This window comes from Chanodichthys erythropterus, chromosome 3, assembly GCF_024489055.1.
Source record: "Chanodichthys erythropterus isolate Z2021 chromosome 3, ASM2448905v1, whole genome shotgun sequence".
In the NCBI taxonomy this organism is placed as follows: Eukaryota; Metazoa; Chordata; class Actinopteri; order Cypriniformes; family Xenocyprididae; genus Chanodichthys; species Chanodichthys erythropterus.
Genome location: NC_090223.1, coordinates 52,574,348 through 52,850,948, shown reverse-complemented (window position 1 = coordinate 52,850,948; position 276,601 = coordinate 52,574,348). Strand labels below are relative to the sequence as shown.

General features: G+C 38.0%; 8 protein-coding genes and 2 gene segments (V, D, J or C); 3 read left to right on the top strand and 7 right to left on the bottom strand.

The window, feature by feature from the left end:
* Positions 1-17,586: 17,586 nt before the first annotated feature.
* Positions 17,587-45,439, bottom strand: LOC137017960 (splicing factor U2AF 65 kDa subunit-like). The gene is made up of 11 exons (XM_067382769.1): positions 45,318-45,439; positions 36,147-36,321; positions 34,758-34,861; positions 29,036-29,187; positions 28,647-28,763; positions 26,385-26,523; positions 25,741-25,820; positions 20,366-20,488; positions 18,887-18,973; positions 18,484-18,726; positions 17,587-17,718 (listed from the first exon to the last, which is right to left on the bottom strand). Exons 1-11 carry the CDS (start codon positions 45,364-45,366, stop codon positions 17,587-17,589), a joined length of 1,401 nt encoding a protein of 466 aa, XP_067238870.1. The 5' UTR covers positions 45,367-45,439.
* A 2,386-nt stretch (positions 45,440-47,825) lies between these two features.
* dhrs7ca (dehydrogenase/reductase (SDR family) member 7Ca) lies at positions 47,826-52,879 on the top strand. 2 transcript variants are annotated; one of them, XM_067382776.1, is made up of 9 exons: positions 47,826-47,935; positions 48,549-48,596; positions 48,917-49,073; positions 50,363-50,475; positions 50,584-50,794; positions 50,885-50,977; positions 51,262-51,417; positions 51,538-51,620; positions 52,844-52,879. In XM_067382776.1, the coding sequence occupies exons 2-9, from the start codon at positions 48,576-48,578 to the stop codon at positions 52,850-52,852; spliced, it is 843 nt and encodes a 280-aa protein (XP_067238877.1). In that variant the 5' UTR covers positions 47,826-47,935; positions 48,549-48,575; the 3' UTR covers positions 52,853-52,879. The 2 variants fall into 2 exon arrangements, with proteins under 2 accessions (XP_067238877.1, XP_067238876.1); XM_067382775.1 differs by lacking the exon at positions 52,844-52,879 and having other exon boundaries at positions 51,538-51,813.
* Positions 52,880-58,638: 5,759 nt separating this feature from the next.
* On the top strand, positions 58,639-92,882 carry LOC137017952 (NACHT, LRR and PYD domains-containing protein 3-like). Of its 2 annotated transcripts, none has more exons than XM_067382757.1 (7): positions 58,639-59,268; positions 68,225-68,335; positions 71,688-73,622; positions 74,322-74,495; positions 81,954-82,115; positions 91,256-91,302; positions 91,379-92,882. In XM_067382757.1, the coding sequence occupies exons 1-7, from the start codon at positions 58,748-58,750 to the stop codon at positions 91,924-91,926; spliced, it is 3,498 nt and encodes a 1,165-aa protein (XP_067238858.1). In that variant the 5' UTR covers positions 58,639-58,747; the 3' UTR covers positions 91,927-92,882. The 2 variants fall into 2 exon arrangements, with proteins under 2 accessions (XP_067238858.1, XP_067238857.1); XM_067382756.1 differs by having other exon boundaries at positions 68,222-68,335.
* A 2,309-nt stretch (positions 92,883-95,191) lies between these two features.
* Positions 95,192-135,061, bottom strand: radil2a (Ras association and DIL domains 2a). Its single transcript, XM_067382754.1, has 16 exons — positions 134,528-135,061; positions 132,218-132,541; positions 130,440-130,675; positions 128,377-128,696; positions 122,371-123,045; positions 121,453-121,490; positions 119,641-119,816; positions 119,369-119,481; positions 113,903-114,122; positions 113,236-113,408; positions 106,116-106,260; positions 104,989-105,167; positions 103,272-103,614; positions 101,152-101,279; positions 99,546-99,685; positions 95,192-96,903 (listed from the first exon to the last, which is right to left on the bottom strand). The coding sequence occupies exons 1-16, from the start codon at positions 134,653-134,655 to the stop codon at positions 96,816-96,818; spliced, it is 3,426 nt and encodes a 1,141-aa protein (XP_067238855.1). The 5' UTR covers positions 134,656-135,061; the 3' UTR covers positions 95,192-96,815.
* Positions 135,062-139,887: 4,826 nt separating this feature from the next.
* On the bottom strand, positions 139,888-152,986 carry luc7l3 (LUC7-like 3 pre-mRNA splicing factor). Its single transcript, XM_067382768.1, has 11 exons — positions 152,792-152,986; positions 151,227-151,293; positions 151,109-151,148; positions 150,467-150,611; positions 148,684-148,758; positions 148,493-148,597; positions 148,243-148,404; positions 146,114-146,448; positions 145,101-145,276; positions 144,060-144,256; positions 139,888-140,886 (listed from the first exon to the last, which is right to left on the bottom strand). Exons 1-10 carry the CDS (start codon positions 152,888-152,890, stop codon positions 144,093-144,095), a joined length of 1,368 nt encoding a protein of 455 aa, XP_067238869.1. The 5' UTR covers positions 152,891-152,986; the 3' UTR covers positions 139,888-140,886; positions 144,060-144,092.
* Positions 152,987-153,109: 123 nt separating this feature from the next.
* Positions 153,110-198,642, bottom strand: LOC137017951 (uncharacterized). Its single transcript, XM_067382755.1, has 9 exons — positions 198,553-198,642; positions 191,816-193,516; positions 190,479-190,562; positions 188,010-189,947; positions 180,651-180,824; positions 179,342-179,515; positions 160,397-160,558; positions 154,926-154,972; positions 153,110-154,853 (listed from the first exon to the last, which is right to left on the bottom strand). Exons 2-9 carry the CDS (start codon positions 193,459-193,461, stop codon positions 154,309-154,311), a joined length of 4,770 nt encoding a protein of 1,589 aa, XP_067238856.1. The 5' UTR covers positions 193,462-193,516; positions 198,553-198,642; the 3' UTR covers positions 153,110-154,308.
* Positions 198,643-205,907: 7,265 nt separating this feature from the next.
* LOC137004858 (Ig lambda chain C region-like) lies at positions 205,908-207,675 on the bottom strand. The segment is given in 3 exon segments: positions 205,908-206,340; positions 207,147-207,198; positions 207,622-207,675. Coding segments are annotated over 3 exon segments (423 nt in total).
* A 2,186-nt stretch (positions 207,676-209,861) lies between these two features.
* On the bottom strand, positions 209,862-211,641 carry LOC137017967 (Ig lambda chain C region-like; the record flags this gene model as incomplete). The annotated part of the segment is given in 2 exon segments: positions 209,862-210,791; positions 211,611-211,641. Coding segments are annotated over 2 exon segments (348 nt in total), but the record flags the coding sequence as incomplete, so codon positions are not given.
* A 3,921-nt stretch (positions 211,642-215,562) lies between these two features.
* On the top strand, positions 215,563-235,185 carry LOC137017963 (phosphoribosyl pyrophosphate synthase-associated protein 1). Of its 3 annotated transcripts, XM_067382772.1 has the most exons (12): positions 215,564-216,174; positions 216,705-216,757; positions 219,494-219,560; positions 219,813-219,985; positions 220,182-220,297; positions 220,409-220,464; positions 221,366-221,511; positions 223,278-223,316; positions 230,116-230,186; positions 230,279-230,425; positions 231,769-231,957; positions 234,799-235,185. In XM_067382772.1, exons 1-11 carry the CDS (start codon positions 216,092-216,094, stop codon positions 231,925-231,927), a joined length of 1,110 nt encoding a protein of 369 aa, XP_067238873.1. In that variant the 5' UTR covers positions 215,564-216,091; the 3' UTR covers positions 231,928-231,957; positions 234,799-235,185. The 3 variants fall into 3 exon arrangements, with proteins under 3 accessions (XP_067238872.1, XP_067238873.1, XP_067238874.1); XM_067382771.1 differs by lacking the exon at positions 234,799-235,185 and having other exon boundaries at positions 215,563-216,174; positions 231,769-232,301; XM_067382773.1 differs by lacking the exons at positions 223,278-223,316; positions 234,799-235,185 and having other exon boundaries at positions 215,569-216,174; positions 231,769-232,301.
* Positions 235,186-239,592: 4,407 nt separating this feature from the next.
* Positions 239,593-243,189, bottom strand: rasd4 (rasd family member 4). The gene is made up of 2 exons (XM_067382777.1): positions 242,560-243,189; positions 239,593-241,261 (listed from the first exon to the last, which is right to left on the bottom strand). Exon 2 carries the CDS (start codon positions 240,844-240,846, stop codon positions 240,220-240,222), a length of 627 nt encoding a protein of 208 aa, XP_067238878.1. The 5' UTR covers positions 240,847-241,261; positions 242,560-243,189; the 3' UTR covers positions 239,593-240,219.
* Between the last annotated feature and the right edge of the window lie 33,412 nt (positions 243,190-276,601).

Here is a 276,601-nt window from a genome sequence, read left to right as displayed (position 1 = left end):
AGTTCCAAGAGAAGCCAATGAATTTGTTTTGTGTGTCATCAAATAAACAGACTGATATCAGGTCTGGAACAGCATGAATGTGGACTGGATTTAAAGGTGCTAAAGAGGATCTTTTCGTCGACTGAGAAACCAAAGACTGTTACTGAGTTTTTGAAATGAGCGCATGCGTAAGAACAACCCCCCTCCTTTCGAGGGAACGCCTCCCAAAACTCCTGCACGAGTATTGGAATACAAGTGTTTACCACCGGCATTTGCTGTGTCGTGTTAGTGGATTCATTATGTCGGACTCACCGCAGGTAACTCATAATCTGCAGCTGTTACTCCTGTCTCCTGACAAAAACATCGCATGCAGCGCCTGTGGAGTGTGGAAAGTTACTGGAGCGTGCAGCCGCGCTCGTCTCTCACAAGGAACGTCACGGCAGTGATTGACAAGCCAGAGGGCCAATCATTTACGCGATGATCGCGTAAACGATTGGCTGATGTTTTTAAGGCCCTACCTCGTGCACAGATGATGTATATTAATATTATTCCTTTCAGTGCACCTAATAAATAGTCTTTTATCAGTTAGTAAAGACAGTTTCAAGTAATATTGCAAAAATGTATAAAACAAAACATCCTCTTTAGCACCTTTAAAGACTGGATTGGTCTGAAATGCACAACATCAAACAATCAGAAAGACAGAAACAGTGAAAATTCCAATTCTGGAATGCAGCAAACGTGAGGACCCGTTAATTTGGCTAAATATTTCACTCTAAACATCCAAAACAGGATTGAGATTGTTGGATCATTTTATTGGCTAACTTGATGTTTTCATCCCTTTGCAGACATGAATAGTGTAGATCAGGGGTTCCCAATCCTGTTCCTGGAGATCTACCTTCTTGCAAAGTTCAACTCCAACCCTGATCAAACACACCTGAAGCAGCTAATTAAGATCTCCAGAAGCACTTGATAATTACAGGCAGGTGTGTTGATTAGGGATGGATATGAACTCTGCAGGTAGGTGGATCTCCAGGAACCGGACTGGAAATTTTCATACTGATAACTTAAGCTGCGTTCACGTCACCTCGTATTTACCGGAATCTTGAGATATCAACACGTATATTCGGAGCTGTTCACGTCCTTTTGGTCCTTGGACTGGGAATTATGCGTTTCCATGGCACCACTATCAACGCCTAAATGAATCTACAGCGGTCAGGTGGTACATGTGGGAGCTTTCAGAAAACTCCCAGTTTACAAGCTGTAATTACAAGCCCTACGAGGACATGAACGCTTTTTACAAGCTAGAATCTCGTAACTAAGTTACGAGGCCGCGTGAACGCACCTTAAATCAGATCTTTGCCAGTCTGTACCATATTGTTCCCAGCATTCCCCACAACTCTCACCTGCTCTCTCTATGCCATCAGCACACCTGGTTCCGATCACTGCCTCATAAAGCCTCAACTCAGTCACAAAGCCTCAACTGCAGACACAATTTTCCAGTATACTTACATGAATCCTCACAATCTACTGTTCATACCAACTAGTTCCAGTGACTTCCATTCTGTATCTCATTCATGACTGTTTCCTGTGAGATTTATTCTATATATTCAGACTGTGTTATACTTAGCTGCCTCCTGTGCATCTTTCAAATTCAAAGTTCCTGATAATTTACTCACCCCCATGTCATCCAAGATGTTCATGTCTTTCTTTCTTCAGTTGAAAAGAAATTAAGGTTTTTGAGGAAAACATTCCAGGATTTTTTCTCCATATATTGGACTCCAGCAGGTACCAACGGGTTGAAGGTTTAAATTACAGTTTCAGTGAAGCTTCAAAGCACTTTACACAATCCCAGATGAGGAATAAGAGTCTTATTTAGTGAAACGATCGGTCATTTTCTAAAAAAAAACGCTGCTAGTGTATTACTGCCCTCCACAGGACAAAGTTTGAACTAATTCTTACTTGCACTAGCATATTGCTTATATAATAATCTGCTATACTGTCAATAAACTGTTTTGGGTTCTCACATATACAGTATAATGTAACACTATTTATGTCAAATGTGACCCAACCTGATGGCTTAATTGAGATGGTTGGTTGTTTTTGTTCTGTAGGATCAATCAACTCATTTTTAAATATTCCCAATTTTACATTCACAATTGGGAATTGGCTAGTGACCAAAATATAAGATGGGATGGGGTGGTTTTTAAACTGTATTGAACTGAACTGAAAGGAATTCACATGTATTCTGGACACTAGTTAGCAGTTTTCCGCCACTTTCTGCTCCATCATTATCAAGGCCTATTAAATAATGAAAATTTTAGTACAAATACATGGACATAATTTCAAAGGTTTTAAGATCTGAGAAACATGAATACAGTCAAGTGTGTGCAAACTTTTGACTGGTACTCAACTGTGTCTCTACAAACCCCCAGATTGGGAAGTTATTAGCAAACAAGTTCTGTAATGAAACTCTAGATGGCGCAGGCTGATAGATCCTTAACTCAATCAGCTTGTAATCACATCATTATCTATAGGGAAAACACAAAAGCTTGTCACAAATGCTGATTGGGTCCTGCTGTATCATTAACCAATGAGCTTGCTGCTCAACCTTTAAACTTGGTCAGCATTTGCTTGCAGTGCGCTTTCAGAAACCCTTCACCTTCCCCAGCTCCACCTGTATAGATCTGCTATGGGTAATTCATGTACACTACTATATTGTACAGCAGCAGCATGTCTTACTTGCTCACAGCAGTGTGTCGTGAATGTATTGGCAGTAGCAAGTCCTGTACTTGCAGCAGCAATAACCAACAACAGCAGCAGTGTAGCAGATCTATTCCGCCAAGTCCAAACATATCAACATTGTCATATTTACTCAGAGATTTTTCATGACAAAATCTTGTGTGTGTGTGTGTGATCAATACATTCTCCTGAACAGCACTAAATAAATTCCTTCAAAATCTTTTAATGAGCTCTCCAAGGCTCCACAGATTCACCTGTGTAACAGCAGTAGCCATGGTGAGGCACATTCTTACAGACACACACACATTCACTCTGTTCACAAACGTGTTTTTGGATCACACTCAGTAAATCTCAGCGAATCTCCTGGGCATCAGAGCTCATTTGGTTCTACTGCTTGTAATGAATGATGAAGGTGTCTGCTGTGAAGTCACCTGTTAAATGTCAAACAGCGACATGTCAACGTGCCGTGACACGAATGCTGTGTGCATTTCTACATTGCTCATACGTCTGACAATGTGTTTTTGTGTAATGCTCACATGGAGGGCAAGGTGAGCGCTGTGACTGGATTGCATTTTTCGAAACACTTCAGAATCAATACAGTATTTGCAAAAGCCAGACTGCTCTTTCTTTATTCTCTTTTGACAACATCTCTATTCATCTATTCATCTTCAGTTTATATATATATATATATATATATATATATATATATATATATATATACAAAGGTTTTTGAAAGAAGTCTCTTATCCTCAAAGCTGCATTTATTTAATCACAAATATAGTAAAAACAGTAATATTGTGAAATAGAATTACAATAAAAAACTGTTTTCTATGCAAATATATTGTAAAATGTAATTTATTCCTGTGATCAAAGCTGTATTTTCAGCATCATTACTCCAGTCTTCAGTGTCACATGATCCTTCTGAAATCAGAGAAACATTTCTTATTATTATCAATGTTGAAACAGTTGTGCTGCTTCACATTTTTGTGGTATCCCTGATAAGTACTTTCAGGATTATTTGTTAAACAGAAAGTTCAAAACAACAGCATTTATTTGAAATAGAAAACTTTTACTAAATTGTCTTTGCTATCACTTTTGATCAATTTAGTGTATCCTATATGTTATATACATACACTCTTTAAAAGAAATGTTTTCATTATTGGCATCATTGGTTCGATGAAGACTCTTTAACACACATGGGACCTTTCGAGAACCTGATATTGCTGAGTTCAACATGTTCCTGGGTCAACATTTTTGTTGATCCTGGAACAACCTTCAAATCAACCAATCAGATTTGAGGGACAAGTTTACAGATTATGTCAAGTTTAGGCTTAAAATCATGAATTGGTGCTTCTATATCAGTGTTATTCATCTATCATTTCCCTTTGGTTTTTGGGATAACTTATGGGTTGGGTTAGGTTTAGGGAATAGGGTTAAGATTAAATTTGGGTTAAGATGTTGACTCAGGAACGCATCTAACTCAGCAAAATCAGGACGTGCGAAGCTTTCCATCTCACAAAAGTTCTTTATAATGGAAAAAGGTTCTTCATGCTAAGAAAAAAAATTAAGAACTGTTTACTAGGGTCTTTGAGGAACCCAAAATGGTTCTTATACCAGTTCTGCACAGGCAAACACCACTCTCTATTTTTTAGAAAATGTAAAAATCTAGTTAGTCGTGTGAATTGTTGAGGAGAGGTGCGCTGCTACGTTTATTAGCAATTGGATTAATCGGATGATAAAAATGGGCTAAAAATGCTTACGTGAAGCAGATCAGACCAGAGCCCAGCATAATACAGAAACTTTAAAACTATTTTCTAGACTACTACTATACTATTCTAGAATCTAATTACAAGAGTCAGGAATTTTTAGGAATCCTAAAAAAATGGTCATTAAATAAATTGGTGGCTTTAACTGTCAGTTAAAGTGAGTATGATTTATGTGCTGAATCCTTAGTGTGTGAGTGACTAGCTCTGATGGCACATCCCACAGCATCGCTGTCATCGGTCAGTCGCATGGGTGTAATTCAGCCCCATCAAGGTGTCAGGCCCAGTCTCCAAGAGTGCAGTGCATTCAGAATGAACACTAACTTATGACTGCAATCTTTCAGTTTTGCCATGTGTCATGTTACAATTTCACTACTTCTTCTTCTTGACTAGTTCTTCCCTTCCTAGTGAATGGAAAAAGCTGTCCCTTGGGCTTTCTCTGACTGATGGTGATTTTTTCCTTCCAGTGATGGATCTGATAAAGATAAATGTTACATAATTGTGTCTTGGCACATGAGTGTTTGAACAGTGGAACGGCGCTCTGGAGGGAATCGGACGGCTGATATCTTGGCTGTTTTTTAGTTAGCGGCTGACAGATAGACTGTGACATTGGCAGTCTGTTGTCCATGTGGCTCCCAGCAACAATAGAATCCAAGACTGAAACACGTTGTCCTCCTCGCAGACCCACGGGTTCAATAAACAGTCCCCAAATTACAGCGATTCCCTCTTGGACCAAATCTCGCCGCTCAGGAGCCAAAGAACAATGAGCAATCTCTGTGAACAAGCTACTTCCTCTGAAAACAAGCGCATGATAGCAGTAATGGGCAATTGTGACACCCCACCCACTTAAAGTACAAGGGTCAGCATTTCATCTGAAAAGGTTACTAACTTTCAAGAAGAAATATTTTCCCACTACAGGAATAAAGTAACAGGACCATAATTTTAACTGCAATACATGATGGTGGAACCCCATAGAGGGATTACAAGTGTCTTTTTCAATAGATGTGTTGTGTTTTTAGTTATAAAACAATGATTCCCAATCCTAAATCTTTAGTTTACAGCCCTGCAAAGTAACAGTAAACGTTACCCTTTACCCTTAAGAGCAACATTATCCAAATGCTGTTATTAAGTTTGGAATTCATATACTAGTACATTCTGGTAGAATTTTTTGGTTTCAGTGCATCTTACATTATAAGTTACATACTGAACAACTAAAAAAAACCTTTTTATAACCCATAATATGTTCAAAAACATGTTTTGTGCCAACTCTGTTACATCAGATTTGAATCATTCAGCAGAAGAAAGAAATTCATACAGGTTTGGAAGAACTTGATGGTGAGTAAATGATGACAGAATTTTCATTTTTGGGTGAACTAACCCTTTAGGTTTTTTTTTTTTTAATTATATGATGAATAAAGTTCAAATAAATGTTCAAAAGCACACCATGCATACTTGCTGAAAAAAAAGTGTTAATTTCTTTACACAAAATTATTCTGAAAGAGTAAATATCTAGTTCAATCATGAAATTCTAGATGGCGCAGGTTGATAAGTTCTTTAAGTGCAATCTGCAAGCAGTCACACCATTACTGCATGGCACAAGCTGATTGACCTTTGCTGATCCTATGAGATTGCTAGCTCAACATTTAAATAGTCTGGTTCATTGTTTATTATATATATACTAGTCCTGCAGCGTGCAATAACAGTTCCTCTGAGACCCTCCACCTCCCCCAGCTCCACTTGCCTAAATCTGCTATGAGATTTATGTATGTCTATTTATAACATGACATAATTATTCAGATTGTCACGATTGAATATAGAAACATACTTTTGTTTGAACTATGTGATTCAATACATGGTATGATGTCAGAAAGATCAAACCATTATTGTTAAAGGGATAGTTCATCCAAAAATGAAAATTTGATGTTTATCTGCCTACCCCCAGAGATGTAGGTGTCTTTGTTTCTTCAGTCGAACACCTGAGAAACCGAACAGTATTTATATCATTTTTTACCTCTAAAACACCACTGTGTTCAGCACTCGGTTAGTGAGGTCTGATCGCGCTCTGACAAAAGAAGTGATTTCTCACACTCATTGAAGCAAAGCGCAAGACATCACTTCCGTTGTCAGAGCGTGATCAGACCTCACTAACTGGATGCTGAATGCAGTTGGACATAGTGGTGTTTTAGAGGTAAAAAATGATATAAATACTGTTTGGTTTCTCGCACAAACCAATCGTTTCGTGTCTTAGGACATCAATGTGTCGTCACGAGCAGCAGGGTTTAATTTGGATTTGTCTGTGCATGTTTTTTTGACTCTTATAGATTGTGTTTCCATTGACACGCATTATACGGCTGACAGACCGCAACGGTTCGAGTTAAAAATCATCATTTGTGTTCTGCTGAAGAAACAAAGTCACCTACATCTTGGATGCCCTGGGGGTAAGCAGATAAACATAAAATTTTCATTTTTGGGTTAACTATCCCTTTAAGGGGGGAATGTCACATCACAACAGGGTTGAACAGAAAGCCAAGGTAAAAGGCAAAATATGCTTCTGCAAATAACATTTTTAGAAAAATCTAAAATAATTACTGTGAGCATACATTACCTTAACATCTGGTTTTCTATATAACCAGTTAAAATTTAGATAATGGATATAAATGGTTACATGCAAACTGGAAGATATTCAAATGGAAAACATCACAATATCTGCAGTACTTCAGACACTTAACCAAGTTCAATCAATAAAATAATGTGACTGAGTTGTGTAACCTGTTAATTGTAAAAGTGTAAGTCATGAGGACACAAATGGAGTGCAAATGGCACAGTTTCCTGAGAATGACTCACAGAAAACGAACAAAAAGAGCTGTTTGTGCACAACATTAAATAGGATTATATTGTAAAAAGGGATGTTCAAAACCATCAGGCACGCGCCGCACATGTAAGCTGTAGAGGTGAACACGTTTACAGCTCTGGGTTTGGCAGCAGTTCCTCCTGTAGCTCCTGCCATGTGCTGAATACACAGACAACACAGGATAGTGCTAAATGGGAGGAGCTGTTCTTCAAGATCCGGGTTCTTTAGTGTGAGATTTGGCTTCACATGCCGAGCTCACCACTCTTTCACGCACGTGACTGAGAGAATGAGATGCTGCTGGAGTAAACTTCATCAACTCATTTTTGAGGCCAATTCACTAGGTACCATCAGGGTTTGTTATTTAAAACATTTTCTTACTGTCGTTTTGGATTCAGAGCATTTTTTAGCTAATTAAATGCTTAATGTGAGGGATAACTTTCAAGGTATGTACTAGGTATGAAACTGCTTGTTCAGTTCCAAAAAGGGTTAGTTCATCCAAAACTGAAAACTGCATTTACTGGGAAAAAGAAAAAAAAAATACTTGCACTCATGTTGTTCCAAACCCATAAGACTGTCATTCATCTTCGGAACACAAAGCAAGCTATTTTTAACGAAACCTGAGAGATTTCCTCCACTGAAAGTCTGTTCCACAAAAACTTTGAAACTTCATAGAGGCGAAAGTCTTACGGGTTTGGAAAGACATGAGGGTGAGTAATTGATGGCAGAATTTACATTTCTGGGTGAACTAACCCTAAATAGATATATAATATAATATATTATAAAAATAAAAGAATATTTATATTGTCACGTGAAGTTTGTTTGTTTTTTGTTATGCGTTTTGATCGACGACGATGTGTTTTGGGGCATGAAAATGCAAACTTTTGAAAAGTTTTTGAAAACAATACCATTATCATCTCCTTATATAAAAACATGAACTTGTGAAAACGGTGAGGTCTTGCGCATATGTATTACGTGTTCAGTCATGTAGTGTTTCATTACAAAATGACATCGCCATCTACTGGCCTGGCAGCAGAATATGTTTTTCACGGATTCATGTGAATAGGGATCGCTTTAACAATGTTTGTTTTGGTACGTGAGAAACGCAAATGAATAATTTTTCAGTTTTTAGTACATCATTGTTGTGCACACATACCCGTTCTTGTCCGTTCTCGTCATTGTTAATTAGGATTCTCAGTGTTTGTGTGTTGATCCTGATTTTGCTCGATCTTAATAAATATTGATTGTTGTATTTGGATCTCTTGCTTGCCTTTATCAGTGACACATATTTATAATATTTATTACATTAAATATATAAATAATATGAAATAGTCCCTAAAATAATAATTAATTTCTATTAGCCTATAAAAACAAAAGGAGATATAAGGCAGTCTATCTAAGTCTGTCCAAGTTTCACCAATAATCTTCACCTCCATCAGAGCTTTCAATGCTGCTTGGTTTCGTTGACACCAAATCTACCATAACATAATTTATTAAACATTTCCACGCTTCAGAAGAGGGGAATTTTTTTCCCTTAAAATTTCAGTGTGCTTCTTACAAAAAGCTGTTGTATTGGTTTGGGCTTTGCAGCAATAAACAACATCATCTTCTATCATCTATAGTACTGTATGTAAAACAGAAGCTCTGACATTATGCCTATCACTTCCTTTTGTGTTTCATGGAAGAAAATACTATGAGTTTGGAATGATTGATATGACAGTGAGTAAATGATGCACTCTGCAGTCGGGCCATATATATGCAAGCAGAATATTAATACTCCATTTATAAAAACGAGTTGGAATGGAATTACAGATTTATCATCAGAGGAATATCGCATACAGAATTGAGGAAAGACAGCATCGATGGATCCAGTCTAGATGTGGGATTCTTCTAATCTATGTGGAATATGCCACATGCAGACCTTGTGCTGCGTTGCAGGAGGTTTGAAAGACACAATCAAGTCTTTATTCTGGGAGAGCTGGCTGTCATGCTGCTTGAGAGAGGACACACGTGATGTGATAGACATGAGGGCTGTCTTACATTTTTTGTTCAATCAGAGCTGAGAGGTTCAGGCCAAATGCTGAAAAATTCGAGTTTCATGTTAATTAGGTGTGTAAGCTCCAGAACAATCCAGTATAAGGAAAATACAGCTTGTACACTAGGTCAATAATAAAAATAAAAAAATGTTAAGAGGTCAAGTGGAAAGGGCTGACCTTTAATCAAGCTTTTTCTCTTTTTATCAGCTGATTTGGAGACTTAAATATAGACAGCAAATGCTCCAGCTGATGAGAAAACTGTAGAAAGAAAACACTGCGCTTGAGCTGTCTGGATTTGACATATGCCTAATGATGTACTTGATTCATCTTAAAGGAGGAAATAAGCAGTCTGTTCTTCTAGGGAAACGGTCTTTCCACATCTGTATATCAATGAGTACAGCGCACACTTTTTGATTCAATTGAATGTGAAAAATGTGAGGACACTTTTACAGCACTCTAAGGTATTGTAAGGTACTTCAGAAGGGAAATGATGTGTTACTTGGTACAGCTGACTTCACGTTTCACGTTACCATGCTGTATGTGCTTCAAGACATTGCTATTGGAGTCTCCCACTATAAATGGACAGCACATGTAGACTCAACACAGCCTCCAAGACATTGTGATAGTGTAGTTTGCAACACATTTTACTTCAGTAATCTAATACTTCTGTAAGAGTTCCAAGTGAAACAGGATATCTTAAGTGAAAAAAAAAAGTGAGTGGAACTTGATTCTATCCTTCGGAAATTGATTGGATCACTAGAAGTGAGTGTTCTGCCAGAACGGGGCCGAAAAGGAAAGTAATTACTGTACAGATATGGAACAAGGTATTACATTTTGTCTTCATGGATGAAATGTTCATAATAAGAGCAGAAATTTGCATTGAAAAATAATCCCTTTTGATTGAAACATAGTATCTTTGGCGGAAAGAAAGCCTTACAGGTTTGGAACAACTTTATAAGGTGAGTACATTTTTATTTTAGGATGAATGATTTTCCAAATTACCCCAATTTTACCTAATGGTTAGAGAGTCAGACTGGTAACCCAAAGGTTGCGGGTTCAATTCTCAATATTGGCAGGAAATGACTGAGGTGCCCTTGAGCAAGGCATCTAACCCCCAATCGCTCCCCAGCTGCCACAGCAAAATGGCTGCCCACTGCTTCGGGTGTGTGTGTGTGTTCACTATCCCCTACTCAATGTGTGGATGGGTTAAAAACAGAGGACAAATTCCGAGTACTTGACCTTCATTTGTCACTATTTATTCAAGGGTACAAACAGAGATAACCGTTCACACACAAATCTTTGTTTAAAAAAAAAACCTACTTGATGCAATGAAATGGTTCATTTTTAAAACCAAAACACTGTCTTTCCATTAGTACTGTCTTAGTTTAATATAAATGGCTTGCTGGTAATTAAATTAGCACAATCTTAAACATCTACAAAAATCACTTCAGCCATGGACACACTCACACTCTGTAAGGCTAATATTAACAGCATTGAATACCGCAATAATCCAGCGCATGGGGAAAGGGTTTGACGCCCACCACTAAATGTAATGGCATATTCTGTCTCCGTTGTTGTGTTTTTGGTTTCAGATTGGTTTGAAAGGAAAAGGGAGAGAAAAGGGGAAATGTCTTAAAGATGTGTGATCTATTAATAGAATAGTGTGTAAATACTCATCCAGCTCACGTCTGCCTAGTTACATCTTTAAGAAGGAACTGCATTTGGCTGCTTAACCTGCAGCAGGAAACCAATCATTTGAGCTTCAGCCATACAGCAGAAAATTACTCAGCTAGTACACTGAGAAGACTAGAGATGAGAATCGTAGGGAATTTAACCTTAAATGAAACCTTAAAACTAAGTCGGCATGAAGCAGAATTTGCAATAGTCTTTTCTTCCCTATACTGTGACATATATCCAAGTAAAATGGCTTGGTAAATAAAGTGAGATTAAATTCATAAAATACACGTTGGGGTAAAAAATATATAATTATTGCAGATTTGCGTAATATTCTGAGTTTGCATTTCACAGTTTTTGTTAATTTTGAAGAATCTGTTTTAGTGATGAATAAATGCATGTTCACATTTAGGGCCAGATTTACTAAACGGGGCAAATCTCATAAAAGCACTCATGGGAGTGGAAAGTTCTGCAGGTGTCCGGGGTGCAGGAAGACATTTTAGGTTGGGAGTGCTTTTTTAGGTTGGGGGGGATCACATTTGAATAGGAAACAATATTGAGTCATTTCCATAATGACCAACGGCGAGCAGAATTATCGTCTGGTTTAAGACATGCTTGTTTTGTGGGGTGTTAAATAATCGCACATTTACTAGCACAAACCTTAGTAAAACACCATGCGTGATTAATTTCCAGTGCTATTTTTTCACTGCGTGTTTTTAGTAAATCCTGACTGTTATTTTTAAATGCCAAAATAGGGTTTGCACTGGCACAAGCTGTTAGTAAATCTGGCCCTTAAGTCCAAAGTATACTTCGGCCGTCTGCATCCACACACCGTCCACATGGCGTAATTTTCGTTATCATGAGTGTTCACAGACGTTTACTCACCTCATTCATGTGCAGCCAAATTTTTGAGACCACGCAGATGGTGTCCGTATAACAGCGCATGTGCGAGTTACCTGAGCGCTTGAAAACAAAATCCATTAGTGCACACGCTCAAGGCCAAAGGAGTATACTTTGAAAGGCTCGAGTTCTCAACTGTGTGCGAGACGAAGCAGAACGCAGAAAATTAAGTATACCCGGGCATTTAGTCTAGAACTACAATAAGCATCATGTTCAAACTTATTCCTGATTTCTCTCAACATGGGGACAGGTGAGCTGTCAGTAAATAAATGGGAAAACAAAGTAGCTTGCATTACTTGTTTGAAAAAGCAACTCAGATATTTTGTTGTACATTTAAAAGTAATGCGTTAGTTTAATAGTTACTTGAAAAAAGTAATCTGATTACATAACTACTTGTAATGCGTTACCCCCAACACTGTGAACCTGTATGCGTTTCTTTCTTCTTTGGAACATAAAATATGTTATGAAGAATAAATGAATAACAGACATTTCTCAAAATAATAACCTATTGTGTTGCGCAAAAGACAGGAAGTAATAAAGGTTTGGATCAACATGAGGGTGATTAAATAATTTAAAACAACAATCCAGCTTAGGAATTTATTTATAGTAGAGAGAAATCATTATCTTTATCATTAAGGGGAATTCAATGCAATGTCACAAAATATGAAGTAATGAACCTCTGAATTGTGATTGGGGAAGAAAATATGCATCTATTTCATTAGAGCACTATTGTCTTCTGTAGAGATTCTTTGAAGCTGAAGTCGTTTCATAACTGATGAATTCTCCAGCATAAACACAGTTATTTTCCAGTTAGTGTTCATTACTGTGAAAGCTGCTTTGAAACAATCTGTATCGTATAAAGAGCTATATATGTAAATAAATGTGACTTGATACACAAAATACATAAAGTCTGAATGCCTTGACATTTGTGAAACCATCTCAAAGCTACGCCGACCATCTGCCGCTGACAGGTTTGATGCTGGACTGCCAAAGCAGCTGAACTGCTGTGCTGTAAAGAGAGAGAAGCCTTTGAACAGCATATTGTGACACAGTGAGAGATGTGGCACAGTGAGCAGGGCACAAACACAGCCATTAGTAGAACAGGGCGCCACCTCCTGGTGGAATGAAGCATTGCTAGACAGGCCTCAGTGAAAGATATTGCAACACTGAGATATATTATTTCAAGACAAATACTGCTAATCAATATAATGCTCTCATCAAGTTATATTGTAAAGATTCAATAAAGCAGAACATAACTGATGATTCTTTTTGCAAGGATCAAACATCTCGGTATGAATAAACTTCTTATGACTCAATTCATCTGGGGAGGAAAAAGCACTAAACATCACGGATGGAGTCTGGATGAGTCGACGCATCTTGCTAAACTTAGAGCCAGTCATTGGCAAGTCAGAGTTGATGTTTTACAGAAAATCATGTTATATATGACCCTGTCCCAAATGGAACCCTAAGCCCTCGTGATCTTCCTCAAAGTCCACACTTTCCACTTTAACTGTCAGATAGTCAGCTGTGGAGCTCTCTTCAGTGCGGGCTTGGCAAAAGTGCGCATTGAGGATGCATATCAGACATGACGTGTGCCATTTAGGACAGGACCTAAGTTGGCCACAGACACAGACTTTGATTCTGTACTACAGAACCCCTAAAGGGACATGATGAAATGAGATGGGGAAAATATATGCTTTTGTGAGAGAACACAAAGGATTTGCGAGAGAACGCAAAAGCATTAAATATTTTTTTTCCTCATTTCCTCAGGGGCTCCGTCCCATCCAGACAGAAGAGATGAAACTTTTTGCGATTTTAGAACACAATTTTAGAACATGATTTTTTTTAGCCGAATTTAGAACTATCATTTTCAGTTGTTCCACATCTAGTAACAAGGTATTGCGCGACTTTGTTGTGAAAGTCTGGTAGTGTGAGATCCTTGTTTAGAGTATGATGGCTTTTTTTTTTCCTTCTCTGTAACAGTTTACAAAGTTTGCAAGAGTATGATCTTTACAATCTGTTTAGATTTTATAGGTGCAGTGCGTAATATTAACAGTTAGTGTTTGAAATGGGTACTGCAGTCCAAATTCAAAATATTGGAGAGTTGTTTCTCCGGCTCCCTCCTCCTCAGACTCAATGCACGCAGGTTGCCATATTGAGGACACGCAACAGGAGCAAGTGCAACTGACCATGTAAAGTTACAAGCCTTACACTGTAAGTTGATGAGTTGATTTATCCGTGTTTTAATATGGTCATAGAGCTTTTTAGATGGATGCCAAGGCTTTTTAGCTTGGGTATAATCTGCGATCTCTGAACCAGTTCATTTGCTGGCTTCCATGGCTACAATACACTGTGTTTTCTGACAACTGACAATCTGGGGTGTCAAAATAATATTGGGTAAATTGTCAGTGGGTGGGATCACACAGACCAAAACAAAAACAGACATTCTGATACGAAACTCACTTTTCAAAGTAGAATAACTAACATTGTTTTTCAGAGAAACAAGTAGTGAACTTAGCATTTTTCCTAAATAACTGCAAATTATGGTATTTTTAAAATTACAGAACCTTTAAAAGTGGTATAGTGTATTCCAGCCTTAATTGGACTTCAGTACCATGGAGAGCAACGACCCACACGCACTACTGTAGGTGAACTGACCAATCCTTTGTCGGCTGTCACATTATCAGGCATTAGCTCTTAATGTAGAAGCCCTGTGACGAGCACACATTCACTTACTGCTATATTGTTTCAGTATTTGTATTGAATAATATTTGTTGTGCAGCAGTTAGTTCCAGTTCTGTGAATGTGATTGGCTGAGTGGTGTTTCAAGAGTGCTGGGATATTTCACTGTTTGTATAAGTATGTGAGTGGAGCAGAATTACAAACTTCCTGCAAGGACAACAGAGAGACAGCACTAAAGAACATGTCATTTATTGAAGGCAAGGCAGCACTAGCCATAGAAACCGATCTATTCAAGCACATTTTAGCTAGTGAAATGATGGTGGGTTGTTTTGTGTCTCTATTTGTACAAATCTGACACACTGGCTTCTTAAGAATGAGAAATAAGAGTGAAAACTCTGCTCTGTCGGATCATCTTTCCACAGCAGATACTGTAAGTATTTCTGTCAGGGCATTTACTTTCAACATGATAGGGAGAAACAGGCTGATTTCTTGTCAAATGTTATCTGTTCTGACATCTTTGAAGAAACTTCAGCCTTTTTGCAGATTGCCAATAAGAACAAATATATTCTGGCATGAGCAGCTGTCCAGAGCAGCCCATGTCGTTTTGAAGAATCTTGAAACATGATAGAAAATCTCATCCATCAATCTTGAAGGATATACTGTACAAAGAATCACATTTATACATGGTGCGACTTTACAGCATTAACATACTGTATCTATTAGCAGTATTTCAAAGCTACAAATTTGTGAGTGAATTTCATAAAACTTCTCAAGAACACATCTGGGACATATTTTCACCCGAAAATAGACAAAAGAAATACATAATTTTTTGCCTGTTTTTGGCATTTTGACATTATTTTCATGATAATATGATGGCACATTTTCTCATTAATCTCCTTAATGCAAAAAAACCTAAATCTCAGTATAATGTGGAAAGAAAAACATTATAATATATATAACATTATATAACATTACAATATAATATAATATAATATAATATAATATAATATAATATAATATAATATAATATAATATAATATAATATAATATAATATAATATAATATAATATAATATAATATAATCATGTCATGGAAACATTTGTTGATTAAATATTTGATAATTTTTTTTTTTGTTTTTAAGTAGAAAAAAACAAAAATAGAGCAACATGAATATGCTGTCACTGGTATGAAGCAGAAGCTTTGTTCCAAGCAAAATTCATTCATTTTCTATGTTAAAGAGCATGTAATGCATTTGAGTTCAGTCTGTTGATGTTTGCAGTATTTAGTGATGTTCAAAGTTCAGAACGCTGGCTAGAATTTTGTTTCAGGTTAATACAAAGACACACAAAACAATCTCTAGTCTGAGAATTAAGTTCTATTCTGATATTCTTTGTTCTAACTATAGGCACAACATGACAAGTGTCAAGTGATATTTCTGTCCTCACAAAGCCTCAAAATCACAGTCAATTACAACGAATTTGATGTTTTCAAATGCAGCTATTTGAAGCAGGAGTTTGGACCAATGAGATTTCACTTTGGGCGGGGCCAACTAAATGTTTTGTCATACAATGCTGCTGATGAAGCCTGCATGACAAAAACTGTTCACACATACAGTGATTTCATCAGGTCATCGTGTGGCAGTATATTTGGTGATTCCCACTGAGTGCTAAATTGATAGTCATTTCTTTTAGAAGGGTATATAAATGTATATTGTAAAAGTTATACATAGGCTATAATCGCATAAAGTACATAATGCATCATATCATAAAGAAGATTAATATTTGCATGAATAAAACTCACTCAACACTTCAACAATTACTGCCAGTTTTTCATTATATTTTTTAATTATTTCCCTGCATACATAAACAAATCATACACTCTCACAGAAAAAGGTACAAAAGGTTCCCTTTCAAAAGGTACTAACATGTATCTTTAAGGTACTAATCTGCTCCCTTAAGGGGCAAATAAAGTACAAAGATGTACCTTTTGAAAGGGTACTGCTCCAGTGACAGCTTTTGTACCTTTTTGTGAGAGTGTGTAGAACAGTGAAATAGCTCATTTCCTCTATCTCACAGGAGACAATCACATGTGCTCTAATGACTCCTTATTGTAGTCATCTGCATAAAAAACCTTTCTGGACACACCCACATCACATCATGTTGCCAGCTTGCCAATTCTTGTTGAAAATGAGTGACTTCTGTTCAAGGTAAATCACTGTAAGTGTAAACTTCCCTTAAAGGATTAGTTCACTTTAAAATGAAAATTACCCAAAGATTTACTCACCCTCAAACCATCCTAGGTGTATATGACTTTCTTCTTTCAGATGAATAAAATCAGAGATATTTAGTCCGCGAGGTCTGCGAGCCGGGACTCGAATTCGGGTCGCTCGAATTGCAACAGCGCTATATGCCGGTGCTCTGCCCACAAGGCTATCGGCACCAACGTAGTGTAAGAGTTTTGAACTGCAAGAGGCGATACACTTTCTTCATAAGTTGAATATAGAAGGCAGTCTGGTGGAAGCTAGACATTTCACTTAATAACTTGTTAAATATGGATATTTTTCTTACACAAACATATTGCTTCGTTTCAGAAGGACTTTATTAAACCCCCAGAACTGTGTGGAGAACATGTTTATGATGGATAGATGTGGACGGATGCGTCAGGATATTTATTAATATTTCTCCAATTGTCAGAAAGAAGAAAGTCATATACACCTAGGATGCTTGAGGGTGAGTAAAGCTTGGTGTAATTTTCATTTGAAATTGAACTAATCCTTTGAACATGGAAGAGATCGCTTGACACTGTACTAGTCTAAATTATTTCTACATGGCTACTCAGATCTATTTTTTTTTCAATAAGGAAAAGAAATTGAGAAGTGAAAGTAGAAGATAAGTGTAAAACTACATACAGCTCATTAAAACTTTACACTCAGATGGTGCAAACGGCTCGTTCTCTCTCTTTGCCTTCAGAACTCATGTCTGTGATACATGTCTGGATCGTAGTATTTCGTGACCACCACACGGTTAGCAAACTTGCGTCCCGTCAGTGCTTGCATGGCCTTCTGGCATTCTACAGCAGAAACGTACTCCACAAAAATCTGCAACACAAAGAAACTACCACTATAAGCCAAGCTTTAAAGTATTAATGAGTACTGAATATTGAGAAATAATAATTACAGCTCTATTTTAGCGGCACTGAGATACTATTATAGTTTTCATTAATATTTTGAGTAGCTGATGCAGTGATAATCTCTTTGCTAACTACATTACCACACGCATGTATGCTTTTGTTTGCTAGCAGAAATTTGCGTTAAATTGTTGTTTCTAGTTTTGATCATTTATCTTCATTCAAGTTATTGTAATTTAAGGAAATATTATTTTTTTAGTGCACTCAAATGAAATAAGTTCACAGTACTAATATACTCACATTTCTGCCAAAGTACAAATATTATTTTTAACCTTAAATGGCAGTTTAAGAGCCAATAAGGCAATAAGTTACTGTAAATTTTACAGTCAATTTTTAGTGTAGTTTTTATTTATATATTTTTTAATGTTAACGTTAAGAAACGTTTTAATTTTTAATGTTAAGTAATGTTAAGTTTTTAGTTTTTTATGTTAAGTAATGTAATTTTGTTGTGTGTTTTTTGTCATTTTTATTTTTATTATTTGTTGTTTGTTGTTGTTGTTGTTTAGGCTATGCACCCTCAGTAATCAATAAAATAAATAAATAAAATTTTATTTCTCAAATCCTACCACAGTAAAGGTTTGATTGGGGAATATTGATTATGTGAATGGACACATCCTCAAAGGCCTTTGTTTTCAGTTTATTTCCTACTCTTGAAGTGTAATATGGCAGTCGTCACCTTCCCACAGCCTGGCACCTCCACGCCATCCACAGGCCTTGGGATCTCGATAGAGCGCACAGTGCCGTACTTGCAGCACTCCTCACGGATGTCCTCCAGGATCTCCTCATAATCCTCATCGTCAAGCAGCTCCTCCGGCATGACCATGTTCAGCAGACATAGCACCTCCGTTGGCAGGCCGGAGTTCTGCACCCTCTGTAGCCCCGGGATCTGGAGCGTGACTGGCGTCTCTACAACAGCAGTCTGCATGCAGAGAAAACATGATGCCAGACTGGACCTCTGTCACAACTGCTTGAAGTTGGCCATATAAGTAAACAGCTATGTATTATTCATGAATGTCTTATTTTTGTGCCATAACAGTGACAGGAGCTGTGGTGTTGAAGTGTTAAGGGTTGGAACTTACAGGATTGGCATTCTTGGCGCCCACACTTGCCCTCTGGACGATGAGCTTTTTATCGCCGAGCTGCATGCCATGTAATCCAGCTACTGCCTGAAAAAAACAGAACAACTATCTTGAGTGAATCTCACAAAAATATTTATAGGTCACTTTTCACTCATTGAGATATTATTTTCAAAGTTAAGAAAAATTCTCAGTTCTGTAATAAATCTGAAAGTTCTACTTGTAGTTTTACTTTACTCGTAACAAAAAAGATGTACACAGATGAGCCAAAACATTATGACCACCTGTGTGATATGCTGTTAGTTCTCGGCATGCTGCCAAAACAGAGTGACCCACCAAGGCATGGATTCTACAAGAGCCTTGAAGGTTTCTTGTGGTCTCTGGCAACAAGATGTTAGCACCAGATCCTTCAAGTCCTGTAGGCTGTGAGATGGAGCCACCTTGGATCAAACTTGTTGGTCCAGCACATCCCACAGATGCTCAACTGAATTGAGATTTGGGGAATTTGGAGGCCGGGGCGACACCTTGAACTCTTCATTATGTTCCTCAAACCATTCCTGAACCATGTGTGCAGTGTGGCAGTGTGCATGATCCTGCTGAAAGAGGTCACTTCCACCAGGGAACACCAATGATATGATATGAAACACTCATGTGCCCATTTCAGGTGCTTTCGGAGATGGACAGAGGTCATCATAGGCTCTCTGATTGGTCTGCGGCTACACAACCCCATACGCAAGAGAGAGCAATGCACTGTGTGATGTGCCACATTCCTCCCATAATCACCAATAAAATTTAGTGTGACTTTGTGCCACAGTAGACCTTTTTTTGGTTTGGACCAGATTGGAAAGCCTTCGTTGCCCTTGTGCATCGATGAGCCTTGGGCGCCCAACACCAGTTTATGGTTTGTCCCTCCTGAGACCTTACCTTACCTTACCTTACCTTGCTTTACCTTACCTTGCCTTGCCTTGCCTTGCCTTACCTTACCCCTCTTCATCCTATGTGAGATATAAGGCCGCACTTCTCAGAACACAGTTGGTAAATTCTTACCACTGCAGACCAAGAGCAACACACAAGCCTTGCCATTTCAGAGATACTCTGACCCAGTCGCCTTGCAATAGCAATTTGGCCCTTGTCAAAGTCGCTCAGATATCAATTCCTACTGATTTCTTCTGCATCCAACATGTTGACTGTGAGAACTGATTGTCTGCTTACCGTCTAAACTACCCAGACCTTAATATGTGGCCTTGTTATGAGATTATCAAAGATATTTACTTCACCTGTGACTGGTCATAAAGTTTTGGCTCATCAGAGTCCTAAAATAGGCTTTGTTTCCTAAATATGTAATAAGAATTTACTTTGACTTTAAGAGATTTACCTTCACTGAAGACAAGTTTCAACGCTTTATGTGCTTTAACCAATAATGATAAATGTAAACTAAGATGATTTTATGATCCTTTGATGCATAAACCTGAATTGACTGACCTGGTCAGTTGCGCTGATATCCACATATTCACAGAAAGCATATCCTTTGGACAGTGATGTGGCACTGTCTTTCACGAGGTTGAAGGCTTTGAGAGGACCAAATGATGTCAGGAGCTCTTTAACCTGTACAACAGTCGAGGACGCACAGGTATGTGAACACAACAGCATCTGCAGCTCAAATCCTATCCATCTCCTGTCCATTGAACCCAGGATGGGGGTGTACAAGATGACAGGTCCAATAGAGCGCAACAGTGGCTTCTGAAAGTTAAAATCTCATTCACTGTCTCCAAAGAGAAATAGAGATTTTTTAAAATGTTTAAACAATAATGTCACAATGCAGTGATTTCAATGGACTTCATTTAAAAAAAAGTGTAGCTGAATTCACAGTGAAGACCAACAGTATACTCATCAGATCACCAATCAGACAAGTGGCTTTTACCATGGAAACAAAAATCACAGCAAAAGAGCTCAGCAGTGACTGCCTGCTCCCATGAGGCATAACAAATGATGGGATCAGTCTGCCTTACTTAAATATCTGATTATTTTGAAAAAAAAAAAAAAAAAACTTATTCCATTATATTTTATACTTAATAAATAACACAAGTCTCATGATTACATGATTTCAAAATGCTTTCAGCTCATTCCCTCATAAAGTCTTTATTTACACAGTCTTTCAGTCTGTGTTTCAAAGGTTGTAATCAGGGTCAGAAATTAACATGGGCTTGGGGCAAGAATGACAAATAAATAAATAAATAAATAAAGCACCCCAAATTCAAGACATTCAAATACACAAAATCTATGACAGCTGTCGCATTATAACCAATAACACACATTTCTGTTGAGTTTATGAATTCAATGGCCAATCAGAGATGCTTCAGATTAGTCATTGCTGGAGTTTTGTTTAGTGCGCTGAATTCTGCATTCTCGTGAATTCTCTCATCATAAACAACAAAGGGCAGATACAATGTAAGTAAAAGATTCATTTTGAGGTGTAGACAGCTTCAGTGATTATAACGGGAGTTTTCGCACTAAGCTGTCAGTGATAGGACACATTCTTTGCTCACTTCTGTAAATATTTTATTTCCCAGTTTGAATAACTGTTTTGTTTTTCATGCTACTAAAATAACCAATGTAAAGTATTGATTTTCTAATGCATAAAAGCAGTAAACTAACATCACTTCAAGAGGGCAAATATTGTCCGTTAATGGAAAAGTTAATTTCTGACCCTGGCTATAATGTGGTGATTGATCACAGAGCTAGTTTGTTTCTTTCATTACACTTTATTAAAGAATTTGTTTAAATTCCTTTGGAGAAATGAATAGAAAATATACTTCTGAAACCAAGGCCACTTAAAAAGTAAGCTGTTGCGCCCTATTCCTGCAATACATCGACACACCATGACACATGTTCGTAACATAAGAAAATATTATCTTGATGTTCCCTTCTTTTTCTGAAGGCAGAAGGGTGAGATTCTAATGGTCTTCACTCCAGCCCTTTTCAATATTACAATAATTATCATCACTATGATTTGCGCTATCCATTTATTCATTATAAGTAGAGTTGTGTTTCTGAGTCTAAGGGGGCGGTTACACTACACTTTCCGTTCCACTGATTTCCATTCATACAAATGCAAATGTGGAACACCAGATAAAAAAAAAAAAAAAAATATATATATATATATATATATATATATATATATATATATATATATATATATATATATATATATATATATATATATATATATATATATATATATATATATATATATATATGCAAAGGTTTTGCATTTTAAAGCATCCAAAGCTTGGTGAACTCAAATTTGCATAACATGAAGGTCAACATGTAACCTTTAGTTAAAATAAAAGAACAAACTTTAACAGTTTGCAGCTATGCAGTACTGGAGTCGATTGCATATTTTCACATTTTGTATTGTAAAAATATAAAAAGAGGGTGACGTCATATGTCGTCCCTTGCAGAGTCCTAAGAATTTCACATGCTGAAAGCCTAGTGTGAGCGCCCCTTAAAACTGTGCCCTCCTGATTTAGACTATGACAAAGCACAATTTTTTTTAAAGCAGCCACATACAAAAGTGCCCCTATTATGCTAATTTAGGTTCCTAATTTTGTTTTTAAGTCTCTTATATAGGTTTACATGCATCCAAGGTTAAAAAAATAAATATATATATAATAGATATAAATAAATATAGATATATAGATATATATATATATATATATATATATATATATATATATATAATATACATTGCAGCATCACCTCTTTCTCACAGTGTCTGAAATTGTAATTGGGCTACTGTGCTCTGATTGGTCAGATGGCCCAGTCTGTTGTGATTGGTCTTCTCTGCTAGGTTTGAGTAGGAAGACTGGAGTAACTGATGACTCGTTTTAGGCAGTTTATATTCGGTTTGTTCTTTTGGAAGATAATAACTCCATTTATCCTCCAATTTGATCTTTGAAACCTTGCAGAACTTTTATATTCACAAACAGCTACATTACGCAATACTTTAAAGATAAAATCCGAAAAAAGCAAAATAGGGGCACTTTAAAATACTATAAGAAAGGTGCATAGGAAGATCCTTTCTTTGCATGCAATGGTAAAACATAATTTAACAAATTTCTGAAAAGATTTTTTTTTCTTCCAAATTTCAAATCATTCAGACTAGTGAAAATAAGCCCTACAGCAGACATAAAATGGTCCAACATCAGTGTGAGTCACTTCCCCTTTTGTTTTATATTCACATTGCAGCACTGAATTTGCTTCAACCTTTCCAAACATTTCACATTCACAGTCCTCCAAAAGCCCAACCCGATTACCCAAAGACCCTTTAGTGATGTTCGCGCTCCGAGAGAGTGAAGGAAGAGAGAGGACAGCGAGGGGAGGGTCCCTGCTGACAGGAGGTGTATCCGTGTGAGGAACGGAATGTCTTACTTGCCTTGTGTTACATGTTGGCATGGCAGCAGTAGATCAGAACTACTGAACAAATTATGAGCGCAGACTTAACGATCTTACGGGCCCCTAGCTGGGGGACAAAGTGGGGGAACAAAAAATGAAAGAGCTGTGAGTTTCAAAGCAGTAACAGTGACTGCAAGAAAGAAAATATATGAGAATATGAATGAAATGAATACCAGGGTACATTCAGCTCCAATTGATTAAGTTAGTTAGTTAGCTACATTCAAATTAGATCAATGAGGTGCACCATTACCCAAACCCCCTCGGTAGTGTCTGCAATAGAAACAACAAACTTTTGCAGTGCACTTGTGAAATATGCTGTGCGACTTCTATCTTTACTCCATCTTCACCTGCACGTGTAACTGCAAAATTTGCAACTTGCTGTAGTTACGGGTTATATCAAAAGTCTAATCAGCTACATTCACACTGCAGCTGAATGAGGCCCAAATCCCTCTCACGTGACACAGATCCGTTTTTTGGTCGACAATGTGAAGAGCAAAAATATGTGTAAACATAATTAGTTCCAATTTTGTTTGCATCAGAGTGAACAATCAAGTCAGAATTCATGCAATTTTTTCAATTTTAGCTAATACATCATGAGGACATAATTATACTTTATTATAAGTTAAAGGGTTAGTTCACCCAAAAACAAAAATTCTGTCATTTATTACTCACCCTCATGTCGTTCCACACCAGTAAGACCTTCGTTAATCTTCGGAACGCAAATTAAGATATTTTTGTTGAAATCTGATGGCTCAGTGAGGCCTGCATAGGGAGAAATGACATTTCCTCTTTCAAAATCCATTAATGTACTAAAAACATATTTAAATCAGTTGACGTGAGTACAGTGGTTCAATATTAATATTATTAAGCAACAGGAATATTTTTGGTGCGCCAAAAAAACAAAATAACGACTTATTTAGTGATGGCCGATTTCAAAACACTGCTTCAGGAAGCTTCGGAGAGTTATGATTCTTTTGTGTTGAATGATTCGGATCACGTGTCAAACCGCCAAACTGCTGAAATCACGTGATTTATAACGCTCTGAAGCTTCCTGAAGCAGTGTTTTGAAATTGGCCATCACTAAATAAGTCGTTATTTAATTTTTTTGGCGCACCAAAAATATTCTCATCGCTTTATAATATTAATATTGAACCACTGTACTCATATGAACTGATTTAAATATGTTTTTTGTACATTAATGGATTTTCAGAGAGGAAATGTCATTGTTCCCTATGCCCTCACGGAGCCATCGGATTTCAACTAAAATATCTTAATTTGTGTTCCGAAGATGAACGAAGGTCTTACAGGTGTGGAACGCCATGAGGGTGAGTAATAAATGACATTATTTTCATTTCTGGGTGAACTAACCCTGTAAATATCACATATGTTAACAAATATCACATATTGAATATTATCATTATATTCTTCTTTTGTGAGCATTCTTTTTTGCATTGACAGCCATAAAAATGCATGGTAAAATGTGGTGAAATTTGGCACATTGTTTGGGGAACACAGCCACCAATCACTCTTTTCACGGGTCAGACGTTTGGGTCAAATAATCAAACACGTCACTTAATTTAATGCATATTTCAGTGTTAATTGTATTTGATATTTTATATTTGATAATATTTTGAATTAGCTAATTCTTTCAGGTTTCATTTTAAGTTTAGTTAAGTTTTTAGTAATGTTATTCTGTGTTTTTGTCATTTTTTATATATTTCTTTCCAGTTTTTGTCATTTTAGGATTTTGACTTAAACTTTTATTTCAGTTAGTTGCCATGGCAGTTGCCTTTCTAATTTTCATTTAAGTTTTTAAGGTTAAGATTTTAGTCAAGTTTTACATGTTAATATTTATATTTATATTTTATTTTAGCTTTATTTCAGTTAATAACATTTAATAGTATAATTTTTATTATTAGTTAACAAAAACAACATGGGCCAAAGTGAATAAAGGATGGCCAAAAAACATTATAACTTTAGAAGTTTTTTTTTTTTTTAATTTTTTTTATATAGTCTGCAATTTGGAATGGATTTGAGCAGAAAATTTAAAATGGGCACATTTGCTTGCAGTGTGAATGTAGCCTAAATGTCAACATGTATCCATTTCACTCTTTCAATATGGTCTTAACATTTAAAAATGAAAAATGAACTACCATTTAGATTAAAAGTGTCATGGCTGATGATGAGTTTGTTACACTAGAGGGATTTCGGCTATAGGCTTTCTGTATGTCAGTAAAGTAATATGTACTATTTCCACACATAAAAAGTGGATATATTCTGACAAACACAACTTTGAATGGGCAGTAAGAAAATAGGTTACTCTTTGCTAGTGTACACAACCAACTGACCATAGGTCCAAATAACTGATTCATTCATGGACTAGTTTAAAGGTTAAAGTTTACCTGATCATCATTGAGATAATTGGGTAGACCTCCAATGAAGAGTTTATGAGGGGAGTCCGGTACAACTGTGGAAACAACACCTAAAAACAAATACATTAAGCATGTCAAATTGTTGTGTTCAAGGCAGTTTTCTAGATCTTCAAAATAATGATCTCAATAATTTTCAAACAAGCTTTAAAACTCAACCAATTGTGTGGCTTACTGACTCAACCAATGGCAACAGTTTGTGGCATGTCAGAAAAGCCCACCACAAACTGACGCCATTAGTTGAGCCAATGTCCAATCCAGAAAAAAAAATGCATTGCAATTTTGTTCGTTTTTGCCAGTGGTGCATAAATTGTAGACTTTGGGCCAGATTTACTAATGCTTGCGCCATCGCAAACCCTCGTAAAATTTAAAAACTGCTCTCAGGATTTCTCTTTTGTAGATTGCATTGGTCATTATGGAAATGAGATACTGCGTCTGTGTTCTTTAATATGCACGTTGTCGGTAGATCACCTGCAGAAATTTACACTCTCATTGGCGCTTACATGGGATTGCAATCTCCCGCTAATTTGCCCTGATTAGCAAATCTGGCCCTTAATCTTTAAAAAGCCCTGTAGGCTAAAACACATCAAAAAGTAAAACATGTCAAAAGTCTTGACCTGGAACATGAAAAGCAGGCTGCTCAGAGATACCGGGCAGAGGGCGGTAGTCATGTGGACGTCTGATCTTCAGCGACTGTCCTTGAAAGATAATGCCATCGAATGCCATGGCTTGAGTCGTTTCATCCACTGATCGAAACTGGTGAAGATAGACAGTCTGCTTTAGTCAGGAATAGCTCTGAGTAGCCCAGTATCATTAAATAAAAATGTTTTTTGTGCATCACAGAAACGTCTCGCATGATGTGTTGTGTTCACACTTGTGGCTCGGTTCTCGTGGTTTGTTTGATTCGGACGAGAAAAAAAAATGATACATTTAGTCCTGCTTAGCATTCACATTGTCAGTTTTAACACCAAACCTAAAGATACAAAAACAAAAAAAAACAATTATATATTGCGTATTTTATGATGCATATTTTTTGCAACGGAACATACCAAACATCCAAAACAATGCTGTATGAATGCGCTCATTGTAGGTGCGTACATAAGCTGTTTTGCAGCTGAGAACTCATGAAAAGCTCATAAAATGTGTAAAATAATCAAAACAGCAACAGGAATTTGTCCGTCATACACACAAACAAAGTCAACACCTGTAATGAACTTTAATGGGTAGCATAGTGCCATAGCGCCTATGACGAGAAGAACCATGGGTGCTTCTCATTTTTTATTTGTGCATCCTCGCTGCCTTTCCCCCATCTCAGCTCCACCCCCCCTAGGAAGTGAGGGATGGGTGCAAGGAAAGAAAATGAAGATGAAGGAATCTAAGGAAATCTTATTTGTATATTGGACGTGAATATTCTCTAGGGACCTGTCCTTATGTTGTTGAAGTTTGGTTATTTAAAGGGGTCAGGGATAAATCAAATTTGTCAGGACAAATGGAAGAGTGAAAGAACGTTTGCTTTGTTTAAAGTTTAAACAGCTCTAGTTTCAACCGCTTGTTCGCATCTCTGTAGAGATTTCAGAAGGATCCCTGTGTCAGAAACAAGTGGATGGTTTATTTTAATGCTGTCCCGGATCGTGTCGGAGGATTATATGTTTGTTCAGAGCATTTGACTGCTGATTGTTTTGCAAACGAGGCACAGTGTAGTGAAGAGTTCACAAAAAACTTTTGTTGACAGATGAAGCAGCTGACTGTATTGGATCTGACAGCAGCTGCATCACAAACCATAAGTAAATGTTTTCATAATGCTTTGTCTGTAAATGCCAGTTTTATATGCATAATGTTTTCAAAAAACTCACATGCAATAGCGAGTGAGCGTTGATTAATTTTCTATGCAATGACGTTAGCCAATAATAAAAGTCGCCATTTACAGATAAGCTTCAAAGGAACTATCATGACCCTTCATAAAAAAAATGTGTAATAATTAATAATTAAGCAAAATAACTTAAAATGATTGAGACAGATATGAAAGGGGAGGAGAATTTTTACATGTGTCAGGTTTCTCAACAAGAAAGACTTCCACATAGGATACACCTGTGCATCTTCGCTTATGGCTCCTCTGGTAGCTGCTTCACTCCTCGTTCCTCACAGTGCAATTAAAGAATTGAGATGTCCTTCAAGATGGCTGACTTTTGGTTTCAAGATCATAGGCTGGAGGATGGAGGAACGAGGAAGCATCCATTTAAGTACTGAGAAGTACCCCAGGTATGCTTGAGCATTCTGTCCTTTTTAGAGTTGCATCTTGTGACATCATGTCTTGCTTTTGGTTCATTTAAATGTCTTTGTCGTTGTGTTCATATTTTAGTTCAACCACACCAGAGTTCATTGGACCGAGACCTACCTTTTCAGCGGTTTCAGTCCACTTATTTGGTGCTCACAAGGGTTTGGATTGCAGTGTTTACACTTATTCAAATGAACCACACTAACATATCAATCGTTCCAGAGTTCATTTAAATCAAACCAAACCTGCCAAGTGTGAACACACCCTCACTGGTGCTTTGAACCTCATTTAGATTATGATTATTTTGTAAAGCTTTGGTTGTCTTTTGATGTTATCATGTGTTTGCAAAATGCACAATATTGAAATGTCTAGAACAACACTATGGAAAGATATTTCTTAAGGCCTATGGATTACATTTGTTTACTTGCTAAGCAAATTTACAATGGATGCAAACAACATTTTTAATTAAAACTTTTAATTATGGACTCCTATGGACCAATTTGCACTGGGAATTCATGCAACTGCAATTAAAAGTTATGCATTTAAACAGGTGCAGTCTATTTTTGTCCGAAGAGTTAACTGAGTGAAATCTGTATTGTCTCACCTCTAAGAAAGCAAAGTTCTTGTCCTGGTTGATCTGCACTGCGAGTACAGGATTGCTGGGAGCTTGAGACAGTCCTGCAAGTCTCATCTGGGTGTTGAAAAATTCAGCCATGGACTCCTGAGAGACAAAGATAAGTGCAAGACTTTCCCAGAAAAAAATGTCTTTCTTTATCGAAGTAAGTATATAGAGGAACACTTGACAACTCTTTACATCAAGACAAACTTTAAGTACAGAATGGCAAACAAACAGTGTTTGTTATTATATCTCTCATTTCTAGAAAGAACTTTTCATGCATAACTTTCAAATGGCTGATTTATCATTGCACAAGAGGATGAGAACTGAACTGTACATACAACATGTTCTGAGGGACACTATTCTGAGACACTTACCTCAGTGACGCCAAATGGTATGTTGCCAACATACAGGCGTCGCGCTTGCCTGGTCATCTGGCTGCCAACGACGGGCACTTGTGTGGGTGCGACTGCCAAACCAGCATTAGTGGATGTAGCCAGGAGAGCAATGCTGGGGATCTGCCCAGCAGCTACATTACAACACAACAAATTTAAGAACAGTTCAGCCAAAAGTCTTTCTTTTGAAAACACTGTATGCTGTAGAACACCAAACCTTTGCTTTTTTTCCCCTTTCAAATGTTAAATGGATAAGAGTTCAGTGTTTCACAACAAAATAATGCATCTGGAAAATATTCACAGCGCTTCACTTTTTCCACATTTTGTTATTGTGACAAGCGTGAGAACGGTGTGAGGCCGGTGGCGCGAAGGATAATGAGCTTCAGGTTGCATCAGTCTCGTATCTCACGGAGGAGCTCCAGAAGCATAGAAGGGGAGTGACGACAGTGAAGGACGATAGAGGACCAGGCCTGGATTTTATGATATGTTTTATTATGTTTGTGTGGCCGACAGTCATCCTCCTCTGCCCCCTGGCGTCCGATGATGGTTCCTCTGTTTTTTTTTTTTTTTTAAACGCTTAACTTTAATATAAAGTAAATACAAAACGAAAGAAAATGGCGGCAGTTCCTCACGAAGTTTGTTTGCAATCTTTGCAAATTTATTCAAAATAAAATTCACATGTACATAAATATTCACAGCCTTTGATCAATACTTCGTTGAAGCACCTTTGGCACCAATTACAGCCTCAAGTCTTGTTTGATGCTACAAGCTTGGAACACCTATTTTTGGGCAGTTTCTCCCATTCTTCTTTACAGGACCTCTCAAGCTCCATGAGGTTGGATGGGGAGCATCGGTGCACAGCCATTTTCAGATCTGTCCAGAGATGTTCAGTCAAGTTCAAGTCTGGGCTCTGGCTTTGCCATTCAAGGACATTCACAGAGTTGTCCCCTAGCCACTCCTTTGTTTTCTTGACTGTGTGCTTAGGGTCGTTGTACTGTTGGAAGATGATCCTTCACCCCAGTCTAAGGACAGAGCGCTCTGGAGCAGGTTTTCATCAAGGATGTCTCTGTACATTACTGCATTCATCTTTGCCTTGATCCTGAGTAGTCTCCCAGTTCCTGCCGCTGAAAAACATCCCCAAAGCATGATGCTGCCACCACCATGCTTCACTGTAGGGATGGTATTGGCCAGGTGATGAGCGGTGCCTGGTTTCCTCCAGACATGACACTTGCTTTTCAGGCCAAAGAGTTCAATCTTTGTTGATGTCATGGTCTGAGAGTCTTTCAGGTTTTGGCAAACTCCAGGAGGGCTGTCATGTGCCTTTTACTGAGGAGTGGCTTCCATCTGGCTGCTCTACCATACAGGTCTAATTGGTGGAGTGCTGCAGAGATGGTTGTTCTTCTGGAAGGTTCTTCTCTCTACACAGAGAAATACTGGACTTCTGTCAGAGTGACCGTCAGGTTCTTGGTCATCTCCCTGATTAAGGCCCTTCTCCCCCGATCGCTCAGTTTGGCCGGGCAGCCCACTCTAGGAAGAGTCTAAACTTCTTCCATTTACGGATGATGGAGGCCACTGTGCTCATTGGGACCTTCAATGATGCAGAAATTTTTCTGTACCCTTCCCCAGATCTGTTCCTTGATACAGTCCTGTCTCGGAGGTCTACAGACAATTCCTTGGTCTTCATGGCTTGGTTTGTGCTCTGACATGCAGTTAGGGCATTATATAGACAGGTGTGTGCCTTTCCAAATCATGTCCAATCAACTGAATTTACCACAGGTGAACTCCAATCAAGTTAAACGTTAGAAAGGATGTGACATAATAGGATCAGTGGAAACAGGATGCACCTAAGCTCAATTTTAAGTGTCACGGCAAAGGCTGTGAATACTTATGTACATGTGACTTTTTTATCGTTTTTTATTTTTAAAGACCCCCTTTGGTGAAAATCGAGTTTTTTATTGTTGTTTATATGTCTATGTGGTTGTTCAAGCTGTTCAAAGCGTTTGAAAGGATACTGATTGTTAGAAGGCAGCTGTCTGAATCTGTCTGAGATAAAGAACAGGAACGGTGTGTGTAAAATTAGCAACACAATATTAGCTCTTTGATAACGTAGTCAAGCCAAAGGTTATCTATAATAATTCATATTAATTAATGACAGAACCGTAGCAAGGGCTGTGCAGGCTGTGCCAAGTGTGCGAGCGTAAGTAAAGTGACAGCTGACTTGAAGTAAAGCCAATAAAGTTCATGTTTTTGTCCTTCAAAATATTTTAATACTATAAAACATAACTAAAACAATATTGCTCTGAGCGTGTGCGTGTGACCGTGATTCATGTGCATATGTCAGTAAGTGTGGAATTGCACATCAAGTTGTGAGAGAGCTATTCACTCCATTATAAATTCTGATTTTGACCACCTCTGAAATGGATCAAACCATACATATTATTAGCCTACCTGATAATTTCAAGTAAATACGCTGGAAATCCACGCTCATTCAAGGATGTGCATTTATTTCATGTAGCCACAACACAAACAACAAATTGCCTTGTCACTGCAGCAACAGTAGACTGTTGTGAGTGTGAGTGAGTGGAGGCGGGGCTAATTTGCATATTAATTTATCCGTGTATATTAAATGAGGCAAGGTTATAGAGTTACATTCAAGTTAAATAAAGGCATGAAGAATTTTTTTTCACTTGATTTTTTTTTTTTTTTTAAATATGTCATTTTGGTGATCAAAGATGAGTTTTAAGGGATAAAAAAATTGACTACAGGGGGAGTTTAATAAATTTGCAAAGATTTCAAACTAAATTCTTTCATGTTGTCATTATGGGGTATTGTTTGTAGAACCTTGAGGGGGAAAAATTAATTTAATCCCTTTTGGAATAAGACTGTAACATAAAATGTGAAATACTTTCCAGATACACTGTTACCTCATATGGGTTTGTAAATAATTACTACAAAAACTATCAATCTATCAGCTATTTTACAACAGTTTTAATGTGACATCTGAACATTTACAGTCTGAATTTTATAATCGTTTATAACGATTATAAACGAATCATTTTTAACACAAAAACATACGCTGCATTCTATGGAATCTTATTTCTGACATTGAATAAAAATATTAAAACAGTAATTGTGACTTTATATATCACAATTCTGACTATTTTCTCTTAATTGCAAGGAGGCCATTTGAGCATAGTGAACTCATTGTCATGTTCAAGAATCCAGTTTGAGATGATTTGCGCTTTGTGATATGCTCATCATCCTGCTGGAAGTAGCCATCAGAAGATGAGTACACTGTGGTGATAAAGGGATGGGCATGGTCAGCAACAATACTCAGGTAGGCAGTGGCATTTAAACGATGCTCAGTTGGTACTAAAGGGCCAAACATGTGCCAAGAAAATATCCCTCACATTATTACACCACCAGCAGCCTGAACTGTTGATACAAGGCAGGATGGATCCATGCCTTCATGTTGTTTACGCCAAATTCTGACCGACCAGTTCATTTGCATCAAGGTTGGACGTGTTGTGTGTTTAGAGATGCTCTTTCGCAGACCTCAGCTGTAACGAGTGTTTATTTGAGTTACTGTTACCTTTCTAACAGCTGAACCAGTCTGGCCATTCTCCTCTGACCTCTGGCATCAAAAAGGCATTTTTCGCTCACAGAACTGACGGTCACTGGATATGTTCTATTTTTTGGACCATTCTCTGTAAACCCCAGAGATGGTCGTGTGTGAAAATACCAGTAGATCAGCAGTTTCTGAAATACTCAGGCCAGCCTCTCTGCCACCAATATTCATGCCCTGTTCAAACTCTCTGTAAATCACCTTTCTTCTCATTTCTAATGCTCAGTGTGAACTTCAGCAGATCGTCTTGACCAGGGGTGTCCAAACTCGGTCCTGGAGGGCCACTCTCCTGCAGAGTTTTGCTCCAACTTACCTCAACACACCTGCCTGGAAGTTTCCTGTATGCCTAAAAACCTTGATTAGCTGGTTCAGGTGTGTTTAATTGGGGTTGGAGCTAAACTCTCCAGGGGTCTCATTTATAAAGCGTGCGTACGCACAAAACAGGGCTGTAAATGTGCGAACGCCAGTTCCTGCGCAAAGGTTGTGATCTATAAAAACAAACTTGACGGGAGAATGTGCGCACCTTTAAGCAAACTTTGAGCCGTGCGTACGCACATTATGGAGACAAAGTGATATGAATTGAGATAGTAGATGTGCTACTTTCGATCACTTTTCCAGTGACACGCTGTTTTATGACAGCGAGGAGCGCTGGAAGCACAATAATTCCTCTTTAAACTAAACTGCAGATGTTATGACAAAATATTTTTTCGAGAATGACGATCAGTGGTTTTGTACGAGGTGAAAAATCTGTACAACATCACTACTGGTATTTATGAATACCAAATGTTAGCAAGATTATGTTCCTTACCTGTCTAGCGATGTATTTTAATGCTGAAATGCAATAAAATAATGGTTTGTATTTAAAAAATAATAATAATAAAATCTATCAAGTGATTTACGTAATTTCTGTTTCATGCTTCAGAACTTCTGTTAAGGGAGCATATTGAGCTCCCTGCTTTTCACGGTTATTTGTAGGGCTTTTTAGGGAGCGAATTTTTCAGTGCCCTGGAAGAATTCTGCGATTGAGACAGCCCTTGAAATGTCAGACTCCCTGTTCAGTACCCTGACTACTGAACTAGGGAGCTGACTGAGACACGCCCCATGTCTACATGCCTAAATACAGAGTTGCTGCCATGTGATTGGATGATTAGGTATTTGTTTTAATGAGCAGCTGAACAGGTGTACCTAATAAAGTGGCTGGTGAAAAGGTGCGTTCAAGCGGCCTCATAATTCCTGTAGTTACAAGATTCTAGCTTATAAAAAGTGTTCACGTCCCCGTAGAGCTAATAATTACAGCTTGTTGGCTGGGAGTTTTCTGAAAGCTCCCACATGTACCACCTGACCGCTGTAGATTTGTTTAGGCATTGATAGTGGTGCCATGGAAACGCATAATTCCCAGTCCAAGGACCAAAAGGACATGAACAGCTCCAAATATAACGTCACGTGTTGTCATTTCAAGATTCCAGTAAATATGAGGTGGCGTGAACGCAGCAAAATACTGTATAAACTTGCAATTGTGAAAGAAATATAAGAATTGAGAGATAAACATTTTTTTCTTCCATAGCATCCACTCTAAAGGTGTCAGTATTCCGTTTAAAAAATACTAAATACATCTTTAATACAGAAACCATTATTTCAATAAATTTCCAGCAAAAACAACTGTTTCATGATCAATGTTTTGGCCACCTAAGCAAAATCATCCCTTATATCCTACCTGTAGAGCATCCACACAGGAAGTGGTTTAATAACCTTAATTTTGTTAATAATATTAAGGCATGTTTTGAAACCTCCAGGTTACACATTTTAGCTTGCTTGAAAAGTATTTTTTACAGTGCTGTCTTAACTCTGGCATTCTTTACTAGGAAATTTTAATAAAAGTATAGCTGCAAGCAAAGATGACGGGCCCAAGCCCCGGCACCACCACCACCCATTGGAGTGGCTTTAGGGCGACTGTGCATGGCGGGCAATGTGCACCTGCATTTTATGTTCTCTGTGGGTGTGCGACATCAGAAGTGCACAGCCATTTATGGCAACGGTGATCATGGCATTTACTGTAACTGTGATCTTTTGATTACGCACCTTGCATGGCTTTGTACTGCATTGGAGTGATGTGCTCAAAGCCTGAAGGGGGAACATCCCAATACTTGCACATCTTTTTCTTCCTTGTTCGACGTGGAGAATAGCTGAGGGGGAAAAAAATCAGAATAGAAGATGACAAGGAAGATGCCACAAACTTAAACAACTACACTATATTGCCAAAAGTTTTGGGATGCCTGCCTTTACATGCACATGAAATTTAATGACATCCCATTCTTAATCCATAGGGTTTAAAGTGGAATTGACCCACCCTTTGCAGCTATAAAAGCCTCAACTCTTCTGGGAAGGCTTTCCACAAGGTTTTGGAGTGTGTTTATGGGAATTTTTGACCGTTCTTCTAGAAGCACATTTGTGAGGTCAGGTACTGATGTTGGCCAGAAGGCCTGGCTCACAGTCTCCGCTCTAATTCATCCTGAAGTTGTTCTATCAGGTTGAGGTCAGGACTCTGTGCAGGCCAGTCAAGTTCCTCTACACCAAACTCACTCATCCATGTCTTTATGGACCTTGCTTGGTGCACTGGTGTGCAGTCATGTTGGAACAGGAAGGGGCCATCCCCAAACTGTTCCCACAAAGTTGGGAGCATGAAATCGTTCAAAATGTCTTGGTATGCTGAAGCATTAAGAGTTCCTTTCCCTGGAACTAAGGGGCCAAGCCTAACCCCTGAAAAACAACCCCACACCATAATCCCCCCTCCACCAAACTTTACACTTGGCACAACGCAGTCAGGCAAGTATTGTTCTCCTGGCATCTGCCAAACCCAGACTCATCCATCAGATTGCCAGACAGAGAAGCGTGATTCGTCACTCCAGAGAACACGTCTCCACTGCTCTAGAGTCCAGTGGCAGCGTACTTTACACCACTGTATCCAACGCTTGGCATTGCATTTGGTGATGTAAGGCTTGGATGCAGCTGCTCGACCATGGAACATTCCATGAAGCTCTCTACACACTGTTCTTGAGCTAATCTGAAGGCCACACAAAGTTTTGAGGTCTATAGCTATTGACCGTGGACTATTTAGCAGTGAAGAAATTTCACGACTGGACTTATTGCACAGGTGGCAACCTATCACGTTACCACACTTGAATTCACTGAGCTTCTGAGAGCGACCCATTCTTTCACAAATGTTTGTAGTTCTTGATTTTATACACCTGTGGCCATGGAAGTGATTGGAACACCTGAATTAAATTATTTGGATGGATGTCCCAATACGTTTGGCAATATAGTGTATGCCAACTATGTTAGAATACAGCACTGCTCTTATGAGTGTACAGGCAACAAACAACAGAAACAGTAAGGGTGCAAGAACAAACAAGTCTTGTGTTAGTTCTGATGGACAGTGACAGGCTGGTGTTGTGTGGTGTCTGCAGTCACCTGTGTTTCTTATGATCCCTGGAGCTACTCCTGTGGTCTCGGCTCTTCCGGTCTCGACTGCGGCTGCGCTTCCCTCGGCTGCGACTGCTTCTGTCTTTGCTCCAGCTGCGCCGTTTCTTGCTGCGACCAGGAGAGCTACTGCGACTCCTTCTCTTATGCCTCTCCCTCTCTCTCTCTGAACGAATAATGATACATAGTGAAGGAAAAATAATAACTTTAAAGGTGAAAATATCCAAAATATTTCTGTTTAATTTCTAAGCAGAAGCCAGATGAGCACTGTTTCTGAACTCCCTGAAACACCTCCATTGTAGTCTTGAGTTTTCTTCTGGGAATGAAAACATGACAATATCCCTCATTTAAATAATTCCCGCCTAATGGATACACAAAATAAAGGGCCGGGGCCTCGTTGATTGAGTTAGTAGTGTGTTGAAACTCACTGTTATGGTAAGGGGCAGGGCAGTTCCCAAACAAGTTCGAAGCGGTTGACCAATCACAACACACCAGTCCAGCCGACCAATCAGAGCACAGTGTGGTTTTCAGAAGGAGGGGCTTCTTAGAGACAGGAACTAAACCAGGGCTGTGTTCGAAAGGATTAGTTCACTTTCAAATAAAATTTTCCTGATAATTTACTCACCCCCGTGTCATCCAAGATGTACATGTCTTTCTTTCTTCAGTCAAAAAGACATTAAGGTTTCAATAGAGCCCAAACAGTTGAAGGTCAAAATTACAGTTTCAGTGCAGCTTCAAAGGGCTTTAAATGATACCAGATGAGGAATAAGGGTCTTATCTAGTGAAACCACTGGTCATTTAAAAAAAAAAAAATTAAAATGTATATGCTTTATAAACAAAAATGATCACCTTGCAAGTGCTACAGCCAGACCACACTTTCGTATTCTTCAAAAAGCTTACGCTGTATGTCCTACGCCTTCCCTATTCTACTTAAGGAACCAACGCGGTGCCAGTTCTGTTTTTTCCATAAGCAGAAAAGGGAAGGCATAGGACATACAGCGTAAGCTTTTTGAAGAATACTAAAGTGTGGTCTGGTGGAAACATTTATGATGCAGCCATGCACACTAACTAGACCATCTCATTCTAGCATTTTATTACTGAGGAAAACACTAGCCCACAAGCCTCAGAAGAACTGGACTAGGAAGGACGCAGTCTCAGTAGGATGCAGCCTTCTGTTTGAGAAACACCCAATGTATGCTCAATGGCTAGAGAATACCCATAATGCACTGTGAGGGTGGTGTCAAATGACTTCCTGCGTCTGACCAAAAGATGGCGCCACAGCTGAATCATCCATCCATCCATTTCCAAAACTGCTGGTCCAACGTTACAGTGTAATATCATACAGGTACAAAATAAGTTACTTTTTAATTGATTATTAAATTGTTTATTTAAGGTTATACTAGTTTCCATGACAGAGTTCACTATAAATCGTCTCCGGTTACTATGGTAACCTCGGTTCCCTGAGAGACGGGAACGAGACATGGCGTCAGAAGCTGACGCTTTGGGGACTCCCTTTTCTCCTAATTCTCCTGAAATCCTATTGCACAACGCCAGTGAAGTTGCAACTCTCACTGGCCAATGCCAGCCAAGACGGCGAAAGGGGCGGTACCCGCCTCTATATAATGCGCCGACCTGGCGGCATAAGCTCAGAATCTTCCGACTGAACGAGAGTACAGCAGACCTGAGCGGTGAACACGGCAGTCTACGCCATGTCTCGTTCCCGTCTCTCAGGGAACCGAGGTTACCATAGTAACCGGAGACGTTCCCTTTCGAGAACGGTCTCTCGACATGGCGTCAGAAGCTGACGCTTTGGGGACTGTATAGAACAACGCCGTGGGAACAGCGAAGAAGGAAAGCTCAGCCACTGCGGAGCTACTATGAACAGTAATAAAACATAATCCCCAATGAGTACACACCTACGAAATGCTTATAACGTGGTTACTCATCTAACACTGTATGCATTCAAGAATAATATACAGGCTACATACGGGGTATTGGAGCATGTGGGCGGCCAGGCCGGGCACAGCAAAAAGAACATACACTTAACGAGCAGCTGTTGCTGGCGTAGGTGTAACATGAGAGAATTCATAGTGAGCCCTTGCTCATTGCGAGGACATAGACGAACTACTGGAACTGTGTCCCATATTCCAGGTCGCTTATGGTGGCATAACGTACGCGACAACAACGCGCCTCATACAGCTCGCTCTGCCAACATGAAGGCGAGAGCACCACAGACTGGGTGTGGCGCTGGCTCCGCCCCCAGATTCACTTATACGACCTAGTTGAAACCACCAGCCTCAGCTAATGGGCGGGAACTGCAGGTAGAATATGAGTTGTATTCAACGCCAGGACTTGTGAGGCTAGAGAACACACGTCCAAATTGTAAAACCTTAGAATAGGCCAAAGTGATCGCATCAACCACCCAATGCGATAGCCGCTGCTTAGAGACGGAACGTCCTTTGGTACTGCCACCGAAACACACAAACAGCTGCTCAGAGAGCCTGAACTGAGCCGTGCGGTCAATGTAAATTCGCAAAGCTCGCACTGGGCATAACTCCTGATGAGGCGCGTTATCCACTGACTCCTGGGTGAAAGCCGAAAGAGTTATCACTTGAGCTCTGAACGGCGTTGACAGTGATTTAGGCACGTAACCCAGCCTCGGCCTGAGTGTGACGTTACAATCATCTGGCCCAAACTGCAAGCAATCAGCGTTAATAGAAAGCGCTTGCAAATCCCCCACGCGTTTCACTGAAGCGAGGGCGAGTAGCAGCGCGGTTTTAAGTGAGAGCTCCTTTAAGCCGACTGACATGAGCGGCTCAAAAGGCGGCCGAGTCAACGCTTCGAGCACAAGAGCTAAATCCCATGACGGCACCGTGGGGGGGCGAGAGGGTCTTAGTCGCCTTGCACCCCTCAAAAATTTTACCACTAGGTCGTGTCTGCCCACCGAGCGCCCATCGATAAGGACATGAAAAACTGAAATAGCTGCCACATAGACTTTAAGAGTGGAAGGCATACTGCCGCCGTCCAATCGCTGCTGCAAGAAATCTAGAATGCCTGAGACGGGGCAGCTTCCCGGTTCGAGACCATTCAGTTCGCACCATTTCACAAATACTGCCCATTTAGAAGCGTACAGGCGCCTTGTAGAAGGGGCTCGCGCCTCCGTAATCGTGTCCATAACACGGCAAGACAGAACGCTCGGATCTACCGGCTCCCTTGCACTACCCACACATGAAGTTTCCACCATTCGGGGTTGGGGTGCCAAATCGACCCGCCCGCTTGGGACAGAAGGTCTCGTCTCAGTGGAATCATCCACGGGGGAGCCGTTAACAGTTCCAGCAGATCGGGAAACCACGGCCTGTTCGGCCAGTACGGGGCGATTAGAAGCACCGACGCTCTCTCCTCCCTGATCTTGTGCAGCACTTGTGACAATATCTTCAGCGGAGGAAATGCATAAAGGCGAACATTCGGCCATGGCATCGTCAGTGCGTCCCCTCCCAGGGGAGAGCGCGACAGAGAAAAGAACAGAGGACAATGCGTGTTCTCCTCCGTCGCGAATAGGTCCACTTCCGCCTTTCCGAACTGTTCCCAGATCATTCTCACTGTCCCGGGGTTCAATCTCCATTCTCCTTGAGGGATCCCGTCCCTCGACAGCATGTCCGCGCCGCTGTTCAGGTGGCCCGGAACATGCGCCGGTCGGATGGAGAGCAGATGGTGGTCGGCCCACAGTAGAAGCTGCGCAGCCTGCTCGTAAAGGGCTCGCGAGTGCACTCCGCCCTGGCGATTTATGTACGATACCACCGAAACATTGTCCGTACGAACCAATACATGATGGCCCCGGACTTGTGTGAGGAAGCTTCGAAGAGCCAGAAAGACCGCCCTCAATTCGAGGCGATTTATATGCCACGTCTTCTCCGATTCCGTCCAGTAGCCCGACGCTGGAACGCCATCGCAATGAGCTCCCCAGCCCGTCGTCGACGCGTCCGTCGTGACCACTTTCCGCCGCGTCGGTACAGGTCGGGATTCCGCCACGGCGCGAGCGTGCTCAGGCACCTGCGAGTGACCACAACGCGGGCATAGCCCATTCTCCAAGCCCTCCTTGGTACCTGAGTTTTCAGCCATAACTGGAGGGGGCGCATATAAAGCAACCCGTGGTGGCATACCGCCGCGGCCGCCGCCATCCGTCCCAAGAGCCTCTGATATTCCTTCAGCGCTACAGGACGGCCCAGACTGAAAGCACTCAGGGTGGACATCAAATCGCGAACGCGCTCCTGACCTAGACGCGCTCTCATCGCGACCGAGTCCAACTCCACCCCTAGATACGAGATTGACTGGCTGGGGCATAACATACTCTTTTGTGTATTCACGCATAGACCCAGGTTCTCCAAATGAAGCAATAGAGTGCGTTTGTGGCCGTTGAGCACATCCTTCGAATGGGCTAAAACTAGCCAATCGTCCAAATAATTGAGTATGCGTATTCCGTTCGCTCTCAGGGGGGAAAGCGCTGAATCCACACATTTTGAAAACGTGCGAGGAGCCAGGGCTAATCCGAACGGCAGAACTGTGAACTGATATGCTGTGCCGTCGAACGCAAATCTCAGAAAGCGTCTGTGACGAGGGGCGATCCGAATATGAAAATATGCGTCTTTCAGGTCTACTGAAATAAGCCAATCTTCGGGCCGAATTTGCGCGAGGATCTGTTTCAATGTCGTCATTTTGAAAGGGCGCTTGAATAAAGCCCGGTTGATGGGTCTCAGGTCTAATATCGGACGGAGGCCACCGCCTTTCTTTGGAACGACAAAATAGCGGCTGTAGAACCCGCTCTCCCTCTCGCTTGGCGGGACCACTTCTATCGCGCGCTTTGCGAGTAGATTGAGAACTTCTTGCCTCAGCACCGACTCGTTGTGAGCCGGTACTGTCGACATAACCACGCCATTGAAACGGGGCGATCTGCTCCGAAACTGCAAAGTGTAGCCGTTCTCTATTACGTTCCGCACCCAATCCGAAATACCCGGAACAGCCCGCCAAGCGCTCGCAAATTGGCACAGAGGACGGGGCACCCCGCCTTCTGTATTCAGGACAACGTCGCTGTATACTGGGGTAGCGCACTGACAGCTCTCTTGACGAACGGGCACGTTGAGAGGCGGCGAGTCATGTATGTAAGAACTGACACGGGTGTTCCGCTGCGGCGGAGGACCTACATTCGGAGCACGAGCGCCGCCGATTACACGGGCGAGCTGCGAGCCCGATTGTATCTGCAGCAATTCGCCTGCGTATAGAGTGCGAGAAGCTGCCGCTGCTAGAGGAGGGGAAAAAAGCTCTTTTTGTGAGGTTGTAACATTCTTTATTACATTTACAACAGAAACATTCTCGTAGTCGCCTGCAACCGCCAAGGGGACTTCTCGAGAACACCTCGGACGCTTCGCAGCGGGTCCTTCGCTCAGCGTCCTCCTCCTCTGCACTCTCCCGTCAGGAACGAGGCTTCTGTTCCGAAGAACTAGGAGCAGTGCCGGGGCGGCCGCCTTTCTTAAAGCCGTGACGCGACTTCGGCGGTCTCTGCCAGGGTGCTCTGGTACGTGCAGAAGGCTCCGGGTCTGGCGCCGAAGGGGCGGGAGCAGAGGGAGCTCGCTTCGGCGGCCTGTTTGAAGCCGAAGAAGATCTACTGCGCGCTGGAGGTGGCGCGGGCGCCCGGCGCGGAAGGAAATGACTCATCGCCCTGGAACGCTTCTGTGCTTCAGAGAAGCGCTCTGCAATCGCTTCCACGGCATCCCCAAAAAGGCCGGAGGGAGATAAAGGAGCGTTGAGCAGCGCCTTCCTATCTGCATCTTTTAACTCTGTAAGAGTCAGCCACAAATGACGGTGGAGCACAACCATAAAGCCCATGCTTCGTCCGATCGCCTGGGCCGTTTTCTTCGTTGCCTTCAGGGCAAAATCAGTCGCAGCGCGCAGATCTTTAAACGCCTCGGGGTCCGCCTCCCCCTCGTCCAGGGATTTCAGGAGCTGAGCCTGGAAAACCTGAAGTACTGCCATCGTGTGAAGTGCTGAAACTGCTTCACCTGAGGCGGCGTATGCCTTATCAGCGATATGCGCGGTCACACGGCAGGGTCTTGACGGCAACATAGCGCCTGCCTTCAGGGAAGCTGACGAGGGGCAGAGGTGCGCCGCGATAGATTCCTCGACTGGCGGAATGCGCGTATAACCACGGGCTTCAGCGCCATCAACTTTTGTGAATATTTCCGAGCCGCCGGCGTGGGCGCGAGCCGAGTGGGGCGCGGCCCAGGTGCTAGCGACCTCCTCGTGCAGGTCTGGAAAGAAAGGGGCTCGCTTCCTTGGAGCGGCGGCTCGGCGGCCCAAGTGAAGGAACCACGAATCCAGTTTGCTCTTCGCTGGCTCGTCGGGAGAATCCCATTCAAGACCGAGATCATTCACGGCCCTAGTAAGAACCCTAACAAGCTCGTCTTGAAACGCCACCTGCCCCTCCGGCTCAGAGCGCTCCTCCAAGAGGTTGTCCGCCCAGTCCTTCTCGGACGCCGTTAGGGACATGGCCTCTTCGGGTTCGTCATCCCTCGCCGCGCCGAACGAAACCATCTCCGACGTGCCGGGGGCGGGTCGAAGACCCTCCTCGGTGAAGTAAACAGGAGGGCGGGGTGGTGAGTCACACCTCATTCCCGCATCATCGCCCCTATGCGGCTGTCCCACCAGCGGCTCCTCAGCGGCAGTGGGACGTTGCCTAGGACAGTCACCAAGGGCGATGCTCCTCCGAGCCCTCAGCACCCGCACTGGGAGATCCTCGCAGTGCGGGCAGCCCGACCCGGTGAGTGCTGCTTCTGCATGGGCGAGTCCCAGGCACAGAATGCAGTACTCGTGGGTGTCCGGAGCCTCGATAGGCCCCGAACACAGCGTGCAGAAGGTAGACATGCTGGAACGCCGAGAGGGTAATCCGTCTACTTCGCGTCTTCTCCACAGCTGTCTCGTAGTAATGTCGAAGTTATTAATTGTTGAAGTGAAAAGGAAGATTCTGAGCTTATGCCGCCAGGTCGGCGCATTATATAGAGGCAGGTACCGCCCCTTTCGCCGTCTTGGCTGGCATTGGCCAGTGAGAGTTGCAACTTCACTGGCGTTGTGCAATAGGATTTCAGGAGAATTAGGAGAAAAGGGAGTCCCCAAAGCGTCAGCTTCTGACGCCATGTCGAGAGACCGTTCTCGAAAGGGAACTTTTCATTACTACTGGAGCCACCAGGTTGTTTAGTTTCAAATGATTATTAAACAGCAAGCACAAGCTATGCAAAAGCGGCAGCCCTTCCAGCGCACTCACAGTGTCTGAATTGTTGACATTCACTCCTTCAAGTAGGAAGGAGTATTAGAGTATTAGAGGAGTAATGTAGGAAATAGTGAGGTATAGCGGGTGATTTTGAACACAGCCCGTTATTGACAGACTGGGAAGAAAGGAGCTGCAACAACGTCAAATATGGGGAAAATAATGTGCGTTTTGAACATTCAGGCATAAAAACCTGTTCTAGTAGAGCCTAAAAACAAAATCAAGACTTTGTAAAAGGGCATAATGGGTCCTGTTTAATGTGTAGCTATGCAGTTGTTCTGGATGATACTAGTTCAAATCAAAAGAAACCTCAAGTAAGATTTTCAGATGATCTGGCTCAAGGTCATTCACAAAACGGAGATGGTTTGATAATATGTTATGATTACATTACTATTACTTAAGAATTCCGCATTTGTTGCCATCTGTCAAACCACACACATTTTATAACAAAAACACACCTATTTAATAGGAATTGCAGAAGGAATCTGTTTTGTCTATATATTTGTAAGGCCCACCTTCATTATGTCATACCAGACAAAGCCAAAACAGTGTTAAAATGGTAATTATTACCTGTAAGATATGCAGTTCATTAAACGCTACATTTGGTATTACATCGACAATGGGATTGAATAGGTTTCCCCCAATTCACAGGGGAATGACGACACCAGAATATAAATATTTATAATTCACTTAGCTACAAATAAAGAATCATGTTAGACACATAAGCTTGAACTCTGTCCCTTACTGCATAAATTAAAAATGTTATAAATATAGTATTATATTAAATAATGTGTTTTTTTTTATTTATTAATAATCATAACATGAAATCTCAAATGAGTGACCTCCTGGCTTTGCGATTAATGTGACATTAACATGTCTGATGCTAACTGCAAATGTTCATTTCGAGTGAACCATATACATGATACATATTGTTGCATCTTTTTATAATGATATATTGTGACACATCCCTTATAAGCCATTATAAACAACTCATGAAACTGTAATAACTGGATAGTTATGAGCACACATTTGAATATGACTGTATGCATGTATGATTATTAAGCCATATCGAGTATGATTCAAGTATAATCATTAACCCAGTCTTACCATTACAGTGCTTATTTGTTAGGATTGTAATGACGTACTGAATATATACTGAAGACTAAGAATTATGACAATTTTGTGAAATGTTAGTGGATGATGTTGATAGTTTTGACTCTCTATGGAGCATCGCTCTATTGTGATGGTATGACAATGATGACAATTGTTGTTACTGTTTTTAATTCAAGGTTTTAATAAATAAAAAATAAAAAAATGTTTTGATTCTCTACATCTGTGGTTCCCTTGTTGGACTGGAAGAGAACTGACTTCAGACAGGCTCTAAAATTCACCAGCGAATTATTAATAGGGACTGAGCAAAAATTATCAGTAAATGAAGAAAAAAACTATTCTGTAGGCTAGCATTTGAACACAGATAACAATTGCTTCAATATTTAATCTATGAACTTTTTTATTTTATTCATGACTTTTGTGTTCAAAAGTGTTCAAATATTTGTATAGGCTTGGAATCTGTGTAAAATATTATGCTGTACAATTATACAAATGTGTAGAAATGCAACAGTACATTTAGTTGCATGTGTGATCGACAGATGGCATTTGAAAAATTGTATATTGCAACTAAATATAAATAGTTACTGTAATTTCTGTGGTGTTCATTAAATGTCTATATTAGCACAGCAGCCTGGTATCATTTATTCATCATTCACCATCACAGTCGTTGTTTATGTTCATGAGGGATATGTTTCACAGCACACAGGTCATGAACACTGCAGATGTCTTTACTGTACCTTGTCGATTCTCGTTCAGCTGTTTCTCGAACTCCTCGAAATCAGACATGATCAGATCTGACGGATCAGGCGCTCATTTGAGTCTCAGCTGATAAACACAAGCGCTGCACTGAGCATGAACACTATAGCGCTTCCGCTCTCTCATCTGATAACGGTGACGCGGTGTCACCATGTGCTGAAAACGCTTGTTTAGGAAATCAGTCTTATTTGATAAGAGACAGGAAAGCTTTACTTCACTGCAGGTCTGGCGGGTGGGCGTGGCTAATCACTGTGAGCGTGTGTTGCGGTTATTCTAATTGGCCGACACTGCTGTCAGTTACAGATGCAGGCGGGTACGCGTCTTGCAATTGGTCTATAATTTTGTTACCCTTTCAAGCAGGAAGGAACAAATCATAACTGAAAAAACTACAATAACTGAGGCTGTGTCCAAAATCGCCTCATACCCTTAGCCAAATATTTCAATATTAGGTAGAGAACAGAACTCATTTCTAATTTCTTATAACTAATGATATTATTGTCATATACAAATGTTTCTAGGCAAAAAGATTTAGGCCTCAGTTTAACATAAATAATGATAATTAAATTCAGCTAATTAAAGGTTACATAAGGTTCTGCTTCTAATAATGAAGCAAAATCTCAGGTTAAATGTTAAGGCATAATAATAGCCAGAAATGAACATGCACATTTCTACCCAAATTAGAAAAACTTTAAAAAGATTTAAGCTGTGGTTGCAAAAAGACGACTTTCTAGTGAGTTCTGGATCATCTTTGACTAATAACCTGCTTTAAGATCATCTTAATCGCACTGCAACCAAATTTATTCTGACTTTGGACCTTTTTTTTCCTCTAAATCATATGAGCCACCATTTGTGTTTTGTGTGTTAATATTGATTTTTTTTTTCTCTCTCTCTATATACTTTTATAAACTTTTTATATGGCCATTAATTTAAAGCAACTGAAATCAACAATATGTCATTTGGAACAAACAAAACCTTTTTATTTATTAAATAGATATTTGTGTGAAACATTTTGTTAAACTAAACATTTGGTTGAAAAAAAAAAAGAAAATTATCCAAGTTATTTAGGTTCAGATGGATTTATATGCATTATTTATTTTGGCTAAATGTAATTTTCCGATAACTTGCACAAATGTTTACCCCTATTTGTTCCTTTAGAAACCTATGATTATCAAACAGAGGAGCAGTAATGTATCAATTTGCAACAAGAATATTTTCATATTTTCAAGAGTATTTTCAATTTGCAACAAGACATGTTCAGACCTATTTTGAAATAGCGATGAACATGAAAAACCATGAAAGATTGGTTGAAACATATTTGTTTTCATGCCAAGAGTTCAAAAGATAACATCCATTCAATTTTGTGAGAGAAAAAGGTCTGAAAATGTTTTTAGTAGAAAAAAAAAAAAAAATACATTTATGATTGTGGCGTTCGATCTATAGGCTAACACACATACATGTTTTTTTTAATGTTTATTAGAGGTTGAATTCATATCAAATTCTGCCAAACATCCCATACTACTTGTATATAGGATGTCTACTTCATAAATTGTATGAAAATGAAGGAAATAAATGGTTCAGATCACTCAAACCATATATAGAAATGAAGGCACCCTTATATGGTCAGTAATGGAGCTTGGTTGTCATCTAGACAAAATTTTACTGAAAGCTCATTTTTTTCAGATATCAACCTGAAATTTGGAACATTTTTGGATTTGATTTTCTTGCATTTTTAAACTAAAACTTGTTTTGTGAAATATATATTTTATATAAAATATTATAGTTTTACATTTTACATTTTTATAAACTTAAACTTCTATAAATTGTTTTCTGTTTCACTTACTTACGTTATTTCACTTCTACAATAATCAAATTCATCTTTAAAACATGACCAGCCTTATGTCTATATTCCAAAGTATTCTTGAATTACAACCATTTAAGTTTGTATAGTGAATTTTCAAATCTATAAAAAAGTGGGTTTGAGAGTTAACAGGTTAAGAACAACTAGTGAAACTGCATTCCTCATTCCTCAGAGAAATAGAGACTGAAATGTTTAAACTGGTTACTGTTTTTTCAGTCTGATGTCATCTGTAAAAATGTAAACATCAGATTTGAGATTTTCTTAGTTGTTCTCCAATTATTTATAAAATTAGTTATTATTAGGTCAACTTATATGGAAATTTAAGCCTTTGTACATACTATATAGATTGTATACAGTAGAAAGTTAAATGCTAATTTTTGTTCTGAAATCAAGGTGAATATCACTTATCTGGGGAAGAGTATTTTCCCTAAAAAATAATCAAACCTCAGTCCCAGTTCAAAGACCCATATAAAGCTGTACTTCTAGAAACTCAACAACAGTTTCCCATGCTTCTATATACAACATACGACAGCTTCAGCTGTGAGCTATTAAAAGCACTCAAACCCTGCAGTATTCGTGTGTGTGTGTGTGTGTGTGTGTGTGTGTGTGTGTGTGTGTGTGTGTGTGTGTGTGTGTGTGTTGTGCAGAGCTGTGTAAGTGAGCAGAGACACTATAGCAGAGACTGATTCCTAATCCTAAAAACACGTTTACATCAGAGGTGCTTACAGACTCGTGTTTGTGGTAAGTGATGAACAACAATACATATGAGCTCCGTCTAGTTGTGTTGATTTGATGTTCTGTGTTTAAAACATGTTACTTCAGTGTTGTTTAATGACCAAAAATTATTTGTATTGATTTTTTGCTTGTTTGTTTCTTAGTCAGTCCTGCAGTGATCCAAATGTAGGTTGGGAATTCTTGGCTAATTCTAGGCTGGAATATATTTAGAGCTTTTCTCAACATGGTTTGAACACAGAGCTCCCATGAAGCCATTATAGACTTTAGAGAGTTTCATTTTCTGACTTTGTTTCTGGTATTGTTTGATATAATGTATAGCTAGACTGTAACAAATATCTAGACACATGCTTTTTTGTAACATCTAAATAAAGTTCTCTTATTTTAAGTCAAAAATATAATATAACTGGGCTGAATCATTATTACATTACTTATCAACAAAGATGAAATGCAGTATATTCAATTATAATCAGGTTTCATATTCTGTCCTGTTATAGTCATGTTTGTCTATAAGATTCAGAGAAAACCGTGTTTGATATAAAATTGATTAAAAAAAGTCAATCCATGACTTTATAAATGGCTTTGATTCATATTAATGTATATTCTTTTTCTGTTATTTAAGGTCTAACGTAATTGAAACACCACAACCATGGGTGTAAGTGATATTATGGTGAGAAATTATGTTTCTTTAAAATGTTTTTAAAGAGTCAAACCTGAATGACTTTCTTTCTTCTGTTGAACACCAAAATCAGAATAAAAGTCAAATAGACTATTGATGGTGTTTTTTGACCTTTTGAGACACTGGTTGCAATAAAATTCAATTAGAACATTCTTCGAAGCATGCCATCAACACTATATTATATACAAGAAAGTCATACTGGTTTGGAATAACATTAGAATGAGAAAATGTTAAAACTTTTTTTTTATTTTGATGGAATTATTCCTGTAAACAATAATATTGTATTTGCATTGTTTTAACGTGTCTTTCAGAGGCTGGATGTGACCTCAGTTTGGGTTTTGCTCTCAGTGGTGGTGGTCGCAGCTGGTGTCTTTTATCTCTACAGTCTGATGCTCAGGCATTTAGCCAAGACAACTGTGAGGAACAAAGTGGTGCTCATTACGGATTCACTGTCAACACTTGGAAATGGTGCTGCTTTTTCAGAACAACTGGATCATTCCTGTCATGCAGTACGAATGTGCCTCTATTGTAATTTAAGGAAGTATTTCTATAAAAGGTTAAACCAGAAATACGTAAATATAGAAATATGATCTTAACTTTACCAATTAAAGCTTGGCAAGAAAATTAACAAGATAAAAATAGAGAGCTAAAGTTAGCCATTGCTCATTGAGGCAAACATGGAAAGGAGACTAACACACCAAAAGGAAGCAGAAACAGACTTTGATATTACTCCTCCCTCCCAGTAGGCAGCTCCTGGTGTTGGGGGGAAGAATCAGGAATGCTGGTGAATCTGGAGGAAGGGATAGGGTGACAGGGTTGAGAATGTCAGTCCAAATCATCTTTTTGTGCATATCTGTTTGAAATCCGATCAGATTTAGCAAGTGTAAACAGCAAAAAAAAAAGCTTCAAGCTACATTCATATAATTTGAAATCCTATTCAAATCACATTTCTGGAAATCACTTTCTCATGCCATGTAAAATGTAAACATCAGACGTTGTTATAGAAAACATGCTGAAAGTCACTGAAGAAAAAAGGTTGTGTTGTTGCAAAGTACCCGACGAGAAGAAAATGACAATGAGAAGAAACAATATAAATCATCCCATTGGAATTATAAGGTTCTATCTGCACTCTGAGCAGTTTTGCTCATACTGATTACGTTATTTGTAATGCGTTTCCCCAACACTGTTGGCGTGTGCCTAACAACACAACGTCAGTGCCATAGAAATCAATGTGACGTTCCATTAAATGAAAGTGTCATGGACACACAAATCGGTTGAAATACACAATTTGAACAGTCAATCATTTTAGATCAGATTCCAATCAGATACACAAATAATCGGATTTGGCCAAACAGAAATGAACTAAAATGAAACAGAAACAGACTCCAACCCTGACAAAGAATAACAGGAGTGAAATTGGTTGTTTATAAGAAAAATGTATACATTAATTAGCAATTAAAACAAAAATAGCAAGGTAAAAAAAATTGCATCAACATCAACTCAAACCGAAGTAGTGACACAATTTAATATTAACACCATGCGATAATTGAAAACTCATATGATTTATAACTTTATCTCAAAATTTTTTTGATTTATTTAGTTCGATATATTGAGACATAAATAATGAGGACATGAACATGTACTGAATGACAGACTGGTCTCTTCTAAAAATAATGTGCTAAATAAATGATATATGTGTGCAGATGAACTGCTTATTTGTTGGTTGAACTGTGTTTTTTACATTGTGGTCATTTTAGAGTGTGCAAAACTCTTCCATACTGGTGGAGCCAGACTGATCCTTTGTGGAAATAACTGGGAAAAGTTGGAGACTCTTTCTGAGCGGCTGATGAGTGAATCAGATCCAACACTTGTGAGTGCAGAATTACCATTAACAATATGAACGAACATCGTCTGAAACATTCAGCAATGTTTTTATTAAGACTGTGGTTGTAATATGTGGGGTGACTTTACTGCTTAGACGTTTCCACCCAAACTGGTGGAGCTGGACTTCAGTAATATGGAGAGTGTTCCTGAGATCATCTCTGAGATCCTGGAGTGTTACGGATGTCTGGATGTCCTCATCTTCAACAGCAGCATGAAGGTGAAAGCTCCTGTACAGAGTCTGTCCCTCAAGATGGACAGGATTGTCATGGACGTCAACTACTTTGGGCCCGTCTCACTGGTTAAGGGTAAAATGTTAACTTCAACACCGAGTGCCACAGCTGTCAACAATAACTCTCAGTTGTGTCATTTTAAACTTATTTTATTCACGGTCACAGGTGTTCTTCCTTCGCTGATCTCCAGAAGAACAGGTCACATTCTTCTAGTCAACAGCATTCAGGGGAAACTGACGGTGCCTTTCCGAGCCACCTGTGAGTTTTAAAGGGAGTTAGGGTTTTCATTTACTCACCTTAATGTCATTACAAACCTGTATCCTGCTATTTTCTGAATGGGACACATAAGCAGAAAGTTTGAAGAATGTTCATGCAGCTCTTTTCCAGCTAAAAGAAAGCACAACAGCAGGTTTGAAATTACATGAGTTTTACTTTTGTATAAACTATTCCTTTACTGTTTATACAATTAATCAGCGGCAGTAATAAATCAATGAATATGTTGAATATATATTTGTCAATATAAAATGTTATGCATTGTTCAGATGCTGCCTCCAAGCATGCCGTTCAGGCTTTCTTTGAGTGTCTGCGGGCTGAGGTTCAGGAATATGGGATAACCGTCAGCACAGTCAACCACACCTTCATAAAAACTCCCAGCACAAACTCAAAGGACCAGGCCACAGCAAAATCCACATGGACACGTGAGTAAGCGGCCTTGTTGGTTCATAATGCAAAGATCACAGTTTGTAGTTCATAACACCAAGTAAATTTGTTTGTATTGTCCACTATATTCCCCTGGACCTTCTGCTTGGACACCGCAGACTTCAGACCGATGTCCCTTGGTGTGAAACCTGAAGAGATGGCCACCGAGCTCCTGAAGACTCTGAGTAGCAAGAAGAAGGAGGTTTTAATGGCTCGCTCCATCCCTAAAGCAGCTCTCTATGTCAGATCTCTCTTCCCAAACTTGTTCTTCGCCATCATGGCCGCAGGAGTCAGAAACACTGCAGCTGTGAATATGTCTGACGACTGAAGGACAATATTATAAACGTACAGAATGTACAAATGTACAAATTAGAAAAGAATAAATTATTCATAAATTCCTCTGAACACCATTGTTTGAGTCTGATCTATCTATCTATAGACCAACTAAAATCAAGTTTATTTTATTCATTTAGTGTATTTAACATTCAAATATAATATTAAAACACGTTTATATCTCGTTGGTGGTCCGATGTGTGAGAGGAATAAACATAATTACAGCGCCCTCTGCTGTTGTTGTTACACACTGTTTGGAGACGTCACATCATGGCGCGATACCTCCTGTCTCGAAACTGCATGTTTCGGTTCACTCAAAAATATATGAACAGTCAACGACTCCGCAAATGTTGTAGATGTAGTGACTTCTCGAGACTGAATGTGATGCACGATAGACAGAATCAGCGTTTCACAATCACTCTTGACTGCGACGGTAAGAGAAAATAACGTTTCTTTATTCTGTCTCAAACCCAGTGAGCTGCTGTTTGGATCTGGGAGAAACAAAGCTTTCAAAGCTTCGAATCAATTGAACCAGTTGCTTCGCAAAATGTTTCACTGTTTCGAAGCTTTCGAAACACCACTCGCTGGTGACCCCTGTTGGTCAGAACAGTGTAAATGCAAAAAAAAAAAAAAAAAAACAGGCCAAACATGCTTAAAAACCCATTGTAAATGTTTTATTGAGAAGTAAAATCTATCAAATGCTATTAACTAATCTAAGATTAAATATCAAATGTCTGTATGTATAATATTTGTTCTTTTATCAGTTGTATTGTTTGTTCCATGGATGGCTTAGCTAAACAGGCCAATAAGAGACTAACTACTATTATTCCTTTTTTATTATACTAACGTCTACACATGTATAAAACTGATCAGAACCCATAGACACTTGTTCAGTGGTTCATATGGGCTGAGCTTTATGAAGCAGTGTTTTTGAAAGTGCCCATCACAAGTTTAGACAGGATCCTGACCATCAAAACAGCTGATTCACAGTGATGTCCACTAGGTAGGCAGCACTCTAGGTTACGAGACAGCCTCGACTCCTGTGTGATTTTATGTCTCTAATAACAATAATCTCCTTGTCATGTGAATCAGGGGCAGTGAGTAGTGCAGTACTGAAGTACACTATCAGACATGATCAGCAGGTGGAGTTGATGTCTACTGAGGTCCCTCAATCACACAGGGGTAAAGGGGTAGCTGCACAGCTGGCAAAGGTGAAACCGCTTTTCAACTTCCTCAAGTTTTGATGTTTCCTGTAACTCAATGATGAACTTCTGTTCTTCTTCAGACGGCTCTTGACTTCGTTGTTGAAGAAAATCTGAAAGCGAGGATATCCTGTTGGTACATTAGAAAATATGTGGATGAAAATCCACATCTTGGATACCAGGCTCATATTGAAGATAAATAAAGGCAGAATTAAAAGATTCTACCTCAGTGATTTATTTCATCATCATGTCGTCTTTTTTTGGGCAGAGAGGAATATGAGGTTGTAGCTCATTGTCTATGTTACTACGCTTGAAAAGTGTTATTTCTGTTTTAACAAGGTTTAGCTCATGATTTTTGAGTGTTAACATAGATACATCAGTCATCAAAGTGGCCACTCTACTGCTTAGCAACAGCCTAGCAACCACCCAGAAACCCCTAATCACTCAGGAACGTCCTAACAATTCGCTAACAAAACACTTTAAAGGTGATGATACACGTTTTGAGCAATGATGCTTGGGCACTTTCCCATTGAGAATGGGCCACAAATTTCTCTCTGGATACTTTAGATCGGTCGTGGGCCCTGTGTGTCACCTGGTAATATTGCCCAGCAACAAAAAGTTGCTCAAAAAGTTGCCCCGTGTATCATCACCTTGACAAAGAGCTAGCAACAACCTGGAACACACTAGCAACTGGCAAAAAATTATTATTTTATTATTTACATTACCAGTCAGATGTTTGGAATAATTAATAATACAGTAAAAATTATTCTTACAAAAACTTGTCTATGTGAATATATTATAAAAATGTAATTTATTCCTGTGATCAAAGCTGAATTTTATCACTACTCCAGTCTTCAGTTTCACACTACCTTCAGAAATCATTCTAATATGATGATTTGATGATCAGTTATTAATAATTGTTTGTTTTATTATCAATGTTGAAAAGTTTTTGCTGCTTATATTTTTTGTAGGAATTGGGATTATTTGATAAAATAAAGTTCAAAAGTTCAGCATTTATTTGAAATATAGAGCTTTTGTAACATTATAAAATGCCTTTAATGCCATATTTATACCATTTAATTTACTGGCCTTGCTGAATAAAATAATTTTTTTTTTGTATCTTATTGACTGAACATTGTTTGATATTTAAACAAAAACATAATTCCAATTAACATTTTACTGCATGAATATTTCACAAACATCTACTATAATAAAACCATGGTTAATTTAAGAAATGCATAGGCTACATATCATAGCTTAGGGTCCCACAGTGCACTAATAATTCATCCAATGTCAATTTATCTGTCAGTTTAAAAAGTGAAATTCTTTTATTTTTGTACTCCTGAAATGTACTAAAAGTACTAATTTCTTTATTTTCATTTTAATGTGACTCTAGTCTAGTGCAGTTGAAGTAGCTACGTAGAGAGCACCGGGCCAAACGTCATCACGTTCAGTCCAGTTTGGGGCGGGGCTTGATGTTCCTGACTGCTTCAGAGAGCGAAACCGAAAGTAGCCAAATCAGAATAGACGCCATTACAGAGAATTCAAGATCAGAAATGGCTTCTCGTGTTACGGTAAGTTTGTTAAAACATTTCATAGCTATAATATAAATAGCATTATTAATAAAAATCAATGTAATGTCAACATCTATCTATATATTGAGCATTTCCGTCTAAACGTCGAACAAACACGCTAAAGCTGATCGTGACTTCACGGTGGAAACTGTAACACTCATGAATGGATAAACTTACACAGATTTTATTCCTGATTGTAGCTTACTGTTCTGTTACCTACAGAGCCTCTAAAGGGATATAGTGGTGGGGAAAATATTAGGAGGAAAAACTATTTTTCAAAGCTTTTGCGTTCCTCCAAGAGACTTCTACTTTCCACGAGAAACACTTCCTGTTTACTGTCCCGCTGGCAGTGGTTCAGACATCTCCGTACATTAACAATGGAGCGGTTCATAGAGATTTATTTTGAACTTGGACTTGAGTATAATGAAATATGTTCAGTGCTTATACTTCAAGACACGGTGTTGACACAACGAAAAGTGAAAGAAGTGGATAAGCTCGGTAAAGCTGGCAACATAGTATCAATAACCCGTGAGGTAAACGTTGTTTAACACAAATAACACCTCTTTTCAATCGTAGAAATGTAAGCAACGAGCTACAACCTAATCTGGTTCAAAAAAGGGACTTCCTCCTCCCTGGACAAAATACATTGATCTCTAAGCGCAAGCGGATGACTGCTGTGCAAAACCCGAAAAGCGTTACTTCAAAAATAGTCAATAATTTCAAGTTTACACACTGTAGTGTCACCAAATTCAGTTCGCTCATGACTGATCTTTTGATGGGTATAGTACAACAAAATATGGAAAAATGTATTTTTGCATATTTTTTATTATGAAAAATATTAAATAACTTCACTGTAACATGCTGTACTGTCACCAAATTCAGTTCACACATCACTGCTCTCATACTGGCCATACTACAGAACTTGGTTTGAAAAAATAATTAATGGATATCTTTTAAAGCTTTAGTTAATGCTAATTTATAAGTTTACTCCTTTCTATGTTTTTAGCAATAAGTCTTTTTTTTTTTTCTTTTATCTTGACATACTGTAGCCTACATCATTAGAAATGTCATTTTTTTAATCTCTATTTTGTTGTAAATATAGTGACAATCATTTCTTATGCAAAATTGGAGTGCATGTCTTAAATTAGCCTCTTATGCATCCACTAAGACAAGAAAACCTCCTGTACACTTCTCATTAGAGCTATCTAACATAGTACCCTCAGGGCTTATGATCCAAAGGTGTGCTCATTTGGAGAAAAATTCTCATATGTTTACCTTAAATTTTTATAGACAAACTTTTTTTTCTTCAATTTATACCCAAAAACAGGGCAGTGTGAGCATTATGGAGCACTAAAAATACATGTAATGTGTGTTTAATTCATACTAGTAGCCAGAGGCGCCCTCACACAACAAGTTCAAGACTCATAGAAATAATAATACTTTAAATGGTTACAAGAAATCCCTTATATGGACTGTCTTTGTCCAGCTATCACTGTTGCTGAATATAAAGCAGATAGAAATGTTCTTCTGACTTATGAAACATGAAGGAAATATACACACGATTGCAACAATGTATGGTGTATGTGTTTTTCAAGCCATTTCAGGTATTTTCATAAGAATGATAAGTATATTTATAAAGCAACACTAATTGACATAGCCTATCACAGAATATAATGTTATAAAATAATATTTTCTCTCATTTTATGGTGCACAACGCATGTACACTCTGCTTGTTACACACAGGGACACGCAGCACATTCCACCATGTAAATAGCAATCTGCCATGGTGTTGGCGCACTTGGCTGTTAAAGGGATTGGGAGATGAGACTCTGATTGGTTTGTTGCACGTTACGCCCAAAACACGGAGAATAGGGGCAACCCCTTTTGGATAATGCCTGGCGTGCCAACCATTTTTTTCTGTCGTTAAACTAGCAAAAGTGAATTCGGACATGCCCTAAGCACACCTGCACCATGCACTTAAGACCATGTGCATGGATTGTTAAAATAGGGCCCATAAACTTTACGCTTTTGTTACAGTGCTGTGGTTATTTCGGCAGTTTGCTTTGAACATTTAGTTTAACAGCGTTTAGATAAAGATGGCAAAATTGATCATTCAGCTGAAATGTGCACATCCATTCTAGACACTTTACGTTATGCTCTTGCTCTGACCATGCAATAAATGCATGTCTTTGAAAGAGCGCTGAGCAGGGATTTTCTAGCTGTGCAAGTATTGTTAATGATATAACCCATTACAGGGGCGGACAAAGTTACAATCTGAAGCATAGCTCACTTACATTCAATAAAAATATAGAAACAGTAGCCATACTGATTCAACACACAATTAAGTGATGTGAGCTGCAAAGCATGGTTCAATCCCTTATCACGTGTGCTGGGGCACCGCCCCGCTAGTTTGAAAAGTGCCGAGTCAAACGCCAGCTTGCCCCAGTAGCTCCAGCGGCCATGCAGTACAGCATGTTGCAGTGAAGTTATTGACTATTTTATATCTTTGTGAGAGAACACAAAAGTTTTGCGAACGAAAGCAAAGTTTCTTGGAGGAAATCAAAGTTGATGTTGATGTTTTATCACATGGAATACCACAGGACATTTTTATCAGGGAGGTGACTTTCTCTTGTGTCAAAATCGTGCCCTAAACCGTGCCACCACAATGTCCCTTTAGGGGCTCTGTAGTTATTCAAAAAGAATGATAAACTAAACAAAATGATGAATAGACAAATGAGTAAGAGCAAAATATATTAGGCTGAGAACAAGCTGTCTTGAACATGCACATTCACTCTTATTTGTATGTCCAATATGTCAAAAACATAAAAAGTTTCTTGTCTCATCACATTCAGTTATGAATGACATGGATCATGTAAATTACAGCATATTTTTCAATTAAAAATGGTTAAATTCCATGAAAATAAGTTGAGTAGTTCACAACACTGTATTCTAGCTAACAGGAAACATACTCATAACTTCTGGCAAGGTTTAAAGTTTCAAACAAACATTGGCGGGTGTTAATTTCAAACCCTGTATACAAAATTTGTTCAAAATACCAGTCTTGGCAAGTGTTCTTTTGAGACATAACCAACTGTGTTTACAAGAAAGATCAAGAGAAGGATGTATTGTATATCATTATTTTTGATCTGTGAATTCGGTCTTAAAGTGACAGTGGCCTATAAATACCTACTGTTGTATATATTATGTCATTAATGTTAATCAAACTACAAAACACAGCTTCAACAAAGATTAATACATATTAAATTTATACAGTGAACATAGTGGTATTTACATTTAATGAATACTTCAGTTAGACTTCACTTTATTTGAAACTTTGTTTGGCTTTATATCTATGCTTGTATTTCATGTATTTGTTCTTATTTTTTGATTGTTCACTTGCCTTTAATAATGTTTGAACTTTATTAGTTAGACTAGTAGTTTTTGCGGTGGTATCAGAGTACTTAATGGAAAGTAAAGATACCCTCACCCCCTAAATATTTTGTTCTTTCTGATCCGAAAAATGATCTGATCTGTGATTTAACCTTAAAATGATACGAACTGTGAGTTTTGTGATCCATTGAAACCACTAGCTTGCTGCGATAGTCGCTGTTACCGGTGTTCAGCTGCAACACCGGTTACGTCACTTGCTCACTGCGGCACCACCCCACTGTCATTTAGATTTTTTTATATTAATAAAAATAATTAAATCAGTTAGAAATCAGACACTACAAATAAAAGCTGAACACATCTGCTCAATGCAGTGTGAGCCAAATGAGAGTCGCAGCACAGATCAGCAGCAGGAGTCAAATTTAATTCATCATGAGAGTGAGGAGCTGACTGATGATGGCGGAAGATTTTTGGATTTTTGCAGTATTTCAGATTTAAACCCAGTGCTAATAGGGAACCTGCAAAGGATTGAGTTTTCTAGTTGTTGTGTTTATCATTAAGAATAATAACCCACCATTTAAGCATTGCTGCCTAATTTTAACTGTTAAATCAAACAGTCCAGGTCAGAAAGTTTATGAAATTAGAATTCAAAGTTTCATTTTAATTAAATTGTCAATTCAGTGTAATATTCTTTTTTGTTTGGTTTTTGCCACATACAGGCCTGTAGAAGAGAAGCAGAAAACTGGCTGTAAAATGAGTGTGTCTGAGGAGAGACAGGATGAGGCGTCTGTTCACACTCACAGAGCAGCATCTCCAGGATTCAGTTATTTGCTATGAGGAGTAACCACTCCATGTTTGAACCCCCTCAATTCAGTAATGGACCATCTTCAGGAGTCAGTAATGTGTCTATGAGGAGTAACCACTCCATGTTTGAACCCCCTCAATTCAGTAATGGACCATCTTCAGGAGTCAGTAATGTGTCTATGAGGAGTAACCACTCCATGTTTGAACCCCCTCAATTCAGTAATGGACCATCTTCAGGAGTCAGTAATGTGTCTATGAGGAGTAACCACTCCATGTTTGAACCCCCTCAATTCAGTAATGGACCATCTTCAGGAGTCAGTAATGTGTCTATGAGGAGTAACCACTCCATGTTTGAACCCCCTCAATTCAGTAATGGACCATCTTCAGGAGTCAGTAATGTGTCTATGAGGAGTAACCACTCCATGTTTGAGCCTCCTCAATTCAGTAATGGACCATCTTCAGGAGTCAGTAATGTGTCTATGAGGAGTAACCACTCCATGTTTGAGCCACCTCAATTCAGTGATGGAGCTGCTGTGACCTCTGACCCTGTGTGAGTATTATTTACTATCTGATAGAGCTGCACGATTCTGAATAAACCTAATCATATATATATATATATATATATATATATATATATATATATATATATATATATATATATATATATATATATATATTTTTTTTTTCCTTTCTTTTTTTTTTTTTCAAATAGAGATCACAACACTCCCACTGTTCTGATGTAGCAATATAACTCAAAGGGGAAATATTAACAATTATTCATAACTCAATATGATTTATTAATTATGATTCATTATGAATATGTAAATCGGTTAATCAGATTTACTGGATATAGCTACATTAATCTTAATATTACAATCAATTAACCTGTTGTCCAGGGAACACTAAGTGTTTACTGTTTAATAATTCTAAGAAATGTTCATTTCCAGGTTATGGAAAAATAAGATTCTTATCGCACCGTGCTACTTAGAGCATGGGTTCGGGTCTATATCATTTAAGAGGCAATTCATTAGCAGATGGAGTAAGAACCAAACATGTATTGTGCACAATCTTTATTAACTAACTCACAAACACATAACTAAACTAACAAACACATAACATAACATACACAAAGGGTCACACACATATGTAGGTCAGAATGAGTAATGATAGAGTTGAACCGTAAGAGGTACTGTTACTAGAGCTATAGGAAAGTCGAAGACACTCTGGAAAGGACTCATCAGTTACTTTTAGCAATAGCTAAGGTAAGTCTTAAAAATCAATACTAAATCGCTGTTTAGCATTAAAATGTACGATACTTGCAAGATGCCTTTAGGCTGAGGAGCGTCGGATCTGCAGGTTGAGGAGATATCTTGAGGTTATCGTCTGAAGTTGTTGCCAGTCTGTTGGGTGATGAGCACATGGCTGGGTGTTGTAGGCCGGGGGCCTACCAGCCTTGCGGCCGGGCCTAGAGAGGCCGGCCGCAAGGAGACCTGTTCGGTCGTCCAGAAGCAAGGAAGAAGAGAGGGAGTGGCACCATTCGCTGGTTTTAGTCCGACGTCTTAGGAATGATGGGGGCCAATGAAAATGTTGTATTTCCGGGTGACACACACCCCATTGTCAGGGCTTTTATGACCAAGTAAGATTAAACTGGCTGAGCTTTGAAGAAGAACTATTAAAGCTTCTTGTAATACTTATGTCTTGTGCAGGTATGGACATACCGCATACACAAGCATTTAAATCTGCTCGATACGAACCCATAGACACCAAACATGAACAATTGAAGTTACCTTGCAGGTCATAACATTTAAAAATCATAAAGCATGTAAAAACAATGGGTACAATACAACAACAGCAATAGTCTGTCTATAAATTAATGCAGTAACGTCTGTGTTCTGTGTGGAAAATGCAGATTTCCTGCGTCTCTTCTCTGCTCTCAATGTGGCAGCACATTCCTCAGTGCAATAAACTTCTCAGGGGATGGGGACAGTCAAATCCCAGAGTGAGCTTAAAACTATTGGTGAACTAACAAATAATTGTGTCTGATTTGTCTCAGTAATTACACTGAATAGACAACTGAAAAAAACCCCATGTAATTTATTAGAGGTTCTGACAAAATGTTAATTGCTGCAGTCTAAAGATGATAATTCTGCAAATAACTGCAATTGTAGGTTTCAAACAGAGATGGCAACAAAGAGGCAAAAAATTATGGACTGCAGCTTTAACTATCTCTATAATATATTTTTAAAAAAAAGGAAATTATTATTGGGCTATTTTTTTGCCCTTATAACTTTAGCTTTAGGGACATTTTTGCCAAAATCCTGTTAATTTCAGACCCTGTGTGTGTCAGTCAAGATCCAAGAGGAATGAAATAATAGACTATCCCATTTCGAGAAAGAAAATTATGTAAAATTTAAAACAATTTAATAAGAACTTCTGGTTATGTTGGGTTGTTGAGCAGTCACACTTCTCAATGCTCTCTGATTATCCACCTTTCAAAATATTTTATGTAGATTCGATAACCTAAAGCTATGGTTTCTTTTCTGTTCTTTGCTCTGCAAAGCATTCAACACGTGTTCGCGACCGCAAAGAAAAATTGATAAAAAAGATAATATGGGCACAGTTGTCCACAAAGGTTGCACTTCGGAAGATGATATTGCACAGTTTGGTGCCAATGCTAACTCTGAGGCAGAAACTCAACCAGATAACAGTGTAATACTTTCAGCTATAAACTGTCTGAAGAGTGAGTTTTTGTCACAATACAAAGAGGTTTTGGCAGCGATGAATGAAGTTAGAGAGGATTTCTCTACCTTTACTAAGAGACTTAACGAAGCTGAGAGCCGAATCAGCCATGCCAAAGACAGCATTAATGGCCTTCAAGGAAGGGTTGCCAAACTTGAAAAAACTTGGACCTTGACTCTTCTTTGGACATGGCTGAGTGCAAAAGCTGGCTCTTCCGAACGGAGCTGAGGGAAATAATTGGCTTTTGGAAAATTGGCTCCCTCAGGTCCTTGGCGTGGACAATTTCCTGGTCCCAGTGATCATTGAACATGCACACAGTTTACGCAACAGCGGCAAAGAAGTTGGTAACACATCGTCAAGACCAAAAACGATAATACTAAAATTTCTCAATGCTGACAAAGACAGAGTTCTGAGAGTGGCTTGGGAAAGGGGTACAGTGATGTTCCAGAATCCAGAGATGGAAACTCGAGTCTGCAACTAGGACTCAAGTCGCACTTAATTTGCTAGTAGCCTAGCTGTTTTTTTTTTTTTTTGGATGCTTTGCATTAAAGTTTGATGGCTCTTTAATATTTTAAAACGAACATGGACTGATCTTTATTTTTATTCTAATTATTTAATTCTATTATTTATTTTTGTAAGATTGCCCTTAGTCTAACAACACCTCAATACGGAAAGGTGGCTCATTTTGGATTAAATAGTCCATAAAGGGCTGGTTCCGATACTTTAAAACAGCAGGAATAAAGCTGCTTTTATACCGCTTTGTTCTACATCTTGGGACTAAAAACCTCCTTCCAGAAGGAAGAAGCTGAAACTCACTGCGCAAAGGGTGAGAGTCATCATTTAAAATAGAGGCAGCCATCCTCTGTAACTGTCTAGTATACAGGGATGCTGGATACAACTGTGACTCACCAACCAACCGACTAGACCATTTAACGATCTGGTTTAAAGAATTTCTTGCTTTTAAGGATGTATGACCAAACCATGCCACCAAGGAAAAGGACAAAACTGACTCAATAAAAGCATGATAAAACATGATCATTATCGTTCGGTCAATATGAAAGTGTGCTAATTTCCTTAGACAATATAAACGCTGGTGGCCCTTTTTACACACAGCTACACTGTTAGCTTCAAAGTTCAAATTTGCATCAATAATAGTCCCAAGATATTTATAAGATTGCACAGTCTCAATAGTCTGACCTGTAATTAAAGTAACTTCTTTCATGTGACTGTTCCTCCTAAAATCGATGAGCATATCTTTAGTTTTTGATATATTAAGCTGGAGATAAGATTCCTCACACCAGTGTACAAAATCATCAATAACTGGGCCATGGCTGATCTCGTTCTCCTGAAGCAAACTAACAATAACAGAATCATCTGCATATTTTATGATGGTTCTATTGTCATAACTACTCTGACACATATTTGTATACAGAATAAATAACAACGGTGACAACACAAAACATTGGATCAACCAATTTAAGAGGCAGACTTGAGTGCACCCATTAATTGTATGAGTTAATGCTCCAGGCCCCGGTGGTCTGCCTATTAGACATCTACAATATTTTTCATAACAAATTAATAACTGATATGATTAATGAATCATTCAGTAATGAAGAACTTCCTTTTTCTTCCGTTCAGCCCTTATAGACCTTATTTACCAGAGAAACAAGCGCGCCGCCATCTTTATAAAATTGTCTTTGAACTTCCGTTTTGTGGTAGCTCTGTACATTTCTATGGCATCACTGTTGAAGAATAATTAGTTGGTTAAGTGGATTTACTTGTTGTAGAGTTAATGAATGTTATCATGAGCATTGTTATGTTTAAAGCAGATGTCTTAACAAATGTCAGTTGGTCGGGAAGATTTTAAAATGAGCAGTTCATTCATAAATGTAATATCGCTGTGGAAATCCAAACCGGAAGCCAAAAGACAACGAACGCAACGCTGAAAAGGGGCAGGGCTACATAAGGTCTATAACTTTCATTCTTAAGCCAGGGAAAGATCCTACAAACTGTGCCTCATACAGACCTCTTTGTCTTTTGAATTCAGACACCAAGATAATTGCTAAAGTTTTAGCCAGCAGACTTAATACATTTTTACCATTATTGATTGGTCCTGATCAAAATGGCTTTGTAAAGGGTAGACAAGCCTTTCATAATATACGTTGTGTGTTAAACATCATATGTGTTAAAAAAGTGGGCCTGTCCTTTTGATAACCTTTCCTGCTTTGGTATTGGTCCTTACTTTAGAAAATGGATTAAAATTTTATATTCAAATCCCACAGCAGAGATATTAACTAATAATATAATCTCTAAACCATTTCTGCTTTATCGAGCTACTAGTCAGAGTTGCCCTCTTTCGCCGATCCTTTTTACATTGGCTATTGAACCTTTAGGTATTTCAGTATGAAGAAATAATAATATATCAGAGATTACAATTGGTAGTCTTGAAAATAGACTGGCATTATATGCTGACGATATTCTATTATTTGTATTTAATTTAAGCACTTCTGTCACTTTTTTACTGAGCCTAATTAAAACATCTTACACCTCCCATCCAATCCCCCTTTTAAAATGTTCAGGAAAGTTTTAAATATCTTGGTATTAATATTACCCCAGACCTAAACAATTTGGTTTCCTGCAATTATAATTATACAATTAAATTAATCACTCAATCAATCAATAAATGGTCATCCTTACCAGATCGGATGTATCAATGTATTAAAAATGAATGTTCTCCCAAAATTTTCATACTTATTTCAATCAATTCCCCTAACCACACAACATAATTTTTTCAGTAATTTGAGGAAGAATTTCACGAATTTCATCTGGGCAAATTGGTGTCCTAGGCTGAGGATCTCTCTTTTGTATTTGCCATATGAAAGGGGAGGGTTGCAGTTGCCTAATCATAAGTGGTATTACTGGGCAGCTCAACTTAGAGCAGCAATGTTTTGGTTTATAAATGAAAATTCTACCCCTTGGTTGTGGATTGAGGCGAATACAACTGGCCCTTTACTACTAAATTTGTATTTGTACTCCGCTCCTCTGCTCAAACTGAAAAAAGCCACTTCTAATCCTTTTGTTAAAATACTATTGTGGTATGTTTTGAAACATCTTGGAGAGATTCCACTATACTCAGTTTTCAGGATTTAAGACAAACGTTGGATTTACCTAAAATCTTTTTTTTTTTTTTTTTTTTTAAATATCTTCTAATTAGGACTTTTATTAATAAAGCACAGAATCATTATCCTTACCAGATCTGTCCCCTTTAGAAAAAATTACTTTAAACCACCTTAATTGTGGTAAACAAATCTCCATGATTTATAAACTAATCTCCACTAACTGCAGGGAAAATACAAATAACAAGCATTTGGTTTGGTGCCAAGACATAAATGAGAATATAACAGGATAAATGGCAGAATATCTGCCTAAAGGCCAGACCCAGACAATTAATACGAGGTTTAAGGTTTGAATATGCACAGGAATCACGGTTCTGATTTAGGAATCACGGTCACACGCTCAGAGCAATATTGTTTCAGCTATGTTTTATAGTATTAAAGTATTTCGAAGGACACAAACATGAACTTTATTGGCTTTACTTCAAATCAGCTGTCACTTTACTTAGCACGTGACGAGCCCCTATGTGTTCGCACACTTGGCACAGCCATTGCGATGGTTCTGTCATTAATATGAATTAATATAATTAGCCTTTTGCCTGACAACATTATCAAACAGTTAATAATGTGTTGCTAATGTTACAAAAACCGTTCCTGTTCTTCATCTCAGACAGAGTCAGACAGCTGCCTTCTAACAATCAGTATCCTTACAAACGCTTTGAACAACTCAGAACGGCAGTGGAGAAAGGCATATAGTTCATCATAACATCTTAGTAGACTCGCTATATTGATAAATCTACACAATTTATCATATCAACAGAATATAAACACCGGGATAACCTGGCTTTTCTCGAGACTTTCCTGCTTCAGAGCAGTCACAGGTAATGATATGCTAAAGCCTGGCGGCACGTTGTTGTGATTGGTTACAAGGTTGTCTGTGACGTCACAAAAACCACCGATTTCAAACCGCAGGTTTTTGGTTTACTGCAGTTTTAAACATAAAATACTCAGCAATGGTGCTGACTTATGAATTTGCACATGGTTTGTCTTAAGGCAGTGGTCGCCAACCCGTCGATCGCGATCGACCGGTCGATCTTTATCACTGTTCCAGTAGCTCGCGAAAATAACAGAAGTATCTCCAGTCTTTGTACTGTATTTTTGTATTTATTTTATTTTTGGGGGCTACTGGGACAGACAGATAAAGGTAAATAGCCCACATCATTTCTGAGTCTGTAAACAGCCGTTAACAAGAGGCCAGAGACGCTTAAGACGGACGCAGAGATGAGACAATTCTGTAGCAGGCAGATCAGCTCACTGTTCACGATGCTCGAAATATAGGAAGAAAATATAAATAATGAATTTGGGTGAGGGCTTATTTGAATGCATCTTTAAAAGGAGATCAGTCTTCAGAAAGATTTCGATGGCAATGGCATTTTATTTTCCTCTTACCTTAGAATATAGTAGCTAATTATTAGCGCATTTCAGTATTGTTTACAGCAGTAACCAAGGAAACACTGTATTACTGCTGCTCCATAAGCGCCACCTGCTGTTGAATTTACGTTTTTGTTTCATGTTTTTTTGTGTATGTAGCATAATTGAAAATTACAATTTCACAAAGATAAAGTCAGACTGTTCTGTTTCTGCTTTAAATCCAGAAATTAAATCTAATTAAAACAAAAAAACTGCTCATGCAACGTGCGTAGTTTCTTTGTTTGGATTGTGATCAAAAAGCAGTGGTTCCCAATTTGAAATGGCTATGTATTTTTGCTTATTATAATAATATTAATAACAAATATCTGCAACCAGTATCAGAATCGGCCAATTTGCTTGTAAAAATAAATAAATAAATCAGAATCTACATTGGCCACGAAAAGTATCTACTATCAAGTAGATCTTGTCTTTCAAAAAGGTCGAGGTCAGGGATCTTGGGCTTAAAAAGGTTGGTGACCACTGTCTTAAAGCATATTAAAACCACTACATAGACATATAAACAACATTAAAAACTTGATTTTCACCACAGGGAGTCTTTCATTTTAAACAATGGTTACAGGAATTGGCTTTGGAAAAACTCACATATATTGTTAAAGGTTTTTCAAAGTATGGAATCCTTTTATGGAATTTTTGTAGGAAATGGATCATAACAGTCTGTTTTCTGTGTAACCTGGCTTAATATGCATCACGTGTTATGATATTAATGAACATAATATCATAACACGTGATACCATTGTATTGAATTTTTTTTTTTTTTCCCTTTTTCTTTTTTTATGTGTGTATGCTTTGTTTCTGGTGATCAAAAATCAATAAAGACAGTGTTGAAAAAAATAACAAAGCTCTGTAGCACACTTAAAATTTAAAGTTAAATTCATTACTGAAGATGTACCGGTTTAAAAATGACTGATTTCTTTATAAAATTGCATTGTGTTACAACCGGTGAAAATAGTTTTCACTTCAGCTAGTGTTAAAGAGTCTGCATATTTGCAAATAATGTAAATAATAACACTCATTGAATAGGAAAGCCTATTTTCAGACATATCTAATGTAATCTACCTCATTAGAAAATGATTTATCAGGACAATTTTACTGGTGTGTGTGGGGGTTTTATATGACATGGTGGTCGGCTAAAGACATTGGTTAGTAGACACCATATGGAATGTTACATAGATGAAAATGAGGCTGTGAGGGACAGAACTACAGTCTTAATGACATTCAGAGTCTATAAAGATCATAGACAAAAAATAACTTTCAAAGCTGTTTTATGGAGTTTTATCTATTGAAAGTTTTTTGGAAAGATTTTTTTGTCAGCTGAACAATTGTGCGATCCATTGAACACAGTATACTTCTATCTTTATACAGCGTCTTTTTCATTTGTGTCAAAACAAGATAAATATGATGCTATCATTTTTAATGTATTTATAGTTAGGACATTACATTATTTACAAACTTCTCAATCTTGTGTATTTCACTGACAGTGCTGGACTCGGTTGCACTCTAAAACATTTTTTGAGTCCCAAATGCTTAAGGCTGAGTAAAAATGCATCGTAGTCTGTGACAAGTCCGTTAATGTTTAATAAAGTTCAAACATTATGACCAGTGAACATTTAATATTAAAATAAGAACAAATAAACAAATTACAAGCATAGATAAATACAACAGAACAAGTTAAGTTTTTCAGGTAGTTCTAACAGTAGGCATAATATTCAAATATAAATTGAATAATCAAATGTAAAATAACACTTTGGAACACAAATTAAGTTTTTGAAAGCAACGTAAATACCATCATTCAAGGTCCAGAAAGGTAGTAAAGACATCATTAAAATAGTCAATGTGACTACAGTCGTTCAACCTTAATGTTGTGAAGCGATGAGAATACAAAACAAAAAATAATGATTTTATTCAACAATTTCTTTTCTACCCTGTCAGCCTTCTACACAGTGAACGCAGTTCAGCGCTTATGTGTTTACGTCCTAATGCTATTTATGTGAGCAAAACGAGGCATGAGTGTGAGGCTGACACAGGAGCCGGCCAATAATGAGAGAACACGTAAAGTTGAGAAACACGTCAACTGCGTGGAAATTAGGCAAATGTGGTATACTTTTCTGGCTTTATAAATTATCTGAAATATATCTTTGTTTTTTTTGTTTTTTTTTTCAGCAGGAAGAGAAAGAGAGCAGCATCTCCTGTTTCCAGATGTTTGTTTATGAAGAGTAACAGACCCATGAATCATCCCAATGATCTCCGTAATGAAGCTGTGCCCTTTGACCCTGTGTAAGTATATTCATGTACACCTAAAAAATAATTAATTATCCTTCATTTAATTTAGGAACATTTTTAAACACAGTTTACTTCAATTAAATTATGATTCACACCTCAAAAGACAAAGACCCACATAATGAGCCGCATCATGAGCCCTTTCAGTCAGGTAGGCTATGTGACAGGAATCTAGAGTCAAAAAAAAAGTACAAAGCATTTTTTTTTTTTTTTTGGTAGTTTATTTAGAATATAGTTAACAATATAAATGAGACACATTTTGAATAAATGAAGGCACATTTTGAGTTTACAGTGTAGGGTTTCACCTATTTATTAGCTCAATTAATTATAAAGAGTGGTAATTAAGTTACAGGGATTAAGAATTGAATCAACTGTAACTGATTCAAACTCCACTGTAAATGATTCAGAATTAATATTTAACACTTCATCAATTATTCGTCCAGCGAAAAATTGAGGTTAAAGTATCTTATCAATTCTGGATAAAATATTATCCTGTGGCCAACAGTAACAATATTTTATTATGATTATTATAAGCAAAAGGTATCTTGATCTTTAAGTTTGAGGCAGTAATTTGAAACAGCACAAGAAACTTGTATATGTGAAAATCAAAACAAGGCTTTATTGACTACTTCTAATGATTACAAGAAACTAAGGCTAAACACACACACACACACACACACACACATACGCACACACATTCGCACACACATTCGCAGAGTTGATATGAGTTATGAAGAAAGTCCCAAGTGTAGTACTAACTGAAATCGTATCCTGAGAAAAATCACAAAAGCAGAGCTTTGGCCTGATTCTTTCGGTTTAAAGGAGTTTCAGTTTCCAGCAAGAGAGAGAGAAGTTTTGCTTGTACCTGCGTTTGCTCAGACAGCTGAGGTAATCGGGTTGTTCCGTGACTCTTGTTGAGTGGGATCCCGGCTCGGATTGGCTGTCTTTGAGGTGACGTCTCTCATTGGAAGCCCTTTGTAGGGTTGCGCGGAAGCTTTGAAGGAAGTTGTTGGCTGCTGAAACACGCTGTTTTGAGAGTCTGGCTTAAGCAGCTCTCTTCTTTGGAGACTTTGGTCAAGAAGTTAATGGAGTGTTCTGGATGTGACGGCTGTTGGGTGAGAAATCAGCTGCACCTCGTGGATGAAGATAGTCAGCAACTATTAGATGGAAAATCAGCCATGGCCGTTAGATGGGACAAAGCAGCTGTGGTGCTTAGATGTAAAGTTCAGCCATGGTCAAAGTATCGGTTCTTCAACAACTAGCTGTTTGGACAGCATAGTTTTAAAGGAGAAAATTCACTCCATCCTCCGATGCGATTCTTCAATGAGACATTGCTACAGTGAATAGACACGCCCTGTCTATTGTCCATTGATTGCATCATGTGATGTCCGTGGAGCATAATCCTGTTTTATCGGTAACTTTATAAAGGTTCCTAATATCTCCCTGATACCGAATTTCAGTGTTTCATGCACACAGAATTAAAGAGAATAATAAATCCTGTAATTAGAACTCAAACATTTCTTACACACATATTACTAACCGGACCTAATAAAACAATGATTACAATAATGCATTTGAAGAAAACCCACATATTGAATACATTGAATAGACATGTTATTAATTACATCATGGCATGTGTTATTCTGAATATAGTATAAAATAAAAATCTCTCAATGATTGTCCATTTGAGATTGAGTCTATAAGAATAGAATCATTGAAACAGTAACTGGAGTCACAAGTGAAGTGACCGGGTCAAAACGGATTGTTCAACATAAAGGAGGTATTGGTCTAGGACCCATTGGTCTTAAATCCGTTGATTAGTGTTTTCCTGTTCCATCCGATAATACAAGAGGGTTTTGTGAGAGAATCGATAGATTTAAAGGAACACTCCACTTTTTTTGAAAATAGGCTCATTTTCCAACTCCCCTAGAGTTAAACAGTTGAGTTTTACCGTTTTCGAATCCATTCAGCCGATCTCCGGTTCTGGCGGTACCACTTTTAGCATAGCTTAGCATAGTTCATTGAATCTGATTAGACCGTTAGCATTGCACTTAAAAATGACCAAAGAGTTTTGATATTTTTCCTATTTAAAACTTGACTCTTCTGTAGTTACATCGTGTACTAAGACCGACAGAAAATAAAAAGTTGTGATTTTATAGGCTGATATGGCTAGGAACTATACTCTCATTCAGGCGTAATAATCAAGGAACTTTGCTGCCGTTCCATGGCTGCAGCAGTGCAATGATATTACGCAGCGCCCGTGAGCCCCTGCTTGCACAGGGAACGTGCCTTGCAACCATGGAGACGTTTGTGAGAGACGCTCCGTAATATCATTGCACTGCTGCAGCCATGGAACGGCAGCAAAGTTCCTTGATTATTACGCCAGTGATGCATGATGTCCACACATGATTAATCAATTTCCTCAAATCACAAAATCAATACTTGGATATTTTAAAAATGATATTGCTCCTTGATGTCATCATGTTTTTTAGTCAATACAGTGGCAGTGGACCCTAATGTGTCATGCAATACACTGCCACCAACTGGTCAACTTTTGCAAGTGCAAAAAAAAAAATTGTTAAAAGTTCTGGAATATGTTCAAAATACATGAACACAATGTTAAAGCGCAAAAAAAAACATGTTTTATAGTGTTTACAATATATATTTTACAGTATATAATATATACAATATATTTACAGTATATTACAATACAAAAAAACCCAGCAATATTGTGCAATATTATTACAATTTAAATGAATGGTTTTCTATTTTATATACTTAAAAAAAATATATATATATTTCTGTGATGCAAAGCTGAAATTTCTTCACTGTGAATAAAAGTTTAATTGATGTGGTTCTTTACATAGTGGCTATTTTACAGTAAACACTTCATAATTAGAGAATAATTTCAATGTTTCTTTGGACATATGTCTCATGTTTGTGTGATGTATTTTCTAAGTTACAGTTCATTTTATGAGGGAGTATCAGAATGAACTTCATTCAGATATGACTGGTCACGCATCATGTTAGTTTTCTTTATTTTTCAAAAAGCACAACATTTTGTTTTTACTGTGAGTGTACACAAATAAAAGAAGACATCCCACAGTGGGAGTCCCTAACAGCGTGTTAATAATATATAACTCTTATTTATATGTCCAAAATACTGAGTCTCTTTCACACTTGTTAGAAAAAAAAAGGTGGTGTTGCCGGCGCAACGGCTGACCCCTGAGATTTAAACAATTCTTTCTCAGGGTGATACTGGTATGATTTTAAATAACATATTATAATATTAAAGACGTTTAAATATTTTCTCTATTTTAATAAAATAGTTTTTTTTATGTCTTTTTAGTGGTGAGAGAGCTGATCAGATCAGATTTGTGTCCTGTCAGACCAGCACATCCTCCTCCTGTCAGAAACACATCAGTCATCATGACACAGAAGCAGCACAGCAGCTCGATTCTCACCAACCAGTGCATGAAGATCTGCAGAGAGTCAAAGACCAGCACAAAACCAGCATGAAGAACAGATATGAGAGCATATTTGAGGGAGTCAAACTACAAGAGCATCAGACCCTCCTGAACAGGATTTACACACAGCTGTACATCATAGAGGGAGAGAGTGAAGGAGTGAATGAAGAACATGAGGTGCTACAGATGGAGAAAAGCTACAAGACACTCCAAGACACTCCAATCAACTGCAATGACATCTTTGATCCTTCACCTGAACCAGGATATGAGGAGAAGAGCAGAGAGAAGAAAGACAAAATCAAGACTGTTCTTACTAAAGGCATCGCTGGAATTGGAAAAACCGTCTCTGTGCAGAAGTTCATTCTGGACTGGGCCGAGGGAAAAGCCAATCAGGATGTAGATTTCATGTTTGTGCTTCCATTTAGAGAGCTGAACTTGATTAAAGATCATCAGTACAGTCTTCACAGACTTCTTCTGGACTTTCATCCTGAACTTAAAGATCTGGACTCAAAGATGTATGATGAGTGTACAGTTGTGTTCATCTTTGATGGTCTGGATGAAAGCAGAATTACACTGAACTTTTCAGAAGGTGAGAAAGTTTCTGGTGTGACTGAGACTTCATCAGTGGGTGTGTTGATGTCAAACCTCTTGAAAGGAGATCTGCTTCCCTCTGCTCTCATCTGGATCACCACCAGACCAGCAGCAGCCCATCAGATCCCCTCTAAATACACCAACCGTGTGACAGAAATTCAGGGATTCAATGACCCTCAGAAAGAGGAATATTTCAGGAAGAGACTCAGTGATGAGCATCAAGCCAGCAGAATCATCTCACACATCAGAAGAGCAAGAAGCCTCCACATCATGTGCCACATACCCGTCTTCTGCTGGATCTCAGCCACTGTACTTCAGAACATCCTGAAACAAGATCTGAGTGCAGAAATCCCTCAAACTCTGACTGAAATGTACATACACTTCCTCCTCATTCAAATAAATATGAGGAACCAGAAGTATGAAGAGAGAGATTCAGAGAATCTCCTGCAGTCCAACAGAGACGTGATTGTGAAACTTGCTGAACTGGCTTTTAATCAGCTGATGAAGGGCAATGTGATGTTCTATGAGGAGGACCTGAGAGAGAGCGGCATAGACGTCACTGATGCCTCAGTGTATTCTGGGATTTGCACTGAGATCTTTAGGGAGGAATCTGTGATTTATCACAGGAAGGTTTACAGCTTTGTACATCTGAGCTTTCAGGAGTTTTTTGCAGCACTTTATGTGTTTTTCTGCTATTTACACAAAAACAGTGAAGTTCTGAAAATGTTCCTGACAGGAAAGTCCAGAACTCAGTGTGGGAATGTTTCTCTGGATGTGTTTCTGAAGGAAGCAATGAATGAAGCCCTGAACAGTAAAACTGGACATCTGGATCTTTTCCTTCGATTCCTTCATGGCATCTCACTGGAGTCCAATCAGAGACTCTTACAGGATCTGCTGATTCACACAGAGAACAACCCAGAGAGCATCAAGAAAATAATCCACAACCTCAAACGACGTCAAAAGAACAATGTCAGTCCTGAAAGATGGATGAATCTGTCACACTGCTTGATTGAGATAAAAGATAGTTCTGTTGTTAAAGAAATGCAGGCATTTTTGAACTCTAAAACAAAAAGAAAAAATCTTTCACTTGCACAATGTTCAACATTAGCAAACATGATCCTGATGTCAGAGGAAGTGATGGATGAATTAGACTTCATGAAGAACATCAAATCAAAAGAGGGGAGATGGAGACTGGTACCTGCTGTGAGGAACTGCAGAAAAGCCATGTGAGTGTGAAGATCTAATAATATTACAATATGAACATAATGTGAAAAGTTGTGATTGAAGTATTTTCTGGGTTTGTGTTCAAAAGCATAAAACAAACTTTTGCTGCTAAATGTTGTTTTAATTTTCAATCAAATATTAGTTTTATGAAATAGATTTGCACTTTGATTTGTACTAAAATAGATTTGTACTAAAAATATCCACCCTTACAGAAAAAAAAACATGAAATTCCCATGTTTTCCATGTGATAACAGATTTCACATGGGAACTGTTCAAAAACTACATGATTCCCATGTGCAAAGTAAGTGATTCGCATGTAAGCTGAAACTAGTAAAACTAGTCCATTTCTACGGTGGTAGTTCATATTGATCTAGTCAGTTGGACTAGTTTATGTAATAATCATTTCTATTAGGAAACATATTAAAAAAAATTAATGCCACTCTGCTAATAAGACTTTACATAATAAAGTTTTGTATAAAGAAAAAAGAAACTGAATTTCTGAAGTGTCATACAAATAATGTTCATAAAATATGGCTTTTTATTAAGTCACATCTTTATTTTATTCGTTTGACTATTTCCTGCTGTAAAGACCAGAGAGTGAATGGTCAACCATCTTTTCTGGTGAAGTTTGTTAATCAAGAAATTCTTGCAACCTTATAGAGACACCAGCATGCCTTTTAAGCAGAGTTCTTCTTTTTCAGATTGGCAGGCTGTAAACTCACTGATCAACACTGTGAAATTGTGGCTTCAGCTCTACAATCCTCAAACTCCCCCCTGAGAGAGCTTGACCTGAGTAACAATGACCTGCAGGATTCAGCAGTGAAGCTGCTCTGTGCTGGACTAAAGAGTTCAAACTGTCAACTCAACACACTGAGGTTTGGCTTTCACACTGATTCATTCAATATGTAAATGTCTAAGTACAGACAGTCCCTTTTTCTTGAATGTTTAGGAAGGAAATAGAAGTTTTCCACTGACAATACAAGTGTCCCACTTAATCAGAATTTCCTAAAGAAAATGGGGTTTAATTTTAAGACATCGTTTAATGTTCTACTTTCCTTTTTTTTGACATGGTTAAGAATCATTTAAGCTTTCAATAAAGGTCTAATGTAAGGTTATATAGCATTCAGAGCCTAAATAAAATGGTCATGGCATAACTTTTTTTTTTAAATGTTGTTTGAGGTTTATCTTTTAATGTTTATAAAGTTAGTAAAAATAAAAGTCATAATTGCAAAAAAAAGTTTTTTTTTAAACTCTGTCTAATGCGCTCCGTTTTAGTACCGTGGCTCCTTTAAGACTTGTCAGAAATGGCCACTGTTATGATTAGCTAAAATTATTGCATATAGTCCCTTGGATTACTCCACCGTCTGCTCTTTGAGTTTTCTCCCTCATTCTGGTCTCTTTGTGTGCTCGTCTCACCTGCCAACATAGAACTGTTGATCTTGATTTATTTGCTGTCCTTGTTCCATCTATCATCATTATAATTACCTGCATTTCCTGTCATCCCACATACTTTCCAATAAACCCCACTGTAGAGTTCATCTATCTCTGAATCCTGTGATATACACTTTTAAAGGTGTCATTGTATTTTTTGGCTTACATTTTCTCCATACAAACATAAGCCGGCAAATGTTGCATACAATTTGTCTTAATCATTTGATTGAACGTCAGCAGTCTAACTTCGGCCAAATACTTAAATCCAAATACTTAAATTCTGCCAAATACCATGAAAACTGTGACGGCATGCACATGAGTATTACGTGTTCATCCACCTTATTTTTCAACACAAAGGTGAGGTGTTTTCTGTGAATGTGGGAGTCTTCTGATTAATTAGCCACTATAGCAAAGTGCAGTAAACTGTAAAAATAAGGTGCATAGGTATGCCCGCTTGGTGCGACTGCTCTGTAAAACAATGCTTATGTGCAGGCACGTAGTCTTTCTTTACAAAGTAACATGGCCGACTACTTGTCTGGCATGCATAATATAGCGTTTTTAGTCATTTTCGTGGAACCGTATGAACAGGGATTGTTTTGATAATTTTATCATCTGTACAGAGTTTTTAGTACATCAGTGTCATGTTAATGTACCCTAAAAGGAAAAGCTGACTGAATGAATGATTCAGTGTGCATCTGATTATTACAACAATTACAACCATTATTAAAGTTGATTTGTTCATTCTGTTGGAAATCTCAGAAGCATAAACCAGGAGACTTTGGGATATCTTTAAGCAGAAATTACTCTTTATTGAGAAACACGCTGTGCATCGCTGTGGTCATCCAAAATCTGACTAAGGCAGTGTACATTGAAGTTTATATACATTTTATGGGGCAGTGCTTATTGATTGAGACAAAGCACCAGGGAGACAACAAAGCATGCAAATTAAGTATTCAGGTATAGGTACCCGCCCCAGACGCTAGAGTGTCACAAGTCCTAATCCAATCAGCATACATATTCAAAGAATGGGAGAGGGGCTCCAAGAGCCATTAACGACTAAAGGTGAGAATCTCAGTAATCTGTCTCATTAGACACAATAAAGAGAAACAGGAACTGGCAGAAAACTCTTGCTAGAAACTTTGCTAAACAGAATCATTCATCTGATGTGGTCATCTTTACCTTAAATGCTAAATACAATGTACTTCACCTTAGTATTTCATGTGAGTTTATGTCAGGATGTAAGGTCATCAGATCTTAAACAGATTCTTAAATCTGTAATCCCACAATTCTTAATAATTATGGGTAAGAGATTCTCTAAGCAAGAAGACAAAGTCTTTGCCAGCAGTTCGTGATTTATGTTGTGAATAACTATAAGCCTGTAAGATGAACAAGGAGTGTTCAAATCCTCCACCTGAGGCAACTAAGTGCTAGCCTGGTAATACCAGACTCTGCTACTTCACTTTGCTTCGTAGACAGAGTCTGGAATGGCATAATAGAGAAGTGTTTACTCTCTCGCTAGGGGGCGATTGTCTGAAGTTTAAAATCATTGGTTACCCGTAAGCCAATCAGATACGTTTAGTTATGACGTATGGTATGCGCCTTTACAGCCTCATCGAAGCACAGGCATCATGCATCGAGCTCAAATCTATGATTGAACTTCCACTGTAAACCTGTTGTAAACACATGATGATGCGAGCGAAATACCGGAGTGAACATGGCTGTAAACGACTTTTGCAGATTATGCGAAGTTAATCTACGCATACACGGTACAATCACGGGCTCTAAACTTATTTTTGACAGAGTGAAACAAGAAAATATTTGTAGCCAACTCTCAAACTTAGGATTAGATCTTTTAAACACAGCTGGCTTCAGTTTGAGTTGAATGTTCTCCATAACCGAGCGAACTGCATCCAAATGAAATTGAGCGGAAGTAGGAAGTCTGACGTAGTCAGGCTAACTAAGTGCAGCGTCAGAAAAGTTTACAATTTGAGGGATGTATGGATATGTGTGCAGGAAGTAGGAGAAAATAATTTGTCATGGACTCCTTCAAAATTTAAATATCTAAAAATAAAGTAAAGGTTATTTTATGTTAAAGCTGCAGAATGTAGCAGTCTTCTGTCATGTAAGAGCAGCCTAATTAAAGGTAGCCAATCTCATTATATTATAATTTGGATACGACCATAGAATGCCTTAGTCAAAACATAAAATGTATTTATTTGTTTCTGAAACTTTTTGCAGTGGTGTATTTACAGTCCTGTAGAAGGAGTGCTGCAGGACCCTCAACATCCCATATCCTGTGTATCTGCTGCTGCTCTGCTGCTCAAGCCATTCTAGGTGTATATGACTATTTTCTTTCAGACAAACACAATTGGAGATATATTTAAAAATATCCTTAGTCCTCCAATTTTATAGTGGTTGTGAATGTGGGGCCGCGTTTCGAAGACAAAAAATAATGCATCTATACAAAAAAAAAAAAGTAATCCATACGACTCCAGGGGGTAAAGGCCTTCTGAAGCTAAGCGTTTTTGTAAGAAAAATATCCATATTTAAAACTTTATAAATTCAAATAACTAGCTTCCGGCTAACCACCTTATGCAGAATGCGCACGTCATTTTGGGTGGAAGAAACCTTTGACCTGATGTGATGACGCAATGACGAACACGGAGATGCAGAGGAGAGAGCAAAACAACACACAGGTCATGAATTACAAATTAAATCTAAAACGAGAAAATTTTAAAGAGAAATGTTGGAGAATTTTGATATAAGAGACATTCTGTTAAGTTTGTTGCACAGCCCTATTTGTTTGATCTGTGAGAGGCGTCTAAGCTTACAATACTCCTACATCCTGCGTCATACTGTACATCGCGTCAGGAATTTACTCATTCGGCGCAAGTCAACTTGTGCATTCTGAGTAAGGTCGTTCACCGGAAGCTAGTTATTTGAATTTTTCCTACAAAAACGCATTGCTTCGCTTCAGAAGGCCTTTATTAACCCCCTGGAGTTAAATATATCTCCAGTTGTGTCCGTCCGAAAGAAGATACACCATCCATATACACCTTGGATGGCTTGAGGGTGAATAAATCATGAGATCATTTTCATTTTTGGGTGAATTAACCATTTAATTATAGGACTGTTGGGCTTAAGCTTTGAATGTTTAAATACAGTTTTTAAGTGGAGCAAATTGTAACTCTGATAATATACAAGTTTTATTTTTCATTATTCTCTTTATTTTGTACTTTTATAACACAAGGTGCTTTTCAGTTTTGTAGCTGATTGTGACCAAATACCTTTTGTTTTTATCAGCCCTGCAAAAAATTCAAATGCAAGAGTGCATTCTGCTTAGTGCTTCATACAATAAAGGAGGCTGTACTGTACCAACTAGGGGACTAAATGCCACTAGGTGGAACAAATTGTGATTTGCACTACTGTCTGTTCAAAATTAAATAAAAGAAACCTAGCATTGTGTATTTGTCCCTTTGTCTGGCCCAATTCTCACTTGGTTGCTTATTAGCATGCATACTACTAGGATATTAGCTGTTAGTACTTATAAATCAGATATTAATATTCTACATCCCTTAATCCTAACCAATACCTAAACTTAATAACTGCCTTACCAACTATTAAATAAGCAGTAATTGGGAGTTTGAGGCAAAGGTCATAGTTAATAGTTAGATAATAGTGAGACCCTAATGTAAAGTGTTTATTTTTCTTATTGTACCGAAATCGTACGAACCATGACCCCAAAACCGAGGTACGTACCGAACAGTGTCTTCTATGTTCTGCAACACCCCTAACAGTTAGGTCCGGTCGAATGATTTATTATGAGGTTTGCCACAAACTTGTTCCCACCACCTAGACAGCAACTAATTGCTTCTTCAAGTGCCTCCATACTTGAAAAAATGTGGAAAGCTACTTTTAAACCAGAAATGACACTAACATTACCTGAAGTATTTTTTCCAGACCTTTTTACAGAAGGTAAAAGTCGCCATAATCTTTACTGACATTGTCCGTAATGATAACTGAGATGGCACATTTGGACTAAAATCACTGAGAAGCTCTGGTAATAATTACTTTACCCCACCTCTCCATATAAAACTGATCCCATCCGAATAGGGCTTAAGTGTGCATTACACGATTTTAAGGCAAAGTACCACCTGACATGAAGCAACATGCATTGAAATTGTATAATACACACCTAGCCACGGATTATCCCACCTATACCATTGTCCCAGAAACTACATCGATTGCCAGTCATACACATTATCTTTTGTCTTCATACATTCACAAATACTAGATTGATGGCCAGTCATTCAGGCAGCAGACAGCATTCAGTCTCCAAAAAAACAATCTTTTGTCTCAATACATACACAGACGTATGACTTCTGTATGCACTGTCACCTGATGGCAGGTGTCAGTGCATACAGAACGAGCCATTGATAGGATTTTGCCTCTGAGTCATTCGCCTCCTACTTTCTTCTCTAACACGTCCAGTACAGTTTTACAACATAAACGGTTCTCAGATTACATAATTTCTTGAAGAACAATGATGGAGGGCAGAATGTTAAGGTAAAATCTGATGTAAAAAAAAAAAAAGTGTAATATATAAAAAAGTGCTGTTGGATGTTTTCCACTGGACGCTTTCATAAACAATGTACCCAAGTGCGACAGATTGGATTCATTCCGCGATCGCTTTTTCATAACGAAGGTATGAAGTCCCGCTTTCCAGTTTGCATGTTACCCACCAATGTCACACAAGGTTAAAAACGACATGTGTGATTCAACGGCTTTAGTGGTGTAGGCAGTAGCGTGTAAAGGTTCAGTCACACTGCGCTTTTCGTTCCATTGACTTCAATTCAATCGCATGTGGATGCATCAGACCGGAAACGCAATCTTGTGCGAAAAATTTTGCATTTCGCTACATTCCAAAGTTCAAGTTTGGTGAACTCTGACCTGTGAATTCATGATGTGCGACCAGTAGAAGATCGGTTTGTCACGTCATGACCTCTTGGCTGAATTCAAAGAATGATATTTTTGCAGTAAAGTTGAGTAGGTTGTATATTTTTACATTTTTAATGTATTACTGTGTTATATGTTGAATTCATGTTTATAAAAAAAGACGCTGTAGACAGTGACGTCATATCACAACCGTTGCAGCATCCAATTTCACACATTCAAAGTCTAGTGTGACTGCAGCTTAAGGCAAGTAAGAGCTACCTGGATTGACCCAGGTTCGAGTCCACCTTTTGCCAAGCTCGCTCTTCTCCTTTTTCCCATTACGTCACATCAGAAATGCATTTATTTTCAGTAAAAATGAAAATGTTCTAAAAGTGCAAGTAAAGTGCCTAACGACTGTTTAATAATGATTTTTATAGTATTTATAATTTTCATTACACAGTTATAATCAATTTGTAATAATCATTTACACATTTATTGCATCCTGTTAATGTACAATACTGAGGGGCAAATAGTATCTGTCAGTGTAAAGTATAAATAGCATCTAATTACTGTTTAAACTTATTGCAAAGAACTGCTACTTTTACATGATAAATAGAGTATATCACTATTTTTATTAAGTGTAAATAAGCATCTATTACTAAGAAAGTATGTTAATTCCACTTAGTGTAAATAGCCGCTGCCGTATTTTTCTTAGCCCATTGGGAAATGATCTGCAAAATAAGAAAAATGCACTTAAATTATTATTATTATTTGGGCTTGTTTTGCCTGTGGGATAACTTACCATGAAAATTAATATTAGTTTAATAACCGTTCTGACAGTTTTCACCTCTGATATTATAACGTTGCTAAAAAAGAATTAAACTTGTATTGACTCAGAAGTATGCGGACGTATTTTGTTGGGTGCTGTTGGTGAATGGTGAATCGTAACATCGGAGCTCCGTTGATCATGGCTTTCATAGTCATGGCGCTTAACTCAGAGTCAACCTACTCAGTTGATTGAACTAACTCAGTTCAGCTGTTCTGAAACCAAAAACTCTGAGTTTCCCATCCAAGGGTATGTCAACTCAGAGTTCAAGTTTTAACTCAGACTCCTTATTGAAATGGGCCACATGACTACAAGTGTATATAACAGCCAACAAAACAATATACACTAGACCAGAGGTACCCAATCCGGTTCGTGGTGATCAACCTACCTGCAGAGTTCAGATCCAACCCTGTTTTAACACACTGTCTGTAATTATAAAGTGTTCCTGAAGGTCTTAATCAGCTGGTTCAGCTGTATCTGTGTCAGGGTTGGAGCTGAACTTCAGGAAGGTAGATCTTCAACAGGATTGGGCACTATTGCACTAGACATAGATACATTTACCTGTATGCGTGTACATGTACATGGGTGAGGTAAAATCACAGTATGTCCACCACCTAAGTCACTACTACACCACTGTAAATAATGTGAAAATAAAAGAAATAAAACTGTGTTCAACTAACAAATTATCACATTAATATCGTTATTGATAAATTATAATAGAATTGTTGTACAGTGCAGTAGTATTATTGCAATAGCATTGTATTTCTTTACTGAATTGTTTACATTTACACAATAATAAAATAATAATAATTGTTGTTGTTGTTGTATAGTCATTTTGAATGGTGGAAAACAGATTTTTCTTCTTGTTTTGTCTTTAGCTGATCACATGCCTGCATATTGGTGAGAACATGAAATCTAAAATGTTATGGCCCACTAACCAGTAACATTTAAATGCCTTAGTCAAAACATAAAATGTAGTGATTTGTTTCTGAAACTTTTTGTTGTCATATTTACAGTCCTGTAGAAGGGGTGCTGCAGAACCCTCAGCATCCCATATCCCGTGTCCCAGCTGCTGCATCACAAATCCTAGGAAAAAAATTGTAAGAATGAAGCACACTAACATGAACACTTGTTGTTGTAGATTATCTGGCTGTATGGTGTCAGAGGAAGGCTGTGCTGCTCTGGCATCAGCTCTGAGTTCAAACCCTTCACACCTGAGAGAGCTGGATCTGAGCTACAATCACCCAGGAGAATCAGGAAAGAAGCTGCTCTCTGATACACTTAAACATCTGGAAAAACTCAAGTATGTTGAACATTAACAATCATCATGTCTCTGTGTGTTGTCAAGAGAAGTTGTTTTGTTTCTCACAAAAAAGATTGCTCAAAAAGCCCAACTTATATTTATAACAACTGAAGTCACCATTGTGTTGAACAGTGTTTGTTTTTGTTGGGCTCTTGACTTTTCAACGTCACTTTGTCTTTTGCTGATTGTGTTTTTAAAGCACATTTGTCAAGAATAGCCAGAGAAAATGCAGTCAAGTGATTTTGGTTATGTACTGACAGTGACACAATCAACATTGAGTGGCCAGATTCACTGATCTGATCCAGAATCTAGTTTATATGAAAAATTAAGTTTAAATTTGATAGATGTGGTTTTACAGCATGATATCCAGCAATATTGTGGTAATCAGTTGTTATGAAGGATTTAAAAACACATTGTGCACAAAACATGTTGAACTACTCTAACGTTCAGACACACACAGACATCAAGTATCAGCATATGAATCTCAACGATGGTGACATTAAAAGTTTCATGTAGCAGTGCATGCTGGGAACCAGCACAGGACAAATCTCACCATGACATGACCAGCATGCATTGCAGCATGAATAAATTGTTGTGATTAATATGCTGATTCTTGTTGTCTGTGTGTGTTTGGCTGACACATTTCAAATCTTTTTTTGTGAACAGTGTATTTGAAATTCTTCATAATTAAAGGTTCTCTAAGCGATCCTGAGCGGAGTAACTTCCTGTTGACGTTCGAAGTGTTGTCAAACAAAACAGAGGCAAGCTAGACCCTCCCTCCGCCTCCTCCCCTCCTGCACCAGTTTGTTTTTGTTGCCGTTTTTGGAGCTTGTGGCGACTACAGAGACCACGTTTTTTTACAGTGTGTTCAGGAGACAGGCAGCTAGCGGATAGTGTGGAGATGTTTGCTGTATGTGACAAAAATGTTTTGACATCACTTAGAGCACCTTTAAATGAGTGGAATCTCAATTAGACACTGGATGAGATGTTCAGTGGAACTTGCCATCATAGTTTGCTAACGATGCTTTTAGGAAACGCACCCCTGGTTAGTAATAAGTGAAGCTGTAATGCTGTTTGTGGAGTTGTTTAATCCTCTGCTGAGACCTTGAGAGATTTACTGTTTTCTTTTATAGTCAGCTGTAGTTCTTGTTTTTTTCTCTTTCCTGAAGTGATTCTGCTTTAGTCATTCACTAATGATTAATGATTAATAATTATATCATTAACGGCAACACTGCTTCAGTGTTACTTTTACTCTTTATATTGTGGACACTACAGGGTTTTGCTGTGTGTTAAAAGGGTAGGATGAAAGCGTGTAAGATAAAAGACAGTGAATTGATGACACTGTGAATCAGTGAATTGTATTTTAACAGTAATAAACTGTAAATGAAGTTTAAAGGGTCATGAAACCCCATAACACTTTTTTTGAGATGTAAACAGATATGTATAGGCTGCACATCATTGAAAACACTAAAGGTTCTCATTTAATGTTATTCATAAGTGAAAAATATTTATTTTTGCATTTTTCAGAGCGATTTCTGTCTTCCGGTTTGAAAAGTTGAGTCGGAGCAACGTCACGAAATCTGACGTAATCGTGTACTTTCGGCCCAAGTATGGGCATGGTCGAACATGCTGACGTAGAACGTTTTTAGCGATTCTCGACATATATTCATGACATAAAGCTCATTTAATCCATTCACTGCGCCGTAGTATGCATACGATTATAATTACGGTATTATGCATGAGGAAGTATCACTTCTCTCGCCTCGGTCTCTTGTCATTCAGAGACATATCGTTGGTGTTCGTTTCCTCAGTGCTACAACACAATGTGTTTTCCTGCGACGCAGCCAGAGCAGAGGTTTGTGTGCATGTGGATTGTTTTGCTGTAATCTACCAGCACAAATGGAAAATATGTTCGCGTGAGATCACATTACAGCGGAGAATTCAAATGTCACAAAAGTGCGGCTCATTCACCTCTGCCTGCTCTAGCTGCGTTCAAACACGTGAGTCGTAGGCTGTTTCCTTCAGCACAGCACGAGTGTTGTTTGTATTTTGCTCGCGATGCATCAAGGCTGGAGTTTGAATACGAACACATGAAAAATACGACTGTTATGATATAGACGCGGAGAGCGCATATGATCAGTTTCAGCGCGGAGCTTCGCGGCAGCTCATACAGAATAAAGTATCCGTGTTTAAAGTTTTTACTTCACACATTCTCCTGCACCAAACATTAACCAGCACAGTGTACATATTTCATCAAGTCTTCTTCAAATGAATTAGATGTGCAAACTGGACACTGATACAGTGGTGTATCTGAACGCGACAACACGATTATTCTGATGAACAAAAGACTGATTTTGAGACTGTAGTGCTCGTAAACGTAATCAAAGTAGCCCTATTAAATATTCTTTCGCATTTCTCCCTTGTGCTTGTGAGATTGTTGTCATTTTCTCCGTGCTCATATATTAATATTCATTATTCTGTATAATGAGTGTGTTCTGGGTCTGTGCTTCATTGGTTGTTCTCTTCCCTCTTCTCCCCCTCTACACTCCCACTTTTCCAGAGATTTACACGCCCATTTTAACAGACTTTTTTGAGCTTTGAGGTGTGAACAACCAGGGTAAAACAGGGGGGTTTCATGACCCTTTAAATCAAGCGATAAACTGTAAAAAACGACAGTACTTTTAATTACAGTTAATTACAGTTAATTACTGCAGATTTACACTGTAAAGTTGTACAGTGTATTATTTTAAAATAAATGATGGTAGTCAGAAATGTACTGTGAAATCAATGCATGCTGGGTCACTTTCTTACCATTGACTGTGAACAGCAGAAAGATGCAAACATCACAGTAATTTACTGCTCTTGTTTTACTGTGAATTCAAAATAATATATTTGTCTTTCACCATGACACTGTAAGACGTGTAATGGTTTACTACTGTACTGTTTTGAAGTCACCATAATGTTAAAATGATAAAAAGCTAGAATATTAAATAAGCTGAAAGAAATGGCTGATTTTAAGTTAGTCAAACTATTCTTGGCATTAAGAATAAAGATTGACAATTAATTGTCACACAATGCTGTAATCACAGCGATCTGATTGCACGTTTTTTGACTGTTAAGTGTCAAATAATGTAATTTTTTTTAAATATTATTTTATTTACAGCATTTATGCGTTTTGAATAATTAGTCTCTGTCTGTGATTATAACACATGTAATAGACAGTCTGCGCAGGAGTCCTCCAAAAACGTCCTCCCTGATATCGTCTACCTTTTACTTTAATGTGGTGCGGTTCAGATTCAGATGTGCGGTCATCATGCATAATAAATTAACAGTAATGATAATGAATATAGAGAATAATAATACTTCTAATAAATATAGTGGAATGTTCTAATACTAATACATCTAATGCATCACTAATACAGTGATAAAGAAAGACCAAACTCAGTCAGATTACACCTTACTGATGAAGCATACGATAAACAGGCAAACAGATGAGAACAGGATATGAACGTACACAGCTACACGAATCTTTGCACATTGCATTCATATTTACACATTAGTTTGATGTTCCTGAAACATCATTTTAACTTATTTTTTATTAACTCAACATTCATACTCATGTGATTAAATAATACAAGTGATGTACACTACCAGTCAAAAGTTTGGAAATGATAAGATTTTTATTGTTTTTAAAAGTTTAAAAGTTTTGTCTGCTCACCAAGGCTGCATTTATTTAATTAAAAATACAGTAAAACAGTCATATTGTGAAATATTATTAAAATTTAAAATAACTGTTTTCTATTTGAAAATATTTTAAAATGTAATTTATTCGTTGGCAAAGCTGAATTTTTAACATCATTACTCCAGTCTTCAGTGTCACATGATCCTTCAGAAATCATTCTAATATGATGATCTGATGCTCAATAAACATTTATTATTATTATTATTATTAATGTTGAAAACAGTTGTCCTTTTTTTTCAGGATTCCTTGATGAATAAAGTTCAAAAGAACAGCATTTCTCTGAAATACAAAGCTTTTGTAACATTATACACTACCGTTCAAAAGTTTGGGGTCAGAAAGAATTTTTATTTTTATTTTTATTTAAAGGCGTTAATTTTCAAGGCGAACAGGTCGCCGGCGCGGTCACTGCACAATAGGCTACCCACCAATTACCACGGGCGGCGGGTGTTCATTTCATACTCTATGACCAATGGTAGTTTACTTAATGTATAAATTAAGATATACGTCCAAAAAATGGTAAAGAAATGCTACATACTGTATTGGTGTTATCGTGGCGTAATAATCTGTTTGGTTGTAAAATGTAGGCTATTGGCTGTATGAATTGAAATGAAATAAAATCGATACCTGTGGAATTGTTCACAGACAGCATACGCAGTTCAACTAATGAAGATCTTCATCGCTGGAAAAAAAAGATGCATTTGCAGATTTGCTTTTAATTGACTGTAGGTTCACTGCCGCTTCATCCACTCTGAGTGAGAAACCGCTTCGACAATTCAACTTGTTTGATAAAGTCTTTGAACAGAATCAACTCAAAAGTGTGATTCATTTGTAAATGGGGCATCGTTCATGGAAAAAGGAAAAAAGAGAGATAGCGTGCTTGGAATAAACTATGCAATTCTTAACATGTACAGTATTGCATTAAAATAAAGTAAAGAGATGAAAGTCAAAGTGAAGTAAAAGTACAGATTTTTCATTACAAATGTACTCAAGTTAAAGTAAAAGTACCCACATTTAAATCTACTCTTAAAGTACAAATTTTCAAAATTTTCTTCTTTAATTTTCAAAAAAAAATGTATTCTAGTAAATGTAAGGAAGTAAATGTACTTTGTTGCTTCCCACCTCTGATCAACGGTGCAGGTGCTTCTGATCTGCTGTCAGATTTTATGAGAAAGAGCTCGTCTGTAAGATTACTTTATTATTCATACCACAACAGTAAATAAAATCTTCATAGAAATCTTAGATTATATAAAAAAGTCAAATAAAATGATCTCTTGATGTTAAATGAACAGCAACATATTTAATATCATTATAAAATGTTAAATCCGTAAACGATTTAGATACTTTTATTATGAAATTACACAGTGATCCATTGAATATTGTTCACATACTGTTTATTTGTGTTCTTATTTAACAGCATTAATTATAATACTGTATGCTCAGTTGTATTTCCTACAGTATGCTATAAAACTGTTGAATAAGCACTTCAAACATTCATCACACATTATAAACACTTTTTATGAAAACATTCATCAAATATTATGATTATAACTTCACCAAATAAAGGTTCTCCCCTTTCATAAAGGCAAATGCATCCTGTCCTGTCCTCAAAATGAGAGTCTGTCTTCAGTTTGTCAAGCAATTGGTTGCTCCCTTGTACAAAGATGCAATCACAACTGGGAAATCATTGGGCACATTCATTTCAAAACTGAGTGCTGAACTCCGTTTCCAGTGGTGCATTTGCTGAATCTGATGCTTATGAGCCAGAGTTTTTGAAATATTTCTTAAATTGCATAATACTTACATCTGTGGCATAAGAGGGTGATGTTTTGCTTCAAACCTCATGTACCACAACTTGGAAAGAGGTCCAAATGAATTCATAATACTCGGATGTGTCATAAAATGGTGTTTAGGAATTCTGTCAGGAAGGATAAAGAAACCTAAAATGTGTGTGGTGATCTATTATCATTTGTTTAAGATAAGCAGCAAACCCCTTTTTATAACAGAAATTATGTCACAAACGTCCCTCAACAGGAGGTCAAGATGGGCTGTTAGAAACAATGAAATCACCTGACAGGAAAAGCAACACTAGTAAACACCACATCTGTACTGCAGTTTGCTTAATAACATTATCAGACATTAATAATTAACAATGGGTTTATTATTTTATTTCCATAGCCATAATCAAACCCTGCTATTCATTCATTTAGTTGTTGCAGAGAAAACCTTTTCTCCTCCGAAATGAAATGTGGCAGCATCAGTTTGACCTCAAGTGGAGCGACTCCCTCTAACACATCATGCATGACGTCCACGGCAACATTTACAGTCACTGGAAATACTTCAGGCTGTTTAGGCGAGAGTTACGTTTGACACCAGTGTCATCATTCAGCTGTACATGATATATAGTTTCCCCTTCTACACCTCAGTGTTATTTCCAGCAAAAATATACTGTGAACTTGGTTTGTTGATTAAACAAAACTGTCAAAATCTGTTTGCAGAGGAACTTTCCACAAAACCACAGAGTGAGTGACTGTCAACAGACACAGAGTCCCAAAAAGTGATTGACATTCATCATGTATTTTGACCTCTATATACCATTCTGCTCAATTTCTTTGATATATGTTAACAGGTTTCAAAATGTTGTCAACCATAAATATTTTTAACATTATAATTAAATAAAAATTACAGAAATTACAGAGTTATTCTTTGATGGCACATTTCGCAACGCAAAATAAACTATTGTTTACTACTAAACGGGGAGCTGCGGCTTTTTGGACAAAAAGTGCAACAAAGTTTACATTTCTCAACCGATTTCAGCAGATCTGCGTGGAGTACGAAAAAGGTTTTGTCTCCAATTACTCAGAATCTCTCTAGTTTGAACTTGAAAATTATTCGTTGTCATGAGGAACTGTGAAAACTCAAACTTCTCAAGCATGGATTTGGTTTATTTTTCAGTGTTAATAATTGTGGAGACGTTCCTAATGTAATGTAATTTAATGTACATGAAATGTGCACATCAGTTTTAATGTGGAAATGGCTTTTTGTCTTCAACAACAGCATTTTAGCTTTTCCTCTTGAATCATGTCACAGGACAATTTCAAAGTGTGAAGATAATTTGCATCTCAAAACTTTATTAATCTGAAGCATTTATCTTAAGGCCCTTTTCATTTTTATAATTTATTTCTATAGGTGTTTCCTCCTAACCTTGTGCTTGCAGTTTAACACACAAATGTTTGTTTTATTATTCATAACACAACAATAAATGTCTTTATAGAAATTTTATATTATAGTAAAAAAACATTTGTTACAGCGGTAGAACATTTTTTTAGTACAATATAATTTGTATGAAATATAAGTGTAATATAAGGTCAGTTGTAATAGTTCAATATACAGTATGTGACATACTGTGCTTTTATTTTATATGTGGTTTATAGCATTATTATTATTATTATTATTATTATTATAAATAGGCTAAAATATCAGTTGAGTATAAATACAGTAAAATATAGTATAATTAGTAGTATAATAACTGAATAAAATAGCAGAGAGTTTATCATGAATTGTAAAATTCTACAGTCAATAAAATAAAAATAGCAAATAAAAAAGCGAGTAGTGAATAGCACAATCATATATATATATATATATATATATATATATATATATATATATATATATATATATATATATATATAAAAATTTGGTGAACTGTGACTTTTTTTAACCAGGTATGCTGTCATGTCGGTGCAGATATGTACATTGGATTTGTTTATTATAAGCTAAACTCTCGCGTTCACTCTACAGAGTGTTTGATACTCAGTTTCTCACTCTCCTGACACATAGAAACAGGGTGAAAAGTATTTCTAATATATTGGATCTTTTATTGAAAGTGGCCTATATTTACCTGTAGAGACATGCCTTCATAATCACCTGTAAGAGCTGATGGTAGTGTTTAGGGTTTTTGTGATTCCTCTAGGTGGCGCTAGTGCAGCCCAAACTACATAAGTCGCCTTTAAATGGTACGGCGTCGGCTTAGTAAAAGTCTCAGATCTAAATCAGACACAAATAAACAGTAAGACAGGAGTCAGTTTAACTGTAAGCCAGAAGTATATTATCATCTGTGTCTGAACTGACTTCAGAGACACTTTCTCTTCACACTGGTGTCTACAGAAAAGAAACAGTGGAAAGCATCAGAAAATGTTAATAAATACACAGCAGAGTTCACAGCATTGACGCTGACACTCCCAGATGACCTGGATAGACTGGATAGAGGATGGACAGTCACTCCTGTGATACATGTGACTTGCAAGAGAGCCAATCAAGTTCTGGTGCTGAAATATGGCTTATTCATGATGGTATACAGTTGCTAGGGGGCTCTAAATGGTTGCCAGGGTGTGGCTAGGAAGTTGCCAGGGCAAGACCTTAAGCCTGCTGACAGCTGGAGTCAGAAGAGCCCGTCCACACGTGTCTCTGATGTTCTGATGCTGAGAAACGGCTTATTCATTTCATTACACTGTTGCTAGGGTATTCTGTGTGGTTACTAGGGTGTTCTGAGTGCTTGCTATGGAGTTTCTAGGTGGTTGCTAGGGTATTCTGGGTGGTTTTTAGAGTGTTACTAAGTGGTTGTTAGGGTGTTCTGGGTGGTTGCTAGGCAGTTGCTAGGGTGATTTTAGTGGTTTCTAGGGTGTGGCTAGGTGGTTGCTATGGAGTTGCTAGGTCTTTGTTAATGTATTCTGGGTGGTTGCTAAGGCATTACAAGGCAGTTGCTAAGATGTTCTTGATGGTTGCTAGGTGGTTGCTAAGATGTTCTGAGTGGTTGCTATGGAATTGCTAGGCAGTTGCTAGGGTATATTGGGTGGTTGCTAGGCAGTTGCTATGGTGTTCTGGGTGGTTGCTAGGCAATTGCTAGGTGGTTTGCCAGGTGTTCCAGGTGGTTGCTATGGAGTTGCTTTATGGTTGCTAAGGTATTTTAGGTGGTTACAAGGAGTTGCTATACATTTGCTAGGGTATCCTGGGTGGTTGCTAGGATGTTGCTATGTGGCTGATATGTGTCACAGATAGTTGCTATGGATATTTTAATACATCAGTATGATAATCTGGTGTTATGACTTTTCATGTTCCTGTACGGTTGCTAGGGGAATCTGGATGGTTGCTATGGTGATGAAGAGTTAAACTGACTGAATCAATGAGAATCTGTGATGATCTTTATTGATCCTCCTAAAAAAATAATAATGTGAGATTCAGAGACGTGAGAAAATAATAGAGAGTAAAACACATTAATAATGATAATAATAATATTGTGTGTGTGTGTGTGTGTGTGTGTGTGTGTGTGTGTGTGTGTGTGTGTGTGTGTGTGTGTGTGTGTGTGTGTGTGTGTGTGTGTGTGTGTGTGTGTGTTTTCTAGTGTGGATCACGGAGGAGAGTTCAGGATTACAGCAGGACCACAAAAATGTAAGTCTTCAATCACAGTTTGAGTGTTTGTTGTTGTAAATGTTGTTCTTGTTGTAAATGTTGTTGTTGTGTTCAGACGCCTGTGATCTCACACTGGATCCAAACACAGTGAACCCTTTCCTCGTTCTGACTGAGGAGAACAGGAAGGTGACGTTTGTGGGACAGAATCAGTCGTATCCTGATCATCCAGAGAGATTTGATTATCCTCAGGTTCTGTGTGGAGAGACTCTGACTGGATGCTGTTACTGGGAGGCTGAATGGAGTGGAGATTATACTGGAATATCAGTGGCTTATAAAGGAATCAAGAGGAAAGGAGGGATTGACTGTTGGTTTGGACTGAATGAGAAGTCCTGGAGTCTGATCTGCTCTGATCACGGATTCACTGTCAGTCACAATTATAAGGAAACTGTCATATCTTCTTCTCCAGTCAGTAAGAGAGCAGGAGTGTTTGTGGACGTGTCGGCCGGCACTCTGTCCTTCTACAGCGTCTCTGACACACACACACACTCACACACTTACACACATTCACACACACATTCACTGATCAACCCCTCTGTGCTGGATTTACACTTTATAATACAAACTCTTCAGTGTCTCTGTGTCACATTAAACAACACTGACTGACACACATTGTAAAAAAATAATTTATTATGCGTAATTATACTAATTATGTGTTACACAGTTGATCTTTGTTTATTTCCATTAATGCTGAATGTTTGTCTCTCGTTCATTTCAGTGTTTTACATGTTTTGTTGTTTTAATGTTTTGAACACTTTATGAATCTTCATCAAAAGAGAGTTTGGATTGAATCTGATACAGAGAAACTGTTGAACAGGAAAGAAACGAGTCTGTGACAAATAATAATATTTAAGATTATATAATATAGAAAGCACTTGTATTATGAATGGGAGAAAGTTCAAACAAAAGAGCCAATCAGAGATTGATAAAGTCATCGCATCACTGCAGCTGCAGGAAGCTCTGGTTGCCATAGAAACAGTGTTTTGTCTGATCAGCCTGAAAAATAAAGTTTTTTTTTTACATTATTTGAGCAGAAGAAACGATGAACCCCTCTGTGCTGGATTTAGAGTTCCTTATTCAATAAACTCTTCAGTGTCTCTGTGTCACATTAAACACACACACACACACACAAACACACACACACACACACACACATCTGGATTTAGCAGAGAGAATCAGGAGGAAGTTCAGTTTCAGTTTTAAGAAGTTTTTCTGTTTCTGTCAGTCAAGCAGAAAGGGACACAAATAATCTTGATGCTCAGGAGTCACTGGATTGTTGTAACATTAATATTATTTGTGTGATATTCCTCAGGATGTTTTCAGGAGATCATGTCATTTTAGTGTAACAGATTCGCCCAAAAATATTGTAATTTAAAAAGATTATTTGGTGTTTGAAAGCAACATTCAGAAGCACTGCTGGAGAAACTGTTTCTGAGATTCAATTCTAGACTGTTTCAATCCGTTTTGACTCTTTTGCTTCTGTTAATTTCATGCTTAAACTCTTCATATTTTATGTCGAAATGTTTAATAAATACTAAATGCCAAATAAATGTTTAATGCTGCTGTCATCACTGTGCTTTATGTCAGTTATATGAATTAGTTTTCTAGATTTGTTTAAGGTGTATTTAGTTTTCATGTTCCTCTTATTTAAGATAAATTACCAGAATAATACTGCTTTCATTGCAGAAATAAATGTAATTATCCACACTGCAAAAAAAATGCTGTTCTTAGAGTTTTTGTCTTGTTTCTAGTCAAAATATCTTAAAATTCTTGAATCAAGAAGCATTTTCTTGACATTTAAAAAAGATTTTCTTGTTTTCAGGAAAAATAAGTCCAAATTGAGTGAGTTTTTCTTTAAAACAAGCAAAATAATCTTATTTCAAACCAAAAATAAGCGATATAATCTTGTTTTCAGTTTGGATTAAGATTATTTTGCTTGTTTTAAGGAAAAACTCACTCAATTTGGACTTATTTTTCCTGAAAACAAGAAAATATGTTTTACTTGTCAAGAAAATGCTTCTTGATTCAAGAATTTTTAGATATTTTGACTAGAAACAAGACAAAAATTCTAAGTAAGAACAGCATTTTTGCAGTGCAATAGTTACTCAATTAAATTATTAAATAGTTATTAAAATCTTTTAAATCTATTACAATCTAATATCTTTTTTAAAGGGTAGATTTACTGTAGTTGAACTGTAAATTAAGAGTATCTTGCATGAAAGTAGAATACACCAATATTGATCCAGTATGAATAAATCTAGATTTAAATGTACAGAGAGAGTCCACACATGACCAGTTTTATTATTATTATCCTAACTGAGGTGATCTGAACATTATAGTGCGCTCACTATCGTTTAATGTCTGTTTCATTCATTCTCTCTCAAAGAGATCCACTGGAGCAGCAGTTGAATAACAAAAAGCAGAAACATTTTTAACTGATAAAACGTGAAGATGATTGTGACAATATATGGTTTATGTGTTTTAAAGCCAACTCAAGATATTTATTGACAAAAAAAGTATATGAGTAAAGCAGTGCTTATTAACAGCCTTTTTAATGTTTTTGAAAGAAGTCTCTTATGATCACCAGGGCTGCTCAAACAGTAATATTGAGAAATATATAAGTAAAATAGCTGTTTTCAGTGTGAATATATTTTAAAATGTATTTATTCCTGTGACATTCCTGTCTCCAGTGTCACGTGATCCTTCAGAAATCATTCTGATATTCTGATTTGAAGAAACATTTATGAATATTATCAGTGTTGAAAACAGTTGTGATGATTAAAAATGTTCTGGAAACCCTGATGCATTTTATTTTTCAGGATTCTTTGATGAATAGAAAGTTCAATTAAAAGCATTACATTTATTTTTATTTAATGTATTTAGTAAAAGTAATAAAAATATTTATTAAATAGAAATCTTTTGTAATATTATACATGTCTTCACTTTCGATAAATGTAATGCTTGCTTGGATGAATAAATGTATTAATTTCTCTGTTTTTTTAATCTTACCACAAATGTTTGAATGTTATCATGGTTTCCACAGAAATATGATCATAAATGTTTCTAGAATCATCATATTATAATGATTTCTGAAGGGTCATGTGACCCTGAAGAGTAATGATGCTGAAAATTCAGCTTTGATCACAGGAATAAATTACATTGTACTATATGTTCACATAGAAAAATGATATTTTATTTTATAATACTATTTCACAATATTACAGATTTTACTGTATTTTTGATGAAATAAATGCAGCATTAGTGAGCAAAAGTGTTTGTAGTACATAAACCAATCATAAAATTGTCAGAAAATATAAGAAAAACATTATAGATATCAGTGGTTATTGTTCACAGTGTGATTTCTTATTGAATTAAAAGCAAGAGATAAAAATCAAATGTGTCAGTTAGACAGAAGTCAGATAAAAACTGGTGTTACACGTGACATTTCTGCTCCTTCACTTCTGAAATGATGTCTGTGTCTCTCAGATCTTGTTCTGTGATTCTGCAGTTCAGTCACTGTTTCTCCAGCACTGATTGTTGCTTTAACAGTCTCACTTTTGTCTTTTGTTCAGCATAAGAAAGCATTTGCCATGACCATAAACTCTAATATCTCTCCTGGTTTCTCAAGAATGATCGTCTCCAATAATCTGATCTGCAGGTTTGATCCACTCAGTCCAGCAGAGGGAGACAAACATCATTCAGACAGAAGCTCATATGAGCTCAACTGTCATGTCATCTCTGAGAGTTCAGTGTTGTTGTACTCAAGACAGATCTGAAGACCATTTTTTGAAGGTCTTGGTCTCAGACTGAGAGGACTCTGGATTTTGTTTTAAGTCCACAACTGCGGTGCATTGTGTGATTTATTTATTAACATCATTGATGTGATCGGATGTCCAACTTCCTGCTTCAGATACAATCAATAATGCAGTTTGATTTATTTATTGTGCTGGGTCAGAAATTAATAAGGGATTGTTAAAAATGTAACCAATATTAATACAAATGCTCAAAAAATTCAAGATATTGTTGCAAAAAAGTACAGTCATGAACATATTAAAAACATCTTAATAAACATCCTAAAATCTTAAGGTAAGTAAAGGGCTCTAGTTAACGTAAGACACTGTCGTTAGCTGAATAGTCAAGCTAATCTGACTCAGCAGCTTTGCAGCATTTATTAAACCTCTTTAAAGAGCTGAACTTGTGTAAACATTCATGTTAAAGCGAAGCGTCTCAGCATGAGCTCCTGTATATGGTGTGTGTGTCGCTGCTGCAGTGGAAACTCACTCAATAAATGCTCTATAAATGTCTTGAGTTTTTGCGGTGAGCAGCATCTCTGACAGACACACCCTTGAGCTCCTCCATGATCTTCTACTTCATCTCACAGCAGCTGGACTCCTCGTTCACCCAGAAGTGTGCTGGTGCTTTATTTAGATTTCCTTTCTAAACCCTCTTCAGACTAACAGACCCAACAGAGCAGGACAAAACCGCAGTTAAAGAGCCTGAGAAATACAAACTAGAGCTTTGTGGCTTTTAGTCCATGTCTGTTAGTTTAAAAGCCATTTATATGCTGGTGTACTCCAAAACATTGACAAAAAACATCTTCTTGAACATAATTAAAATCCCTAAATCTGATCAGATATTAAAATGATGGCTGTGCAACACCCAACTTCCTGTTCAAATAGGAAATACATCAACACAAGACAGTAAAACATAGTTTACCTCTTTTCTTTAAAAAGAAATCAAAATAAGATTTATTACACTTGTAGAATAACACATAAATATAACGGCCGATAGTTTTTATACACCATCATGAACACAGATGACACAATATAACACTGTTTCTCTGGCACTGAGAAGAATATCATTCATGACTGACATCAGGAACCTCACAAGAAATATCAAGATGAAATTTCATCAGTATGAAAACAGTACAATAGTTTCATAACATCAGCAACATGAACCATTTAAAACAGCACTTTAATAGTGATACTTTGGATAAATATTACAAACTGACTAAAACTAATGTAGTTCTCACTGATTCATAACAGTATTTGGATGTTATGAACAGAAAATGAAGCTGTAATTGTCTTTTTCTTCCAGTTTGAGCTTTAAGGAAACTGAAATAACCCTGTCTGGACCACAACTATTTCTCATCAAACCAGAAAATGACAGACGGACAGATACTAAACGAAAATAAAACACTGGTAAACAACGGTTTAAAACATCTGGTAAACTGTGTTACATTAAAGATAGAAAGAAAAATGTGAAATAAACACTATGAATGGAAGATATCAACATATTATTCTGGCCTTCTGAGACAAAGAGTTTGCCAGCAGAAGAAACAACAACTTAAAAAATAAAAACATTAATGAAATCAGTTGAATTGCCTTTACTTTGGTTTCAGCAAAATATTTGAGTTCCAGATTTGGCTGAATGGATCAAGGAGGAAAATCAGCTCAATGATTCAGTCAAGAATCCAGACGAGTCTGTTGTGTTTCTCAGCATCTGGTGATGAAGCTTTTGGATTCGGTTTTGGCCACCAGTAATCGGAGCAAATCGCTTGACGTCCGGATGAGTTCTCTCCCACTGTCAGGAAAAGACGGAGCAGGGGAGGGTTATTCAGTCAGTTTCAGAGTCAAGAACATCCATCATCTCATCTGTTAAACCTCAGATGTCTGTATTAAATCTTATATTGTGAATCTTATGTTCAGAACATGTTCAAGTTTCTTATTTCAGAGTCAGAATGAGCTTTATTCACCAAGTGTGCGCAAACAATGAATTTGTTGTGGTTTTTCAGGAGCTCTGGGTACATACATACATATAGGACATTATTTCTCTCCAAAATCAAAAGAAAGAAGAAATTATCTTTAGCTTAAAGAAAATAATTATTTAGATTTCTTTATACTGTAATGCAAACACATAATGATGATATTAATAATGAAACATAATTGTCTAGACCTGGAAGTAAAAGACAGAAAGACTAGAAAAATAGGAAACTTGATTATTTACACATGTTAGTATTTGTTGTGCTGCCTTTAAAACTGATTTACATAAAAATTGTAATAAACTACTGTAAGAATAATGTGAAATGAGAACAAATAAAATATCTTGGTTACGTATGTATCCCTCGTTTTCTGAAGGAGGGAATGGAGATGTATGTCAGAAATGAACCGACGAATTGGGATATTGCTAGAGAGCCCTATCACCTTTGAGTGTAACTAAACGAGCCAATGGAATTGGCGTGCGATATTTGCATAACGTGCACTGCCCCCGCAAGGCGGGTATAAATACAGAAGCGGATGCAGTCGTGCTCTGTTTTTCACTGAGGAGACAACTTAAGTCTGCACTACAGCGAAAGCACAGGAACTGTGGCGACAGGACGTACGTCTCCGTTCTCTCCTTCAGGGAATGAGGGTTCGGTCGTGGTCACGTTCGACATACGTCACAAATTAACTGACAAATTGGGATACCAAATAAAACGGCACAGTTAATGACCCCTTCAGCGCCTAGCATAAGTTGGGGCGGAGATGGGGGCAAGCTTACACAGAAAGTGTGTGTACTGCTGTTCCGCATGATTCGTTCAGTAAGACTTTTCTAAGTCTACACACTGAGACAGTGAACCCATAGGGGACGCTGCAGAAGCCCCACTACCCAGAGGGGAAGGTAGTACGTGGAAATACACTTGGTCTAGCATCAGACAGTCCACAATGTCTGAGCCGCAGGAGGTGGCGGAGGAACTCAACAGGGTTTGCAAAGATGGGGAACAAGCTGGAACAATAGGTGCACGTATCCGGCCCAGGGGGCAGGAATGGCATAGCAAGCCGACACTAGAATGGATCCTTCACGTTACCGGCTACTGGAAGCGAGTACACAGGAAGATGCCTGTTCAACACAAAGGCTATAGAATCTAGCGAACATGATAGGTGTCGCCCAGCCCACAGATCTACATTTATCTGTCAGCAAGGCGCTGTGCGCCAGCGCCCAGGAAGAGGCAACTCCTGAAGTGGAGTGAGCTCTCAACTCGAGCGGGCAAGGCATGCCTTGGGACTAATAAGCCAAGGCGATGGCATCCACTATCCAGTGGGCCATCATCTGCTTGGAGACAGCCTTTCCCTTCTGCTGGCCTCTGTAACAGAAGAAGAGCTGATCTGAGGTCCTAAAGCTTGTCATTCTGTACACGTACAGGCGCAGAGCTCAGATGGGACAGAGCAAAGCCAAGGCTGGGTCTGCCTCCTCCGAGGGCAGCGCTTGCAGGTTCACTACCTGATCTCTGAAGGGAGGGGTAAGAACCTTGTGCACATATATCTAGGCCGGGGTCTCAAGATAACATCAGAGTCACCGGGCCTAAATAAAGGCATGATTCGTTGACCGAAAATGCATGCAGGCCCCTTAACCAATGCTGATGCCATATGCCCCTGGAGCCTAGTTTCAGTGGGGCCACTGTCCTATGATAGAGCGATTCCAGGCAGTTCAACACCGACTGGACGCACTCCTCGGTGAGGCATGTTGTCTGGGCGGCCGAGTCCAGTTCAATACCGAGATAAGAGATCCTCTGCCCAGGGACGAGTTTGCTCTTGTCCCAGTTGATCCAACCGGACCCAACCGGCTGAGTTGAGCTAGCACCAAGTCCCTGTGTTCACACAACTGCTCTCATGAGCTGGCCAGAATGAACTAGTCATTGAGGTAGTTGAGGATGTGAATGCCCTGTTCCTTGAGAGGAAGAATGGCCACCTCCACAACCTTGGTAAAGAAGATCCAGAGTTGATGGCTATGCTTTTCCGGGCCGCATTTTCGAATGCATCTGTCCCAAGGATTAGTTTGCAGTGATCGACCTGAAGCATGCGTCATGTCTCGATTCTGCCTCAACACAGACCCTTCCTATGAATGGCAACAGGGCCAGCCCGAAGGGTAGGACTTTGTACTGACATGCCTGACCCTCGAATGCAAAATGTAGGAAGGGTCTTTGTCGAGGCAGAATCGAGACATGAAAGTACGCATCCTTCAGGTCCCGGAGGGAGGCAACGTCCAGAAACATTATAAAATAAATAATTTTGGCAATTAATTGACAATGTCAAAATGCAAAACATTGTAACGGTCCTAAAATAGGCTTAATTTCTTGTTAACGGAAGTTATACCATAAAACTGATAATTGTAATTTTTGTGGAGACAAAGAAGAAGTATTGTAAGGTAAAATGGCCCCCTTCAGCAGCATGTCAGATGTTGTTCACCTGTGGTAGTCGACGCCCACCAGACTGACTCCATTCACAGCGAGGATTCGGTCGCCCACTCTGAGTCTCTGGCTGAGGGCTGCTGGCGAATCTGGCACCACTGACTTCACGTAGATCCCACTCACTCGCAGGGGAGTTTTCTATCACCAACAAGCCAAAACAAAGACAAGACTCGAGATTAGTGATGATTAGATGAGGATCTGCATCAACAGGAAATGATTAGTTTGATCCCCGCTCTATCACCCTAGTGGCACTGATGAATTTGTTTGAGAGCGTCCTGAGTCACATGGAGAAAGTAGATGTTTTATTGTCTCTGAAAGCTCAAACACACAGTCATCAGGTTCTTACTTCATCTTATTGTTAACATCAACCTCAACGTCAGTGCAGTTCTGGGAAACACAGGAGATCTTCTCACGTTCAGTCAAGCTCTGGACTCATTGTTGGCTTCAGAAGACGATTGGTGTGGCCAACACATTCATCCCCTACTGAGCAGCTTCTCGTAAAACATTACCCCCCACACGTGCACCTCATAGTGAACACCTGAGTCAGCAATGCCAAGTCATTTACAGGCCAAAGTCTCTGAGCGAGTGAACAAAGAAGCTCTAAGAAACTATGACTCTGCTCCAAAACCTAGTGAGCTGCCTTTGTAGGCGGTATTTTAAGGCCTCACGGACACATTCATGATGCAAAATCTGTAGGCAACAACATTTTGCTGCTGACCAAGATATCTTTGACCAAAACCAAATTCCAAGAAAGCAAAACATATATTCTTTTGCAGAGATGACAATCCCATAATGTACTGCAACAAGTTCAGCGAACAAATCTAGCCAGATATTTGATGAAGAGAGCTGATAATTAAATAAAATAGATTTATTTTACCCATGTTTTAATACATGTTTATCATAAAAGTGATTGTGTCTCTTCAGCAGACTTGGATTGACACTCAATTTATATTGATTCCTTATATGACATCTTTATGAAGGTTTTGAAGCATCAAAGTTTTGGGTGATTCGACGTTCAATGGAGGGACAGAATTCCCTCAGGGGAACGAAAGATTTACTGGGTTTGGATCAACATGAGGGTGAGTAAATGATGACAGGAGTTTCATTTTTGGGTGAATTTACCTTTAAAGGTTAGGATGCTGTAAATGTAGGGAGTAAACAGTAAGGCAGCTCACTAGGTTTTGGAACAGATTCTTCTTGTCTGTATCTAGTGTAACCTCTGTTATATTTAATCATAACAGCTGCTGACTGGCCTAGTTTTGAAGGTGTTGAAAAATAAAGTTGTGCAGCAAGCTCAAATTACATTACAGTTTGCATTCGTCTAGCAGGTTTACTGTACAACCTAAATAGATATTAAATACCTTCTAAATATAAAACAGGGTCATTTCAACAGAATGATCACAACGAAGGAACAACTATTGAAGTCAATATGCTAATCAACTCACCAGACGGACAATAACGCACCTCAACCATCATGCAGTTATTCAATGCACAAAAAACATATACAGTGCACAGTTTACAAAGTATATCCTGGAGAAACGGTAAGAGTGTACAAGTATAGAATTATAAATAGAAAATAAAAATAGGACAAAGATAATTCTCACCATTCCATCCACCAGTGCCAGACCAAGACCATGAGGTCCTTTCATCAGCTCTACGGTGAACACTTCATCTCTATCATCCTCATCTTCCTCTTTTCTTTGGTCTGTGTTTCCTGTGAGGCCGTTCTTTACTGAGAAAACATCAAACACATCACATTATCAGCTCAGGGTCTTCACTAGATCAACTGAATAAACTAAATCTAATGTCACTGAATGTCCAGGGCAGTGTTTCCCAAAAGCATCGTAAGCTTAAGTTTGATCGTAGCTCTATTGAAACCAATGGAGCTACGATCAACTTAGGCTTACGCTGTGGGAAACGTTACCCAGGTCATACATCACCCCAAAATCAGAAGAAAAAAATAAGAAATTATTATTTTGCATTAAGAAAATGAAGTTTGTTTTTAGGACTATCAATATTATTATCCTAGCGATTATTTAATGACATTAAAGTCCAAATGAAATCAGAATTGTAGGTCATATTGAGAAGGTCAAGATTCACCCATAAACTAACTGACAATTTTTCCCCCAGATTTTCACAGGTTTGGTCTGTCGTAAACATCAGACAATTCTTCATAATGATGACACAAGTATGACCATTTTCATGTTCCCAAAAAGATCTTGTGCTGTGGGCTGCTGAAACACAAAGGGCTTTCCTCCAGCTCTCGGCCACCCGGCCCGCATCCTGAACAATGCCTGTCCCGATTAAGATTCCAGCAAGCAAGCCAACTGTAAATTCCCATGATGCTTTATCCACTGCTCTTTTTTCTCCTGACATCACCATCTCTCTGTAATTCTTGAACCAGATTAGAGGATTTGTGCCACTACCAAAAAAGTGGGATGTATTAGTGGCCAAAACTAGTGTGATCTAAGAAGAGTCCCTTTGATTGGAAAAAAATCCATACTAGTCTTTAGAAATAGGAGGCGGGAAACCAGTGGGAACAGGAAGCCACATGTAGAGCTCTACCTTTCTTTAACTATATAATAAATGTACAAATGTCTATATTTTTCATATTCTAGTTTAGACACTACTTTAGTTCATACTTTATTATAAAAAAAGTTTCAGTTCTACATTCTGAATGGACTGCGTTTGAAGCCAATGTCGACAAAAGTCTTATGGGTTTATAACAACATGAGGGTGAGTAAATCATGACAGAATTTTCATTTTTGGGTGAACTAACGCTTTAAGCTTATGAAATATGATTATATGACTTAGTGGAAGAAATATTTTATTATTTATTGAATATTGCTGCCATTTACCATGCAGCTGTTGCTGCTTTTTTATAAACGCATAAACGTATTTTACCACAGGTAAAATACATTTAAATACTCACTGGTTTTCTCAGGATATTTTCTGAAGTAACTTTTTAGCACTATGTACATCCCATGCACATGAATATGGCAATCATTCATTACCATGGTATTACCACAGTATGCTTTTTTCAGAGCTGTATTTGCATGCTGATTCAGTTCATAAGGGCTTCCTGTTGACTGTATTCCCATGCTGTAAAAATGTATGACCTGGCATCATGAAAACCATTTCTCATCATCGATGAAACAGCAAGAGTTTAACATATTCCTCCAAATGCCCCTACAATAAGTGTTAAAGGGTAAAAGTGTGAAAGTGTTCAAACCTGATCTTGATAAAGAGACTGAGGCACAATTCGGATTGCTTAATTCCAACGATTTATTTTTATTTTAATCATCCTTATTATTTATTTATTTATTAGAAATTCTGAGAAGAAAGAAATGAAGTGCTCAGGAATACCAGTTGTGAATAATAACCTGATCCCAACATCAGTTACAAAGACCGGTTCTTCCCTGAGCTCACCTGACTATTGCACAATTAATAAAAATATGTGGTAAAAGCATTCTGGAGAGGAGGAGGAGGAGGAGGGATGGTTTCCAGCTTCTTCACCTGCTGCAGCCAGAGCACACAAACTCAAATCCACATCAACACCAGCACCTCCCTTACACCTCCAAAGACAATACACCCTGCCTTTGAACATGGTACAGGGCGAACATGTCTGAGATATTTCTCAGAGCACAGCTCATTAACAAATATATGAGTCAAGTACTACTATTGCTACAGCTCTTTCACGTAGGATTAAATTTGTGCTGGTTACCTTTCCTGTGCTGGTGTGCCGTCTGCTGTGCCGTCCCCTCCAGAAGGCTGGCTTCCAGCTCGGCTTGGTCTAGATTCTGAGGGGTGTTGGGAGGCGTAAGCAGGCAGGAGGGGTCGAGGGCCAGACTCTTGTGGTAGCCCAGGCCTGTACTTCCAGACAAGCTGTTTTGGAGCTCCAGGCTCTTGAGTTTCTGGGTCAAGACGGCCTCACACGAGCTCAGATTGCTGTGAGACTCCCGAAACTGAGGAGGTGTCATGGTGACAGGGTGTTGATCTGTTGCCTCTGGATCCTGGCAGGTGATTGGTTCAGACGATGTCCCTTCATTCAAGATACTGCAGGAGTCCTGAATTAATCCAAAATGTCAGAATTATCAGCCCATATTTCAAGTCATGTTAAATTTATTTGTATAGCACTTTTCAGAATATGTATATTTTCAAAGCAGCTTTGGAAAAAGTCATATTGTTGTGTCAGTAATGTCTTTACCATATAGCAAGAGATCTTGGACAATATGACAAAAGGCCTATAAAACAACAATACAGGTGATCCTCTGGATTTAGATCTATCTATATTGTATCTGTAGTGTTGTCTAGCAAATATATCAGTAGCATAATGACTCAAAAGGCAATTAAAATATAAATATTGGTCAGTTTGTTCTCTCAAGAGATTTAAATGTTGGTCAGTTTTGTTCTATTACGAGATGTAAAGTACCCCTATTATGCTTTTTTGAATATTACCTTTCATGCAGTTTGTAATACTGATGTTTGTGAATGTGAAATGGCTGCAAAGTTTTAAAGATCAAGGTGCACAACAAAGTTATTGTCTCTGAAAAGAAAAGAACCAATTCGGAACTGTTAATACGCGCCGTCAGTCTCACTTCCTGTTACAAACCAGTTAACAATGCAACTCATTTGCATAATGCCAGACTATGGTCTTCAATGACTGGCCGAGAAAAACGTCTACTCTGACCCACCCTCAAACTATGCTGTTGTAGCTCAGAGCTGGAGGTGTTTGATTCGTCTTGTCGACATGTCAAGAAGACACTGTTTTCAGCACTGCGAATCACTTTGCATGAAAAGATGAGGACTCGCGAAAGAATTGATATGGTAAAATTGACGACATTATTCAAGTCACTGTGTATCAAGTGCCTGTGGAGAGACTGAATTCTGTTTGACCTTATAAGAAATGAGGTAATGTGCAATGTATATTATGAGAAAATTAATTTTTGAGATTTTTTTTTTTTTTTTTTTTACCTCAGATGCATGTAAACTGATTGTAGAAGACCTCAAAACAAAATTAGGAACCTTTAAAATAGCATAATGGGGCACTGTAAATATTGGTAATATTGGTCGGTTTTGTTCTATTAAGAGATTTAATTGAGGATTGGTTGAAATTGATTGGCTGGTATTGTTGTAAGCGAGACTAAACTAATGTGAGTTTAATATTTTCCAAATTTAATTTGCAGTCATTTAAGCTACAGTGTTGAGCAATATGGGGTATGGCTTTAATTTCAATTAGTAAGTCTCTGATGTGTCTGCCATCACTTTAATGTGATGGCATTCCTTAACGTGGTTAAAAATGTCTTATTTCTAAACTATATGCCAACATTTCAAAATATACTTTAAGAAAAAGTTCTAAACCCCTCAACTAACCATTGCAATAAATGTCTGTGCATTTTCTGTGGCGTCAGTAGGGAGTTAACAGCATGGAGGAGGTTCACCTGTGAGGGCTGATGATCAGACTGTGTCTGGCTGTCTGGGAGAGACTGGATAAACTCCTGCAGATGCTGCAATGGAGGGAACAGCCCTGGCTCTGTGATGGGATTTCCCAGCTCCAGATGAAAGATGCTGCTGGGCAGGATTAGAGGAGGATGATTGTCGAAACTTTCCAGGATATTAGCTAAGACAAAAAACATTTTTGCTGTCAGGCACAGAGAATCTCAGAGATAATTTGAGTCCTTTTTATGTAGGCCTCCCCCTGATAATGAATCACCCACTGCTAAAATGGTTATGAAAAGGTATTTCAAACTACTTTTTACTACTAAGTGAAGAAAGAAAATGAACTTTGTTGTGAGTATATCAAGGTCTTAAAGGGTTAGTTCACCCAAAAATGAAAATTCTGTCATTAATTACTCTCCCTCATGTCGTTCCACACCCATTAGTTCATTCTCTTCCATGTCAGTCTCCTAAACTATTTTTAGCGCTTCCAGGTTCTATGTCAGAACGGTGGCTCAGTATTGGCTGATGCTGATCACATGAGCAGCACGACGCATGCGTGTGATGCTGACACAGGAGCCGGCCAATAATAAGCCGGCATTCTGATGTAGAACCTGGAAGTGCTGCACTGTGTTTACAACATGAATACCTGAGGAGACTGACATCTAAGATAGAAACTGTTGAATAAACTCATTATTTTGGTTTGTTTTTTTTGCACACAAAAGTATTCTCATCACTTCATAACATTAAGGTTGAATCACTCTAGTCATGTTGATTATTTTAACTATGTCGTTACTACCTTTCTGGGCCTTGAAAGTGGTAATAACATTGCAGTCTATCAGAGGCCAAAAAGCTCAAAGATTTCATCAAAAATATTTTAATTTGTGTTCTGAAGATGAACAAAGGTCGTACATATGTGGAACATCATGAGGGTGAGTAATCAATGACAGAATTTCATTTTTGGATGAACTAACCCTTTAAGACAAACCTTTTAAAATACACATATAAAACACAATTTAATCAATTGACTAAAAGGCTGTTGGTATACTATATTTCGGAACTAATAACGGTCAAATTTGACTTTTAATCTGTGATTAAATGATGATGTGTGTGTGTTCATATTTGAGCTCACAGGTATGGAGGGCCGCCGCTGCATCCTCTGGCGACGGAGTCCAGCATGGAGGGCAGGTACGGGCTGTGTTGTACTCTCTTAGCATATGATGCAGCTGTGCAGGGTTCAGATGAACAAACTCAGCTCTCAGAGTGGACCATGATGCCTGTAAATACACACACAGATGCATAGAAGAATGAGGAAATATCACACAAAACTATAAGCGCTTTTTGGGCCCAACTGGATTTCTCATCACGGTTAGCTAACCGTATTCAGTGCTGGTGAAATGTCTTTAGAGATGTGTTGACGCCCAGCTGGTCACATACATTCTAATCTTGATTTTGCAACACCACAATGGGCACAGAATTGTTTATGGCTTACAAAGTAGTCTGCGTAATCTGCATAACAATGATTTTTTTTTAATAATATCACCTAAAGGGAGAATGTACAAAGAAAACAACAAAGGACCCAAGACTGAGGCTTGTGGTGTGCCCTCCTTTACCATCAAAAAGATGTTTTACGCAAACACATTCACACAAACAAACTGGTATAATATAAACTAGACTAGTGCCTGTCCAGAAATGGCAACACAATATAGAAAAATGTAATCTAAATTGTTAAACGCAGCACTTAATTCAAGTGATAACAGCAGAGAAATGCAACCCTGGTTAAATATCATGTAGTCTGAATGTTTTAGTACACTTCTATGCAGTAAGGAGAATAATTGGGAGGACAGTATAGTATTTTGACAAAAAATAAATAATTATTAAATAATTATTCATTTCACAAGGGTACATATCATTCTCTGACAAGACATGCCTTGCTTTGACAAGCAAACTCTATTGTCAACCAAACAAATATCTTTAAAATACCACAAAGGAAATACAGCCAAAACATTTAAACAAAGGATAGCTCACCAAACAACACTCCACCATTTTCTTTTTTTTTTTCATTCTTCTTTACTGGTTCCTTATGAATAGATGATCTAAATAACAGAGTGGTGTTTCTTCTGTCATTTTGCATCCAGAACAATATAACATCCAGTCCTTGTATATAATTAAACCAATCTCTTCACAAAATGATTTAGGAAGCAGTGGCTGGGAACAAACATTGTACAAACTCACTAGAACAGAACTGCTGAACCTGGCAGGATATGTTTGGCATTTCCTTACAGTTTCAGCTTAGTTTCATTAAACTGAGAGTTTATTTTAAAACTTTAAGACTACAACTTTCAGGGAGTTCAGAAACAATGTTACTGATATAGAGAATAACTCCCTTTGGAGTGACTTTGACCTTTTTAACTTTGCAGAACCTTTTTCATTCTCAAACAGCATTACAAATTGAAGACAGTTGAAAGCACAAATGCATTTACTTATTTCAAATATGTAAGAAACTATTAAAAAGGTTGCATGACGATTTTACTGATATTTATTAAATTTAATTAAATAATTAAATATAAATGAAACATGTTTATGATGAAATTAAGGAGAAAAATACAATGTCAGGAGCACTATGATAAGTTGGCAAACCTGGCTAAATATTATTTCTTAATTCTTTATTTTGATTTTGGGAAGAAATGTCACCTGGTAAGATTCAACCCTTATACCCTGACATGCAACAATTATTTAGCTGCTGCATAGATATTTTTAAGACACCTCAAACAGACATGATGGGTGGTGTTACATGAGTCTGGGAACGGCTGTGATCTAATCGCAGAACTCACTCTTGGCTAATAAAGCCACAATACAGTCGTGTGCATCAGAAGTATGTTTATGAGTAACTCATTATATCCAGCTGCATGTGCAATTTATTAGACTGTAGGTCTGGTGTAGATGTTGGATTTACAACAACAACAATGATAAAAGGCTTGGTTCACCATTAAAAAACAAAATATTGCTCAGGGACCTAAAATTAAACCACTCTAAAAAATGCTGGGTTAAAAACAACCCAAGTTGGGTTGAAAATGGACAAACCCAGCAATTGGGTTGTTTTAACCCAGTGGTTGGGTTAAATGTTTGCCCAACATGCTGGGTAGTTTAATTTAACTCAACTGTTGTATAAAAATTACTGTACTGCTTGCTTAAAATGAACCCAAAATATGCTGGAAATTAACATTTATTAATATGTTTAATAAATGAGCATTTATTAATAAGATAATTAATAATAAACAATAAACATTTATGAAATTGCTTATTAATAAATGTACACCTTTTGATTATTATTGTTGCCTCTAGTAATTATGTGTCTGATTTTTAATTTCTCACCTATTTTGGATTCATTTTAAGCCAGCCATATAGTCATTTTTAATCAGTAGTTGGGTTAAATAAAACTACCCAGCAGGTTGGGCAAACATTTAACCCAACCACTGGGTTAAAACAACCCAATTGCTAGGTTTGTCCATTTTCAACCCAACTTGGGTTGTTTTAACCAAACATTTTTTAGAGTGTAATGGACATGTATCAAATTTGCTTCAAATCTTTCTTATAAGCTTTCTTAAAAAAATACACTCAGATGAGACAAATGACAATGAATGTGGATAGCAGCTCAGATCATTTGATCTTGTTGAGAAATGTTGGAGATCTCTAATGCAGATTTTGAATATGTGACAAATCTGAGACAGGGACACAGTTTAAAAGACTGTTGAGAGAACTGGAGTCTCGTGTCATGTTGTGATTTTTTTCTTTGCGTTCGCCACCCACTATAGCAACAGGCTGGGCTGGAGAGTCAGGATGGCTGTCCCAAAATAGATGGCTGGAAAAAGGGAAAAGACATCTGCAACTATGTGCAGAAATGGATGTTTTACAAACCACAAACTGTGCGCTCATGCCATGGGTGGAAACTTAACAACCAGTCTCTTAGCAACTTTGACATGCAACCATTGTTTGTTGACGGATAGAGGAAGTTAACATTCTCTAATTGCACACTGGATGATACCGACAGACACATACTGTCTCAAGTGCTACATGTGATATATTATTACAGATCCTCAAGACAAATTTTGATGTTGGCTTGAGCTAAAAGTTTAAAATTTATACAGCATACGAGTTAGATCGATTGATTGCTAGAGTGTTCTAGTGTTCTAGTCTGGTAGCTATTGTGTTCCAAAGAGGTTGATATGGTGTTTTTAGAATACCTTTTCACACTTACAATTGTTAATCCTGGGTGATTCAAACTCCTGGGTAAACTATTCCTTGACAAACATGCAACCAGCATAAATTACAGATTGTCCATCTGTGGAAATGTTTGAAACATTTCTGAAGTTAAAATTCACCTTCACTCATTTAAAAATGACGTCAGCCCAGAGTCACAGCCTGTTCACACAAACACAAAAACTCGATTTTTAGTGTTATCTAACAGCAGTGACTTTGGGCACGTGACCAAAATGTAGCGTGAAAAGGCAGAAACAAAGAAAGTCCAATCAAAAATAAAGCATACCATGTAGAACAGGCTTTAAGACCGTGCTAAGTTTGGTAGATTAAAGTAACAATATGTTGGCTTATGAATATGGATGCGGGTTAGAAGAAGTGCGTTTAATTGTATTAAATGTGCATTTGTAGCGTACTTCAAATTGTAAAAGCATATTTTATAAAAACTATACTTGCAGATGATATGATATTAATGAAGTAAAAGGGTACTTAAGTGAACTTCAAGAGTTTCATCACTAAGCACACACCTTTTAAATGTTCACTTTAAAGTTAGTAAACTTTTACTTCAAAGTACATTTAAATCATTGTTTTATTAATCTTTAGTCATGTTTTAAAGAAGTAAACTTATTTTGATGTGCTGACTGACATTGATTATCATTTTAACTGTGTATATTACCCTTAAAGTTAATATATTTTAAATGTACTAAATTGCAAATTCAAATATGTAATCATAAATATATTTAATTGCAAGTTTCAATATAAAAGACATTAAAATATATTTCAGTTTACAAAAAAAAAATGTTTGTCAGTACATTCAACAATACACTTTTACCATACACAACCATATTTCAGTAATTATGAAATTACATATAAAAGTGGGTTAAAAAGCTTCAGCTCACTGCATTTAATATAAACTTAAACTGTAACACTTTTTCATTCAAGTGTAAACTTTTAAAATCAACAAAACTGGCACATTTGAACATTTTATGTATTATTAATGTATATTGTCCCTGACTAAATGAGGAAAAAACAGTGTCTAAAAAGACATTACATTCAGTTCACACTTAGCCTAAATATATTTTTACTACATGTGATATGTACTTTTTTTTAAAAGTGTTAAAGTGTACTTTTTTTCATAAGGGTATCTTTCTGAATCTGTCGCAGTTTTAATAATGGAGTAACTCCCTTAATCCAATTTGGAATAAAATGTTCAGCTTTTGAAATATTTACTTTTACTTCACTTACTGTAAAAAGTGCATTTATGGTTGACTGTGTAATGCAGGCCAAATAAACAGAGGTCATGTGACAGAGTGAGTCATGTATATGTTTGTTTGGAGTGTGTTTAAAGTAAACTCAGTCACTCAAGACAGTGAGATCATACAAGCTCCTCCCTCTCAGAGCTGTAATCCAGCTCTCTGACAGGTTAAGAGCCTTAACAGTCAAAGTTCATTTACTGCCGAACTCCAGTCAGACTCTCTACCGCCGCGAGCCACTTCACGAGAACTGTAAACCCCCACGGTACAGGATGTGTTTGGGTGGCGTGCTGTAAACCTTGTACTGTCCTCTGTTATTCTGCCTTTGTTTTATGGTATGATAAGCCAAGTGAAACTCATTTCCTTAAGCACAAAAAGAGTAAACAATACATCTCCCCACTATCAACGGCTTTTGAAGAAAGTTAACAGGTTTAAGACTAGACAAACAGCTGTTTTGAAATCTTCCATTTCCTGTTCATCCAGGTACTAAAGTCCGTCTTGCCCGCAGCGCTCCGTCACATTGTGATTTACAAAGTGATTCAACTTAGATGACAGAGCTAAATAATTCATATTATTTAGGATGGCATGAGGCATGTTGTGGCAGGCTGAACGGGTTTTTATTTATGTGACGTATATGGAAAAATGGCATGACTCAAGAAGTAAATATGACCTTTGTCATGAGATTGATGCCATCAGGAGGTTATATTGAATTCACTTGATACCTCAAGGAAAGCTATTGGCTTGTGAAACAGGTTTGCTCAGCGTTTCTTGAAACATCACGTCATTTTTATAGTCCTAAAGCCTGCTTGATGACATATTCAGGGGCTTTATTGGTATAACTGATACTCACACCTGTAAAATCATCACCTACGATACACCTTGCTGTCAATTCCAAGTTAATTCTTTTTTTGCAGCTTATTTTTTTCACAGTTCAATGAAACTAGATCAAGCTGTTTGTCAAGTGAAATGAAGAAACAATATAAGGATGTACCAACACCATTTTTGACACACCATGTACAAGTTTCTTTCTGGCAGTCATTGATACCCAGGGTTCCCACACTTTATGACCAATGCATTTCTTTCTAGTGAACTGTGATCACTGGATAAGGGATTTAAAATGATTTAGACTGATTCACTAATGAATCATTCAGACTAATTTGTTCAATTAGAGCAACTCAAGAGAACAATTTTCCCACAACACTATGGTTTGCAAGAACACAAGATAAATATCTGTAGCTGATGGAATATTTCAGAATGTATCTATAGGTAACACTTTACAATAAGGTTCCATTAGTTAACATTAGTTGACTAATATGAGCTAACAATGAAACATTGAATCATATATTAATGTAGTTAAATGTTAAATTTAAAAAATTGTATCTGTTTATATTTCAATGGACCTGAACTAACAATAAAGTATTTTTATTAACTAAAATTAACAAAGATCCACAAAAGCTGTAACAAATGTACTGCTCATTATTATTTAGTAATGTTATAATAGGACCTTATTGAAAATTGTAACCAATTTATATTCACTATAGAAACTTCCATGATGTTTAAGGGTGTGTTCACACTTGGCAGGTTTGGTTTGATTAAAACGAACTCTGATTCGATTGATCTGTTAGTGTGGTTCATTTGAGTAAGTGTGAACGCTGCCATTCGAAATCTGGTGCGCAACCAAACAAATGGACCAAGACCGCTGAAAACATTGCTTCGAAACCAACTTTGGTGCAGTTCTAATGAAATATGAATGCAACACGGACCAAAGACATGTAAACAAACCAAAAACAGGATGTGATTTCACAAGAAATCCTCAAGGATATCTGTTTTTTTTTTTTTTCTCGTCACAGTCGCGATGTTGCCCATTACAGTTCAGAACAGGCACTGGTAACGCAGTCTTCTTGCAACAGATCTTCGTTCGGTGTGTGATGGAGGAATTCCTGCCACTGTTTTGACTCTTTTACACATTATAAGCTCTTCACGAGTTGTCAGCTGTTAAAAATACCATCATACTTTAGGTACACACTTACAACGAGTGTGTTTAGCCCAACACTTAGTATTGTTTTAGATGGTCAGGTAAGTTCAGTCACAAAATGTACATCATAAAATCCTTTTTTTGTTTCGTATCTTTAGGTTTGGTGTTAAAAATGACAGTGTGAACACAAAGTGAACCAGGACTACAGTAAATGTACCATTTTCTTTTTTGGTCCAGATCAAACAAACCAAGAGAACTGAAACACAAGCGTAAACACACCTTTAGATTTGATTAATTTCTCTGACTTTTCCATGTCTGGAAAACACAATTTTGAAATTCCCTGATAATTCCAGGTTTTCCATGACAATAGGAAACAACATATTGGGTAGATTCACCTCAGATGGTCCAAAACATATTTTGCCCCGCAAAATAAAAGAGAAATTATATGAAATATGAAATTTTTCCTTTTGCCTTTAGAAAATTATCATTACGTAATGCAATGAATGAATTTAGATTAAGGCACAGTATTAAAAGAGTCTTTGATATATGTATGCAAAATAGAGATTTACTTTGCTGTGGGTTTAAAAAATTGAATGTTGTTTGTATCCTGTATAGATTTTATTTATTTTGTGTCAGGACATTTTATTAAGTACATGAGTATGGTACTGGTTATCGAAACAAGACGCATCCCTAAAACAAGACATTTGTAAATGCTTTGCTTTTGTATCTGTTCAAGCATTTGTGAAGCAGTTGAAAGACTTTCTGACCTGCAGCAAGGTCTCTTTGGGAGTTGCAAGCAGGTTGACGGCTGAAGAGAGTTTCTGGAAGAAGTCGGCAGCCAAATCTCCCAGCCCGATGCTTTGAGTCCAGTCCATCAGCAAATCCAGGTTGGCACGGATCTGTACTCCTCTAGACCACTGGTAGAAACCACCTCCAGACCCTTTAAACACATCCACAACAATATTTATCCTGAAGTCCCAATTAGTGCAAGTGGTTAATCATATTAAGCTACTTTTTGCTACTCTTTATTTTTCAATAATCATCAAAAGTCACAAAAAGTCACAAGCTGGATTTGAACTCAACCAGTTTACATTCTGTCATAGTTTTGTCTGGCTTTAGCAGACTTTTGCCGAGCAAACAGCCGTGTTGTACGGCCAAAGATATTTACACCTAGATGCAAATATTCACTCAGTAAAATTCACACCCTCATGAGAAACACGTCCTTAAAGGAGTAGCAAGACCACTGGGGTGAAAACAGCCGGTTCAACTAAGTAGTTCTCTACAATGCACTCTCTCGTCTTCTGTGTTCTTATTTTGGTGTGTGAATATAACTTGCATCAAAACCTCACAGGTGATTTGCATTAAAAAAAAAAAAAATCAAGAAATTCATGCACATTTTTAATGAGCCCTCAGTGGGACAGTGAATGTGCTCACCTCTCTCCATGAGCGCGTTGAAGAGCGAGGCATTTGTGAAGAAGAACAAGTAGGTCAGCAGTTGAGATGTGATCTCGTTGTGCACCAGGAAAGTGTTGAGCAGGTGCAGTGCCTCCTTTAGGATGTCTAGGATTTGGCTGACTCCCGCAGGCATGCACAGCTGTCCGCTCTCAGAGAAAGGGTTACTATCCAGCAGCCGCGGTAACACAGCATACATACTCTAACAGAGGGGACGGGGAGAATAACGTTTGGTTACTGTGCTTAACAATCCATTAAATGATTTATACTGTAGAGAATCTTATAATGTGAATGCTGCATGCTTAAATACTTGCAAAAAAGTAGCTTTATTAAAACAACTTTATTAAGAGTATTGCTGCATTGCCAGCAAGATAATTAAAAGGTACCTAATCTATCCAGAAAGCTACTAAAGACATATTTAAAACAGTTCATGTGACTACAGTGGTTCAACCTTAATGTTATAAAGCGACAAGAATACTTTTTGCGTGGCAAAAAAAAAAAAAAAAAACATTACGACTTTATTCAACAATATCTAGTGATGGGTGATTTCAAAACACTGCTTCATGAAGCTTCGAAGCTTTACGAATCTTTTGTTTCGAATCAGTGGTTCGGAGCGCCAAAATCACGTGATTTCAGTAAACGAGGCTTTGTTACATCATAAGTGTTTCGAAATTTCAATAGTTCATGTGACTTTGGCAGTTTGATAACCACTGATTAGAAACAAAAGATTTGTAAAGCTTCATGAAGCAGTGTTTTGAAATCACCCATCATTAGATATTGTGGAATAAAGTCGTTCATTTGTTTTTTTGACACACAAAAAGTATTCTCGTCCTTTTATAATATTAAGATTGAACCACTGTAGTCACATGAACTGAACACTGTTCAGTTAAATATGTTTATAATACCTTTAAGGATCTTGAAAGAGGAAGTACCATTGCTGGCAATGCAGGCCTCACTGAGCCATCGGATTTCATCAAAAATATCTCAATTGTGTTCTAAAGATGAATGAAGGTCTTACGGGTGTGGAACGGCATGAGGGTGTGTAATAAATGACAGAATTAACCATTTAATGGCTCTTTATTCTAAGCACGAATGTATACTTGTAATAATTACCCCAAAGTTATGTGAAACTTATGTAGGATTATTTTGCGCACAGTGCAGTCAAATCACATCTACAATGTGTATTATGGAAAAGTGTAAAACTGAAATACAGAATTGTACATTTTAATATAGATTTCTAAATCTGAATATTATAGCTGTAAATATAAATATATTGATAAAAAAATCTTGAGTTGTAAAAAAGAATATGCACTAAACCTGAAATTATCAATAAGATATAATAAGATACACCTGAAAAATACAAACCACACTTGTATCCAAATTGTAAATGTAAAATAAAACGTGTAGAATATCTATACTTAAGTTAGTAGTTGAATAGTAAATCAAAATATTTGCCACTGTTCTGTTTGGTATAAACAGATATTTAGGAGATATATAAGGTTTTATACTTTTTTTTTTTTTATTTGAATGAAATTAATACTTTTATTCAGCAAGGATGCAATAAATTGTTAAAAAGTGACAGTAAAGGTATTTATAATGTTAAAAACACCTCTATTTCAAATAAATGCTGTTATTTTTAAACTTTTTACTCAATAAATTATAACATTTTATAATTTTTATCAATAATAAGAAATTTATTGATAAAATTCAGCTTTATGTCACAGGAATAAATTATGTTTTAAAATATATTATAATAGTTATTTCAAATTGTAACAATATTTCACAGTATTACTGTTTTACTGTATTTTTGATCAACTAAATGCAGCCTTGGTGACTTCTTTCAAAAATATTTAAACATTTTGAATAGAAGTGTACATGTATAATGGATATCAGAATTTAAAGTTAAAAGCTCAATAATTTTTTTATGAATCCTGAGTGCACAATAGGATACATACAGTTCATATGTAAATCTATGTAACCTAAAACATTAGAGAAAACACAGGACAGAGTGAAACAGGTCACATTATTTGTGCTTTCAGTACAGAGGACGTAGCCAGGAGCAGTGCTGTGTGCAGTTCCTGAACGTCGCGTCTGAGCCAACAGGAAGTGCGGCACAGGCCGGCTTCCCCTCAGCGGGTGATATGTGGCTGTGACTGGACTCTGGAGAATGTCTCTGCCCTGACTGCCCATTGTTACAGCACCAGTGAGAGTCTTGAGAATCATTCAGATAAGACTAAACCAGCAGATGCATCTCACATCCACACTCACTTTTCCCATTGACTAAACCACTGCCCCCCTCAGGAACAGATAAAAGGATTTTGTAAACAAATAAGGGCCATGCAGATAACTGTGCCAGACGGGAACACAGGCAAGGCTACGAGCCTAGTGGGAATGTATTTTATCACAAAGATGACAAAAACACATACTAAACTATAACCCTGAAATAAAGGTAAATATCAATGTTTTTAAGCACAAGGAAATAAGTAAAGGGAAAGGTTTTGCCAAATTATGTCTAAATACTTTACAGATTCTTTCAATCCATAGGCTAATGAAACGTCAGGTTTCAAACTAAAGTCACGCTCACATAAGTAAAATTTCAGCTAAATTTAACGAGCAAAACGTGTCCATTATCTATTGTCAATAGTGTAGTGATGTATGACACACAGCTCATCACCAATATAATCATACATTACAAATGAAACGTCAGATCTTAATGTAAAGATGTGATCACATTAGCAAAATTTGGGCAAAATTTAATAGGCAAAAGATTACGTTGTCTACTTTCAACAGTGTAGCAATATATAAAGCACAGCTCACATTACTATATGACCATTTGTTGTGAATAAAGTGTCAGATCTTAATGTAAAGGTATGATGACATTACCAAAATTTTGAAAGGAATGGTCTATTGTTACTTTTACTATACTATCACTATAACCATTGATTTGTGAAGAAAACGTCAGATTTCAATGTAAAGATGCAAGTCACGTTACTAAAAGTTTGGCAACATTTCATGGGCAAACAATACATTGTCAACAGTGTAGCAATGTTTGAAGCACAGGTCAACATCACATGTGCCATCCACTGCAAATGAAATGTCAGACCACAATGTAAAGATGTGGTCACATTACTAAAATTTTGAAACCAAAAATGGTCCATTGTCTATTGTCAGTAGGGTAGTTATGTATGAAGCACAGCTCACTCTCACTATAACCATTGATTTGGAAGGAACCTTCAGATTTCAATCTAAAGGTGTGGACACATTAGCAAAATTTCACAAGCAAAAATCTTCCATTGTCAGTAGTGTAGCGATGCATGAAACACAGCTCACCATCATTATAGTCACTGATCTGTGAAAGAAACGTCAGATTTCAATCTAAAGGGTTGGTCACATTACCGAAATGTTGGCTCAATTTCACAAGCAAAAAAGTCCATTGCCAATAGAGTAGCAATGAATGAAGCACAACTCATCATCACTATGATCATCCAATGGGAATTAAACATAAGATTTCAATTTAAAGGTGCGGTCACATTGGCAAATTTTTTTTAAAATTTTGCAAGCAAGAGTAGACCATTTTCTACTGTAATAGTATAGTTATATATTAGCTCATGCAGAAGTCACTTTCAAACCAAGCAGCTTTCTGTTAGGCAATGCGGCAAATCCGAGATCCGCAAGGTGAAATCTTTCACTCTCACATGAAATTCTCCATCGTGTGGATTCCTATTAAAAACAAACTGAATTTTGCTTGTGAAAATTTAATGAACAATGGTAAATTTGACTGCGCCTTAACACAACTCTTTAAGTTAAATTATTTATCCATGCATGGCATTTTTTTTAATTCATATTTTTTGATCCATTTTCTTGTTCTAGAAAAGCTGTTTTACTCAGATATGCATAACAATAGGGAATCACAACTTCCGTTTCCCAACTTTAAAACACTCTGCCAGTTTGTCAGGACACAGCAGAGGTTAACGAAGCTGAAATAAGTGATTCACACTCAATTCACTTCAGACAAATGAAGTCATTGAAAACTAACTAGAGCCAATGGTCCCGCCCCCATGACTCATCAATGACTGACACATTCTTGCCTTTTGATCAGAGCCATGACATCACAGCATTCATGAGCATGACTAAGAGATGCATATGAATCCCACCATTCACAACAACTGACGATTGAAGTATCAAAATGCAGTTAGAACAAGTGTTTTGGAGTTAGTCAAACCTGTTTAATGTTCCGTACGTTCTTTTAACAGAAAAATACAATTTTCCGACACCAACCAATCACCTTACACAGTCTGACATCACCAGTAAGAGAAAAACACAGAGTTTATGGCTTGTTAAACGACATTTACATGCTAATGATTTGGTAACTGTTAACTTCCTGGTAGGGAATTATGATTGCTTTAACTGGACACTCCTCTCCATTTCTGGTGGTGAGAACCAAATGTTTCCTGGTCAGGAAACAGATGAACTCTCCGAGTCCAAATGTAGAGGTCCACAGCTGCTTCCCCATCAGTCAGAGGATGAGTAACTCTGTCCTTCCTGTCTGCCCCACTGACAGTCCTCTTAACCCCTCATATACCTGTTACTTTCTAGTATTGGACTGGAGTGTTTGAACCATGAAGGACGTAACCTTTCCATTGACTATTTATCCACAAAGTTAATCTGCAACAAACACGTCACATATTTGGAATGTCTTGTCTCCAACTAGAGGTGACTTCATCGCCTAGATTTTCCACACCATTGAAACTGATGTAACATTGATGTAATATAATGGAGAATGAGTTTCACAATGTTTCCTTTCATTTTCAATTAGCGATTTTTAATAGTTTTAGTTTTAGTAAACCATAACAAAACTGGTTTCCTTGAGAAGTTCCCAAGGAGGCACATCAAAGATTAAAGGAAAAGTTCATAGAAAAGTAAACAATTCTCCTTATGTTCCATTGAGAAAATAACAATGGACAGAGAATAACAATTTCAGTCTGATTGAACTATTCCTTTAAGACATTCATCACGTACAGCTACAGACAAATTCAGCAAGAAAATAAATGTTCCAAAACATTTCCCGCTCATCTGAGAGGGGCAGGGATTTGCCATTAACTTGAGCCTTGAGAAAATACACTGTTAATGTGTTTGTTTTTGATTCTTTGGGAAGGAGAGGACAAGTTGTCTCACTCACCAATAGCTATGGCCAATCCCTATGTCTCCACTGCCTTGTTATGACTTTACTTTGGCTTACAGACTGGAAGCACAAAATGCTGTTTACAAGGTTATGTCCTGTTTCACATATTTTACATCCTTTCAGGGCTATGAGGAACATATATAATGTAAAATAAACATTGCATATTAAGAATGAATATATACTAAATATAGTACTTTACCACAAAAAAAAAAAATGCAAATATTTAAATCAATTGGCAGACCTAATGGCCTTTCATTTATACTTACTTTGGTGAGATAGTAGACACACTGCTGGAAGGTGAACATGATGACTTCCTCCAGGACAGTCATGGCCTCCTCACTGGCAGTACGTGTGGACTCGATCTGACAATCCAATGATTCTGAGTAGATGGAGACATGATGTTACTGCACATTCTCAAGAGACTGCTAAATATTGTCGACTGGACAAGATAAAATAAATAAAGCAATGAGCCAAAGAGGCCAGTTGATCTACAACATATTTAGAGTAATTTAGGACAACACAGAGAGAAGGCTGGTACCTTTGTCCTGTTCCTGTCTGTCCTGCTGTCTCCATGTTAAGAGCAGAGGGACCTCATGCTGGATGAAGTGCAGCAGCTCAATGGAGTTGGACATCCACAACACCAGCGGCTGCAGGCCTGGGATCAGATCCTTCATGTTCAACACATGCAGCTCTGCTGACATATCACTGGTGCTTCTGTTGCATAAACAGCACAATGTTCACATGTTATCAAAACATAGACTCATATGAGTTTATCCATCTGTCTGTCTGCTTATCCAACAAACCAATAATCTATTACTTTTTTAGGCCAACCAACCAAACAAATAACCATCTATTCACCTATATATCTGTCTGCCAAACAAGAAACCAAGCATCCCTTCATCTGTCTGTCTGATTAACCAACCATCTAGCTATCCATCAAAATATCTGTCCATCCAACCAACCATATTTCTGTCTATATACACCTATGTATAAGCTTGTTAATTCAAACCAAAAAACCATGCATCTATCAATTTGTCTGGCCAACCATCCATTTACCATTTTGGATTTCAGTCTAAATATCCATCCAAACAACTAATCAAACAACCATCCATCTCTCTAATAATTTATTTATCTGTCTGTCCAACCAACCAAACAACTAACTATCCATCTATCTTTCAGTCTAACCAACCATCTGTCTATCCATCAAAAACTCTGTCCATCCAACCAACTAACCAACAAACCATCTCTATTCAACACTCCTATTCATTGGTCTGTCCAACCAATCACTCAGCATTTATCAATTTGTCTGTCTAACCAACCAACCAACCAACCAACCAACCAACCAACCAACCAACCAACCAACCAACCAACCAACCAACCAACCAACCAATCATCCATCCATCAACCTTTCTGTCTTTTTTTACGTCTTTCCAACCAACAAACCAATCACCAACCATATCTAACCATTTATCTGTCTGTCCAATCAACTAATCATTCATCCATCTATTAATTTGTCTGTTCAACAAACTAACCAACCAACCAAACCATCTGTCTGCCAAACCATCCATCCATTCGTCTGTCTGTCTATCCAACCAACCAACCAACCAACCAACCAACCAACCAACCAACCAACCAACCAACCAACCAACCAACCAACCAACCAACCAACCAACCAACCAACCAACCAACCAACCAACCAACCAACCAACTAACCAACCAACCAGCCTGTCTGTCCATATATTTGCCTGTCTGTCTAAATGTCCAATAAAACAACCATCCTAAGAACTAAACTAGTCCAATGATGTCACTGGATTCACAATCTTCTAAACCTAAATGCTTTTAAAACCTTTCTTTTTTGCATTTCAATATTTTTAATAGCCTGAAAAGCAGCAAGCCAAATCAAAGTTCAAATCATTAAGACATTGAGGTTAATTTCCCCCCTTTAATACCTCAGTTTCAACCACTAATCTGTTCACCTCACCACAATATGGAGGGAAGTGACTGAAAATCAGGATGTGGACTGAGAGGAAAATACCAGCTGATAGAAATGCCAGCTCTCTGCTAGCCAAATTCACAATTTAAACACAAGACAATCAGAGCCTGAAATGCTTTAACACTGCTGTCTGTCTGCAGACAGATTTATCACTGGACAATTCAACAGTTAATGACACACTCAAGTGTCCCTGTCTCGGGACGTGATTGGGCACCACAAAGAAAACAAAAGTGAATTGAATGCATACAGCACCATGGGTGATAATAAGCTAGTTACATGTCGTTCTTTAAGTTCCCTGCTCTTATTTCAGGGGTGTGTGAAAGAAGAATGGTTTGAAGAAGAAATAAGCTCTCTCACATGTCTGGCTGCAGAGCTGCGAGTTCTTTTGTTCTTTCCTGTGGAGGAGGGGGAAAAAAACAGCTCAGAAGAACAACTCTGTTTAAGTGTGCCACAACCTTTAATCTCTGATGACAACTTTGACCCATTTCAGCTATTCAAAAGGGGTGTCAAACAGGACATGTTCTTGTGTCCAGTACTTTACACTGTTATAGTCCACAATTGTTATGCAAATAATGTACAATGGTATATTATGTCACTCAAAATATACTTCATGCACTTAATAGTACTTTCTTGTTAGTGAACTGCTTCCTATTCTATTTCACTAGACCCACAAAGTGAGATATATACATAAATAAAAGGCACTTTTCATACTTATAATAACTAAATAGTTAACCCTGGGTCATTCTACACATTGGGTAAACAGAATCCTCAGTTATCTTGCTTCACGTTTCACACTGCTCAAAATTTACCTGGGTTTAATAATTAATCCCAATATTAATAGCCCAAACCCATGCGCTGAAGTTTCACACTGTACATTCCTAAACCCTGGGTTAACATTCATATTTGTGGTGCAAATGCCACTGATTGGATGAACGCAGCAGTTCACCCAATCAGTTTGAAGCACATAATTGGTTATCTGTGGCTAAGCATCTAGCCTTAACAATCTAACACCACATCCTTTTACACCATACACATTTGGCAACAAATGTGGGGTTAACTCTGCTTATAATTATTATAAGTGTGAAATGGTCCTCTATCTGGTGTTAAGTGCAGTGTAAAAAGCCCTATACAGTACCTCAAATGGCACACAAAGGTCACAGAATACCATAGTATGTGTCCAAAAAAACAATTACTCTGGTACTACATTATAATAGTGTGCTATTCTTGTTATTCATATTTGTTGGTTATTTTTGTACTCTATAGACTCTCACTCACCCACATGGTGAGCTGGATCTGATTGGCAATAGAGAGCAGCAATTTCCGAAGGTGAACCAACTCAAAGTTGGTGGCGGAGTGTTGAATGCACAGACATAGTAGAAAGGCTGGAGTCAGTTTGGGTTCTTCCCCTACTGGATCCACCATACTGACAATCTTTTCCAAGACCTGATCTTCATGCTGCACCTGATAGGACAGCGACACCACCCTACCGTCCAAGTCCCTCCAGCGGGCGGCCATTTTTTTAGTCCTCCTTCTCCTGACGGATGTCCCGCACAATTTACAGGGTGATGTGGTGGCAGGGGGGCACAGGGTGGCCATCCAGGATGGGGTCTGAAAGGCTCCTGAGGTCGTAGGGTCCTTGAACATAAAGAGATAGTGCTGACCAAGCCCCACCAGGTCACCTGGACACAACTCAACCTCGTCATCAAGGGGAACGCCGTTGTGTGTAACACATGAGCTGTGGAGGGGTCTGAGCATGGTTCGCATCTTACTGCCACCCTTGGTTTGGTCATTGGTGGCGTCTAGCCGCTGTACGCAGCAATGCTGAGGTAGGATGTCGGGGGCAAAGAGTAAGACGTCCACCTTCAGGGTCTCCTCATTTTTATCAGCAGAGGATTCACCGGAGCAGCCAAATACACAACTGTTCCCACTCATGAGATAGATCAGAAAGTCCTGACAAGAGATTAAGAGAAGAAACAGGAGGTTTCATTAAAGGAAACAGGATAACTTTGGGCAACAAGCCCAACAAGTTCTAATGGATGAGTACTGGGACAAAACAGTATGGGGTGGGGGTTATTTATATACCAAGGATTAAGACATTTTGGGATGAATCTGTAAAACATGTATTCACTTTTGTTTTACTGAAACTTCCTGCATCTTTAATTTTATATATTATGTTATAATATTTTGTTATATTAAAGGTGTGAGACATGCATTGTTCAATGTCTGAAAAATCAATGTGTTTTGCAATCCCCTGAATTGACAACTGATAGTAACAGAAGAAAGGAGTATGGTCTAAATTCTTCATCTGCTTACACTGTGGTGTCAAAACAGACAGCACCGTTAATCGATTGATCCAATTTGTGCTGCTAAAGCACATGATTCTTCTGATCTGAAAGAAGCGCCTCTCAGCACTATGAGAAGTGATTGACATAGAGCTGTTCTAAGTCTCTTAACCAGAGATAATCTCCCAAGCACCTGCTTTAGGCCGTAAACTCACTCTCATTCATTCTCCTTTTTCTTGACATGAGCAACGTGTGATCAGCAGGGCCATCACCCGTTTCTTGTGGAAATGGACTGAGGACCCCATCATGGATAAAGTGGACCAAAATTATATCTAAGCCCACTTTTAAGGCCAAGGTACATTGAGTTTTTTCATGTGTGATGAAAATCACATGAACAATATTTCCCTAAATTAAGATATACATACAGTCATATACAGTATAATGGTGTGGGGAAAAAACAAAACCATAGGTGACTGAATTTATTGTCTATTTTATTTGAATTTCTATATTTCCTTAAGTTGTGAGTTTCCAGTGCTCTGCTGAATATAAAGTGCAACAATTCCTGTCAACTTTTTCAGTAGCGTTGGTTCTTGTAGTAATTTTTCAATTCATTTCTCCCATAGGAATTAAAAAAAAAAGTCTTCATGAAAGTGCTATAAGCCATGAATAAAGCCAACCAGCTACAAGGTGAATCACAACATTACAAACTCTGATTTGAATCAAAACGTAATTGAAAATCAGTTAAAAACACAAAGGTATAAAACTGTGTACTTAATGCCTTTAGTGAGGGAAAGAACTACAATCCCACAAAGTCATTCGCAGTGGTTCATAGGAGTGGGCCGAGCTAAAGAGCTCTTTTGGTGCATTTTGCTTGTGGCGACTCTATGATTGGTGGAATTTTCTGCACAGCATCATGGGTAATGTAGTTTTTCGCCACTAATTCTGCTGTTGAACATGATTATATTAAAAATAAGTTGAATTAATGAGCTTCAACTGAAGCTAATACCATTGATTAACAACTTTGTAGCTCACAATAAGGCTGTTTTTAAAGTTATCATTAAAGATCAAATGGAGAAATCCCTATGGAGAAAATGAATGGAGTTTTTACTTCCGGAACCTAACTATGATGGGAGAAAAGACATTGTGCAAGAGAAATGCTAACATGTTCAGCTAAAAATGTAGTGACTCAGGGAACAAAGAACAAAAACAAGAAAGAGAAACTGTATTGCGTGGCAGAGTTGTGTTACTGCCATGGCTGACCGCAGGCTTAGTAAACAATGCTGATTATTACCTAGAGTAAACTGCAGTGCTGGAATTTTAACTCCTGATTATAGTTCAGCATTTGAATGAGACAATACTCATATAATTACTGCTATCACCGCAAACCTGTTTATTCCTCTCTCACATGCATGTGCTTTGAGCAAACAAATGAAATGTGTGCCTTCATTATATTTTATCAAATTACAAAAACTTTCTCTACCCCCTTCTACTTTTTTCTGGATGGTATCTAGCTCCATTCTGGTATGTGATGCCCACTTTCACAATCCAATCAGTTGTAGATGGATTATCATTAAATATTCTGTTTCAATAGTGAATATGTCAAGTTGAAAAGGCTAAAAAAAATGTGGTCGCGTTCTGTGGTTGCGGTTTTCCCGTGTAGTGTGTACATGCAAAAACTCACACACCCTGGACAATGCGTACTCAGCAACACTTGCTGTGAGGGAACACCGGGCAGCACATTTCCTGCCTCTGAAAACGTGCTTGGCTTTCCCACACAATATGCCACAGAGACATTTAAAATGTTCTACAAACTGAAAAACTACTGCAGTGGTGTTGACATGAGAGAATGTCCTTTTTTAGTAGTATGAACTACTGATTTGTTTGCAACTGATCAAACTGATCTGAACTAGAGGTACCTCACAAGAACACTTTTCAAGCAAAACATTATTTTACAAAAATAAGTTTGTTAGATTTGAATACATAAATTAACAGATACACTGTTTAAAATGAAGACAAACATGTATCTGGGCATTTTATGATTGTGAAAAGTTCAATTTTGATGTTGAAAGAAACTACACCTGGGGTCATACTGCTTGGACACCTTTGTGAACTTGAGAAGAACTGACTTTATACATCCACTTTATACATCTGAATTATTACCTAACCTTTTTCTATGTGAATATATTTTAAAATGTAATTTATTTCTGTATTTATTTCTGAATTTCAGCATCATTACTCCAAACTTCAGAGTCACATGATCCTTTATAAATCATTCTAATATGCTGATTTGATGTTCAAGAAACATTTCTGATTATTATCAACACTGAAAACAGTTTTGCTTCTTCATATTTGTGTGGAAACTGTGATACTTTTTTTTCAGGATTCTGTGATGAATAGAAAGTTCAAAACAACAGCATTTACTTTAAATAGAAATACTTTGTAACATTATAAAATGTCTTTTCTATCACTTTTGATCAATTTTATGTGGCCAAAGTGATTTCTGGTTATGTAGAAAATTTAAATTATGAAATAATTATGATATGGGGGCCAATAAGAATTATTACAAATGTGATTTTCATGAAATCTAATTTACATAAGAAGGGATTTCTCATTTACATACGGAATATAGTGTACAAAAAAATAATATTTCTTTAATATAGGCACTGGAACTCAAAATGTGGCATGCTGCAAACATGGTATGTGTGTTACAGGCCTCAGTCTATTTTTCCTTCACTGCTGCCTTTAATCTGTTGGATCTTTGGGTTTATTAAGGGCTTTTGGGATTCTGTGTGTTCTTAATGTGAGTCTCACACGCTTCAGTGCGTTTTCTTTAAGTTGTCTCCTGCTGTGTGAGAGGCGAGCTGCAGGCAGGCCTCATGTTGACTAGAGCTCCAGTATAGCTACTCATTCACTGACGGCCAGTCCCTGGATGCCTAGAGACACATGGATCACCTGTCGTCCACATGTCTGCCTGTCCAAACCCTGTCACTCTGACCTACGCTAATCCTGTAGAAAACTGCCACACACCACACACTCTCTCTACAGTGAGTGGCTCCAGATTAAACTGTGCTTAAGTCAAGACTTGACGCCACTGTCAACAACACAGGATGAATGCGCCAATGTCATATGTAAGGTTTAAGATCTAAATTTGCTGTCAGGGATACTGTGCTGCCTTTGATTAATTTACAATGAAACAGCAAAAAAGTTGAGTAATTAGTAGCAGAATAGGCTACACATGGAATAGAATGATTGTTTTGGCCAATATTCTGATTTTTAACCATTATATAAAACATATGTAGCACCTCTTCTGCTGCTACAAAGATATCAAAACTAAGGCACTGTTTCCACCTGGTATTAAGATGTGTTTTAGTCAATTGGATCACAAGTAGAAGAGAGAGACACATACCCATTTACACCTGGTGTCTCTTTTGTCCACTTTCAACCACGTCTGCCTGATTTGTTGTGTCCTGATACATGTATGGATTTTTTCAGATATTTAAATTTAACGGACGAAATGAGCTCATGAAATTTATATATGAACATGACCGGAGATGACAGAAAAACACACAGAGAATCCGCTGTCGTTTCTAGACACAAGACCATCCCGAATGCTGTGAGTGTGTGTTAGAAATCAGCAATGGTGAGAGAACATTGTGCTTGGTACATTTTTCCTCTTCAAACCAAATTTGGGTCTTCAGCCAACAAAGTTTAAATCCTGTCTGGCTAGCGCGCTTCCCATAATGTTTATGCATTAGGTCAGTAGGCAGAGAGCAGGCGGTCTTTTGTGGCTGTTTGAACACATTCGATCACACTGCGAAAGCAATCTGGATGAATGCATTTTCGACTACCTCAGGAAGTGGTTGAAAGTGGACAAGCTCAAAACACTTTAGATCCCGTTTACACCTGTATTTAGGGTCGTCCACTTGTGATACAATGGACAAAATCACATCTAAATACCAGGTGTAAACAGGGCCTAAAAGATCCTAAAAGAGCATCAAATAACACTGAAACAGCATATCACATTCAATGGTGTGTCAAATTAGCTCATCATTCTCCCATTTCCTGCTGCCAAACAGTTTAAGACCCTCAAACCTCAGTTTACTGTATTGACTAAAAAAAATTGTAATGTAGTTGCTTTCTCTCAATGAAGAGCCTACTCTCAACTCTCTATGATATTCTGGTCTCTAGCCCTTGTATTTGGTTAAAAATTGACCATAATTGATTGCATTAGCAAACAACACTACGCTACTAGCGTATCAACATAGGCGGCAGCAAACTAGTGTCAGGATTCTTTCAACCTTTAGCAAAACACTTTGAATCACATCATTTCAACGTGGAAAAATACACTGAGCCACATGATTTGATAAATCATCGAAGTCCATAATGCCAACTGTGTGGGAAGAGCTGCATTCCAAAGTTCGACACTTTAGGTTAAAAGTTTCAGAAGAAATCCTAACCCTAAAGAGCACTAGTAACTTGCATCACGCTGGGTTCAAACTACACAATATCAGCCCGATTTTGGCACTATCTGAGTTTTGTAGGGTGTTGTGGAGATCCGTAAATGACAATGGGCTTTGGGGTGCAAGAATTGATTGTTTTATCTCATGTCATAGTGGATGATAATTGACGCTGTGTCTATGACGTGTCACAGTGTCCCGTTTTTTTCCCAGTAAGTGCTGGAATTAGCATTAGGCTAGTACAACCATTGTTTGTTTACGCTCTTGTTTCCTGAAGTCAGTGGCTAGTTACACCTTCTCCATGACATCTTGCACATCATTAAAGTAGGCGATTGATGATTGGTCGGGAAGTAACGTGTAGTCTGACATGTTTCTTGTCCACAACACAACAAGAATCGCACAAATCGCACAAATCTGACACAGTGAATATCATAACAGTCAAAAAATATTGTGTAGTCTGAACCTGACATTACCTACAGTTTCAGAACCATACCAAATGAACCATTCATAACCACTGAGGAACCAAAGAGCCATTATCCTACCTGTCTGTGGTTGTATCCTTGCAGCAGAAGGAAATATGGGAAATCAAAGGGCAGGTGGATGGAGTACTGCGTGTTGTTGTCATCGCTGCTTTCCGTCTCCTCTTTCTCTGCGTTGAGGCGGTGAGCCTCTTTATCAGCTTCTGCCTCTGGATCCTCCTGCTGAGGTGCATTATGGGTCCCTTTTCCCATATTGGAGACATCCATGTCACTCAAGCTCCTCCAGATAGCCAGAGCATCCACCCCCTCATTTGTCCCATCAACGAACAGGGAGGTGACCCGCGAACGGGCATGCTGCAGCTTTCGGGCCTGGGCATTGAGGCCTAGGGGTATAAAATTTAAAAAAATATATGATTTGCACAGAAAAAAATGTTTACATTCTCACAGTGTCATGATGAAAATGTGATTGAGCACATTTGCTTAAGAGTATAATAGTACTGACTATGGCTTAGTCAGACTTCTTACTGCATGAGCAACAAATTTAAACTAGCATGAAGTTATAACTGCATAAAATGATGAGAGAAATACTACTAAATGCTTTGAGATGATGCTTGCATACATTCCTATAAATATAGGAACATTTCTTTCAGATGCTCAGCTATAAGATGACTCCATAGCTGGATAGGAGTGATGTAACATAAACAGCATTGAAGTACTGTGAAAGGTTCTCAGAGGTCAGGCTTTCACACCCATTGGCACTCTGGGCGTTATCAGCTGTGGAAATGGGCGGTCGCCTACATTGTTCTGCCAGAACACACAGCGACGGGGCTGAGCTTCCCCCGTCACCGATTCTCAAGAGAACCCAGTGGAATAGCACAGCCCAATGCCAAAAAACACCCTCAAGAGTGCAGGAAACACGCTCAGATAGAACAACAAGCGTCCATTTCGATGTTGGCGACTGGAGCGCGGTGGGAAAGCGCAGTGTGAGTGCTGATAGGACTATCCCAATAAAACATACTTCAGAGAGAGCAATTTCACTAAGCTTCTTGCCGACAAGCTTTTGTTGGGATAAGCTACGAGGTACCTCAGACTGTTAAAACATTCCTAAATTGTGTCAACTGGAACAAAGATCAAAGGTCAGCTAGTCAAAACATCTCTAAAGGCACATTCACACCAAGCATGATAACTATAATTATAACTATATTAGTGTTCACACCAATGCACAATTCCGTGTTGCTATTGAAGGTGTGGTGCAGTTATGTCGTCTTTGAAAACTAAAGCTCAAAGTGGCTCGGTTCACAGGAAATGGTGCTGAAATTGCTGCTCTAAATTGAGTCGCTTTAAAAATCATGATAAGATATTTCCCCCAAATCGTGCAGCCCTATTTATTGTCCCTGGTGTGAAGGTGCCTAACGGCCCCAATATACTTCGAGCGAAATCAAAGAACGAATTGATGTGACGTCATTTTGAACAAAATCGGACCAAAACAAACTTTGTTTGGAGTTCAAATCAGCTTCAAAAAAGATTGATACAGCTGATAAACACCTTTGTACTACCATTGGTTCATGGCGATTACATAATAAGTAGGTGTGGCTCTGAGGCTCCGCCTTCTTTCACGTGGAAATCTTTTCCGGTCTCCTGTTGAGTCAGTGGAGGTCAGACCTCCACGAGTGAAAACATGAACACAAGTATGAAGTTGTAATGAAATGAGACACTGACTCTGTTTTTTATGTTTAATCAGCAAAGCTGCTTGATTTTAAGCAATCTATTGAAGTGCTTTATAAATAAACATAACATGACTGTCCTAGAGTTCAGAATGCCAGAGCTCGTGCAAACAAACATATCCATGTTGCTTTGATCAGATGCTTTCTCAAATTTGTTGTGTTTATTTTGTTATTGAGAGAGAAAAGTGTGAAGCACATATTTACATATTCATCTAACCATTGCTCTCAGCAGAGTGGGTGATGTCAGATGTTAGCTAACAGTATATCGCTGGTCATGTATTTTGAACTTCGTTTTACCCCTAAGCAAAGAACGAAAAGAACTTTGCCATGAGTATACGGGGCCTTTAAACTTTTGAAGGTACCAATCACGCTCACTCAGTCAAACTGATATTGCCACAATACCTGCAGTGATGGTGTCTGTATCCTTGGCACTTTGCGCCTCCACGCTTGCTCTTTTCTGGATCTCGAAGCGCCTGAGGAATCCCTCCTTGGGTTTCCAGAGTGACTGCAACATGAGGGGCTTCTCATGGTCACCGACAACCCGAAAGCACTCAGTCTTCCATTCATGGTCCAACCCAGTTCGGCCAATCACATCGCAGAGCACATACGCACTGGAGTCTTCCTTTTCCAAGCAGTACCTGTGAGGCCAGAGAACAGCTCAGTTGAACTCACTATCTGGACTAACAATGAGTCATGGAACAATGGAAGCGACCACTGACTTGAGTTCGCAAGCATTTCTAGCCTTGGGTTTGAAGTAGTGATGCACCGAAATTTCGACAACCGGAAAATTCTTTTTCGGTTTCATCCAAAATAAGGTGGAAATCATTGACCAAAAGAGTAAGAACGATAACTTTAAAAGATACTGATATTAGCATCCGCACCAATGAACGATAATGTTCCTTTTTTTATATGCGCATGCCCTCTACCGCTTTAAATGCTCAAGGTCTTTAAAGTCTAAACAAAAGTAGCAATAGATCCTTTCTGAACAGGAACACGCTGAACAGCATAGAGTCTAATTAACCAAATACACAAATTTAATTACAGAAACGTTTTTTAAGCTAAATTAATTTAATTTCCGTTTCGGCGTTTTGGTAAAAAATTCATGGTACAGCTTTATTTTAAGGTGATGTAATTACACGTTACTGCATGTACTTACTATAGTAATAACAGTAAATTATGCATAATTACAAGTAACCAAACCCGAACACTAACCGTAATTTTATAGTAAGTACATGTAGTTAATTAATAGTACTCACTTATTTGAGTAAGTGCAATGTAACTATGTCACCTTAAAGGGATAGTTCACCCAAAAATGAAAATTTGATGTTTATCTGCTTACCCCCAGGGCATCCAAGATGTAGGTGACTTTGTTTCTTCAGTAGAACACAAATTATGATTTTTAACACCAGCCGTTGCCGTCTGTCAGTCGTATGCAATGGTAAAAAAATCTATGAGAGTAAAAAAAAACATGCACGGACAAATCCAAATTAAACCCTGCGGCTCGTGACGACACATTGATGTCCTAAGACACGAAACGATCAGTTTGTGCGAGAAACCGAACAGTATTTATATCATTTTTTACCTCTAAAACACCACTATGTTTCTCGCACAAACCGATCGTTTCGTGTCTTAGGACATCAATGTGTGGTCACGAGCTGCATGGTTTAATTTTGATTTGTCTGTGCATGTTTTTTTAACTCTTATAGATTGTGTTCCCATTGACATGCATTATACGGCTGACAGACCCCAACGGTTGGAGTTAAAAATCATCATTTGTGTTCTACTGATGAAACAAAGTCACCTACATCTTGGATGCCCTGGGGGTAAGCAGATAAACATCAAATTTTCATTTTTGGGTGAACTATCCCTTTAAAATAAAGTGTAACCAAATTCATTTAAGGGCATCATTATGTTAATGCATACACTCTTAATAATAAAGGTTCTTTATTGTTATTTATGGTTCCATGAAGAACCTTTTTACATCCATGGAACTCTTCCATTCCACAAAAGGTTCTTTAGATTATTAAAAATGGTCATTTTACTGAAAGATTATTTTGGGAACCAGAAATGGCCCTTCTCTGTGAAAATACTCTTTATTTTTAAGAGTGTAGTTGATGCGACCCTCACATCCAATCCATGCACACACCCTCATCTGACAAGGTCAGGAGCGCATCCCTCACCTCTCCAGAGCCTCTCTGACCAGCTCTTTGGCACTGGAGTGACTGGTGGCCAGAACGCTCTTATAGTTGGTCCCTTGACAAATGTCACTGCCAAATATCTTGAGGATCCCTGGGACAGTTCTCTGACTGGACAGCTCTGCAGGGTCGTCCGCTGCCTGCAGTTCTAGGGTTCTGGCTTCCTGACCCTGCCGACCGCTTCGCAGAACAGGACTTCGGTTAAACACCGTGGTCAGCCTGTTGTTGTGTCGCCGTATCTTGCTCTTGGCTGGCTGCCTGACTCCAGTGCTCTCCACAGACTGAGCCGTGCTGTCAGACGCGCTGGACCTACGACAGATATGGTTAAGATCATTTTAAAAGCCCGCCACATATGTGCACATCTGCACACAGTCTAATTCAGATGCAACAATGACATACTGAGTTTAATAGGTGGCAGATCATATACAAGCCCTTGCTGAGAAGACAGTTTCACTGCCTGAGGTAAATAACTGTGAATAAAGGTTTGACACTTTTCATACAAAGTCTAAAGTTAAGTTGCATATCAATTTAAAGGGTTAGTTCACCCAAAAATGAAATTTCTGTCAAAAAATAAAATAACAACTTTATTCAACAATTTCAAAACTCTGCTTCATGAAGCTTCGAAGCTTTACGAATTTTTTGTTTCGAATCAGTGGTTTGGTGCATGTATCAAACTGCCAAAGTCACGCCCCCCAGTGGTAAACCATTGAAAATGTTGAAATGTTTCAAAACACTTAAGAAGTCACAAAGCCTCGTTGACTGAAATCACGTGACTTTGGTTGTTTGATACATGCTCCGAAACATTGATTCGAAACAAAAGATTTGTAAAGCTTTGAAGCTTCATGAAGTGCTTTGAAATCATCCATCACTAGATATTGTTGAATAAAGTTGTTTTTTTTTTTGTTGGTTTTGCACAAAAAGTATTCTTGTTGCTTCATAACATTAAGGTTGAACCACTGCAGTCACGTGAACTGTTTTAAATTTGGGCATTGAAAAAAGAAATGATCTTGCTGGCAATGCAGACCTCACTGAGAAATCAGATTTTATCAAAAATATCTTAATTTGTGTTCTGAAGATCTTACGAAGTTCTTACAGGTGTGGAACAACATGAGGGCGAGGAATTAATGACTGAATTTTCATTTTTTGGGTGAACTAAATTTTTAAACTAGCATCTACTTTATCTCTAGGTTGTTGGTTATAATTTAACACGAATGACAGATGACTACAAGATTTTATCAATTCTAACACTTTTCAAAATTGGTAATAAATATGATTTCATTAAAGTATCTAAGAGAAGGATTTTCACTCATCTGCTAATTAATATATTTTAGAAAAAATATTTTAAAAAATGTAATGCTGACACCATTTGACTGGATTTTACTGTATTAACAAGTTTACATTTTATTAAAAATATACAATTAAGATAATAATAAGAATACATTTTAAATATGAATAAGTATTAAAATAGTAGGTAAGACAGTATAAGGTCTAATGTGTGAACAATCGTTAATGAATTAGTTAACATGAACTAACTATGAGCAATACATATTTACAACATCTATTAACCTTGACATTGATATGAAAATCCAGTTGTTCATTGTTTGTTCATGTTAGTTCACAATGCATTAATTGTTAAGAAATACAACTTTTTTTTAAAATAATTAATTAATAAATGTTGAAATTAGCATTGAGATTAGTAAATGCTGTATCAGTAGTTCTTGCTAACTAATTCATTAACTAATGTTAACAAATGAAATGTCTTACCAAATAATTTATTTATTATTAGCTACTTTAAGGCTTTTATATGAGATTCTCCTATGTAAATATTTTAATAGGCTATCACTATTACTGATAGTAAATAACTTATACCAAAAGATGGAGAGAGAGAGAGAGAGAGAGAGAGAGAGAGAGAGAGAGAGAGAGAAGTTATGTTCTAATCTCCTCATTCACACGGAAGATGCAGTTATGTTACTGTAGAAGGCAGCAAATTCAGTGCCAAGTCTCAAATGTAGGCTACAGTAATTTCTAGTTTTACACTAAACGTTTTTCAGGCCAAGGACCTGAGACATGCATTCTCTAAACACTATATGATTTATAGCTTAAATGAATTCTAACAAAATGTCTTTTTAGTGAAATGTTTGGACAAAAAGCGTTTTTACTATATTTAATAATAAATACATTTATTAATAATGATTCAATCCCCACAAATATTTTTGCAGTCACTTCTTTTTAGAGTCACTTCTTTAAAAGTAAATGAATGCAATCTATGCACAAGTGCAGATATTAATAACTCACTGTAGAGATCCGTTGCTGGCCTTTCTGCCCAGCATCGCCAGGCGTCTCTTGGGCGAGCGGATCAATAACCCAACGGGAAAGCCGAGCGCTTGTTTAGAGATGTGATTGCTTCTCTCCTCCGAGATCATTTTAACATGTGCAGAAATATCATGTATGTATTATTGCAAATGTCAAGACTGTTTTTAAAAACTATATCGCAGTCTGTCTGCTCCGCGTGCTGTCAAAATAACTCGCGTCAGTGCAACACATGTTGCGCGCACTGCTGGAATAACTTGTAACTTTAAGCGCTAAACATCATCACTCGTCCTGCCTCCTCATGCCAGTCCTTTGGTCGCTTTCATAAACATATTCCATTGCGAAGTTTAAGAAGGAAAAAAAACAATTATCCACTTCGGCATTAAATAAATGTTGATGAATTATCCAGACCGGTTTGAAGAAGTCCTCTTTAATTCGACATGTCCTTGAGAATAAAACTAATGATAATCCGTTACAATAAACGACAGCATTTCTGTCCGTCCTAATGCCCGTGTTGAGTGTCTGCTGTCCCGTGTGTGTGTTTGGGTCCCGTTTGAAAAGTTAAGCGCTACTATACTGACGTCACGGGGGCGTCTGAGAACTCTAACCGGAAGTCTAATCCTACTATGGTGAGGGTTTAGCTCATGAATATTTATTAGGTTATGTGAATGGAGTCTAGATAGATAGATAGATATTTTCATTTACTTGTCTTTCAGTAGTCTTAAAGGATTAGTTCACTTTCAAACAAAATGTTCCTGTAATTTACTCACCCCCATGTCATCCAAGATGTCCATGTCTTTCTTTCTTCAGTCAAAAAGAAATGGTTTTTGATGAAAACATTCCAGGATTTTTCTCCTTATAGTGGACTTCAATGGAGCCCAAACAGTTGAAGGTCAAAATTACAGTTTACAGCAATTCCAGATGAGAAATAAGGGTCTTATCTAGAGAAACCATCGCTCATTTTCTAAAATAAATAAATAAATAAAGTTTTAAGTTTTAACCATAAATTTTAACTCACTCTCTTCTCTATTTGAATTCCAGAAGTGTAGACACTGCTAAGTGTATTACTGCCCTCCTCAGGTCAAAGTTTGAACTAAACTGTCATATACAATATGCTAGTGCAAGTATAAAACAATTAGTTCAAACTTTAACCTGTGGAGGGCAGTAATACACTTAGCAGTGTCTACACTTCTGGAATTCAAATAGAGAAAAGAGCTAGTTCAAGATGAGCATTTATTGTTAAAACTTATAATTATAATTATTATTATTTTATTTTTTTTTCCTAAAATGACTGATGGTTTCTCTAGATAAGACCCTTATTCCTCATCTGGTATCGTTTAAAGCCCTTTGAAGCTGCACTGAAACTGTCATTTTGACCTTCAACCGTTTGGGCTCCATTGAAGTCCACTATATATAGGGAAAATCCTGGAATGTTTTCATCAAAAACCTTAATTTCTTTTCGACTTAAGGAAGAAAGACATGAACATCTTGGATGACTATGAACTAAATTATAAAGAAATTTTAATTTGAAAGTGAACTAATCCTTTCAACCATTTTAATCACAAATCACTTTTCAGGAAATTAGCAAGAACTGAACAAAATTGTAGATAAAGTAACATAGCATGAAAAAGCCTTCACCTTTGTTTTCTTTAAATGTTTAAGCCATGTGGGTAAACTTGCAGACAGATTTCTACAGGAAGTCAGTTTTGTTCCTCGTCTTCAAACAGTTCATGAGTAGTTGAAAAATGTCTCCCAGATAGAGTTTAATGTGAGACCAAGTATTGACTATAAGGTTCAAATCTGCTCTTGACCAAGGCCAAAACATGAGCCTGATGGACTTGTGCTCATCACTTCTTGGTTGTCTATGCCTTTTTCTTCACTGTAAAAAAATGACCGTGATTTTAACAGTAAAAGACTGTAAAAATGCTGCGGTGAAAAACTGTTGATTGGTTTACAGAAAGTTTCCGTACTATATGCGGTGAATAACTTTAATAGATCTAATGGTACATTTAATGTAATTTTACGGTAAAATACTGTTAAATTCACAGTTTTTGGAAGTGAAAAATAACAATTCATTGTAAAATTTACAGTGAAAAACCGTAAATTGACATTCCCACAATTCCCTGCGTGACACTTCACATTTGATATATTTTTGTTGAAATAACTGTTTCTTCTTAGTTTTTCTCATTTTTTTCCTAATCAGTTATGTTCATTAGGGTTTTATGTTACATCTAATGTTGTTAAATTAATGTTTATTGCATTTTTTAAATTTCATGCATGTTACCATGATGGTGTTTAGTGTGTGTGTGAATGACACTGTGTGCACCTTCTATATATTAGTGTTGTCCTTCTCAGCTTGTGGAAAATCTGCTTGTGATGAACTTTGATTCATCATGTGACTCTTATCACCACTGTGTTTGGTGACTGTCAGTGTATTATAAAGGTACAAAACAGATATTAGTACTTCATTAGGTTGGTAAATTAACATTATATCAATTAATGAAATACGTTATTTTACCGTAAATTTAACAGATTTAAAATGTAAAATTCACATGTAACTCTGTATGTTTACGGTTTGATGTCATTTTTACAGTATTGTTCTGGTAACCACAGCTGCCGGTATTTTTCCGTAGAAACAACTGGATATTTTTTACAGTGTTCCTTTTCTCTGTGGCACAGATTTATTGTATTTCTCAGCAGATTTTTGAAGACACCACAGAACTTGTGATTCATTGTGACTCATCGCTCCTCACACACAACTTCCTATATTCTCCCAAAAACTTCATTCTGTCTTTGATGTTTTTCTGAGAGTATATTTGCTTAAATTTCCTGACCAATAATTTGTAAGACAATTAAAAGCTTAGTGTTTAACCATTTTGGGCTTGGCCCATTTTTCTTTGCCCATAATATACAACACTGAATTCATATTAATGAGCACAAACTCCGCCACAGTAGAGACCTTATTTAGGGGCTTTTAAAATGGGGTCTGTGGGACCTCCAGGGGTGCACAAAAGAGTGATGGAGGTCTGTAGAAAAGTCTAGAGAAAAACTGTTAAAAAAAAAAAAAAAAAAAAAAAAAAATGCCATAAAACAGAGTGGAACTATTTTGTAGGCTCTTAAGCACTTAAATGATTGACATACTCAAATATCATTCATTTAAATATAAACAGATATGCTTTATGTTATTAGTAGCTTCACTGTATGTGAGTATGAAGGACAGGCGGAAGATCTGATGTGAGGTGTAAGGAAAAGGGAAGGGTGGGAGAGGATTTCCCTTGCCCGGGTGTGAAAGGACTCAACAACGTAAAATATGCAAAACATCTCTGCTTTCTCATATTCGCTCATTCTACAAGCATTTTTTTGCATTTAACTTCCACAAGCCCTGTTTTAATTTTACATAACAGATTTGAGGTGTCCTCCATCTAGTGGCAGTAGCTGTAACTCCCCTGAGACAGTTTGTTTCCTCCTCCAAGAGCTGTTTGAATCTCAGACAACCAATCAGTTCTCCACTGGACAGCATTCAAATATCCCTGGGAGTTCTTCTTAGTGGAGGTATTTTGTACACTCAATTTATTCATTTAGGGCTATTAACTCAATACCAAATGAAAGGAATTTATAAATTATGAGTAGAATTATTTGTATAAATCCCTTAAGTAACCACAAATGACTGTAACTGGTCCATCACTTAAGTAATGCATGACAAAGGTGTGCAACATCTAAATTTCTGATGCTTGTATAAGCGTTAAGATTGCACTTAATTTGTGTAATTAAATTATTATAAACGACACATACAGCTTATAGGTTGTTTTTAAACTATCCACAAAATGAGTTGTAATTTGCGCAAAATATCACACTTTTACAGCTTTGGCTGCGTGTACAAGTAAACTATATTGGGACACTTGACCATTACACCAACAGGGACTGTGTTGACTCACATTCTAAACATATGGGGTTTCCAGTTCATCTCAAATGTGTTGGATGGGGTTGAGGTCAGGGCTCTTTGCAGACCATTTAAAGTTCTTCCACAAAGTTCTCAACTCATCCAACCATGTCTTTATGGACCTTGTGGCACAGTCATACTGGAATAGAAAAGGGTTTTCCCCAAACGATTACCACAAAGTTGTAAGAATATCATTGACCAAAACGTCTTGGTATGCTGACCCAGGTGAAAAAAGCTACATTTCAATAATGTACTTAAGTACAAAATTAGTGCACAAAAATAGAGCACTTTAAGTACTAAAAATTCTTTAGTTCTTTTTTAAGATAATCTTAAGAACATCTAAGTGTGCTCAACTGTGCTATTTTGAGACACCATGAAATATGAACTAAAATGTGCTTTTAATATTACCATCTCTGTATTTAAAAAAAAATATATTTAGTTACCACTTGTAGTACACTACAGGTTCAAATGTACTTTTAGTAACTAAATATTTTTTAAATACAGAGATAATATATTAAAATCACATTTAAGTTCATATTGTATCAAAATAGCACAGTTGAGTACACTTAGATGTTCTTAAGATTATCTTAAAAAAGAACTAAAGAATTTTTAGCACATTATGTACAAAATTAGTGCACAAAAATAGAGCACTTTAAGTACATTATTGAAATGTACCTTTTTTTTTTCACCTGGCGAAGCATTAAGAGTTCCCTTCACTGGAAATAAGGGGCTTATAGCCCAACCCCTGAAAACAGCCTCATATCATGATCCCTTCACCACCAAAGTTTACATTTGGCACAATGCAGCCAGGCTGGTAACGTTCTGTTGCATCTGCCAAACCCAGACTCGCCAAACAGAGAAGCGCGATTCATCACTCCACAGAACATGTTTCCACTGCTTCAGAGTCCAGTGGCATGATGTGCTTTACACTCTTGACTTGAGTCACTCTATCCAATGCTTGGCATTGTACTTGGTAACGTGAGGCTTGCATGCAGCTGCTCGACATTAGAAACCCGTTCCATCAAGCTCACAGCACAATTTGTGTGCTGATGTTAATGCCAGTGGAAGTTTAGATCTCTAGCTATAGAGTGTTGGCAAAAATGCTTCCAAATCCCAATAATACCACTTACATTTGACTGTGGAATATCCAGCAGGGATGAAATTTCACAAACTGAATTATTGCAAAGTTGGCATCCTATCACAGTACCACACTTGAACTCACCAAGATCTTCAGAACGACACTTTTCACATTTGTAAATGAGGAATGCTTTATTTTACACCTGTGGCAATGCATCTGATTGAAACACCTAAATTCAATAATTAAGAAGAAAGTCACAATACTTCATATAGTGTATCTTGACTTATAGTCAGTTATCAGAAAAAGTACTTGTGTTCCATTAAAAAAAGCCACCCGGTAAAAAAAATAGCTGCCCCCTGCTCAGGGTATGTACTTGGATGTGTGAAATGCAGAAAAATTCCGAGTATGGGGCACCATATTTGGCTACACGTCACATTCACTTTCAAACACAAATGCAGTTTCTCTTCCTTTGCTATATGTGAATTTTGACAGTCACATGAACGGCCTATTTCACTCAACAATGGCCTGTTTCAATGTGATGAGTCGGCATGTGTGTATTTAAACTTCATCTTTGGTGATTTTGATCATTCCTCTTCAGGCGGCCATTGAGTAAAACGATTTGCCTGTCCAGGTAAGCCTGAATTCACATACATTGAGATTCATTCAGAGTACAGAAATACATGAAGAATGTCTCCACTGTTGATGTTCTATAGGTTTGTGCAGTATAAATGCAATTCTGGATTTACGACATCAGATACATGCTCCCATTTGGGAAAAAAAAAAAAAAATCCACATTTGTCCACATTTTTTTCTTCATTTTTATTCATGACAAATACAGGTTTTAAAACGGGAACAAAATGAAAACACTTCACTAAACTAAAATCGTATAAAGATTTGGGATTTAGCATACAGAGGGAAAATAAGAGATAAAGCAGTGTAGAGACCTTTAAGGCTTCCAGTCAAAATACTGAACTAAACCGATCTTCAATATTTCCAATGTGTAAAAGTGAGAGCGGACTGTACAGAGCAAACATGCCACAAAGTATTTTATTCATTCTGAATGCATACTAACAGAAATAATGGTGGACTTGCATGTGCATCTATGCCAGCGTATAGCAGTAAGACCAAAGAAAAACCAAACAAACATAATAAAAAGAACACGGAAGGTCCTGTGGAAACGCTGAAAAGGGGCTACAGAACCATTTTACATTTACATCTTTATCATATAGGCCACTACATCTGTGGTTCACCTTGTTTTAAAGCAGCAGAGCTGAGTTGTAGGATGGAGGTCTTCAGTTCTTCCTCTTGCAGCCGTTCAAACTCCCCCTGATGTACACAAATGGTCAGAAAGAGCTCGATTAGTGCGTGAAACCAAACACATTTCCAGCACAAAGTACATTTCACAAGTTCTGGAAATAAACAAAAAACTCCATTCTTTCATTAACAACTTTTTAAAAATGATCAAACCACTTTTTTAATTTTAAGATAAATGGTCTTTTGTCCAATCAAAATTTGATCACTTTTAGTAATATTCTCTTTATTTTACCCTCTTATCATTGGTTTAAATCTTCATATTTTCAATAGCAGCAGCAATAGTAACTGCTCAGCTGTAAGTAAAATGATTGAAGGTAAGCACACAAATAAAACCATGAAATATTGAAAGAATTGATATCCCCTCGTCTAAACGGCCAGACTTTGACATTAGGTGGCTGATCTTGCTCTGAAAGCATGCACTGCTATCTTAAGGACAACACAAGTAGGGAATTTAAACAAAACACGAGAGAGAAATAAAGTAAAAGTTTACTTCAAAAAAGACACACCTGCATTAAAACACAAGCTAATTCACACTAGGGCTGAGAGATATAGCCAATATTCCCAATAGATTCAGCGTTGGTAAAAAATTAATCACCATTGTGAAAAATCGCAACAATTTTAATGCTATATAAGGCCATTATTGAGAGCGTGCAGTCCATTCGAATACAAAAGGTTGGTCGGACACCCGAAGTACAGGCTTTAGAATGAGGTTTTCCCAATTTAAAAGCCAGTCACAAAATTGCACAAAGAATTGGTAAGTATAACTGATTCCCATAAATCGATTCAAAACTGTGATTTAACAAATGGGTAAATATTAACAAAGTCCTATTTTAAGGAAAGTTTGTTCACTCGGCGGCCATATTTTCAATGTCTCCAGGCAGCTATTTCGGCATCCAAGACTAAGTCTAATCTATTTGAATGTTGAGAATGGCTAGGCGAACTCAATTTAACACATTTCATATCAGCAACAAAATATGACTGTCCACTAAATTTTGTTTCTTATGCTCAAACAGCATTAAAAAAAACAACAACTTATTTTTCATGTTAGATGAGCCAATGCGCATGTGCAGTCCTAAGCGCAAGTCTCAGGTTTCTATGGGAACCAAAGCTTCTAACGGCAGCTGCAGTGATGCAATGACTATCAATCAACGATTTATCTTTTACTTAAAAGGCGGGATGTATCCCACCATATTGCACGTTGCGGTTTCTCCCATTCATAACTAAGAGGAGTGAACCGTTGTTCTATCTATAGCCTTTGATATTACCCATTTATTACCAACATTTCTGTGTATTGTTAAATCTATGAAAATTATAATTTTGTACTCATTCTTCTATTACAATTTCCATTATTCACGTATTTACATTTTTTAATCTTGTACTAATTTTGAACATTATGATGGTGGATTGGTTGAAATGATGGTTGCTCTACTACTAAAAAAAAAAAAAAAACGTTGCTGTTAAAGCCAACCTTTAAAGCATTTGAGAGTAAACAGAGTACTTTGAATAAAATGCAAAGATGTGCATAAACTGAAAATGAACATAAAAAAAAAAAAAAAAGAACTTGCACATGCTCAATTGAGGTGGATTTTTTTTTTAATGCGATAAGACAGACAAACTATGACGCAAACACATTTACAGAATAAATTCCTCAATGTGCAACAAAAAAAACTTGGACTTTGCCTCAACAGAGGATGTGATTGGACAACTAGTCTAAGCAGTGGACCAATCACATCACAGCATCTCAAATATTGGTTTGGTGGTTCTGAAATGCCTGAGCTAAAGTCTGTCATCAAAATTATTGGGTTTAATTTCCTTCCAGAAGCATCGAACATGATTGTGTTCCCAAACACCACCATCCAAACTCAAGAGAAAATTACAGCATTCATCTGTGCGCTTTGAGGCTCAAGTCATTTATTATGGAGGGAAAGAAGAGCCACAGTTTCTTGCATTTTTATGAAAGTGACGATTTGGTTCCTTCTACACATTGGAGTGTAAACACTGCTTTATTTGCAAATATTTTATGCGATATTCCAAGTTAAATTTGCAACTTTGAATGGAAACCAGCTAGCAAGTAAAATAGATATGTTTGTTTAGCTATATCGCCCAGCCCTAATTCAAACCTATTACTTCTTACTAAACAGGCAAAATGAAAATAAGCGACACAAACAAGGAGAAAGAACTGTTTTGAGCGTGATTTGGTTTGATAGGTTACTGTGGGATATCAATTGGGCTCATCAGTAAACCTGACACTTTACATCCACCCGTTTAGGTGTAGAGTAAGCCATTGGCACTTGAAACCAACAAAAAGCAAAACTGAGGACAATTAAAACTGGGAAAAAAGAGATAGGGTAAATAAACATCAAGCTCTGAGACACGTTCACAGGCAACAGCATTCAAATGGATGTGGGTAGTGAAAGGAGTACCTTGGGTGAGTACCTGCACAGATTGACAGTATCCTTGATTTCTAAATGGGCTTTTCATGGGGGTCGCTCACAACACCAACGCTGTGTGAGGTGTGGAAGTCAGCTGCAATAATTCATTAACCCTACACTTCCATCATCCCAAAGCTATCGGATCTCAACTTTAAGAACAGACGGTATTAAAAGTGAAACATATCCATGTAACTCCAACAAAAAAGAAAGAAAATGAATAAATATATCAGTATTCATTGCAGTTCAATGAACTTTCTGGACCTCTTATGAACACCTTATAGACATCAGATGGTAAAATGCTGTGTGTTTATGCATGTACTGTACATACATATGCGCACACAATCATTTTATATGTGCAATAGATGTGCAAACAAAGTTATCCACTAGTTTAATCTTACTGCGAGCATAGAGTAAACATGTTGAGGTAGTAAAGGCAGAGTTAGGAAAAAACTAAAAAAAGAAAAGGAAAAAAATAAACACGTAAATTTGGAAGAGAACTTGTCTAAAGAGACAGATGTATGACCGATACAAAACGAGGTACCTCCAAGCATGTTTTTCAGGGCTACACTGGCCTTTCCCTCTGGGTTTGTTTCTTTCTACTTTCTTCCGTTTCATCAGCCTAGTCCCCATCTTCAGTGCATACTTACGATGCACTATTAAAAAACAGGAAGAAAAATCACAGACAGAACTGAAAGAAAAAGGGGGGAAGGGGAGAGGGGGAGAGACCCGGGGCGGGGAGGACGGTGCACTTACCTGGGGCTGATCTGAGGTCCTATCAGATCAGTTTTAATTGGACTGTGTGTCACCTTCAGAATGTAGCTCTTGGGCGGTGCCGTTCACTTCCGCTTTGGGAGGCTCGGCCTCCATGGGCTCGGGCTTGGAGAGCTCATTTGACTTCTCAACAGAGCCCTTTCTGCTGCTCCTTTTCTCATCTGAGGAGTCCTTGTGCTCTGAGAGAGGAGGCATAACCACATTCAGTAAACGTACATGGCTCTCTGGGCAATATTCAAGACAAAAAGCTTTAGATTTCGAGAGTTTTAATGAATCGTTGCATCAGAAGTTTTGAAATGTTTCATTTGTCATCACTATTTTTGCCTGTATTAACCCTTACAATCATACTGGTGTGATCAATGAATCACGTGACATATCACAACTACTCAGTGTTTTCAAACATGTTTGGCCCAAATCGGAATGAACTGCAGCACTGATAGATTTTGATCAACGTGCACTTGACGCAGCCATGCACAGAAGACCAAAAGTCCAAGGTGAGGATTTGTTAATTTTTTTCCCTGTAAAGTTTTCCATTCCCTCATTTTAAGTAAATTATGTTCACGATAAAATGATTTGTTCCCTCCTTTTGATTTAACTGAAACAAGGGAACAAAATAGTTCAACGTGGCCACAATTTACCAAAACGAGGAAATTAGTAAGTCGAGGTCCTGATTTACTAAAATGAAAAAATGAATTCTTAATTCGTGGCCATGTATTTCTGTCCGCAAGACAGGGACATTTTAAACATCTCCTTTTATGGTCTGAAAAACAAAGAACATCAAAAGTAAATGACTTAATTTTCATTTTTGGGTGAACTAATCATTTAAGGGGGAAAAAAATCCTGAAGGTGGGACAAAAAAAAAAAAAAAAAAAAAAAGTGATACAAAAAAAAAAAAAAAGTGATACAAAAAAAAAAAAAATATCTAAAGGCCAACAAACACTCAATGCTCTGATCAAAAACTTTGCAATAAAAACAAAAAACACAGTCTTCTCTTCTGGAACTAATTTACATTAAATGCCAGACCTTTGTCCTTAGAGGATTTTTCCTTGTCTCTGTCTCCTCTGTCCTTTTCTCTGTCTCTGCTGCGGTGCCGGTGGCTCTTGCGTTCAGAGCTGCGGGACCTCCTCCTCTCCCTGCTCCGAGAGCGGCGCTTCCTGTCTGAGCGGTCCCGGCTGCGCCTCCTCTCTCGGTCACGACTCCTGTATCCATCAGCATAACTTTAATCAAGGACTGCCACAACAGGTGAACACTAGATATATTAAAGTACATTCAACCAGATTTGTTACGACGAAAATAATTTGTCAACTGCTAAGCTAAAATATTAAAGTTTATAAAAGATTAAAAAAAAAAAAAAAAAAACTGGAAAATTAGCAGTATTGCCTTGGAAAAAACATAAGATTAGTAAAAGTTACAAAAAATAAGTGTTGAAAAAAGTAAAAATGGCAAAAGCACAAAAAAAAAAAATAGTATAGTATAAGTATATATGAAAAAATCTAATTAAATATATTAATATTTACTAAAATACTATATAAATATTAAAACAGCATTCTTTACTTAAAGGGATAGTTCACCCAAAAATGAAAATTTGATATTTATCTGCTTACTCCCAGGGCATCCAAGATGTAGGTGACACTGTTTCTTCAGTGGAACACAAATGATGATTTTTAACACCAACCGTTGCCGTCTGTCAGCCGTATAATGCATGTGAAGTGATCACTTCCGTCATCAGACTTCACTAACCGGATGCGAAGGGCAGTTGGACATAGTGGTGTTTTAGAGGTTTTAAAAAAAATTATATAAATACTGTTCGGTTTCTCGCACAAATCAATCGTTTCGTCTGGTGTTAAAAATCATCATTTGTGTTCTACTGAAGAAACAAAGTCACCTACTTCTTGGATGCACTGTAGGAAAGCAGATAAACATCAAATTTTCATTTTTGGGTGAACTATCCCTTTAATAAATTAGCCATTTTAACAAACAAATCTATTTTGAACAGCTCAGCTGGTGTATATAGGAGCAGTGTGAAAGTTGAGCACCTGCTGCGCTTCCTGTCGCGTTCCTTACTCCTGGACCTCCTCCTGTCTCTTGAGCGGCTCCTGCGGCGGTCTGATGCACGGCTGGAGTGTCTACTGTTGGAGTGACTCCTCCTGCTGCGCCTGTCCCTTTCCCGTTCCCTGTCCCGATCCCTCTCCCGCTCACGTTCCCTCTCCTTCTCACGCTCTCTCTCCCTCTCCTTTTCTCGCTCTTTCTCCCTTTCCTCCTCCTCTTTGCGTTTTTTCTCACGTTCCTCCCTTTCACGTTCCCGGTCCTCCCTCTCCTTCTTCCCTCTGTCATCTTTCTCCGGGTCCTCTGAGCGCCGACGCAGCTTTTCCTGTGGGGTCAAACAGAAAACCATACTGTAAACATGGCCAATTTTTGATCACTCCATCCAAAAAATGCATTACGGCACTGTTGATTTTTTTCCCTGATGTTTTCTTCAAATTTTGTGTTTTATGACTTAAAAAAGGTACACTACGTAACTTTTTTCTACAAAATTATGTATAAATACATAATGAATCCTACCTCCGAAACATGTTTTTTGTCTTACCCAGATTCACTATGGTAAGCCTGTTACAATTTTAGACCTATCGGGATAGTTTTTGCAGGAAACATACTTCACTCACCTATGTCTCTTCATATCTGTTAATAGAGAAAAGTTGCTTCGGCTATTTTGACGTGTGTATGGTGTGGGAGCAGATTAGGTTAGTTGTCACAAGTGAGAAAGTTTGATATGGCTTCTGCTGGCAAATAGAGAACATCACAGAACTCGTAATAAAACAAGATATTTTATTGAACAGATATATGTATATGTAGCTCTCTAACAGTTCATGGTAAAGCAATATTTATCACAATTTATTATCACAATTATGTAAGCTCGCAAATGCGAGAATTTTTTTGAATTGTGAGAGAGTTACAATTACCTTTTTTACTTTTTATTCAGCGGCAGAACCTATGTGCCTATGCATAGAGGTGTATTGAGTCTAAGTTAAATAAGTGATATCTGGTTGCAAAAATAAAATTAATTTAAAAATACATAAATATGTGAAGGGTATACACAGTTATTTTAAACCAATTTATGCTTTAATAACATTGCTATTATCTAATTTTTACAATAATCTTACTGTCAAAAACACCTACATATATATATATTATATATAAAAAAAAGCATAATAGCAAATAATTTACAATTTTATTGAGCATGAAAAAATAAACATTAAAAATTGAAGCTCAAATCCAGAATTATCAGCCTGCACACTGGTGAAAAAAGTAGTTCTGTCATATGTTATTTATTTACTTTTCCTGCTGTTTTAGGTTTTTGCCATAGTATCGTTTAAGTATCGGTATCGTGATATTTAAGTTAGGTATTGTATCGAAGTCAAAATTTTGGTATCGTGACAACACTACTTAGCAGCAAGAAAAACAAAACTTTTGTGAATGGGTTATATACATAGCAAAAGAGCGTTCACTTTTTAATCACTGCAGCTGTCAATCACTTCAGTGCAATCTCACGAAGCTCTGCACTGTTGTGAAAACTGCACAATCAATCTCTTACTGGCCTTATATTGCATCAAAATTATTAGTTAGCAAGTTACTTAGGTAGCATCTTAATTAACAATTAACATTTGCTGCATACATCGGAGCAGTTAATAGCATTAGCTAACTGCTGCAAGTGGCAACACAAAACTAAACATCACCATTGACAACAATACTCTCACATGTCAAACCTCAGCATTCCAGAACATCACACTTTCTGTATGTAACGATAATTGTTTCTGGCCAGTGATAAACTCTTTGTTCTTGGCTAAAGAAAAACTGATGAACTTTTTTAAAAATTATTTTCAAGGACAACAATATTTTCCAGGACATTTTACATTTTCTCTAATGTTCCATGTGTTCTCCAGGACTGGAAAGTTTTCCAGGATGAGTGGGAACACTGACCACTGTATTTTATCTCAATTATCATATTTCCATAATTGTTGAAATCTAAAAATCACAACTGAAACTAAAATTTGATTAATCTCAAAGCCCTAACTGATATTTTTTGTTCAGCACTACATTGTGAAGTATAGGACTGGCCAAAATATCCATACCAGAGTCTAATTCACAAGTTTGACCATCAACTAACCTTCAGTTCCTCCACTGTGGATTTGATTTTAGCATATCCCATATGCTGCTTGCCCATTAGATGGTCGTCCACTCTGGACTGAGCGTCACCGACTATGAGGAAAGCGCCACACACTTCGCACACCTCCATCTGCTTCTCCTGAGCCGCAAAGCTCTCAATCGTCTGACAAAGAAAACATGCTTGAGTGAAAGCTCATGATATAAGTGTATGTTCTACAATTAAAACACAAAGAGAGAAAGCTCTAACTCACAGAAGGAGTGGAACTGAGCTGCTCCCGCTCTTCCTTCAGCTGCTCCACCAGCTTCATCATGCCCTGTGCCTCCTCAACACGGCCCTCTGAGCCCAACTCTTCAATCTGAACACACAAACACAGTTACGTCTCAGAGCCTCTTCAACACATCCATGTTCACTTCTTAATTTATCACTCTAGAGAACTAGTACCTGAACAACAAGCTCTTCAATCTTCTCTGTGAGGACCTGCGCTTTCTCCTCGTTCTTCCCAGACGGACCTGGTGCCTAGAAATCAGTTCAAACGGAGTTAGTTTAAGCAGTGTACAAACTAAGTAGTTTTCATTACAGTTCAGTATATGTATGTTTATGTGCATGTGTGTGCGTGCGTATATATATATATGGTCAAAGTTGACTGTTAAAATAAATCTGCATTGTTTATCTTTTTGATCTTTAATTCATAAAATTAGCAAAAATCTAACCTTTCATTGAAGGAAAGAATTGAAAGTGTAAAAAAAAAAAAAAACGCATTATGAAAAATGTTTTTCTCAAACACGTTGTACAATTATTAGCACCCTAGAATTTTTAATGAGTAAAATAATCTCAAGTATATTCCCATTCATATTTATATATACAGCTATGGAAAAAATTAAGAGACCACTCCAAGTTCAGAAATCAATGTTAAGTGGTCTCTTAATTTTTTCCATAGCTGTATATATTTTTTAGGACACCAGGGTGAAATTTCAGTCATTAATTACTCACCCTCATGTTGTTCTACACCCGTAAGAACTTCATTAATCTTTGGAACACAAATTAAGATATTTTCTTGAAATCCAAGAGGTTTTTTATCCTCCATTTAAAGAAACAAAATTGTCCAGAAAGGTACTAAAGACATGGTTAAAATAGTCCATGTGACTACAGTGGTTCAACCTTAATGTTATGAAGCGATGGGAATATTTTTTGTGCGCAAAACAACAAAAAAAAATAACGACTTTATACAACGCTTTTTTCTTTTCCATGCCAGTCTATTATGCAGTTTGTGCAGTGCTGCATTTCCATGTTTACGTCCGAACGCCAGCTCATTATTGGCTGGCTCCTGCGTCAGCATCACACGCATGCGTCATGCTGCTCATGTGAAGAGTTGTCAGCCAATACTGAGCCGCTGTTCGGACGCAGAACCTGGAAGCTGCAACGAAAATAGCGTAGCAGGGGAGAGACAAATTTGTTGAATAAAGTCGTTATTTTTGTTTCGTGCAAAAAAAAGTATTTTTGTCACTTCATAACATTAAGGTTGAACCACTGTAGTCACAAACTATTTTAATCATGTTCTTACTACTGTTGTGGACATTGAATGTACTAATTTTGTTACAATGGTGGATAAAAAAACCCTCAGATTTCCTCAAAATATCTTAATTTGTGTTCTGAAGATGAACGAAGGTCTTACAAGTGTGGAACGACATGAGGTTGAGTAATTAATGACAATTTTCATTTTTGGGTGAACTAACCCTTTAAGCGTATTTATGACTGGATTCTCTGATTGGGTACAGCTCTAAGGCTGTGTGTCCACCAAAGTGTTTTAGCCAGCTGAAAACACTAGGTGCTCTGCTTAAAACACCCATAGTGAGCGCTTCAGCTGCGCAGCGTTATTTTGTTTTCAGTTGAGAGGCTTTGTTGCTATGATACACTCTGATTGGACGACTGGCTAAAAAGTGACAGTGATGAGAGCAGCGTTTTACTCAAAATTGAACATTCTTCAACTCAAGGCGACCAGTCATATATGCCGAACTCTCAGTGCTTGAGCGTGAAAAAGACGCTCACCACCTCGTTACGTTCCTGCCGTTTAAAAAATGTGGTGTTCCCATTGAAAAAGTACGGTAACAGCTGGAAAAAACGCTTTGGTGGACAGACGGACTAATAAAGCACCAGGCTATAAATCAGTTCTAAAAAATGTACAAGACAAAACCTTAAAGACAGCGACTGCCATGAAAGGTCATACCCCAGAGTTCTGCTGGGCTTGTGACAGGGCGAGACGCGCGTGGCCCCTCCGAATCCTGCGCTCCACCTCGGCTAGGAGACTCTGCAGGTACCGCAGGAAGTCTCGCTCATACCCTTCCTTCATGAAGCGGGAGCTCTTCTCATACCTGAGACATCAATAGTCAGGCTTCAAACAACACTCTTTCCAAACAACACTGAAGACTGTACAAGGATCAAGAATGTGTCCAGATCACATACAATTTCATTTATTTATAACCATTAAATCTGGGGGTTCAATAAGACATTTTAAACCATTAAGAATTTTTGCTTTAAAACATTTTACATTTTTTTTAAGAACAATTCTCATACCAAAATGCAAAATATACATATTATATAAAATGCATCTAATACAGCTGCTGAATTTAATTAATGGTGACTTCGCAGCATTTTGAACTGTTTTAACGAGCACCACTATTGAAAATAATAGGAATTACAAAAAAATAAAAACGTAAAACATCTGTACAGGTTTTAGAGTAATGATTTTATTTTGCATTTTAGTGGTGAGGGTCATAAAATGGCTTTTTATTCTTTACAACTTTTTTTGGTGGTGAAAAGTAATCTGGACATGTGATTTTCATGGCATTCACACAGAGTATTAACTTACATTTTTCTCAAGTTTTCATCATGGATTTTTTCACAAGGACCTGGAATATAAAACGATTCATTACGATGTGGAAGGCAAGAATAAAACAAGATGAATGCATTTAAGAATCCGTCCTTACCCAAGTCTGACCGTGTGTTTGTGAACAGTTCAGCAGGGCAAAAGCCACACAGGTAATATTTGCAGACCTGCAGAAAAGAGAAAACCCTCACATTAAGCACTCATTGGTAATCCAAGGCCTCTTTTGTACATTTTTGTGGTTTGTCAAAAAAAAAAAAAATTACATTAACACCAAAATTAGGCCATGAGCTCTGCTGTAGGTGCTGAGACCACCAAACAAATCTCCAGTCACCCGTCTGTGGCCAACAGAGGGACTCTTTTAAATTAAGAGATCAAGAGATAATCACAACTAGATACAAGAACATTCACATGACAAACTGAACTGTTTCTCAGTTTAAGTGAACATAATTTTCACCAAAACACTGTTGCTACAGTAAAATTGTTTTAGTACGATATTAAACGGTGTGAGCGACAACACTTGTGAAAAAACTGCACTTAAATGTATCGAATGTGAACTTGCAGTGTACTTCAGATCTTAAGTAGAATTTAAAAAATAAATAAAAAAAAACTACGACTTGAAGATCAGGAAATCTTAATGAAATAAAGGCCATTTAAGTAACACTTCAGTACACTATTGAAAGTGTACTTTGAATAATGTGAAATTAAATTAAAAGTTTAAGTACATTTTAAATGATTCGGTTTAGAAAATATACATGTTTTAAAGTACACTTATTTTGATGTTTTGACTAACAAATACATTTGATGATTCTAAATGTAATGTTTTAATATTAAATTTAAAATATTTCAAATGTACTGATTGCCACATCGCTATGAGCATTTACAAATATATGTAAATTTACGACACATAAGTTCAACTGATTGCATTTAATATAAATTTAAACACATTTAAACTTAATTGCAAAAACATTCAAAGTAGTTTACATTTAGTTACTTTTAATTCGCACTTTTAAAGTATATTTGTTACTTAAGTGGTTTTAAAAGTGTGCTAAGGTGTATTTTTCAAAGGGTCTGTCATGAACATTATAATCCAGTTTTATATGATTTTACAGTAAGCAGCAAAAACTCTCCTACATATTATGCGAGTGGGGCAAGACTCGTCCATTAGATTGGTACATTAATATTAAATGTTAAAAACATCAACTAATAATTCCCTAAATAGTTAACAGCATTAACTTTAGCATGACTTTTTTCCTTGAGAAAAACAGAATCGATACAAATTCGGTTGAACCGAATCTCAAGCTTATGAATCGAAATCGAAACGAATCGTGAGATGTGTGTCAGTTACTAAGTCTTACTAGTAGTTAATAGCAAAAGTTTGACAGTTAACCGTCGTTTGCGCGTTAATAATAGTTATTTGCCTTCCGATAAACAGAAGTAGATGAAGGCGGGACGCAGTGCACGCGCATGTGTTCAACAATGAGGCACGAGCCTAGCGCGTGCTAACTGATCCAAACACCCAAGACAAACGGAGCATCGCTCAGATCAGTTCATATGTAAACAAACACATCTACACAAGTTCGTCAAGTCGTTTAGTGCCCTACAGAGTTCAGATATTTCACAACAATAAATGAACCGCGGCTGCTGATTCTCCGTCATCTCACTTACAGTCTCGTCATCCCAGCGAACATTACAGCGCTTCTCATCCGGAGCCAAGTTCCGGTCCCGACCCATTAACTCATCGAGTAACTGGGCTGCGGAAAGCATCGTGCCTCGCCTCTACTTCTGGTCCACTATAAGAGAGTCGTATTATTCATTTACAGAGTAACGAACACCGCGTCCCCTGCTCTCTGATCTGGACAACAAAATGGCAGATCTGAAGCACGCAGCGGATGTTACCCATAATCCAGCGCGAGGAACAGTCGTCGTTAGAGCGCCATCTTGCGTACGGGATGACGAGTCTTTTTCAAATGAATACAGGAGCAGAGCAAGACAAAGGGACACATACATTAAGAAATAATGTCCTGTCCAAAAAAACTAACGCACATTTCTATAGTGGATTTATTTTTTAATAGTCATAGTATTACAGTTCAAATGTTTGGGGTCAAGAAAAGTGTATTATTCAGAAGGTGCCTTTATAACCTTTATAAGTAATACAAAACGTTGGGTTAAATATGGACAAACCCAGCAGGTTGGGTTAAAGGGCACCTATTATGCCCTCTTTCACAAGATGTAATATAAGTCTCTGGTCCGGTCAAGTTTCAGCTTAAAATACCCCACAAATTTGCCCCTATTTGGGGGTGAGTAAAAACATGCCTTTTACTATATTAATATATTGCTGGCTAAAAAAATAAATCCAAAATTGGTTGAAAAAAATGGCTGGGTGAAAACAACCCAACCTCTGGGTTTGTCCATATTTAACCCAGCATATTTTAGAGTGACAAGAAATACATTAAATTGACCAAAAAGTTGGTCAAAAAATTGACAGAAAAAGACTTTTACAATGTTACAAATATATGAAGCAACATGACTGTTTAAAGAAATGTATCTTGATCATCAAATTCTCATATTAGATTGATTTCTGAAGGATCATGTGACACTGAAGACTGGAGTAATGATGCTGAAAATTCAGCTTTAATCACAGGAATAAATGACATTTTACTATATTAAAATAAAAAAACTGTTATTTTGATATTTCACAACATTGCTTGTAAAATATAATTTATTTTTACTTTAAAATCTTTTTTGTAAATGTATCTCGTATTCATGTGCTACACTTGCATTATATAAATATTAATACAAGTTCAACAGTTTCCATTCAATCTTTTTGGAAACTCGGCTGCTCATCTTCATCCCTCCCTACACAATCACCAGAGTAAAATATATTTACAAAAAAGAAACGAATCTGACAACATCCTGCTGATATTCTTGATGTGATCAACAAGATGATCTTCAAACCAACATCGAGAAACATTCAGACACACAAACACAACAGGAAACAGGAAGTGAAGTCGCTTCAGACAGTGAGTTCATACAATGATCACAGAAAACACATGAGAGAGAAGAAACAGTCAGTGTGTGTGTTGTTTAATGTGACACAGAGACACTGAAGAGTTTGTATTATAAAGTGTAAATCCAGCACAGAGGGGTTGATCAGTGAATGTGTGTGTGAATGTGTGTGTCAGTCAGTGTTGTTTAATGTGACACAGAGACACTGAAGAGTTATAAAGTGTAAATCCAGCACAGAGGGGTTGATCAGTGAATGTGTGTGTGAATGTGTGTAAGTGTGTGAGTGTGAGTGTGTGTGTGTCAGAGACGCTGTAGAAGGACAGAGTGCCGGCCGACACGTCCACAAACACTCCTGCTCTCTTACTGACTGGAGCAGAAGATATGACAGTTTCCTTATTATTGTGACGGACAGTGAATCCGTGATCAGAGCATTCAAGACTCCAGGACTTCTCATTCCATCCAAACAAACAGTCACCACTCACTCCTTTCCTCTGGATTCCTTTATAAGCCACTGATATTACAGTATAATCTCCACTCCATTCAGCCTCCCAGTAACAGCGTCCAGTCAGAGTCTCTCCACACAGAACCTGAGGATAATCAAATCTCTCTGGATGATCAGGATACGACTGATTCTGTCCCACATTCGTCACCTTCCTGTTCTCCTCAGACAGAACGAGTCGACGGTTCACTGTGTTTGGATCCAGTGTGAGATCACAGGCGTCTGAACACAACAACAACATTTACAACAACAACATTTACAACAAACACTCAAACTGTGAGAGTGACCACTTACATTTTTGTAATCCTGCTGTCATCCTGAACTCTCCTCCGTGATCCACACTAGAAAACACACACACACACACACACACACACACACACACACACACACACACACACACACACACACACACACACACACACACACACACAATATTATTATCATCATTATTGTGTTTTCTTCACTATTATTGTCTCTCATTTCTGAATCTCACATTATAATTTTTTAGGAGGATCAATAAAGATCATCACAGATTCTCATTGATTCAGTCTGTTTAACCCTTCAATCACCATAGCAACCATCCAGATTCCCCTAGCAACCGTACAGGAACATGAAAAGTCATAACTCAACACCAGATTATCATACTGATGTATTAAAATATCCATAGCAACGGTCTGTGACACCTAGCAACCGCCAGGAACACCTGGCAAACTACCTACCAATGGCCTAGCAGCCATCCAGAGCAACATAGCAACTGCCTAGCAACCACCCAATACACCCTAACAACTGCCTAGCAATACCATAGCAACCACTCAGAACATCCTAGCAACCACCTAGGAATGCCCTAGCAACATCCTAGCAACCACGCAGAACACCCTAGCAACTGCCTACCAAAGCCCTAGCAACCACCAATAACACCTTTGTAACCACATAGCAATGCCTTAGCAACCACACAGAATACCTTAGCAGTGACCTAGCAACTCCATAGCAACTACCCAGAACACCCTAGCAATACCATAGAAACCACTAAAATCACCCTGGCAACTGCCTAGTAACCACCCAGAATACCCCAGCAACTACCTAGCAGGCACTCACAACACCCTAGTAACCACCTAGCAACCACATAGAACACCCTAGCAACTGCCTAGCCACACCCTAGAAACCACTATAATCACCCTAGCAACTGCATAGCAACACTCTAGCAACCACCTAGTAATGCCTTAGCAACCACCCAGTACTCCCTAGCAACTGACAAGGAACTGCCTAACAACTACCCAGAATACCTTAGCAACCAAAAAATACATCTTAGAAACCACCTAGAACACCAGAATACCCTAGCAACCACCTAGCAAGCACTAAGAACACACAGTAACCGCCTAGTAACCACAAAGAACACCCTAACAACCGTGTAGTGGAATGAATAAGACATTTATCAGCCTCAGAATAACATTTGTGTAATCCTGATGAAATCATGAACTTTCCTTGATCCACACTAGAAAACAGATTTACATTTTTTTTTATTACTTTGTAACTTTATGTTTTTATAATTTATATTACAAAATATTTCCTTTATATTGTTGTTCAATCTTATGATTTTATTTCACATGGACAATAAGCCATTTCTCATAACAGATGCTTACAAAATACTGAATTTAGAAAAATTGCCCCATTCAAAAATGTACAAACCCTTGATTTCTTACTGTCATGACCTGAATGATCCACAACAGTTTTCATGTTTTGTGATAGTTTGTGAGTCCCTTGTTTGTCCTCAACAGTTAAACTGATTCAAACATTTCCAAGAATCAATGCATTAAGAGAAGGAGGTGTGAACTTTGAACAGGATGATGATGATGATGTGTACATTTTGATTAATATTTTGTTTAAAGATCTTTTTTTTTTCTCCATTTAGTACTGCCATTCAGAAGCGAATACTTCCATGTTTCCCAGAGGACATAATAATTAAAATTCACCAGCAATCTTAAAGGGATAGTTCACCCAAAAATGAAAATTATGTCATCATTTACTCTTACTGTTTTAAACCTGTATACATTTCTCTGTTCTGTTGAACACAAAGGAAGATATTTTGACAAATGTATTAAACTGAACAGTTCTGGGGCACTATTGACTTTCATAGTATTTTTTCCCTACTATGGAAGTCACTGGTGCTCCAAAGCAGCCTGGTTACAAACTTTTTTCAAAACATCTTCCCTTGTGTTCAGCAGAACAAAGACATTTATACAGGTTTGGAACAAATTGAGGGTGAGTAAATTAATTTTTCAATTTTCATTTTTGGGTGAACTATCCCTGTAATGCATTGTGTTGCATCAGTTGTTTTTTTTTAGGGTTGTCTGCATTTTTTCCTTCAAGAAATACTGTTGAAAATCATATAGTTATAGAATAATATGCAGAGGAAAACCAAGTCTTTTGGACCCTGTTGTATGTTACATAGTATTTTTAGTATTTCAAAGTATTATAAAGTATTTATTTAAGTTACAAAACTAGGGCAGTTTAACAAAATATGTTACAGATTACTTTTTAAAGCATGTATTTTGTAATCTAGTGAAACACATTTTAAAAGTAACCTTCCCAATCCTGCTTCTCTGTGTGGATGCTAGTGCTGGATTAACAATATTGATTTTTTTTTTTTTTTATCTATTCTGAAATTGATTCTCAAGATCGATATTTCAGTCTGTGCTGTTTTCTGTTGATGCGTGAAAAAAAGTCTCTAAACATTATTTAAGGTGTGTCTGCCATTCAATAATCACAATAAGCTTTGTGCTTTGTTAAATTTAATATGAAACATGTCTCAACTTTCAAATTCTGTCAATTTTATCATGAATTTCAAACAATAAATGTTGTTTTGGCACTCTTTAAAGGATTAGTCCACTTTCAAATAAAATTTTTCTGATAATTTACTCACCCCCATGTCATCCAAGATTTCCATGTCCTCCTTTCGTCAGTCGAAAAGAAATTAAAGACTTCAATGGCCTCCAAACGGTTGAAGGTCAAAATGACAGTTTCAGTGCAGCTTCAAAGGGCTTCAAATGATACCAGACGAGGAATAAGGGTCTTATCTAGAGAAATGATCGGTCATTTTTGAAAAAAAAAAAAAAATACAACACTGATACAATACAGCCTTCAATCGTTTGGAGGCCATTGAAGTCCACTATATGAAGAAAAATCCTGGAATGTTTTCATCAAAAACCTTAATTTCTTTTCAACTGAAGAAACAAAGACATGAACATCTTGGATGACATGGGGGTGAGTAAATTATCAGGAAAAGTTTATATGAAAGTGAACTAATCCTTTAATTTGGCCGCCTCAGTTCAAGTGGCAGCTCGGATCAAGCGCATGTTAATCGATCCTCTTTTCCTCTGACTACTAGCTATACTAGAAACAGTACAAATTACTAAAAAAGTAATACAGCAGAGCTTAGGGGCATATAATATAAGTGCTATAACCATGGCGATTTCAGTTATGACCAATTGGCTAATGTTTTGATGAACTTAAGACTCAAGTTAGATGAAGTTAGTGTACTGTACGCTTGGTGCGGCATCTCCGGGGCATCTCTAATATACTGCTAAATCTGGGGAACAAATTCCTAATTTGTGGCCACGATATAGCCTGTATAGAGCCAGGACTACATCAAGTGAAGTAAAATCAAATTTATTTGTATAAAGCTCAATACACATCGCTTCAAAGTAGCTTTACAAAAAGTCATATTGTCTGCAAGATTTAGCCTATAATATTGAGCAGTTTTAGGGCTGGGCGATAGAAATATGTTGCTGATAGAAATGATACACAGTTTGAGATTTAGCTTAGCTATATTGTTTTTATTATTTTACCCAGCAGAAAAGTCAGTGCCACTTTTAAGACTGCATGAAATTATGGCATTGCAAAGGAGAGATATTTTCTATTGGCCGACATATTTTCTATTTAGACTATTTTCTACATGTCATGCAGGGCTCTGTATTTTTACATCATCCATTTAGGCTTCTTCATATTTCTATTAGGATCGGTGGATGCACAAACTGGATTTTACACAAATGATGATAATTCACTGTATTTCAGTAAGACATTGGATAAACCCGAAAGTGCATTTGATTTTACATTTTAAAACAAAACCGTGGTGAAATAAGACAATAAAAGACTACCAATAGCCCACACGCCCTGACCATATTTTTTGTGCGTACAATAGAAACCTTACAATGCTGAAAAAAATACCACTTTATCTACCATATCTACCAAAATACCACTTAATACCACTTATTTATGCCTACTATAAGACAGGAACCTTTAAAAACTATAACATAGGCCTACAGAACCAATAGGCCAGCATATTTTATTAACAGGTGCAAGCATTGGACAACAAATCATCTTGTAAAAAAACACTAAAAAAACAAAACAAAACGGTGATTTAAAATGTAAAATCGGCCGTTTGCATTCGGGTTTGTCCGATGTCTTAGCACTATTTAAATAATACATATGGAAATATGAAGAAGTAAAATGAATGAAACATTAAATGTAAAACAGCTCCATTCAGCCTGAAGTACCCAGAGGTGCCGTCACCATGCGTTTGTTTGTAAACAATCTATTCTGTTTCTTATGTACAATAAAACATTACCCAATAGATCCTAACTAAAATACTAAACATAATAAGATAATAAGATACGGTTAGAGTTAGCACTTAATATTTCTGTTTACACAAAATCATTCATAAAGGAATGCACATGCTCAGGCTTGTTCGAAGTGTTTACCAATAAGATTGGCTGTATTACAAACCAAAGAAATTTGGGTGGGCGGGGTGACACGTGTCGTCCAGGCTGCACTCTGGGGTACTTGGATAATCAAGGAGTTTTGCATTAGTTCAAATCATAGGTTCAAATGCACATTAAGGTGATGTAAACAGTTTATTCATATACTAATGACATGTTGTGCCCATTTGTGCATGTAAAACATGCATTAAGCTCAACATAAGGTCTGACCAACAGCCCTTGATTTGTCTGAATTCAGAAGTTTAAACTCTGCTCATAGTCATTTTGCACGTAGGCGCTTGCAGGTATTTACGGGGGCTGCCAGTGTATGGTCCAACTAAACCAAACATAGACAAACAAAACTATTATTTTCAATAAAAGATTATTATCTAAACCTCTGTTCATTCTCAATGAGAAGTGTCGACATATGACACAAATAAAGTCAAACTGGTTCGTAATCCCTTAAGCAAAAAGAAAATATATTTCCTTATAAATTAATGATCAATATATGAAATTATTAAATAGTATATTTGAAAATATGCAGACTGATATATTGTGTTAATATATTACAATATATTGAATAATACATAAGGAATTGTTGCTTTCATATTGAAAAATATGTGACAATAGTTAATAATCTATCATAATGTATGCAATTTTATATTAAGTAACACACATAATTACATATAGATGTGGATGCCATATGGTACTGCATGTGTGTGTATAATAATATATATATATATATATATATATATATATATATATATATATATATACATACATTGCATATATATTTACTCATGCAGTATAAACACATATTTATTATTATTAAAGTAATATTCCAAAAGAATGCAACTTAAAACACTAACAGATCTCCTCCTGTTAGAAATATTATTATATTAATATATTATTATTAATATTATTATAATTTTGGTCAACTAATCCTCTTCTTGTTGACTAACATTTAGCCGATTATTAGGGAGCAGCCATAATTGTTAATGTTCAACATACTTGAGTTTGTCCAGATGTTTGAGTGATTCAGAGAGCAGCTTCTTTCCTGATTCTCCTGGATGATTGTAGCTCAGGTCCAGCTCTCTCAGGTGTGAAGGGTTTGAACTCAGAGCTGATGCCAGAGCAGCACAACCTTCCTCCGTCACCATACAGCCAGATAATCTGCAACAGTAAGTAAACATGTTAGTTTGCCCCATTTTTAAAGATGTACACTATAAATAGCCACAGGAAGGAGTGGCGTTAGGGGTGGGCAAATGGCGTATTTACAGCATTATAAATAAATGGCATTATAATCAAACAAATTAATTTTTCTCCCGTTACAACGCCTTTACTGTTACTGAAAAAAAAAAAGCCACGTTACTATAATTGAGCAGTGAAGAGGTTTTCATCTGAGTATGGCTCTCTTTCAGCCATAGGACCTGCAAAGTTTTTTTCTGTGTGTTGGAGTTAGTCATACACAAATATAATTTTAAACTGATAATAATGTATGATTCTTTGTGTGCGTGTGTGTTACGTACGCTGCGCTATGTAATTGTTTTTTTTCATGTCGCTGCATATATGTGCGTGTCTGTACTCCATTTCAGGTGTGACTTCTGATTGGACGATCCGTCTGTCAATCTGCTGGCGTAAGGGTCTGACGTCAGGGATCGCGCTACCAATCGTGGGTTACGGAGCGGCTTGTGAGCAGCTTAAAACTTCAATGGCGGCAGCTCGAAAACAGACTCTGGGTTGGGGAGATAGGACATTCTCTGTGAGGATGGTTTTCTCGTTCGAGAGACCAGTTTGAGAGACTGATCAGTGTTTGCGACTTTACTGCTGTTATTATCTTGCAGTTGGGTCAGTTTCTCTTGTGTTGGGAGTGCTTATGTTCGTTTGTGCTCGTGTGTTCGATACATGCTTTATCTAGGATGCCGATTGTTTATGACCGCTGTATTCGCGGAACCTTCATCTCATGTTCCGGTTCAAAGCTGACCCGTGAAACCTTCATCTCATATTCTGTTTTAAAGCTATGTAGCCTGGCTGGAGAGGTTGCGAGTCAGGTAAGCAGGTCGCGACCTACATTTACACACGCAGAAGAAATATGTATTAGACACACTAGCCTTAACGAGTGGTGCTATTTCTGTATGTTTTGTTTGGTTAGACAGCGTGGTTTAGTTATAGCGTTTTGAACGTTGAAGATGTTTCTTTCTGCATTTTCTTTTGTTAGTTAGTTTAGCCCTTTAACTTTAGTTAGTTTTGTTTTGTTATACTTAGTTCTTTGATTTAAGCTCCACTCTCTCACTCCTTCCTCTCCTCCAGATCTTTTGCTGTTTGTTTATTCTTGTTACGTTGTATATATTGTAAATATCTACTTTATTATTATTATTATTATTATTATATTACTTCACTTATATTTACTGAAATTAAACCTTAGCAACGAAATTGCTGGTTTGTCTGTCCCTTTTCTTTTTGCCATCCTGTTACTGCCATTATACACACATTGCCACTGTTTTGTTATGTCTGATAATATTCCTAGACAAACTACATCTAATTAACGAGGGACGTAACATATTTGGGGGCTCGTCCGGGATCCCTTTCTCTTTTGGGGAAGGGATCTCAAGTTTTTATATTGTTTTCAATATCTCGGAGGATAGTTGTATGTGTGTGTTTTTGTATGGTGCAGGAAATGGCAATGAAAAGGGCATTGTTTGGTGCATTGTGAAGTGGTATAGTGATAATTGGACACAATGAGTACTTTTGACTTGCAATCATTTGTTGCTAATCCAACTTTGCAAGTGTTTGAGCGATGTAGAAAAGATGAGTTGCTGCAGATAGCTGACCACTATCGCATTCCTGTGGTGAGGCAGTCTCTAAAGCGTATTATTAAGAATGAGATTTTGAAACGTTTGGTCGAATTAAAAGTGTTTCTATTTCCAGATGCGGAAAGTGAGCGAGCTGACACTTCGGCTGTGGAAAAGCGTACGCCTAGCGTGGGGAATTTGGAGGAGGCAACAGGTGAGAATGCTGAGGTGGAGGCGGAGGCCGAGCCCAAGGCTGTCTTACCGCCCTTCTACCCACTGTCTCCGTCTTCCGTAGAGTCTGGGGGTGACGCGCGACTTAAGGTTCGCATAGCCCGACTCCAGATGGAAGTGCAGGAGCGAGCTGAGACGCGCCAAGCTGAAATGAAGTTACGCTTAGAGATCCGTAAAATGGAAATTGAGGCAGAGACGCAGGTGAAATTGCGACAGCTCGAGTTAGAATCAGCGAAGGCTGTCTCTGACCGAACTGCGCGGCTTAATCCTGTTAGCCCTGTTGTTGCGTCAGTAAATTCGGCAAATTCTGTGAGTGATTCGACCACTACATTCGATATTAGTAAGCAAATCGCTTTGGTGCCTCACTTTAGAGAATCCGAAGTGGACACGTACTTTGCTGCTTTCGAGCGAGTAGCTGCTGCACTTCATTGGCCGAAAGAGGTTTGGTGTCTGTTACTACAGTGTCGACTCGTTGGAAAAGCACAGGAAGTTTGCTCTGCGCTATCTTTAGAGGAAAGCTTGCGATATGATGTCGTAAAAAAATGCTGTACTTCGTGCATATGAGTTGGTACCTGAAGCGTATCGGCAACGCTTTAGGAACCATAAGAAGGTAGCTCAGCAAACATTTGTGGAATTCGCCCGGGAGAAGGGAGTTCTTTTTGATAAATGGTTGTCTACTAACAATGTGCAAGATTTAAGTTCGTTGAGAGAACTAATGCTTTTAGAAGATTTTAAGAATTGTTTGTCGGAACGAGTAGTCACATACCTGAATGAACAAAAAGTTACGTCATTGTCACAAGCCGCGATTCTTGCGGATGAGTATGTGTTAACGCATAAGAGTGTGTTTGTTTCAGGTCGGCCAGAGAAAGCACTGAATTCGGCTTCAACTCAAAATTCGAATACCCGTAGTAAAAGTAGTTCCCCACAGAATAAAGAAACACGAGAATGTTTCTATTGTCACAAGGTAGGGCATGTTATTTCTGATTGCCTGATGCTTAAACGTAAAAACCAGCAAGGACAGGTAAAACCTGTTAATTTTGTGAAGGCTGGGTCTGAAACTGTTCTAGAGAAGGATGAAATTGATGCAGGGTTTAAGCCATTCTTGATGAAGGGGTTAATCTCCGTAAATGGTAAACCTGAGGAGCAGAAAGAGGTACAGATTTTGAGGGATACGGGAGCAATTCAATCATTTGTAATATCTGATGTACTTCCGTTGTCGGAACAGACATCTTGTGGGTCAAGTGTACTAGTGCAAGGGATTGAAATGGGCGTAATTAGGGTACCATTGCATCAGATACACTTACAGAGTGACTTGGTTTCAGGTTTCGTTAGGGTGGGTATACGTTCTTCCTTTCCTGTCAAAGGTGTGGCATTCATTCTTGGAAATGATTTGGCAGGAGGTAAAGTGTCACCTGTGCCAGAAGTTATTGATAAACCTGACTGTTTTATCCATGCGGATGACATCGCTGATCATTTTCCAGATGTATTTGCTGCTAGCGTGGTTACTCGTGCGCAAAAACGCAGAATTGGAGATGACATTGTTCTGTCTGACACTTTTATGTCACCGGTGTTCACTGAAGAAAGTTCAGGGTCAGATCAGAAGGGCGCGGATGATGTTCAGCATGATAAATATTCCGCTGAGTCTGAATTGTTAGTTGAACCGTTTTCTCATGAACGGATTAAGATCGCACAGCGAGAAGACGTGTCACTGACTAAATGTTTTGCTGCTGCTGAAAGTACAGACTCTGATAAAACCAGTTTTGTAAAATACGTGATTGAAAATGGGCTACTGTTAAGGAAATGGCGTCCTAATTCAGATGGGGAGAATGAGTGGGAGGTTGTGTGCCAGATCGTTTTGCCTACTGCCTACCGCAAACAAGTGTTGAGTTTGGCACATGATCACGAGTTAGCAGGTCATTTAGGCGTGACAAAAACCTATAACCGCATCCTCCAACATTTCTTTTGGCCTGGCTTGAAGAGAGATGTATCTCAGCATTGCCGTACTTGTCATGAATGTCAGGTGATGGGTAAGCCGAATCACAAGATACCACCAGCTCCGTTAGTTCCGATTCCTGTCATTTGCGGACCGTTCGAACACATAATTTTGGATTGTGTTGGTCCGTTGCCGAAATCCAAGGCAGGAAATCAATTTTTGTTAACCATTATGTGTTCTGCGACACGTTTTCCAGAAGCTGTTCCATTGAGAAAAATAACTGCACCTGTTGTTATTAAAGCTTTGCTTAAATTCTTCTCCACCTTTGGGTTGCCAAAAGTCGTGCAGACAGATCAGGGGACGAATTTCCTTTCTAATGTTTTTAGACAAGTGTTGAAAACCTTGGGCATCACGCACCGAATTTCGAGCGCCTACCATCCTGAAAGTCAGGGTGCGATCGAACGTTTCCATCAGACGTTAAAGTCGATGTTGAGAAAGTATTGTCTAAGCTCTGGGAAAGAATGGGATGAGGGAGTACCACTTGTACTATTTGCAGTTCGTGAGGCAACTCAAGAATCTCTGGGATTTAGTCCTGCAGACTTAGTTTTTGGTCACACAGTTCGAGGTCCGCTAAAAGTCGTGAAGGACAGGATGTTAAATGACAAAAAGCCAACCGAACAAAATGTGCTGGATTATGTCAGCCGATTTCGGGAACGATTGCATAATGCGTGTTCATTTGCACAAAAATCGTTGTCAATTGCTCAGGAGGGCATGAAGAAACGGTACGATAAGAAAGCTGTTGTGCGTGAGATTCAACCCGGTGACGAAGTTTTAGTACTGTTACCAGTACCTGGTTCAGTTTTGACCGCCCGTTTTTCTGGTCCGTACAGGGTATCTAAGAGATTGAGCGAGACTGATTTTGTGATACACACGCCTGATCGCAAACGAAAGTTTCGAACATGTCATATTAACATGTTGAAATCATATTGTTCTCGTAAGGTACCTGAGAAATTTTTGGAGGAACAAGAAAAGCCAGTCGCTGTTCCTACGGAGGTTTTAGCCGTTGCTGCTATTGCTGTGCCTGACTCCACTGCAGTGAATGATGAGGTTCTGCTGCCATCTCCTGGTGAGTGTTATACTGACGATGGTGTTACACTTCGTAATGATTTGTCAACGTGTGGTAGACTTTCAAATTCTGAAGTTTTAAAAAGCTTGCCAGAAAACCTTGATAATTTGCTTGGGTCACAGAAACAGGATATTATGAGACTAATTCGAGATTTTCCTATGCTGTTTGGTGATGTTCCGACTCGAACTAATGTGTTACAGCATGATATCCAAGTGACGTGCAGTTCTTCTATTAAACAACATGCTTATAGAGTGAACAATATCAAGCGTTCTGTGATGAAGTCTGAGGTGGATTACTTGTTAAAAAACAACTTGGCTGAACCTAGCTACAGTCCGTGGAGTTCACCTTGCCTTCTTGTACCGAAATCTGATGGCACATTTCGGTTTTGCACAGATTATCGAAAAGTAAATTCTGTGACTGTACCAGATAGCTATCCTCTTCCTAGGATGGAAGACTGTATAGATAACTTGGGTTCTGCTAAGTTCGTGACGAAATTAGATTTGCTGAAAGGGTATTGGCAAGTGCCATTGACCGCTCGAGCTGCGGAAATTTCAGCTTTCGTTACTCCGGATAACTTCCTACAGTACCGGGTTATGGCGTTCGGGCTGCGAAATGCTCCCGCCACATTTCAGCGCCTTGTAAACATTGTACTGTCAGGAATTCAGAACTGTAATGCATATTTAGATGATTTAGTTATCTATTCGTCTGATTGGTCTGCGCATTTGACTGTTCTTCGGACAGTTTTTAAAAGGTTAGCTGACGCTTCCTTGACAATTAACTTGGCCAAGTGTGAATTTGGTAAAGCAACGATTACTTACTTGGGCAAAGAAGTAGGTCAAGGTCAAGTCCGTCCTGTTAGTGCCAAAGTATCTGCTATTGCTGACTTTCCCGTTCCAACGACAAGACGAGAGTTACGTCGGTTTTTAGGAATGGCTGGTTACTACAGAAGTTTCTGCCGAAATTTCTCAACTGTAGTACATCCTTTGACCAGTTTGCTAAGCCCATCAAATGCTTTTATTTGGAGTGATGCGTGTCAGCATGCTTTTGACAGTGCAAAGTTGTTGCTGACTAGTGCACCTGTTCTCGCTGCCCCAGATTTTACACGTACTTTTAAATTGGAAGTGGATGCTAGTGCTGTAGGCATGGGGGCTGTTCTTCTCCAGGAAGATGACGTTGGTTTTGAGCATCAATTTGTTACTTCTCTCGAAAATTCAACCGACATCAGCGAAATTATTCTACCATTGAGAAGGAAGCTTTAGGTTTGATCCTGGCCTTACAGTTTTTTGAGGTTTACGTTGGTTCATCTGTTCTGCCTGTTATTGTGTACACGGATCACAATCCCTTGGTGTTTTTGTGTAGAATGTACAATCACAATCAACGTCTTATGCGTTGGTCGTTGATTGTGCAGAATTATAACTTGATCATAAAGCATAAAAAGGGTTCAGAAAATATCATTGCTGATACTTTATCTAGAGTATGAAGCTGCTTTATGTTAAGTTTTTAAGGGGAGAGTGTTACGTACGCTGCGCTATGTAATTGTTTTTTTTCATGTCGCTGCATATATGTGCGTGTCTGTACTCCATTTCAGGTGTGACTTCTGATTGGACGATCCGTCTGTCAATCTGCTGGCGTAAGGGTCTGACGTCAGGGATCGCGCTACCAATCGTGGGTTACGGAGCGGCTTGTGAGCAGCTTAAAACTTCAATGGCGGCAGCTCGAAAACAGACTCTGGGTTGGGGAGATAGGACATTCTCTGTGAGGATGGTTTTCTCGTTCGAGAGACCAGTTTGAGAGACTGATCAGTGTTTGCGACTTTACTGCTGTTATTATCTTGCAGTTGGGTCAGTTTCTCTTGTGTTGGGAGTGCTTATGTTCGTTTGTGCTCGTGTGTTCGATACATGCTTTATCTAGGATGCCGATTGTTTATGACCGCTGTATTCGCGGAACCTTCATCTCATGTTCCGGTTCAAAGCTGACCCGTGAAACCTTCATCTCATATTCTGTTTTAAAGCTATGTAGCCTGGCTGGAGAGGTTGCGAGTCAGGTAAGCAGGTCGCGACCTACATTTACACACGCAGAAGAAATATGTATTAGACACACTAGCCTTAACGAGTGGTGCTATTTCTGTATGTTTTGTTTGGTTAGACAGCGTGGTTTAGTTATAGCGTTTTGAACGTTGAAGATGTTTCTTTCTGCATTTTCTTTTGTTAGTTAGTTTAGCCCTTTAACTTTAGTTAGTTTTGTTTTGTTATACTTAGTTCTTTGATTTAAGCTCCACTCTCTCACTCCTTCCTCTCCTCCAGATCTTTTGCTGTTTGTTTATTCTTGTTACGTTGTATATATTGTAAATATCTACTTTATTATTATTATTATTATTATTATATTACTTCACTTATATTTACTGAAATTAAACCTTAGCAACGAAATTGCTGGTTTGTCTGTCCCTTTTCTTTTTGCCATCCTGTTACTGCCATTATACACACATTGCCACTGTTTTGTTATGTCTGATAATATTCCTAGACAAACTACATCTAATTAACGAGGGACGTAACAGTGTGTCAGACAGAGCATGCGAGCGAGTGCAAGCTCAAACCAGAATACCCTTTGTGACATGCTGGATCGAAAATATGTGAACCAAGTTTTTTTTTCCTAGTCGACTAGTAGTTGTTCATTTAAGCCATTAGTTGAATAATCACATTTATATTAATTTACTTAAATACTGGAGAGAATAAACCATAATAATGAGCGTTTACGTATATAGCACTCAAGCGCATGCTTAAGCTTGCCATAAAAAACCGGAATGTGACCAAAACAGCAAGGAGACATTTTAATTGTTTATTAATAAAGTAATGTTTTCTGAATCAGTGTCGGCTGCAAAGATGAAGTTCACATTGCTGACTCTCATCATCTGCTCATAGTGAACACGCCTAGAGAAAGAATTCATTCAGATTAGGCTACATAATCATAGTAGCTTATTTATTTTTATTTTTAATTATTTCTTTTTCATTAAAGTAGATATTTCAAGCTTTCTATAGATATTTTCTCAAGCAGTCTATATGCTGAGTTTAGTTTCATTTAGCCTGTAAGATGCGCTCCTGTTCACGCGCCAGGATGCCTTCATGATTATATTGTCTGCTATATTTGCTTCTTATTTATTAAATCCAGGCAATTGGTTGATGAAATATTGATTAAAATTAAGATACAATTTTTACAAAATGAAATTCACTTTAAAGAAAGGCTTTCTACGAAACAAAACTTAATGAAGTGATCAAAATCATGTCTGACCCACTCCGTGTCTCCCAATATATTCACTTTTCATAATCAAATAAATAAATTTAATACATAACATTGGACTATCTAAACATAAATATGAAACTATGTTTTATTTAATGGCTACCAACACATTTAGTACAGTACAGTCGTAAGCAACAGCAGATACGAGTCATGAGTCGGATCAGGAATAGTTTATTCGTAGACTTATATTTAATATTGGGGGCATTCAAGTTATTTGATTATTTTACTCTTTTTTTTTTAAGTAATGCGATAGTTACTTTCCCTGGTAATTAGTTACTTTTATAATTATGTAACTCAGTTACTAACTCCGTTACTATTTGTGAGAACTAACTATAGCTAATAACTTTTTTAAAGTAATGTGCCCAACACTGCTTAAGACCAGAATGTTTTAAGTAAAGTCCCGATTGTTTTGTTACCTTGTCTCATAGAACTAAACGATTAATCAGAAAAAAACACACCCTCTAATTCTGCATTGTTCATAATGTTCCAACTGGTAGCACTAATTACACCGCAGCAGAAGACAAGCTGTGTGCCTTTATTTATTAGATTGTTGACATCTGTATCAGTTTTTTTTTTTTTTTTCTCAGAGCAAATGATAAACATCATGTGGATTCATTTCATTTTAACAAATGACCCAGCAGCTGATTGTGATATTTATTTGGGTTTTGTGGTTTTATCTTTTATGTGTAGATCAGGGATGGGTAACTTAAAAAGTGACGAGGGACAACATTTTTTCTGCTTCATACCTAGGGGCCAGAGATTATTATTCCGGACTCGCACCTTTTACACAGTCTTACTCAATTTAGTTTTTATTAAAGGTGCCCTAGAATTTACAATTGTATTTACCTCGGCATAGTTATATAATTAGAGTTCTATACATGAAAATGACATACAGTGAGCCTAAAACACCATTGTTTCCTCCTTCATATGTAAATCTTGTGCGTGAAAAACACCACAGAAAAATCCCAACATAACACCGACTGTGACATAACAGTCGGGATCGTTAATATGAATACGCCAGCAAAATTTGCATATACCAGCCCATGTTCAAGGCAAGGCAGTATAGGCCCTTTTCTCAATTACGTCAGTTAACTTCCGCCTATCCGCAAAGCAGTGGATCCGTTATTCCATCTTACCTTTGCGCCGGTGACTTCTCAGGGAAAATGCTTTAATAACTTTAAATGCGAACCATGTCAAGAATTTACACAGTCGTGTTCTTTTGGTAACGTTATTTATTATTTCCTTTCTGTAAATGCCTTGGTTAGGGTTTCCACGAGCAGAAACTTTAGCAATGTTGTGTCCTTGAATTGCTGTCAGAGTTTTATCACAGTTATTGTGTGTCCACACAAATCTGTTAGCCTATTTGAATAACAAGAATATTGTCTTTAAAAACAAATCTTTATTTTTAAAAATTGGTTGGCCTAGGCCCTAGGCTATGATAACGGTATTGTTCTTGTGAGATTTATTTACTAGTAATGGACACCTGAGAGTAGCACATCCTCATATAATACTCCGAAGAATTAATAGTGTGAAGATCATTTAGATCTTTAGATCATTTAGATCATTTTACATCATACCAGTTCAAACTGAAATGGTGCAATATATTAAGATTGTATAATTTGTAAGAGGTGTATTGAAAATACAAAACGCAAGTATGTGTTCATTTAATGTTTAAATAAATAAATAATTTTATTTCATTAATGTAATGCCGCTATAACAATGAGTACTGTTATAAATCCTCTGTATATTTTTATATGCGACAGTCTTGTTCTGCAATAAAGAGATGAGTGATGATGATGTTTTTTTTACTATGGTAAAAATGCCATGTACAGGAGTCAGTTTTTACAGCATTAACAGTCTTCATGTAGAAATAGTATTATATTAAACACAATTTTTATTATTATGTATGTCATATTTATCGAAACAAAACTGAAAAAAAAAAATAGACTGATATTTATAAAGAATAAGCTTATGTTGATCTTCATGTACATACAGGCACTGAAATAAAGTAGTACATAAGCATTGAATTAAAAGGTTTTTTTTTTTTACTGCACGTAAATGTCGGAAACGTGTTTGTTTCACAAATACTGACAAATACGTATAAACAGCTTCATCTGCAATAAAGACAGCAAGTTTGCAAGGTACTACGGGCAACAGAAGCGTATGGCTTCAGTACGTATTGAACTCTTCCGACTTCAAGCAGCAAATCTCGCAGATCGGTAAGTTCGTTGAGATCTGCCAAACACCTTGCCCTGAATTTACATGAAAGTAGGCGACTACAGTCATGTTCTAACCACATTTGTGGCATTTGTATAGCTGGGTGCACTTCATTAGAGTATTCCACTATATACTTATTCCAAATAGAAGCTGTGTGACGTCATGTGAAAAGGGTCTATTTAAAGGAGTACACACCCCAAATTTGCACATTTTTCCTCCCACCCCAAAATAGGCAGTTAAAACATGGTATAATAAAAAATCTATGGGTTATTTTGAGCTGAAACTTCACAGACACATTCTGGGGACACCTTAGACTTATATTACATCTTGCGAAATGGACGTTCTATGGCACCTTTAAGGGAAATCAATGTTTAATTAATGCAATTTGTTTTTAAAGATTTTATTAACTATACAACTTGCACAATTATGCTAATACAAATGGGAAACTTTGTTCAGTTGACAAGCAATATTACTCCAACAAGCAGATGTAAACATCTCAATTGCATTGTCTGTAAATCTGCAACAAACAAATGTACAGATGTCCTATTTTTGATTACAAGCCAAGAGAACATTTTCAACTCAAAAGCAGTTAAAAAGTGCTTATTCAAGAAAATAGTTGTTCCATATTGTACCATAATCCACATTCACAAATAAAAATGCCATGAATGTCATGAATAAAAATACCATTTTAAAAAAGGTATAAGAACATTAAGTGCATAAATTCTGTCATTCATTTGGCAAAAAGGTTTTGTTGACTATATTAAAATCTGTTCAACTCTGGCGTCACAGGTGTGTGTGTATCTTTCATATTTCTCGTTAGCTGCTTTTCCACCATCACGCCAACCCGTTCTCTTTGCTTTACTTTTCTGGGCTGGGAGGTACTGATATTTTGTTTTCCACTGTAGGCTGATTACAGAGCTTATATGCGATGTAATGACAGCATTATGCAGGATGATCAGTTATTTCTTTTAATTGTATGATTAATTTGTGTTCATGTTGCTCAAATAGCATGTTTAGTAAGCTATGGAGAAACTGGCAGCCAGGCAACAGACAAGTGTTCGATCCTGAGTGACGATGTCACTATTCGCATTCCAGCAGAATGATTCAGCACGATTGGCTAATTTCGCGCAGAGAATGGTTTGTAATCGTGCTATGAAGTACCAGGCTCAAGTGGAAATACAACTTGAAACGTGCCAATACTTAGAACCATTAAACCCAACCGTGTAAAAGCGGATTTTGTGAGCAGTGCAGTGGTGTAATAGCAATTTACATTAAAATCTTTAATTACAGATTTAGTTTCCAAACAAACCAAACATATGTTTAACTCCTTGAGCTTCGTAAAAAAAAAAAAAAAAAAACAAACAAAAAAAAACATCCTGACTGACAATTTTTTGTTTATTTTTGCTAATTTTAGTAAACTTTCACATCAGCGTGCACATCCTACGCCTTAATTAATACGGGTTTGATTTAGTAATCATATAATCAATGCAATCTTTTCATTATTTGTATCAGTGTAATGAGAACTTTTACAAAATTATCTATCTACACACACACAAAGCTGGACTTGATTTGGTTATTCTGAAGGTGTGTAAAAAAAAAAAAAAAAAAAAAAAAAAGGTTTAAATTAAGGGTATTTCTTAACTTTTCACTCCTGGTCATATCTGCTTATTGCTGTTGTTGTTTTTTGATGTTGGTTTTATTTATTAATCTCAATCAAACTGATTAGCAATAAGTGAATCTTTGGTGCTGTTTGTGGAGTTGTTTAATCAACCTCTGCTGACATCTTGAGTGATTAAGGGTTATAATGTTTACACGATAACAATGTACTAAAAATATAACTGTTTTTCCTTTGTATTTTCTGTGTACAGACAACGTTGTCAAAATGATCCACTTTCACATGGATCTGTGAAAACAACTAAAAATGCTGTATTATTCATGCCAGGCCAGTAGGTGTCGATGTCACTTTGTAAATGTACACTACGCACCTATAGATTGCACACGTAATACACATTCATGTCATCACCGTTTTCACAAATTCACGTTTTGTGGTTTAAACCGGGGATGATAATGGTATTGTTTATAAAAACTTGCTCTTTGAAACCCGTTTTCAAAAGTTTACATTTTCAGGCCCCCAAAACACTGTTGTTGTGTAATTAATGGTCAAAATGCATTTTCCTTTTTTTAGTTGAAAATGGTGTGTAAACAGCCCCTTAATGTCTTATTTCATCAGTTGATGTCAAGGCTGTGTTATATGATTTCACAGAAAATACATTACAATCACAGTAACACAAATCCTTTAACACAATATCACAACAAAATATGTATTGTGAAAAACACTATACAAATAAATGTGAATTTAATTGAATCAATAGATCACACAAAAGGATTGACTGCCAGGATCTTTGCTAATATCTTATAATCATTAACCAACTTGTGAGGCGGTGTGAGCATTTTAGGTGATCTTTACTTTATGTATAACTGTGATAACAGCCTGCAACATTGTTGGTGGTAATAGATTCTGCCCAGTTATTTATGTGAAAATGTCTTCAAAAATTAGGGACAGTTAATGTAAAAAATTATTAAGTAGAATTTAATTACAGATCCATCAGGGCCAAAAAAAAGCATGCTATGTTCATACTGTCACATGGCTCTGATGTGTATAGCCCTTCATAAAAAAAATAAAGTGTTTGTTAATCTGTGATTGTTTCATGTGTTATCTGAATTTCTGCTAGCTTCAGTTGTTCACTTGCTAGCCTTTTCTCCATACTCAGTATTTTGCTGTCAAGATCTCAAATACAATACCTCCTCTGCCTCCAGGGTCAAGGTATCTAATTCTGACTGTAATACTCCTCTTACCTTAGCAGTGGGGGACACAGAATGCTCTTAACCTATGTTGTTTATCATTGAGATAATCTGATTGATCCGCTCTATTATTTTTTTCCCTTTTGCCCACACTATATGAAATTATCTGGCCTCTTAAAAAGGACTCTACAAACGCTGCTGTGCATTGATCATTGAAGCCAATCACAGACATATCCGATGAGCGAATCAACACAAGGGCCAATCAGAGGTGTTTACGAATCTGCTCAAAAGTGCTCAAAGCATCACATTTTTAAAGTGTATAGTTTATAGGAGACGTATACTAACCTTGGTCTTTAATTAACATTAACATTAATTTGTGTGCAGCCTACATTACAATAACTGTCCTGGTTAAAGTGTAGTCAAATCGGTGTTGTTTTGAGCAAATGAACTGCATTCCTGCTGAAAAACAGGTGTTCTAGAGTGAAAATGTTGCCTATAAATAGTGTTGCACTACTTATCAAATTCACATCATTATGGATTATCAAGTTGTAGCTTTTGGTGTGGCATTGCTTTACCTGTGAATAAGACATTGGAGATTTGTGTGTGTGCATGAGAGTCTAATGGGAACCAAAGTTTACACGACTGCGTTCTCTGGAATCCTCTAAAGCGGAGGACTTAAACATTCCGATTTTTTGCCCCCGAACTGTGTCATAGCTCATTACCATAAAGCTGACCTCAACTTTCCTATGCCCACACCGTCCAAGACACACCACACCACACCGCTGCTCATCGGAGCTTGCCGCCAGCTCACATTGAAAATGAATTATTTCCGGCTGCTTTGGCGTTCTCACCACGGGTGTGAATAATGCATAGTTAGCATGTGGTGTGATGCGTGCATGTGTAAATGTGTGTGCATATGAAAAAAAGGCTCCCGAGTAAAACTGTGCACCTCATTGTCACAAAAAAGATCGATACATATATGTTATAATCTTTCATTCCTTGATTTTTCAGTTTTTTTTTCTAAAAAAAAAAAAAAGCAGTAAATTTATTCCTGTTTATTTTTTGTCTATTTACAAACTCACCACACATAATGATAACTGTAATTTATTGAAAACCATTTGTTTTCTGAAAAAAAAAAGACACCTTGCATTTGAAGATAGCACAGTGTTAGAATTTTACAGTTCAAAAAATGTAAAAGTATTAGCATTCACATTAATTTTTAACACCCCCTTTTAACACCTGAAACTGTCTACTCTGCAAAATTAATCTCTTATATCATATCTTCATTTGATGTTTATGATGAAATAATTTGTGAGAATGTAGAATTCAATCAGTGAGCATGTGCACTGAAAAAAAACTCAAGCATATTCAGCAGTGATTAATTTAAATGTCTCTGATTGGCCATTGCATTCATTAGCTCAGCAGAAACGTGTGTGATTGGTTATACTGCTCAAAGCTGCAATACTGTTATACTGCATTTTTGTTAATTTTGGTTCCCTCAAGCACCCACTAATTTCTGACCCTGTACAAAAATTAGACACATGGATGGTGCATGTATGCGCTGAATACATCTTTCCGCGCCCTTGCCCCCCTAATGTCGCCAATGTATTTTATATATATATATATATATATATATAAATATATATATATATATATATATATATATATAATGTGTAAGCATGGGCGACATTTGACTCTCGAGTTGGGGGGGGCAAGATTTTTTTTTTTTTGCTGGTAAACGTCTTTTTTTTTGTACCTGCATCAGCAAATTATTAGCAGAAGTTTAAGTAACTTGTTCTTTTATTTAATAATACTACTCATTTATTATATCTGAATCAGTGTCCGTCATTTTGCAACCAACTAGTAATAAAGAAAAATGTTACGTCGCAATTTAAAAAATATTACCATTTTAAACCATGAAGGCTAGCCCAGTTGATATCACACATACAATGTGCAAAACTTTGCGTGAGAGTTACGCAGCTGAAGTCTCACTAGAGGACAGGAGCGGGTCCTTGCCATAAATATATGTAGGGCAGATTCTGGGTCTTAGCGCTAGTTTATGATAACCATTTTGAAAGCTTTATATTCTAATCGCTGAACACATCAGACACACAGAATTCGAATGTCTTTGCGTTATTCAGCCTGAGGGTGGCGCTCTAATGATGATTGACAGACTCTAGTACACACAACACACAGAATCTTAGAATTTTAATATTTCTGCTTCCGAATTTTGTTTTAGAATAGTTATGTAGGAATTCATGTGAGGAAAAAAGTCATGTCTATTTTCAGAACAAACATAAACAACAGAACTACAACTATAAAAGCTATTAACATGAGCATGTTTAAATTAAAGATACGCTACTCCACATAGGAAGAACAGACATGCCAAACAGTTACTGACCTGATGCAGACACATATCTGAAGCGTGACTTATATCGTCTTGGTCTGGAGGTGTACGTGAGGTGTGTTTAACGTGGAAATAAGCGGGGCAGGCAGAAATCTGCCACAATGGCTCTCTATGAGAGGGTGCTGCAGTTCCATTTTACACCACAGATTTTCATAGGAAAGTTGTGGTGGCGCTGTAGAGCTGGGACGGGCTCTGAGAGCGGCTGCCCGCTTAGTATTATGAATACATGCCTGTCGAATCCATGCACTACATTAATATATCCTTCTCACTTTACGACTCAAATCTGAAAAATATTTGTTGCAAAATGCTGAACACATTTATAATTTATTATTAATTCAGTGTACATAGAGGTAGGCCTATATTTTAGGATGAATATTTTGGTGAGGCTCTGCCACACCCAGACGAGCCGCGGCTGCTACAGAAACTGAAAGTAAAAACTGACTGAGCTTTTGCCATCTGTCGCTGCGTTAATACCGCATATCCTCTTACTGTGTGTTCACACCGCCGGTGGCGAGAGCGTCAAAGTGACTCTAGTCGTTCATTTTCAATGAAAGCCCGGTAACGAGCTCCTGCGAGAGCGGCACGTCTTGGACGGTGAGAGCGGCGAGGAGAATTGAAATCAGGTTAACTTTATGGTAATGAGCTATGACGCGGTTCGGCGCCAACCATTTGGAATGTAGAGGTCCTCGCTTGAGAGGCTTCCGATTGGTTGATGCGGCTTGTCATTTACTTTGACCCTCCCGTCGGCGGCGGTTTGAACGAACAGTAAAGCGTTGTTGGCAGGGCGGCCAAGGCGATTGTTGACGCTCTCGCCGGCGGCGGTGTGAACGCACGGTTAGAGACTGTTAATTTATTTTCTTGATATTTCTCTTGTGGTTCATAGTGAGGAAAAAAAATAAATAAATAAAATTATACGAAAATATTTATTGTTATACAAGTTGTTTTTTAAACGAGGAGTATCCAACTAATCTTTTATTATCCTCACTCACAGTCAGCGCATCGGTTGCAGTGATATGCGCTATGATATTGCGGAGCAAATGAATTATCAATATTATTTTAATAATAAAAGTAGCATAATAATAAGAAGCATTTAATAGCTCTGCGTGCCCCGTCCGATATAGGCTACGCCACTGTGAAGGGATAAACGGTGTTCAGGCATGGCATCAAAGCGTTATGCTGTGTTCACACCAAACGCGAATGATTTCAATGTTAAGTCAATGTACAGACGCGTTTACGCGCGTCTGGAGGTCTCGCGGCGCGAATGAGGCGTTTAGCGCGGCGCGGAAGACGCGAATTCGCCTCATTCGCGCGTCTAGTCCTAGTAGATATGTCTAGTAGATATGCGCGAATGGTGCTTTTTGTGCATTTACGAGTTTGACGCGAATTCGCGTCTGACGCCAGAGTTGAACAATTTGAACTTTGGCGTAAATTCGCGCCACGTTAAACAATCAGGAGCCTGCTTGCTGCTGTGGCGGCAGGCCCGCCCGGAGTCACTCATTCAAAATGGAGGAATGACTGATATTATCAGTGAGCAGTCACCCAGAGATTTATGACACAAGTTCATACTTCAGACAGGAATAAAAAGGAGCTCGCTTGGAAGAGTGTCGGTGAGGAGATTGGGCTACCTGGTAAGTTGTAAATACACATTTCACTTTTGAGTCACGTACACGTTTATCGACCCGCGGCCTTCCCGTGACGCTGACCCCTACGCCGCTGTTCTGCTCTCCAGAGTAAATACAAAGCAGTGGCTCTCTCGATGAACGCACGATCAACATCAGCCATTTTGCAAACAGACAACCGCCTAGCACTTGCCCTTCCCACAAGAAGCGGATTTCGCCTCGGACGCTTGTTTTTTACGCGTCTATTTCGCTCTAGACGCGCGAATGCATTCAAAATGTTCAAGCGGCAAACTAGACGCGGTAGACGCGAATTTGACGCTCTATTCGCGTTTGGTGTGAACGCAGCATTAAACTGTTTTATCCAAATCCACACTCACTGAATAGTGGCCGCATTTTTTGAGACGGTCTTTCCGCACTCACGGGCAATAAGGCTCGCGCTCAACTGTGAGCGGTACCCGGGAAATGAAATATAGTAGTGGACAAGCTGACGGCTCACAACGGGAAAAATGATGGGGGGGCAACTGTCCCCCCTTGCCCCCCCCAAATGTCGCCCATGTATGTAAGGGATAATCCATGGCTAGCCATGCATTAAAGGATTTTAATGCACGACGTAGAGGCGAAGAACCACCCGACGCAAAGCGGAGAAAAACAAGTTAAAGCTATAACTGATGTTTACAGTGTAATTTTTTTAAAAGACGGGTAAAAATTACGGTTATTTTCTTAAGTTAAGGCTCGTTAGTTCTAGCACTCTGTCCGCTTTAAATAAAGTAGAGCATCAGAATGCTTTTATTTTAACGAATTATCAATTTATTTAAATTCATTATTTAAAGAAAGAGTCAGAGAGAGAGAGAGATACGTGCGCGATACCTGCACTTCTTTAAAGTCTACAGTCTGAAGTCCCCTCGTTGCTTAAGCATATAACTTGGATAACATAGGCTAACTTAATGATTCTTTAATTAATTTATTAAAATTATTTATGAATGACAGGCAACACTGACAGTGACAAGGCAATCTTTATTTTAACTAATCTTATCATTTATTTACATTATGTAGAGTGTGAAATGAAAAGTCACTGAAAGTGTTAGCTGCCCATTTAGTTGCCTTTTCGTATTGACCTCATCTTTGTCATCTTCTAGGTCTAGCTCTGCTGGTGTTAATTCTTTGTGACGCTTTTTGTCATTCAACGTCTTCTACAAGTCTTCTATTTCGTCTTGTGCCTGGACCCATTTCTCAAAATTGCCATATTCACCATACAAATGAAACGATATGCAAAATCATCCATTTAGTCTACCTAAATAAACACTTTCATATATGTCTCTCACTCAGTTTGCAAGCGTAACTGTGTTACTATGGTTACCAATGTTTATAGTGGCGGATTTATTTTGATCTGTATACAAACTGACTGGAACTACCTGTGCATTAAACGGTTTTACTGCACACCTTCCAGCCAATCAGAATCGAGTATTTAAACAGACCAAGGTATAAATATATATGCTACACACTTATTAAAATATGAATCAATGTGAAACACAAACCTCAGTATCATGAGTTGACAGTTGGGATTCTTCAGTCCAATACAGAGCAGTTTCACTCCTAAGTCCTGAAGGTCATTGTTACTCAGATCGAGCTCTCTCAGGTGTGAAAGGTTTGAACTCAGAGCTGATGCCAGAGCAGCACAGCCTTCATCTGTCATCATACAGCCAGATAATCTACAACAACAGTGTACAAAACTCAGCAGTGAGTTCAAAATCACTTAGCAGTCAATCGCTGTTACACACAAAAGGGGTAGTGAATGTCTCTATAACACCAAAGACTAAAATTCAGTATGAACAAGATTCCCAACAAACCAAAATTCTTCTGTGAGCATGTCAGGTATGCAGATGAATAAGATTTTAACATTGGGCCTGGAAGTACTAAAATAATATAAACTGTTTTGCGTGTCTGCATTAAACTCAAAAGCATATAGAACTGGCACAAAAGATACACATGCAGCTGCGGTTGTCTTTGCACTCTATGAATTTTACAATTATAAAGCAATTTTGAGCTCTACATAAAATGTTTGCAGTTCATGGACCCTTTGAACTACTGGAATATACCAAAGACAGTCACACTTTTGCCAATTTTTTGAAGGCATTTTTTGTTCAGATACTTAGTCCAGGAAAACAGGCAAGCAGGCAAACAAGAAAATTCAGTTAACAGACAGAAGATCAAAAATTGACTTTGGAAAGAGTGGATAGAATCACAGAGCTTAAATAGACAAACTGACACAAGCAAGATAGACAGGTGGATGTAATCAAAGTCTGGGCAATGGGTTATGGGTGATGTAGTTCATGATGGAGGAGATAAAGTGTCAAGAAGAGTGACCTCTGGTGGAGAGTATTCTAATCTACAGCCTAATGTACAACATAAATGTCTTAAAGGGAAAGGGGAAAAAACTCTGCAAGGAAACATGTTTCACTATTTTGAGTGACCCAACAAAACAGATTAGCATATATTTGGGTTATTTTTGTTAATATTTAAAATTATTCCAACACAAAGATTATTTACAAAATTAGATTAGAAAAAAGATTTGAAAAAACTTGAGAAAAAAAGCAAAAGTGGCTAATGTAGGGCTGAACATAGAGAAGGTTCATTTTGTCACAAAAACATGTTTATATGATAAAATATTTACAGTTTCACTTTTAGCCTCAAATTATTGGACCCCACTGTATGCACATTTCCTAGGTAGATAGATTTAGGCTTATGAAGGGACAAAATTAACAGTTTAAAAAAATATTCTTAAACATACTTGACAGGGGTCTGTACTTATTAACATCACAAAAATAATCAGTGTGAAACACAAACCTCAGTATGTGGAGTTGACAGTTTGGACTCTTTAGTCCAGCAGAGAGCAGCTTTGATCCTAAATACTGCAGGTGATTGTTACTCAAGTCCAGCTCTCTCAGGGGGGAGTTTGATAACTGTAGAGCTGAAGCCACAATTTCACAGTGCTGATCAGGGAGATTACAGTATGCCAATCTGAAAACAGCAAGGACTCTGATTAAAATGCATGCTGTTGTGCTGATGTCCCCTTGCACAAAGAAAATATATTTCCATACATTTATGAACAATATATTAAATGGTTTAAATATATTGAAAAATATACAGAATAATATGGTGGCCAAGAGTACTCTACATGCTGCAACTGAATAAAACACATACAAATAATAATAAAAAACCCCAGCGAATTAAGAAAATATCCTCATCAATTTGACAACACGTGCTGCAAATACTTACAATGCAAAGCAAATACAGAAATGTGTTGCAAATATTTACAACACAAACAGAAACATGCTGAAAAAGTTCAAAGCGCAACAAAAAAAAAAAAAAAATCAGAAAAGCACTGCAAATACAACACACACACATGATCGTGCTGTTAAAATAGTAATTTAAAAAAAAAAACCACATCTTTCAGGTCATCGACAACACCACTGATGAGTAGACATTTCTGTTGTGATCCGTGTGCAGAACATTTCTATATTTGGTTACGTTGTGAGTATTTGCAGCACACATGTTGTTAAACTGATAAAGATGTTTTCTTAATTTGCTGGTGTTTTTTCCATTTGCATGCATTTTCTTCAGTTTCAGCATGTTGAGCTCTCTTGGCCACCATAAAATAATATATTTTATCAATATATTGCAATACAATGGAATACATAAGGAATTGATGCTTTTAATATATTAAAAAATATGTGACAATATATTTACTATAGTGTGTATTATAAGAGTTGCTTATGTTGCTACTACACTAAGTATTTGAGGTGAGTTTATAAGGAAAGTTCCCTTTCGAAAGGGAACTCACACTGCATCTTAACGCATTATGGGGAATTCCTTCGCGGGAACCGGTGTCTAAAATGCTATCAAATCACAGCAATCATATTGGCTGGCGTCAGCCTATGACGTCACCACTAGTGCGACCCGAACGCACATAAGGAGTGTTTAGAGAACAAGTCATCCTCTTTTCCTCTTCAGGGATTGTTTAGTCTGAAGCGCTATTCAAAGGTAAGAACAGCTTGTTTATACAGAAGTTTCAGGCAGTGTGTGCATCCATGCATAACCTGATATTGCCGAGTTCAACATGTTCCTGGGTCAACATTTTTGTTGATCCTGGAACAACATTCAAATCAACCAATCATATTTGAGGGACAAGTTTACAGATTATGTCAAGTTTAGGCTTAAAATCATGAATTGGTGCTTCTACATCAGTGTTATTCATCTATCATTTCCCTCTGATGTTTGGAATAACTTATGGGTAGGGTTAGGTTTAGGGGTAGGAATAGGGTTAAGACTAAATTTTCAGACTAGAATGTTGTTCCAGGATCAACAAAATTTGTTGACCCAGGAACGCATCTAACTCAGCAATATCAGGACGTGCTACATCCGTGTCATAGTTACCTGATAACACACTTGACTTGTGTGTCATTGTTAGAGCATGCATGCCCAGTGCTTGAGAGTTCTGTCGGCATGCGTTGTGAGCATTCCTGCTGAGGAAGCTCCACTCTCGTTTGTCTCTCTCTTCTCGAGGGAAGAGGGACAGGTTTTTGTGTGTGTTTTGCTGATTGAGGATGCATTGTCTCTTGTGTCTGCAATATCAGCAAACAGTGCTCTATATGTTTTTCGAGCAATGTGTAGGTTTGTGTGCAAGCATTTATATCTAATCACACATATTACTTGTGAATTGTTTGTTCATAGGAGCGCACAAGTTCAGCTTTTATAAGGCTGTTCACTCGCACTGTGAGTGTTTCCCTTTGGCAACCCCAGTTGTGTTTCCTATCTGCACCTGTGTTTTATGTGTAAGCTGGTCTTGTCTGTATATGGCAGGACATACATGGTGGCACATTATGCTGTGCTCCACTCCACTGAGCTTCAGGAAATTCATAAATGCATGGGTGCCAGCCCATCTTTTGGGCCACTACGATATCCAGCCTAGGCTAGTACTTTTTAGACAGTGGCGGTCAGTGTTAATTTTGACAGCAAATTTTGATTTAGTTTTAGTCATAGTCTTTTGACTAAAATGCCATTTAGTTTTAGTCATATTTTAGTCATTGGAAATTGTTTTAGTTTTAGTCTAGTTTTAGTCGACTAAATATCATAAGATTTTAGTCGACTAAATCTACAGTAGAATTAGTCGACTAAAATCTAATTTAGTTAAATTGTAAGCATTAAGCATTTCCAATAAAAATGCTTCCACAGATCCAATACACTGATATAGGTACATCTGATATTCCCCAAACTGTTTATGTTCACCCAACTGTACTTTGCTCACCAAAGCGGACGGTTTTTGACCGTTCAAGTGCAAAAACACGTGAAAGAGCAAAATTCAGTACTTTTCAGGGATTGACACACTTATCATTGAGGTAGGCTACTATTATAGATTTCATTTAAAAAAAAAATTAGATTTGATTTTTAGTTTTTCCTGCTTTCATTGTAATTTTAGTTAAAAGTTTTAGTAATTTTTTGTTTATGTCTTTTAGTTTTTGCTTTTAAATGTCTATAACTTTTTATTTTTTGTTTATTTTAATACCTCAGGTTAAGCTAAAGCTTAGAAACTATTAAGTTTACATTTTTATAAGTTTACATTTTTATATATTTATCTTTTATTTCAGTTAATGTTTATTTAAAGTAATGAAGATTTCTTTGGTTTTAGGTTTAGTTAACTATAATAACTACTTTAATAACTATAATACTTGTAAAATATATTGAATAATGTGTCAAATAATGTTCTTAGTCTTTCCTTCCTGTGACAGAAGATACAGTAGTTTACTATGAATTAAACAGAAAATAAATTAAATACAGTTTATTGTTTAAACAAAATAACAATAATGACCAGGAAAAAAATAATAATTATAAACCATCCCGAAATACACCGTGACTCTTATTCTGAAATGTCTGCAGTCTGCACTGTAGCAGGCTGCTCATGAGGGAGATAAATATGCATTCTTTCAACCGTCTAAAACATGCTACCATATAAACATCGTGTAGTAAACATTGTCATAATTCATCAACATTAGCTTATAAGCAATCGGATGGCATAAATGTGCGCTATTCATTAATTGCGCAGCAGTCAGATGTGCTGCTGCACGAGCCTGTAGAGCGCGCAACAGCGCCGCTTTTCCCGCGGTTAGATCAGCACATTACAGTTCAAATGTGCGCATCTTCCACACAGGACAGCAGTCCTGACTGGATATCTTCCCAAATCGTCCCTCTCTTTCATTTTCGTCTCGTTTTTATTCGTTGACGAAAATTAGAGTAGATTTTAGTCATAGTTTTAGTCATTCAAAACGCATTTTTATTTAGTCATCGTCTCGTTTTCGTCCGTGAAAAAATGTCGTTGACGAAAATTATGACGAAAATTATTCGTCAACGAAATTAACACTGGTGGCGGTTCGGCTGTAGGTTTTCCATCTCCTAGAATGCTGTAGCTCAGAATAGGCTACTCCTAGGAGAGCCTCTCCAGCATAAGACTGGCAGCTAGTGATCCTAGTATGTATCCTTTCATTGTGAGAGTCGTCACTGGCCGGGGCCCACCTTCTGCATTAGGCTATTAATGTGAGTAGCAGGCCTTACGGCCATCTCAGTTTGCCTAAGTTGACCTGAGACTCCTCTTGATATTAGAGTAAAAGTGATATACTGAGCTTCAGTTCCCTAGTGGTGTTAGGCACAGTCAAATAGCCAGGTGTTGTAGGCTTTCGTAGAAAGCCTCCCCTGTATATGTCCTTGAGAATTGTTAGACTTCCTCTCATTTAGAGAGTGGAAAGCACTATGCTGAAGTCTCAGATCTCTAGAGCTTTGGTAGTAGCTTTGTCTAGTTTGAGCGTAAAGCAATCTTTCCACCAAAAGCTCCTTGAATATTATCAAGTTGCAGGGTCGAGTGTTGCAGGCCCCTCCTGTGGAGGGCTCTGTTTTGGTAACAGACAGGTTGCTGGCCAGACTATATTACTACTAATGTAGGATCAGGGCAGCATTTCCCAAAAGCATCGTAAGCTTAAGTTGATCGTAGCTCCATTGCTACGCAGCTACGATCAACTTAGGCTTACGATGCTTTTGGGAAACGCTACCCAGGTCGGTTTCCCTGTTGGCATTCAGGGTAGACTATGATCCCCTAAGAAGTGACTGGTCGGGCTTTTTTCGGCTCCCTGGCCACATTCCCTTAAAGGGACCCTTTTCTGTTAGAAGCTGTTGGTTCCAAGCCCTTAACCGGCCTTGGTAGGCCTCTAGATGTTTCTGGAGGCCTCTTTGAGGCTTATAGCTTGGGTGGTGACCGTAGGGAACGCCATCAATGACAGCCTTTGCGACCAATAAGAGGAGTGTTTTTTTGGCATTTCAGTTGAAATTGTTTTTTTGATATTTGTCAGAGCCATTCTTTGGCATGCACTCCCCTCAGCATGGCAGCATGGGCATTTTGTTCCCCATAATGCGTTAAGATGCAGTGCAAGTTCCCTTTTGAAAGGGAACGTTTCAGGTTACGCATGTAACCATGGTTCCCTGAGAACAGGAAACGAGACACTGTGTCTCCATGCCATGTCTCGGGGGCACCTGCTGAACAGTCCCTTCAGACGATAAGTGGATGACTTGTTGTCTAGGCACTTGTTATGTGCGTTCAGGTCGCACTAGTAGTGACTAATTTGTGTTTAGCCAATTAGACTTTACATCAGGGTTCCTCAAATCCGACAAATCAAAGGATTTTTTTGAGGATTTTTCCCCATCATTGCACATTTTGGATGTCTCACACATCAGTCACACCCAATTCAATTCTAGCAGTCTCTACTAATGTCAAATGTCAAATCAGGTGTATTAGATCAGGGGTTCCTAACCACGTTCTTGAAGCCCCCCAACACTGCATGTTTTCCATGTCAAATATACCTGATTCAGATCACCAGCTCATTAGTTGAGACTCCAAGAACTGAAATGGGTGTGTCAGACAAAATAGACATGCAAAATGTGCAGTGTTGTGGGGGCTCCAGGAATGTGGTGGGGAACCACTGTTATATGTGGGAGACATCCAAAATGTGCAGTGGTGGACCTAGGACAGGTTTGAGAAGCACTGCCTTTAGTGGTGTAACGAATCACGGATCGGTAAATAAAAAATAAAAATGGGGGTTTTAAGACAAATGTAACTTTGCTTAACATTTAACTTAAAAACACTTTAAAGGATTAGTTCACTTTCAAATTAAAATTTCCTGATAATTTACTCACCCCCATGTCATCCAAGATGTTCATGTCTTTCTTTCTTCAGTCGAAAAGAAATTAAGGTTTTTGATGAAAACATTCCAGGATTAATCTCCATATTGTGGACTTCAATGGCCTCCAAACGGTTGAAGGTCAAAATTACAGTTTCAGTGCAGCTTCAAAGGGCTTTAAACAATACCACAGGTCAAAGTTTGAAATAATTGTTATATACTTGCACTAGCAAATTGTATGTGACAATTTAGTTCAAACTTTGACCTGTGGAGGGCAGTAATGCACATAGTAGTGTCTACATTGCCGAATTCGAATAGAGAAGAAGAAGAAGAGAGTTAGTTCAAGATGAGCGTTTATGGTTAAAATGTATAAAATTTTATTTGTGATGGTTTCTCTAGATAAGACTCTTATTTCCCATCTGGGATCGTGTGGAACACTTTGAAGCTGCACTGAAAGTGTAATTTTGACCTTCAACTGTTCTTCAAAGGCCCTGTGCCATCGACATCCAATTGATGGAGAAAAATCCTGGAATTTTTTCATCAAAAACATTCATTTATTTTTGACTGAAGAAAGAAAGACATGGATGTCTTGGATAGCAAGGGGGTGAGTAAATTATCAGGAAATTTTAATTTGAAAGTGAACTAATCCTTTAATTCAGGGGTAGGTAAGTTTGGTCCTAGAGAGCTGCTGTCCTGCTGAGTTTAGCTCCAACCTTAATCAAACACACCTGAACAAGCTAATCAAGCTCTTCGGGATTACTAAGGCTATAGGCAGCTGAAGGGTTTTTTTTTTTCAGGGTTGGAGCTAAACTCTGCAGGACAGCGGCTCTCTAGGGCCGAACTTGCCTACCCCTTCTTTAAGTACTTTGATACCACAGCAAGAACTCCTAACTAATAAAGTTCAAACATCATTAAAGACAAGTGAAAAGACAGTAAAAATAAGAATACATGAATTAAAACATAGATAAAGTGCAGTAGTCCAGTGACGACGGCTACATGTTATGATGTAAATAACACTGTTGTGGTTGTTGTTGTTGGCGTATACCTATGAACACAACGTCATTGCCATAGAAACCAACGCAGATATTCCAGAAAGCGAAAAAGCACCATGGACACACAAATCAGATCTGAAAGCTTGTGATACACAGTGTGGACATTACATTTTTTAGATCAGATTCCAGTCAGATACACAAATATTCGGATTTGGACTGACAGTCTGAAAGAGGCTTATGTGTCCCTTCAAGCTCAATGAGTCATGAAACAGAGCTCGATTTTGTGTTCGCGTGCCATCTGAAAGGCGCCCTTGTGAGCGTGCGTGCTTTGAGTGTGTGCACAGAAAACAACGTGTGATTGTGAAGTTGGCTTATTTTTTAATTTCAATTGTTTAAAAACGCTTGAGTGTTTTAAACTGGTAAAACTTACAAACAAGTGCAAATAATAAACTTTCACTATATAATGGCTAAATGCAGTTAATCAGTGGAGCCTGGTTCGTACGGATCACAGATCAACCGCAATCCATTACACCCCTGCCTTAAAAATTTAAAATAAAGATGTGATTTTTTTTTTAATAGGTGTATTCTGTACATCTTGACTCTTCAAATCCAGTCCTAGAGGGCTGATGTCCTGCAGACTTTAGTTCTAACCCTAATTAAACACCTATTTTTAATTTGCAAGTAAATCTGAACAATGAGATTAGCTTGTGTGAGGTTATTTGAAAGGCCAGTGTCCTTAACTCAGCAGGACACTGGTCCTACAGGACTAGAGCTGATGTACATTATGTATATGATGAGTTATTACATAAACCAATTCTGTTGACTACAACGACATCAACAACTGCCTTAGAGTTGGTCTAGTTCTACTGGTAGCTTGGAATTGTTTACAAAGTAAAACCTATTTTTTAAAACTGTTTGTGAACACAAACCCCAATAAAACTCATCAAACGTCCATCACCACTTTTGTCAAATATAATTGTTTACACACTCACATCGCTTTTCTGCAGTTCCTCATAGCAGGTAACAGTCTCCATCTCCCCTCTTTTGATTTGATGTTATACCTATAAAGGTATAACTCATCCAGAGCCTCTTCTGACATCAAGATCATGTTTGCCAAAGTAGAGCATTGTGCAAGAGAAAGATTTTTTCTTTTTGTTTTAGAGTTCAAAAATTGCTGCATTTCTTTAACAATAGAATTATCCTGCATTTCAATTAAGCAGTGTGACAGATTCATCCATCTTTCAGGACTGACATTGTTTTGTTGACCTCGTTTGAGGTTTTGGATTATTTTCTTTATGCTCTCTGGGTTGTTCTCTGTGTGAATCAGCAGATCCTGTAAGAGTCTCTGATTGGACTCCAGTGAGATGCCATGAAGGAATCGAAGGAAAAGATCCAGGTGTCCGTTTTTACTCTCCAATGCATTATTCATTGCTCCCTTCAGGAGCTCATCCAGGGGAACATTCCCAGGCAGAATTGTGGACTTTTCTGCCAGGAACATTTTCAGAACCTCAATGTTCTTGTGTAAATAGCAGAAAAACACATACAGTCCTGCAAAAAACTCCTGAAAGCTCAGATGTACAAAGCTGTAAACCTTCCTGTGATAAATCACAGATTCCTCCCTAAAGATCTCAGTGCAAATCCCAGAATACACTGAGGCGTCAGTGACGTCTATGCCGCTCTCTCTCAGGTCCTCCTCATAGAACATCACATTGCCCTTCACCAGCTGATTGAAAGCCAGTTCAGCAAGTTTCACAATCACGTCTCTGTTGGACTGCAGGAGATTCTCTGGATCTATCTCTTCATACTTCTGGTTCCTCATTTTTATTTGAATGAGGAGGAAGTGTATGTACATTTCAGTCAGAGTTTGAGGGATTTCTGCACTGAGATCTTGTTTCAGGATGTTTTGAAGCACAGTGGCTGAGATCCAGCAGAAGACGGGTATGTGGCACATGATGTGGAGGCTTCTTGCTTTTCTGATGTGTGAGATGATTCTGCTGGCTTGATCCTCATCACTGATTCTCTTCCTGAAATATTCCTCCTTCTGAGGGTCATTGAATCCCTGAATTTCTGTTACACGGTTGATGTATTTTGAGGGGATCTGATTGGCTGCTGCTGGTCTGGTGGTGATCCAGATGAGAGCAGAGGGAAGCAGATCTCCTTTCAAGAGGTTTGACATCAACACACCAACTGATGAAGTCTCAGTCACACCAGAAACTTTCTCACCTTCGGAAAACATCAATGTAATTCTGCTTTCATCCAGACCATCAAAGATGAACACAACTGTACACTCATCATACATCTTTGAGTCCAGATGTTGAAGTTCAGGATGAAAGTCCAGCAGAAGTCTGTGAAGACTGTATTGATGATCTTTAATTAAGTTCAGCTCTCTAAATGGAAGCACAAACATGAAATCTACATCCTGATTGGCTTTTCCCTCGGCCCAGTCCAGAATGAACTTCTGCACAGAGACGGTTTTTCCAATTCCAGCGATGCCTTTAGTAAGAACAGTCTTGATTTTGTCTTTCTTCTCTCTGCTCTTCTCCTCATATCCTGGTTCAGGTGAAGGATCAAAGATGTCATTGCAGTTTATTGGAGTGTCTTGGAGTGTCTTGTAACTTTTCTCCATCTGTAGCACCTCATGTTCTTCATTCACACCTTCACTCTCTCCCTCTATGATGTACAGCTGTGTGTAAATCCTGTTCAGGAGGGTCTGATGCTCTTGTAGTTTGACTCCCTCAAATACGCTCTCATATCTGTTCTTCATGCTGGTTTTGTGCTGGTCTTTGACTCTCTGCAGATCTTCATGCACTGGTTGGTGAGAATCGAGCTGCAGAGCTGCTTCTGTGTCATGATGACTGATGTGTTTCTGACAGGAGGATGATGTGAAGGTCTGACAGGACACATATCTGATCTGGTCAGCTCTCCCACCACTGAAAAGACATTAAGAAGAACATAAAGACAAAACAAAGAGAAAATACCTTTATCAAAATAAAGAACATATTTAAATGTCTATTATGTTAAATGATCCTATATATGAAATTATACAACAACCACATTTAGAAAGAAGTGTACAATTAATAGACTAAAATATAATTAATGTATTGTCTAACTGATTTCTTGATTACTGTCAAAATAACGTTGATACAGAAAAACCATGTGACAAAAAAATGTCATAGAGACATTTAAAAAAGAAGTGGCAGGGAAGCATTTAAAAACACTTAAAGCAACTGCATTTAACAAAGGCCCTACAGACTCTTTCTTTACATCATGATTTATGTATCTGTGTTTTATTTGTTATTAAAAAAGAGAACATGATTTCAGTATATGATTTATTTATTTTTTTGGTCTACAAGAACTTTATTGCAGGAATAAAATAAAATCAGAACCATTTCCTTTTTGTTGTTTCTGTGTACATTCAGTGTTCTTGTGTTGAATGTCTCACTTTACATTAATATACTCACAGAGGGTCAAAGGGCACTGCTTCATTACTGAGATCAGGGGGTTGTAAAGGAGATGCTGCTCTCTTTCTCTTCCTGCTGATAATTCTGAGAAAAAGAAATAAATATTTTAGATAGTTTCTTTGCATATTATCTGTCTGCTCCAGTACATTTATTAGACCCTTTACAGTTTAAAATAATGTCTTACTCTTATCTGTATGACCATAAATGACCGAATATTTTAAGCCGTTTACACTGATAAAAGGAAGGAATTTAAGTGATCGCGCACACACAACATATCAGTTATTGCATTGCTAACTTGAAATCGCAGTCTGTTCGTTATCAAAATAAAATAGATAGTTTCATTTTACACTGTGAGACTGATAACGGCCACTCTTTGGAATGCAATACAAATGCGACAGTCATTGCCTTGGTAACACAAGTGTTTACAGATGATATGAGATGTAAACAATGACTGCATTATGGAGGATGAATGGATATTTCTTTTAATTTTATTATTAATTTGTGTTTACATCCCTCAAATATCACACTTAGTTAGGTACAGAGAAACTGGTAGCCAGGAATTAGACAAATGACCAATCCTGAGTGGCAACGTCACTACATGTATTCTACCAGCAAGTTACCAAGCTCAAGTGGAAATGTAACTGGAACCATTCCTTATTGTTTGGCCCGACAGTGGAAAAGCGGCTCAAGACCACAGATTGGTGTGTCAGATAAGAGAGGCGTCAAAAAATGTGCAGTGTTGGGTTTAACGTTCGCCATTTAAACCCCTTTATAACGACCGCGTTAGTTGAGTTTATGTTAGTTTGCGCCGCACAGAGAATCAGATCTGCTGGATTTACAACATGTGAATTCATCCACTTCTCCCGAAATACATGAAAGTACGTGAGCCAACGAACTGGAGAAGAATAGAGCTTTTAGGTTACTTTCACAATGTGTATCTGTTATGAATAAAATGTATCGTCTAATTATAATGGAAAGGGTTGTTATTTCCGCTTCTATAGACATCAGTGTGTATTTTACAAACTCTAAATGTATTGTTTTGTCAGTACTCATGTGTATTTAAATGTTCGAAACCTAAAATAAACATTATGTGGTTGAAAACACTGCATAAATGTGATAAATGAAATGTGCTGTGCACGTCCGTCTCTGGTTAGCACCAGCTAAAGCATGCACGCACATTTGAATTTGGCAGTTAATCATGTGATGCGCTGAACGTTCTAATCACACCGGTGTGATCGTACACTCCAGGGACCAGCCAAGACTGATCACACCGGTGTGATTGTATGCATCAAAGGGTTAAAAAAAAACAAAAAAACATCCAAATTCATGATACTCACACAGAGTCAGAGGTCAGAGCAGGTCCATCATTGAGATAAGGGGGCTGAAGCATGGAGTGGTTACTCTTTATGGACACACAGCTGGATCCTGGAGATGGTCCATCATTGAGATAAGGGGACTGAAGCATGGATTGGTTACTCTTCATAGACACACAGCTGGATCCTGGAGATGCTCCATCACTGAGATAAGGGGGCTGAAGCATGGAGTGGTTACTCTTCATAGACACACAGCTGGATCCTGGAGATGGTCCATCATTGAGATAAGGGGGCTGAAGCATGGAGTGGTTACTCTTCATAGACACACAGCTGGATCCTGGAGATGCTCCATCACTGAGATAAGGGGGCTGAAGCATGGAGTGGTTACTCTTCATAGACACACAGCTGGATCCTGGAGATGGTCCATCATTGAGATAAGGGGGCTGAAGCATGGATTGGTTACTCTTCATAGACACACAGCTGGATCCTGGAGATGGTCCATCATTGAGATAAGGGGGCTGAAGCATGGATTGGTTACTCTTCATAGACACACAGCTGGATCCTGGAGATGCTCCATCACTGAGATAAGGGGGCTGAAGCATGGAGTGGTTACTCTTCATAGACACACAGCTGGATCCTGGAGATGGTCCATCATTGAGATAAGGGGGCTGAAGCATGGATTGGTTACTCTTCATAGACACAAAGCTGGATCCTGGAGATGCTCCATCTCTGAGATAAGGGGGCTGAAGCATGGAGTGGTTACTCTTCATGGACACACAGCTGGATCCTGGAGATGGTCCATCATTGAGATAAGGGGACTGAAGCATGGAGTGGTTACTCTTCATGGACACACAGCTGGATCCTGGAGATGGTCCATCATTGAGATAAGGGGACTGAAGCATGGATTGGTTACTCTTCATAGACACACAGCTGGATCCTGGAGATGGTCCATCACTGAGATACGGGGGCTGAAGCACGGAGTGGTTACTTTTCATAGACACAAAGCTGGATCCTGGAGATGGTCCATCATTGAGATAAGGGGGCTGAAGCATGGAGTGGTTACTCTTCATGGACACACAGCTGGATCCTGGAGATGGTCCATCATTGAGATAAGGGGGCTGAAGCATGGATTGGTTACTCTTCATAGACACAAAGCTGGATCCTGGAGATGGTCCATCATTGAGATAAGGGGGCTGAAGCATGGATTGGTTACTCTTCATGGACACACAGCTGGATCCTGGAGATGCTCCATCACTGAGATAAGGGGGCTGAAGCATGGAGTGGTTACTCTTCATGGACACACAGCTGGATCCTGGAGATGGTCCATCATTGAGATAAGGGGACTGAAGCATGGATTGGTTACTCTTCATGGACACACAACTGGATCCTGGAGATGGTCCATCATTGAGATAAGGGGGCTGAAGCATGGAGTGGTTACTCTTCATGGACACACAGCTGGATCCTGGAGATGGTCCATCATTGAGATAAGGGGGCTGAAGCATGGAGTGGTTACTCTTCATAGACACACAGCTGGATCCTGGAGATGGTCCATCACTGAGATAAGGGGGCTGAAGCATGGAGTGGTTACTCTTCATGGACACACAGCTGAATCCTGGAGATGCTTCCCTCTGAGTGTGAACAGAATCCTCCTCTCTCACATACCCACTCATTTTATAGGCATATTTCTGTTTCTCTTTTTCCAAGATAAGATACTTTATTTCAGGCCTGTTTGTGGAAACAGAGAACATACACAGAATTTTTAAACACAATTAAGTATCAGTACTAGCTGGTCACCAAAAGTGAGGTGATACAGGTACTGGTACTGATGCTTTTGGGGGTTCAAGAAGCTGCGGTTTACAGTGATTTTACAGTTAAGGGCTGTTGTTATGAGCAAAACAAACAGTTGGTGCAATAATACTGTGACGATGAGCTCACAGAAGTGTGTTTATAGAGTATTTACAATCACTTTGAACATGACTAAGCCAATAATAATCAAGGACCAAAACTGTTTTATAACGCTAATTAGGGCTGCAACAACTAACTGATAAAATCTATAATAATCGATGATGAAAATCATTGACAACAATTCTCATTATCTATTAGTCATATCTACCCACTGTGCACAGAAAAAAATCAGCCAGTCACATTAAAATACAGCACTGAATAACATTTTTTTATTGACAAAATGCCTCAGAGTAAAGTCCCCCTATAGTCAATTATTTTGTCCCTTTGATCACCAAAATGACATTCCTGTGGAAAAAAAAAATACTTCATGCCTTAAAATAGCTTGAATATAACTCGACACCCTTGCCTCATTTACACAGATCAATGAATATTCAAATTAGCCCCACCTCCACTCACTCACAGCAGCTCAGAGATTAAATCCGTCAACTTACTGAGGTAAATGCTGCACAAAAGCTCTTTAGGGAAAAAAAGACATAGAAGCAGCAATTGTGAGTGGGGTGGCCAAAGGTGTGGCCAAGCTTAAGTCAATGGGTGTCACAGATCCCTTGTTCACCGGACTCCATTTCCCATCATCCTCCTGTTCTCCACACCTGCACTCACTTCCCTCTTCATCTCCCCATCATCACTCATCACTCGCACCTGGACTTTATTATCCTCACTGCCTTTATATTGCACTCACTCCATTCACTCCTTGTCCGTTCTCTGTTTTGTTAAAGTGTATGTTTGGTGTTCCTGCCCTGTGTTTATTAAAGTAGTATCTATATTTGTGGAAATCCGTATCTCTCTACCAGCATACCGTAACGATGGGGGCCACGGCCACCATTTTTTTTTGTGTGTGTTTATTTAAATGTACAACTGTCTCTTTATGACCTCAACACACGGAAGATGTTTCAGGTGCACACACCAACTTCACCATAGTGCCAGGCGCAAGTCAAACAAGTGCGGAAAAGGCTCAGGTGCCAAAGGAGCTTCAGCAGATCAACCATGAACGACAAATAGTAGATATGCGATATTTAATACAACAAGTTTAAATGTGGAGGAGATGTGTGGGGCAGTGAAAAACTTTCCATGCTTGTATTTGTTATGCATCACATTTAAAGAACATGTCTCTCAATATGTCACAAATTGATATGTAATTTTTTTTATCTTAATTAATGCACAATAAATGTGAGCACAGCACTGTGCATTTGTACAAAAAGAAGGCACCAATTTATGAAATGCCAAACCTGCCCAAATTAAAAATAAATAAATACATAAATATACCAAGAACTGTAAAAAAGCAAAAAAATAAATATCCGGGGTGGAAATCTTTAGTCACCTAATTTTGCGATCTGATTCTGATTCTGATTCTGGGAGTCATTATCCAATTCCAAAACGATTCTTGATCTACTTTTTAGTATTAATTAGTTACCGAAAAAAATCATTGAAAATGTACTTGAAAATCTTATCCTTACATTTGCATATCCTTTCATAAGTAATTAGGCTATAAGTACTTTTTAAAATAATTACAAATTGAAAAATAAATTAAAACAACTGTATGTTAAGAATTTTGAAAACTTCAAAACAAACAAGGAAGCAGCAGATAATAAAGAAGAGCAAAGAAACATATTACAAGCAATAATCAAAGAATGCTTTGCAGTATTTAAGATTATCTGAATGCCACAAGAAATAGTCTATCAACAATTATGTTGTTCCCCTGATCATGTCCCCTCTCTGCCCCCTTTTTGAACATTTGGTCATGTATTTTTTTTTTTTTTTTTTTTTTTTTTTTTTTTTTAACGCATTGGGCCTATAGGAATTATCACAGAAACAAATCTACAGCTGAACCGGTGCAACAAATGGTGTTGTTTTCGATTCACCATATTTGAAGGAATCAAATGAATGGATTAAACTCACTCGTTAAGTCAGCGACTTGCGCCACCTACTGTCCGTTTTAGTTTCATATTAAAAGGTATCATTTCATTGATTCCATCATGTCATATTTTTGTCTTCAATTTTGTTTCCAACATAAAAATTTGTTCAACTACAAAGTACAGGACTGTTTTAGTGCCTACAACACACTTAGACCTAATTGTAGGATGGTGGTGAAACAGATCGTCATAGTAACAAGTTTTGGTCTGAACCTTGTAAAATGTGTGTAAAATCTATTTTGATGTCCTTACGAAGCTGGACACAATTTGATGGTGTCTGGGAAAACTGTAACACAGTGTTACAATTACCCCCGACTGTACCACCCCGTGACAAGCTACCCTGATTTTTTATTTAATTTTGACAGATTTAATTTCATTTACATTAATGGTTAAGACCGTATGAGGAAAATACTGTAAATGAAAAAAATAAATAAATAATTATACCTAAAAAATGAGCCTTCCAAGTATGATTTAGAACAGGGGTACTCAACAGGCGGCCCGCGGGCCGCATCCGGCCCGTCAGCATTAAATTTGTGGCCCGCATCATGCTACATATAAATGTATATTTATTATAATTTGCGTCCAAAATTAGCGTGAATATTACTTCGTTTTTTTTTTACACGTACACAAGGGTAGGCGTACAGTACGCCTGACGCTGTAATCATCAGCAGAGATTGCGTATAGTGTACGCGCGCAGCACAGTTTTTCTAACCACAAAGAACAATATAAACTGAAGGCACTTTGCACGCGCGCATTGAATAGTTTTTGCACTAATTTTGTTTGTCCACAAGGTGTCAGCACTGAAACGGGCTGTTGTTTCAGTCTGAAAAGAAACGGATAAGACGGAACAAGAGTAACAACAAACACAATAGCCGAGAGCGCTCGTTTGAGAGGATTAAAAGATACCAGCAACTCTAATTTTAAACAAGTACAAACACATTTTATTGTAACTATTTGAGCGAAAAAGACTAGACAAGTATGAATCTCTCTAGTGCGCATGTGTCAAGCACTTTGTTCGTGAACGCCATCAAAGGCTCGAGACTGTGCGCGCAAGTAAAAAACAAAGTAACCTTATTTTTCCATGATGAAATGCAGTTGACATTCCTCAAACTTTGCAGTGTGTAAGTTGCCGAGCATCATGAAAAACACACCTTTTATTCTTAATGTCAATGTGTTATAAACAGAAAGCAAGCAGCGCTCCCATTAAAGATCTCTCATCACATCATTGAGCTCATGGAGAATATCCGATTTATCATGTTTACAACGTTGGTTATAGTTAGGTAATTCATGAGATTGTGATTGAACATTAAAAAAAAAGAAAAAAAAAAGATTTTTGGATTCTTACCAAATTAAAAGGTAATAATAATATAAATAATAAAACGTTTATTCTCTGAGTATAAATAGGTGCTATAAAAAGTGTTAAAAAGGTGCAATGGAGTATAAAAAGACTATAAAAAAAGTGCAATGTTTTCGTTTTACGGACAAACTCTTATCAGCCAGTGAAAAACAGCCAGACCTTAAATTTCTTGTGAAAAGAAATGAAATAAGGATGAATAAGGAATGAATAAGGATTTCTTTTCATCAGTTCTTGTTTTTCTTTATGCATTTGTACATTAAGAATACAGCAAGACAAGCTATTAATCATTTTTTTAAATGCCATTTATCATGTTAAGTGACACTTTAAAAAGGACACCATACTATTAAGACTTAGCTAGATAATAAACTGCACTTTTAGTAAATAAACAGTAAAACTACAAATATTGTCTTAAGTAGGCCTAAAAAGTCTTACCATCCAAGTTATAATTTGTGGCCCTTCGCGTTTCATTTGGTTGAAATGCGGCCCTCTTGGCCTCTGAACTTGAGTACCCCTGATTTAGAAGCTTGTTTTTTTTGGCATGCAGAGAGAGATCTCCACACAGCACATGCAAAATTAGTTTCATGGTTCTGTCTTTGTGTAATTTGAGATGTTACAATTGCCCCCTGTTAAAATTGCTCCCGGTCTCTCCTACTGAGTGAATTTAACCATTATAAATATAAAATATTTTTTATTCCTCACCTCCAGGCATATTAAGAGAAAAGAAACTCACACTCATGCTAAAGTTTAACTTGCTCAGACAGCTTGGTTCTGGTTCCTAAAACCCCCAAAGCTTGTTATTCATCATTTCATCCTCATGGATGTGACATGCAAACTACATTGTTCAAAGATTAGTCAACCTTCATTGAATTTTATATAATCAGTGAACGCATCAACAATTCTCAATTAGACAGTCTGTTTCAAAAACTTGCAACTGAAAAAGTAAACATAGAATGTTTAACACTCTACTACTTGTCAAAATGAATAGATCGCAACAATTCTATCATACCTAACTTGAACTCAGTACGTTGCAAAGGGGAAAAAATATGTTCTCTTTTGAATCTCCATGTGCAAGAATGTGGAATTAAAAATTAAAACCATCCTACAATTAGACCTACAACTAACTGTATTCAGTTGTGTTGTAGGCACTAAAGTTCAGTAGGCCTACTTTTTTATGTTGGAAACAAAATAAAGATTTCTTTGACACCCGGCAGATACTTTCGCATTCTGTTTAACTGTTTTTTTCAAACCCCAAACTTCAAACTCGTTTACGCTTCATTGTTAATTTTTAAATTAACTTTTGCCTGTATTATAGGCCTGTTTTGGACTTCCGCCTTGAATAGGCCTACACGAGTACAGTCCCAGTCGATGTGTTGATGATAGAGCCGAGTTTGTCCACAACACTCTGCGCTGCTTCGACCGCCATTATAGTTCTAGTGAGAGAGGCGAACACCTTCGACGTGTTTAAGTTGTTTATAGACGCAAAAGATCCTCGTTGACATTAAAACTATGAAACGTTTTAATGAACTTACCGTGACAAGGGAAGACATTAGATTTTGACTCCCATGAAATGGCGTCTAGTCATCTCATACGAACGCTTTCGGTTTCACATTCCTCCTTCCCACGCCCCATGACGCGAATTATGGGAGTGACTTCAGTTGAACTGTAAACAATCAGCGTCAGCGAAAGCGAAACGCAATAATAAGTTTACAAATTACAAATTGTACTGTACAATGCGATGAAATTATTCTACTCCTTCATGAACGTTAAAATGAAATTAAAGTAAAAAAAAAAAAAAAGCTTTAAGAAATTAATAACTACCGATTAGCTATTTCTGTTAAATATCATGTCTAACATTTTGCATCAAAAATGTTAATTAACTGGAACATTGAGTGTTAATAATTCAAAGTGATTTCTGTCATTTTGACAGAGAAAATAAGCTACCCTACATTTACAGAAGCTTTTATACAATGTCACTTACAAATGAGGAGCATTCAGTTCACGTTTAAATTGTACGCTATACACTTACAAAAATTAAAGCATTTATAGTAGGCTAATAGTAAACAGCTTTACAGAAAATGTTTCAAGGATACAATCAAAAAATATCCTTTAATCAGCATGAGGTCTAAGATTATAGGCCTACAAGTCATGTGTTTAAATTCATGTGTTCAGTTAAACAGGCAAACTTATGCTATCCTTCATTATCAAAGGGTAAGTTTGCCAATTTCTATACCTGCTTTGTACTGATCAATGTTGATAATATGAACAATGTTTACTTTTACAGTTATGTGTACCAAAATATCCACCTGATGATGCAAAATACATAATTTTGATGATGCAAAACATGTCATATGCCTCATCCGGCGGCGTTTTGCTTACAATATTTCTGTACACATAACTTTGAATAGCCTACATTTACATATACCAACATTGTAACGATACAAAGTGGGTTGAAAACCTGCAAACTTACACTTTTAAGGCAATTAAGGACAATATCTGTCAGTTTTGTATGTCCTTCTATAGTTGCCATCATCTGAAGTCTTCATGAGTGTTGGTGTCATCTTTACAAGTGAGGCTGGATTCAAACTGGAGCTGGCACCCTGCTGGGCATCCTGAGATAGAAACAAACAACAGGAGAAAGAGTAGCATACAGCAGCTGCTGTTCATATTATTTCAGGCAAAAGATCATACACACTTTTTACTATTGCATCACATATAACTGGAGTTAAATGTTATGCAATGTGTTATTTGAATGCTTGGCTAAAGAGATGTCTTTAATCTAGATTTAAATGAGTATAGTATGAGCATCAAACATTAGAGAGTCAGAGTGGACTTTGATATGTACTATCAATAGTCCAGAGTTTTGTGACCTTATTTTGGTTATTTTGGCAATCTGATATTTTCTAGATCCCTTAGTAATTATTTGTCATCATTATTCAGAGAACAGACACAATCTCTATGTATGACAGAGTATAATGTAAGGCGGAGTAACAAAGGCCACCATAACTGTAATTTACACTAGCGTTTTTTAATGTTTTAAGATTTTTTAATGTTTCTAACAGAAGTCTTTCTGCTCACCAATGCATTCAAAATACAGTAAAAACAGTAACACTGTGAAACATTACAATTTAAAATAAATTATATTATGTGAATATATTGTAAAATGTAATTTATTCCTGTGATCACAGCTGAATTTTCAGCATCATTACTCCAGTCTTCAGTGTCACATGATCCTTCAGAAATCATTCTAATATGATGATTTGATGGTTAAGAAACATTTCTGATTATTATCAATGTTGAAAGCAGCTATATACACAGTGATGGATCACAGAGATCCATCCAAATCCATTCAAATAACTATGTTTGGAAATCTGATTAAAACTGATGAAAACTACACACATCCATTTCATATTTATTCACAGAAATAAGTATTCTCAGTGACAGCTTTTTGTAGTGTAACATTTTACACAAATTCAGTTGATAATGTACAATTGAATGAATGCATGACAGTTCAATGTTTTTCCATCATGTTTAGTCTCTATTTCTTTAGAATATTGCCAAAGGTATTCTGGTGTCTCCATCCACTTCCATCTATCATAAACGTACTCCACATGGCTCCAGGGGGGTTATAAAGGCCTTCTGAAGTGAATCTATGCATTTGTTTAAAAAAAATATCCATTTTTTTTTTTTTTGGGATATTATATCCATTTTTTTTTTTTGGACTGCCTTACATGTGTACTGTCAATGCCAGCAACACCAGCAATGCCAGTTTACACTTTCTTCGTAACTTGAATATATAAGGCAGTCGGATGGAAGCTAGATATTTTACTTCAATAACTTGTTAAATATAGATTATTTTATTTTATTTATTTTATTTGTTTTGTTTTATTTTTTTTTTTTACACAAATTTGCTTCAGAAGGCAATTTTTTATTTATTATTTTTTTCCACAAGAGGTCAGCAGTGTCACTCAATGACTGAATGCATGATTTTTTTTTAAAGAGGCTTTCACTAGAATTGGACTAGAATGAAGTCTTTTTTTTTTTTTGTGAAACAATGTACAAAAATATGCTTATTTTGAAATTTAAAATAATAAAATTAAAGAATTTCGAGGTAAATAAATAAAAATCACCAAAAAAAAAAAAAAAAATTAAAGATAATATTTTATCATAATAGGCTGGTAATAATTTTATAAATGTCATTTTTAGGCTTCAGGTCATTTTGTCCTGTGAGGAGATGATTTGTTTTTCCATGGGGAGAAGAAGAGTAATAATTGTAATTTGTTGATTATTTGATCATTTATAATGATTATTTTGATTGATACACTATAAGAGCAAAACAAACTCGCGGTGGTGATGACAAGCTCATGCAGAATGCAGTTCTGAAGATACTTTAAAATTTAATATTTTTAATATCATTATCGTTATTTTTACTGTTAAAGAAGGGAATTGGAATATTAGGATTATGACTATAAGGTAGTTACACACCTGATCTCTATGCTGGATTTATCACTTTCATTTAATCTGTAGGCCAATGGTGTTTAAGCTTTAGCAACCAATTGTAAAGACCTTTTGGCATGCCTATTACTGATAGACCTGTAGCCAGAGACCCACACTTAAAAAAAACAAAAAAAAAAAAAAACAAAGGGATGCATAGGGAAAAAATAAATATCCTAGCCTGGAAAACTCACACATATATCTATATAGTGAATTTATTTATTTATTTTGATAGTAGGCTATACATGACATGTAAAAAAGTTTATGTAAGGTAAGTTTATGGTGTGGAAGCGTGGAGCAGCTAAATCTTGATCCTCTGGGGAATCACCGTTTTAAAATAAAACACCAAACAGAGGAGAGTCTGCTAGCAAAAAGATCTCATTGCTGAATCAACATCGGCTTGTCTTTTCAGAGATGGAAAATTTGAGAAATTTGAAATGTTGTAGACAATGTAGTCAGAGATGACATTTTTATTATCCACCAGGTGAGTAAGGTATTTTACTGAACAGATAAATTGCCATATGCAGCTCTCTAAGTTAATTTAAAAGCAATATCTATTGTGAGAGGTCATATTCATCCGCACAGTAACACAGAGCTGAAGCACAACCAAAACAACATGCCTCCTCAAAATGCATGTAGTTTTGTTTTTTAACCACTAGAGCGGGCCATTTATAATGTTACAAAAGATTTCTACTTCAAATAAATGCTTTTCTTTTGAACTTTCATCAAAGAATCCTGGAAAATGTATCATTGTTTCCACAAAAATATGAAGAAACACAAATGTTTTCAACATGGATAATAATCAGAAATGTCTCTCGAGCATCAAATCAGGAAATTAGGGACATTCTAAAACGCTTAACGTGAAAAACGCTTAACGTGGCTCACTAAGACAGTGATATTAACAGACCAAAGTCAGTAAACATCATACTAATAAAGCATACTATGTACAGCAATGTAGATAAGCCCAGAATATGAACACAATTTGTTTAATTACTTGTTTTGTTTTCCTCCTATAGAAAACCATTATATGTAGCCTAGTGATATTAAAAGATCAAATTGTGCACAAACCATTTCTGTATACTCTGCTTTATTAGTATAGTGTTTACTAAGTTTGGTCTTTTAATGTCGCTGTCTTAATAATAGGTTAAGCCATGTGAAGCGTTTTCTTAATGAGATGGAAATGTTTAATTAAACGTATTGCGTTCATATTCTGGGCTCATCTGCTTTTCTGTACATAGTATGTTTTATTAGTATGGTGTTTAGTAAGTTTGGTTTGTTAATAACACTGTCTTAGTAAATTAAGCCATGTTAAGCTTTTTCACGTTAAGCGATTAAGAATGATTTCTAAAGGAACATGTGACACTGAAGACTGGAGTAATGATGCTGAAAATACAGCTTTGATCACAGAAATATATTACATTTTAAAATATATTACAATAGAAAACAATTATTTAAAATAGCAATAATATTTCAAAATTGTATTAGCAAAAAAACAGTATAATTTCTTATTTTTCACTTTGATTTCAGGATGAACATTTTTTGCGAGATTCATCAATTTTAGAATATCCCCTCAATTTAGCCATATATTTAATATAATACAGAATTTATATGTATTATATAAGAGAGAGCACAAAAAAACTCATCATTTGCATAGATAAACTTGTATAGTGTGAAGAAGCAGCAGCTGCATCCTGTGTGTGTGGAAGAAAATCTTCACGGCTCATTGCAAACTCAGAAACTTCAGCACCATCTGATGAACTTCAGTGACATGCAACCACACAATAGTGAAATAATCACACTTGCAGCACAATCATAATCAATCTTCGATTTTTATTTGTCCAAAGTCGTGGAAGGATGTGACCCCAAAACATTAAACACTTCAGTTCATAACTTGTTCAAAAGTTTTATTTAAATGTTTTAAGAAAGTGAGTACCCTACCCTGCACAAAAACTAGAAGTGTGGCCTGAAATTCACATTTGCATTTGCATTGGCAGGAGAGTCTCAGAATAGAGTCTCCAGTGACCATGATCAAACCCCAAGAGGTTTGTGTGCAAGAAATAAAGATTTACAACTGAAACCACTGTAACTGTTCAAAACTTTAACAACAGTTTTACAGATTAAGGCTTTTGATTTATGTTTTTGACTTCAGCTTTATTCAGTGTTACAGCAAGCACAAATGAGTGCAATATTGTCATCCTCTACAAGCAGAACTCTTTGTGTTGGTTTTGTCTATAGTATTAGAAAAGCAGATTTATCTCTTTTTACATGCACCTGTTAACTGTGTCCAACTTATTCAATTTCTTAAAGGATTAGTTCACTTTCAAATTAAAATTTCCTGATAATTTACTCACCCCCATGTGATCCAAGATGTTCATGTCTTTCTTTCTTCAGTCCAAAAGAAATTAAGGTTTTTGATGAAAACATTCCAGGAATATTCTCCATAGTGGACTACAATGGCCTCCAAATGGTTGAAGGTCAAAATTACAGTTTCACTGCAGCTTCAAAGCGTTCTACACGATCCCAGACGAGGAATAAGGGTCTTATCTAGAGAAACCATCGCTCATTTTCTAAAAAAAATTAAAATTGTATACATTTTTACCATAAATGCTCATCTTGAACTAGCTCTTATTCATCTCTACAGACACTGCTAAGTGTATTACTGCCCTCCACAGGTCAAACTAATTGTTATATACTTGCACTAGCATATTGTATATGACAATTTAGTTCAAACTTTGACCTGAGGAGGGCAGTAATACACTTAGCAGTGTCTACACTGCTGTAATTCTAATAGAGAAGAAGAAGAATTTCCTTTAAGTTGTTGTTAAAGATGAAGAATATTGTCATGGAATGAGTAATAATCGTAGTTCTTAAAAGTGGCCAGTATAATTACTCAGTTCTCAAATATTTGGATTTAAATTCAACAAAAATATTAAGTATATCTTAAAGAAATATTCAAATAAATGAAATATGAGATAATATTAATAGTACATGTAAATTTTAGACAAAAGTAGCTGTTAGATTTCTAGCCATTTACTTTGGTAAGTCCAACTCAAATAATCACTAAAGTGATATTGAGAGATTTTATTAAGGCAATAAGTGTGAGTGTGATTGTTGCCCATAAAGAGAACATTCAGTATAATCATACTGGGAAAACACAACGTACTTAAGTGAATTATTGCTTTGAAATTTGACTTTGCTGCTCTAATAACCAACATTTACATATTTAACATCACTTTGCATTGGCAGCACATGCTTCAGTGTTTTTAAAGAGTGCTTTGAAAGAGTTTAACAAGATCAATATCTTCATCACAGAACAACAATGACTTTCATCATAATTTTTATCTCGATGCTAGCAGTATTTTATCAGGGTTTGTATAATCAGACTAGATCTTTATTGCATAAACTAACATGTCATAATGTGATATCTCATGGTATATCTGACTCTTTTAGAGTGCAAAGGACAGGTCACCATCACTCAGACACCGTCAATAACAGCAGCCCAACCAGGACAAGAAGTAAGAATAAACTGCAAAGCCAACAGGCCGGTTCATCTTAATGACCACATCGCTTGGTACTTCAGGGGATTTGGAGAAGCTCCTAAGCTAGTCATTTACCAGGCCACAAATCGTTTCCCTGGAGCTCCATCTAGATTCACAGGAAGTGGACATGGAGCAGACTTCACTCTGACCATCAAAGGAGTCCAGCCTGAAGACGCAGGACATTACTTCTGTCAGAGCGACCACACTGGTAAAATAATCACACAGTGATAAAGAGCCGTACAAAAACCTCCGTCACACTGCACTGATACAGCTGAGAGACACTGCAGCTGCTCATCCTGTACATCACACACATGTCCCAACACTAGACACATTCATCTGAAAAAGAACCATTCAGACAACTTCAAATGCAACAGAAGTAATTATGAAATTACACATAAGCATCTGACTAGAAAAGTCTGACTTAAGTGGGTCAAAAAAGCACTCTTAACCAGTTACTCTTGCACATGTAAAATGGGTTACAAACCAGGGATACGTTAGTATTATTTATAGTATTTAATATTTAAAATTATTTTCACATTTTAATTTTTATTATAAATTATAAACATTTTTAATTTTAGTTTAAAGTTTAATAATTTATATTATGTGCATTTTTTTCAAATACTTTAAAATATTTCAATGCAACTTTAATTTTATTTCAGTTTTATTAATTTTAATAATTCAACTGCTTATTTCAGTTATAGTTGTCAATTAAGGCAACATGCCTAATTTTCATGTAAGCAACTAATATTTATTTTTTATTTGACCTTTATTTCAGTTCACTTTTTTTGGACCCGCTTTATATAATTGTCTCTTTTTCCCTCAAATCATACAAAAGGAATCAAGACAGGCACAGTATTATTTACTTTATTTCAGTTATAACAGAAAGCACATGAATGAGATCAGAGAAGCAGAAGTGAGACATGATCAGTCAGAAGGATGAAGCAGAAGGCAGAGGAGAGACTGAGTGGATCTACTCTGAACACTGATCTCTCTTCAGTTGTGCAGTGACCGCAGGCTGGCCGCTCCGTGTGGCTTCACAGCTCACTGACACGCTCTTCATCCACTCCTGCTCAGAGAGAGTCAGGCTGCTGCTCCAGCTGTACAGAGCGTCCTTCTCCAGGAGCCCAGCGCTGCTCTCCTGAGACCTGCTGCTCCCGTCCACCTTCCAGCTCAGGCTCCAGTCTGACGGGAAGCCCTCGCTGGCCACACACAGCAGTGTCGCTGTGTTCACAGAGGAGATCTCTGCACTGGACGGGGGCAGGATGATCACTTTAGGAGGAGTGTTGCCTGAGAGAAGAAGAGCAGCGGGACGACAAACAACTCTCTTATCAAACATCTTAACACATTTTATTACAGATGAATGTGACAGATAACATTCTTATCGTCACTTTAAATAGACTTTAAAGTAATATAATAAAAGGCCACTTAAAGAGAGCACACTTTCATGACTGTTTCAGAACACACTTAAGTATATGCTTTTAAAAAACGCACATTGTAATAATGTCAAATTAAAAGATTTACATAAAATATTTAAACCATTATGTTTTAATAATATTTTGTCATGCTTTAAAGAAGTACATTTATTTTGATGTGTTGACTAACATACTAAAGCACATGTAAAGTACTTCCTTATAATTTTATCTCTAGCGTGTTGTTCGATTTTACATTACATTACAAGTTAATATGTTTTAAATGAACTAAATTGTAACTTCATCTTTTCAAATGTGTAATCACAAACATATTTAAATACATGAAGGGCATGTTTAAATTGAAATTGCAAGTTTTCATTCACAAAAAAATGCTTCAGTTCACTTTAACCATATTTCAAAGACAATAGAAATTACATATAAAGTACTTAATTCCTGCTTAAGTGTGTCAAAAAATCACTTAAGTTTAACTAATATGTATGACTAATTATGAATAAGTATGACTCACAAATATAATCCTACTCTATATTTACTGTAAGAATATCAAATAGAAAATTCCCCCTCAATACAAAGTAATACATTACATTTTTAATGTCATAAATTACAGTTACTTGACTAAATATGACAACACTGTACTACATTAAAATGATTTGATGATTTACTTACTGCCAACATCCAGTCTGCTGCCGCTGCCGAAAGTCAACCACAGTGATACAAACTAATAGAGCAGATGTACAAAAACCTCCTGAACGCTTCAGTAGCTGCACTGTTCACTGCATCTCCAAAACAACAACTTTCATTTGATTTGATATTGTGCTCAATTACAGTTCAATAAAAAAAATACACATTTTTTTTTTTTTTTTTTTTTTTTTTTTTTTGGGAACAATGTTAATATTATATTAATATAACTTCAGTTGATTCACTGATGGTCATCTACTGAATGTTTATTAGAAATCAGCAGCATAGGAAACTACTGCGAAACATCAGCTGAAACTGCAAAGTCTTAATAAGTGGAGAAATTACATTTAATATCTATTTAAACAGAATTTAAGTTTTTTTTTTTCTTCTTTTAATCAGTGTGACAGATCTTCTCCTGAAAGGAAGCAGCTTTGAATAAGTGCACCACCCCTCTGTTTCAGACGGACTGTCCTCCGGTCAGGACTATAAACAGCAGTTCTTGTCTGTTCTCACTCATTCTTATCAAAGATGACTGCAAACGCTCTGATCTTCTGCTCTCTGCTGCTTTCTCTTGCTGGTGAGATTACTGTTGAATATTCAGAGCTTTAGAAGTGCTTTATAAATGTTGTAACACTCTTCTCATGTATCGTGTGTTTGACTGTAACACTGACTGATGCTGTTGTGACGGCAGGTGGTTTTGCTGAGATCATTCTGACTCAGAGTCCATCCGTGAATCTGGTGTCCGTGGGAAGCAGCGTCACTCTCAACTGCAGGTCCAGCAGTTCTAGTTTTACATCCAGTTTAGCCTGGTATCACCGGAGACCCGGACAAACACACAAACTCCTGTTCTCTAGTGTTGGTAGCAAAGTGTCTGGAGTTTCTGAGAGATTCACTGATGGGAGATCAGGAACAAACTTCATGCTCAATATTAGAAATGTCCAGCCTGAAGATGCAGGAGATTATTACTGTCAGCAGCGTTATGAGACTCCATTAACACAGTGATGCAGAGCCGTACAAAAACTCCTTCAGTGAAAGAGGAACTGCTGATTTAGACACACACTGCACAAATATTACACTATGATTGGAGCCAGTTTATAAACCTCTGAACACAGAAGAAATCTGGGCCCTGATTCAAGCAATATTCTTAAGAATAATATTCATCTTAACTACTATTTTCTTCTTATAATTTTTAAATTAAGAATTTTCTTTGAATATTTAGTATTTCCAAAAAAATACTTAAGAATGTTCTTATCTTTTTTATGACTCTTGAGACATCTGCATCTTTTTATAAGCTACAATAAAAAATAACCATTTGTAACTTGACAAATCACATTAAAATGCAGCACTCATTACTAAACTCTGATCCAGTTCATGCAAAAAAAGTTATCATGATAATTAGAGCAATCTGCAGGCTGCTCAAAAACATGGGCTGAGGTGTTTTCAGCAAGATCTGCCATACAGTCAGAAAATCAGGACAGTCCATCCGTGAGCCAGCCTGACCTGCTGAGATCCGACTGCACCGCTGACTCTCTCCAGCTCTTCAGCTTCACTTTGTGACCCTTCACCACCAGCTCAGCTCTGTGAAGCAGATTATCTGGCTACCCTGTTGAAAAAACAGCATATGCTGGTTAGGTATGTTTTGAAGCATGGCAGCTGGTCATGACCTGGTTTAAGCTGGTCAAGTGCTGGTCCTAAACTGGTCCAAGCAACTACCTCTAGCTGAGGACCAGCTTAATCCAGGTCATGACCAACTAAGAACCAACTTAAACCAGCTCAAACCAGCTGCCATGCTTCAAAACATACCTAACCAGCATATGCTATTTTTTTCAACAGGATATACCTCTAGCCTCCAGGTCCATTTCTCCACCTCGGCCTGTCAGCCCTCCCTCAGCTCCACCATGTTCTGCCATCACTCAGGCTCCCTCATTCCTCCGTCCACGCATTGTTGTCTCATCATCCTAGTTTCACCATGGACTCCCAGATCACCAGCTGCACCTCAACCCTCCACTCCTTCGTCCCATCAGGTTTCTTCTGCCTTCCAGCTCTGTCTTGTTCCTCCCTCTGGTGCCGCCCTGTTCTGCCAGGCCTCCGTCTCCACCTCGATCACTCAAGTCTGTAGCGTCACCTTAGACTGCCTGGCCTTTGATGTCACCCTAGGCTGTCATCCTGCTGGTTTTCAGTGGGTTTTCCACTTCATCTTCAGTTGATCAGCCCTCAGGCTTTGTCCAGGAATCCTCTCAGGGCTCAATCTTGGCTCTGCTCTCCTTCTCCTCCACCTTGGTGTTCTCCTCAGCAAGTTTTTTCAGTTCTCTGCCCCCTAAACCAGCTCCTCATCCACCTAAAAGTCTCCCTCCCTCCCTCTACTCTGGGACTGTTGTTTACAAGGACGCGCCTAGTGGGAGAGGGGAGTAATGTTAGGTTCACGTTATGTATTAGTGTTTTTTTTTCATGTGTATATGTTTCCATGTGTTTCCTTTCAGTTTAGTTCCCATCTCCTTAGTCACTCAACCTCCTTGTTTGTTACCTTGGTTGCCCATTAGTCCCACCTTGTGTGAGTTTGCTGTTCCTGAAGAATCTCTTGTGTGTTTTGGTTTTGATATTGTCATTCTGAATCATTCATGTTTGGATTTCTGCACAACACATGTGACACCTTTCCAGTCCACAAAATGTTCTTTATGGTGGAAAAAAAAAAAGATTCTTTAGATTTTCAAAATGTTCTTCATAAGAAAAAACATGGTTCTTTTCAGAACTTTTCACTTAAAGCTTCTTTGGTGAACCTTTCTTTTTAAATACATTTTTATTCTATTTTAGATTTCAATTACTGATTTAGTTTATGCTAACAATAGCAACACACACAAATGTTGTTTCAAGATGAGTTTCTTGTTTCATAATTTACTCTGCAGGTGTTGTCATGCTTCACTGAGTGAAATTTATTTGTGTATTAGACATGAACTACTTTATAGGGAAGTCAACATTTCTTGCAATGTGACTCCATCCAATTTTATTTATTTTTTTCTTTGATGCAGACAGTCCCATAAGATTTGAGAGGCTACATAATTTTGAAAGGAAATTTAATGGAATATTTGTACTTTTCAAAACATTGATTTGTAACAGCAGGACTATGTAAATAATAAATGATTAAAAAGTTTATTTTTTCCTCAAATCAAACAAAAGAAATCAAAGACAGGCACAAAATTATATAGAATTACTTTATTTCAGTTATAACAGAAAGCACATGAATGAGATCAGAGAAGCAGAAGTGAGACATGATCAGTCAGAAGGATGAAGCAGAAGGCAGAGGAGAGACTGAGTGGATCTACTCTGAACACTGATCTCTCTTCAGTTGTGCAGTGACCGCAGGCTGGCCGCTCCGTGTGGCCTCACAGCTCACTGACACGCTCTTCATCCACTCCTGCTCAGAGAGAGTCAGGCTGCTGCTCCAGCTGTACAGAGCGTCCTTCTCCAGGAGCCCAGCGCTGCTCTCCTGAGACCTGCTGCTCCCGTCCACCTTCCAGCTCAGGCTCCAGTCTGACGGGAAGCCCTCGCTGGCCACACACAGCAGTGTCGCTGTGTTCACAGAGGAGATCTCTGCACTGGACGGGGGCAGGATGATCACTTTAGGAGGAGTGTTGCCTGAGAGAAGAAGAGCAGAGGGACGACAAACAACTCTCTTAACAAACATCTTAACACATTTTATTACAGATGAATGTGACAGATAACATTCTTATCGTCACTTTAAATAGACTTTAAAGTAATATAATAAAAGGCCACTTAAAGAGAGCATACTTTCATGACTGTTTCAGAACACACTTAAGTATATGCTTTTAAAAAACGCACGTTGTAATAATGTCAAATTAAAAGATTTACATAAAATATTTAAACCATTATGTTTTAATAATATTTTGTCATGCTTTAAAGAAGTACATTTATTTTGATGTGTTGACTAACATACTAAAGCACATGTAAAGTACTTCCTTATAATTTTATCTCTAGCGTGTTGTTCGATTTTACATTACATTACAAGTTAATATGTTTTAAATGAACTAAATTGTAACTTCATCTTTTCAAATGTGTAATCACAAATATATTTAAATACATGAAGGGCATGTTTAAATTGAAATTGCAAGTTTTCATTCACAAAAAAAAATGCTTCAGTTCACTTTAACCATATTTCAAAGACAATAGAAATAATTATGAAATTACATATAAAGTACTTAATTCCTGCTTAAGTGTGTCAAAAAATCACTTAAGTTTAACTAATATGTATGACTAATTATGAATAAGTATGACTCACAAATATAATCCTACTCTATATTTACTGTAAGAATATCAAATAGAAAATTCCCCCTCAATACAAAGTAATACATTACATTTTTAATGTCATAAATTACAGTTACTTGACTAAATATGACAACACTGTACTACATTAAAATGATTTGATGATTTACTTACTGCCAACATCCAGTCTGCTGCCGCTGCCGAAAGTCCATCACAGTGATACAAACTAATAGAGCAGATGTACAAAAACCTCCTGAACGCTTCAGTAGCTGCACTGTTCACTGCATCTCCAAAACAACAACTTTCATTTGATTTGATATTGTGCTCAACTACAGTTCAATAAAGAATACACACTTTTTTTTTTTTTTTTTTTTTTTTTTAAAGGAACAATGTTAAGATTAATATAACTTCAGTTGATTCACTGATGGTCAATTACTGAATGTTCATTAGAAATCAGCAGCATATAGAAAATTATTGAGAAATATCATCTGATACTGATACAAAGTCTTAATAAGTGGAGAAATTTCATTTAATATCTATTTAAACAGAATTTAAGTTTTTTTTTTTCTTCTTTTAATCAGTGTGACAGATCTTCTCCTGAAAGGAAGCAGCTTTGAATAAGTGCACCACCCCTCTGTTTCAGACGGACTGTCCTCCGGTCAGGACTATAAACAGCAGTTCTTGTCTGTTCTCACTCATTCTTATCAAAGATGACTGCAAACGCTCTGATCTTCTGCTCTCTGCTGCTTTCTCTTGCTGGTGAGATTACTGTTGAATATTCAGAGCTTTAGAAGTGCTTTATAAATGTTGTAACACTCTTCTCATGTATCGTGTGTTTGACTGTAACACTGACTGATGCTGTTGTGACGGCAGGTGGTTTTGCTGAGATCATTCTGACTCAGAGTCCATCCGTGAATCTGGTGTCCGTGGGAAGCAGCGTCACTCTCAACTGCAGGTCCAGCAGTTCTAGTGTATCATCCTATTTAGTCTGGTATCACCGGAGACCCGGACAAACACACAAACTCCTGTTCTCTAGTGTTGGTAGCAAAATGTCTGGAGTTTCTGAGAGATTCACTGATGGGAGATCAGGAACAAACTACATGCTCAATATTAGAAATGTCCAGCCTGAAGATGCAGGAGATTATTACTGTCAGCAGCGTTATGAGACTCCATTAACACAGTGATGCAGAGCCGTACAAAAACTCCTTCAGTGAAAGAGGAACTGCTGATTTAGACACACAGTGCAGCTTTAACGTTTGTGAACCCCTTGCAGAATCTGTGAAAATGTGAAAAAATTTAACAAAATATTATATTTGAATATATATATAAATTCAGCTATGTTTTCTTCTTCTTGTGGACTATATGTAAACATCTTTTATGTAAAATATCTTATTCAGGACAGTACTAAATAAATAATAACATGCATTTTATGATCTCTCTTATTTTGTTACAATTATTTATTTTCACAGATTCTGCAAGGGTACAGTATATTAGAGAGGTTGGTTGTTTCCAGTTTTGTTCATTGTCGTTTACATCCCATTGTGCATAACTACACACAGATATTTCCCGCCTTAATCAGCTGGTCCTTATGGAAGCTTATGGTAGCAATATTCAATTTGAAATGTATGCAAAATGTCAATGCATTATGTAAAATGGAAATGCATTTGTGTATTTAAATTTACATTATCCACACCATATGTGCAACGTTTATCTAGATTATGCATTAGCTGTCACATTCACTGTCTGTCTCACTTTCCCCAGACTCCATTTCCCAGCATCCCTCTGGTTCCTCACCTGTCACCAATCACCTGCACCTGAAAGCCATCACCATTGTTAGCATTAGCTCTACATTTGGACAATAAAACCTGTAAAATTATAGATAATCCTCTATTTAATTTTGTTTGGAGGAATGCAATTAGGCCTATAATATTGAAAAATTAGCTGCAAAGCTGTCTGCATTTCATAAACAAATGCTTCTTGCTTGGTCTCTTATTATAAGCACAATTTTTCTCCAAATTTTCATATAAAAGTATTATTTATAAAAACAGGTCATTATTTTTTCCAAACTGGTATGATATCAACTCAGTCCGTGATCTTTTGAATGAAGATGGTCTTTTATAAACCTATGGTGAATTTTTGAAAAATGTATTTTTCCTGTCACGCCTAGAGAATTTGCCATTGTTTTCGATGCAATACCCACAGGTGTTATTACACTGTTTAAAGGTTTTGAAGGGACTCTTTTTGTTATACCACCTCTGTCTGATCCCATCCAAACATTTGTGGACAAGTGTCTGGTTCCATCCGATAGGTTCGTTTGTGCTCTCTTTCAAAGAGATATTGTTACCAAACCTTATGTAATTACCTGCTGGAGCAATTTTGTCAACATTGTGGACTAGAACAAAGTGTGGTTATTGCCACATAAATACCTTATTGTGAATAAAGTTAGATAATTCTCTTTTAAATTAATTCACAGATCTTATCCAGTGAATAGTTATCTAAAAATGTTTAAGCCTGACATTGCCATAAAATGTGATTTCTGTAATGCACAATATGAAACTAATGTGTTTTGAAACTGTAACTATACCAGAGCTTTTATATTTGATTTTGTCTACCCCTTGTTCTTTATTTTGGAAAGATGTTTTATTTGGTTTTGTAAATACTGAGAAAAAAAACATTAAAAAAGAATTTTACCTTATAAATCTTTTACTTCTAGCAAAATTTAATATTTATAAATGCAAATTTTCTAATAAGCCATTATTCAAAGTTTTTCTCATCGAATTTCACCAATACCTTAAAACGTTTTCTGTATCCAGAATATCAAAGCAAAGAAAACTATTATCTTCCTGTGTTCATTTTAAAATCCCCCTTTAGTCTAGTGCTGTCTTCTTTTCTTAGCATGCCCTAATCACTTAGCTAACTGACTAATTATTAAGGCTATTTATTTTTTACTTGGTTATCCTTGTTTTTTTTTTTTTTGTTTTGTTTTTTTTCTTTTGTCTTCCTTTTTCCTCTGGCAGCTGTTCTTGTTCTCCCATTTGGTGCTATTTGATATCTCTTCAATGTATATTTTCTTCACAATCTGTAATGCAAAGATTTGATTCGAAGTGCTCGAAACCATAGACTGTACTCGAAACGCCACACGCTGCTGACCCCTGCTGGTCAAAATCTTGTAAATGCAACAAAATTCAGACCAAACATACATAAAAACACCCTTTAAAAACCAATTTGCAAATGTTTTAACGAAAGTGTAATCTATTAAATGCAATGAACAAATAATCTAATACCAAAATTTATAGGATTAGTTCACTTTCAGATAAATTTTTTCTGATAATTTACTCACCCCCATGTCATCCAAGATGTTCATGTCTTTCTTTCTTCAATCGAAAAGAAATGAAGGTTTTTGATGAAAACATTCCAGGATTATTCTCCTTATAGTGGACTTCAATGGCCTCCAGACGGCTGAAGCGAAACAATCGGTCATTTTCTAGAAAAAATCCGAAAAGTTTATGCTGTATGTCCTATGCCTTCCCTATTCTACTTACGGAACGAACGCAGCGCCAGTTCCATTTTTTTTCCGTAAGTAGAATAGGGAAGGCATAGGACATACAGCATAAACTTTTTGAAGAATACTAAAGTGTTGTTTTGGCGGAAGCACTTAGAAGGCGAACATTTGTTATAAAGTGTATACATTTACATTTTTTTTTCGAAAATGACCAATCGTTTCGCTTCAACCGTCTGGAGGCCATTGAAGTCCACTATAAGGAGAATAATCCTGGAATGTTTTCATCAAAAACCTTCATTTCTTTTCGACTGAAGAAAGAAAGACATGAACATCTTGGATGACATGGGGGTGAGTAAATTATCAAGAAAAGTTTATTTGAAAGTCAACTAATCCTTTAAGTGTCTGCATACAATGTTTTATTTTAATAAATTGTAGGGCTTAATTTGTTTTATGGGGGCTGCTTTGGTAATCAGGAAGTAACGAAGCATCGTTTACTGAAATCACGTGACTTTGACAGGTTTGATACCAGCTCTGAATCAAATGATTCACAAAGGTTTCGATGCTTCAAGAAGCAGTAGGTGCGTCCCAATTCGCGTACTTGTGCACTATTCTATGACGTTTTTAAGTACAAAGGTGCAGAAGTGCGTTCACACTGAAAATTCCAAAAAGAAAAAGTGCACTTTGAATACCCGGATGATGCACTAAATTAACGGAAAAAACGAAGTGTGGAATGTTGGACACTTCGTGCACTCGACTGTTGCAGCTTTAATTGCGTAGTGGAGGGGAAGGGAGGATCGGACTCCGTTGTTAAATGACAAAATAACCTTATACAATTCACGCACTACATGGATGAGTGCATAGTGCACAAGTACATAGTGTATAGTGCGTCATTTGGGACGCAACTAGTGTTTCGCACGCGCCCATCACTAGGTGGCTGTAGTGAGCCGTCTTACGTTTATAGACAGCGGTGGAGCTCGCGCAGAAGAAATTGGATGGTTGTTTGGAAACCGCAGTAAACGTTGGTCTTCTTCAATAGCTGTTACACCATTCACAGGTTTTCAGTTGTAAAGACGGAGATAAAACCACGAGACTCTGTAGCATTAGTCCTGTAAACGGCTCAGTTTTGTTGTTGGTCGTCATTAGGTAGTTGATCATGAACGTGGCTAAAAGTGGTTATCGTGTTTTCTCGGCTAACTCAACGCCCGCCTGCACGGAACTCTCTAAGAAGATTACTGAGTAAGTATCCTGTGACCAACTGCTCAATGTTTAACACGGCTCGTGACTACAGAGGCTGATCTTGATGTTGTATGAATGTGATGTTATTGGGATTTTGGCCTGTAGATCAGCTGACCTCATGACAGCTCAACCTGGCCTGAACCCATTATCTCTTTGATGTCATGTAGGCTAAAGTTGTTTAAGATTTGGATTGATAACTGATCTATAAAGCATCACCATTGTGCTCTTGAACATCAGGTTACTGGACATGTAGTAGGTGTACTTACTTTAAGACACTGTGGAAAGTAAATGTAATATTTCCCACATGTAATATCTTGTGCACGTGCAGAGAGCAGGAACAGTGGGCTATTCATCACATAAGCTGTGCATGTGACTGACTGCTCTTGAAAACAGTCTGCAATCATTGCAAACTGTGACTGAAGGAATACAATCTGTTTAATCACATTGTCATGCAGCTCTGCTTCAAAGTAGCTTTCATGATAAGAAACTCTTTGCAAACCTGTCTTGATTTTCTGCTTGTGTTTGCGCAGGCGTCTTGGAGTCGAGCTGGGGAAATCAGTTGTTTACCAGGAGTCAAACAGAGGTGATCAATAGTGCTTTGTTTATTCAATACTCTGTTGCGGACAGGGCGACCCTTGACATCCTGTCAGTTTCAACATGGACTAAACTCATTTTCACTACTGTAATTTGATTAAAAAAATCGTTCATTGTGCAAACTGTAAAGCATTTGTTAATCTATTAAAGTGATACTGCACCCAAAAATGAAAATTCTGTAATCATTTACTCACCCTCAGGTTAACTATTGACTTCCATAGTATTTTTCCCCCTCACACTATGGAAGTCAATCGTGCCCCACAACTGTTTGGTTACAAACATTCGTCAAAATATCTTCCTTTGTGTTCAACCGAACAAATTCATTCATACAGGTTTGGAACAACATGAGAGTGAGGAAATGATGAGAGAATTTTTATTTTTTAACTATCCCTTTAAGAATGGGTTTACAGTGTCCTTGTTACACTTTACATGTACTTACTTTAGTAATATCAGTAAATTGTGCATAATTACAAGCATATAGCTCTAATTACACTACCAGTCAAAAGTTTGGAAACATTACTTTTTTAATGTTTTTGAACGAAGTCTCTTATGCTCATTAAGGCTGCATTTATTATTACAATTTATTATTATAATTTATTACATTATTACAATGGTTTTCTAATTTATTATACTTTAGAATGTAATTTATTTCTGTGATCAAAGTTGAATTTTCAGCATCATTACTCTAGTCTTCAGTGTCACATGATCCTTCAGAAATCATTCTGATATGATGATTTATTATTAATGTTGGAAACAGTTGTGCTGCTTAATATTTTTTCAGGATTCTTTAAAAAGTTAAAAAATATTTATTTAAAATAGAAATCTTTTGTCACAATATACACTACCATTCAAAAACGGTTTGGGGTCAGTAATTTTTGAAAGAAATTAATAATTTTATTCAGCATGGATGTGTTAAATTGATAGTAAAGATTTATATTGTTAGAAAATATTTATATTTTGATTAAATGTTGTTCTTTTTAACCTTGTATTCATCAATGAATCCTGAAAAAGTATCACAGGAGGCAAAAAAAAAAAAAAAATTAAGCAACACAACTTTTTTCAACATTGATAATAACTGAGCATCAAATCAGCATATTACAATGATTGCTGAAGGATCATGTGACACTGAAGACTGCAGTAATGATGCTGAAAACTCAGCTTTGCTTCACAGAAATAAATTATATTTTAAAGTATATTAAAATAGAAAACCATCATTTTAAATTGAAATAATATTTCACAATATTACTGTTTTTTCTGTATTTATTATGAAATAAATGCAGCATAAGAGACTCAAAAACATTCAAAAACATTAAAAATAGTAATGTTTCCAAACTTTTGACTGGTAGTGTATATAGTAAGTACAAGTTGTTAATTAACATTACTTGGTACTTAAGTATACAATAACACTGTAACCTAAAAATGATTCTCCTTACTGCATTACATCACTGATTTGTTTATTTTCAGCTCACTTTTTGAGGTTTAGAAGACCATTGATCACTGAATTTTTGCGGTTTCAAACTTCATCTGTATCTTTCTCAAATTCTGCATCATTTTACAATAATGTTCCATGCATCACACACAACTCAAAAGATTGTCATATCTGTACACACAGGAGAACTTCTCACAAAACCATTCTACCTAATTCACAACATGTGCGCACGCACATGAGATTCTTCTTAATCTCGTCTAATGTTAATGAATTTGGAGTATTCTTAATGAGCGACCGTGTGCCTGAGGTTATTGTCATTTGAATAAAACACGCCCAAACTATCTCCAAATATGGGCTTTCTGTGCATCCATTCCTCTTGTCACGCTCAGCAGACATGTGACATTCTCTAAAGACGTATCTGAGAGCACATGTAAAGATGTGTGCCATCTTCAAAAAACAAAAAAACATTTCAAGCACAATAAACACCTTTTACCCAGATTACTGATCTCTCATTAGCTGGCTGTGCACATGCATATCTGCATTGTTTTTCAGAGAAACCTTGCAAATGGAGCCATAATACGGCTTACTTTTTACTATTTGACTGATTAAATATAATTAAAGTCGCCATGAAGTGGAAGTTGCGATAGTCTTTTCTTCTCTATAATGACTTCTGGAACAAGAAAAAATGTAGGTGGGATTAATTTTGTTCATGGGGAATTGATTGGATAGTTGTGGTTTGCTGTTGATGGATCTCATGTGAGTGAGTTTGTCCTGACCTCATGCCAGTAAACTTGTCATCAGAGAAGAGAAGTCATTGGAAGAGGGAGGGGGAGTTATTTTGATCAAAGATTATGAGGGCATACTCATTGCGTACTCATGTGTAAAATACATTTTAGTACGGAAATTGTGATTTGTTCTTGATTATATTTTAGTGTAGGCAGTTTCATTCATACTACACATGTTCATGCTTCATAGAACATACTATTTTAATGGTCGCGAAGATCGTTTTTTCAAATAGTACCTACTTGAATAGTACATGGTTTCAGACACAGCTCTAATGTTTAATTTAAGAAATATGGAGGCATTATAATACTGACAATTTATTTTTTAATATAAAAATTATGTAATTAAAATTGATGTTGAGTGTATGTATTGTATATGTGTTTCTTTTTTTTTTTCTTTTTTTTTGAGGTAAAATATTATATTTTCTTCATGAGGTTCACCCAAATCTGTTAGTGGCAACTAAATAATCAAATTTAACTTTGCTTTTGTGATGTGTTTGCTTTTATCTTACAGAAACGAGAGTTGAGATCAAAGAGTCTGTGAGAGGCCAAACAATCTTCATCATCCAGACCATTCCCAGGTAAGAGTGTATTGGATCGAATTCAAAATAGGAAATCAGCACGCTTATTAATCACATTTAGGATGTTTAAACATCTTTGTATCTGTGCATTTTGCATTTTGTTCACATAAAAATCATTGTCTCTTTGTCCATGGAACACACTTTTTAGTATTTATTTACATGGTATCTTACCTTTTTTGCTGAACTGCATACATTCTTCTTTTAGGCCCAGAAGCATGCTAGAACTAAAATTCATTTTTCTGTCTCTGTCAGAGATGTCAACACAGCTATTATGGAGCTGCTGATTATGGCCTATGCACTGAAGACCTCCTGTGCCAAGAACATCATCGGCGTGATCCCATACTTCCCCTACAGTAAACAGTGTAAGATGAGGAAGAGGGGATCTATAGTGTGCAAACTGCTCGCTTCAATGTTAGCTAAAGCAGGTAATTCCTTATAATTTCTATGATGTTCTTTCTTTTGTTTTCACACTGCCAGTCCAAAAAATTTGGACACAATACTAAAAAAACTTGAATATTACATGTGCATGCTGGACACTAGATGACTGCTTTTCCTTCAGTGACTGCTCCAAATGAAAACTATTTGTTTTAAAATAATTTTACCATCTGCCGTGTTAACTAGGTCTGACTCATATAATCACCATGGATCTGCACCAGAAAGAGATCCAGGGCTTCTTTACTTTCCCTGTGGATAACCTGCGGGCTTCTCCATTCCTGCTGCAATACATTCAGGAGGAGGTTGGCAGCTTTTACTGTCAAAAACTTCACCTTTTTAATTTAAAAGAAAAACAAATCTACTGAAATAACTAACACTGATCATATTGTTTATCTTATTTCTTTTTTGCATAGGTTCCTGATTATAGAAATGCTATCATTGTAGCAAAGTCCCCATCCGCTGCAAAAAGGTAACAGCTCCTGGATTTGTGTTTTGAGTGTGAAAGCAGGCCTAGATTAAATTTGCTTACTTTTTTCCATTTTCTGAATTTGAGGGAGTGGATTTCAAACATAAATTATTTTAAACAGAGCTTTTCACTGAAAGCGTTATCAGATTAATTAACATAAAGCTGGATTACTGTACATTTGCAAAGATTTGTTAGTGCAGATTGCATGTCGGTCTGCTTAGTTTACGGTATTTCGGAAACCAAACTTTCAGGTTGCTTATAGTACCCCACTATGCTTTTTTGGCTATTACCTTTTATGTAGTGTGTAATCTAGCTGTTTTCAATTGTTAAAGGTCTTAAAGTTTTGAAGCCTGAAAAAGTCGTCAATAATTCCAGCCGTACTTCATGTTACAAATTGATTTTGTAAAACTGACGCCATCATTACTGTCTGTATCACTGTGTATTGAGCGTTAAGGAAGATTTGGAGCTGAAATGGAATGGGCGTTTGGTTTCTGACACATGCTGTAATCGCAACAGACTGGGTCATCTGACCAATCAGAGCACGCTCTCAGAAAGAAGAGGTTTAGTGAGAATTAATCCTTTATCAAACAATTTCAGGCACTGTGAGAAAAAATGTGATTCTTTAATGTGTATTGTGAGAAAATGAATGTGTTTTTTGACCTTGGATGCTTGTAAACCTATGGTAGAAGACTCCAAAACAAAATTCGGAGCCTTTAAAATGGCATAATGGTGCACTTTAATGGTAAAGAATGGATGTCATGCAGATTTACACTATTCTGGTTCTGATTCCACTTAACAATTTTGGTTTAACAATTCCATAAACTGTACACTTCTAACAAAAAAAAAACATCAGTCTAGTCCCCACACAAAATAATTTAATAATCTCTTGTCATTGTCTCTTCAGGGCTCAGTCATATGCGGAGCGTTTGCGTCTTGGCCTGGCCGTCATGCACGGAGAAGCTCAGTGTTCGGAGTCAGACATGGCAGATGGGCGTCATTCTCCTCCATGTGTCCGCAACACCTTTGGACACTCTGGCTTGGAGTTGCCATGTAAGAGCCACCACACTGTAGATCTGCATGACCCAGCAGCTTGAACCCTATGACTAAACATTATTAAGAGTTTTAATCAGGTTAGAAACACAAACTTAAGCAGCAAGGCAGCTAATTGGGCTTCTAAAAACTCTCACAAAACCTGTCAAAAACATGTCCTACTTATATTTAACCCTAAAAATCAAAAAGAAAGAAAAGATTATTTTTTTTTAACAAAATTAATGTTACTATTTTTACATTAAGACATTATTTCCTGGCAAAAAAAAATCACATTCTCATCAACGTATAACAAAGATGTTTAAATTGCAAAGAAAATGTCAAAAGTAATATAAAGAAGCAATGTGGTTTTCAGAATTAGAAATTTGATCAAGCCGAATTCTTGTTGAAATAATGAAAAAATGAATTTAATTTTTCTGCTTTCAGTATTAAAGAAAAAAAAAAAAAAGTATAGTTCACAATCTGAAAATTTGCTTAATTGTCAGTGTAAAAAAAAAAGGTGAGTAAACTAATTGTTTCATTTTACTTTAATAATAATTTAAATTTACAAAAAAACAAAACAAAACAAAAATAACCCTTTTTGATTTTGGGGTGAAATGGGACCTAAACATGTTTTTGTGAGATTTATATCATGATCCTGTTATTGAAGGGGTCGATTGTAGCATTCAGCCTGCAGAATAGCTGATTTTGGAGATCTGTTGATTAGTTCAAGATAGGTCAAGAGATTAACCTTCCCCCTTTCATTTAGATGTTTACAAAGGCTTTGTCTCAAAAGTCAGTAAGTGAGCTACCTAGACAGCATTGAGTCTGCTCTGTTCTGTTCCAAAACCTTGCGAGCCACCAAAGCAGAAAAACATTTTATGCATATTCGTAGCTCTTGACTGGTGATGTCCTCAAGTACTCATAAGTTGATTAAAGTTGGCATGAAATGGAAGTTGCGATAGTCTTTTCTACCCTATTGTGATGTATGGCTTCTGGAACAAGAACACATGTTTGAGGGGTTCCAAAATGGGGAATTTATTTTACAATTTTGGGTGGGACAATCCAATTGGTTAGAGGGGGTCGGCAACTTGCTGTACTCTGTGACTTTCTTTCCAATAATCAACAGGGCACAATACTGTATGGTCCTGCGATTTTAAAACAAACCTTGGAAAATAGATCTCCACAGACCAACATTTAAAGAACTGCTCAAAATCATAGAATATGTTTGTCTCATGTTAGTTACTGTTATGAGAGAGATTTTTTTTCATGATAAAAGGTTTATGCATGCTGTTTAGGTAGACACTTACAAATAAAAGAATTAGAAAAGTCAGTCATTTAGGTTTTGAGGGAGAGACATTATTTTCACTATTCCATGTGCTATTTGTTCTAGATTTTAAGATACTTGCATCTTACCTTGAGCATACAATTTTTTAATTAAGAAATTCATAAACACACTGTGATATTTAGCATATTAATATATGAGCAGGTCTTGTGTGGTATGTGTCTTGGCCTTTTTATATATTCACATTGCCTGAGAGGAGTTCACTCCAAGTAGCTTGTACATTTATGGTTTTTATATGGACTTTAACAATCCTCAAAAGACCCTCTCTTGTCTTTTTTCTCAATTTCAAAGCAGTTAATTCAACTTTAAAACTAAAAAAAAAAAAAACTTTGAAAAAATATTTTAAGGTTTAATAAGGATTGTTGAAGTCCTGGTTTCTTGTCTGTATGTTCTATCATTTGTGTGTGGATTTTTGTTTAACGTGATGTTTATTTATTGGTAATAGGCAAACAACAAGCTCCGTTCCCAGGCATAGAGCTCCCAAGTATGATGGTTAACTCTATTTGCTTCCGATCACAGCAGTGAACACGCTGAAATGGTTCCTATTGCATGCGTGCAGTGGCTGAGGTCTCTCAGTGTCTGTGATCCCAGCACTCTGAAGTACTTACTCTGTTCACCCTCAGGTCTTTTTTAAATCACCCAAAAATGAAAAAAAAAAAAAAAAAAAGTCATCATTTACTTGTGTTGTTCCAAACCTGTAAGACTTTTGTTCATCATTGATAGAAAAAAATTATATTTTAAATGAAATCGAGTGATTTCTGTCCCTCCATTGATAGTCCACGCAACTACCACTTTGACACTTTAAAAGGTTCATAAAGAGATTGTAAACTAGTCCAAATTTTCTGAAGCGACACAATCTCTTTATATTACAGATTTAATTTAGGCTTTTGTTCACATATAAGAATTGATCAACGAACATAGAAGCTCAATCGTATTTGCTTGATGCGCAAGAACGAACCTCACTGCATTGGTTCTTGAGGAAGCTCAAACATGCTGCATAACACACAAGAATGAACCTCATTGGTTCTTGAGGAAGCTCAAACATGCTGCATAACACACAAGAATGAACCTCATTGGTTCTTGAAACCTCGTTGGTTCTTGTGGAAGCTCTAAAATGCTGTGTAACACACAAAAATGAACCTCCTTGGTTCTTGCTGAAGCTGAAATGTGCTGCGTAACACGAGAATGAACCTCATTGGTTCTTGATGAAGCTCAAATGTGCTGCGTAACACAAGAATGAACCTCATTGGTTCTTGATGAAGCTCAAATGTGCTGCGTAACACGAGAATGAACCTCATTGGTTCTTGATGAAGCTCAAATGTGCTGCGTAACACACGAGAATGAACCTCATTGGTTCTTGCTGAAGCTCAAATGTGCTGCGTAACACGAGAATGAACCTCATTGGTTCTTGTGGAAGCTCAAATGTGCTGCGTAACACGAGAATGAACCTCATTGGTTCTTGTGGAAGCTCAAATGTGCTGCGTAACACGAGAATGAACCTCACTGGTTCTTGATGAAGCTGAAATGTGCTGCGTAACACAAGAATGAACCTCATTGGTTCTTGTGGAAGCTCAAACGTGCTGCGTAACACGAGAATGAACCTCATTGGTTCTTGTGGAAGCTCAAATGTGCTGCGTAACACGAGAATGAACCTCATTGGTTCTTGTGGAAGCTCAAATGTGCTGCGTAACACGAGAATGAACCTCACTGGTTCTTGATGAAGCTGAAATGTGCTGCGTAACACAAGAATGAACCTCATTGGTTCTTGAGGAAGCTCAAACATGCTGCATAACACACAAGAATGAACCTCATTGGTTCTTGAGGAAGCTCAAACATGCTGCATAACACACAAGAATGAACCTCATTGGTTCTTGAAACCTCGTTGGTTCTTGTGGAAGCTCTAAAATGCTGTGTAACACACAAAAATGAACCTCCTTGGTTCTTGCTGAAGCTGAAATGTGCTGCGTAACACGAGAATGAACCTCATTGGTTCTTGATGAAGCTCAAATGTGCTGCGTAACACAAGAATGAACCTCATTGGTTCTTGCTGAAGCTCAAATGTGCTGCGTAACACGAGAATGAACCTCATTGGTTCTTGTGGAAGCTCAAATGTGCTGCGTAACACGAGAATGAACCTCATTGGTTCTTGTGGAAGCTCAAATGTGCTGCGTAACACGAGAATGAACCTCACTGGTTCTTGATGAAGCTGAAATGTGCTGCGTAACACAAGAATGAACCTCATTGGTTCTTGTGGAAGCTCAAACGTGCTGCGTAACACACGAGAATGAACCTCACTGGTTCTTGCTGAAGCTCAAATGTGCTGCGTAACACACGAGAATGAACCTCACTGGTTCTTGATGAAGCTGAAATGTGCTGCGTAACACAAGAATGAACCTCATTGGTTCTTGTGGAAGCTCAAATGTGCTGCGTAACACGAGAATGAACCTCATTGGTTCTTGCTGAAGCTCAAATGTGCTGCGTAACACGAGAATGAACCTCATTGGTTCTTGCTGAAGCTCAAATGTGCTGTGTAACACACGAGAATGAACCTCACTGGTTCTTGATGAAGCTGAAATGTGCTGCGTAACACGAGAATGAACCTCATTGGTTCTTGCTGAAGCTCAAATGTGCTGCGTAACACGAGAATGAACCTCATTGGTTCTTGCTGAAGCTCAAATGTGCTGCGTAACACGAGAATGAACCTCATTGGTTCTTGCTGAAGCTCAAATGTGCTGCGTAACACACGAGAATGAACCTCATTGGTTCTTGATGAAGCTGAAATGTGCTGCGTAACACGAGAATGAACCTCATTGGTTCTTGCTGAAGCTCAAATGTGCTGCGTAACACGAGAATGAACCTCATTGGTTCTTGCTGAAGCTCAAATGTGCTGCGTAACACGAGAATGAACCTCATTGGTTCTTGCTGAAGCTCAAATGTGCTGCGTAACACACGAGAATGAACCTCATTGGTTCTTGTGAAAGCTCAAATGTGCTGCGTAACACGAGAATGAACCTCATTGGTTCTTGCTGAAGCTCAAATGTGCTGCGTAACACACGAGAATGAACCTCATTGGTTCTTGTGAAAGCTCAAATGTGCTGCGTAACACGTGAGAATGCACATTAAGAAAACATGCTTGAGCTTCCATTTATCACAACTGACGTATGCGTTGATGAATGGTTATATGTGAATAACCTAAATTAAATCTGTTCATCATATAAAGTGATCGTGTCTCTTCAGAAAATTCTGACTAAACTGTTCAAATAATTCTGATTAGTTTTATAATCTCTATGAACGTTTTGAAGTAGCAAAGTTGTGTTTAGTAGATGAACGAAAGTCTTATTGATTCGGATCGACATGAGGGTAAGTAATTGATGACAGAATTTAAATTTTTCCTCATTATTATGAGCATAAGAGCAGTTAAAATGTATTATATTATTGTAAAAATAGTAATGTAAGCTATTATGAAGAGTAGGGGTGGGTGGTATGTCTAAAATATCACAATACAAGTGTGCAAACAATATGTATCATGATTATTTTCAATGTAAATTCAATTATAAAAGTTTATATTTTAATAAGCATGTCGTACTTACCATTTTTGCATATTCCAGTTAACTATTTTACAAATAATGTACTTCATCTTAAGGTATATATTTTTTTGAAATATTTAATCATTTGAAGCCTTTGCACACAGCTGCACAAAATATCCACCATATATAGCGCCATACCACCCAGCCTTATTATATATATATATTTTTATAAATAATGCTAAAAATGAATGTTTAAACTTCAGAGTGCTTCACTCAAACAGAACTAAGAAGCCTCAAATTAAGTGCTTATTTTCAAATTCCATGTAATTATCATCGTTTGTTCCATTGAAATGGAACCATTGAATGTCTGTCCAAGAGATATGCCTTTATTTGTGATCCAGGCTCATCTTGCCAATCAACACACCATGCCTGCTTATGAAAACCCATAGACTGGAGTTTTTAAATGGTAGTTTTTTAGCTGCTTGTAACCAAGGCCCTTGCATCGTCTTGGAAACACATGACCTTGATAAATAGAGGAAGGTGTTCGTTGAAAGTTTTTATGAAGAGACAGAATTTTTGATACTGGGCCAAATTAAAAACAAGCTAGCATATGTGAAGTCAGCATATGCTTTGTGTTCACATAAGCTTGTAGACGTACACAGTGAGAAACAGTTTAACAGCACCATTGATTCATATTACTTATGAAATAGTAAACTTAAATATCTGATACCAGACTTTGCTGTTGTCTATTAGCACTTTTGGGGTCGTTCACACAGGACGTCATCTTGCATTCCATCTAAATGATTTTTTATTATTATAGTTGGTCGGCTGTTTGTATATTTAATGAGCACCATATTTTAGTGGTGATGCACTTTAACAAAAACTAATATTCGTCAATTAACTTTTTTTGTGACTAAGACAAGACTATGAGGAGATGACACCAAGGTCACAATAAACTATGCCTATGACTATATTATTATGCAGTATTGATGACAAAAAAGAAGCGCCGTGGATGATCTAAAAATACAGACAAACAAGTAAGCTGGAGTTTATTGATCTCCATTGAGAGAGCTTGCTTAAAGAAAAGTTTCATTCAGCCAGTCTGTGTTCCTTCACAAGCCGCTTGAGCTGTTTATTGCGAATAAATATGCCCTTCTCAATGATGAACTGTATTAAATCCAAACGTGGATCTTGACTATATTGTTTGCGATTATGGTTGCTGAGTAAATGCACTTACATTGCAATTCAATGTTCTTTATGCTGTTGTTTTAATAGAAAGTTCTTAAAAGTGTAGTTCACCCAAAAATGTAAATTCTTGTAAATCATTTTCTCACCCTCAAGTTGTTTCAAACCTGTATGAATTTCTTTACTCTACTGAACACAAAAGACATTTTGAAGAATGTCAAAAACCAAACAGTTGATGGACCCCAGGGCAGTGATTATCAATTTAACCATTATGCAGCATGAAAAAAGTTCATATTTAGTCTACTAAACCTTGACTAAACAAAAACATTTCAAATATGGTAAAAACTCAAAAGCACATTTGACAGAGGACTAAGACTATATTTTAAAAATAGCAGACAAAATGAACACTACACTGCAACAGCTTTTTCTAAAATACTGAAATTTAGAAATTTTTATTTAGCAGAAAAACTGAAAATAAAGTAAATTAAACCAGTAGACACAAAGTTCTTCTGGAACGAGTTGCTTTTTGATATTTCAACCAAACAGATTTTACATCTTGCTACTGAATAACATCATTTTCCATTTGTGTGCAGAAAATAGACACATTGCAAAAATTTAATGTGTCATTTGAGAAACGCCAATTAAATGTCACTGTTTTAGTCATTTCAGTCTTTCAAAACTATTTCAGCTGAAATAGAAAAATTATTTTTTTTTTCCTTTCAAAAAATAAATAAATAAATAAATAAATAAAAAATAAAAGCGACTCCAAGGCACACTTCAGATTCAAATAATTAAAAAAGCCTTTATTCACTGCCTAATTTATTTGGAAAACTTTTAAAAAATACATGGCTGCAAATCCACGTTCAGCAACAAAATTCCTTTTTCAGGAAGTAACCTATAAATGCCTCTGCCTTAGAAAAGCCAAATTTGACGCCTGTCAAATGAAGATGATTAACATCAGAAAAACCACTAGGTGAAGTAAAGCTAGCCTCCAAGGACACCACTAGATGGTGTCACAATAAGAAAAATTCTTGCTGTTTTGGCCAAATATTTTCAGTTGCCAGACATTCAGTGCATCACTGTTTTCAAGACTTTGTGTCATGTAAAGCCCTGTTCACACTGAAAGCCATTAAAACTGGAATTCTACTGGAGTCTGTGCCGATGGTTACTAGTAGAGTACTCGACTTCAGTTTCCAAACATGTCAGGCGGAAAAACACTGACTGTATTGGTAGTCTGCATCATGTCTCTGATCATTTGCACAGAGATAATCTCTGCCATGTGACTAATCACTGTGGAAAATTGCATCATTACAACACTGATTGGCTGATGACACTGCAAGAATGAAGACTTCATGTCTTAAACAGATTGCAGACAAGGAAAACATCTGCAATTAAATATTTGTGTTTTTTTTTTTTTTTTAAATATTCCTCAAGCTTTTTAAATGGCTTCTTTTCACATTTCCGGTGTTCTCAGTAGCGGAAGTCTGTAAAATTCTATAGTGGTGAACGGAAACTATAACAGATATAACTTTTGCTTTCCCATTTGCTTCAATAACAAAAGAAAACAAATGGCACAAGTTATGTTGGTCTGAAGACAGAAAAATGTAAAATTTCTTGTCACTCTCTCAACTGTGGAAATGCATTATCGCAGTCTGAAAAAAAAAAAAGTCCATGTGCATGTTGGTTTTAATCATCATTGAAGAAATATGTTTGTTGCATCTCTGTGCAGGTGCCTCCATTGCACTCCATCAGCTGTAGCTCTCTTTAGGTCAAGATCTCGTCCTCTGTGAACAGCACCTTTCAAACGTGCCATTTTAGATTTTTATAGCTCAGCGGCTCCTTGCAGTAGTGGTCTATAAGCCTGTAAGGTCTGTAAACCTTGTTAATCTTACAGTATAAATATCAAAAAGCTCTGTAGGTCGTGCTGTTGATGAAAGGCATGTGTTGAAGGCATGCATAACTCCTTTAACCCCCATGTATTCTTAAATCGACCCACCAGTCTTCCTCTCTCATGTTTACTTGGGTCGGAGTGTGTGTTTTGGCTGTGTTCCAGTGTCTTTCCTCTGGATGAATGACATTAGCCCTTCTTGACCTCTCCTAAATTACAGCATTGTCCTGGAGTCTGTTATGCTGACTCAAGGACAGATTGATTGATTGTTTGATGTGTAGTTTCCTGCACTGAATCTTAGTGTAAACCTCTAGACATTTGCCTCTATGATTGGGTATACTGGGGACCAAGAGATGATCATTTTGATTTCTGCATGGCATGAGTTTTTTCATTGCTATTTGGATTGAATTGTAGGTGGGGTAAAATGGGAAACGTTCTCCAAATAGGCTAGTGTTGTGCTATGCTATGCTATGCTATGGGGTCCTTGCAGGACTCTTTAAATTCTAGTTTTACCATTTGGATATATGGGTTGGTTGGGCCATTACATAAAGTTCTAGGCCAATTCATACACTTCTTACCCCATCTTACCCAATCTACTTTAATGATGGAATGTGATTGATTGGACTCTGTAAAAATGATTTCCTGAAATGATGTGAAACACCAGTTGATATTTGTCTTTATAGTAATGATGGCCAAGGAGAAACCACCCATCACTGTTGTCGGAGATGTTGGAGGCCGTATCGCCATCATTGTCGTAAGAAATGCAGATTTTTGGACTAGTTGGCCGTATGACAGTGATTTTTATGATTGACATGATGAGCAATGCGTGTGGTTTCCATCCTGTAGGATGATATCATAGATGATGTGGAGGACTTTGTGGCAGCAGCTGAGATTCTGAAAGAGAGAGGAGCTTATAAGATCTACATCATGGCCACTCACGGGCTCTTGTCTGCGGACGCCCCGCGCCTCATCGAGGAGTCCGCTATAGATGAAGTGAGTATTTCAGCTCATTTACTTGAACATCCACTGGGAAGTGGATGGCTCATTCTGGCTCTCCAAAAAAACATTAAACTAATCGATGCTTTTCACATTTGAAGCATTAAAAATTCCAGATTTACCATGACTAACCAACCAAACCATGTATTTAGGATTGGGGGATCCTTAAAGTGTTAGTTCATCCAAAAATGAAAATTGCCCCATAATTTGCAGCCATCCTAGGTGTATATGACTTTTCTTCTTTCAGCCAAATGCAATGAGAGTTATATTAAAAAAAAAAAAATATCCTGGCTCTTCCAAGCTTTATAATGGGAGTGAATGGTACCGTATATTTTAAAGCCCAAAAAAGCACTTCCATCCATGATAAATGTAATCTATATGGTTCCAGGCAGTTAATAAAGGCATTCTAAAACAACGCCTTGTGTTTTTGTCAGAAAAATATCGATATTTATAACTTTATAAATGGCCGTCCGCGCATTCACAAGATAGTCGAGTTCCGGTGGAAGCATGACATCTGACCCCATGTATGATGGAGGTGTAGCATAAGCTTGGTTGAGAATTGACGAAAGCAGAAGCACAGAGGATAGAGAAAAACAAAATACTGGTCACAAATTAGAAGTCTAAAATGAGAAGTTTTAAAGGAAACATGTTGGAGGATTTCATTATAAGAGAAGAGGAACTACATCGTACGACGGGTCAGAGGTCACCCCTCCGCTGTAACTCAACCCTCCTGAACACGTGGACGGCCGTTACTGGAAGCTAATGATTACAGTTTATAAAGTTATAAATATGGATATTTTTCACAACACTTCGAAAGGCCTTTATTAACGCCTGGAGTTGTATGGATTACTTTTATGATGGATTGATGGATGTGCTTTTTTGGGCTTCAAAATTTAGGGTACCATTCACTCCCATTATAAAGCTTGAAAGAGCCAGGATTTTTTTTTTTTTTTTATATATAACTTTGTTTATGTTTGGCTGAAAGAAGAAAATCATATACACTTAGGATGGCTTGAGGGTGAGTAAATTATGGGAAAATTTTCATATTTGAGTCAACTAACCCTTTAAGAAACTGCCATTTAATGTCTAAAGCAATTATGGCCCGGATACTTTGGGGCGTGAATTGGGAAAAGTAGGTGATTCTTCAAAAAAGTTCAGCAGAACACTTTCAAATGGAATAAAGAAATTCATGAAGTTCACAAGTGGCACTATTTTTTTTTTTTTTTTTTTTTTTAGAAGGGGCTAGATGTCTATCATGGATGCTATGTTTATCATCAAATATTGATTTTAACAGATATTGAAATGATGTTGCATGACCAAATGTTTGGGATATCTTTCAGGTGGTGGTGACCAACACTGTCCCTCATGAAGTGCAAAAGCTGCAGTGTCCTAAGATCAAGACAGTGGATGTCAGTATGATCCTGGCCGAGGCAATCCGACGCATTCACAACGGGGAGTCCATGGCCTACCTGTTCCGCAATATCACAGTAGATGACTAGCCAACAGACACATTTGGGTTAGAGGAAAAGGTGAGGTGTAGAGTTTAGGGAAGTATTTTCCCTCTTGCTCAGTTGAGAGGTGTGCCAATGCAGTTCCCCATTCCCAGCAGAACCAAACACTACAATCACCTTCATTTCTCATATTAACCCCTTATATTCTACAAAACCGTCTAAACAAACTCATTGCCAAATATAATAAATTAACAAATACTCAAACCTGTAAATTTACGCACATAGCCTATTTTTTCTAAACACAGATATGAAGTTCTATTCCAATGTGAAGAACATGAATTATGCAAGTGTTCACTTACCTGTACATCTGTTTTTACCTTTAAGTGATATACTGCAGTAAAATCTTCAGTTTTAGATCTACTTTCCTGATAGAAAACTGGTGATTTTTGTGGTGATTTTAATTCTGCCAAATTAAGTTGCTTCAAAATGAAAGGGAAAGTTCACCCAGAAATGAAAATACTTTAATGTTTACTTATTTAATTTTGTTCTAAACCCATATGATTTTCTTTCTTCTGTGGAACACACAAGGAAATAAAACTCTCTATTATATTATTTAGACACGAGCATCCAGTATATTCTTACAATTTTAGTATTTTTTCAAAATATTTTTGGTGTTCCAAGGAAGAGAGTAATTTATACAGGTTTGTAAGATGTGATGTTGAGTAAATATTGAATTTCTTTTTTGGGTGAACTATTCCTTTAACTCTTGATGTGTATGGTGCACATTAAAGGCCAGGGTATACTTCATTTTCTGCGTTCTGCTCCTTCTCGTGCACAGTCTTTAAAGTATTCTTAACCGCAGATGGGTGAGTTTGACACATGCGCTGTACATTTGCTTTTCTATACTCTACCAGATGTCATAGGGCAGCATTGAGTCGTGTCATTTACAGGATATTCGCCCGAAGTGATAGAAGAAGAAATGTAGCAGATCTGCTATTGCATGCAAAGTTTAGAACAAGAACCAGAACAATAACAATGGAGAAAGATATGCTGCTTAGTTTACTGTCCTTGGAACAGCATGTTTTGTATCACTTCTTCGACTGCTGTACAGTACATCACAGCTACGTATTGCCACCTAGTGGTCTCTTCTGTCTCAACATTCACCTTTCACATGCACAGTTGTGTGCGGACAGAAAAATTAGACTGCACGCTCCGCCGACCCTCTGGATGACGAAAATTATGTCACAGAATGCAGACAGTGAAAGTATACTTTGGGCTTAAATAAACACAATATTTGTTTGGGAAAATACTGGTTTCTGACTGGTTTTGCTTGGTTGATCGGTGTCATGAATGTATACTCAATGGGACAAAACGGTAACGCTTTACAATAAGGGTCTCAATTGTTAACATTAGTTAATGCATTAGTTAACATGAACTTACTGTGAGAAATATATTTTTTACAGCATGTATTAACCTTTGTTAATGTTAGTTTAAAAATACAGTTGTTCATTGTTCAGGTTTCTTCACAGTGCATTAATTAATGTGTAATAATGTAATTATTAACTGTGGTTAACTATTGTTAAAGGATTAGTTCACCCCAAAATTAAAATTCTGTCATTTATTACTCACCCTCATGTCATTCCACACATATAAGACCTTCGTTCATCTTCAGAACACAAATTAAGATATTTTTGCACCAAAAAAACCAAACAAAATAATGCATTTATTCAACAATATCTAGTGATGGGTGATTTTCAAAACACTGCTTCATGAAGCTTTGAAGCTTTACGAATCTTTTGTTTCAAATCAGTGGTTCAGAGCGTGTATCAAACTGACAAAGTCACGTGATTTCAGTAAACGAGGCTTTGTTACGTCATAAGTGTTTCAAAATTTCAATAGTTCATGTCACTTTGGCAGTTTGATACACGCTCCGAACCACTGATTCGGGAAAAAAAGATTTGTAAAGCTTTGAAGCTTCATGAAGCAGTGTTTTGAAATCACCCATCACTAGATATTGTTGAATAAAGTCTTTTTATTTTTGTTTTTTTTGCCGCACAAAATGTATTCTCGGCGCTTCGTAACATTAAAGTTGAACAACTGTAGTCACATGTTTTTAATTTTGTCTTTAGTAGTTTTCTGGGCTTCTGCAAGTGTTCGTTATCTTGCACACCTTTTTTTTTAATCTTTTTTTTTTTTTTAAGACCAAGCTTCTGCGCACATACACACTCAAACCTATAGACTAAACATGTAAATGAACGGCAAGAATGCATTGGAGGTATTTGGTTTTTCAGTGGGAAGGGTGTCATTTAATTGGCCCCTAAAGTAATAATTAACAATTTTTAAAATGGAAGTAATTCAATCAAAAAGCTCTAATAATTTTCCTATTGTCACTGTGAAACTGCTTTGAAACAATATGTATTGTGAAAAGCGCTATATAAATGAAGATGACTTGACTGAGCCATCAGATTTTATCAAAAATATCTTAATTTGTGTTACGAAGATGAACTAAAGTAGTAGGAAGAGTAATTAATGACAGATTTTTCATTTTTGGCTGAACTAACCCTTTTACAAATGAAACTCTGTTGTAAAATGTTACCGGCAAAACAAATGAGCTCTAAATGAAGCAAGTACTGTGAATACTTCTCTATATACTCCTACACAACAAAACTAAGGGAGCAAAAATAGCATGTAAAACTCGTCTCTGTCTAATCTGTTCCTCAGTTTCGGTGTATTACATTTGTGTGCTAATGTCAAGATCTGGTGTAGAAAATACGACTTTGGGTTTTATCTTGAGGGCATTTGAAACCATATTAGCAATACTAGACCAATGCAGTATACTGTGAACACTTGGCTAGTTAGCATTTAAAACCACACAAACAGATAATACCATTTAGCTTTTGCTTCCTGATTAAACCTTAGATGAGCGGGATTTCTGACGGATGGAGAACACATGCACCAGCACTGCCCCGCACGTCCCCATACTTCCTCTGTGTGTGTTTGTCTCTGCCGTTGAGCTGTCGGTCGGTGTTCGTTTGAAGCACAGCAACACTTCTTTCTTTTAACCTTGTCTTCCACTTCTCGGTGTTCCTCATTATATGTCAACTAGCTGTTTCCCAGTGCCTCACTCTGTGAGAGTGACAGTGGTTGCTATGGCAACCTTATTCAAAGCTGTTCTAGCTATATTTTTGCTGTTGTGCAAATATGGTCCAGAGAACCATACAGAGAACAAAAATTTTTTTGCTACAATGTACTGTTTCTGCTGTTGCTTTGCAATCTTATTTTTGTAAATAAACACAGATTTGCTTCATGCTGCTCTGTTGAATCTTTATTGAATTGAAACATAAAAAGCACATGCACTTTACGACGGGCTGTGATGAATTTAAACATGTCCATCAAGCTCCTGTCGGGATGTGATGTCATCAATGGTCTTCGGTATTAGAGGACGAGTTCGTGAAGGACCCTTTACTTGCTCTAAACTCCTCAGGTTTTCACACGACACTGAGGAGCTTAGACCAAGTCAGGGGACCCAAACAACAGACATTTCTGGGTCACATTTTGTCTCAAAAGCAGCATAACAAAATGCGTAAAGAAAATGATGGCTGTTTTAAGGACAGATACGATTTTGTTTTTGTAATGTGACATTGCATTATTCATTCACACCTTTTTTCTATTGATTTTTGTCTGTCAATGATGATTTGCAGTTTTTATCAAATATTATAAAGATTTTTTTTTTTTATCTGCATAAATTAAAAACAGTATAGTAAGTAAACATTAAATTACTATGGTGAATAAATAAATATAATTTATTTATTTTATTTAATTTTGCCCTGTGCTTAATGCAAAACATCTTTCCACACTCAAAAACAAGATTTACGCAGTTTAATTGATTAATTGAACAATCATTTACCATTTATTCAGTTAAATTATGCAAGGATTATTCAATTCAATTTGATGGATTTTTAAATTGCGTAAATCTTAAACATTTTTTGAGTGTAAAATCTACATTTTCTTGAAGGAAAGTGTCATTTCTTATATCCTTTTCATATTTTTGAGTGAAACGGGACCCAGACATGGATACCCAAAAATGACAATTCTTTCATATATTCACCCTGATGTCGTTCCAAGCCTCCCTTCGTTCTGTGGAACATAAAACATGTATATATATTTTAAATGTTGATAATTTTGGTAAAATTTTTACCAATTTAAAAACATTTTACCAAAAAAAATCATCTTTTAAGTTCTGCAGGAGAAAGTCATGACATGTGGGTAAGTACATAATGACAGAATTTATATTTTTGGGTGAACTAAACCTTTAAATGTTTTCAAGAGATTTACCCAAAAATGCATACTTAATAACTTAAGAACAGTTTAAAATGGTCAAATATTGACACAACTTAAGGATCTTTACATCTCAAAAGAATAATGATAGTTGTATTAACATATAGCAAACATACCTCCAATTGTTCTCCAGTTGTAACCTCTGTTATCTATGAAACACAGATTGGTGAGAGCGCGGCACTTATCTGTCTGTGGATGGCTGTTGAGCAGACATCTGTGTGTTTAAACCTGACTTTAAGAGGAACTAGACATGCAGCATTTAGAGGTCACTTCCCACTTTCGGCCTCAGGAAACAATACACCTTGTATCTACTGTTTGTTTGAAAGGGGAAATACTCACAATTTGTGTGTATAAGTGGGCAACTAACTGTTTTAGTGTATGGACATTTTGGGAAACCTTACGTTGAATAGTCGTTCCAAACATGAATTTCTTCTGTTGAATGCAAAAAGAGATGATCTGCTTGTTTTAATGCAACCGAAATGCAAGATTTTCAAAACGAAGAAAAAAAAATCACCATGAAAGTAGCTCATATGACTTTTTATTACAAGTCTGTGTATGAGGAACATACTAAAATTAAACCGTTTCAACATTTTCACTTACTTCATTAGCATATTTTGTGTGTGTGTGTGAGTTTTCAAGATAAAATCAAAGAAAGCAAGACTTAATGTTTAATGCAATGTTGCTTCTCAAGTAATATCTTTTTTGGATTGTTATATAGATTTTAGATGAAACTTTAGGGTTAATTCTCACTATTAACTAGTTGCTTATTAGCATGTATATTTCTAGGATATAAGCTGTTTATTAGTACTTATAAAGCACATTAATGCCTTATTCTGCATGACCTTATTCTACATTTTTAATCTTACCCAATACCTAAACATAACAGCTACCTTACTAACTATTAATGAGAAGTGAGTAGGAGTTTATTGAGGGAAAAGTCAAAGGTAATAGTTAGTGAGAATTGTACTCAAAAATAAAGTGTGACCAAGTTTTGTACTAGAAAGCAAGTTTTTAAAAGAAATAAACATAATATTAAAAATCTTATTTTTTTTTGTAATTTGGATTTCATACTACAATCCTGTGGGGATAACCATTTTTTATTTTAAATATTAAAGAGATTGCTGAATGTTGTAACACATTTTATTTTTGTGTATAGCACAGCAGTGTTATACAGAAGTCTGTCAGTGTGAAATGTTCTGATGCAGTTAGTGCTGCAGATAGCATGCATAAAACAGGCATTAGATTTTATTTCAATAAGTCATTCACTAAATGTTTTAGGAACTAACTTACATCCTGTTAGGTGTGTGAGCGATAATAAGCCTTTGTTATATGCAGCACACATTTCCTCCTCGCTTTTATTGTTCACTGTATTCTTTGCATATTATACCCATAGCAGGTGATGTGAGAAGCTCAAAGTCAGTCTATGCACCACAAGGTGGCAACATTTGGCAATTCCTGTAGGATGCACTAGGCATACTTTTTTAATGGTTAGTTTTATAGGTTTTATGGTTGCCTTCTGGATTTTAGGACTGATTAAAATATAGTTTGCATGAAAAATTTGATAATATTACTAGCAGTCTGGACCCAGTTTGGGTACACTTAGCTAAATTTATTTCTTATGATCTTAAAACTCTCTTCTTAAATACTTGAAATTAGTTTGAGGGCAATATATTGATGCTTTTACAAAAAAAAAAATATATATATATATATATACACAGTACAGTCCAAAAGTTTGGAACCACTAAGATTTTTAATGTTTTTAAAAGAAGTTTCGTCTGCTCACCAAGGCTACATTTATTTAATTAAAAATACAGTAAAAAAACAGTAATATTGTGAAATATTATTACAATTTAAAATCACTGTGTACTATTTAAATATATTTGACAAAGTAATTTATTCCTGTGATCAAAGCTGAATTTTCAGCATCGTTACTCCAGTCTTCAGTGTCACATGATCCTTCAGAAATCATTCTGATATGATGATTTGCTGCCCAACAAACAGTTATGATTATTTTCAATGTTGAAAACAGTTGTGTACTCTTTTTTTTTTTTCAGGATTCCTTGATGAATAGAAAGTTCAAAAGAACAGCATTTATCTGAAATACAAAGCTTCTGTAGCATTATACACTACCGTTCAAAAGTTTGGGGTCAGTAAGAATTTTTATTTTTATCTTTTTTAAAAGAAATTAAAGAAATGAATACTTTTATTCAGCAAGGATGCATTAAATCAATCAAAAGTGGCAGTAAAGACATTTATAATGTTACAAAAGATTAGATTTCAGATAAACACTGTTCTTTTGAACTTTCTATTCATCAAAGAATCCTGAAAAAAAATATTGTACACAAATATTTTGTACAATTGTACACATTAAATGTTTCTTGAGCAGCAAATCATCATATTAGAATGATTTCTGAAGGATCATGTGACACTGAAGACTGGAGTAATGATGCTGAAAATTCAGCTTTGCATCACAGGAATAAATTACTTTGTGAAATATATTCAAATAGAAAACAGTTATTTGAAATTGTAATAATATTTCACAATATTACTGTTTTTACTGTATTTTTAATTAAATAAATGTAGCCTTGGTGAGCAGACGAAACTTCTTTTAAAAACATTAAAAATCTTAGTGGTTCCAAACTTTTGGACTGTACTGTATATATATATATATATATATATATATATATATATATATATATATATATATATATATATATATATATATATATATATATATATATATATATATATATATATATATATATATATATATATATATATATATATATATAATAGAAAACCAGCACATGTAAACTTATAATTTTTATTTTAAGTCTTTTATTATTACATTATTCTTAAAAACACTGTACATGATTCTCACTTGCTTTTTATTTATTTATTTATTTTAAGATTTTAAGTCTTGTTTTTCAGGGGGGGAAAAAGAATTTTTGCTCAAAACAAGAAAAATATCTGCCAGTAGGGTCAGAAAAATAAACTTAAATTAAAAGTAAAGCAAGATTATTTTTTTCCTGACCCCATAAGCAGATATTTGTTCTTATCTTAAGTAAAAACTAACTTTAATTTTGATACTTTTTCACAAAACAAGACTTTACATCCGATCTCATTTTGCATCTCAGTTAAAAGTGTCTTGGTTTAAGAATGTTTAAATATTTATATTGGAAAACATTAAAAATACTGTGTAAGAAAATCATTTTTGTGAAGTGTAGCGCTAAAGAATGAATAGATATTTTCAACAGGTGTAACATAATTCTTGTATATAGATAGAAAAAAGATTTTTTTTTTTTTTTGCATTGTGCTTTGACACATTTTTAAATTCTCTCAACATAATTGCTGCCAGAACCCTTTGAGGTGTAATTAGTCATTTATTTTTCTTTTACAAGTTACATAAAAAAGATGGAGAGAAAAATCAAGTTACACAAAAAAAAAAGACAAAAAATGGAGAAAGATATCAGTGCATTGCAGTTTCCGACAGAGTAAAAGTGCATGTGCAAAGTGTCAAGCACAGATTCTGACGGTATGCATCTGAACAATAGACAATGACTTTAATACTTGGTGCCATGATTTGTAAACCAATGAATGCCATACAGTCAAATTATATCAGTAAACATTTTTGACATTGCAATATTGCAATGCTGGAGCATTAAAGTCAGAATATTCTAACATATACATGATTAAATGTTGACGTACACAGAATACACAACTCAACTTCAGGAACTCAATATCACTGTCAAAACATTCAACAGATTCTTTGCACAAATGCAACAGTTCATTGTCTTTTGATCATTCTCCCCTTTGTCTGAAATCGTTGTCTCTTTTCCTTTCATCACTGCGGAGGATACTTATTTTGGAGCAGGATTATGGGAAGTTTCACTATGTAACAGAAGCATCTTTGTGTGCTTTAAAAGAGCCTTCCACATCATTGCTTTGCAATGAGAAGTAACTCAACCCTTTCCATTCTCAATTGTCTCTTTCTTGCCGGCTTTAGGAGACTGAACAGCTGTTGGTCTTGTTCATAGGCGGCCGTAGACCCGTGTCCTTTGGAAAGGTCTCTCTGCGACGACGCAAAGCCGGGCTGAGGCGGCTGGGGAGGTTGGCTTGCTGGAGCAGCTCCTTAAACACCTCCATCACGTTTTCGTTTTCTTTTGCCGAGGCCTCCAGGAAGCAGTTGTTCCAGTCCAGCTCCACCTTCGCCAGCACGTCGTCCGTGGACACCCTTCGATCATGCAGTCTGTCTGTCTTGTTGCCCACCACTACAATGGGTGTGAACTTGTCCTCCTTGACCTCCAGGATTTCCTCGCGCAGGCTCTTGACGGCTTCTAGCGATTCGGGGTCATCCACGGAGTAGACCAGGGCGAAGGCGTCTCCAGTCTGGATGGAGAGCTTCCGCATGGCTGGGAAGGAGTAGCTTCCGCTCGTGTCCATGATGTGAATGGTCACTTTGACTCCAGCCACCTCATACTCCTTGCTGTGGAGCTCCTCCACTGTGCGCCGATGTTTGGGCTCAAAGCCGTCTTGTAGGAAACGTTTAATCAGGGCTGTTTTTCCAACACCTGCCGCTCCCATGAACACCAATCGCACTTCTGTCTTTTCCTTGACTTCCAGAGACATGATTCCCAGTACGCAAGCGAAGAGTTCAAAGAGTACGAAGAGTTCAAACTTGTGGATCTTTGGATTGTGGCAGTGTTAGAGCATGTGAAATGTTGAATGGTTGCCGCTGCATCTGTGTTTTGTGTGTTCTCGTGCCCTATTTATGGCCTTTCTCAATGACAGGGATTCCAAGCCCTCTACAGAGCTCAGCCAATCAGCTTGCAGCAGCATCTCCTGCTGTTAAATCATTGGCCAATGACAAAACACTATGCAGATGAGATACAAGCTCTCGTTGTTGAAGGAGAGGTGATGTAGAGGAGAGCTGTCAGATGTGTTTTGCGCCTTGGATACTGCGGTTGTCAAGGTTTTAAATGTGTGAATTTAATTTGCCTAGAGCATTTTGGCAGTTTGTATATTTGCATGTATGTGTATCTCCCTGCAGTGTATATAGTCCATCTTAAGGAACCTAAAGGGGGGTTTTGCAGCAATGAAATAGAAGAATCATATTTGGTCCTTCTTTCAGTTAATGGTTCTTAAAAGAAACATGTATAATAATCTAGAGAACCACTATAAAAACCACTATAAAGAACATTTTGTGGAATGGAAAGGTTTAATGGATGTTAAAGGTTCTTCATAGAACCATAGAAGCCAATAAAGAACCTTTGTTTTTAAGAGTATATTATCTGACTCCTGTAAAAATACTATGTGGTAAATACTAGTTGATTAAGATTGTGTGTGAATTCATTATTGCAGCAGGTTTGAAAGCTAGAAGTCACCTAAATGGCAGCATGCTTATCTATACTGCACACTAGCTCTCTTTCAAAACTCGGATAACTTTGTTCTTTGGGAGTTATTCTTAACACGTTGGCTTCCAAGATACCTTGTTTTGTTGTATTGTAGGCAATCCCAGTTCAAAAATTGCGACTCTCTCATGTTCTTCAGTTACTGGGTGTTATTTATGTTGTGCACAGTTCAAATCTGTCACTTACAGGGTTCAATTTTGGATGTTCTCTATGTTTTAGTATAGAAACCACCATGATACTGAGTTTTTTTTCTTCACTTTTTTTTAAAAGGATAGTTCACCCAAAAATGAAAATTTGATGTTTATCTGCTTACCCCCAGGGCATCCAAGATGTAGGTGTCTTTGTTTCTTCAGTAGAACACAAATTATGATTTTTAACTCCAACCGTTGCAGTCTGTCAGTCAAATAATGGGAGTGAATGGGAACTCTATCAATAAGAGTCGAAAAACTTGCATAGGCAAATCCAAATTAAACCCTGTGGCTTGTGACGACACATTGATGTCCTAAGACACGAAACGATCGGAGGAAGTGAGGAAAGAGAGGAAATGTCATTGCTGGCTATGGAGGCTTCACTGAGCCATCAGATTTCAACAAAAATATCTTAATTTGTGTTCTGAAGATTAACAAAGGTCTTACGGGTGTGGAACGACATGAGGGTGAGTAATAAATGACATTATTTTCATTTTTCGGGTGAACTAACCCTTTAAGGAAACTTACAAAAAGACAATTAAAATCATTATAATTCAAAATTCTTAATTTTTGCTTAATTTCATATCACCAGGAATCTCATCATAAACATATCATGAACATTCAATATATTGCCCAACCCCATATTCAGTCAAGTGTCAGGTTATATTTTTCATGTGACACTTTAATACTTTTCATACATAATAGTACAAGGAGACCGTGACATAAGAGAAGATAAAGGATACAGTGTTTCTATCTGTGCAGTTCCTCACTTGTCAAGTCAAATAAACATAGTTTCATGTTTTAAATCTTGACAGACAAGGCATGTGTTGACCGGGTAAAATTCTTCAAAAGATCCTATTCCTGTTCATCTTCTTTTATATTTACCATCTCCAGTGCTGAGTGTGGATGTTAGCTGAAAGACCAGCTTCAGCTGAAATGACACATCTGACCCAGGCGGATCACTGTGATGTGTCAGCCACTTGCATCTGCATTTTGTTACGCAGGATAAGTTGACGATAGAACAGTTGTGCAAAGTGTTTCCGCTGCAGCAGGGGCCAATTCAGTTCAAAAGCACACTTATTCTGAATGTCCATTCATATACTGGGTCAATAGCACAGTAGCTGCCTACTTTTATAGCAGATGTATATTTTCCCTTTCATCTTTTTTCCAAAGGGCCTTTCAAAAAAAGTTCAATAACCCAGCCTAAATTGCACAATAAAAACGGTTTGTAATTGTGCCATGCCATATCAGGATTGAGTGGAAATGCAACTGGAACCGTTCCTTGCCAATCTTAGTATCGTTTGGCCATTCTGAGACTCTGAAACACTGTATCATGAACTACAAAAACAACATGCCTCACTCTGAAGGTGGTAGTGTAGCCCAGTGGTTCTCAACTCCAGTCCTCGGGACCCACTGCTCTGCACATTTTGTATGTCTCTCTTATCTGACACACTCAATTCAGTTCATGCAGACTCTCCTAATGAGCTGATGATCTAAATCAGGTGTGTTAAATAAGGGATACATACAAAATGTGCAGAGCAGGGGTCCCGAGGACTGGAGTTGAGAAACACTGGTGTAGCCTATATATTTACTGAAATCTCAGCCTCTGCGATTTGAAAATTGAACTATATCGTGATATTGACTGATTACTGATTATAAAGTATTGCTAATGACCTATAAGGCTCTAAATGGTTTAGCTCCTGTGTACTTAACCGTTCTTCTATTGCCCTACAATCCTTCATGCTCTTTAAGATCACAAAACTCTGGACTTCTGGTTGTACCTAGGATATCTAAGTCCACTAAAGGAGGGAGAGCGTTTTCGCATTTGGCTCCGAAACTCTGGAATAGCCTTCCTGATAATGTTCGTGGCTCAAACTCGCTCATCCAGTTTAAATCTAGATTAAAGACACATCTCTTTAGCCAAGTATTCACATAACGCATCTCATATCAGATCAACTGCACATTAAGCTATCTTTGCTTAATGTTATGAACAGCAGCTATGCTAATTATTCTCCATTTGCTTTTCTGACACTCGTCCCGAGATGATTAGAGAGTACATCAGCTTCAGTTTGGATCCAGCCTCTTAAGAAGACCTCAGATGACCAACACCTATGAGGAGACGGCGCCAACTCCTGCGAGGACTTCAGAAGACGAAATCATCTGGATCAACATGCACATTCCCAAATTTCTATATATCCTATTTATTGTTAATATGTAATTCGTTTTTCCAGGAGCTCATTGCTTCTACCTTCAGTTAAACTGCTAACAGTGATTGTAAATTAATTGCCTAAATTATTACATTATTTGCTAACTGCATTCTTTAAATTGTAATGTTGACATGCATTCTCTGTAAAGCTGCTTTGAAATGATATTGTGAAAAGCGCTATACAAATAAATGTGAATTGAATTGAATTACTGCACAAATGAGCAAACCATGTATTTCTTCATAAGAGGCATTTTAAGATGACCTACAACTGGGGTTGCAGAGAAGCAGATCAAGCTGACGATTATTTGTCGTAATGAGAGCACTGTGCACATCATCGTTCTCACTTTGCTGAAGCAGTCCACTGCGGCCGCACATTCATCATCTGCCTCATGGGCAGAAACTCTCAAAGAAGACGAGGGGCTCGTTTTTTTTTAACTAAGCCCACCGGACACTAACTCAAATGACTCATCCAGAAAAGTTAACGTGAGTACTCTTTTATTTGCACACAAAACCTTCTTTACCAATGACCTAGTTTCAGTAGCTCTGAAGGCATGTGGCCTAATTGGATTTGTATCATTCAGGAGCATTTGGTCTGAAACCACAAATGATAAGAAAGCTGGAGTGTTATGCTCACTTGAAAGACCTTCTATTGACTTTTCTGAGCCTGAAATAGAAGTGTGGAGGGAAGATAGACTTTGCTGACTCATTCTTTATGCAGGAGTAATAGGACTGTAGTCAGACTCTGGGCTCTTTTTGTTATTTTCCTTGGGAAATCTAAAATTCATTGTGAAATTCATATATAATTTAAACTGTTTTTCTTTGAAAAAGTTGAAAGTGTTTCCATATCTTCCATATCTGTGCTTAGATATTAGATGACTGTAATTGACTTTTTCAAACATATATATATACATATATATATAACATGTTTATCATTGTATCATCTAGTTTGCATATCCTCATTCATCACCTTTATATTATTAATAGGTTAATTGATCTTACAGTATGTGTAGTTTAATATGTGTAATATAATATGTGTAAACTTTGTTTAATGCTGTTATGCTGTGACATTCCCTTCTTTGAAAATAATTTTGGATCATATTTTAAGGACAGTATCATGTTTAATCATGTTTAGATCACATTGTAAAAAATGTCTGTATCGGTACTGCTTTCTGGCTATATTTCCCTCGTTGAGTACAACAGTTCAGAAAAGTTATGGGAATATCACAGTGAAACTTAAAGCTTAACCGGGCTAAATCAGTTTACCACATGTGGCTTGTTTAAGCTGGACTTCACAGCAATGTGTTTTGGCCATTTTTAATGTTTTACCCTTTAATAGTGGCTGATCTTCTGAATCAAAGATGGCTTTTGAGTTGCTAAGTTGTTGCAGTGGTTCAACCTTAATGTTATGTAGCGACGAGAATACTTTTTGTGTGCCAAAAAAACAAAAATAACGACTTTATTCAACAATGTCTAGTGATGGACAATTTCAAAACACTGCACTTCATGAAGCTCGGAAGCTTTACGAATCTTTTGTTTTGAATCTGTGGTTAGGAGCGTGTATCAAACTGCCAAAGTGACCTGATTTCAGTAAACCAAACTTCGTTACATCTTAAGTGTTTCGAAATGTCAATGGTTCACCACTGGAGGGTGTGACTTTGTCAGTTTGATACACGCTCCGAACACTGATTCGAAACAAAAGATTCGTTAAGCTTCATAAAGCAGTGTTTTGAGATCGCCCATCACTAGATATTGTGGAATAAAGTCGTTAACTTTTTTTGTGCACCAAAAAATCTAAGTTTCTCGTCACTATGAGGCAATGCAGGCCTCACTGAGCCATCGGATTTCATAAAAAAATATATTAATTTGTGCTCTGAAGATGAACGAAGGTCTTAGGGTAAGTAATAAATGACAGAATTTTCATTTTTGGGTGAACTAACCTTTTATCATATTATCTACCCAGACCTTAATATGTAGCCTTGTTTGGTTATGATCAATGATATTTGCTTCACCTGTGAATGGCCATGTTTTTGGTTCATCAGTGTAAAATTTGTATAGATGAATGTGCAGTGTAGTTTTAGAAACTGAGATTTGGAATGTAAAACTTTCTTGGGAGAACTTGGGTGTGATTCCTATTCAGTTCCAACATATTGAGCACCATATTGACAGTAATGTAAGATTCTGCCTTGGATTTCATCTCTATGATTAGATGTGCCTTTGCAATCTTATTGCATTTCTGCTCATTCGTCCTTCAGATGATAATGTGAAGACGTGTATCATAGAGCATTGAGATTGTCGAATGAGATTGTGCTGCACAGCAAGCTCCTAAGGGCCCTTTACACTCTGTGAACTGAACCTGTTATTGATCCGTTTCGGATTTCATGTAATTCACAATGTGCAACACTTTGATCAACACACACAGCAGGCTTCAAAAGTCTGAGATCATACTAAAAATTCTGGATGTAAATAAAACTGTCAATGTTTAATATTATAATTTGAAGACACTAGACATATACTCTTTTTTTTTTCACCAATGTATCCACTTGGGAAAGTGTCTTTTAAAAAGAGTTTTTTTGCAGGACAAAAATACCATCTAAACATGCGTCATCATTTTCAAATGCGTACGTTTTCACAGTCCACACAACAATGACAAAATGCTGTTTTCAGATTTATCTATTTGAGAGAGCTTCTTTAAAAAGCCCAGGATAAAAACACCATCTCAGTGTGGACTAAAGACCAAAACTTAGAGTAAAAGATGCGTTTTCCAGATTTGTGAAGACGTAGCCACAGTCACTTGATATTCTGGGGGAGTCTGGCACATGAATCAAACATGAGTTTGACTCTGAAATGGCAGATAGTGATTTTGTTGTGGGGCTTGAATCAGCCTTTGTGGATCATCAGAAACCTGGACTCGTCAGCTTGTCTGTAATCATGAAAGGCTTAGTGACAGCAGGACTGCTATTAGCACTGCAGATATGGCAAGGTTTGAGTACATAGCCTGTAGATGTATGGATTAGCACAGCTGAATGCTACAGGAATAGCAACCAACCCCATGGATGGATTTTGCTCTCAACTCAAATGAGTGTACAACACTGACTGCACTGTAAATCTGCCAGTGTTATCTCCTCCTCCTCCACATGAATATCCATGAGATGCTATCACACTCCCCTTGGCAACAGAGACACCGACTGCAATATTGGTTTTGTATCTTGAAGTTTACAGCCTGCCCTTCACAGGCAGCTTTCTCCATGTTGTTTATGCTGGATATTTCAGAGCAACCTTTGCCTTTGGAGGTCAAACAGTAATAGATGTCTTCTCAAATAATCTAGTAAATATTATGTAGAAGAATATCATGAAAAAAGTAATGCAACTTTAGAAGATTGTGTTTCATGGTTGGTTGAATCAGCTGTACATACAGTATCGCTTTTCAAAGACTAAAAATGTGTCATTTTCAGGCTATAAAGCATTATGCTTATATAAGTAAATACTTGTCCTGAAACAGTAAATTACAAAGATATTTCAAAAGTACTTTCCAGTTAATAAAAATGTATATGTACAGTATATTATCTGCTGCAAACTATGCATATATTCATTCAGATGCCTATAATACAAACAGATGTTTACATGAAACACTATTTGCATACTTCTGCTATATTCTGACATATCTGTGGAGCTTTTTTTTTTCTTCATCCCAGAATGATGCTAAGTAGTTAGAGAGAAGGATCTCAAAAGTATGAAAGCTTGTTTCTGCCATGGAATAAACAAAATAAAAAAAAGTTTATTTCTTGCAATTCGGACTCTAATTCTTATGATTCCTAGTTTTAATCTCACAATTCAGAGTTTTCATAAGAGCACAATTCATACATTTAAATAATCAGCAGAGAACCTAAAACAGGGAGTGAACTAAACAAGACACAGGTGGAACTAATCAGTAACCAAGGTAACTAACAAGAAAAAGCAGTAACTAAAGAGACAGGAACTAAACTGAAAGCAAACACAGGAAACTTACCCTGCGTCCCAATGTATGTACTATCTATCCTAAATAGTATGTGAGATTACAAGTGTGTCCCAAAGCATAGTATGTTGAAAAGAGTATGCCAGAAGTCCCTGCATGGTCTACTACTTCCAGTAGATTTTCGAAGTGTGGATCCATGAGCTCTATAACGGCTAATATTGCCAACAATCCATTGCACTTTGGATGAGGATTCGGTTCAAAACTACAAACATGAGTAAAAATTGTTAAAATTTAAAAGTAAAAACATGGCAAATATGTGCGGCCGATGGTGAGAGGTTTAGATAAAGGTTTGAGTGACTATAAATCAAAGTTTTACCTGATAAAAATATTGTTTAATGTTATCAGTGGTATATTTAATTTGCAATAACAATGTGGACTTTTATAAAGATCTGTTTGGCCATGAACTTTTAAATGCATCATTATTCATTAATATGAGGAGAGTTCTCCACATGAAAGACCCACGGCTGTAGATCAACGTGCTACTGCATTTCTCTCTGATACGGTAGGAAATTAAATTAAATGTGGAGGATTTTAATTGTGACAATGTGTTTGACAGGCAAGTTTATGATGAAAGGATGAGACAGAGTGTCCGTTAAAGATGCAATTGTATGACGTGATAGTATGTCCCAAAGCTGGTCTATATTCTTTTGCTACATACTCAAAAGTATGTACTTTTTCTTCATAAAAAGAGTACATACTTTTAGGGTGTAGTATAAATAGGCAAAATGGGGTGCAGCAATAGACACTAGGAAGAAAACAACATTCAACATATAATCCTGACAGCCCTGAATTTTTTCTCAGAATTCTTTTCAATTATGACTTTATATCTCACAATTCTAACTATTTTTTTCTCTGAATTGTGAGATTTAAACTTGTAATTCTAAGATTAAAAGTAAAAATGTCTTATTCTGTGGTAGAAACCAGCTACCAGAAGAGGACCTGGAGATGTCTAAAAAGGAAAATTGTTTCAGAAGTTGAGCAAGTTATTAGAGTTTAATGAAATATTACACTATCAAAGTGTAATATTTGGCTTATTTGGCTTAACACTGATAAGTCACAATAACATCAGCAATGGGCATTGAAAAAAGCAGGACGGATTTTGATTTTAATGTTGACTGTAACCATAATGGATTTTAAAGAAGGTCTCCTTCTCTGTTGCACACTTACTGTGGCTTAGTTTACCTTTCACAAAAAGCAAACACTGTTTTGACACGAATAGTATTATCTAACTCAGGCCTATAGCAATTATGCTCTGTGCTTTCTTTGATTTGGGTTAGAGGTGAGTGCAATGATCCAGTTCCAGTGAATTGCCACATTTGGCCTCTATCTGTCTTAATGTCTTTGTTTAGTTCCCGCTCTGTGACCCTGCGGGATATATATATATATATATATATATATATATATATATATATATATATATATATATATATATATATATATATATATATATATATATATCACAGCTTAAGGCAAACACAAGTAACAACAAAACAGAAAAGAATTCAAGAGTCATTATGAGGAAAAAAGTCAGCACATTTTTCATTATTATTGTGATGTTTTATAAAATTTCACTTGAAAAAAATACCACAGGTTGTTCAAGAAAACATTTCTTCTCCTCAGACTGAAAGTACAGGGCTGTAACTGCCATATACACTAGAGGACCACCATTTCTTATTCTATATAACCCATTCAATTGGTAGATGGGAACATGCAAATTAATATTTTATTCAGCTGTGTTATACAATGCACACTAATGAGCCAAATGTATCAAAAATATCACCATGTTCTGTTGCGTTTTGAGTTCTGTCTATATAACTTCTTTTATCTGTGTTGTTTTCAAGATGTTGTTTTTTATAACAGATTTGTGGATTGCCGTTCCCATGGCGACAAAATAGAACCGTGCTTCATGCTTTCAGCTGACAAGATTCATTAGCTTTAAGGCACGTTCACACCAATAACAATAACTATAACGATACACTGAACAAAATAATAAACGCAACACTTTTGCCCCCATTTTTCATGAGCTGAACTCAAAGATCTAAGACTTTTTCTATGTACACAAAAGGCCTATTTCTCTCAAATATTGTTCACAAATCCAAGCCTAAGGCACACCTGTGCAATAATCATGCTGTCTAATCAGCATCTTGATATGCCACACCTGTGAGGTTGATGGAGAAGTGCTCACTAACACAGATTTAGACAGATTTGTGAAATAGGCCTTTTGTATATATAGAAAAAGTCTTAGATCTTTGAGTTCAGCTCATGAAAAATGGGGGCAAAAACAAAAGTGTTGCATTTATTATTTTGTTCAGTGTATATTATTATATTCTGTTTATTTAGTTTTGTTGTTTGCCGCTTTAAATGCTCCGGCTCCTTAAAGCAGGATGGATTCTGACTGGCTTAAATTGTTTTTATCATTCATCAGCTGGAAAAAAAAAATTCTTCTGAAAGTGATTCCATCAATATTTCCAATGGAGATTGGAAATTTATTTTTGTCATTAAATATCCTGTTTTTACATTACAGAACTGAAATGAGGTTCAAACAATGTTTCATGTTGGCTTGAATGAAAACACTGACTTATCATCTTGCCATTTTATTTTAATGCTGGGAGGGGAGGCCAGGGAGTATTTGGGGCATAACATAACATTTTGATTTTTAATGCACATTTCAAAAGAACATTTCTTATGGCTCTCGGCTAAGTGACTTCATTCACTGCTGTCAAAGTTTAATAGTAAGTGTCCTTAACACTTAAGTGTATTATGTAAAAAATACATAATACTGTAGGTCAGTAAGATTTCATTACTCTCCATAAACCTCCATAACATGCCCTCACTACCAAACATACAGTGTGATTTAATGGCATCATCACAAACCCTTCCCATGAAGGACTGACTGTCTAAGATTTGCACCACTGTCAACACAGCGTAGTCAACCATACTGACTCTGTGTTTGGGTTTGAGCGGCCATGTGGTCATGATGTGTTTGCTGGTTTAATGTGGCGTATTAATGGCCTACAATGCAAGCGATGACGTTAACCACTAAACCGAGAGAGGGTCACACGGCTAAGTTTAAGATCCGCATGAAAGCACTAAATGAACGTAGTAAGGTGGCGAGTGGCCTTGAAGTGTATCAGATGTGTGCCGTTCAATAAATGAGGGAAAAGTAAACCTGTTCACCAGACAGACAATATTTGCTGCCTCGTCTTGATAGAATGAAGAGGAAATATGCGAAGCAAACAATGAAAAAGCTTTGTTCTAGAAGAATTAATATTTAATAACAGAGTGCCAAGATCTAGATCTCAGGTCTATTTCAGGCGGCCGGAATCATTTGTTCTCAAACGTTTGATCAAACAGTAAAATAGGGAAGTACTCTGAAATAAAGTAGATCTACTTTACCTTCTCTTATACTGCATATTAAGATTATCATCACTGTAAAAAAAGAAAAAAAAAGTTGTCAATAATATTTTGTATTGGAGAACGTTTTCAGTTTCAGTCTTTCTGTTTCAATATGTCTCATATAATTCAATGTGTTACTTGGTCTTTCTTCGTAATTATTTGTGCTCAAATGCATAAGTAGCTAAATGTGAATGGAAATTCTGAAACTTTTTGTCATCTAGTGTAAAAAAAAAAAAACTGACAAACTAAAGTAAAATTTATATTTAAAATGTATGTTTAAATTGTGTATTATATATAATTAGGGCCAGAGCACTGATGGTGTGAGGACCCTATTGTAATTACTCTCTGAAATGAATCGCATTTTTGAGGGGCTAAACATGCTCGAAAACTCATGAAACTTTGCACACGCATCAGAATTGGTGAAAATTTATGTCTGATATTAGCCTGGGTGCCAGCCCGAACCCCGCCCACAACATATTTGTTGGACGGGAAGTTCGGTCTGGACTCGATCCATTGTGGAGTAATTATGCTCGGCTGAGCCAATCAAATTGCCAGGGCGGGCTTTAATCAATGATGGACAGGCTATCTGCGGTTACGTAACCACCCACGTCATCAAAGAGCGCTTGGGTTGAATTGGTTTTTGGCAACGATGACTGCAGCTGGAGAAGTAAGATGTTTAGATTTCGCTATCACGTCTGTAATAAAAGAAATCGACAGCACATTAATTTTAAAAGACGAACAAAGAACCGCAATCAAGGCATTTGTCGATGGGAAAGATGTGTTTGCCGTCCTTCCAACGGGATTCGGCAAAAGTGTAAGTACAAGTTCAACATACGTCACTTACTGCGTTGCTGATTGGTTGTAGGTCTATCCAATTGAGTGCAGAGTTTTTTTTTACTGGTTCGGTTAAGACACGCCCCATAATTCAAGTGCAATGGAGCAGTATCAGACTCACATTCTGCCTAGAATATGAGTATGACGAAGTCAGGCTAGTCTGATATGGGTTTCAGAATTAGGTGTGGCAAAATGACTCGATAGCGCCACCTACAAAATTTCGAATAAGCACCCTTCGTGATATGTTTCACATACAAGTATGAAATTCAGTAGACATATGTAACAGCCCAATACCTACAAAAAAGTCCCTGGGTGCAAAATCTGAAAACCAAAAACAAAATATATTTTGAATGTTCTCTGCAAAATTTTGCAGTTTTTGCCCTTTCCAGACGTTATTTTAACGAACACCTCCTAGAGATTTAATCAGATCAACATCATATTTAGTCAGTTAAATCTAAAGGCCTTTGTGACATTAAATTGCGAATATCTACAGTTTTCATGAAGGGCATGTCCGTGGTGGCCTGACAAAGTTCGATGTTTCACCATGAAACAGGAAGTTGTAACTCGGGTAAACAATGTCTGATCTGCCCCAAACTTCGCCACCTGCTGGCAGCAGGAAGTCTAGTGCATTAAAATGACTTTGCCGTTATTCTCTTCGATTTATCCGCTTAAATAAATATCGCACACTGATTAAAGTTTTCCTAAGGCCACTGGGTGGTGGTGAGCCCAGCTGCGAAGGACCTTTCATCGCTGCTTGCAGCTTTAAATGTATATTATTATTTATAAATACAATAGATACCAAAAGTCTAAGAACACATCGAACATGTGTAACATTTTCACCTAAATAAATATATATTTTAGGATTTTGAAAACACAATGAAAAACTAAATCATGGAGAAACAGTTAAGTTATTTAAATATTAAGATTTTATATTAAGATTTCCTTCAGTTGAAGCACAAGATGCTCTGCATCATTTTCAAATCATGCTGGAGAACATGGATGTGAATGTCTATAAATGTGCAAATAAACCAGGCACAGCTGAAAGGTTTAAAATCATTTGTATGGAGTGTCCATGTTCCCTGAACAGAATGATTCAGTGATATCCATCACAAAGGGTTACCTCAGCCCCCACAATCCATCGCAAGGGTAATTGCTGTATTGCATTTGGGAGGTTTTGTAGTGATGGCTGACACTTCTATAAATGGAAGAAAAGTGGACAAAACTGTATCAGAAAGGACTGCCGAGACAGGCATTTTTTTAGAAGCACATTATTGTGACTGATTTACAGGTCAGCATGTCCTCCACAGGCCATGGGTTTGGTACATAAGGCACAGATACAATTTATAATGTTTTTGCTGCTGTAGAAGCTTGGATGGAAACTCATCCTGCAAATATTTATACTAGTAGAACTCTCGAATTTATGGCACATTTTGCTGGTCTTGGTTATTTACTGTCTTCCATGTTACTGTGGCATTTGAACAGAACTTGATCACACTATTCAAATATTGTACTGTAAAATATTGCATTCGTCAACCCCATAGGGTTAAATCAAAAATCGCCAAAAGATAAAATCCCCAACTCTGCTGTATGGTCTAAGAGCTTTGTTATAGGTTCTGCTATAACGTGACTTCAGTTGCTGAGTGTAATTTTACAGGATCGTGACTAAGTAATGCAATTTAGAAGAACAGGGAAAAATAAGCCTCTTATGTGTGTGTGTTCTTGTCATCTCCATTGAAAAAATAGGCAGGCTTTTGTTTATTTTCCCCAGCCCAAACACGCAGTCTCACACATGTTCAATCAGTGCATCTTGCATTGTTCCTACTAAATGTGTTGTGAATTATACAGGCCACTGAACTTCTCACGACGCTATTCATCTGGGCTCTCACAGAGAGGGCGGATGGGCTATTTCCTCGGGAATTATCAGAGATGCAACCCGTGGTTGTAATGATTTAATTGTGTTGCTTAGACAACCCCTAAAACTGAGAGGACAGACAGTCAAAGAAGGATATTTACTGCCGTCCTTAACCCTTAAATGCATGACTGTTTCGCCAATCATTCTTACATATTCGGGTCTTTATTGACCCGGATCTATATCTAACACTGATGGATCTCTACCTGTCGCGATAATATAAAACTCCTCTGATATCAGAGTAACAATTACAGAAGAATAAAATAAAGCATATTTTGTTACCTTTTGGAGTTTGAAAGGGCTCCGTTTGAGCAGATGTTTTATGCCATCATCACTGTCTTCGGCAGAGCCCATTTCCCAGTAAATTCAGAAAAAATAATAGGCTAGTTTTATGTTTAAGGTCACGAATATAAGCCCATTCGTGATCTCAAATGTATTCTCAAGCCTATAATTTTCAACATCTTCAAAATCAATATTTCACTCACTAGCAGCTTCACCAGATTCATCCTGTAACATTTACAGTCATATTTGATTGCGTTCAGTACGCATTTAATGTTTTTCTTAATCTTTCGTTTTCTGTCTGAATGAGTCGTCACTTCAGCATTGTGTATCAGACATTGCTACCTTGTGGAATAAAGGTGAATTCCACTTATTCCGTCATCTAAGATTCAATTATTGTTGTGCAGAAAAAAATATATGTACACTCATACACACCTCGGGTCGTTAGCGACCCTATACAATTTTTACAAAAAAGGAATAGAAAATTTTTAAATAATTTTATGATTTTTTTTTTCTTGTTATATTCTTTATAATGAATTGATTGAGGAATACCAAGAAGGTTGATGTCTAACTTTAAAAAATGAACAAGGAGGAGGGTAGTGAATGACCCGAGGTATGCATTTAAGGGTTAAAGGGATAATTCAACCAAAAATGATTCACATGAACTACTCACCGTCAAGCCATTCTAGGTATATTTGACTATGTTCTTCAGACGAACACAATCGGTTATATTTAAAAAAAAAATATCCTTGCTCCTAAAAGATTTATAATGGTTGTGAATTGGGGGCCACGTTTAAAAAAAAAAAAAAAAGCATCCATCCATAATCAAAGTAATCCATATGACTCTAGAAGGTTAATAAAGGCCTTTGATTATGAAGGAACGTGGAGGTGCAGAGGAGAGATCAAAACAAAACACCGGTCACAGAAAAATGTCGGAGGATTTCGATCTAAGAGAAGAGGAGCTTGAGTTTAGTGCCCAGCCCTGTTTGTTTGAACTGCTGGAGGCATCTAAGCTTACAATACGCCTACATCCTGCATCATACATCTCATCATGGGTTACTCATTTGGCACAAGCTGACTTGCGCAGTATGCGTACGGCCGTCCGCTGGAAGCTAGTTATTTGAATTTACAAAATATGGATGTAACAAAAACTCATCCCTTCAGTTCAAAAGGCCTTCATTAACCCTCTGGAGCTGAATGGATTATTTTGATTATTGATGGATGCTTTTTTTTTTTTTTAAATGTGGCCCCCATTCACAACCATTGCAAACCTTGGAGAACTAAGGTTCCCTTTCGATACTTCACTCGTACTGCGTATGGGGAAAGGTCTCCCTTTTTCCCCGCTGCTGAAGCCTTTTTTCAATAACGCAGTGTAACTGCACCGTCATTGGTTCACTCATAGACAAGTTGTTGAACCAATGGCGGCGCGGCATAGCTGCGCGGCCTATGGCGACAAAGCGCGCGAATATTCCCGCCGAAATGGGCGGGGTATAGGGCTATATAAGCAGGCGTTTCGCCATAGGATTTCAGTGTTTTCTCCTTCAGCGACGACATCTACTTCTCTTCGCTGATCTCCGCCTGAAGCCGAAGAAGCTCGCCGCCTTCTGCTCTCGCCGCCGTCTGAAGAGGCTCCCGCAGCGGACTCGCCTGGACTCGCCGGTGGAAGAAAGCGCCGGCGCCCTCGCGGACTGCAGCTTCTAGCGCCGTCACCGAGCCGCCGCCTCCCGCTTCCCGCTTCCGGCCGCTTCCTGTGCGTCCCCTGCCGCCATCCGGCGCGCCGCCTGAGAGCTTCATCCGCGGCTTTAACGCCGCTCTAAAAGAGCGATTTCCAGCGGTTTTCACCGCTCTAAGAGCTTCCGCGGCCCTCGCCGCTCTAACAGAGCCACCCAATTGCCGTTTTCACGGCAGCGGCGTCTCACGATGCCCCGCCACTCATGTGGTACTTGCAGGGCCCCCCTGCACGACGACGATGGACACAGCGAGTGTGTCGCTTGCCTGGGCAAGCCCCACGCAGACGGCGCGCTCGCTGGAGACTCATGCCCGCACTGCGAGTGTATGAGTCTCGCTTCCCCTGCGCTCGCGGGTCGCCTTCTTCACTGAAGGCGATCTCGCCGCTCGCGCCCTCCCCGTCTCCTTCCTCCCGCGAGCCGGCGAGGAAAAGACAGCGGGGTAGAGCGACTCAGCGCCAGGAGTTGAGCGAGCTCACGCCGGCCCAGCCCCCGCGTGCCTCGCCCTCTCCTCCCAGGGAACTCTCTCCCGTTCTGTTCTCTCGCCCTGAGCAGCGTCCCTCCGCAGAAGCGAGTGACCTCGTCTCATTCGGGGGAACAGACGACGAACAAAACGACTCCATGTCTCTTGCGGCTTCCGAAGCGGAAGGATGGGCTGGCGAGCCGGAAGACCCCGCTCCACCGCCTCCCTTGGAACCCATCGAGCATGGCCAGGGCATGGATGCCGAGCTCTTCCGCATCCTGTCTAGAGCCGTTGAAGAGCTGGACCTCGAGTGGGCCCCTCCAGAGGAGCCGTCTCGCAGCCGCCTGGACGAATGGTTTCTGCCAGGCCGCCGCCAAGCACCTCGCCAGCGTTCAGCGCCCTTCTTTCCTGAGGTCCACGAAGAGCTGACGAAGTCGTGGCGCGCTCCTTACTCTGCCCGCCTCCACACTACGCACCGCTCCGCCCTCACCGCCGTCGACAGCGCCGAGGAGAAGGGATACGAGCGCTTGCCACCCCTAGATGAAGCGGTGGCTGCTCACCTCTGTCCTCCCGCGGCTGTGGGTTGGAAGACGAAGAGGGCCCTTCCTTCCAAGCCCTGTCGGACCACCTCTACTCTGGCTGGACGGGCTTACACCTCGGCGGGCCAAGCTGCCTCTGCGCTCCACACCATGGCCATATTTCAAGCATTCCAGGCCAAACTCCTCCGCTCTCTGGATGAGTCTGGAATCGACGCGCCAGCCTTCAAAGATCTCCGCAGCGCCACGGATCTTGCCCTGCGAGCTACGAAGGCTACGGCCCAGGCCATCGGTCGTTCCATGGCCAGCCTGGTCGTGTTGGAGCGCCACCTGTGGCTCAACCTAACGGAGATCAAAGACCTAGACAAGACGGCCTTCTTAGACGCCCCGGTCTCGCCTTCTGGTCTCTTCGGGCCTGCAGTGGATGGCTTCACTGAGCGCTTTACTGCCGCGCAGAAATCGTCTCAGGCTATGAGGCATTTCTTGCCTAAGCGCTCCAGCTCCGCTTCTGCGTCTAGCCGCCCCAGGACTGCGCCGGCTCAGCAGAACAAACCAGCCCCACCTGCAACACAGGCAGCGCCGCCCCAGGAGCATCGCCAGCGCTCGCGCCCTGCGAAGCGCCCTCCCTTCCCGAGGCGCCAGGGACCCCGGCCCAGGATTGTGCTGGACCCGGTGCCTCCGAAGTCGTCCTGATTCGTCGGACAGGAAGAGGATGGGGGACCGTCCCGTTACGACCGGACCACCCCAAAAGCTCCCACGAGTAATTTCCCCTCCGCCTCGTTTATTTCCGGGCGTGGGAAACATACTCCAAGTGACAGCTGGGCCCACACCTGTTGCGCCCACTCCAAACGCCGTTTTCACGGCGGACAAATTTTTACCTCATCACAAAAAGAGCAAATTTCCTCTTCCACCCCTCGCGGTGTACGACCCTCTCAACGGCGGTCTGTCACCCAACATTATTCAACCCCTAGCCACTCGGGCCGAGGCCTGGCAGGCCATCCCCGATGTGTCAGAATGGGTCATGGGGATCGTAAACCAGGGCTACTCGCTCCAGTTTGCACGACGGCCCCCCGCTTCGCCGGGGTGCTTCAAACATCGGTCAATCCGGACGACGCTCATGTCCTCCGGGCCGAAGTCATGTCGTTGCTGGAAAAAGGAGCTGTGGAAATGGTTCCTCCGTCAGAGAGCGAGACAGGCTTTTACAGCCGCTACTTTCTGGTCCCCAAAAAGGATGGCGGTCTCAGACCCATCCTAGACCTCAGGCTTTTGAATCACTCCCTCATGAGACGGAAGTTCAAAATGCTGACGCTGAAGCAGATCCTCGCGCACATTTGCCCCGAGGACTGGTTCTGCTCGCTGGACCTGAAGGATGCGTATTTTCACATCCAGATAGCCCCCGTCACAGACGATTCTTGAGATTCGCATACGAAGGGGTGGCATACCAATATACGGTCCTGCCCTTCGGGCTGTCTCTGGCTCCCCGCACTTTCACCAAGTGCATGGACGCGGCGCTTTCCCCTCTGAGACAGATGGGAATCCGGGTTCTGAATTATCTCGACGACTGGCTCATCTTAGCCCGTTCGCGAGACGAGCTGGAACGCCACAGATCCGTGCTCCTCAGCCATCTACAATGCCTGGGTCTCAGGGTCAACTTAGCCAAGAGCTCGCTATGCCCCACTCAACGAATTTCGTTTCTGGGAGCAGTTTTCGACTCGGTCCGTATGACGGCAGTAGTCTCGCCAGAGCGCGCCCTGGCAATTCAGCAGCTCACGGCATCTGTCACGAACAAAGCCTATCTCCCTCTGAAGTTTTTCCAGAGGCTGCTAGGGCTGATGGCTTCCGCCTCCCCGGTGCTGCAGCTAGGCCTTCTTCGGATGCGGCCTCTTCAGTACTGGTTGAAGTTCCGGGTTCCTCCCAGCGCATGGCGGCACGGCCGCCTATGTCTCAAGGTCAATCGGGCCTGTCTTCTAGCCCTGAAACCTTGGATGGATCCAGTATGGTTCCAACGCGGAGTCCCTTTACAGGCGGTCTCACGGAGGACGGTGCTCTCAACAGACGCCTCCAACTTGGGCTGGGGCGCTGTGTGCGAGGGCAGACCGGCCTTCGGCTCGTGGAGCCACGAGGAAAGCCATCTACACATCAACTGTCTAGAGATGCTAGCAGTGATGAAAGCCCTTCAGTTCTTTCAGGCTTACTTGACGGGACGTCATGTTCTAGTTCGGTCAGACAGTATGACGGTGGTGTCATACCTGAACCACCAAGGCGGTCTTTCGTCCAGCCGCTTATGCGCTCTGGCGAAACGTCTGCTGGAATGGGCTCTTCCGAGGCTTCAGTCGCTCAGAGCGACTCATGTTCCTGGCAGGAACAATCTGGGTGCGGACATGTTGTCACGGAGCAACATCCCCTCCGACGAGTGGATGCTCCACCCCCAAGTGGTCCTCACGATCTGGGAGTTCTTCGGGAAGGCAGAGGTAGACCTCTTCGCCTCAGAAGACAACTCTCATTGCCCAACATTTTTCTCGAAGGAAGTAGATGCTCTGGCCCACACATGGCCCAGCACGCTCCTTTATGCTTTTCCTCCGATGGCACTGATCCCCCAGGTCATCAGGCGTATTAGAGAAGACCAGCACAGAGTCCTTCTGGTGGCCCCGCTCTGGAGGAACCAGGTTTGGTCCTCAGAGCTATTCAGGCTCTCTCTAAGAGCCCCGTGGCCGATTCCCCTGAGACGGGACCTCCTCTCTCAGGCAAACAGAACAATCTGGCACCCACAGCCGCAGCTCTGGGCTCTGCACCTCTGGTCCCTCGATGGGAGCCGACTAGCCTCCCCGAGGACGTCCTAAATACCATTTCTCAGGCTAGAGCCCCATCTACGAGGCGCCTCTACGACCAGAAGTGGTCAGTCTTTGTTGATTGGTGTTCAACACGCAACATAGACCCTGTGGAGAGTGACGTATCTTCCATACTGTCTTTCCTCCAAGAACGCTTGGAAATGGGGCGCTCCCCTTCCACGCTTAAGGTTTACGTAGCAGCCATTGCAGCGTTCCACGCTCCTATTGCTGGCCAATCGGTGGGACGAAACGGGCTCGTGATCCGTTTTTTGAGAGGTGCTAGGCGTTTGAATCCTCCTCGCCCTCTCACTATTCCCTCCTGGGACCTCTCGTTGGTCCTCAGGGCCTTGAAAGGAGCCCCATTTGAACCAATGGGTTCAGCCGACCTCAGGCCCCTAACACTAAAAACCGCTCTGCTACTAGCACTAGCATCGGTAAAGCGTGTTGGCGATTTGCAGGCCCTCTCTGTGAACCCTGCATGCCTCGAATTCGGGCCTGGTGACTCTAAGGTCGTTCTGAAACCTAGGCATGGCTACGTCCCTAAAGTGCTCTCAACTCCGTTTAGAGCTCAGGTCATCTCGCTCTCTGCTCTTCCTCCCTCGGCGGACGAACCAGAGCTGCAGCTACTCTGCCCAGTCAGGGCATTGAGGACCTACATAGACCGATCACAGTCTTTCAGACTGTCGGATCAGCTCTTTGTTTGTTTTGGCGGCCGCACCAAAGGGTCTCCGGTCTCGAAACAACGCATTTCCCGTTGGATAGTGGATGCTATTAACCTGTGCTACTCCTCACTGGGCACTAATTGCCCCATAGGAGTCAGGGCCCACTCCACTAGAGGAATGGCTTCCTCGTGGGCTTGGTCCAACGGAGTTTCCATCCAAGACATCTGTGAGGCGACCGGCTGGTCTTCGCCGTCCACCTTTGTCAGGTTCTATCACCTCGATGTCCCGACCTTACAAGCTCGGGTCCTGTCGGTGTGATTAGCGGCTTCCAACAGGTCCCGCTTCACGCCACCATAGGAAGTATCTTCCTTCAGTGTAACCATGGGTTCGGTTAGGCTTTGCCTCCGCTTGTCCTTTTGCCCCCCTCTGGGTGGCCAAATGCAAGCTATATCGTTCCCAGCCGTGGCACGGCGTGGTTGAATTCGTTCCCCATACGCAGTACGAGTGAGTATCGAAAGGGAACGTACTCGGTTACTAACGTAACCTCGGTTCCCTGAGATACGGAACGAGTACTGCGTCACTTGCCGTGCCACGAGGCTGCGGCTCAGGGTCGTCGCTTCAGTCGATTGACACTGAAATCCTATGGCGAAACGCCTGCTTATATAGCCCTATACCCCGCCCATTTCGGCGGGAATATTCGCGCGCTTTGTCGCCATAGGCCGCGCAGCTATGCCGCGCCGCCATTGGTTCAACAACTTGTCTATGAGTGAACCAATGACGGTGCAGTTACACTGCGTTATTGAAAAAAGGCTTCAGCAGCGGGGAAAAAGGGAGACCTTTCCCCATACGCAGTACTCGTTCCGTATCTCAGGGAACCGAGGTTACGTTAGTAACCGAGTACGATATTTTTAAATATATCTCTGATTGTGTTCGTCTGAATAAAGATAATCATATATACCTACGTATATGGGTCAAAGGGTTAGTTCAGCCAAAAATGAAAATAATGTCATAAATTACTCACCCTCATTTTGTTCCAAAAATATTCTCATCGCTTTATAATATTAATATTGAACCACTGTTCTCACATGAACTGATTTAAATATGTTTTTAGTACATTAATGGATCTTGAGAGAGGAAATGTCATTGCTGGCCATGCAGGCCTCGCTGAGCCATTGGATTTCAACTAAAATATCTTGTAATATAATATTTGTGTTCCAAATGATTAATGAAGGAATTACGTGTGTAGAACAACACGAGGGTGAGTAATTAATTACATTATTTAAATTGTTGTGTGAACTAACCCTTTAAATGTGAGTAAATCAGGGGATGGTTTTCATTTTTGGGTGAACTATCCCTTTAATAAGTATTTACATGGCAGTGGTGTTGACTTTTACCACCTTATGCAATTGGGTAAACAGAGTATAATAGCCATCAGTGCAGATTTCTATTTACACACTATGGATTTCAATGTACATATATGGAATTTAATCCTTAAAACTCCATAGTGGGTTGAATATAATCCAGACAAATAAGAGACGTTTTACTGCCATAGTGTAGTAATACTTTTATTTGGCAAGGACACATCAAACATTAAACTTGAAAGTAAAGGCATTTACAGTTTATAAATATATATATATTTCAAATAAAAGCTTTTCCTTTGAAAGAATCCTGAAAAAAACATGCCTCACAGTTCCCACAAACACATGCAGGACAACTGTTTTCAACATTCATAACACTCATAAATGTTTCTTGAGCATCAAATCATCATATTAGAATGATTTCTGAAGTATCATGTGACACTGAAGACTGGAGTAATGATGATTTCATCACAGGAATAAATGACATTTTAAAATATATTACAATAGAAAACAGTTATTTTGAAATGTGATAATATTTTACAATATTTCTATTTTACTGTATTTTTTTATATGCAGCTTAAATGGTACAACACTGGTAGTACAACACTGATAATTTCAGATTTTGAATCTTTCTTGAATTTTAATGAAATACTGAAATTAATCTGATCTGCTTGAATAAATAGCATAGTTAATAGAAGTGATGAAAAAAATCTTTGCTAAGACATTATGGATGAAGCTATTCAAACACTATCTGCATTGCAGAGAGACTCTGTACTTCTTGGAATTGAATGACAGATGAAGAGCCTTCCGGCAGACTGTGGGTGCAATTAATTTTTCTCTGCCTTTACCTGCCAAGGTATTTATATGCATTGCGTTATATGCAATGTTGACAGAATATCATCCAGTTTATGTTGATGGAACTTGACTCATGTGGATGACACAGGTGGACTGCTATTAGTAGGCTTCGCATCTGGACTAATATAAAAATATGTGCGAGTTGCATGTGTCCTCTGGATGGAATGAAGACTTAAAAAATAGGAGTGAGCAGCTTATCAGCTAAATTTCAGATTTCTCCTGCTGACATGAAAAAAACAAACAAAAAAACACACTAAATATTCTGAAGCCCTGGCTGAAGAAACATAAATTGACTATTTCATATGAATTCATATGATCTGTATTTGTAGATAAACTTTCACCATGAAGGTCCACCCCTAAACATATACAATTGTAAGATATTTACAAATAGTCATGAGTTCGTGTTGGTTATTCTTGTTAAATAATACTTCACAGTGGACAAGGCATGGCAGATTTCTGTGCTGTTTTTCAAAACCATCTTTGGCTTATTAGAGTGCATTTGGAGAGAATAAAATAACTGGAGCTAATCAGCTTTTGTCGTGTAGCAGGCATTCAGAAATGTTTCCTTGTGAGTAAGAAGCATTGTAAACCTGCGTTCACCATGGCAACACTGGCTCTGGCGGCAGAAGCTCAGGTGTGTGACTGTGTGATACTGAGCTTTGAGAGCCACAATCAATGAATCTCACTGCAGCAGGGCTAAACCTCTAATCAACTGACAAACAAGGCAATGGTCGATTTTATATACCTTTTTTCACAAATTATTGACATATTTTTACTAGTTTTATGAATACGAATATATTTGACCCATTTCGCTTAATCCGTTATAGCCTTAAGATAAAAAATATCAAAACATTCCAAAAGGCAGATGCATTTACAAGAGAAGCAAAGTCTTGCATTGAGGCTACATTGATTTGCAACAAATTTGCATAATGCCAGCCTATGGATTTCATTAGCTGCACACGAACAGCATCTTTGTAGCTGAGACTGGAGAAGACGCTGTTTTCTGCACTGCAAAACCAAATCCACTTTGCATGCACACCTAAAGCTTGAATTGATAAGGAAAAGCTGATGCTATCATTACTGTTCATATCACTGTGTATAAAAGTGCTGAGGATTATCCGTAGCTGAAATCCAGATATAGTAATGGACGTTTGGTTTTCAACACATGCTGTAAGTGGTCATCCAATCACAACAGATTAGCCCTGCATTCCATTCGCAAGGGCTCATCCCTATGCCCTAATCCCTTCAAAGGGTTTACCCTCTGGAGTGAGAGCTTCAAAGGGATGAATGGTGTAGGGGTCAAACAAAAAAAATTTCATCTTAATGAGAAGATTAAGGAGGTGCCCCCAGGTGTAATCTTTGTGATAATACTAATTTACTGTAATAACATTATAAGCTTCTGCTGGTCTTTATACGTTAAATATATCGTGTCTATGTATTTGAAACATTTGAATGGAGTGATAAAGGGAGCTGTATAGTATTTTTGTTGAAGCACAATGTCATTTTAACCATAATAATGTACCAAATCTAACTCGTATAAATATTGCAGTAGTATAAAAAAATACTATACATACATTTATAGGTAAAATCAAACCCCTAACCTCCTGTATTCTGCAAGGTCAAACAACTTCCCTGTGCAAAGGATCATGGGGGCCCAAAGTGTCCATCAGTTGTTCTGTTCGAAATCCTTCATTCCGAAGGGCCCTTTAAAGTGGCCAGTTTTGAGCACTTCAGTTTGGAATGACCCTTCAATATGGCAGCCATGATTGTTTTCACTCCGAAGTGCCCTTTGGAGACCAATCACAACAGACTTGGCCATCTGACCAATCAGAGCAGAGTAAACCAATTACAACAGACTGGGCCATCTGAATAAAATGGTAAGTACCAAATCAAATAAAAAAAAATAAAAAATAAATACCAAATGTATAGTCAAAATACACATATTAATGATACTGTAACAAAGCTGGACTCAGGCAGGGATACATGTGCAAAGCTTTTATTAAAGGTGAGCGTGGTCGTACAGGCAGGGTCAAACGGGAACAAACAGGAACAGCAAGGGACAGGCAGAGTCATGGTCGGGATACAAGCAATGACTAGGACAGGCAGATATCACTCACAGGTCAGTATACAAAACACAGGTCAGGGGTAGGCAGCAGAGGAATATTAAACGGGTAACAGGCAAGATCAACAACAGAGAGGCAGACAGGATATAAATGCTCAGAATTGCAACCGGGGTAAACAAGACTTCGCCCTGAGGTGGTGTGTGTGTGTGAGTCCTTTATAGTCCAGGTAATGAGCTTAGCTGTATGTGGCAATGGGTGATTGGTGTGGAGTGTGTGCATGTGACTGGCAGGGAGGATTATGGGAGTTAGAGTCCAGGAACTGACGGTGATCATGACAGATACAGACTCCTCAGATACCTCCCTCTGTAATTATTCAGTTAACAAAAGTGCCAATAAAAAGTTTACACAATGTATTTTATGAATGCAATAATGTGTTGTGTTGGAGTCTCCAATACACAATGAGTGTTGTTTGTATGAGTTGATACTTCCTGTATGTAGAGTGTAACCTTAATATCTGTTTAAAGTAGCTCTAGGTACTGACTTACTCTGACTGTCCTCTTCTTCTTATAAATCTTGTATCCATGACATGAGCTCCAGGCCAGATGAAATGGTCCCTGAGAGACTCCTGTGATCAAACAAATCTACCCTTCCTCCTACAGTGAAGACAGTTCATGTGGAATCCCATGGCTGCTGTTTCTCTCTGCTCTTTTGAACTACATTGTGTGTTTAAAAGTTCATCACAAGTTCATCAAGTTCATGGATCATCACCATACAAAACCAGACACGTCAATATAGTATAATTCAGTTGTTCAGAAGAATTCACAGGGATGTCTCTGGTAGTACAAAGAGGGGATACAAAACCTATGATTTCGTCTGACCTAAAGTCAACACAAAATAAATGTGCTTGAGGATTTTCCTATCACAACAGGACTTGATTTTTCCAAAAGTCTGAACTGATATAAAACAAATCAAAATTCTTACCACACTTCAGAAGGTGATCCCTAGAGCTGTCTACATTACGAGACAGAGAAAAAATAACTATTTATACCTCACAATTGCTAATTGATGTGAACATACACTTGTGAGAAATAAAGTCAAAATGGCTAGTTATAAACTCAGAATTGTGGGAAAAAAAAGTCACAAATGTGAAATAAAAAGTCATAATTACCTTTTTTATTCCATGGCAAAAACAAGCTTTCATAGATTACCGATACTGATATTATATTCTGTTTACCTTGGATGGCGGAGCAGGGAATGACCTGAGATGACCCCATTACATTACACATGGTGAAAAAACCAAGATGGATGCCTCCAGGCAAACCTCTGTTGTGCTTGTTCTTTTGGAATACATAGACATAAAAAAGTGGTATTTTGCACAGATAATACTGATGTATCCTGTCCACAGATAGAGGTTGGATAATACATTGTGCATGACTGAGTTTACTGAGACAGACAAACAGAAGTGCTAATAAACAATACTTTACTACTGTTTCATTACTGTTGATGTGCTGAGCAGCTATATTCGATTCTGAGTTTGCTGAGTCGGAACTCTGACTTGAGGGAGCATTCCAGTTAGAAGTTCCTACTGGGAACTCTGAATATCTGACTTTCGAGTACAGATTTGACAACCCCCATGATTCCTTCAAAATTGAGTCACTCAGGAAAGACACACCACTGTGTTGGTCGGAGGCAAACTACTTTAGTTGGTGGAACAACTGGCAATATCTTAATGTAAGTTACTCAATATTAACTTGCTATTTATGTTTATTGAACTAAATGACACATATTCTGAATTATGTAGTTCCTATTTCTTGTAAACATACCTGTACTGAAGCTGGAGTCAGTGCATCAAGAGCCACCACACACAGACGCATTCAGGAAATGGGCTCCAACTGTCACATTCCATGTACCAAGCCACTTTTGAACCAAAGACAATGTCAGAAGTGTCTTACCTGGGATAAGAAGAAAAAGAGTGCCAATAAAAAAAGTTGAGAAAAGGACAGTTTTACACAGTATTTGTGTGCTATGTATTTTATGAATGTAATAATGTGTTGTGTTGGAGTCTCCCATACACAATGAGTGTTGTTTGTATGAGTTGATACTTCCTGTATGTAGAGTGTAACCTTAATATCTGTTTAAAGTAGCTCTAGGTACTGACTTACTCTGACTGTCCTCTTCTTCTTATAAATCTTGTATCCATGACATGAGCTCCAGGCCAGATGAAATGGTCCCTGAGAGACTCCTGTGATCAAACAAATCTATCCTTCCTCCTACAGTGAAGACGGTTCATGTGGAATCCCATGGCTGCTGTTTCTCTCTGCTCTTTTGAACTACATTGTGTGTTTAAAAGTTCATCACAAGTTCATCAAGTTCATGGATCATCACCATACAAAACCAGACACGTCAATATAGTATAATTCAGTTGTTCAGAAGAACTCACAGGGATGTCTCTAGTACAAAGAGGGGATACAAAACCTATGATTTCGTCTGACCTAAAGTCAACACAAAATAAATGTGCTTGAGGATTTTCCTATCACAACGGGACTTGATTTTTCCAAAAGTCTGAACTGATAAAAAACAAATCAAAATTCTTACCACACTTCAGAAGGTGATCCCTAGAGCTGTCTACATTACGAGACAGAGAAAAAATAACTATTTATACCTCACAATTGCTAATTGATATAAACTCACACTTGTGAGAAATGAAGTCAGAATGTCTAGTTATAAACTCAGAATTGTGAGAAAAAAAAGTCATAATTACCTTTTTTATTCTTTTATTCCATGGCAAAAACAAGCTTTCATAGATTACCGATACTGATATTATATTCTGTTTACCTTGGATGGCGGAGCAGGGAATGACCTGAGATGACCCCATTTCATTACACATCTTGAAAAAACCAAGATGGATGCCTCCAGGCAAACCTCTGTTGTGCTTTTTCTTTTGGAATACATAGACATAAAAAAATTTTGCACAGATAATACTGATGTATCCTGTCCACAGATAGAGGTTGGATAATACTTTGTGCATGACTGAGTTTATTGAGACAGACAAACAGAAGTGCTAATAAACAATACTTTACTACTGTTTCATTACTGTTGATGTGCTGAGCATCTATATTGTATTCTAAGTTTGCTAAGTCGGAACTCTGACTTGAGGGAGCATTCCAGTTCAAAGTTCCTACTGGGAACTCTGACTTCAGAGTATTGATTTGACAACCCCCATGATTCCTTCAAAACCGAGTCACTCAGGAAAGACACACCACTGTGTTGGTCGGAGGCAAACTACTTTCATTGGCGAAACAACTGGCAATATCTTAGTGTAAGTTACGCAATATTAACTTGATATTGATGTTTATTGAACTAAATTACACATATTCTGAGTTAGGCTGGTTCATTTTTCTTGTAAACATACCCTAGATTAGCTAAATGCACATCCATAATAGAATGCAGCCTTTTTCTTCTTTTAGCAAACAAGATTTGTGTGTGATGTGTGTGTGTGAAACAGCACTCAGCCCAGTGCTGTTTCACGTAGTGTAAGTCTGCCTCCTGGTGGGGTTTTGTAAAACTGCACAAAACTTCTAGGAGTAAGAAGTTTTATATTTTGCACAACTGGATTTGTAAAAATCACACTAAGCTTATAAGAGCCAGGTTTAATTAGTGCACATATATAAAGATTGTTTAAGTAATTTTTTTTTTTCTTTTTCAGTTTGTCTTGTTTCATTGGTTGCTGTTAGTCATAACAGGATTACACACACCCTTTATCTAGGTTTGAGCTTGCCAGGGCTCCACCGGGATATTTGAGTAATTATCTGATTTCACATGGAAATATTTGTGGTGGCTTGTAAAGAGCAGAAAGAAGGCATCCTTGAGTGATTATATGTACAGTATGCATTACACTTTAAAAAACAATGAAAAAAAAAAAAAAACTTTTACAGTGAAAAAAACATGAGCTGTGGTTGCCAGAACTTTACCCTAAAAAATATGGTAGCAACATTGTAGGTTTTACAGGAAAGCACTTAGTTTACTGTCTATTTTTCAGTTCAAAACCTTATAATTTAAAGGTTTATATTGTAATAATTACGGTTCATATTTTACACACTGTAAAAAAATCTGTTAAATTTACTGAAAAAATGTATTTCATTAACTGATAATGCTAATTTACCAACCTATTGAATTACTAGTATCTGTTGTAATACACTGACAACCACCAAACACAGTGCTGATGAGAGTCACATGATCAATCAAAGTTCATCTTAAGCAGCTTTTCCACCAGCTGAGAAGAACATTACTAGTATATAGAAGGTGCACACAGTGTCATTCACACAAACACTAAACACCATCATGGTGACACACATGAAATTTTAAGCAACATTAGATGTAACATAAAACCCTAATGTACATATCTGATTAGAAGAAACAAAGAAAACTAAGAATAAACACAGTTATTCAGCGAAAATAAATCAGATGTGAAGTGTGTCATGCAGGGAATTGTGAGAATGTCAATTTTTTTTAACTGTAAATTATACAATGACTTGATATTTTTTCCTTCCAAAAACTGTAAATTTAATGGTTGTTATGACAGAGACACCGGAGGCAGAGATAAAAGCAATGATGCAGTTTATTGAGGTGATCAGCAGAGACACAGGTGAGTAGACTGGTGAATACGAAGATTATGACTGAGAATGATGGATAATACTGTCCTTGTTCTTTGTGCAGGTGATCTTGGAGGAAGACGCTGGAGCTGGCAGACGAACACACTCACACACAGGAAGGTAAGCACACAGGGAGACCAGGAGACGATGGAGACGAAGGAGATAATGGAGACAGGTAAGTATCACTTTTGGAGTCCTTGAAGGTAAGCATACAACAGGTTGTATCACAAACGAGACCGGACGATGTGTGTGTGTGAGTGTGTGGCTTTTATCCTGTGGTTGATGACTGCGGTGATGATGTGCAGGTGGTGGTGATTAGTAGGCTGGTGATTTGAGTGCGTGGGTAAGGAAGTGAGGTGGAACCTGACGTGTCTGTGACAGTACCCCCCCTCCCCGACGTCGTGGTGGTCGTCCTCGAGGTCGTGGGGCAGGTCTGTCTGGGTGATTGGTGTGGAAGGTCTGTAACAAAGCAGGATCAAGGATATCATTCTTGGGGACCCATGAGCGTTCTTCGGCCCGTAGCCCTCCCAGTCCACCAGATACTCTAAAAGACCACCACGGCGCCGGGAGTCCAGAATCTCACGTGCAACGTAGGCTGTTCCATCATCCAGAATGAGTGGAAGGGGGGGGGCTCGACGGCTGTCACGTCAGGTTCTGTGGGAGGAAGAACAGAAGGGTGGTGAGGTTTTAATAGTGAAACATGGAAAGTTGGGTGAATTCTCTTGTATTGTGCTGGGAGTTGTAACCGGTAAGTGACAGGGTTGATCTGTTGCAGGATGGTGAATGGGCCAATGAAGCGGGGACTCAGCTTCTTGCAGGGCAGGCGCATCTTGATGTCTCTGGTGGACAGCCAGACCTTCTGCCCCGGTTGGTAGTTTGGAGCGTGGGAGCGCCGAAGGTCGGCTGTCGTCTTGCACCTGCGCAGGGCTCTCTGTAGCTGGTGGTGAGCTGAGTCCCATACCCTCTCGCTCTCCCGGAACCAGTGGTCGACAGCTGGAACGTTGGAGGGTTCCCCGTCCCAGGGGAACAGTGGGGGCGGGAAGCCGAGCACGCATTGGAAAGGTGTTAATCCAGTTGTAGCTTGACGGAGGGAGTTCTGGGCGTACTCGGCCCAGCCCAGGTACTGGTTCCAGGAGTCCTGGTGGCCATGACAGAAGGTACGCAGGAAGCGGCCGATCTCCTGGATCTTCCGTTCCGTCTGCCCGTTCGACTGAGGATGGTATCCAGACGACAGACTGACGGTCACACCCAGGAGGGAAAAGAAGGCCTTCCAGACCCGCGAGATGAATTGTGGTCCTCTGTCTGAGACTATGTCTTCGGGGATTCCGTAGTGACGGAAGACATGGTTGAACATTAACTCTGCTGTGGTCATAGCAGTTGGTAGACCCTCCAGGGGAATAAGGCGGCAGGCTTTAGAGAAGCGGTCTACGACGACCAGAATGCAGGTGTTACCATCAGACTCGGGGAGATCCGTGACAAAATCTACTCCCAGGTGTGACCAGGGTCTCTCAGGAACGGGCAGAGGAAGAAGCTTGCCGGTGGGAAGATGGCGTGGGCTCTTGGAGATGGCGCACTCCCTGCAGCCCTGCACGTACCTCCTGACATCGCTGGCCATGTTTGGCCACCAGAAGCGCTGTTTGAGCAGCGAGAGGGTTTCATTGACCCCCGGGTGACCAGTGCCAAGTGAAGTGTGAACGGAGTGCAGAAGTGGAGTGCGTTGTGTCCTGGTGATGTAGCGCAAGCCTTGGGGACAACCCGGCGGAGTGCGTGAGGAGGCATTGGAGGAGGGTAAGGTCTCTTCTGACCATTCAATGGGGCTGACGAAAATGGATTCTGGCAGGATGGTTTCAGGTTCTTCGTTCTTTTCTTCTGGTGAGTGGAGACGAGAGAGAGCATCGGCTTTCAGGTTCTTAGAGCCAGGTCTGTATGAGATGGTGAAATGGAACCTTGAGAAGAACATCGCCCAGCGGGCTTGGCGAGGGCTGAGTCGTTTGGCGGCTTTCAGATACTCAAGGTTTTTGTGGTCAGTAAATACCTGAAAGGGATGATTTGCCCCCACCAACCAAAGCCACCACACCTCAATGGCGAGTTTTACAGCCAGGAGTTCACGGTCCCCGATGTCATAATTCACCTCCGCCGGGTTGAGCTTGCGGGAGAAGAAGGCACATGGATGGAGCCTACTTGGATTCCCCTGCTGCTGCGAAAGGACCGCTCCCACTCCTGTGGTGGAGGCGTCCACCTCCACGACGAATGGTAGGTCCGGGTTAGGGTGGACGAGGAGGGGAGCGGTGGTGAAGGCTTTCTTGAGGGTTTCAAATGCTTCTGTGGCGGTTTGGGACCAGGACAGAGACTTGGGCTGCTTGTGGAGGAGGTTGGTGAGTGGGCAAACGATGGTACTGTAGTTTTTGATAAATCGACGGTAGAAGTTGGAGAAACCAAGGAATCGTTGAAGTTCTTTTACGGTGCTTGGAGCTGGCCAGTTTTGGATGGCAGATACCTTCCCCTCGTCCATCCGGATGCCACTGTGATCGATGATGTATCCAAGGAAGTGGACAGAGGGCTGGTGGAAAGAGCACTTCTCTGCTTTCAGGAACAGATGGTATTGCCGTAAGGGTTGGAGGACCTCCGCAACGTGATGGCGATGTTCGGCCAAGCTCCGGGAGTATATCAAGATGTCATCGATATATACCAACACGAACTTGTGGAGAAACTCCCGGAGCACCTCGTGGATGAAATCCTGGAATACGGAGGGGGCGTTGACCAGGCCATACGGCATCACGAGATATTCGTAGTGACCGGTGGGCGTGACGAAGGCGGTCTTCCACTCGTCCCCCTCGCGTATCCGGATGAGGTTATACGCGCTGCGGAGGTCCAGCTTGGTGAACACAGTGGCACCACGGAGATGTTCCAGGGCCGCTGGGACGAGGGGAAGTGGGTACCGGAACTTTACTGTAATCTTATTGAGTGACCGGTAATCGATGCATGGCCGCAAGCCTCCGTCCTTCTTGGCCACGAAGAAGGAGCTTGAAGCAGCAGGGGAAGTAGACGGGCGGATGTATCCTTGGTTAAGGGCCTCTTTGATGTATTCCTCCATGGCCTTCTCCTCCGGCACTGATAGGGGGTAAATGCGTCCCCTAGGCACTGGTTCACCCGGCAACAGATCTATGGCGCAGTCCCATGGCCGGTGTGGAGGAAGCTTGTAGGCGCGTTGTGGGCAGAAGACGTCACTGAAGGGGGCGTAGTCGGGAGGTATGTCAACGGAGCGTTTTTCTACAGGGCTTTCGATGGAGGTAGCATTGATGGAGAGGTTCTTGGGGTGAGGATGCTTTGGAACAGGAAGATCTGGAAAGCAGCTGGAGAAACAGTGGTCGCCCCACTTCAGGACTTCGCCCGTGCGCCAGGAGATTGTGGGATTATGGAGCTCCAGCCACGGGCGCCCTAGAACCACGTCAGCGGTGGACTCCTCCAGAACCAGCAGATGGATGAGTTCATGATGGAAGATACCCACTTGTAGTTGAAGAGGTCCAGCGACACGGCGAACCGTCTTATGGCTCAGGGGTTTGCCCGTGATGGAGTTGATTTGATAGTGAGTCGGAGACGGCGAGGTCTTGAGCCCGAAGTGTCGACAGAGGGTGACCGGAGATGAAGTTTCCTGCTGACCCTGAGTCGAGGAGTGCCACCACTGGAATGGAAATGTCAGCAGCAGTAAGGTTTACAATTGTAGTGAGTGGTTTCATGTTCTGAATAGAGGGAATGATGGCACTCACCACAGGTCGAGGAGGACGGGTTGGGCATGTTGAGATGACATTCCCAGGTAATCCACAGTATAAGCACAGATTCAGGGTCAGCCTTCTCTGTCTTTCTGTTGGTGATAAACGGGAGTTATCCAACTGCATAGGTTCGGTGGCTGGTTCTGGAGAGCTGACGGGTTCGGACCGACGGAGAAACGTGCCGGCGAGTGGCAGCTTGTTTTTTTTTTTTTTAAACACTGTTTTAATTTTCTTTCTTGGGTTAAATTCTGCATCAGCCTGCAGTGCATTCAGTAATTTTCACTTCTTGTTTATGCTTATGTGACTATCATAAAATAACATTAGGATGCAAGTAATTAACCATTTTAAATTTAACATTTTAAAATTATAATCTTATAAAAATCTAGTGTTTGATAATGTCTAAATATATATTCAACTGCAAAACCTAAAATAGTAAGTTATTATGACTGGCAATACTCTTTTGAGAAACTAGACTAGAGCAACATATGGGTAAACCATGGAAACTCACGCCTACCTTTTAGTTTCCAACATGACCCTTATTCCTCGGCTGGGATCATGTAGATCTCTTTGAAGCTGCACTGAATCTGAATTTTGGACCTTCAACCCGTTGTACTCCATTGAAGTCCACAATATGGAGAAAAATCCTGGAATGTTTTCCTCAAAAACTTTCTCAAAAAAATTTCTTTTCACCATGGACATCTTGGATGACATGGGGGTGAGAAAATTATCAAAAATAAACATAATTAAACATAATTTTCTATCTATGTACCTGTATATTCATGACATATTGAGAAACCAAGAGACAATGAGAATAAAGGTGTGCATTCTGACTTTTTCCTTGCAACTTGAAGTTTATATCTCACAATTCTGACATTATAACTAGCAATTGCATGTTATAAAGTCAGAATTGCAAATTAAATATCTCTGACTTTATAACACGCAATTGTGACTTTATATCACACAATTCTGACTTTACAACTCAAAATTCTGCGAAAAAAGGTCAGAATTGCAAGTTGTAAACTAGCAACGACAAGAAAAAAGAATTGTGAGATAAAAAGTCGGAATTACCTTTTTTTCATCTTTTTATTTAGTGGCGGAAACAAGCTTCCATACTGATGTATCAAATATTGGCAAATTAAATCGGCCACTGATTCCATTAAACTCAGTGCATTGTAAAGTATATTCAGACCGCCCAGAGACTGAGTCGCTCCATCAAGATCAATTATGGGAATCCCTAGTTTCAAAGTGACTTTAGCCTATATCTGATGTTGAGATACACAGGATGCATATTTTATGCACACACAAAGCATCTGATTGCTCAGTTGCATCAGATTTTCTGTGTGTGTGTGTGTGTGTAGAGGGAGGGAGGAAGAAAGAAAGAAAAGAAGGAAGGAAGGGAGGGATTATTGGGAGGGGACATTAGTGATTTTGCTTTTAAAGTATGTGATGCTTAACTTTGATAATATTTTAATATCTTTAAATTTAGTTAAATTAAATGGCTAGTTAAGAAGAGTTTATCCATTTAATAAAGCAGTTTTATTCATAAGTTTTAATAACTGCCTTAAATAATGGTGTTGAACATTTACATTTAATGTCAAATGTAAAACTCTCAAACATTGAAAACCCAAAATGTGGCATATGGCAATAAACACGCTTGACATTTGAATAAGATGGCATCTAAGCTTGTTGGCTAGGCCATCCTACATAATTTTACTAATGTTTAGTTCTGAATTTTTTTTTTTTATTATTCTTATTATTCTTTGGTGACCCTGCATGTTGCTGCAGAGATTGTGGCTCTTCTCATATCAAAGCTTTTAAGACATTTCAGGTTGGTACATAATGGCTGCAGACACGCATATACATGTTCAGAATTATTATTGCCTAAGAAATTTTAAAACCTGAAATGCACTATTGGTCCCACTTATGCAGAACACAAGTGAGTGGAAACCTATAAACATTCTGCCAGTTATGATCTTGGTATGTTCTGCTAAATTCATCAACATTTTGAATCTGACAATAATTTAAATAGATTAAATTCAGAATAAGAAAATTCAGTCATCATTTACTCAGCATCATCGGACCTATTATGTTTGTTTGAACGCAAAAGTTGAGCTTTGGCCGGTTTGTTTCTATTCATACAATAAAAGCCAATGGTGAGTTCCTGTCCTGAAGCTTCAAAAGTCACAAGGAATTGATCCGGAAGATGAAGTCACCACTGACTGTCATTGTATCAACAGAGATGAACAGGACAAACTGGCAAAATTTGGCATTTTTTATGATCCTAGGGAGAAAAAAAAAAGATTTGGGAGGGAGTTTCAAGGGTGAGAAAATAATGACTGAATTTTCATTTTGGGGTTAAGTATCCCTTTAACCCTCTATGGTTTTTCGTCATTTATAAATTGTATTTAAAATACAATACATAATACTATGACATCCCCTTCAGCCAAAAAAATTAAAATCTATGTGCAATGGGCTTGACATTTTTGGCAACAAGGACCTGAATGAGACATGAGCACATGTTCAGTCACATGCTGTCAAGGCTTCATTGTGAGTTCATTTTAGACTAGGAAATACATAAAAATTCATTGTAAATCCAAATGTGTTTTCAAACGTTTTTGGCCATTTTAATGCACATTTTGTAAATTCAATGACTCAAATACCAGAATAATATGTGTGTTATGCATTAATGAAAAGTTATTTTAGGGGATAGATTTTTTTTTTCTTTATAGCTGCACTATTGTTTATTACTGGCAAGCAGTATAATAGCCTTTTTGCCTGTCTTTTAGGTTTATGTTAGTAAGTTTTATAGAAGACAGAGAGGAAAAGTATTTATCCAGAAAGTACTGATAATAGTGACGGCAGTGCATCAGAAAATAAGGTCGTAGTAAGAAAGGAAAAAGTTGAAGATCAAGGAGAATAGAAGCAGTCAGGGTCGCTCTTAGGGTGGTGAAACTGGTATGATCGCACCGGGTTCCATGCTTGATCGTGAACGGTCTGCAGGGGGGCCCTGGCATTGGGCCCCACCAGATGCTTGGGATGGCCCTGGAAGCAGTGGTAGTGATGGCAGAGATGAAGAATATAAGTCATCGATTGTTGTTAGTCAGGTATTTGGATACATTATCTTATGCAAGATATAATCCATATTAGAAATAGAGGTCAGAAAAGATGCCACTGTCTGTTGGCCTCACTTCACTGACAAGCAAATGCTCCAGAAATGATGACTAAATAGGTCAAG

Excerpts from the sequence above, each read along its gene's own strand:
- LOC137017960 (XM_067382769.1), bottom strand. The coding sequence starts at position 45,366 with ATGTCTGATTTCGAGGAGTTCGAGAAACAGCTGAACGAGAATCGACAA. Across the intron at positions 34,862-36,146 it reads AGGGATCATAAGAAACACAG|CTATTCTCCACGTCGAACAA; the intron begins GTGACTGCAGAC and ends TTTCCCCCTCAG. Across the intron at positions 17,719-18,483 it reads AGGTGCCAGGCTGTGGGAAG|ATTTTTGTGGAGTACGTTTC; the intron begins GTGACGACTGCC and ends TTTGTGTTGCAG.
- dhrs7ca (XM_067382775.1), top strand. The coding sequence starts at position 48,576 with ATGGGTGTAAGTGATATTATG. Across the intron at positions 50,978-51,261 it reads GGTGCCTTTCCGAGCCACCT|ATGCTGCCTCCAAGCATGCC; the intron begins GTGAGTTTTAAA and ends TGCATTGTTCAG. Across the intron at positions 51,418-51,537 it reads AGCAAAATCCACATGGACAC|ACTTCAGACCGATGTCCCTT; the intron begins GTGAGTAAGCGG and ends TGGACACCGCAG.
- LOC137017952 (XM_067382756.1), top strand. The coding sequence starts at position 58,748 with ATGAGGAGTAACCACTCCATGTTTGAACCCCCTCAATTCAGTAATGGA. Across the intron at positions 59,269-68,221 it reads GCTGTGACCTCTGACCCTGT|CAGGAAGAGAAAGAGAGCAG; the intron begins GTGAGTATTATT and ends TTTTTTTTTCAG. Across the intron at positions 73,623-74,321 it reads AGGAACTGCAGAAAAGCCAT|ATTGGCAGGCTGTAAACTCA; the intron begins GTGAGTGTGAAG and ends CTTCTTTTTCAG.
- radil2a (XM_067382754.1), bottom strand. The coding sequence starts at position 134,655 with ATGATCTCGGAGGAGAGAAGCAATCACATCTCTAAACAAGCGCTCGGC. Across the intron at positions 119,817-121,452 it reads GCAGCTCTGCAGCCAGACAT|AAGCACCAGTGATATGTCAG; the intron begins GTGAGAGAGCTT and ends TTTATGCAACAG. Across the intron at positions 101,280-103,271 it reads GGCACACCAGCACAGGAAAG|TAAAGAACGGCCTCACAGGA; the intron begins GTAACCAGCACA and ends ATGTTTTCTCAG.
- luc7l3 (XM_067382768.1), bottom strand. The coding sequence starts at position 152,890 with ATGCTTTCCGCAGCCCAGTTACTCGATGAGTTAATGGGTCGGGACCGG. Across the intron at positions 148,759-150,466 it reads AAGCCCAGCAGAACTCTGGG|GCACCAGGTCCGTCTGGGAA; the intron begins GTATGACCTTTC and ends ACTGATTTCTAG. Across the intron at positions 148,598-148,683 it reads TTGAAGAGCTTGTTGTTCAG|ATTGAAGAGTTGGGCTCAGA; the intron begins GTACTAGTTCTC and ends TTGTGTGTTCAG.
- LOC137017951 (XM_067382755.1), bottom strand. The coding sequence starts at position 193,461 with ATGAGTGGGTATGTGAGAGAGGAGGATTCTGTTCACACTCAGAGGGAA. Across the intron at positions 180,825-188,009 it reads AGGAACTGCAGAAAAGCGAT|ATTGGCATACTGTAATCTCC; the intron begins GTGAGTGTGTAA and ends TGCTGTTTTCAG. Across the intron at positions 160,559-179,341 it reads TGTCAACTCATGATACTGAG|ATTATCTGGCTGTATGGTGA; the intron begins GTTTGTGTTTCA and ends TTACTGTTGCAG.
- LOC137017963 (XM_067382772.1), top strand. The coding sequence starts at position 216,092 with ATGAACGTGGCTAAAAGTGGTTATCGTGTTTTCTCGGCTAACTCAACG. Across the intron at positions 216,175-216,704 it reads CTCTCTAAGAAGATTACTGA|GCGTCTTGGAGTCGAGCTGG; the intron begins GTAAGTATCCTG and ends GTGTTTGCGCAG. Across the intron at positions 219,561-219,812 it reads ATCATCCAGACCATTCCCAG|AGATGTCAACACAGCTATTA; the intron begins GTAAGAGTGTAT and ends TGTCTCTGTCAG.
- rasd4 (XM_067382777.1), bottom strand. The coding sequence starts at position 240,846 with ATGTCTCTGGAAGTCAAGGAAAAGACAGAAGTGCGATTGGTGTTCATG.